Consider the following 245496-nt stretch of genomic DNA (forward strand, 5'->3'; position numbering starts at 1 on the left):
CTTTAAAAAAAAAAAAAAAAAAAAGTGGAGGATATTCCCCAGTTTTGCAGTTCTGATTGGAAAAGGCTTATTCTTATGTATGCACAAAATCTGAAATACCTGTGAGACAGGAAGCTCCAGGCCAATGTTTGTTTTTTCCTTTTGCCAGATAGTGAAATATTACTGAAGTAATGAAGTCTTATCTTTAGCACAAAAATCTCATAGTCAGTTTTGGAGAGGGGGATAAATTTCGTTCCTTCTGCGTTTTGGAGAAGGGGAAGAAGGTATTTCATTATCATTTTGGCTTTCAGAGTAGCACAGGGATTGCAGTGTTAAGGAAGAATTCAGCTCTGCAAACCTCTCTGGCTTCCTTTAGCTTAGAGCTGTCCTTTTCTTTGTGAGACCTATGAGGAAGCTTGAGCTAGAACCCAGGAGTGACAGCAGTGCTCCCCTCTATGGCCTCCTCGGAGCATTGCCTCTGCAGCTTGATTTGAATTACTGAACTATTGTCATCGCTGACACTGGCATAGATGCTGCCTTCTGCGTCCTCTCAGGAACATACAGAACTTGGAATTCCCAAAGAAACCCCTAATGAAATCTGAGATTTGAGTTGTACCTAAGCAATAATTTTAATAGTGCCACTTCTAGGTATAGGATGCTAATTGGGTAGTATTGATATCGTAATAAATGAACATGCATCATTGAAGTCTTTTGTTGCATCGTTTTGTTTAAATATGCAGTACATTGCCAGCAGCAGCATGCTGATGGAAAACTGTCACAACAGCGATCACTACAATCTGGGAGTTAAGTTTGACTGAAACATATGTCTTCAATTTTAATAGCTCAGCTTCCCAGATGCCCTAGAGGAGAATATTGCCTGAGAAGGAGCTTTTCATGTAAGAATAATTTGTGTTAAGTAGCTCAGTGATCTGTTTGTTAGGTTAGAGCTGACAGTTTGTTTATATTTCTAAAGGGGTATGATGAATGGGGGAGAAGTTGATGCTAATTAGCCTAAATTGTTCCTAAGAATGCAGAGCACTTTGCCAGTTTCATTGTTTCTGTTTCTTTGCACATTTTCAATAATTGAATGGAGCTCAGACCATTCATCATAATCTTAGGTAAGATAGGTAAGATGGAAATGAATGAATATAGCACGGGTCAGCCTGTGCAATGGAAGATGTCACTTTAGAGGTCAATTAGATAAGACATCAAACTAGGACTAATGTAGCATTCTCTAATCTATTTCTATAAATATAGCAAATGTGTTTTCATCTAAGAAATTAATTCTCTCTGTCATGATTCTAGTATTAAGTGTTTCTTGCAAAGCTGCTTTGTCATATTAGAATAATATTTTTATCTTAGAGTTCAACTGTTACCTCAAGGTATGGACCTCTGACACTACATATGACAAAATATAATACTTTTCAGTATACTGTATATTGCATACAATAAATCTAAGAAATCTGCTCTTGGAAGAACAAAAACATCAGTCAGGTATGATATGCAGAAGGTTTTGGCAAAAGAAGAGGCTGAAATGAATCAAAGGTATGGCAAATGTAACAGTGGAAAAGCTTTTAATATTACTACTTTAACTCTAGCATGCTGTACTACCTTTTGTTTTTAGGTTTAGGAAACATAAATCTGCTCAAATTCAAGACATCCTGTCCATACACAAAACAATAATTTTATAAGAATGTATATTTTGTATTGAACATTTTCCTTGATAAATTGAAGTTAGATTTGGGGGGTGGGGACTTGGAATGTTCCGTTTTCAGTCCTTATTCAAGACCATTCTTTTTTAATTTATGCACATATAATACCACAGGAAGAGATGGTATAAATTTGTGGACTGTGGAGAATGAGTGAACATTTTTGAATCAGGATCTTTAAAAGGGGTGAAATTTGAGTATGATTAAGTTAGGAAAAAGGCTCGCTTACGGCGGAAGTCAGAGACTCTGTATACATTATAGGCATGTCATGGCTTTTAAAAAGTTATGTTAGACTTCTATACAAATTGTGAAGGAATTTGTATAACCCCAAACAAAATTCTGTGTGGCTCTGAACTCTTGCAAAAGTACAAAATAAAATAAAATTAAAAGGAGTGAAATAATAATAATAGTAGTTAGTATTCCGGTCAGGAGTGAGTGTTGCTGTAGGGCAGGCTGCATGGGTGTTTTGTTGGTCACTAATTTTCTTGGAAGGAAATGATCCCATGGCTTATGCTATCCGCATTTGTGCATATTTGCCCTATAATTGGCATTTATTAAAGGGACTTTTGGTTTGATGGATGACTGTCAGGGTAGTGCCTGCTAGCTTTGATGCGGATTGCTTTTGCATGAGGTTTTTTTACATTAACTCATTAGAAACTCTGCTCTGCTTCAACATGCTCTTTATTTACCTTCTGAAAATGTGAGACTTTTCAGCCCAAGTTTCAAGGGACTTAGTGTGGTTTTATTTGTGGACCAGTGTCTTAATTTAGATAGATGAAAAAAGTGCATAGCAGAAAAATGGTAAACTTTCAACCTGTGAATCTTAAAACTTATAAGAGGTTCAGCTTAATTAGTTATCTTTGAAATGCTAAGCCACTAGCAAGGTATCATTAGTTTATAGCTTTAACTTCTGTGTTCCTAAAATTTTTTTTTAAGGGGAAAAAAAAAGGCAAGCAAAATCCAGTCCCATAAAAGCAGCAGGTCTAGTAATATTTTCACAGCAGGTCGATATTCAATGAATGTTCAGCAAATCCAGGATTGGTGTCTGAGACATATTAGTGGTTTCTTCAAGGCTGGATTGATTTGGTCTTTTCCTGTAATGTATCTGGGACATAGGACTGTTAATTAGATTAATTAGCTATAACATGATTTATAAGGCAGTTATAATAAAACTATGGTTACCAGTATATTTAATCGCATTGCCATGTTTTGATTGGACATTTAGAAAAGCATACAAAAGGAGTGGAAGTTGTGCATGTTGACACCAACACTTTGAAGGCTCTTTTAATAAAACATTTTATCTACAAATAGCTGTGTAAAAGAGAACTATAGCTTGCTGCACTACTGAGCAGAGTTTCTCGTAGCACGAAGAAATAATTGGAATGTTCAGCAGGTTAAATTCTTCCTCTGGGTTCACATTGCGAGAAGAAAATTTGATAGAGAACTTCCTACTTTTTTACTTTTCCATTGTTTACTGCCTTGACGTTTTAATAAGGCACTGCATATCTTGAGCTTGCCAGCCTTAAAAAAACAAACAAACCAAAAACTAGACCAAAAACCAAAACAGCAAACTTTTTTTTTTTTTGCAAACTCCTGAATTGTTTTCCTGTTTTCAGTTAATGCATGGATGCATATTGTAACATATTTCTTATGAGCCATAATAAATGTAGAAGAAAAATAACACTGAACCTTGTAATTCAGTATTACTTGGATCTGAAGATTTGATGTAGACTATTGACAGAATAACATGACATGAGTCCATCTTTTCTGCCATGCAATAAGTTTGTGAAGGATCTGAAACTTATTTGGGTTGATCCCAAAATGAAATGATTGATTTGTTCCCAGTCCTGTAAATTACTTGTGCATGTTTTTTAACTTGCTTGAATGGATTCTCTAGACCAACTGGAATGCTGGAGTCTAATCATTTGTTCAAGGGTTTGCAAGCTCACAGCTTTCTTGCTTGTATGTTCTAGTTGCTGTAATTAGCTGTTGCTGTCTGAAGTCTGTTTGAATGTGACTTCTCTGTTAATTACAACTGATCTTGAATCTGTCATGAGGAACTAATTTTTATTTCTAGTAGTAAGACTTCAATGAGTATATGAAGAACATATTAACCAAATATAATCCTATTCTTATGAATTTGTAAATTAAAAGGCCTATTAACCTCACTGAACTGGAAAAAAAGTTCACTGACAGTGTTTGAAATGTTCAGCTCCCTTTTATTTATTTTTTCATGGCTTGATATAGTACCCACAAGATATCAATGCCAGAGGAAACTGAAACTAAGTGACTAAATATTTTGTTTGTTTAATTTTAAAAATTAACTCCGTCTTTTACCCTTGCCTAGGGGTGGTAGGGAATGGGGAGCAGCAGATTTGTCAGAAGAATGTTTACCCATGATTTAAGCTTTTGAGTTCTATCCTGAGAGGCTCCAAGTAGAAACTTGAGTTTGAATTACTAATGTGGTTGTGATGCCAGTATAAGCGAAGCAAGGTTTGTAGAGTCATCAAACTCAAGCATGGAAAACCAATTATCAGATGCTTATTCCATGCCTGTTTTGAGATTTGATTTTTACCAATAAATAACTTGAGTAACACAAAATCCAAAGTTCTGTTATCCAGGGAGCTTTATTTTCCCCACAAGGACTATCAACTGGTTCATTATTGAATTTGATCAGCCACAAGTAGTTGGTGACAGTAGTGATTAGGCATCTCCTTCCTTACACATAATGGACAAACAAATAATGAAGAGGACACAGTTTGTTCACATTCATTTACATGGCTTAATTGACTAAGGAGGCTTGTCTAATAATAAAAGCGGAGGACTGCAAGTTGGATTTTCTGGCTTCTCTTGCTAGTTCAGCTGCTGTTCTTTGTGTCTGTTTTGGTATTTGTACAGCAAGTTAGAATGGGACATTGGATACAGATGGAAGATAAAGGAAGTCTTAGGAAGGCCATGCAGTGGGAAAACTGGTCTGTTTCTACCCTAAAGCATTTCTCAAGAAGTAAAGATCATCACAAAGATCATGGGGCTTTTCAAAAGCATGTCCCACAAGTTGACTGTTTCTTATGTTTGATCATTCCATCCTGTAATGAACTAAATGTTTTTCCAAGTTGAGAAACTGTGCTATACATCTTTCTCTCTACCTACCATCCCTTACCTTCTACTTCTGTCCACACATGTTCTGCAGGATGCTAGATTTTTTCATCTCCCTATTTCCTCACTGTTTCTTCTCAGCATTGACCAATGTAGAGAGCAATTCATATGGGCAGGCGGAGGAAAATGGAGCTGGACTTTTTGCTATGGTCAGCTGAGGTTGGGGTCCAGGAATCTTTAGTGGAAGCTACCAGTGCTGTGTCCCAGAGCAATGCATGGCACAAGGAGGCCTCATCATAAATTGAAGCATTAGCAATTTTGAGCTGTCCCTGTCAGTCTCACTGAAGCTCAGATCTTGATAATTTGTTCCTGAAATCCCAAGTTATCTCAATTCCTTCAGCCTTCTGAGTTATATTCCTACCTATGTAAGTCCATACCTGTAACTTATTTGAGGAACAAGAAAACTGATTAATAGTATCAGAGGAGTGCATTTTAAAAGGTCACTACTGTCCTTTTGTGTTGTGTCAATGTGTTGAGTCAGAGGTTAAAACTGGAGAATCAGGGTTGATTCTGGCAACACATGGTATAGAAAGGAGAAGATGCCTGAAGTCCACATTTTGATCAGTGAGCTGTTTTCTCCACTTCAAGTTTCTGAAGTCATTTGACACCCTGCAAAAAATATCAAGGGACATGATTTTACTTACATGAGGACAACAAATGCCCTGTAGCACCACAGGGTTTGAACTGAATTGGGGTCTTCAAGTACAGCGTGGTATACACTGAGGTAGTGAGGACTTCTGTCACTTACTTCTTTGTGGGGGACAGACATTGACCAGCTTACCAAGAGTGTGACTGCTCACTCAAGCTGGTTTATTTTTTCTGCCCCCACTGGCTTGAACAGGCATCTTAGACATAGCTGAAGTAAGGCAGTTGATTCCACAGCTAGTTTTCTTTAAATACCTGACACTAATTATTTGCTATGAAACTGACAGAGAAGGGCCCATATCGGCAAAATAAGTCAGTGCTATGCTGAGACCAGAATCCACGTTTTTGAAATAGGTGCTTTTATTACCAATAAACAGAACAGAGAACCTATCTAAGTGAAAATGCAGAGGAGGAGATTTATTTCTATTGCTCCTACTGAGGAACTAGGAACTTCCGGCACTTCAAATAGATGGACTTTGGCCAAAGAGGATGAATACAGAAGAGTATGGCCTTTTAGCCTCATAACTGAGGCATACTGATATGTTGTCCAGGGTCATGAGTTCCTGTTGCTATTTTAAAGGGAATTTGTGTTACAGCATGTATAAAAGAATATGCTGAAACTACTGGACCTATGAATTCCATACCACCTTGCTTTTGGAGAAGTTCCTCAAGCATTAAGATTAGTCTTGACTGTCCACTCTCTCTTTGCTCTAATAGTCTTTGCCTAAGACATTTTGAGTTGTGAATGGAGAACTGAAGTCCATAGATAAGTGGGCAATAGGGGATCTTACAGCATTACATACAGAGTGTGTAGCAGAGGAACAGACTTCATCTACCTGTGTAGCTTGTAACATACCAAAATGTAGTATCTAGCATGTGTCAGATGTCCTGCACAGAAAGTAAGAACTTATGAGAATCTAACTTTCATTCTTGTGCCCATATCTTCCTTAACTGGGGCTGGAGGCTTCCCTGACAGGCACTGAAGTTAACAGTATTTTAGTACCTGAGAGGGAGCAGCCCTCTAAAATGCTTCTTGGGGATTTAAGTGTAAATTGCTGTGTGGGTCTAGCTCTCAAATCATTGTAGCAGTGATCCCATGCCTGGGATTTTCCCTTTAAAATTTTTGGTGTTCAGGTAACATTCTACCATGGTAACCTGATAAACCATACACCAAAAATAAACCTACTCATTGGTACATACATGTGTGAAAATTCTGCTTAGAACTTTGTACAGACATTGCTAAAGCTACTACTGCATGGCAGTAGTTAAGCAAAGACTTGTAAAATAAAACTTTAAACAGTTTTTGCCAGAAGTGGGTTTAAAAACAGTACAAGTGTTTATACGTTTGGTCGAAATTAAAGGGATCCAGTGTGCAAGTCAGGCTTTGAAAACTGACTAAAAAGGAGAATTTGGAGTGCAGATTTGAGTTCGTTATAAAAATCATCCAGTATATGTGAACTCAGCCTGAGGTGGCCAGATCTAGAAGACCAGTTCCGTGTCCACTCCACTGTAAAGAAGTATGTTACAAATACACATCTCTGTATGTACTATTTTGCCAATGGCAAACCCCATGTTTCACTGGCTATTCCAGACATAGGCATGAAAAATAATGGCTTTAAGAGGAAAAACACAATTAAAACTGAGCATTTATTTTATGGAATTAGAAAGAGAAAATGAAGCATCAGTGCTATGCCACTGTTTACAGCAGAGCAGCAAACATGCTTTTGTTTTTTCAGGGACTGTGCAGGAAATATTTCTGTCTTCACAGCCTTTGCTTGTCAGGCACACAGAATCTATGTTTAAGCTAGTAGACCTGGAAGTATTTCCAACCTCTGGGATCTGGACATGTCTGAGACTGACCTCATCTTGTGTTGCAGCAAAACTCAAGCACAAACTAAGCCTTCTGCCTCACCCTGCAGCCATGTATCCCAACAGTGGTCTGAGACCCACTTTTCCATTAGTTCCTTTCTTCTTCTTGCTGTCCCCTCAGGTGCTATTGATTGATGTGAGGGAAACCTGAGTATGAGGCCAGATGGGAACCAGACCATGCAATAGCTGATCAGTCTGATCTGGGTGATCAGGAGACCAACGTACACAGTAATATAAAAAGTTCTGCAGTAAGCACCCAGTTTATTAGTCTAGGTGCAGCCAGAAAATAACTCATGAGCAGGAGTAGCTTTCTACCTCTAATCTAAGCAGGTAGATGAAGTTACTTAATGATGTTACTGTGCATTTATCAAAAAGTATGTGATCTCATACCTGAAGGCTTCGGATATGACTTTTCACAAAATTGCCAATAGCTTTAATTTTACATAGTGGAGGAGACTCAATAAATCTATATATAATAATGCATCTTCAACAAGTCATTGGCAAACTGTTCAAGTGATACAGACGCATTTGTTACATCTTAGTATCTAGGATTACAGGTTGAATACTTTTTTATAGATGGAAAAAATGTTAAAGGACAAACCCTTTGGTTATAGAAGGTTGTAGTCACTTTCATAAACCAAGTCAATGAAAAGAGCTGAATTTGTTGAAAAGAAAGTTTTCAGCAGGTTATACTCGACTGGGGGACAGCAGTATGAATGAAGAGCAGGATATCTGGTTAAAGAGTTAGTTACATATGTACATCGGGAAATGATAAAGATGTAGGAATTTTAGTCTTCTGAGGAAGAGTAATTTCTAGCAGGTTTCTAATGTGCTTATTTAAAATGTAAATTATGCTGACTAATATTCACCACTGTTAGAAGGCTGCAGAGATTTTCATATGGCTGTATTCTTAAGTGAAAAATGGAAAATTCTGTGGGGTAAAAAAATAATGTGAACACTTTCAAATTTGGGACCAGACAAAAGAAAAAAGTTACCCATTTGAAATCCGGAGAACTTTACAATGCTGTAAGTAAGTAAAAGCAGATGTTGTAAAGTTTAGAAAATCAAGACATTATTTTCCTGTTTCCACTGAATATTTCTAAACACATTATAAATAAGCTTTGAAGTAGTACAAAATACTGTGTTTGTTTTACTGATAGCATCTTTTATAAAAAAAAAACTTTATCAGTGCTTGTTTAAGTTATAGACTAAATGATATCTCTGTGGTTAAACAACTGGCTGTATCTCTTGCAAATACAATGCTAAACTACTTGCAGTGTCTGAGCCCTTCAAAAGACTATCTGATTGATCTTCTAAGTTTAATTCTAAACAGATTAAATATTGTCTGTTTACAGAATGTAAAAATTAAACTCTGATCTTTTGCAAGTTCCTCAAAAGAATATGATTTTCTTTTGTTGCTGTAAAAAGCAGTTTAAAATCAATAAATTGTTCTAAAACACTTAGATAAATCAGTAAAACAGTCATTTTGGGTGTCTGTCTCATTGTTTCTAGGCATATGCTTGACTTTCAGTGAATGTTCAGAGGCTTTAATAAGCAAAAAGTTGATCTATATTTGTGAATTTAAAGGCACCTACTAAAGATCATGTGCATTAAATCTTTTATGTGGTTCAGTGAAAAAGTGACCACTGAACAACAGACCTGTTGACTTGCAAGGTGTGTCTGTTAGATGAAGCACAGTGTTTCCAAGTAGCAATCATGTATTTGGGGATGTATGTATCAAAATGGCATGGGGATTAAAGGGAGGCTGGGATTGTAAATTAATTGAATTATATCCAATTAGTAGGCAGCTTTACTTTGAGAAAGCCCTAAAAGACAATATTGTAATTCCTCACTTAGTGACTCCTGAGGAGACTGGCTGTTGAGAATGACAAAGGAATTAAGCAGTCTTGATATTTGTCATGCTATATATATATATATATTCATCACACTATATTGATATTCCTTCACACTCAGTGAATTTTCTTTTTATAGCACTAAGGTCCTGCACTTGAGAGGGAAAGAGGGGGAAATGTTTTCTCATGTTGCAGTGCAAATTTCCTGGTGAGCAGACAGGTACACAAACTGCAGCAAGCATTATTTTTGAGTGGCTAATCATGTGAGAAATATATTAACTTCACCATTGTTACTTATCTGCTTGATCAGACTACAGTGTCAGAAATTGTAATCTTGCCAGATTTTCAGATCTGAGATTTGATTATACTGATTGAAATGAAACAGTTTTGATTGGCCTCTGTAAAATTTTCATGCATATAGATTTGTTTGTATCCCTAAATGACAGAGGAGCAAGCATCCATGTTCACTGGTGGTTTATTCCAGAAGGCTATATACATACAGGTGCAAGCAGCATATGCAACACACAAGCAAATTCCTCTCAGGTTATTTTAGATGGCTGTATTTATGTTAGTTGTTCTGGGCTGTCTCTATAGTCCTTAGGTGTAAGTAAGTCTCTTCCGGATACTTGTCATTTGACCTGTTTTAGCAGAGTCTTAAGAGTGTGAGTTAAAGGATGCAAAACTATGCTTGTTTCTCTGACTACAGAGTGAGTCTGATCAATTAGCTCAGACATTTGTGTTGGATTGGAGGAACTTCCTTACACAAACCCACACTCTGAATAATTAGTTTCCTCTACATATCACCCTAATTCTCTGAATTCCTCTAACTTTTAAGTGGGCAGTACTACATTTTTTTAACTCTGCCAGAGTCGCTTGAACATAGATTGTCATAGCAGACATTTCCAGCATAGTAGCACATGGACATTTGTAACGTTAGGCTCAGGATTTGAGACAGCTCACTTCCCAGAAAAAAATACAAGTATGTGAACCCTTTTTTGCTGACAGAACCAACCATGCTTTGATATATAATCAGCTCTTAATTACCTAGGGATAAGAATGAGGAAGGAATAACCCCAGTAAGCAAAGTCACGGGAAACAGGTAAACTAAGCCATGAGTATGTACACTGAGGGTCTAATGGAGCAATGAAAGAAAATTTTGGTGACCATGACAGTAGATGTTAAAGGTGCTTGGCCTAAAGATGAGACACAGGTCTGTACTGGTGTAGCTCTTCTGGATTAAGGCTGTATTAAGATGTAAACTAGCTCAGACCTAAATTAGTTTGGAGTCTGTGCAGCCCTGGTTCTATTAAACAGCTCACAGATGAGTGGCTATTGACTGTTTGCTATCAGTATTGCTTCATGTACAATGCTGTATATATTGCACCAGTGAGAATGCAGTGCATGGAACACCAAAAAAAGGGAAAAAATCTTATTTTCTTTCCATTCATGTAATTATCCCATCAATATTCTTATAACTCACAGTATATCTGAAATCTGCATCTCGGAACAATTGTGATGTGTCTTCAGACTGCATTTTACTTCCTTTAATTTTTGTTAATTCAATTATGTATTTTACTGAAGCCAGCCAGATATTCACCAATCTGGAAGCAGCAGGACCTTTCAATCAAAGCATCACCTGCACTCTATTACTGACCTAGTTCTATTTCCATAGTTTCTACTTCCATTCACTTCTTGACCTCTGTGATAAGACAGTTGTACTGACCTTCCAGGTAGGTCAAACCATGGCAAGTGGTTTTCATTTTACTAGAACTGTAAGCTCCTTCAGTCCCTCTTTCCCTTATGTTTGTAGACTATTTAGCACTAGGAGCCCTGAGTATAGGGGTTTTTTTAATGTAGTCTGTCGATGCTAGCATAATGAAAATAGTGTAAGTACCTAAGCTGACAGAGAACTTGAATGAAACACAGCTTGTACTGCATATGCTGGATTTTCAGCCATCAAAAAGTAATTGAATTTGGCCTTCTGAGAAACTAAATTTTGGGTTTAGAGTCATAATGATTAAAAAAGGTTGGGAGGAAAAGAGTGTTCAAAATATTTATGAAAACCACATACTACTAGGAAAATCTCCATCACTGTATTTAAATATTTTTTTTTGAAACTGGAAAAGTTGTATAAGCAATTTTGTAGTAATTTTTTAATGAATAAATTCTATTAGCTTTCTTTGTCTCTTCTTGCATGAATTAGTTCATTGCATGATTTACTCTTGTTTTCAGAAAAGAAGGTCAGAATTCACTTACATCTGGACTACATATTTTTTCTCATTTATTAATAGTCCATTTCTCACCTTTAATCACAAATAAATGTGGGTCCACAGTCATCAATGGTTTTACACATGATGTTTCATATATAGAGTTACTGCACAGTAGTTCATTTTAATAAAATGACAAAAGTATTTTGGGATTAACAGCATTGTTGTTACATTCAGGAGGTAGGTTTATTAAACTGCAGTGGTAACAGTAATCAGCAAATTCTGCAATCTGTTGTTGCAGAAGCAGAGCACAGTAGAATATTTTCCTTTTTCTAGTACGTTAACAGTAGATATCCTCAGTTTCATGTATGGATCACATCCATTGATATTTACATAGGAGCTGAAATAAGCAAAGATGTGACACCTAATTCATACTGGTCTTTGGAAATATGGAATTTCTTTTTGGCACAACTGATGTTTCTTAACACTGTGCCACGTCCTTCAATGGACCATAGTATAAAACAGTGCAATGCATTAACTTTTTCTGCAACAACACCTGCTTCTCACCATTTTCCCTGAAAGCATTTGCCTGTCATTCTGGACTGTTCTGGCATTACACTTCCATTTATCATATTGCTTTTAGTTCTTGCCTTGAAGGACATCTCTAAAAAGCTTCCCACACAGAAAACTCTGCTATGATTTTTGAGATGCAAAGGACTCTCTGCTAGAAGTATGAACTGTGTCTAGACACTGTGATGTGTTTTTCATTACCAAAAATCTGGGCCTCACTAAATGATAGGGTAAATTCATTAAGAATACACAGTGACTATCTGTGCTCTCTTTCTCTGGCTCTTAACAGTGAAAAGATGAATTATGCTCCTAATTTAGAACATTACTGCTTAATACTATTTATATTTTTTCATGTAGTGTTTTCCTTTCTTACTCAGCATGTATTTTTTGTTTTTCAAGCTTGAATATTTTATCAGTGGGTCCTGTCTTGCCATAAGCTTACAAACTGCTTTGGTGTCATAGAAAGGTGTTTTGTTTTTTTTTTTTATTGTAATGACAATGTGCTGTTCTGGCACACACTGTTCAGGCTGCTAGAGGAGTAACATTTTAGGAAGATGGAAAGTGGGAATTTTTAAGGCATAGAAGTTTTAATATACAACAGGAGAAGCAGAGAGATGGATGTGTGAGGAGTAAGATGTGTCAGAAATAAAAGCAAAATAATTTGTTTTGAAGCCTGGGGGTTACTTTTTTCTTGAAGGGGCAAAGATAATTAAATTTGGGTACACTGATGTGATCAGTGAAGGAAATAGACATAATTCAGAGTTGGACTCTGAAGAGATTTTTTTTATTTGTTTATTGAGGAGAACTCTGAAGGCATCTGCATTTGCTAGGTAGGAATATGTGAAAACAAATCAAGTCAATACCACTTTGTAATTTATTTTCCATTTTCACACTTTCCATTTTGTAAATGACACAAGCTGAGACATCATCTTGTATCTCTGTTGTATACTTTTAAGAGGTGGAATCAGTTCTGAAGTCCCATTTGGAGCACTGCAAGAATAGCTTACAGAGCAAGCATACAGTGTGAACATTGCTACTGCTTTACTTCATTGAGATATGCTTAGATATGCGTTTGTGTTTGAAGTCCTAAGAAGTCCTGCCTGGGAGAGCTAGCTAGTTACAAAATACTTTGACCTGTATCTCATTAACACATAATAGTGGTGCTTTCACACTTTTCTGTTCCATTTTTTCCTAGAGGTAGAACAAGATAATGTAACATTCCCTTTGCATGTTTATTTCTTGCTTGTCATTTGTGAGAAGAATCTTATAAAGTAATTCCATAATCTTAAACCATGAATGAGAAATTATGGAGAACCCAGGAATGCACACTAACATCGAGGTATGTCTTCTGAATTCAAAAAAGCCAAATCAACCCACAATAGAAGGATCCCTAAGATCTTGGATACAGTAATAGTTCCAACACTTCCAAGTATATATGCATCTTGTTTTCCACCTGTGTATTGGTGGTTTTGTATGCTCAGCTACACACTTTATTTTCCTCACAGTTAATTTTATCACCATTCTTGAAATTATGTTTTTCAACTTGATATATGTACAGCTGCATCCTAAAATTGAGCCAGGAACACCAATATTCTTGTCAGTAATGGTATCTACCTTAAATCCTGGCCCTGGTGGTGATAGCTGCTACCACCACTGATGGTGGAGTGAAAAAACTCTTGCCACTTAATGTTTTTGTGCACTTATTTATCCTATTTGCTTGTTTATTAAACCTATTGGACAATGTATGCAGTTTAGCAAAGCTATTATGAACATCCTGTCGTTAGCATAATCGGTTTGTAGCACTACTTAAGAAAACTTGTTTCTACTAAGGTAGAAAACTTTAAACTCCAGCTTTCCTGCCTTAAAATTATTAGTGGCAAAAAGCAGCCTCTGCAAGCAGATAAAGTCAGTCATCAAATGTGAGCCACTTGAGACAGCCGATGGTAACTGACTCCAAACCAAAGAACCCCTGTTTGAGAACACCTTTCTGGTAATTCCCAGCTGTTCACATCAGCTGGACTTGAACCACAGTCCTTTGCTGAGTTTTCCTGCTAGGGAGGGGTGGAAGGAGTTTCTCCAGGCCCACCTCTTCACCAGGACTCTGGGTATGCATGTGTGTGCTGCTTGGTGCTGGCAGTCTCTTCATGTGTGAAAGGGAAACTTCTAGTCCTAACTGCATTAGCATATTGATGCTATAGCATTTCATCACAACTTAAAAGAGCATCATATGGTTTTATCTCTATGGATGGATCAAACGGTGTTAGGGCTGTATCATTAAATTAGACTAATAAGGATTTTGAGGAAGAGACAGACCACTATTTCTTAAACAGTTCTGATAAATTTAATTTATTCACTTCAGGAAGACAGTTGTTTATACGGAGGTCCATATTTCTGTCTATCAGGCGTGTGAGGGAACTGATACTGTAATCTTTATATATATGAATTCTTCATATGTTTTGCATAAGTATTTATGATATAGAAAAGAGGATTAAAGCACTATACCTGGCATATGGCATAGAAGATAGTAATGTCATGGATGTTCTGCTGTCTTTTTTTTTCCCGTTTTTGTTACCGCAGCAAAGATGACACTGATGCACAAATAAACCCAGCGTTCTCAGGTAACTAATTTAAGGATCAAGCATCCAGTTCCCCTGATATTAGTAAGAATTTTAGCTTTTTTGTCTAGAAACATTTAACATATTAAAGTCCATTTCGTTCAAGTACACTCGTAGTAGTCTGTGAGGCCAAAAAAAGATAGCAGAGAGCACACCGATAAATTCCTGGTGGTTTGTTGAGAAGAAAGGCAATATTTTAAAATAAAGATATGAGCATGACTTTCTGCATGGATATACTGCTTTACTGTAGTATTGGGGATGACAAAGGGGAATATAATTGAGGTAATTACGAATAATCCAGCTGAATAGGATATTTTTTTCAATCAGAACTAGTAGAAAGCTTCACCTAATGGCACTGTGGTGTGAGAATTGAGCACCTGGGGGATGTGTAGGAACATATCTGAACTATTTGACCTGACAAACTGGTCATGTTATGACTCATGCTTAGTCTGAGAGCTGATATTTGCCTAGCTTCATCTGCCAGTTATTGAAGAACTTTTTTTTTTTTTTTAAAGGGGGGATATGTGTGTTTTAGTAGAACCCCTGCCTGTATCCTTTTTTTTTAGTGCAAGGATGCACACTGTAGACTTTTTGTGAACTAAGTAATTTTTTCTAGGATTTTTCTTGATTCCATTATTGGTAATACATCCCTGGGTTGCTATACAATTCCTGTCTACCCTGGCTAGAGGAATAATGTTCGTTCTCAGTTGCCAAAGCTTTTATATATGCCACATGTGCAATGGTGATACCAATGTGACAAATTGCAGAGTCATCTGATAAATTGTATTTACATCCACCTTTGACCACCTCACCTGCTTTCTGCTACTAATCTATGTCCACTGGGATTTATTTGACATTCCAAACCTTGAAGCTGCTTCAAACATCTGCTAATTTAAAAAAAAAAAAAAAAAAAATCAACCTGCCAAAGAAAAATTTCCTGCCTTTCTCCTAGCCAATGAAGTACTCTGCCTCCAAAAAATACACCTATTTTTTGGCCTATGTAAAAAAACTGGACAATAATCAGCTGTACACCCATGGCAAAGTTTAGTACTTTACAAACCTTCATATTTTGGACACTTTTGGCTTCAGTAAGATACACTGTCTGGGGCTGTCATGAGATACTCAACTTCAAATCTGGATTTTTTATTTATAAAATTCTATTGGAAGGCAGTTGATTTCAGTTCACATGGCAAAGTTAGCCTTTGTACTCTACTGATGTTTATAGGAACAGTGTCGGGCTGCTGAGAACTTGAAAAAAGTCTTCAGTTATACTGCAGATACCTTTGCTGGAAGCTCTGGCCTGTGATTACTTTGTGTTGAAATTATATTGGTGTCCATTATTAATATTGCCTAAAGGCTTTATGACTATTCAGACTTTGGAAGACCATAATTTAATTCTAGCAGGACACTGTATTGACAGTGTTTGTATTTAAGCTCTGATGGCTCCATGTACTTAATCATAGACCTATATTTAAACTTGACGTTAGTCATTTGCTTTGAAAGTACCCTCTGAAACAAGATGTTAGTTGGCTTTTGAACAACTTTCTCAACCTAAGTCATAGGCCATTTAGTCTGTTAATAGCAGATGTCTGATCTTAAGGAGAACATGAAACAAGTGGCTTCCTAAAGCAGTTAGATACTTGCAACTGCATTTAAAAATGGACTTATTAACTGCTTGGTTAATGCTACCAAGTAGAACAGCTAAATACAGGACTTATAATGTGAAAAAATGAGAGCACCAGTAAATATGTGAAAAGGTTTGGATAGCAGCCCGACATATGTGGTATGAAGAGTTGGCCAGGAAATATGCTGCAACAGGCTGTGCTTTACAGTCTACAGTATTCTTGGCTCCAGTATCTTATTCAACAATAAAAATTAATGTGCAATATAATGTTCGATAGTCACTGTTATTGTGAAATTATGATCACATGTGGAAGCATTTCATAACCATTTGCAAACATTCCTTTGCTTTTAAAAATGTACTTATGCACGGGTTTAAAATATTTCTTATTGTCTAATAGGGAATGTACTTCTGAAAAATTATTTTCTCAAAACGTTCACCCAACCAATTTAAACAGACACTTTGAAGGAATCACCATTTTTGTGACTCACTGAAAACGTGTGAAATACCTTGTTGTGCTATATCAACCTTTTGAACAGGCCCGTTGCCAGCTGAGTACATTCTTTTTTAAATTGTTGGAGGTACTGGGACACAGAGAAGTAAACAAAAATGAGCCACTTCAATTAATGGTAGAAATACTCAACACACATTTGCCAAAGAGTCACTAGAGGGAAAACACATTTTTTCCACAATAAAATGTAGTTATTGTGAAAAATGCCAGGCCAATAAAATTAGAAACGGATGTTTTCTAATTGATTTGTGAGCGTACAGTGAGAAACTTAGAAATTCCTCATTATTGCTACTAAATACATCTAAAATGATAATGGTGACTGCCAGTAAATACCTGTAGTGTTTTTGAAAGTGACACTTCAATTATGCTTTTTAAATTAGTTTCTATTTATGAAAATATAAATACTGTTGTGGCAAAACCAGGACCCATCAGTAAGAATTTTCTAAATCTGATTTTTTTAAATTTAAGAATTTGCCTCTGAAATTTCTGTTTGTGATGTAGTTGCACAAAGCCTATGTTACTTTAAACTTGTTTTAATGTAATGAATTGTGCTTAAGATGCATAGGGTCTTGCACAGGTGAATGTGGCAAACACTGAGATGAATTGATAATTTCATTTCTCTTCTCTTAAAAAGGGGAGGCTAGTATGGAGACAGGGAGTGGAGAAAAGGGAGAAGAAAACAATATGAACTAATATGCAGATGAAACAAAATGGGTACATGATTTTACTTTTTTTTCTTTGACTTCTGTTGATATAAGATCCCCTAGGATTTAAGTACCTTTTAAACCTATTTTTGTCAAGGACCAGATTTTCTTAATAGTAACATGAGGGAGTAATTGACATATGTAAGGTATCACTTCTGTGAGTGCAAAAACATTTATATATCTTTTCAGTATTTGTCAGTGTGCTTTGTATTTCTCTGAAACTGTTCTCTAATCCTTGCTCTGTTTCTTTCATTAAGTAAAAAAAATCTGGAAAGGCAGCAAGGAAAAGGTATTCTGAATTATTTTAAATTGCTAAGTATGGATGTTAGCATATATATAAAAATATGTTTGCATATGTGTGTACATATAGACATATATGCACATATATACTAACATTCCAAAGTTAAATAGTATAAATACAGCACACTATATTAGAGACACTATTATAGCAGTGGGAGAATTGAATTTTTAAGTATTTTGTTTCCCTATTTAGTGTAACTTTTGGAAATGGAACAGACACTTCTGAAGTAACTTTATATAATGTCTAGAGATCTGTTGCTAGGATGTATTTTTTCTTTCAGGTTTAACATATTTCTGCTGTTCCTGGAAATAAGGGGAAACACTTAGCTGTTTACTTAATTGTGCTTTTAACCGGCCATGTGGCAGCAGAAGCAAGGAAATTTCACATTCTGCACTCTGCTGTCAGCTTTAAAAACACATCAAGTATAGGGTATCGAATTCACACATATGGTTTTCCATGGCAGATAGGGGTTACCTGTAGTGTAATATTAAAAGAAAAATAAGGTGATCAAAACAGTTTTGGAAAGAAGCTGCTTTTAGTATTGACTTTTCTGCAAATAGCTTTCTTAATCTCTTCTTCCTTAGTCATTACATGTTGAAGTAATTTCAGGTATTTGTTAGAAGAATCCCTAAAATGTTCTGATCTATCTCATAGCTAATTTAATAGAAGTCATCTATAGATTATTGACTGTTTCATCCTTCTTGGTTCACTATTATGTATTTAAGAATGTTACTCAGTGCATCGTCATCATAAGCATTGCATGTCTGGGACATGTCACAGTGTCTTTCTATTTTGGCTCACTTGCCTCTTGTCAGTCTTCCCAACTGGGTTTGCCCTTGACCCGCTGTGAATGGGTTGGCACAGTTGTAGTGTAACCTGTGTGATGAGTGTGCATGTTCTTAGCAATCTTCTTGGGAAGATAACTAGATTTAAAAACACTACAGCTCTGTTCAGCTGCAGCTTCATGTTAAATGATAGTAAAAAATTTTAGATTGTGGAAAACTGTATCCTATATTGGTGCTAAATATAGATTCTTGGTGTATTTCTGTTTAGTTTTCTGCGTTTTTTTTTCTGTGAGAAATGGCTTTCTTAGCTGAGAGCTACTGCTCCCCCTCAACTCCTCAGCCCTGTCAACCCCCCAGCTCTCCACCCCCCAAAAAAGTGAAAAAAGAGAGAGTAAATGTGCAATAGGCTAGCAACAAATAGGAGAAAAGGAAATGAGAATGGAAGGGGAAGAAGATAAAACCTTGTTTCTTTGAATTGTTTTTTCATTTTAATTACGAATTGATCCAGCCTCATTAAAATGAATGTAAATCCATTAGAATGACATTTACTGAAATTAGATTCAGTTGTCACTTGCAAAATTGGACTTCTTTTCAAATAGCTTCAATGTCTTTTGGAATGGAAAGTTGTGAAATATTTTGTTGATAAATGTTGATTTAAACTTTTGGGGTACAGTCCATTTTATAATAGCATTGTCAACAAACCTTGAACATTTTGTTTAAATTATTACATTGTTTTTTAAAAATAATATGCTTCTTGTTGTTTGTTTACTAAGTTGATATTTTTCTCAAGCAGCAAATTCTGAAGGATCTAATTTGATTTTTCTGCTTTGATATTAATATTTAAATGCCATAATACTAGGGTTAGAAATACCATGCAAGAGTCTTTACACAAATACCATGTTTCATTACATGGAAACACAACATTCCGATTATAGATTTTGGAAAAGCTTGGTTTTACACATATAAATTCAGATCCATAATTGCAGAGTCCCCCTTTATTAAGCCCGTGAATAAATATATAGGTATTTTGATTTTGTTCCGCAGTACTGTACTGTATTTTGCCTTGAATTTCAGTAGGTGTTCAGGTAAAATAGAACATCAAAATTATTTCTTTAATATAACATGGCTTTGGATGAAGAGAATGTGGATGTTTTGACAATAAAATGTGTGGCATTTCCTGTTGGTTGAAATTTTGGTTTGCTTACTAAGTTAATATTTAATGTTATCATTGGCAAGACAAACTTCTGTAGGAAAATATCAGTGCAAATTTTACTAGTGAGATGGGAGTACAGGCCATAAAAATTCTCCGTTTCCTTTTTAAAAACTTAATCCATTTGTCCAACAGGAATGAATACAGAAGGACTAGGTTTTGAACTTCCCTCACATCTGGGTATAGCAGTGTATTTTGACTCCAAGCACAATAAAACAATCGTACTTGCTGGTGGTATATGACATAATGACCCAAATATGTTTTTAAAAAATCATTTATTGCTGTACATAAACAGCTAAGTTAGCACAAGGGATGATAAAATAACATTGGTAATTCTTCCTTTAGCTGGGAACCATTGGTGGCCCATTAGGATTCCAGATGTAGCCGTGTGTGCTTTTCCATTTGTTTTCTAATGTCTAGTGCTTGGGCCCTTGGTACCTTGGCTGTGGTTGTCAAGCGTGTTGGCTTTTCAGCTTGAGGTCTTCCTGGAGAAACACACTGGCCTGGCTAATAGCTATAAAGCAGCTTATTGTCTTGGGCCTAGTTTGTTGGGACTAGCCAGAGTGAGGGCAGTTTCCTGTCAAAGGTCAAACACCAGCTTGACCGAGTTTTCTGTGTTAAACACTTGCAACTGGACCTCAAATCTAGATGTTAAAATATAAATAACAAGATGTTTTAAAACATTATTTAAAAGACAGCAATCTGACAATACATATCTACTAAGAGTACGTTGGATTACATTCATGTACTTGTGTTATGTGGAAAACATTTTCTAATTTCTTTTGCAGGCAGTAACTTAAAGTACTAAAATGGAAGAGGAAAAAAATTACTAGAGAGAGTAACAGTGATGAACTCTCTTTGCCTGAAAGCTAGAATAAAATCTTCACTTTGTTTTTTATGAGCAGGATTCACATCTGTCTTTAGCTATTGATAGTCTTGTGATGTTGATTTAAGACAAAACACATCAAACTTACATTAAGCAAAGGCATAGTAGGAACAGCTGCTGTTAAATTAAGGTCAGTGTATTGGTACTTGTTTGTATAGATCCAGACTGTCAAAATTGTTGACTTGATTGATCCAGCTGAGTTTCCTGGGACTATTTATGTGGGTACCTCTCATCTAGAAGTAACTGTTTGTCATTTTGGCCTTATCTGATTTCAGTGAGAATATTTAAATAACCACTGTTTGGTGTCATTACAGCCTACAGTGATGTGAATGTCTCTATTGAAATAGAAATACAGTACCCATGTAAAAAGCTCATGCTGGAAAATGTTGATTTTTTATTTTATTTTTTTAATCCTTTATGTGTGTTTGAATAGAACTGAGCCCAAAACAACAGAGTCTGGACAGTCCTGAACTGTTTGTGAACAGGTACATGTGCATATCCTTGTTTTCAGATGTGTATGTTATATAATCACCTAACAGTATAATACAAACTGATCTGAATTTACTTTTTTTGAGGTCCAAGAACATCGCAGAACTCTTAAGGTAATTTTCATCATCTATACTAAATACGCTTACCTGTCATTAAGAACATTTTGATTTTCTTGACTTTAAATCCATGTGGGCATTTCTGAAATGTGAACAGTTTTAAATATAAGCTAGTCTTAAGCTTTCCATTAAAATTAAATTAAACAATATAGATTCAATAATAAAAGTAGGAGTCTATCCCCACTAGTAAATACAAAACACACAAACAGTATTCATTATTTAAGATGCAAAGCACAAAATCATTACGAGAGACCAGTTGTATCCATGTGTCTGAAGAAATGCTGGTGGCAACCTGTTTAGCTTCTACTTGTAACAATCCAGATTTATATTATTTTTAAAGCCAAATAGTGGAACCTTTCTGCCCACTGGTGACAAGCTGCTGTGAGTCACAAGGACTGGTTGTGAGCCTACTGTCTTTTGGAAAATCAGTCTGAGAGGTGTCAGACACAAATTAATTATCCTTAAACCATGAGGCTGTGGGGCAAGATGGGATAAGAACCTTCCTATCCCTTGGCAAAGCTTCCTGTGCAGCACAGACTGCAGAATTCCTGAGGTTACAGCAAGAAGGTGGTTGCTGGTGACTGGTTAGAACCATCATATGCAATGGGAAATGGCTTTTGTTTGTTTTTTCTCTTCCTACCCAATTGATTCTCGAAACAGAAAATAATCTTGCTAACCTTTACCAAAATACCTGAATGAGCACTTCAGAAACAAAATGAAAGTGATAGTGGATGGCTGGAGGGGGCATGGTTAGAGGGAAAAGAGTGTAGACATAGGGCAATGAAGTGAAAGGCCCAAGCGCATGCAACTAGCTTCATTTTGCAGCACAGCCATGTGAGTAATCAAGAGCAATGCCTTACTGAGTTCTTTTGAGCAGAACTGGCTGAGTTCCTGATTTTATACCTAATTAGTATACCTAATTTCTTCCCTGAGCTCTGTATATTTTCTTTATGCATCAGGTTGTTTACTTCTATACCCATTTACCATGTTTATATTCCAAATACTGTATCAAAAGAGGATTAGATTTCAAATGGCAAAGCTATCAGAAGTTTATGAAGTCTCTAGCAGAGAATTATAACAAAGTATAGTGAGAAGTACCTACCTTAACAATATCATAATGGTAACAAGTTTTGTGGGCATGTCTGGCTTCAGTTTTTCAGTATATCTGACTCTTATTTGTCTCTACCATTAGATTTGTGTAGTAAAGTATACAGTGTGCATTTGTAGAGTGTTATGTTTTTACTTTTCTCTGGTTGGAGCATACGAAGCATAAAACTGTAATCAATATAGAAATTTGCTTAAAGAAATTCTTCAGATTTATCTAATACTGAATGGGGTGCAGTCCACTTAACTAGCTTATTCCACAGCTGAAACAATGATAGTTCCTTTCTTTGGTCATTTCTGCTCCAGCATAATGTTTCTCTGCAACTTCAGAACAGAACGTCTTTAGCATGTGGAAGACTGAGAATTGCCTAAATCCCAGCCCTTTGGCTTTACAAATTAGAAGTCATGTAACTATCAAAATGTTATTTGAGAAGCATTTGAGACTAAGTCGGCAAACGTCTTTGTGGATTATTCCATGTTCTTGTCAGGATAGGCTACCGAAATTTGCCTGGTTCATGGCTTTTGTGTGCTCTGCTTCATGCACAGTGGCATCCAGTGACCAGTCTGCAGATACAAGTGTCTTGTTTTGAACTGCATCTCATAAGAGACAAAGACATTAAATCATTTAAGAAATACAAGGTGAAGGAAAGTGTGTGTTTTTTTTGGAATTTGCTCTTTTTTGGCCATCAATGATAAACCCAACAGGACAGCAGTACTTTGAAGATTCATATCCCCCTTGACCTTTCCTGGGTTTAGTTGGAGCCAGCTGCTGTACAGCTGGGCAGTGACTTGCAGTATGTGTAAGGACACTTGTATACTGTCACTATTGATAGCCACATACTGAGATATTAATAACAGTGTAACATTTTCAGTGAAGTAACCCGAGTTTTATACCCCCTTTTGAGTTGTCTTCTGACATGTCAAAGAGAAATTCAGAACAGGTCTTTCTAACTCTGACTGGTGAAGAGTTTTAAAGAACTCACCTCTACTCTGGATCCTATTACAAAAAGAAGTTTTGGAAACATTGTAGTGCTGGATGCTTTCAGCACATATGTTCCAGATGTGGCATGAAGCAGGGGAACTCTGTAGTGTGGATGACAAAATGGCAGAGGAATCAAATATTTGGTTTTGTTCATTGTAATAGATGGTCCTCTATTTTTATTATGGCTGTCTATAGTATAGGTACAAGAAAGAAGTTGGGTTGCAGTGCATACAAAATATTAAGCAATACAGGTCATATATTGCTAGATCTTGTAATTGCTGTTTAAGAATTTGTCGTTTGAAATTTCAAAGTACTTATTCTAAGACTAATTACATTCTGACTGCAGGGGCATTTTGGTGGTGGATGAGCTCATCTTTAAGTTTGTGTGTCAGTATGTGAAAGCATAATCTAATTAAGAGGAAAAGATCATTGATCTTGAAATGAAAAACACCATGCAGAAGATGTCAACATAATGTTGTCAGGGATTAAAATAAATCATAGAGATGCAGGAACATTTATTTTCTCTGTTCAGCAATTGAACATTTGAAAGACAGAAGAGACAGAAGCATTCTAGGGAACTAATTCATGCCTCCTGCATGGAATCCGGGAATAGTAAATAGTTTCCTCAAGGAAAAATATGTAATATATCTTTTAAAGAACTAAGAGTCAACTTTATTGCTGTTAATAGAAGTTAAAACTTCTGTGTCAGACATTTCTGAGGAGAAACGATATCCATTTAACGGGTATACAACGCAAAGCTTTTTTTATGATTTTGTTTTTGATTTTGTTTTTGGGTAGAATCATGTCCCTTGACCTTCATCACTTGATGCAGCCATGTTGGCTTTCTGGGTGCAGGCACACATTGCTGGCTCATGCTGAGCTTCTTGTCAACCAACACCCCCAAGTCCTCCTCCACAGGGTTGCTCTCAATCCACTCATCACCCAGCCTGTCTTTGTGCTTGGGATTGCCCTGACCCATGTGCAGGACCTTGCACTTGGATTTGTTGAATTTCATGAGGTTCACATGGGCCCACCTTTCCAGCCTGTCCAGGTCCCTCTGGATGGCTCATCCCTTCCCTCCAGTGTGTTGACTACACCACACAGCTTGGTGTCATCAGGGAACTTGTTGAGGGTGCACTCAGTCCCACTGTCTGTGTCCCCAACAAAGATATTAAACAGCACCAATCCCAACACCAACCCCTGAGGAACACCACTTGTTACTAGTCTCCACCCTGACAATGAGCTGTTGACCTCACTCTTTGAGTGTGACCATCCAGCCAATTTGTTATCCACTTAGTGGTCCATCTGTCAAAGACATGTCTCTCCAATTTAGACACAAGGATGTAGAGGACAGTGTCAAATGCTTTGCACAAGTCCAGGCAGATGACATCAGTTGCTCTTCCCTTATCTAACAACACTGTAACCGCACTGTAGAAAGACCGCTAGATTGGTCAGCATGATTTGCCCTTAGTGAAGCCATGTTGGCTGTCACTAGTCACCTCCTCATTTTCCATGTACCTTATCATATTTTCCAGAATGATCTGCTTCATTACCTTACCAGGCACAGAGGTGAGACTGACTGGTCTGTAGTTCCCTGTATCCTCTTTATTTCCCTTTTTAAAAATGTGTTTCCCCTTTTCCAGTCAGTAGGAACTTCACCGGACTGCCACAACTTCTCAAATATGATGGATAGTGGCTTAGCCACTTCATCTACCAGTTCCCTCAGGACCCCCAGATGCTAAGATTGAAGCAGATCTCTCAGGTTTCTTCTAAAAAAGTGACTGAGGCTGAGTGCTACCTGTACCTCCTATTTTAGTGATGTTTTATAAGAGCCCACAGACATGTTTTCACAAGGTCCCAATCTGTGTGTGCATGTCAAGTATGTTGTGGGCTGGCATGCTGGATTGGGCCCCTCATGTGGCTTTTGTGTTGCTCTGCTAAAGTTTTGAAACCTGAACAGACTAAAGCAGGAATTATTTTAGCTGTGAAAAGCAGATCTTGATGGGCACAGAAGCATTACCAGGAGCTTATGGAATATTAAGCTTAGAGAGTTGCCTTCAGGGTTAGGCAGCTCCTGAATAAAGCTATTTAGAAATGTGTGCATAAAGTTGTCTCAAGTCTTATTTTAGAAGCTTATATCCTATACTAGTTATCTTATATTTTTCTTGGAAATTAACAGTCAATATGTTAAATTAAGTCAACTTTATTAAATTTGAAGGCCAGTGAAATATTCTGTCACTTCTGTTAAGACTAAGCCTGACTCAGCCTGTTTAATGACAAGGAGTCCTATTTTCACCCTCCTCCATGTGTATCCTCTTCTTTAAAGAGAATATTTGATACACACTTCTATGAACTGAAGGGCAAGAAGAAAACAGTCTATTATCAGGTAACTGATAATTGTCTTGAGCTATGACAGTACTTGGTGTCAATCATGGTTCCAGAGTGTGTTTGTGTGTAAGACAATATATTAAGCAGTAGGTGATATGACAGTTCACATCAGATGCTGGAGCTGAAGTATGAATTACAGGTACTCAAAAATTTCTTTGGGCCTACCCTGTAGTTCCTAATAAAGAAACTTCTGAAGTTGGATGGGTTTGGACTGCATTCAGGCTGAGAAACAGCTAGGAAAATTCTTCTAAGTGGTGCCTGAAAGTGTGCAGAGGAAATCTCTGAAGCCAGTAGAGCTTGTTTTCAGGTCATCTGCTTCCCATCCTCCTGTATGGGGCAAGGCTGGAGCTCTCTATACTCTAATATTTTGCTGGTGGAGTTATCTCTGATGTTGTCTTAAGTACAAAGCATCTTGAGATCAGCAGATAAAATTATTGTGCTTTTCTATTTCTCTCAATTTAGCTGCTTCTCTTATGGGGCCCTTCATTCAAAACAGTGGGGACTTCACTTGCTTCCAATTGGTTTCTTCTGCAATGCTGCTGGGAGGTCTTTGGCTGCCTGTGCATCTTGATGCTTTTCATAGCCAAAGTGCCTTTATTGGCTTCTATTGTATGAGTATTTAAACAATGTCAATATGGAAATTGTTCCTTGGCAAAGAATATGCAGCAGGGATTTTAGATTGATGTCTGCATGTTTTGTGTTACATATTCAGGAAGACTTGCACAGAGCCCACTCTAGTTTAAAAAGAGTAAACAGTCAGTTTACTACTTTTGCTTGAGTCTGTCCAATATTTGACATTTAAAAAAAAATATTAGCACTGCGGTATCTTCAAAATGCTATTTCTGTGACATATACTCAATAACTATCACATTTTAGAATGTATATACATTTTATTTTGGCAAAGGTTTAATTTGCATATATCTCAACTGAGAAAATAGGAAACAAAAAGAGGATGGTGCGCTGGGTAAAGAAAGGATACTCTTGAAATACCTGTTACAATTAACCTATGATAATTCACTATCCAAGTGAAATTATTCCTCTAATAATATACTGAGCTGATTTCAGTGTTTACTTAGAGCTGACCTCAAGTGATCTGAATCATTTTATTTCAGACTTGCAGTTGATCTTGAAAGAAAGATTCTGAAAGAGTTAGTACTCTGATTTTTAATAATTTACCAGGATGGTATTGTTTCATAAAATATTTTTGTGTTCCACTCATGTTTTTATAATTAATTGATACTGACTCAAAAATTGCAGCCTTTATATGAGGGAGAGCCAATTTTTTTTGTTGGATTTCCAGAACAGAAATACTAGTACACTGTTCACAGAACACACATGGTGTTTCTTCACTTTTTAGACATTAAAAATGGTGCTCCAGCCAATTAAATACTTTTGTGAACTTGCACACTGATGTCCAACAGGCAGACCAATAATACTGTAGTAATTACATTAATAACCTAGATTACCAGTTCATGTTTCTTAGGCAATAAAGATACCTAATAACCTAAATAAAAGCAACTAATAAAACCACAATATAGTTTGGAATTAATGGGGGATCAAATATTAGTTGAGTTCAGTTTAAAATAATCAAATGCCCTACATGCTTTCTTTAGATGTTTTTCAGCTTTAAAAAATTAAATTCAGTAGCTTTATATCTTGTGCTGATATTGGTATGAGAAGACCTTAAAAGAAACTCCTGTGTAAGAAAGGTTTTTTGTAAGAGTCTGACATGCTAACATAGACCATAATAGTCCGGGGAGTGGGCTATTAAGCCAAGATGCTTTATCACCGACTCCAAGTTTATAAAGTTGTTTTTTAGTGTATTTGTATGAAAACATAGTTTGAGTGACTAGAGGTGACATATCATTTGTTTGGCATTAGATATTGTAGCTTACTGTAATTACATTTTGTATAATTGTACGTCAGAAGAATAAATAAATGAGCATTTAAAAGGCTTATAGGTACGTTTTTTAGAAGGTTACATTTCCGGCTTATTTTTATACAATGGAATTTTTGATGCTACAGTAAATTAAGAAGTTGGATGATTTTCATATGATATCCTATTTCACTAATACAGAATAACCTTGAGCCACAGTAGGGCAATAATTACCAAACTTAAATCAGAGACAAACTCAGCCAAACAGCTGGTTTCAGTTTGTTAGGAGATCCATTTGATTTACTCTCTTGGTCAACTTTCATTACTTTGTAAGACAAAATTTCACTGGAGACTTTAACCCTGAATTCCCGATCTTGTTTGCTGCATGCTGTAAAATTGCATGCTTGAACTGTCACGGCCACTCAACATGTCAGGGAGCTACTGTTGTGTTTTACATTGGTCCCAGTTTTCAAGACAAGTGGTTTCAAATACTAACGGGTGCAGGTACAATTCAGCCCTAGATGTATTTCTAGATGACCTTTCTCTCCTGTGGCAAAAGGAGGGGAAGATGCCTTGTGTAAAGTCACTGTCTTGCACTTTAGTGGTTTGTTGGCTAAAGTGGTAGATCACATCACTGCGAATATTTGGCACACAAATTGTTTGACATACAAATTGTCCCTGGTTTTGTTGTCAATATTTTACAAGGTCAGCTTATCTCTGCTATCTCACCCTGAAGTTTCATATACTTCCCAGATTTTGTTGCTGTAAAGTTTGAAACTTGATGCTAGTGCCTATCTAGCAGCTAAATCAGACTTAAACATATCTGCATCCAACCACTGTCTTTGGTGTTAAGGTAGCCCTGTAAAACATAACAGTGTGATGTATTGATAATACGGTGATTGTCAGAAACTCTCTTAATGCCATTTTGTGTTACTGAAAGGAGAATCCAGACACAAATATTTAGCCTTTTTTTCCTGTTTCACACAAGTTTTCATACTGTTATTCTAATATTGCTGATTCTCTGGCTCTTCTGTCTATTATACTATATGAACGCTTTAGCATATTATGAAAAATTACTGAATTTGTGCTTAAAAATGAAGCAGCTGACAAAATCAAGAAGTTTCTGATAAGTTTATTTACAGCATCTGTTCTGTTACTCTTTTCTTTCTTTTCTAGTCTAAAAAGCAGGCATGGGAAAAGGAAACTGTAAATCTATCTCACATCCTTGGAGCTAGTTTAAAACTTGTTTTTGTATAAAATTGTTGATATTTTTTTACAGCTTCACTGATAGCATTTCCTGCCCTTTCTGACTATGTTTTTCCATTTAAAAAAGGTAGTGCTATGCCTCATTACTCATGTTCCTCATGGAGCACACTCAGCAATTCTGTACTCTTCCAAAGCAGGACAGTAAGGGACAAAGTCAACACCTCTGAAAAAGGGGAAGTACAAATGTTGCACTGTGGTGGCTGCTTATCTGTGCAGTTGTGTCACAGAAGAATAATACTAATCTTTTCTGCATGGCCTTTTTGTCTTCAGAACACTTTATAATAATTAATTACATGTTATCTTGCTCTTAGAAAGTAGAATTTTAGTCTCAGTTCATACACATCACATGCAAATATTAATTTGGGAGCTCAAAGTTACCAAGGTATCTGCATCATTCTGTGAGGGTGGTGAGACACTGGAACAGGTGGCCCAGAGAAGCTGTGGCTGCCCCCTCCCTGGCAGTGTTCAAGGCCAGGCTGGACGGGGCTTTGAGCAACCTGGTCTGGTGGAAGGTGTCCCTGCCCGTGGCAGGGGGGTTGGAACTAGATGATCTTTAAGGGCCCTGGTTTGTTTCTCAACCTGGTTCTGGTTTGTTTTCTCAAAGCTGTTGCATATGTTGTACCACATACCTTGTGTAGTTAATGAAAGGCCAAAAGCAAAAGGCTTACTCTAAAAATATTATAAATGGATGTGCCAGGAGATCTATTTTGCTTTTGAGGAAGATTAATGTTGTCCAAAGCCAGGAAATCCTTCTTTCTGAAGAATTAAGTTTGTGGTGTTAGTGTGCTCATCCTTTTAGTAAGGCTTTTGTGGAAAGTCCTCATCCTATGTTAATGCTGTTGTGTGTTATTGATGCTATTGGTCATAGGTTACACATGAGTACTCAAGAGAGAAATTAATTGTGTAGTTAAAAATTTTTGGTATCCAATATCACTGTTGTGATAAATCCATGTTCAATATCAAATGACACAAACTACATATATAGACTGAAGTTGAGTAACATATCTATGAACAGATGGACAGTTCTGTCCAAGACACTTTCCTGTTACTTTATTTTTACAAAGATGAAACATCACTCAAGCAAATTTTACATGTTGATGTTTAAGCAAAAGAGAAATCAAGATAAGCTACTGAAAATTGGTACGTCTTATTTCTATTTATGCATTCATCCTAGATAGAAATGACCTTTTCACTAGAATCAAAGGAAATGGGATTTTCAGAGCTGATGGATCAATGGCCATCATGCCTCTGAAAATAGCTTTCAGTAGCCTTGAGCTGGTTAGTGAGCAACTGTCCTTCTCTGACACTGGAACGTTTTGTGCATGCATAACAGACAAGATAATATAGGGACTCCTGCTTCTTTCTTTCTACTGCTATTGTGCAGTTGTCCTATATCAGGCAATGTTCAGAGGGTTTTTTAATTTTCCAATTACATGATTAACTGCAGAAAATAGCCATGGTTTTGATCCAAGCCCCTAACTCTAATTCCTTACCTCTTTTTAAGTACATTAGGTGGAAAGACAGTGTGATCTTCCCCTAGGGGTTATTCTTAGGCTCCCTTGAAGCCTAAGATTGTTCCACAGGCCCCAGCTAACTTCTGCATGCCAAGAGGAAACCTAAACTTGTTTTTTCTTCTCTTGTGCTGTGAAGTCCCTTTCCATTCTTTCTGCCTGCAGTTCATCACTCTGCAGTTGCCTCAGCCAGGATCTGTGGGTTCTTTCTTTGCTTTCTTAGTTTCCCATATGTGATCTTTCATAGGGCAAACAACCCCCAAAACAAACAAACAAAAAAATCTTGTCCTGTTTTTACTTAGCCAAGATACCTGTGTGTAAGAGTTTCTATCTTTGCCTAGAGCCAGGAAGGAAAAAAGCCAGTACACTTTGGAATCCAGGGAGGCTAAGGAGGAAATTTTTCAAGAAAACAGACTTTGCTTTTGTTTGGGGTTTTTTTTGTTGGCTTTTTTTTCAGGAAAGGTCATAAAACATTTGAGCTGATACTAGAAGACTCAGAAATCTTTTTCAGAGAGATGTGGACAACACTCCACTAAGAGAATAAAGAGTTGTTCGAAGTTTCACTGTCATTACCTATAGTAAGAAACAGTTACACGTTGTGTACTTTTTCGCCTATAGTAAAGTCATATTCTTGCATCTTTTCATCCTTAGCAGAAAAACCTATACATCTTCAGTTCAACATAGTGCAAAATCTTGCTTGATCAGTGAGGCAGGTACAGACTTCACCAGTTAAGGTGATGGATCAAAGAAATGCTGTCTGGAGTGTAAAAAATAAAAACAAAACAAAAAAAAAATTCAAATTGGAAAAGTTGGAGAGTGAACTGCTTCGTGGGAGCATCCACAGTGGTGACTGAGCATTCTCTTGGCTCTCAGACCTAGAGCAGAAAAGAAGACAAACATTTCTGTTGTCACAGCTGAACCCAATGATAGAAAGTTGTTTGGTTAGTGGAGACGTAATTTGTCTTTGTTTCTTAGTGACAACTCCATGCCAGAGCTACTTTATGATCCTCAGGAGCTATGTAATGTTGTCTTCAAAGTGATGTATTTGCTAAGTTAAGCATGGTTAAGTTTGTCTTTGTAGCAGTGATACTTACATTTTGTGAAAATTACAGACTAAGATAATTCCATACTCAAAACTAAACTTAGGAGACATTTGAGAGTAGGTGGAGAGGAAGAATAAAAACCACCAATGTGTATCCTTATTTAAACTGCTTAATGATGCCCATGTAAAGATGGAAATTCCTGGGGACATTGTTACATAGCGAATATCCAAGAAAATTACAAATTGAGTCCATGCACTATCTGTGAAAAGGAACTGACCTATGACTCAGAGCAGATACATCTCAGTGAAGGGAATCTGTTCTTCAGAACAGTAAATGTTGAGAAATAGTCACTGAAGTTCTACTTGACTGGTATGAAATGTCAGTCATTGATGTTGCATAACTTTTGCTTTTTGGCTTTTATGAATATGTGCACATTTCTTGTGAGGCTGTAGATGTATAGACAGTGACAGCACTTTGTTATAATCCCTTCTGTGACTATGATAAGAAAAGACATGCAAAAGTACTTTGAAAATCATTTGATGTTGCACTGCAGTCTTTGAAGCAAGCATAAGGGAACTGGTGAAAGTTTCACCATGTCACACATTTGATGGTAAATGCACCACAGAATGTTAGTTTGATGTGAATTCTGCAAAATTAATTACATTTCATAGTGCATGTTTTGCCACTTTTAAGGAACAGGGCTCTGCATGCTTTACATAGTAATGCATTTTTAGTACTTTTGGTTCAATTCAGTCACCTACTGGACAGCTCTGATGTGGGATCTGGTAGTTGCTGTTGTTTGTCTACCTATATATACACTTTGGGTACTTAAAATTTTCTTGTTTATTCAAGTCCTGCTTTTTTAGTTTTCCTACTGATGCTGTTCATTCCACCTTTCCTGTCTGACAGAAATTTAATTGCATAATTTTACCATTACTGTTGCATAATATAAAGCTGGCGAAACAAATAATAATCAGCTAGGTACTCTCCTGCATGTTGTTTAGAACTAAATACATGAAAATACACTTCATCAAAGAGACTGTGAACCAATCAATCCCCCGTTCATTTGACAGGATGCCCACACTCAATTTCTTTTATGACCATGAAACCTCTTGCATGCAAAAGATCAGGGTGGGGGTGTGGAGGCCACAACAGGAGAGTAAACACAGATGGCTGATAGGGAAAGAGAAGAATTAAGCTTCATATAAATGATGTTCTAATGATGATTGCTGATCCCTTTACTTCAGTGTGCCTCATGCCTTATGAAGCAAATGATGGTATTCAGAGAAGTCTTGGGCTTAAGAGTCAATTATATCAAATCCTACGTAATACTATTTGCAATGAATAAAAGATACTCAAAAGTCGGTATGAGAAATATTTTGATTCCACTGGCTAAAAACCATGATAAAGATCTTAGGGATACCCACTAATTCCCATCTGGAAAAGGTCTGCAATGAAAAAGCAAGACCATTGAACAAAAGGGACAAGTTAACAATATCATAGATAGTTTGAATAGTACAAAGTAAAAATCTCTTTTCTAAACAGTAAATGAGAGTTTCATTAGGAAAATATATAGCTACATTCCAGAAAATTCTGGTACCTAGTACAGAATTACAGGCTGCTGGGGAAAAAAAAACCCAACCAAACAAACCCACTATTCTTTGTAATTTATGTATCAGTGGAACTTTATGTACTCAGCTACTTTCAAGTATTTTGTGGAAAGTATAAAATTAAATTACCCTTATTCAGCAGTGTATTGGGTTTGTGTGACAAGGTTCTGGTAGTGGGGGGGCTACAGGAGTGGCTTCTGTGAGAAGCTGCTGGAAGCTTCCCATATGTCCAATAGAGCCAATGCCAGCCAGCTCCAAGACACACCTGCTGCTGGCCAAGGCCAAGCTCATCAGCGACCGTGGTAGCACTTCTGTGATAACATATTTAAGAAGGGGAGAAAAAAAGCCTGTGCAGTTGCAGCCAAAGAGAGGAGTAAGAATATGTGAGAGCAACAACTCTGCAGACACCAAAGTCAGTGAAGAAGGAGGGGGAGGAGATGCTCCAGGTGCCAGAGCAGAGATTCCCCTGCAGCCCGCGGTGCAGCCCATGGTCAGGCAGGCTGTGCCCTGCAGCCCATGGAGGAGCAGATGCCCACCTGCAGCCCAAGGAGGGGCTCATGCCAGAGCAGGTGGATGCCAGAAGTCTGTGACCCTGTGGGAAGCCCACACTGGAGCAGGCTCCTGGCAGGACCTGTGGGCCCATGGTGAGCGGAGCCCATGCTGGAGCAGGTTTGCTGGCAGGACTTGTGACCCCATGGGGGACTAACACTGGAGCAGTCTGTTCCTGAAGGACTGCATCCCATGGCAGGGGCCCACGCTGGAGCAGTTAATGAAGAATTGCAGCCCTGTGGGAAGGGCTCATGTTGGAGAAATTTGTGGAGGACTGTCTCCTGTGGGAGGGACCCCACACTGGAGCAGGGGAACAGTGTGAGGTGTCCTACCCCTGAGGAGTAAGGAGCAGCAGAGGCAATGTGTAACCACAACCCCCATTCCCTGTCCTTCTGTGCCACTGTGGGGAGGAGGCTAAGAAAACTGGGAGTGAAGTTAAGCCTGGGAAGGTGGGGGGGATATGGGGAAGGTTTTTTTTAAGATTTGGTTTTATTTCTTATTACCCTTCTCTAATTTCATTGGTAATAAATGAATCTGAATTCCCCAAGTCGAGTGTTTTGCTAGTGGTGGTAACTGCTGAGTGACTCCCTGTCCTTATCTTGACCCACAAGCCTTTTGTTATATTTTCTCACCTCTGTCCAGTTGAGGAGAGGGTGTTATAAGAGCGGGTTTGGTGGGCACCTAACATCCAGCCAAGGTCAACCCACCACAAGCAGCAATGTCCAAAACCACTTAACTGTTTATGAAGGCTTTAAAAATCTCAGAATTATGTTAAAAGTGAAATTAGCAATGTGTTTGTCTCTTCTACTTTAAATAGTTCTGTCTAATCAACAATGAAAAATTCTCTTTGTTCTCCACTTCAATATGGTAAAAGTGTGTTCAGGTTGAATGATGTGATGTTGAAGGTTCTCAGGTAAACTGCTAATGAGAGTTGGAGGATACATGAGAGTGAAGCTTTTCTGATATGTGAAAATTTTGCACCCTAACCAAAACAGAAGCAGAACAATAGCTTTTTATAGATTTAGCATACTAATTTTAGACATTTTAGCAGAACTGGATAAGCTTTATGGCTGGTAGAAGACTTCCAGTTAATAGAGCATAGTCCCTATAAAGAAGCTAAAGACTTGTAGTCAGCAGTTAGCTTTGATTTTAAAACCTTGTCACAGAGCTGTCTCCAAGAATGGGAAATTTCTGGAATTTCATTTTGTATGCTTGTCACTACTAAACTTGGAATGCTTATATGTGTGGCTGTGATTTCACAATTTTAGTGAGAACTTTTGTGCAGAAAACTTTGCCTAGATGACAACATGTCATAGAATACACTGAAAATATGATAACCCATCATATTTTTTACTCAGGTGTGAATGAATGTTGGGGAAACTTGGGGACACAGTCTTTTTTCCATCTTCATGATGAATATGATACAGCTATTATTGTCCTTAAGATAAAAGTAGGTGGCTTTCTAGAAGTATGATTTCTTCCTGAAATATACATTATTCATTGTGCCACCATTTCAATGAAATCTACTAGGCAAGTATTGTTACAAGTTGCTTTTAGTAAGTCAAAGCTCTTTCCTTCTAGGACTCCTACTGCTTTAAGAATCACTTTCTTTTTCTCTGTAGTACTCAAGTAGAATTTCCATTTGTAGGCCAGCACTTTTCTCAAATTTCTTCACAAATAATCAGCAAATGTGATAGATTATGGATTTTAATTTAATAAAATGGCAATGGCAATTCCAGTTGATAAGTCTTGTACAAAGTACATTAATCATTGGTAACGAGTTGAAATGATACATTTATATACATGTGTAAAAGTCCATGAACATAGGTAGTACATGTATACTATATAGATGTCTATATAGATAGAATAGCCAATAAAGAAATAGATAACCTCAAGAAACATCTGATTTAACAAATGTATATCTTTAAATTGGAAATCTAATTATTTGCCTTAGATTTGCACTGCTTGGGAACTTAATGCAAGACTATGTTAAATAAACTTATTATTTCCGGTTTTCATTTAACCTGTGGGTTATTATATGACCAATCTGTTTTATATCCTCAATCAACAGATGATTGTATTTGGTAATAATTTATCAAGAATAAAAATCTGTTTTTGAAACTAATCACCTCATGTTAGGTCTGCCCTTTTTCAAAACCACCATCTGATATTCATTTTGTCTGCAAGACAAACAGACTGATGAAAATGCATCTACCACAGGATATAGCGAGTGGAATGAAGCAGTTCTACTCTTTGTATATATTTAGAATTTTTTGTTTTCTCAACAGATGGACCAAATTTTAGTATTAAAGAAAAAAAATTCAGTTTTACATAGTACATAAACAATTTTGAACAAGTACATTTTACACTTCTGATTAGTTTGTAGCAAAACATCCCATGGAATTTGAGGGTCAACTTGGGCCATATCAGAGAGAAAAGATTTAAAATGTTACTTTAACTGCTTTCTGTGTTTGACATGAGAAAGCTATGTCTGGAAGTCAGAGTTCTGAGCAAGACTTTGAATTTGGCCCACTGAGTTTAAATGCTGGGGTTTTCTTTTGGATGTTGTCCACATTCTCAGAAGTGGCTGCTCTTTGAAAAGAGATTGAAAGCACAGATGTGTTCATGCACTAAATGACTTCTGTACTGTGAAGGCCCTCTGCTTAGACTTCTGGCTGTTGCCTAACCTGACGTATTCTTCTTTTAGACTGTCAGCTGAGTCTTTCAATAATTTCTTGGATCTTTCCTGATCAAAGCTTCCCATAATACAAAAATATAGGCTTGATCAACCCAGCATGCAAGCCACATGCATGGAGTACATGGAATATGGAGCACGTACACTATAATACTCTATACAGTAGTTCTGTGTCATTAACCTTCTGTCCCAGGAGGTCTGAATTGAGAACACCAAGCTCATTTTAATTTGCAGTGCCAGCTAGATTTAGACTTTTTGACCATACTTGAAATTCTACTCAGATTTTTATAGTGCACAAACTTATTAAATTTTAAAGTAAATCTCAAAAGAGGCAGTAAACTGTTACAAAGTGATGAAATTATTAATTTTTAAGAACTGCACGTACTGTGGCTGGACTTCTTCCAGTGTTCATTCTTCACCAGCTGCTTTATTAAAACAAATCCAAACAGCTTCCCAAGGAAGTTATAAATTGTTATCAGAATTAGGAAGTCAGGAATTCTATGGTGTCAAGTTTGTATGATAGAGAATTTTTTATACTATCTTTTGGCAGTGAGTTACTCAATGTTGTGATTTGAGATCACTACAGTAACCAGTATTTGCTATTCCAGGTAATGTGTTCTGGAGTTGATATTTTACCTACAGATGAACTGGTCTTATTCTTATTTTTTCTGTGGCTTTTTTTATTTTTGTTTGGGTTTTTTGGGGGGGTTTTGGTGTTTGGGTTTTTGTTTTTTTTTTTTTTTACAAACTTCAACCAGGGGGCTTTCCATTCCCCTATAACTGTCCCCCTTCCTCCACCCTAATTTTGCTAGTGTGTTGGCCACCATGACAACAGGGATTTTATCTGACAAAAAGTTAAAAAGCTTTGGAAAACAAAGAGGCTAAAAAATGAAATACAGCTGTTTGCATGCAAATATAAACCAGAAGGCCTCAAATCCTTTCTACTGATTGGCTGGATTACTTGAAATGTGGCTCATTGTTTCATAATAATCAGCAGTTATTTTTCCCTATTAAAATGTACACTAGCAAAGTATTGAAACAGCTTTCCCAATCCATTTCTATAAGAAACTGGGAATATAAAACATCCCTATAACTTTTATTGCTTATATGTTAAGCGACCCACCAAAACAAAACTGCATGGGTTCAAAATCCATTTTATATATACGTACATATTAAAAATTGGTTTGTATACTATTTTTCAGTACTGAGGGATAAAAAGGTCTCTTACAAAGTAGCATAGCATTTTTGGTTACTGGTGGTGTGGTGAGTAGGCAAATGTGGAATCTGCCATAAAGTCAGTTGTAGCTCTTACACATCTTTAGATGTATTTAGATCCTATTTTACTGAGAAAGGAAATTTGGTCCAGGATTCTGGAGTCATACCCAATCTTTAAAGAAAAATGACAAGAGATCAATTTCCAGTTGGACACCAACCAAAGGTAGGCAGAGATTCATAGGTACTTCATATATCACGTCACAGCAGGCTGAAGTTTGGCATTGAAATCTTCATGCCCAGTATGGTTTTAATTTTTTTAACTGTGTAACAGTAGTTCACCTATACTTAATCCTAATGAAATAAAATACTTAAGGTAGTGTTTTCCTGTTAATTTCAGAGTATCAGGGTATCCAGAGAATTCAAGCAAGGCTACAGTATAAAAAAAGCACAATAACAAGCAAAGGGAAGGCAGACAAATTCTGATCCACTATACAGCCAGCAAGGTGTGAATCTACATCCACCTGCTCCCTTGCCAGGAAGGAAGATTTGTAGTTTGTAGTATGTATTCAACCTCACACACAGCTGAATTACACAAATTATTTAGAAAAGGCAGCTCATTTTATGTTCTGTGTTCTGTGCTGAGGTCCCTTGGGTATGCTTGTAGGCAAGAAGGCACTGATCTCCTGCAGTTCTCATTTCTTGGATGTCCTCCAGACTGGAAAGCAGTGGAAGATTGGCAGATTGCGCAGTAGTGTCTTTATCAGTATAAGTGAATTGCTTTTGCTTCTCTATTTCAACTTTGTTTTCCATAGTTTTTTAGAGAATGCACTTTGAGTTGAAGAGTTAGTTAATACTAACTTTTCCAAATTCCAGTATTATTCTCATTTTTTCTTTCTTTCTTCCCTTTTTTTAAAGCTGCACAGAAGTCTTTTATTCTGCAAGTGTGTTCCTACTCAGATGAGAATTAAAGGATTGAGGTGATAATTCTGAAAATGAAGTAATTACTTAGATTTCTTTCAAAATTTTAATACTTGACAGTGTGGAGAAGTGCAACTCTTCAGCTTGTCAGGAGCATGACGAAAGCTGATCGAGCTGTTGAACTAGATCATTGTCTGATACTCTAACTTATGAACATGAGAGTCGCTTAGTACTGAAGGACTTGAAAAATTATCTTCATTGTAATGTGGTCTATTGGTCTACCTCTTTCTGGAAGAAATAACACTTAAAATCCTAGTAACACCTCTTTAATGATACTTCTGTTGTACCTTGATGGAGTAAGTTTTTTATGGGGAACAACAGATTAAAACAAGCACTTTAAAGATGGTTAATATGCCATATAGTTTAGTATTTTTATCTTCTAAATATTCTCAAAGCATCATGAGCAAATACATATTTTATTTCCTTACGTGCCTTTCAGTATGTACATTTACATATGTTCGATATACAGGAGTAATAAATGCAGAGGTGTACACGTCTCCTGGAGAAAGTCCCGTCTGCTATGTCATCACTGGAATTTGCTAGGAGATCTTTTAACAGAGCTGAGAAAAGAGAAGTAGGGGACAAACAGACCTTCTGAAACCTGCCCTCACCACCACATTTTTGGTTACAGTGTAGTATTTTGTGTGTGGGTTCCTGTTTCTGTCCTGCTTTTTTCCTTGAGACCTGGTAAAGAAAAATGGGACACTGAGAGAAGGCAAGGAGAAAAATTAAAAAGTCTCATTACTCTCCAAATTTTTCTTCTGAACCTGAAAGAAAAAATTCTCATTGAGAAAATGTTCTACGTAAAGGTCACAGTTTTCTTGCTGTTGTATGTCAGTTGTTCAACATGCCTCTATTCCTAAAAAGTTTCTCAAATGAATGTTTACTTCAAAGTTATCAGATTAAAATAGAGTTCTCATATTTCCTACAATTTTTTATTTTGGCGGTCACATTTGTAATTAATCCTTAGTATTGTGCATTATAATGGCATTAAAATTAATCCATGTGTATGTGCATACCTACACTAACAAGCATTATTCCACATGAGTATGGAATGTATATATATTTCTATAAAAACTATACATATCTATATATGTATCTGTAAATACTAATGTGAATGTTATATTCCTTTTCCAATTAATCTATATAGATCTATAAATACTATACGTATCTCTAGATATATCATCTATAAATACTAATGTGGATGTTATATTCATCTTCCAAACCATTTTCTTAGAAAAAATTAATTTATTTTGTATTTGTCTGCGTTATCACACTAAATTTCTAATTATGTGCTATTTTGAAGTCCCTCAGATAAATCCTTAACTGTCTCTCAAGAATACTGATGCTTTTCCTTTTCAATACCCCTCTACTTATCCTTTTTTTAAGTGATGACTATAGAGTATAAAGTGATGTCTCTTAACATGTAGTTAACATGCAACTTCATACGACTGTATTTTTGTTTCTTGAAGAATAATATATGCATATTTATTTCATAAATACCCACTTCTTAGAAGCTAACAAGATTGCAGACAGACAGTATGTTTCTCACTGTTAAAGAAGTAACAGTTCAGTTTTGATGAACAAGAAAAAAATTAGGTGGAGAAATAGCCATTGTTTCTTCTTGCCTTCCAAATTTCTTACAGTGCAAGTAAAGTCTTGAAAAATTTTATATTTAAAATTATTTGCTTTAGTCATACTTCTTTGGGGATGAATGTTCCTAGAGCAGCAGACCTGTATTCATTTCTAGTTATCACAATAAGTAAAAATATATATTAAAAAAAAGAATATGCATGTGATATCTTTTTATATAAGTACACGAGATTCTTGTTAATGACGTACTAACTTCACATGCACTCTGTTTTAAAAAATAGAAAATAAAACCAAAATACCAACAATGAGTGGTTTTGGTGGTTATGTTTGCTTTAGCTCCACTGCTTTTTATCTGGCTCTCTTGATGAGAGTAATATACCCTTACACTCAGTGGCCAATTTCACATTTTGAAGTTTTTCACACATGGTTTGAGTTTCTGGCGGTCTCCTTTATTTTAGCAATGTATAAATTCAGTGTCTAGTCTAAGCTAGTTATCTAAGTTTCCTGTATTAATAAAGTGCACAGTGAGAGGCATCTTGTCCAAAACTGTCCTAAGATTGGTATCTAAAGTGGGGACAAATGTTCTCCCATAGAGCTTTTTTATATATGCTGGTTGAATGGGAAATTGTTTCCTTAGATTAAATGCCTGATGTTTTGATTAAGGTGATAGATGAGATAAATCCCACTCCATGTGATAAATAACACAGTTTAAGGCTTCCTCAGTGCAAGGAAATTAAGATACTGATTTTGCAGAGTCTTATGCCTCACTGGCCCTGGTAGGCCTACTTGTTTTTTTAAAGCTAAACACATTAATAAATCCACACAAGTTGGACCCAAAACAGTAAGTTGACCTCTGTTTACTACAGAGTAATTTGGAGCACTTTACTATGTACTCATTCAGTTCTTGAAATATATCAGAGTGTTGGGAGAAGCAAATATGAGTGTGGTGTATTCCTTAGTATTGATCCATGTGCATCTTAAAACCAATGTGTAGAATGATCCTCAATTCTAGCTTAGATTCTGAAAGCTCAGTGTTAAGCACATTTTATTACTACTTTACAGTTTAGTCCTCTGTCAGTATTTTGGCCTGTAAATCAAACACACAAATTCCTAGGACTAAGAATGGGTACAAAGGCAGATACCATTGGTTCGGCTGATACATGTTAGCTAACTGAAGTGAGATAACTGGACTGTGTGTCTGGGCCCTTTTTATTTCTCTAGGAAAGTCATTTAGCATCTCTGGTTCTGCCTTGCTTAGAGCCAAAAGAAATAGAGGTAGAGACTGAGGCAGACTAGAAATTATAATCTTGGCAGTGCACAGAAATTCATCTATTTAAGTACAAGCATACTATGTAACAGTTGCTCCCAACATAATTTGAGGCAGATGCCCTCAGTCTATCCCTCTCAAAACTCAGTTTACAGTTCCTCTCACTATTTCCAGCTGTAGGAGAGGCAAGAAACAGTCTATAGGCTTCAGTATTACACTTTTCCATTGAAATGTAGGTGAAAATCTCATTTACCTCTGGGGAAAAAAAAGTCTATTTAGTCTATTTTAGCTATGTATGAACTGCATCTTGTGAGAAACTATACATTCTGTGACTTTACTTTTAATATTAGATTTCTAATTCATAGTGTTCAGAATCCAAATCTGCCTGTCTGTAATCCTGCTGGGAGGGTGGGAAACTGATTGCATCTCCGATAAATTGGCTCAGTAGGAAATATTCCTCCCTTATCCTCCAAAAACATGCAATTATTTAGTACCAGCACATTGAGTTGAGCTGAAAATAGTGAGTTGAAAAACCTACTTAATTTTGGTGCTGTGTATGTCTTTTTGCATAATTTTACTAGGATTCAGAATTTCCAGTGTAACTTCAAGGTCACTATTTAACTAGCAACTGGGGTGGACATTCAGAATACCTTCAACTCTCATTAAAATTAATTGGAATTGAGAGTTCTCAACATCTGGCATCGCTGGGCCCATCCTTAGCACCTTTTTGAAAGGCTATTATAAATAACATTTTTTAGTAGATGTATATGAAGTTATATGAGAGTGTATACATTGAGGATATGTTGCATTTAGTGCCTGAAAAGGGAATTAATCATTAGGCTTCTTTACGTCATCAGTTACTTCATATGTATGTTTACTTTTTCAGTTATCCCTTTTTAATACACTTTGGCAATTATTGCATTAGCAGACAAATATTCATGCTGAGACTAAATCTAAAGAAAATATGACTTTGTACTGAACCCCAGTAATGATTCCCTATGCGAGAGGAGAAGGTGTTACAAGACTGAGTTGTAAGCAAGTTGGAAAGTGTGACATGTTGGCTGTGTGTCTCTTAACTAAATGAATAAGCTGGCAGTTGAGGAAAGGATGTGCTTTTAGCTGAGAAACAATTGAACAGAAAAGACGACCACTATGCCAAGCTGAATGAAGAGCCACTAGAGAAAACGTTCTGTGGCAGTTTCTTTTGAAGTGAGTTTCTAGCTCTTTGGAAGGAGTCTGTCAGGGCTAGACTGAAAGTTCTCTTTAATTATTTGACTGCCAGAAGTTGAACTACAGGACACATTTCACCTCAGGAACAGACTAAGATTCAGGAATAGACTCAGAATAAAGTAACCATGTGCTGTTTATGGCTATTTTGTATGGCACTGTTACCGCAAAATACTTTTTCTCTCCCTCTTCCTTTGAGGCATAGCTTCTAGCAAATCCTGCCATTCGGCTCACAGTGTTCTCATGCACTACAGCTGGAGCCAAGCAGTGACAGCTCTGTGTGGCTGCAACATCAGGTTAGAGGGTGACAGAAAAACAGCATCTCAGCCTTAGCCTAAACAGGAAGATATCCAGAACACCTACCTGATGCCTTCAATTTAAGAATGACAATACTTAAAATTTAAGTGTCTGTGTATCACAAGAGCATAGAGTTGTGAGGGTTAAAGCAACGGGGGCAGTCAGTGGAGAGAATGAGGTGTGTTTGCAGGGAGATTCAGTACAAAACAAACAATCTGGGGGGGTGGTTCTTGGTCCTCTTTTCAGATGAGTTGTGTGTTTTAGAGTTGAACAGGGAGTACTTCATCCAGCTGGTATCCAAACTGAGAATGTCTCCCCTGAGAGCAGGATACAGCTGTGCTCTTTGTTGTGTAATTGCTATTGACAAGCACAAAAAGTAGGAGATGTGGTTTGAATTCTCTCCAGCCCGAAGAGATTCATCCCCAGCCTTCCCATGTGCTTGATGAGTCCCCTACTGCTGTGTCCCAGGCAATAACTGTACCGGTAGAGGGTCCTCCTTCACCTTTGCTAGTCACAGTTGGGATGTTGTGTTGCCAGGAATGCAAGGAGCAAGCCTGAGTTGTTAAACTAAAGGAAGAGGGGGACCCAATTCATTTCTCTATCTAATGATTGTTTAATACAAAATTGCAAACTGGACTAGAGTGAAAAAAAAAAAAAAAAAAAAAGAAAAATGAAAAAGAAATAACAATCAGAAAAAAATTTCCAGATCCTACAGTCTCAAAACTGATACAATACTGGGCCAGTATGTCCTCTATGAAATGACAAAAGGAAAACTACACTGGGTGAATATTTATTAGTGAGAACATGGGAGCCAGTTCCATGTGAATAAGGCAGCTAGACTTTGACCATTTCCTGCTTCATTGCACTGTTTAGGCTGTGGTGCTTGCTGCAAAATGGATTAGAGCTGTTTTTAATAACAGATTCTTGCTTGTGGAAAATCAGCTACTGGCAGCAGTGTCTAACTCTACAGTAGAGTCCAAAGGCGATTGTCCCGATGGCTTCTAACTTCCTCTGGGGTCTGTAACGTGATTACATTGCTGTGGGGCTGGCTAGACTGCTCTTCCTCTGGGAGCAGTTTAACCTTTAATTTGGAGGAATTTATGCTGTTACATATCTGTGTACAAAGGTAATATATTGTGGTTTGTGCTTTGGATGTGCGTTGTCTATTTCCACATACACTTTAAATTGAATCTGTGTTATGCGAAATCAACATACTGCCTTCAAAGACCACCTACCATCAGGATCCTGACATCATGCTTTTCTTGAGAATCAGTGAGGTAAATTGTACAGATCATGCATTCCAGCCTTCACTATTCTTATAGCAAGCTGTTTGCTAATCAGACAGAACAATAATCATTGAAACACTGTTCTTTTTAATATAAAAATGTTCATGTTTTACATATGTTTTATCCATTCTTTTATTTTACATGTACAGTTGGGACTTTCGTAATGTTCTCAATCCCCACTGGCCTTATTGACTTTACAATGATTTAAAGATTTTAAGGATTTTAATTCTCTGAGTCCTTTCCCCCTCTGCTCTTAACATTTCTACCTTTAGGTTTTATTGGTCTCAGGAAAAAATAATAAGCAGTAGCTATTTTTAATAAATCTTTGTTTTATTTCCATTGCATCTATCCTCTGCAGTATGAAGCATATTTTCAGGATAAATACTTTTTTATACTTTGCTCTTCTACAGCTATTGGTATTAACCGTCAAAATGCTCTAGGCATTGATTATAGCCACCATAAGTTTTTTAAAACTTACTCCATAAAATTTTCACATCTCTTATATTTTTCAAAGCTTTAACTTTGGAAAAATAGTCAGGTTTATTTAATATATCCAAGAAAACTTTACATTTGAATTCAACTTTTAAAATTTCATTAATAATGTATTCTCATTCAAATGTGTCACTTAAATTGTTTAATAAGATGGAATGAATTTCCAGTTGTAGTGTCTGTTTCAGAGTTACGATAGATCACTTTTTTATAAGACAAGGGGAATCTAAACAGAGGAGTAAATGAAATTTTGAGATGTTTTACTTAGTGTACGTATTCATAGGATATTCGGAGATGTTTCACCTTGTTTAGTGTACTTATGGAGATTTTTGTCTCGTAGATTCAGTTGTTGTTATTATTGCTACTACAATTGCTACTAGAATAATACAGCCATGTAAGTGCTAAGGGACCTCTTGTTGTCATCTGGTCCAGCTTAAAGCAGGTCAGAGTTAGATCAGACTGCCCAGGCCATGGCCAGTTGAGTTGTCACATCTCTGGGGGTGGAGATTCCACAGCCCATCTGATCAGCCTGTTCTAGTGTTTGACAGTCTTAGATGTGAAAAAAATACTCTTAGCATTGTGGCAACTGTATTGGGCTCAAATCAAGAGTCAAGACTATTTGAGCTTAGTATTGTACTTCAGATGTGTAGAACATGTTTTAAATTGTCCAGATAGCTTAATGACAGAATAATGAACATCTACGAAAATAGTCTTCCGTAGTGGAATTCTAGGCTGCTGTCTTCTCTGCTGGAGCATCTACCTTCTTAACAGTTAAACACTTGAATTCAGTAGCATTCCTCCTGTCATTATGTTGCACAATGAGCTGTTTGCTAGAATTGATATTACTGGGTAAATGTGAGATATAAACACCACTATAAAAAAATTCTTATTGATAACATCTAATGTATGAACCAGAGCTGATTAAAGCTGAGGTGTACCTGCTTCGCAAACAGACTTAATTATTTATACAAAGGTCTATAATGATGCTGAGAGTGTTTTTTGAGCCAAAGAATTTTTTTGTGTCATATGTATTCATATAATCTAGGAAATTTTCTGGAGTCTCAGTTAGATAATGAATCTGATCCTGTTCTGTGCCATCTGGATTATTACTGGTGGCAACAAAAGTTTGCTATCATTGTCAGGTCCCAATAAAGCTGGAGATTAAGAATGTCTTCCTATTGCAATATAAAGGACTATGTGGATTGTATGTTTGGTAAAATTTACAGCAGTTTTCCTCTGAATGTTGTTATATCATAATCTCATAGTCTTTTTTTTTTCCTGAGTTTGAATTAAAATCTCCTCTGTGCAGCTTAAACTGTTTCTTTGTGCTCATTCTTAAGGATATAGAAACCATTGTGTTGGTATATTGGGAATTCTTAATCTTTCAATGCTTTTTTGAATTGGAACTGCTGCTCATAGCTGCAGTTATTAGAATAAATCTTTTTAGTCAATACCACCCTGATGTCAAATTTCACTGGGGAAAGGGCTGGTTTTTGGAGTTGTACCATTTCTGCAGGTAGAAGTTCAAAAATTTAATTCAAAATTGACTTTGGTCTTGTAGTCCAGATGGGGATGGTTCATGGTTTATTTTAGGGGAATATGTTGTGTAGAGGTAAGAGAAGAGGAAAAGTAGAAGCATTTCACTGTCATATTCAGAGGTTTGGGGCTTCTTTCTTTCTTTCTTTCTTTCTTTCTTTCTTTCTTTCTTTCTTTCTTTCTTTCTTTCTTTCTTTCTTTCTTTCTTTCTCTTTCTTTCTTTCTGTCTTTCTGTCTTTCTTTCTGTCTGTCTTTCTGTCTGTCTGTCTTTCTGTCTGTCTTTCTGTCTGTCTTTCTGTCTTTCTTTCTGTCTTTCTTTCTGTCTTTCTGTCTTTCTTTCTGTCTTTCTGTCTTTCTTTCCTGGTGGCAGCTGTTTGAAGCTGCTCAGGAGTTTGGAATGTTAGAGTAACTCCCAGGGAGCTGGATTAGTGGGCAGGTGATGCAGTCATGGGTATCACATACCTCTCCAATTTTTCACATGGATATTACCTCCATGTATATGGGGTGTGAGCATGTGCTATGTACATATATCTTCCAGAAACTCCAGGCAGCTGTATTTTGTTGATAATGTATATGAAACAACATCACAGTCAGGCGGTGGGAAAAATAGTGCATTTAATGAATTTATGAAATACTGTGTAAGTATCCATTTACATTCTACCTATGACAACATGTCTGAAATTACTGCTTTTTTTTACTGTAAAATTATCCTTTCTACTAACAATGAATATTTTCACTTTAAAAAATAGACAACAGAATATGTTTATAACATTATGACAAAAAAGTATTATAGTCTGCAAGTTAATAAAGGGCAGCCATGTGATGAACGGCATTTAGTTCTACTTTTGTCCCAGATGTCCTGGGTCTAGAAATTAAAGATAGGTTTCCTACACACTAGTGCAGGCTGTCACTGCTAAGTGTTTCCAGACTCACTGCGTGTGTGTGCTTTAAACCCATGGACATGTAGTGTGTCTCATGCACAGGGGATAATACAATTGTAATTTTAGCATTGTGCTCTGTAACATTAATTCTTACAACCTGACTACTAAGTTTTAATATGGGGGTTTTGTCTAATTTTATTTTCATGAAATGTTAGGTTTTGGTACTTTTTATTTCCTCCTTTTTAAAATGATTAAATACTCCCATAGCTTTTAAGAAGTCTTTACTGATAAAGTAACTTGAAACTTTAAAATACTGAGTTCTTGTCCTTGATAGGCACAATCTGAACATGGACTAGGCAGGAGGGAGAGGGTGAATGTGCTTGAACTGATGTTCTGTAGACCAAGATAAAAAACCCCTTGTGGGAAGGCTGACTATGACCTGCCGCAGAGATCATTGCTGTTCCCTTACACATAAGCACCGTGTCTCCGCCAGGTAGGGACTGGCATGAGGTGAGAGTGCAAGGTGGGTCTCCTGCCATCCATCATATGTTTGGGGAAACAGCAAGTGTTTAGCTGTCACGTCCAGTCCTTTTATTCTTATGCTGCTAAGTGTTATAAAAAGACTCCCCCTTCTTTTTATGGACCACATAAAGTCGGAGGGAATCTTTTAGTTGTCTTTGTCATGCAGGAGGCTTTAAGAGTCAAAGCTGTGGTATTTCTGCTACATAGGACAGAAGTTTTCTGTGTCTGTGCTTCTGCTATAATCTCTCACAGAAAAAAGGCTACTGTATGAAAACCAACAACATGAAGCTACTGTGTTTTTGTAGTCATTATACATGTTGGAAGGACCAGTCTAAGAAGGCTTAGTAGAAAAAAAGATTACTTTGGACCCAGAATGAGTTTTCTAGGCTTCAGATGGAGCTTCAAATGTTCATGATCCAAACCACGTAATTCTCAAGTGCCTGTAAAAAAAGGGCCATAGGCTTATTGCTGCAGATGTTTTTATATTTTGAGTTCTTAAACTGGGATAGGGGAAGAGGTCTAGGTTTCATTGGTGGTTGCTCAGCACCAGTCTGAAAATATATCCATTACTATATGGTTATTAGGTTATGAACCTAGGAATTGTAGTGTCCATTGTCACAAGTTAATTTCGAAAAGATAATTTGCATCAATAAAATTAATTCCAACCAGAAAGTGTTGCATGTTATACATATTGTGCAAAGATATTTTAATTCCATTCTGTTCCTGCCTTTAAGAGCAATGAAACATTTTGAAACAAAATATCAGTATCAAAGTATAATTTATAAGTTTCTTATTTTTTAAAAAAGTTTATCAATAACAAATATTTTTATTCAGAGAAATAACAGATTCATAACTATCTATATACGGAGCAAGAGCTAGGTAGCAAACCAACACTGGCATGGTGTACATATATGTAGTGTAGTTTCTGTTGTACTTTAATAAAAAATTAATCATTGATGGTTCTTTAAATGAGACATGCAATTAATTTACTGCCATAAAGAATACAGATCACCTGCAGTGTTGATACCCTCAATTTCAGGGACCTTTCTAAACAATACGTCTAGACATACAGAAGGTGTGTTTTTATAAAGATCTTGTAAAATTCGTCTTCACTAGAGTTCATTTTTTAAAAAATAAAAGTTTCATCATAAATGTTCATTTAAAAGGCCTGAAAGTTCCTCTGGATCATTTCAGCCTTACAGACTTATTCATGTGACGCCCATTCATATGAAATGGGTTTGTTTGTTACCTTCTTTTCTCTTTACCATATTAAGTAGGAGTAACTTGATTCTGAAATTACTGTCTACCTACTGCAGAATTGGTAGGAGGCATAGAAGTGGTTTTGTGACCTGAACAATTCTTTGTAGTTGAAAATAGTAGCAAGCTGACTTAGGGGCAGTACAAAAGTACTGTAAAATGTTTGATTGCTTCTTAAATGTAAACAGGGACATATAAAAACAATAATAAATATGTATGCAGCCCTCTAATATGCTCAGTTGTACAATTTTTGACTGGAAAAGCATAAGTGAGTAATTAGATAATTGCTGCCTTGATTGAGCTTAATAGGAAACATTTCAATTAGGCTAAAACTACACAGAGAGGAAGTAGGCTTTTACAAAGGGAAACATTCCTTGTCATGCAACTGTCAGCTTTTGCCCACACTGAGATGGGATTAAGTGGATCTATGCAAAGGAAACAAAAAGAAGGAAAGAAAAAGAAAAAAAAAATATTCGAGTAACTAGACTTGTACTTAAACAGTGTCTTCTGATACAATTTCTCAATTATTCCAGTTTTGATAACATAGCTCTTATAAACCTATTGGCTGCAACAGTTACGGTGTTAAATCCATGGAAAAGGTTGTTTATGCTTTAAAAAAAAAAAAAAGACAGAGAGAAGGGAAGAAAACTCTCATTCTGCATAATTTAAAAGTTTTTCAGGTTATCCTCACCCGCCAACAGCATAAAATGTGAAGTGTGAGGTATTTTTCCTTGTGGAAGGTCCCTATGCACTATCCAGGATGCAGGAATTTCTCTATGTGTCAGGAGCCGATTCCCTCTCTGTGGTGGATGGATGTATACCTAAGCTGGGACTGTGAGACAGCTGGGGCCAGTTTTCTCATGGGTACTTCTGGAGACTCCGGCCATACCCACTGCCATGTGTAGCAGTGTAGCTCATGGGCATTTTGTCCACATTAGTGCCATCCTTGCATTCATACCAACAATTAGGAAAGATGGTTCTTCCATGACTGGCTACTATGGTAAAGGTAAAACTGAACAGATGCTCTGTTGTCATTTAATATTACCTTCCCTTTGAGGCTGCATGGCTGCTGATGGTGAAATCACACACAGCAATTACATAGTTTGTAAGTCCATTAGAGCTCCAATGGGCCCAGAAGTGCAGCTAGGGACAGGGAGCAGTGAGAGGACTGAGATGCACAAGTCAAGCAGTAAGCAGGAGGGTGAGAAGCATGTTTATGGCACACGAGCACTGCTTTGCTCTTGTGGAAAAGGCTTTTCCTTGTTTTGCCTATCTGGACAAGCATCTGCTCAAAAGCTATTTACCACCTAAGAAAGAACAACTGTTTCTTCCAGCTAGAAACTGTTAGGTTACAAATTCCTGCTCTTTATTCATAAATCCATTGTCATACAGCGACTCAGTGGGCTTACATTACTATTAGCTTCAACAGTTTATATTCAGCTGTAGCAGAAGTTTTGTAAGCTAACAAGGACTGTACTGGTTTTAGTGCTCTGATCAGTGACTTTGAGAAGGACACATCTGTGTTGCAAACAAAGCTGGTCTTAGGGATGGTCAGTCAGGGCATGTGTGACTTTTGGTGTAGGAGTTGTAGACACCACTGTGAGAGGTTAATTTATCTGTTAAATATTGCATCAGCTTCCTAATGTAGCATTAGGAGATATTGAGCTATTCGGTGATTAGTCTTTTGAAAGCAATGCTTAATATTGATAGCAAATAGCTGTATTTATTAAAGATAACCACAGGAGTCTATGGGTGCGCAGGCTGTTCCCTGTTGTGGTATTTTATGATAGAGGTTGAATCATTTCAATGACAAATGAAGGAATTTCACCTGTCTGTGGGACTAGGTTTCATCTGTCAGTGTTTTTAAACTTTGGATCTGAAAATCTGAAGTGGTGATATACAATACTAGTAAAGATATTAATAAATATTCCTATAGTAGGAAGAGATGTATGTATGCCAGTTTTCAAAATAGTAAACTTCTGCACATATCTAAAGTAAAAAAAAAAGGATGATTTCTGGTAAGTTTACACCTGCAATCTTGTATATGGACGCTAGGACAAGAACAAGGGGATGCTGAGTTCCATTAGGAATGGACTGTTGATTTCAGAGGGAGGTTTGCTTTATATGCCAGAAATGAGAATGAAGGTAGTGTGAGTGTGAGCTCATCAAGGAAGATAAGATAGTGGTAGTTTCCTTGTACATGTACCAAAGCTTAACATATATCATATTGCAGAAAGTCATGTTAACAGACACTAGTTTTGTTTTTTAATAAACTTTTCTACATGCAAAAGTTTAGTAAAAATAAAGTTTCTCTTTCACACACTAAAAATTAGATAGAATTTGCATATTTTCACATGGTCCAGCAAATAATTCCCTTGAGATCCTCATGGAATTGTTACAATTGCTGCTGAAGCCTGGTGTCAAGTTTGTTTAGCCTAGAAATAGTTGGCCTGAGGTAAAGAACCATTGGAGGTTTTCACATTTGCAGTTATAATTAGTAATTTATGTTTGCATGATGTATGACAAATTGACTAATGACTGCCCTAAAGAGAAATGCCAGCCTGGCATTTCATATGCAGAAATCTTACGGCAATATCAGGTGGACTGTCTACCCTACAGGGCAGAAATAACTTTGCTGCCCCATTCTTAATTTTATATGTTAGTTAGGTACAGTTCCTCATGTAGTCTTTTTTTCCAGGAGCTGCTTTTAAATGGAGTTCTGCATTATGACAGAAGCTTGACATTCTGCCAGAAAAGTTAGAAATGAAGGCAACTTAAAATAAATACTGGTGATATTTCTTTTTCTCTCTCCCTTTCTCCTTCTCTTTTTCTCTCTCTCTTTTTTAAGGAAAGGCATATGTTCTTATCCTAACTTGTCCCAGTAGAGGGTCAATTACAACCAGTTGGCTGCAACTCTAATCCAAGAAAAATACTGAATACAGAAACTTCAGCAACAGGTACCAAGGGCCTCTAGTACAGTCAGTCATTCTCAGTACATATGAAATGTGAACATAAAGCCTATGGGTAAGATATTTTTAGGCCCTAAGTTTCTCATGATGGTCCAAAGTGAATCAATAAATTAAAGCAGACATTTTTGTGTAGTTAGGTATTTTCCTGGATAACTCTTTAAATGTCCACAATAGTATGAGATCTTTTATGTGAATCGTGAGAATAGAACAATGTCTTATTTAGAAAAATATTCCTTGCCAAATGTTCATGTATAGAGATAGATTCTGCAACTTGCTTTTATAGGGTCAAGTAAACATTAAACTATAGAGCTAAATAAAAACCCAAACATGTATGCATAATAATAAACATGCATAGGAAAAAAGAAATACACATGTGGTCTGTTTTGCTGATGTCAGTCTTATTTGCACTGCGTCTTAGGACCATCTTGCAGTAGTGGAATTCAGCTCTGGTGAAATAAATTTCTCCCAAATCAGCTAAGGTAAGTATCAGTATATTGAATGTCAGAGCTCTGCCAGCTTTGGCTGCTACATGGATATAATGGTGTTGAGAAAAAGGCCAACATTAGTATTTAGCGGTGTCTTTGGGCAATTTTATTTAAAGACCAGGCAAAGATTAGACTTGAAGATACATAATTTATTCCACAGACAAGCTGCAGAAGGAGAGGTAAATGTTACTCTTTTCTGATAGAAGCATTTAATTAAGCTGGCCTCCCTTCTGTACCTCAGTATTTACAGAATGTAGAGGGAATATGTGGCTGCTGACATTGCTACTTATGCTGCATCTTGATTAGATTGACAGAGAAAGCAGCAACACAGGTTTGAATGGCCCTGTTCCACCTTAATCTTTATTCAGGAGACCTTTTGTCTCAGTCCTTGCATGCATTTCCTTTCTATGGTTTGTCACCTGTGTGCTTTCAGTATGTAACTCGGGATCATTCTTTACCCCTGAGGTCCTAGATACATGTGACAGACCTACACCCTGATCATTCTGTTGGGATTCAAGGAGTAGAACAAAACTCTGAGAGTGAATTGAGAAGTCAAGGCTTCCCAGACACAGAAACTAATGGTTCAAACCCTCTGCAGGCTCTGCAACACATTTCAGTAGATTACATGAACTCATCTGTGTCCTGACTGATTAAAAGTGCTTAAAATAATTTTAACGGAACAGATTTCTCTGTAAAAGATACAAATGCACTTTTAGTGAAATAAAAGCTTTTATAGGAGCAGCTTATTTTGATAATTCCTCAGTAATAAGAACAGAAATGAGAGTCCAACAGTCTTCTGAATTCATTCCAAAAATATATAGTTATGATATAATAAAATACTTTTTTCCAATTATTTTGTCCAGATTTGCTTGTTACAATGTGTGTGTGTTTTCAATATCTATAACATCTACATATTTATTTCAGCTTGTAACATTACATTTGATAACATGTTTTCGGTTTTTAAAAATAATAAAAATGGTATGCTAGGAAATTATATTTTTTTATCTTGGAAAACTGAGTATCTCAATGCTGCCAGAAGGAAAATTTGGCATTATAGAAAGCAAAATTAGTTTAGTAGTCCTGATATTTTTTTCTCTTGAATTTTTATTCTGTGGAAATTCTCAAAATGTTCCTCTTGGTTTGACTTTTTGCCTCTCAGAAGTATCAAAGTTTGCAACATAATGAAAAATTCTAGTTAGACTATCCCTATGGTCAAACACGGCAACATTGCCCAGCCTTAAAACTTGCTTTCAAGTTGGGTTTGGTGACACTGTTTCCATTAGAGTCTGTGTCTCTGACTGACTAGTTTTCCATTTTTAATATGGTATATTAGACCAGTTCTTCTGGGATACACACCTGTATGATTTATGGCTAGGTTTGTCCAATTAGGATGTTTAACAGTTGCTGATTTGTCACCTGGGGGTAGCAGAACTTCTCAGATAATGGTGTTTCATTGTATTTCTTTGCTGTTCTCTGTTTCTCCTTCCTTTCATGATGCTTCTATCTGAGCCCACAGCAGGAAAAAAAAAAAAAAAAAAAAAAAAACTTCTCATACAAATGTTAGAAAAGTGCTTTTTGTTTACTGTTGGCTTTTCCTGTAAATTAGAAGTATCCCAGCGAGGCTGACAGGTAATTAGAGACGCATAAGGAGGCGTAGGATGTTAGAGGATTTCAGTCATGAGACAAATACTTAACAGTGTGTTTGACTTGTTAAGGGAAGTTATGAGGTTTTGGAATGTGCACTGTGTGCAAATACGATATTTGAAATTATCCTTTTCTTGATGCTTAAAAGAGGAGTTTGTTGCGTAACTTAAGTAGTCAGGAGGATGTTTTGAATGCAAGGGACAGATTCTTTTGTGCTGCTGTGTCACCCTACATAGGCAGGCCAAAAGGATGATTGAGGTGACATGAGCTGGAAGATCAAAGGTCATGAGCTACAGAATGGAAACTGTCCTTCAGTGTGACTTGTGATCCTCTTATTAGTATATGCACATGCTGAATATGGAGAAGCTGAGGGAAAGAGCATAAGGAATTCAGGATCTGTGCTGAAGAATTGCCTCCCAGTTACCACCGTTAATTAAGGAAGATGTCTGAAATACAGGGATCATACCTCATGGTGGAGAGCCTGAAAAAATATTTTTCAATGGCATTTTCTCACATAAACTAAAAGATGTTAGAAGAGTATGGGAAAAGTTCCTTACACAGAAATGAAGATTCTGGCTATGAAATTATTTTCTCTCTGTTAGTTCAACATCATGCTCCATCCTATCTGCTTAATGATCCATTTCCATGTGCCTTCATGAAAAACAGAGTTCTAAACCCAAGATTTCTTCTAAAAACAAGATCTTTCTTTTCCTTTCCCATTCTTCCTTTTTGTGGGGGCTCATTTGGTCAAAGAATAAAGTAGCTGGCAACTTTCGTTTTGGTATATTACTGAAATATAGGGTCTTGGGTTTAGTTTCTTCATTTTCAAACTAGATGCTGTAGCTCAGACTCATACAGTGCAGGACAATAATTCACATTATTAAAATATTAGTCTTAATGTGTATTACCCAAGAAGAAAATGAAGTGTAAAAGAATCTGTGGGTCATCCAGCACTCTTTCCTGTTGAATCATTAAATCATTGCAGATTTTGATTTGGATTGATTTGGCTTAATGTAGCTGTTTAGAAAAGCAAGATACCACTGAATGCAGTCGCTGAGGGCCACCACAGATGCTTTAGAAGGGAATTGTTATGTCTGAGAGAAACATGCATTTGTCAAATGACATAGTAACTAGGACTTAAAGAAAGGACAGCACATAACCAATGAGATTAAATAAATGAGATTAAATAAATATAGGAGAGCATTGTATGCTACATAATTCCCACTAGTAGAAAAACAGTTTTGAAGAATTTGAATTTTATTCTGTGTGCTGTTGACAAGAAAAGTCCACTAGAAGCTAGTTAGTTCCGTTCTGTGTGATACACATCTACACAAATTGAACTGTACAGTCCAGCCTATTCCTGAACAAGTGGGTCTGTATTAGAGTAATACTCCTAAATTGGTAATGGAAGTGAGGTAGGAGAGATCGGATGCTTGCATATGTGTTAGTAAGCCTGTGAGAGAAGAAAATGTGTTGAAATTCTTAATGTATTTTGGCTAGAAATGACTGCTGTTGGCACAGCACTGTTAAGACAGTACCTAATTTGAGAGGGGAAAAGCAGTCTACATGTTCACACCTTGATGTTAGCATGTAAATATTGTCAGTTTTCATGCTGTTGTCCTACAGATAGGTATCATTTACTTGTTAAAAAAAAAAATAAATGCATCAACAAGTACTGAAGCTTATAGTCAGTCATGGACACTTCATTCAATATACATGAAGTAGGATGTGGTTAAAGTTCTAATACAGCGATTCAGGAAATCTGTATTTGGATCCTAGTACTTTCAAAGCTCTACTATCTAACCTTGAGTGAAACTCCATTTTTCACAAGCAAAAGGAATAATTTTTCATTATCTCAAAATCTTCTCTAATAATCCATTCATTTATTGTTTATGAGGCATTCTGATGAAGCTGTCTCGCTGAAAAGCTGTAATTATGTGAGGATACATTTTCTTGGTTAAACAGCTTCTTCAAAAATATTAGTGCTCACAATCCTGTTTTAAGACTAGGAAAGCAATAAAGTTTTGTGCTTTTTTAGTGAAACACCGACCAATTGAAAAACTGAAAGGGTCTTATATCTTAAGCAAGTTACTGTTAGACAAAAATGCAAATAATAAAAATTATGATCATATTTGTTGTGATTAAAAAATCATGGAAAATCCAATAAACTTCATTCACAGAGCTTATTGTTTTTAATCTTTACCTTAGTAGACTTTATTAAGCAAGCAGTCAGTCTATCCTCATCTATCTGTTCTTATCAAACCCTATAGAGTAGTATGTATTGCATGCTGTCAGTCCTAGGAATTTCTGTCTTTCCCTGTCTCACCTCTGCCTCCAGCACTTTCTGTCCTGTTGTGATCATGCTGGTGTGGGGGAGCTGGGACTGGCTTATTATATAGTATGCCTAAAGCTTTCCCCATGTCTCTGGCTATCATTCTTGTGAGTCTAATACTTGCCTATGCTTACACATGGCATCATTTCTTGAATTCTGTTTCCTTGCCTCTGCCCAGTGCAACAGAAAATTTTCTTGTAAAGTACAGGAAACAGGAAAGATTGTACATGTTTCAGTGCCCTGTAGAGTCTAAGCTACTTTTTCTTTCCCACCGACTTTTTCTTTCCCACTGTCATAGTTCTACGTTAGGCAAGAGCAAGAAAAAAAAAAAAAGTTGAAGGATCGTACAGAAAGGCTAGTAGTGGATAAACAGTATGATTTGTGCACCAGTGTTGGGTTAAGGATCGAAGTTTTAGAATAACTAACTTCTGCTTATGTAGCAGCAGAATGCAGGACATATCTAACAAAACGTTAATGGTAGTTAAAAGAACTGTGTTAAAATGAAATCATAGACACACAATGATACAGAAATTAAAATACGTGTATATATTACAGTAAACAAAATGCTCATTTCTTTAAGAATTATTTTACTTGAGGCATTGTTTGCAAAGATAGTGCTTAGTGAAAAGGTATATAGAACCTATAGAACCTCTGGTATATAGAACAAAGGATAAGTGGTGTATGTGCTGACAAAAGGATGACGTTGCAATTAGTTTGAATTAGTACATTTTAGTGTTTATCCAAGCTTCTTTTTGAAACAGTTTTGCATACCAAATTAATTGAAATAAAATAGTTGTGAATGATTTGCAGAAAATTATTGATAACTTTTACCCCTCAATAAGCTGCCTTCAGTGAAAATGAGACTCAGTGTGCCTTACATGTCTGTACTGTGGAATTCTGTGCAAAAACATGCAAATCTGTACACAGGACAGTTATAGAAGCACACTCGTCTGTTTGAGTTTGGTTGTGAACAGCTACCATTCATCAAGGGAACCACATTGTTAGTCAACCCACTTTTGCAGAAGACCAAGCTTCTGATTTCCAAAATGCAAAAGACAGCAGAAATGGACAGCAATCAGTTTTTGGCAAAAGACTATCCTGGGGATACTACAGAGGGTAACACTGCAGTTCAATAGTCCAAAGAAGGTTGAAATTGCAGTGGGAGTCTAGCCTCAGATGACAAAAGTTGGCATATGGTAGATATGAGTTTAGCAGGTTCAACTCACCTCTCTCTTGGCTACTTCTATTGCATAAGCTTCAGTGTTTTGAAAATTGCGGCAAGGTCAGTGCAAGACTCCTAATGCGCAGTCAGAGTGGGACCTGGGGGTGTTGATTGACAGCCAGGTGAACAGGAGCCAGCAGTGTGCCCAGGTGGCCAAGAAGGCCAATGGCATCCTGGCTTGTGTCAGCAATAGCGTGGCCAGCAGGGACAGGGAAGGGATCTGACCCCTGTACTCAGCACTGGGGAGGCCGCACCTTTATTCCTGTGTTCAGTTTTGGGCCCCTCACTCCAAAAAGGACATTGAATGACTCGAGCATGTCCAGAGAAGGGCAACGGAGCTGGTGCAGGGTCTGGAGCACAGGTCGTACGGGGAGCGGCTGAGGGAACTGGGGGTGTTTAGTCTGGAGAAGAGGAGGCTGAGGGGAGACCTCATCGCCCTCTACAGCTCCCTGAAAGGAGGGTGCAGAGCTGGGGATGAGCCTCTTTAACCAAGTAATAAGTGACAGGACAAGGGGTAATGGGCTCAAGTTGCACCAGGGAAGGTTTAGACTGGATGTTAGGAAGTATTTCTTTACAGAAGGGGTTGTTAGGGTTGGAATGGGCTGCCCAGGGAGGTGGTGGAGTCCCCATCCCTGGAGGTGTTTAAGAGTCAGGTTGACATAGCGCTGAGGGATCTGGTGTAGTTGGGAACTGTCAGTGTTAGGTCAGTGGTTGGACTGGATGTTCTCAAGTTCTTTTCCAGCCTAGATGAGTCTGTGTTTTGGTGACTCAGGAGACTGTTCATGGATCAGACAAATGAGATGGAGATAAATGCTGAAGGCCAAGCTAGACATGTTGCAAGGATGTACAGGAGTGTTATGATGGATGACACATCCAGTATTCCCCATGAATAGGTGGGATGAACAGTTGGGGGATTCTCAGTAGTTTTTGATTATACTGAACTAATCCAGTATATCTCAAAAATTACCTAGAAGTCTAGTGTAGACATGCATACAGATTTCTTCCTCACCTACTACTTAATTATTTGCTAATTTAACTGCTTTAATTATCAAAGATTCATCATAGTTTGCAAACATCATTTCAGAGTTCTTCCTCTGGCTTTTAAGCACTGCTGCAGAACTGTACAATGCCAGTGAAGAAAATTTCCTCTGCAAACACTCAGAAAGGAAGACGAAATCATTATACAGACTAGACTTGTTCACAGCAATCTTGAGTTTGATGCTTCTGACTGCAGACTCATACTCTGAATGTGTTCAACAGGCACACTATCATTTATGTGGAAAGACTCTCCAAACAAATTCCCTACATAAAATCTACTTTGAATGTATACTTCTGTACCAGTTTTTTCAAAGTGAAACTTTCAATATGGATGTAGGGAAGATCATCCTCAATTATAGTTATGAGAATTGAAAGCTAAAATCTGTTAGCATTCCAAATTTTTTGTTGATAGAATTTTTGGGTGCTTAGAAATAAAGCTAAAGCTGAGATTTTTGGACAAGTGAATAAAATTTTTCTGCTCTGAGAAAATTATTAGTTAGTTTGTTTCAGAAGGAATTTTCTTTGCATGTGTTATTGCTCCAAACTTTGGTGTATAAATTATAGATTAGATGGAAGTTATTGTCATCATTCCTGAGATCTGGAAAGCAAATTCTGTATTTTATGAAAACGCATTCCATTTCAAAATCTCTCTTCTTTTTTTGTACATCTCCTTTGACATCTCCTTATATTTAAGGTAGGACCAAACCTGAGACTGCACTACCTTAGAAAACAGGTATGAAGGGATTAAAAGGAAAAATACAGAAAAGAATTCAGCCATTGTTCCAAGGCAAGGTTACCTTTCCTGTTACGAGGTTATTAAAAGATTATCTTTTTCTGGTGTCTACAAACAAGTGTCTTCTGATGCTACTGTTATATCAAGGTATAATAAAAGTATATCTGTGGGCAAGTTGCTTATTTTAGAAAAAGCAAAAGCTTTTTTGTGGAAACAAACAGTGCAGTCACTCTTACATCTTAATTCTCTCAGTCCATAAAAGTAACAAAATTAGTCATTACATCATTTCCTTGTAAAATTAGGAAATAATACCTATGTGAATTTGTAGATGATAGACTCTCAGACAACCATTTGGAGATTATTGGCTTTGCTACATCAATAAATATTTATTTATAAACTTTTTTTTTTGATTCTTAACTTCTTTATCAATATTCCCCAGTGGCATGTGATTCCTGCTTTCAAATCTTTATTTCTATCCTTTCTTTGATAAACTTATCGGTACCAGCAGCAACTGCAAAACATCTTCACAAGCAGGATGGAAAGAGGAAAAAATGGAAGAGCTAATAATATATTAGTTATTTCCAGGACAGTCTTTGTTTTGGAAAAGAGTCAAGAGAAGATAATATCTTACTTACCGAACTTCAGCATACTTATCTTATCATTAAATCTCTGACTCAGCTCCTAAACCAGCAACTTTTGTATGAAATGTATTTTCAAAAGGTTTGTACATCAAACCATTATTTTTTTTGCAATCAAAATTCTTAAGAATATATGCTATTCAGTTACCAGACTTGGAGAGGCAAGGAGTTATAATACCAGATGTGACTCTTTACAAAACTAGACACATTTATCATCTGCTCACAGTGCGTTGGCTTCTTATTCTGCTTCGTTGTCTCTCACTTGCTTATAGACCTGAGGAGCATGCTGCTTCACAAACATAAATTCTCATGAATTTAAGGTTCTGGGTATGGTCCAGTATTCTCTACCTCCTTTAGCAGCCTCCAAGGATAAGGAACAAAATATACAGTATGTGGCCAATTTAATTTGAACTGAATTTATGACATTGTATTTCAGTGCCCAATGTATGATGAATTTCCTGGTAAAATATTGTATAGAAACATGCAATTTGGATCTGAGATCATAAGAACAGTCAAGGACCTCACATATATTCTTTTTGTAGATACAAGTTGGGCTATTATAAAGATATAAACTAGTGCTTTAAAATAACTGCTTTTCTTTTGTTTGAATTATAAGTTAGTGAAGATAAAAATAGTGCATAAAAATAAGAATTCTTAAAAGCAATTTGAGAAGAATTTTTCATTTGTAATCGGATTTCTTCTGTATTTTCAAATAAGTTAAATCCATCTTCTGTTTGAGATAGAGGCATATTACTAGAAAGTAAAAATTCAGAATTGATAGTTTGTTTATTTCTACAGTTTGGGAGATTTTAATTTGAAAAAGCCTTTAAACAGAAAATATAGAATGTTTCCAAATAGAAAAGTGGCTAAAACTAATAGCTGTTTAAGTTATTTTAGGGGACTCCAAATGTGCATTTCTAATGTTGTTATAGAGCTGGTGAGTAGTGTTGTAAAATGTCAGGAACAAGCAACCAACAGCACTAGTGTTCATTCTGGCTGCTCATGTTTCCTTCTGAAGCATTGACAGCTGCTTCACAGTTTGAGATTCACAGCCGAGGCCTCTAAGATTAATGACTCTGGGGAAGAATTGAGCCTATATAACAGTATTTCTTATAGGGATGAGCAGACAGAATATTTTATAAATATTGCTTATATTTGTCTGAATCTGAATCAACATCTGTTCTTTTTCCAGTGATGCTTCCAGCTTCTAAAACATGTAAGTTATCGTTATGCCTCAGTCAATCTAGGAAAAGATGGTCCAATAGTATGTATATAGCAAGACTTACAGAAAGAGTGTTCTGAAATGTATACATATAAACTGATTACAAATTACATATTTAGACTGATATTAAATTGGGTAACTATTGGAAGGGGGGGGGGATGGGGGGTGCAGAATATGCTCTGAAAGTGAAGCCAGCAACAATAAATTTTACAGAACTCTTCACATCAGCAATAATATCTTGGTTGATGTTTTTCTATCCCAATTGAATATGTTACATTGTGAACAAGCAATGCTACATTTGTAAAACAAACAGAAATAACTTAGAATTCACAGAAAAATAAAATGCTCATTCCTTGCCCTACTTGAAGTTTTGAATCAAAAGTGTAAAGTTGAAGCGATAAAAAACATTAGATGTGTGCCAAATGATGTTTCGTAATATGAATGTCTCACTTTAAAAATCAGTAATATTGAAAATCGCCCCATAATATTAATTTATTGCTTTCTTTCTCTGCATTTTGAGGCAGCAGCAACAGTTTTGCTTGTACTTGGGGACTGTCACACAGAGAACAAATATTTGGAAACTAGTTACTCTCCTGGTAACACATGTCCATTTCTAGAATCCCTTGCAGAGAGATGTTTTTCATCCCTACAAGGTAAAGGTGATCACTGATAGGATAATGGCAATAATTGTCTACAGCTGTAATCCGTTGTAAACAAATTTTTGTCCTTTTGACATGTTCTGTCAATAAGAATATCTTCTGGAACAGGCATCAATCTTTTATCTCTTATACCAAACTGAAGCAAGCCTAATATATACTACAGGGACAGCTTCAAGCTTGCAAGTTGAAGTAGTATATAAATCTAGAATAGTCATGATATTGTTAATTACAGTAAAAGACAGTTATATGAATGTGTCAGAACAACCTGTTGTTGTAGCCTTAATATATTTTGTTAATAGATCATATAATGCACAGGTATATGTAAGTGATTGGTAATACAATACAATATACTGTTCAGCTGTGGTTATTCACAGAAATACTGTCCTTTTTTACTGTCTGAAAATATGGATAAAGTTACAGAAGACATTTAAGCATTATATTTGCAGTGAATTTAAAGATCTGGGTTTGCCCACGAATGACTTCTAATTTCAGAAAAAATAAATTGGCAAAATTGGATAGAATAGTTTTTTTTTATCACTGAACAGCTTTCATTTAGATGGCAGATACAGCATTTTTTAGTGTGTCAGTGTCTCAGAGGATATTACTAGTTGTTGTTGAGTTTTTTTACCTGGATTTGGACACTGATTACTGAAGATGTTGTTAAATTGGAAAAACTTGCCCTCAAACATTTCTAAGAAAATTGTTGTTTCTTGCTGCCTCTAATCAATCCATTTCTTTCTGATCTATGGGTGATAATTCAACCTTCGACTGAGATTTAGGAAGGAACTTATATTTTGAGTCATCAGAGGACCAAGCTCTGGATAGATAAATAAATAAGAAATTCTCACTTTCTCACATATGTTTATCGTGACATTTTTCTTTGTATCAGTAGAAGGAAGGAGAAATAGAGTATAGAAAGAAAAGACAAAGACCCATCAGGAAAAGAAGGGACAAATACCAAAAGGCATTGGCAGAAAGAAGAAATGTTTGTGTGATAAATCAGTATATATTTTTTTTTTTATTTATCGTATTGGCTAGATACATGTGCACACACATTGCCTTCTGTTGTAATTTGAAGGACTGGCTCACATATCAGTTTCTGGTCTTTGAGAAATTCACAGATGGTAGCCATCTGAAACATAGCTGGGCCAAATTAATTTTCAGACTTGTGTTTGTACTTTAAAATGAGTATATTTTCTTCTGCAAAGTTCAATTCCAAATTCAAGTGTCTCTAAAATCTGAACTACATGTGATGTTTTCATACTGAACTGCATAGCTGGCACTGCTAATGTAGTTGTAGTGCCACTTCTCAGTTGTTTATAAGACAATACAGCCATTAGGGCACAAACTGCAAGTTGCTGAACTGGAAAAAGTATATTTTAAAAACTGCAAAAATCTTATGCTTTTCTAACAACTCAAAAGGATTGTGAGGTTCTAAAGATAGTTCAATCCCCTAGAAATCTTGTGGGACATCATTAAAGGGAGAATTCTCAGATAATAATTCTTGCCAACAACATTTTTATTAAAGAGAAATGGTCATAGGAGACGGAGTCTTAACATACTCACATTTGCTACTCAGTCTTACTTCAGGTCAGTCATTACTCAATCACTTCAAGAGATTAAGAAAAGAACACTATGTGTAAGGATGTTTAATGCGGAGTATCCAGCAAAGGGTCACCAAGATGATGAAGGGTCTGGAGCATCTTTCACGTGAGGAAAGGCTGAGAGAACTTGGACTGTTTAGCTTGGAGAAGGCTGACGATGATCTCATCAACATGTACAAATATCTGAAGGGAGGGAGGGTGCAAAGAGGACAGAGCCCAGCTCTTTTTAGTGGTGCACAATGACAGGACTAGAGACAATGGGCACAAACTGGGATGTTCTCTCAGAACATCAGGAAACACTTTTTCACTGTGAGGGTGATCGGCAGTAGCACAGGTTGCCCAGAAAGGTTGTGAAGTCTCCCTCCTTGGAGATATAGGGCAACCAGCTCTAGGTGGCTCTGCTTCAGCAGGTGTTTGGACCAGATGACCTTCCAACCTCAACTATTCTGTGATTCTGCCACCATAAATATATTGAAAGATTATGTAGCAGCATTCCATCCCTTCTATACTTTCTTGTTGTATATGGCCTGATTTGTTTTCCCCTTGAAGTCTTGCATACTATAGTACTTTGAAGATCACCCTAAAAAGGACTCTCATGTTTAGTTTACCAAATCCAGTTCTTTTATTGGTGCTAATTCACCCAGGTTTCATCTCATAAGATTCAGCCCACTACATTCCTCCTTCCATTTGTCTGATCTAGCTCAATCAAGCTCATTCTTTGCAAATTTCTGGAGGTTTGTGCTCTTCTTCTGTAGACAATTTAATTTAGGCTAGATGTAGTTAAATACGATCACTTCTGATATGGCTTTTTTTTCAGTGTACTCTCTTTGGAATGGAAGCATTCAGGTCCCTCTGTCTTTTTAGGATTTGCTTCTTTCTTGGGATAGTGTATTACCTTCCATACTTGGTATTTTCTGCAGTGTGGTGGGGAAAGGGAAGAGGGGAAGAGTTTTGCCTAACTTGTGCTAGAAGGCCATGATAGAAAAAGTTCAATCTGTAAAAAAAAAAAAAAACCAACCAAACAAAAAAACCCTAGTATTCTTTGTGGCATTTCCTCACATCCAGTGTTAGACTTTGCTGCAGGGATACAATAGTGCATCCGTGGAATCTGAAAAGGCTGTACCATGAAACAGGGAGCAACAGGCCTCCAGTCTGAGATGATGAGAGCTGCCCAACACTGTTCAAGCTGCAGAATAGCTAGATGACTGATGATCTTGATGGTGAAATCAAGCAATTCTGGTGGCTGTCATTTCAAATTTAAAAATGAAGGAAGTCTTTGTTTTTAACAAGTACATATCCACACTCTCACTGTAATAAGGGGTCCGTCAGTGGTACCCATTAAGAAGTGGATGAGCTGGGAGTTGCAAACTCTGCAAATCTTCTGTAAACTTTTAATGAACCTTTCTGGAAGTGTCTCTGTGCTATCTGCATTTCCACCCAAACCCTAACATTTAATTACTCAAAAGTTGAAACCTACCAGTTCATTAGTCAGTTTTAGAAAGATTTATTGTGTTCTTCAATCATTCTAGATTAGTCAAGAACAAATTATTGTAGTGTACGGATTATGATTCAGAAGTCTGCTAAGAATGAAGCTTAACAAGTTGCTATTCTTTAGCAAAAAGAGTAGCAAACAGGTGGTAGATCAAAAAATGTTAATGTCCGCCCTGGTCCTCCAGAGTCTCAGGAAAGAAATAAGCCTATTCATGTATACATTGGCAACCACATTATTGGACCAAAGCAGTTTGAAGATCATGGCAGTTGTAAAAAAACTGCTGCCCTTTCCAGGCTGCTGTTTGCAAAGCAATTAGGTGGCACAATTTCAAGGGCAACTTGAAATGTTGTTATATATGCCTGTACACAGAATATCTAAGTAGTGTAGTGCTCTTTGGGTTACTTTTTTAATAAGCTTCTAAAATGTGAGATCATGAGGTCAAGAGAAACGAACAATTTACTGCGGTGTCTCCACTGAAATCAAAAATTCATTTCTCTTTGTAGTTTGTTTCCTAAGACTTTTTGCAATGGTGCTCATTCATCCACTCTTAGTTCTTTCAGAACTTTGCCATGGTGTATAATTTCTTCACCAAAATCACATGTTGTGCAAAGCTGTCAAAGTGTTGTGTCATGAACTTTTAATAAAATTCAGGCCAACTAATTCTCTAATCTCACAACTGTCTAGAATGTCTTTTGTTATGATATAATTTTTTATGTTAGTCTCAGTAATATATTTTGCAATCATCTCTAAAAGTGCTATAGGACTGGTAAATGTGCCCCCTTTAAGACTCCTAGAATACACACAAGACACTCAGTGCACCTTGTATCTTCTTTCTGTCTGTTTCCTATAGTATTTAGATGGTTTCATAACTTCTTGGTGCCTGTGATTGTACTGTACTTGTATTGTTGAAAGATTTGTCAGAATATGTAGAAGTTTCCATATTAACTGTTGAAGATTTCACAGCTTTGAAATAAAAGCAATTTTAGAAATGTGGAAAGTACATATTTCTTTGTCCATAATGATACACTACTGTGTTTTTATTGTGCTAGGTGGGATATAAGCCTGTAGAAAGGGAGAGGAAGGAGTAAGTCATTCTCGTGCCTTGCCATACAGGTTCTCTAGCACATTCTTTGTGGTGTTTGGCTTAACTACACACACAGTGTCTTGCCTGACATAGGTCCAATGGGTGAGAAATCTGGCTTCCTCCTGCTGAGTAACGAAAGGAAAAGACAACCAGTGAGTGGTTATACATATGTATACATATGGAGGTTATGCCACGCAATGGGGTGCCTGTCTCTGACCTAGTCTTAGACGTGCTTGAATTGCTCCAGCCCTTTCTCTCCTCCTCTCTTGGCTTTCCTGTGCTTCACTACTGGTGGTCTGCTGTATACCATGCAGATGTTTTCCCCATGTTATTTCATGGTTATTTTTCAAGTGGTTTCTTAGTAGAAGGGATGGAGAGTCCACATGGGAACATCTGCTCTGACAATTTTTCAAAGCAAACAGCAGATGGCATTGCTGCTTCCTTTTGATCTTGCAAGAAAAATCCCATACCAGTGGTGTTGGGTTAAGTTTCAGACTGCTTGGTAGTGGTGTACATGAACATTTGCTTCTCCCTTTTCCCTCAACAGCAGCACTACTTGCAGATGTTTTCTCTGCAACTTTCTATTTTAGTTTGTGGTTTTTTTTTTCTTTTGGGACCCTAATTCCTACTAGGTACTATGATCTTGGAGTTTTTTTCTCTGCCCCCCTCATGGGACTTTATAATTAATGCCATATCATCATTACCAATTCTCTTTATTCATATGCAAATTGTGGGGAAATAGAAGACTCATGCTATTCTGCAGCTTTGATTTTTCTGTGGTTCAGCCTCTTTATATAGTGAGTTTGGGAGCTTTATATACATCTCCTTTGCTACTTTTTTTTTTTTTTTTTTTTTTAAAGAAAGCTCTATTTCTCAAGGCAATTTCTTGGCTTCTATTTAGGGTTCTTCGTTTTTGCTTAAATTTTGACAATCAGACAATTCATGTATGTGTATGAAATTTGAAATGTTTAGGTAAATTTGTAGGCTCTTTTTTGTCATTTCATTTAGCATTAATTGAGTTTTTAACTGAATCCCTTTGCAACACACACATTAATGTTTTATCACCCTGATACATTTATATGACTTCCTTATGTACTTTCTGACCAAATCATACTGTACAGAGTAACCAGATTACTTTTGTTAACGCATAGCAGTGTGAGAAAAGAAATTTGCATTGAGGAGGTGAAAATATGACATAAAAATAAGCTCAGTTTGTAGAGGAGGAAGGCTGCGGTAACATTTGTGTGATGTGGCTAAGACAGTAATAGGAGTAGGAGCATAGGAGCACAGTAAGAGAAATAGGAGCGGTCTCTGGGGGCAGTTCAGTTGAGTTTATTGTCAGCCTGATGTGGGAGTTAGGAATGTCACTCCTCTTAACAACCCTGGAAGCTTAAGGTGGAGCCTTTGAGCACTCTGCCCCTTCGGAGTTATAGGGTTGTTAATGGAAAGTAGAGTATGAGTGATTTTTTTTCTTGTTTCTAAGTTATGCTAAGTTGCATTTGGTGGGTTTAGGTGGAGGCCAGCAGGACTCCTCTATCGAAAACTCTGGTGCATTTGCATGGGATTTGATCTAGCAATGATCTAACATTTGCTGGGTTTGCTCATGGCAGTGCATTCCTCCCTTGTTGCAGCCTTTGTTCCTGGAACAAGAAAGAGAATTTGTGTGGATTCACTCCAGACTTGCATCAGAGGATACAACCAGTTTAAGACTACCCTGGCCAAAAAAACAGGACTGAAGTAGTGCATGGAGCTAAGGACATCACACTGTCTGGAAGACTTACAACAGCATAGTTTACTATTTATATTATGGTATTTTTCAGAGCTGCTGTGATAAAATGGTGTTAACCAATAATTGTAGGCACTTAGATTATTATTTAAACCTCACCAAAACAGACTTTAATTATATCTGCCACCTACAGGCAAGGTCTGATTCTTGTACCAGTTCTGAAAATGTAATTTGCAGCTTGATGAGAAGCAAATTGTAATTCCTGACATTCCCATACTGCACTAAATTTCAGTTATACTGGGCTTTTTGGATTTGTTTTCTCCATAGAATCTCCATATGTCAGCTCATTTCACTCTGGAAACTAGACATGTTTAAAGAGGTAAGGAAAAAAAATACAATGGGATTTCAACAAAATAAGGGATTTTATTTTCATATATTTAAAATTGGAATCAAAGTTACAAAACAGAGAATCATATAAAATGCATTTTTACTTGCCAGTGTTTTGTTAGTTTCTGCTTATGATTTCTCTGAAGTGTGTCTTAATTGAGGGAGCCAAAGATTTGACTGAGTGATGTTAAGTCTTCTTAGTATTGTCATTCAAAACTAAACTTGCTTTTTTACTCAAACCACACTTGCTGAGAACTGCATGAGCTACTTAATAGCACTTCACCCCTTGAATGTGATTTCAAAATTGATTTCTAAAGTTAATCTTTCCTTTCCAAATTAGGATTGTTTCATTCTGGGAAGCCATCTAATCTGAGTTCATATATTCTCTCATCTCCCAGATGGAGACCATTCTTCTTCAACTATTTTCCTTCTCTTTCTGATTCCTTCATTAAAACGAAAATTTAAGGATCCCTAGCTCTCCTCAAAGTCTGACTGAGAACACACATTCTCCTCCTCATGGCTCTATGAAGTTTTGTTATCTTCTTCCTCCCCCTTTTATTGTAAATTAAGCTTTTACTGCTTGGTGTCAGGGACCATTGAGAGTGAATGAAGTATTCAAGGACTATTTGATCCAAGTAACAGGACTGTTACAATAATTTGCAAATTATATGCCTTTGGAAGCATTCCTTCAGCTCAGAATTCTCTTCATAAGTCCCACACAATCTGTATATTCATAATACAGACAAAAAATTAAGTACTGCAAAGTGTGCTCTTTCTTTTTCCAGATTAATTCATGCCCCCCTACCTGGTACAAATATACATGATTTGATAGTTTTAGAGTTGCATGCCATCACACAATCTTTGTGACTGGAGCTGTGTTATGCCAATGTACAAACATTCTGTTGTATAGTTTGGTGGTAGAGAATAATAAGTCTGCACTGAACTCACGGTTGATTGCACCTGAATACAAATATTCTTAAGCTAGCCATAATAAAAATTTATTAAATATTTTACTATACTAACTGTAGCAGGGTAAGTCCTATCATGAGTTCATCACCTCATTTATTAGATGAGCTTTTGTAATTTGTCCTGAGTTATATACCGCCAAAGTTAAAAAATAACAAAAGAATACGTACATAAACACAGCCAATAACAAGGCTACCTAGTTCAGGTGTGTCTTTCCTGATTTTTCCAGATACATGTATTTTTGCACCATTTTTCTCAATCTTAATACTTCCTGAAGATAGTATTGCTGTTTCTTTGGGCAACCCAAGGCAATCCCAAGACTTCATGTATTTACAGGTTGTTCCAATTGTGATTTACATGAAATCTTAAAAACCAACAAAATCAGGGTGGGTTTTTTTTCCCTTTTAAGAACTTTGTGAAATCTTATTTTCAAAGCATAACTGGTAGGCTAGTATTGTCTGGCTTTCAGACTACTTGACAAGATGTGTGGTATTCACTTGCTGTAATTTCATGAAGCATAAGTCTATCCCTTAAAAATAATTCTACCAGGTTTCTTCTTGCATAATCATTGTCTCCTACTCATTCACAATTCTTCTAAAAGAGAAAACAGATGATGACATTTTCTCATGAAGCAATTCTTGATTTGTTTATTCAGAAATATTTACATGAGAGAACGTTGACTTGCATGGTCTCACAAATAGATGAAGTAATGAATTTTGATTCCACGTCACAAATCTTTCTTTTTTGATCAGATTTGTTTCTACTCTATACTGGTAGCAATTTGATCTCATTTTTTTAATTAGTTTTCTACCCACCCAGGCAAATTTCCAAGCAAGGCGAATCTTTTGCTATCCCACCCACTTATTTGGGAACAGATGATCTTGGAATGAATATTCTTTCTGCCATTATGTGACCCCCTGCCATGTTTTATTCATATGAGGAACTAAAAGGACATTTACAACCCATTTATTATGTGCAAGTGTAAAGGACGAGTGGTGATCTTGACATAGTATTTTAGTGTGTTAATGTTCTATTTTTGGTGTTTAACACAATTAAATCTAGCAGTGTTCAGTACAGAAGACTTACCCTTGAACGTTAACAGAGTAGCTGAAGCTCCAACACTAACATAAGCATGCCAAGCATTTATATCAGGCTAGATTACTCACCACTGTTGAAGCTAAATGGAACTTTTATTCTCTAGATAGTCCATTTGAAAAATGAATAAGAAATCCAGAGGTACAGGAAAATGGGAAAAGTTACTAATATCCTGGTTTGCAAAATTTACAGAAAAGAAGTGGACCTTCTTAAAAATGCTCAATCTTTTCATTTTGTTGTGATTTATCTATTCTAGAAGGAAGTACTCTGGCGCTGTGAAAGGTATATTTTTATATAGTATTATTATGGCATGCACAGAACTCACAGCAGACAGCTATTGGGAGGGGAAGACAAAAGAGGAAGGAAAATATAACAGTATTGGGAAAAGTAAGAAGAGGAGGGCAATCCAAATGAAACAGGTAAGGAGTGGGAAGAAGAAAGGTGACACTTGGAGTCAGCAAGGACAGGAGGAGACAATGATAGGGCTTGTTTGAAGGAGAGTGGTATAATGTCTTCTGTTATACAAACTGATGAGGAGGAGTGGTTTAAGGAGAAAGTTAAGCACAAGTAATTTGCTGGCACTGAGCCCACAGATGTTGTAACAAAAAATGCAGGAGTGCATTTGATTAGCAGGGCATGAATAAGTATTGTAAGGCTTAATTAATTTATGTCTGTAGGACACTGTTAGGGTGTTACACTCTGCCATTCTCCATAATTGTATGTTAATATTTATTTTCACCACTTTGGTGCAAACAGCAGATTTAAGCTTTTAGATGTTTAATGGATAAGAAATAGCACTTGGTATCGTGACAGAGTACTAATTTCTGTCCCAGGAATCTGACATTTTGTTTATCCTACATTCTGTAATAGTGCACATGTGCATAGTGTAATGCCATCCTCTAAAATAGTCCTTGTCTCAGAGGGAGAAAAGTTTCTCTATTGGTAAATGTAATGGCATCAGGTCTCTCTGCTGGTGCTGTATGGAAAAGACAACATCCCTGAAAGCTTTACATTCTCACATTGTTGGAGCTTCTAAGTTTTGTCAGGTGCTGGTGACTTGGACCTAACACTGAGTTGTAACTCAGGAGACAAAACAGTTGGAAAACTTGGAGAAAGGCTCTAAGGGTCAGCGAAATTTACTGTGGGCAGCTGCTGCTTCAAAGCAACTCGCTACGCAGAAGCCTATTAAGAAGTAGTAGGTTACTTTCCTGCCGTTTCCCCAGCATGATGGATGACGTTCTGAAAAGTGAAAGGACTTCCTGTGCCACAGAGGTTTTCCCTATGACTTCTTACCCAGACCCAGTTGCTTTCAACACACTGACTACACTTCTTTCTAAATACTGCTATGGATCTCTTTAAATAAAGTGTTTTCCGCATATGATGCTAAAAGGAATTTGTTTTCATCTATGATGGATGCTTGAATGACATTATTTACAGATATTTATAGTCTAAATCTCCATTTACAATTCCAAAGAGCAATAATTTCTTATTTAGAAATAGGTTCAGGCTGCAGAGCTTAGAATTGGAAATTCATTTTTCCAAAGTTTTGGTGTGCTTAGATTTTGAAACTTAACTTCTTACTATAATATGAGTCAACAGTAGAGCTTAAACCAGTTTTGATGTTCATAATATTCATATGTAAAAGTCTGTGTTTGCATATGTCCTAATATCTAATTTTAACCGATTAAATCAGGATACACGATTTAGGATAGGGTAAATTCCTTGCTTTTTAATAACAATGTGCTTTAGCAAGATAAACTCTCTTCAAAAAATCTACATGAGATCAGCTAAGATAATACATTTTATGAGCCAAACTACTTGATGACCGTAATTAAGATACTTATCTTCTTTTCCATACTTAATATAGGGAAATGTAAATATTGATGTATCAGTGAAGACATTGTAATTGTGGGGGGTTGGGATCTTTAATTTTGTGTATACCACAGGAAGCAGAACATATTACTACAAAAGAAAAATGCTTTCCATGGGATTTTTATCATTAAATCCAAATATGTTTGAAGACAGTGAAAAATGCACTTTTAAATTCTGAATGTTTCAAGATAAAAACCGTGGCCAAGTCTTCAGCAGAAGCTTTTGCTGGAATTGTTTAGGAATGTGAAGAAAGGAGGTTCATGTAATCCTGCTGTGTGTGTGTCTCTCGCTGCCTTTTGCTCCCTTCTCTTCATAACTATTTCACTCTTTTGCCAGTCTTAACCAGATCTAGCAGAGGGGTGGAAGCCTCAGAACTGTTCAGCTTCAATAAATTCTGTGAAAACAGGATGAGATAGGAATGCACGCACTGGCTCAGAGCAAATGTCCAGTGAGCTCCCTCTGACAACGGCCATGAGTAAATGGCTAGGAAAATACTTCTCCCAGTATATTTTCCCAGCTTCTGGCTATCACATTATGGGCTTCCTGCACCCCATCTCTAGCAATCGGTTTAATCTCATTTACTTGCTGACTGACAACAGGCATTATTTGAGGTAGCCTTGTGAGATATAACTTCCCTCTATGAAAGCCACATTGACTTTTCCCTTTATAGAATTAGTAGCACATGGACAAACATGATATTGCTATTCATATCTAGGATTGTGCCTGGTACAGAAGTTAGACATTTTGGAGTTGTTTTACCTAGTTCTGCATATCCTCCCTGCAGTCCATGTATGATACCTTATTTGCCGCATCTCAGTATTATTCCTTCAGCTTGTCTATACATTTTTGCAGTATGTAGTTGGCAGGAAGAAAAATTGCCTTTTGTGTCCCCCTTTCCTCCTCACTTGTTAGTACAGCTCTTTGTGCAGCCACACCAGTGAGAGAAGAAACTGCTAAATCTGAAACTCCAGGATCACAAAACACCCTTTTGTGTTCAGCACTACTTTGTTGCTTTCTTCATGAGTTTTTCTGGGGTTTTTGCTTTTGGGGTTTTCTTTTATTGGTGGGCAAACACACACATCCAAACATCTCCACCCACGTTTGTTTGTATGTGCTTGTGTCTGGGGTGAAGACTGATTTCATTTCACCTGTCTAGTTACTGAAAAGAACTTAATTACTCCCTTTCCATTTATGGTGAATAAATAGTGACTGTTACAAGAATCCTCCTCAGTAGCATCTATCCCAACCCATAAAAGTAGTTTTGCAAGTAGAACTGAGGTTTAGACTAAAATATATTTTGCATTCAGTTATGCCACTTTGCGATAGTGTTGCTGTTTGCTTGAGGTTCACTGCACAGACTGGCTACATGGGAGCTCAGCTATACATTGCCCAGTGCTCTTTGGTGAAAATCAGCCAAGTTACTTAAACAATTTAGATAGTGTTGTGCCTCAGATGACCAACAGCTGGCTATCATGGGAAAGGATGGTCTTGTTCCTTTTCCTTCCTCAGATATATTATCTGCTCAGTAGCTGTGGAACTCATCTGACTGACAGTGAGGGGACCTGCAAGGTTCTGTGGTGAGCGAGTTCAGGGAGCAAAACCAAAATGATGCTATTCTGTTGACTTGTAAGGTGAATTTTTCCTGACACTTTTTTAAAGTTATTTCAGGAAATATCCAGGGAGCTACAGATAAAGGAATTTGGCATCTGTTCTATGTAGATGAGCAAGAACTGGAATCAAGTCTAGAATTAGTAAGCGTATGGGCAGAGTCAAAATGGCAAAGGGAAGACAAGTTATGGGAGTTCAGAGGGAGTCAAAAGAAATGTGTACAAAGAATGTAGTCCAGTTGGATTTTCAAGATACTTTTAATGTGATGAGGGTCCTCACCAAAGGCTGTTTAAGAAACTGATAGAGAATAGGGAAAAAATTACTGGCATTGGATAAATAACTGAACAAAAGGAAACAGAAACTAAGATTAAATGGTCCATTTTCACAGCACATGGAGATCAGAAGTGAGTCTTCACAAAAAAGGGGAGGAATAGTGAGGTGACAGTCTGTGAATGATACTGTTACAGAAGGAAATTAAAACAAGGGCCGACTATAGAGAACTGCAAATGAAGTTTACAAAGTCCATTGCATGGCTTTATGATAGAACATCATACAACATCAGTGTAGGATAGTGTAAACTGATAGATGGGGAAGGAGGCAGAATCCTTCATTTGCATATGAAGAGACAGACCTTGAGATGTCTGTTATCACTGGGTAATTAGATCTTGGGCTTATAATAGACATATTTTTAAACAGAAGTAGAAATATTTGTATTCTATTTCTTTAACAAAAGAGACAAATAGAAATAATAGTCCTGCAAAAACATTATCTTAATATCAATCAAAAGAAACAAATCCAATGTTAGTAACTATTTGGAACAGATAACAAAACAAAGAACAGAATTTATGTTTCTTTCTACAGCTGTTGTGTTGCCATATTCTGAAGACCATATGCAGTTACAGTCCCCTTCTCTATAAAGATACGTTAGAGCTTGGCCACATTATGGGAATAGTGGCAAGGCTCACCATGAAGCACTATTTGTACAGGGAACATTTAAATAAGTCAGGACTCTGTAGGTTTGTAAAGAAATCTTGAGGAATATGAAATACAGAAGGAACCACCTCTGGTGTGGGGAATCCCTCAGCTGTAAATTACTGAAGTCGATTGCAGCGGGGAAGGGTATCACCCTGCTCACTCTGTTCTTAAACCACTCAAACATCTGCTGTTGGATACTGGGCTAGATGGAGCTTTGATCTGACCCAGTGCAGCTATTCTTATGATCATATGGTTTAACAACCTGAATTAGCCCATGGTGTTGCCAGGTTATGTAAATGGAGAAGGAGGAGTGACAAATGCTGTCCTCGGTCTTATTTCATGCACTGACCCTCAGCAAATTTACTGCTTTCATTCTGGCGTGTGCAGTTGCAGACTAAGCTTGTGTATAGCTGAATCTAAAGAACAGAGTGTATCAGTGGTTTGAAGTTTTTGCAGTCATTCCTTATAATGTGCATTGAAACTCAAGAAGTCCAAATGATACTTAAATTTGTAGGAAATTCAAATAGTTTACAATATGGAAAGCTCAGTTCAGGGGCCCAAACAATGCTCCTTTTTTCTGGTGACGTGATAATACAACCATCCACATGTCATTACTACAAAATGATAGATGCATTTCACCATACAGTTGCTTTAAAGAGGCATATTCTCTGTTTTTCACCCACCAGCTTTATTTCTTTTACTGCTATCATGTGAGAGCAGAAATAGTAACTCTGCATGCTTTTTATGTTCATCTCTTGTGCTCTGGAGGCAACAGAAGCAGAATTCTAGCTAGATTTATAGATTGGCAGCACTGGTATATGTAATTGATAAAATGTAATCTTTTTAAAGAACACTGGTTGTAGTGGCCACATGTGCTGAATCATTTTTAGATCTAACACCTATCTCTCCTAATTCTGGCTTCATGCCAGCATTCATGCTTTATGGAAGCATACACGGGACGACTTCTGCATTCCCAGATGTGCTTTGTGTGCTTTCCTATCCATAGAGGCTTGCTGCCTTCCAAATTAGTAGAGAATCTGCAACACATATGCTTCCAGAAACTCTTGTCAAAATATGATGATTTAATACAACATTCCTTTCTGATTAGGAAAGCTACTTCCAACGAACTATCTGCTTAAAGATTTTTATCAGACATTCATACTACCAATTCTGCTTTTAAATGCTGCTTTTTTTGGCTATATGTTACCTCATCTAGACATCTCATACAAGGAGATTAATTTTCAGCTTGTAGAACACTGATGTAAAAGCATTCCCCCCCTTTTATATTAAGCAGAGAAAACAGCTCATAAATTAACACCTACTTTGTACTGTTACCACTGTTCTCAGTGCCTGGAAGGCTTTGAGCTGCCTTGATACAAATCAACCATATTAAATATCAGCCAGGCACATAGACATAAAGGATATCATCACAGATGATCAGTATTTTATACAGTGGGAGTACGCAAAAGCTATTACAGTTCCAACACATTAAACAGAACTCTGAATTAACTAAGAAGCATAGAAAGATAAAACAAAAGGATTAATTGAAAGAGCTTTACTTTGACATGCACATGGTAAATTTTTTTCAGTGTGATCCCAGGCTTCAGGGCCTTCAGCAGTGAAGTGTTGCTGCTCATCCTCTTTTCATTGTAAGATGCCCATCCCTCCTCTTTACCCTTTCCTTTCCAGGGAAGCCAATCTCCAACAGTGTAAGACTGCAAAACCTTGACCTTGCTCTCCCCTGACTCATAGCAATGCGAGGTGTAACATTAGTTTCACAGGAAAAGGTCTTGATTTATTTTTATTACCATGTTCTTCAAAATGTCCAGTAGTTTTCAAAAGCAGGCTCCCAGAGATCAAATTATAATAATTTGGTCTGCAGGTTATCTGGTCGAATGAGCTACTGAAGTGGAGAGTTTTCACTACAGAGGGAAAAATAATTTTTAAAAAATTAAAATAGTCCCATCCCTTGAATTAAAACCTTTTAGAGAGTTAGAAAATCTTGAGTTTGGGAACCCCTTGTTTCTGCTTCACTAGTGGAGAAGAGGGAGGAGGATGTTTCCACAGACATTTTAGTTTTATAATTTATGTCCTTCTTCAACTTTCCTGTTCATTGCTGTTCACAACTTCCCCAACTTCATCACGATTTTCATACACACACTCTTAGAAATTTTCACATTCACTCTGCTTCTGTAGTATTGTGCATAATCATCAACAAAGGTATAGGCATTTCATTCACACCAGGGACAGGACGTAGGATGATTCACCCTTGGATTAACACCAGCCCCTTCAGTGCAAGATGATGAGTTTCAATCACTTAACTTTAATTTCTCAGCCATTTTTGTAGAAATGCTAGAAGCCAGCACAGCATGTGAGTAATACAATATAGAACTCTACTGGTATAAATGATAGCTTAGCTGTAAAGTTGGTGAGCAAATGATTTGTTAGTGTAACCTAATACGTCCAGTCTAATTTGATGCTGTGAGAAGCTAGAGGCTGAAAGGAGGCACAAATGCAAAATGTAAATTTCTGTTTAATGCAGTATTTGATGGCCACAGATGGCTATGCTTGTAGATGAAGCCAAGTAAAAAGAAATAACTTTATGGACTGGAGACATTTTGCAAGGTTTTTACTGCCTAAAAAAGTAAAAGTCAGGATGCAAGCCAGAGCAAAGAAGTGAAGTGAGAAGCATGGAAGAGATACACAAATTATTTGTATCAAATATGAAATGTAGTTTAATTGAAATCTGCTGCTTTAAATAATCTTTGTGCTTATGAAGGTTGTCACCATTTGTACTGTGACTATTCTGCAATCTTCTTTTTATAGCCAATCATTTCCATTCATGCTGAAATGCAGTAGCAACTTTTTTTTTTTTTTTAAAGAGTAACTCTGTGAATCTGTAGAAGTTCAGTTTCATTGTTAATTTCCAGCATCTTGAGAACATAATTCAGAGTCACACTCCTTGAGTAGAGTTATCCAAGTTATCAGTTGGCAATTTTTGCTCTAACTGGCCTTTTTGAATGGCTTGATTTAGGGTCTCTTTAGCATTTGCCACCTTACTTTCCAGATCCGGAAGCTCCTTGGGGTTTTTGACTTCCCTGGAGTAAAATGAGAGCAGGAAAGCTGTGCTATTCCTCCTACTTATAGTTAGATCCTCAGGGGACTCAAAGACTGTGGAGCTCTGTGAATTACATCCTTGTACGCGTATGCAAGGAGTCCTTAGCCTGCCTAGCGTTCATTCATTAGTGATTACAGGGATTAATCTTTTAATGTAAATGTTCAAAGAATTCAAGAGATGACCAAATGCTTGAATCTGTAAGTGAACAAAGAAATATTGGTTCCTTTCCAAACCTTCTGAATCAAACTGCAGGGGTTCGTTTTGTGAACTGAACCCTGCAGGATTCACACAGCTGTAGAGAGAAATCTAACACCTAGTCCAAGTGAAACAATTCCAGGATCCAGCAAAGAATTCCTAAACTACACAAGCTATAAAACTTGCTTTGTGAAAGTCTTGTTTTCTGTTTTTAATATTTACGTAATGTGTCCATTTATTGTCTGCATCCTTACTACCAGTAAGTGACTATTCTTTACTTCAGGACAAATCGTAAAACCTACAGTAAAGTTTTCTTCAGGCAGACTGTTGGAATGTACAGAACCTGTAATTTTTGCTCAAGTGAAGTCTGAGTGAGGGTCTTACGCCTTTAATGTCTTTTACCAACTTTTTAATAAAACATTTACAGTCATCTCAGTAGAACTGTGACCTGCATCACCATTCATTTGTTCAGAATTCTGTTTTCTTCATAATGAGGGCATTTTAGGTTACAAAGTGAGGACTGAAGAAATTGTAGATGGTTAAAGTGTGCCAGTGTAGATTATTGAATTAGTGAAGTAAGGGAAAACATAAACAGAAAATCTATCTAGATTACAGGAAATCAGACACACTTAATTGATGCACTTGGAGGATGCGTTTTTGCACTGTGTATGTGAAGAGGAAGTTGATAAGTAATTTTTTTGTTTCAGGAAGTCAGATGAATATAACGAAATGTATAGTTTCTCAAGAATAATATAAAATCTTTAGACATTAAGTCCTGTGCCTTCCTTTATTTGTGTAGTGGACAGATTGAAGTCAAGAGGATACCTCTCTAAATCATCCATGTGTTTATAATACTGCTTGAAGTTGAACTATAAATGGAAAATAATCTCTTTTCTTTGAAACACCATTGCCTGTCTCACCCTGAAGCTTGTATCCTTCTTACTGTATGGTAACTAAGTGTTAACATGTTCTTACTGTAGTATGTTATAGCTCTCTCTCGATCATTAAGTTCATAAGCAGTAAACTGAATATATATTAAATTATTGCAAATTAGAAAAGCACTGTTTTGTGGTAGCGTTCTCTATGTAACAAGCAGTGCGTGTCTTCCTTATTTGGCTGTATTTTTTTTTTTTTAAGGTATATATCCTAGTGAAAGGGAATCCAGAAGCACTTAGGAAATTGTTCTAAAGGCTAACTAATATTGCTGTTAAGTATTTTATTTCTAGTTTTAATTTCTCTAGCTTTGGTTTCCAGCTTCTTGATCTTACTATACCTTTATCCACTAGGAAGAAGACTCTTTTATTATCAGATGCACCATCCTATATATACATGTGAAACCCAACAAAGTTCTAACATCACATTAGAAACAATGCATAGTGCAATAGGTATTTTACCTCACTTTGTCATACTATTCGTAAAAACCTTTTTATTTGCTTTGTGTTGATTTGAAACATCTTATGGGTAGAGATTGTTGCTAACAATTTTTCAACAATAAATTTCTATATTTGTCACCATGTTATACAAAATAAATGAGACATGTACTGTGCAGGTCTGCCAGACCTGGAGCAGACATGGAAAAGATATAAATGTGTCAGTGTTACAGGAGGGAAAATACATAAATGCACATGGTGACTCTCTTAAGTCTTGGGCTCAGTGTGATACTAATTCATTTTGGTGACATTTGGAAAACTTCTCCCAACATTAATAATACATTTATAGTGGGGGGTAATTCTGACAGACACAGTGTTGAAATAAAAACTTGAAAGAATGTCCATCAGATTTTACAGGTGCATAGAACATGCATTTGCAGTTGATTGATGATCTTTTTGTTAAAGGTTGACATAATGTTGAATGGAATGTTTTGTTTATATATGGTGGTCTAGTTTATTGACCAGTACCAAAATGTATGACCAATCTGGGACTTCATACAGTGTCTCTTTTTTCTCTTATTTTTTTCCTTTTAAAAAAATTCTGTATTTCTCTTCTCTTCTGATCATCAGCACATGGATGCTCTGTGATTATTTTATAAATATTATTTTCTTGAACTAATTTTTCCCTTAAAAATATTCACTTGAACTGAAAATCTTAGAGGAACATACCAAAATTTTAAGTAGTATTTAGAAAAAGGTTTCTGGAATCAACCTTCTGGACAAATGTTATAGAACTTAGTTTTGCTGCAGTTTTTTACTGAAAACAAAAATAACAGTTGGCATGTGATTTGAGTAAACTGCCTTGTATTTGCAAGACTATTTCAGCTGAATTTCACTTATAGAAAAAAATCTGAAAAAAAAAAATCTGAAGATGTCTACCTCTTAATGATTGGAAGTAGAAAAACTGGAAAGATGGTGCCACTATTTAATAAAAAAATTGATTTGTCTCTTTTATAAGAACAGATCAGTGGAAGAAGGGATATATTTTACCTCACTTCCGGTTCAGAATATTACACTTTCAACTGCAGCTCAACTGCAGCAGCTAGTTATCTAAATACTATATTGGTTTTAAAATTATGAAGATGTGTACACTCAAAGCAATTCTTGAAATCTTAACTTGGAATCTGTTCTATCTTAACATATAAGTTGCTCTTAGTTGTAATAAGTGTGAAATGAGAACCTTTTTAGTTTTTCATTCAATTTTATGAGCTAAAGTTGGAGTCTCTGAATATCTTTCAGTCAAAACTGACACTGACTCCAGAAGCCTTAGTTCAAAAGTTAAAACAAAACTAGCTGAAGGATCCCAATACCAACTTTGTCCTTAAAGGTCACACTATGATCTTGTCTTCCTTGAGACTGCACATTTGTACTTGTGCTCAGAAATTCATTCTTCTAACAAGACAATCTTTAAAGAGTGGTTTATTCAGTAAGGACAAAAATTGTATATCGGTATATTGGAGATACTAAGTAGTTTATTGGTCTGTCATAATCTTCTTCCACTTAAAGCAGGGGGGTGTGTAATCTCAGTGTACTTGTCCTGACAGAGAATTGAATGGTACAAAAAGGGAGATACTTCTTAAAATCATCTTCCCCTTCATTAGTTATGGCAGCAAAAACTAGAATCCCAAACTGTTCTGCCTGTCCTGGATCACTGAAGTATGTGGACTGAGATATAGTTAAGGAAATTATCTGGTTCTAAATCTAACAAATAATGTTAAAAAATAAATAACTAAAAGACCTGCATGTATCCAGGTTTCAGATATCAATTTATCAGTGAATCCAAAAACACAGGCTCAAGTTCTCTTCTTATTCTTCATATAGACAGAATATTTTATACATAGTTTTTCACCAGACTTTAAGAAAAACAAAGTTAGAGAAGTTAATAGCACCCAAATGGATCAGGTAGGCTTGGCTTATGTCACCTCTTCAGAGATACAAGGGAAGAACGGTCTTCATCTGAGTTTTAACCCATGGACTGGGTTTGACTTGTGAAAAGTCTTGAAAAACACCAAGGCTATCCAACTGTCTCATTTCATTATGTCTTGTCTCTATGGGAAGAGAATTTCCTTTGTTAGTCTGAGTAACAGTTGCTGTCTGATGTTCATTATATAGTCTCCTATATTTAAAATGTCTAATATTATAATTCTTAGATTTTCCACAGATGCAATATGAAAGCAACAGTTCTGTATCTGTCCCATTTAGGCCTTAGGCCACTAAGATTTATCCTGTCCAAGAGTTGTTCTCTCCAATTAGGAACTACATGAAAGAATTTACCTAAGTTATAACTGCTCTATACACCAGATTTTAATTCTGAAGGAAATTGATTAAGAATCTTTTCCATTGATGTTCTGATGATTTTCATGTTCCTTCAATAAAGGTGAAGCCCTTTTAACCAGCTAATATTCACCCTTCTGTCTTCTGAATCCACATCCATAGAGGTATGATCCTGATGCACTGTATAGCCTCTCAATAACCTTTAGTGTGTTGTCATTTTTGTTTTCTCTCTTACTGCAGTAGTGAGTGAATGTAGAAGTCACATAGTGGTATTGAGAGAGGGACAGCACACTCTCAAAGAATTGGGAGAATCACAGATGCATGAACTAAGGGTTTAAAAAGGGAGAACTAAGTAAAGGAAACAGCTTTACAAAGCAGAGTGGAGGGTGTTTTCTGTGCCCAACAAAATTTTGAAATTACAGTTTTGTGGGAGGTGGGGCAAATAAACTTCAGAGCAACTGTAAGAATATCTGAGTGCAGATATTTGTTGAAAGATTTTTTTAGAGTAAAGCTCAGATAGTTATTAGAGGTTTAACTTATTTTAAAAAACAACTTATCTCAGCACTGTGAATGCTGGTTGTATGCTTCCTTTGCATATTGGGTGTTTGTTATAGGCAGTGCTTACAACGTTTCTAGGATGTCTTAGAAAGTAATAAAAATTTTGCTTAATTCTGTATAGAATTTACCAGCATTGACTTATTAGGAACAGAATGAAAGGGCATTTTGTTGTTTTTTTTCATCTAACAGATTCAGATGTGTTGTGTGTGCAGGACCCAGAGTAATCATTGGCTAATCAACTGAAATACATCGTTTAAACTTAGATAATTCTGCACATTTAAAATGAATTTTAGGAGTGCAAAGTGTAGAAGCCCTTGAAATTATGCTCTCTTTTGTAGTATTGTGGGTTTATATATTTAACATAGTTGCATAGTGTTTTGCTCTTTTCACTTACGGATCAAAAACTGCTTATCTATGTTGGTTTAGTTTTTTCTAATTGCTAATTCTAAATATTTGATTAATGATAGTATTTTAATATTGCATTTAGTAGTTTTTTGACTGTGTACTAACACTTAAAACTACTCAAACTGGAAGCTCTTTAAAACAAAAAGGACATATGGGCTTCCAGTGCAGTGATGAAATTAGTTTTTTATCTGCAAAAACAAGTAAACTGCAAAGAACAGTGTGGCTATCAAATCGACAACTGTTAAGTGTTGACAGTGAATTTTCTTGGTTTTGTGATATTTCTTCAGTGAATAATTTTATTTTAATTAGGATTTTGTGACTTTTATAAAACTTAGTTTGGCATATAGCTCCCAAGTTCAGGAATAATTGTCTGGAGTTTTTGCTATTTATCACAAGGCAGTGCAGATCAAAGCTTCAGTAGTTGCACTGATTTGAGTATAAAAAACATCATTGCTGTCTTGATTTTCTGTTATTCCACAAATGTAAATCCAGTCTTGTATAAATTTTGAATAACATGGAACTTGAAAACAGGGAAACTGATGTTTTAGGACCGAAATTAACTCCCATGCTGTACTGAAGTCAGAATGCCAGCAGGGAAATCAGTCTTTATCTGACATGAAATTACAGATGAAAAATATTTCTGTATTGTAATGTTGTTTTAAATAATACGCCACATAAGAATGTATTTTGTATATAATAACATTAAGAAAAAGTACATTCAAGTAGATATTCAGGCCTTTCTGTGCTAGGAAGTTTAACCATACATCAGGTGTGTATGTGTCAGAGCCTGTTGGAAAACTCTATGTCATGCAATTCAGAGCAGACCTGGTAAATCTATTCATCATGAGCTGCAGACCACCACTGTGTTTGCAGTGCAAAAAGCTAGCCTTTCTTTTCTGGATAATAAATGATCACAGAACTGGAAATGAGTCAGACGTTTCAGACCAGCCAAAGACAAACTATCTTTGATTCCAGTGCTCTTGATTCACCTGTACATATTCCATGTATTACTCAGGTGCTAAGCAGAAGTGCTTTTTGTCTTCGAGGCTGAATGGCCCTTTAGTTTAAATTAGGGACGTTCACTGGTCTTCCCTGAGAAAGTAAAATAAATTTGCTAGTGGTTACTAGTTGTAAAAAGCTGTTAAAATACACAAGTTCTGCCTCATTTCCAGTGAAACGCTGTGACTTAAGAACACTCGTTTATTGTTACACAGTGTGCTGCCAGACAGTCCAGGTAGATGAAACCTGATTCTCTCTCTTATTGCTTTAAGCATTTCATTATCACTTGTGGGTTGTTTCAAAAGACAAGGAAAATATAAAACTCCTTGGAGTGAAGTAGTAGCTTGCAGCTGAGATTTTTTTTTTTGGTGGGTTGCTGGGGGTTTTTGCAATAAATTGACTGCATTTGACCTTTGACTCAGGAGGACCTTATGGTTTTCTATTACCGAAGAAGTAAGTTTTCATAATGACAGTGCTATCAGAGGTGAAATGCGTAAAAGAAGCTGTTACGTAATGAAACATGAAGAGACATACATGAAATATTAAAAGCTTGACTGGGCAAGTCAGCCTGTGTCAACGGTAATGCTAAGAACATCTATCATAGCAGAAGCTGTGCCCAGTCTGTGATACCCTGACTGCAAGCTAGGTATGTAGTCAGATTGCTGAAGTGGAGCCCTTTTTCACTGACCTGTTACAATGATATGAAGTGTTAAATGTATCTGTAGATAAGCTCTCTGTTTGCTATATCTAGACAGCAAACTGTTACTGATTGATAATCTTTCCCAAAGTATTTTTAGTGGTTTCTTATGAACAATTCTTTTAATTGTATACCGTTGAATTCTAGCACTTGTGCTTTTTTGTTCTTCTAATGATGATACTAAAACTTAGACACTAACAATGATGGAAAATTGCAGACATCACAATTGTTTCTTCATATTTAAACACAAACTTTTTCATAGTCTTCTAATTCATAGGAAGTGTTGTCCACATTGAAAGAGACCATAGAAAAGTTTCATTCATTCTTAATTGTATTTGCTTGGTATTCATGCCTGTCATCTCCTAAAGTGAGAATGCTTCCATTCCCCAGGTTTCAACTGCTTTTAGGAAAGAGTAGAAAGCTTAGAGACATCTGCCTTTTACTAGATTGCCAATTCTAATTTAAAGGTCTTAACACTAGTCTTTGGTCACATTGTGTGTTAGAAAAAAAAAATTACAAAAGGAAAGTGCATTTGAATAAGTGTCACAGTTCACTGTTAAAATTAGTATAGGTTAATTCTGGAATTAACCTAGCTGAAAAAATTTTTGCATTTACAACTTTACTGGTCTCTGTGTTAGTGTTCGGGTTTGGTTTTTTTTTTTGGGGGGGGTTGGGATTTTTAAACTGAGATAGAACTTTAAAATTTGCTGTATCATAGATCCTTCCATTTTCAACATCCTGATTTCTATTTTAAAATGTATTAAATTCTGGAACACTTTTTGGAATCTACTTGAACTTTTTGACCATACTAACACAAAGGCAAATAATTATTAATTTTATCCTCAGAGGATCCCTCTGAGACAGAGAAATGCTAGCTTAATTATACAGCCAAGGAACTATAACATCAGGTAGACTGAGTTGTATGCATAGGTTACACAGGAAGCCTATTACTGGGCTGAGGATTGAAACAAGGTCTCATGAGTTGCATCTTTTGTTTACAGCTATACATGAAACCATATGTTATTTTGTTTCTCATTTGGTGATTATGATAGTCTGGGATTATATTAAAGTATATAAAACTTTCTATAAAGCTATAGCATAATCCCTAATCTTCATTGAAAATGAAAGCCAGACTAAAGCTGCATTTTTCTGTTAGAATTTTCTTCTAAATTTTTTTAAGAAATTTTTAATTTTTTTTTTCCTTTTGTTTTGCCTTTGTGTCTGTGAACTTCCTGCTTTAGCTGAGACAGGAGGTGAAAGAAGAAACTGCAATATCCTCAACCTTACAGAACTCAGGGCTAGCAGGAAATCTCACAGGAAATTCTTGCCTCATGATATTTTCAACCATGAGCCTTTTTAGTCAGGTATGAGAGGAAATGGATGCACAAGAGGTGAGATTATGATCCCATGAAGCTTGGGGGATGGGAGTGTCCATTTTTAGCGCAAAGAAATTCGATAGGGTTTGGATGCCAGTAATGTGTCCAGCCCTGCCACAACCACTGTACCTTAATGAGAAAGTGAGGGAAGCAGGTGACGAGCAGTGCAAAAGCCCACTAACCAAATTTCTCTGCTCCCCACAGACAATTTTTGCGTAACCTTCTACAATTCTTCAGCCCCTTTATAAAGTAGTTCCATAGTTTTTGCACTGTCCTCTGCCTTAACATGGATGATTAGGGCATACATGTTTTAAGCTTGGTTAAACTGCCATCACATTTAGGAAAAAAAAAAATCCTTTCTCAGATCATGTCCTCACAGTGTGCATCTCAGAGAGATTTTAAGGTCCATGCAAAGAAATAAAGGTTACAGATAATTCTACTTTTACGTACTGTATAAACTCTAGGAAAACATAGCATAAAAGGCACAGTTTTCATTTGTTCTATTAACATTTACCCTATAGCTCAGTCTGTCTCATTTGCTTTGACACCAAACAGATCTAATTCTGCTGTAATAGAGAAATATTTTTTCTTTCTTTTGCTTATTTCCAGATATTGTACTTTTTCTAGTTTGTAAAAATTCCTACATCATTTTCTAAAGCATGTCACAAAATACAGTAAGGCTAAAGACTAAGTCTGTGCTGAACTCTTCATTCTCCAGCTTTAGGAAACAATTAGAGTAAGTTCTGGAATGTCCTGTTCTTGTTTAGTATCAAATGTCTCGTAAAGAAGATGCAGAGGATGAAAACGGATCCCCCACCCCCATAGCTGTGAAACTATTAACTGTCTTGTTTCTTTAGATGAAACAAATTATTAGATCCAAAGTAGCTCTTGAATTTAAATTATTTATTATTTATTTATCGTTGGAGACACCCCTTCATGTTATAATTTAAAGTTTGGTAAAGTCCATTGGAAGTATCGGTCAATATTGCAAATATTTTTCATATTGTTTAAAGCATGTGTTCTATAAAATCTAGGTTAAAAGATGTAGCTTTCTAGGTAGGAATTTATGAATGTTTTTCCAAACCTTTTTTTAAAATGACTTTGATTGGTCATGCCCTCTGATGTTTGCTTTCCAGCTTTGAATACTCTAGCAAACATGTTTGCTTCTAAGAATATTGACTGAAAGCACAAGCTGTAAGCACATACTGCTGACTGCTTACAGAAAGTGAATTATGAATATGTGTTGCAAGCAGTTCCACTAAACACTGAGTTTAGTATAAAAGGAACAAGACTGAGGACAAAGTCCCACACACCAAGGACAAAGTAGTACATTGTATTATTTGCCACTTGTGTTTTTAAATTGCAGATAGTCACATTGAACTTGCTGTTCACCTCTACCTATGCTCAGTACTTAAGCTCAGTAAGAATTTGTTCAGTGCAGAAAATTTACTCAGTTGTTTTAAGCTGTGTATTTTTGCAATTTGTAACTAGGAAGCTAACCATATAAGGGATGTGCAAGAAAAAAATATTTACTTTTCACTAGGAAAAATGCATAATATAGTTCATGTGACTATGACCCCTACAAATGTTTCATTTCCTCTGTAGAAAACACTGTTTTAGTAAACATGTTAAATACATATGGAAATAAAACTTTTTCTTAAAATACTTGGTGTCAAAACAGAGACCAAAACTGACTGAATTGTTATAAATATGATTGAATTGAAATCCTGAACAAAATTTTGTGGTTTTATAATAATTTCTGATTTCCACAGCATTTCAATTAGGAGGGTTTTGTTGGTTGGCTATTTATTTGTTTAAAACATTTCAAGAAAGAGTGTATTACCTAGAAAGAGAGAGAATATTGTTGGTGGTATTTTTTGATTCTTCTGATACTAGAAAGCTATAGACCTCATCTTTTAAGTATTCTCCAAAGTTTAATATAAGGTAGGGTATTCTTTCCCTCTAATATGAACCCTAGTTGAATAAATCAGTATTCAGACTGGAGCATTAAGAACAAGTAAATCTGTTTGCTTCACTGAAGGCAAACAAGGGTGAAATGGTTTGTCAGGTAATACAACACCATTCAAGCATCCTGTAGAAGTTCCTGCGCATATGTCTTGTTTCTTGTGATAATAATGATTTGTGTTAATGTGCTCTAATGCATGTTCCCACAGAATTTTATAATTGTTGCAAAGCCAGTATGGGTTACTCTGTGCTGCAGAAAAGGACTTCATAAAAATGGCTATCCAAGGGAAATCTGTACTTGCTATGTTTCTCTATAATTCCTCAGTCCATGGACAAGAATGAGGTGGTTATAAAGAGCTTCAGCCAGTGTCTCAAATGCTGAAATAGAATAGAAAATTTTGAGAGTATGACTACTGAATGAATGAAAGTAAAAGGGAATACCTTTAGTTGTTTCAGTAAGAGATATTACTGTTCCGTCATTAAAAATCCATTCTAGAGGTCAGTAAACAAATGACCATTTCTAAAATCTTTTTCCCCTCCTGCCATATTAGACTATGTGGAGGGAAGTTCCATCATATGTCTACAGTTGGTACAACTCTTCACCATGTTTCTGCTGCACAAGAAGTATTGGGGAGAGTGGCAGCATTGGCTTGGTTTGAGTTTTGACAACAGCATCCTGAAGCAAAGCTTTTCCTTTGGTTCCAGATCAGATTCTAATACAGGGAGGAGTTTTGGAAAAAATTCAGTTAAATATTTTCCTGCTCCTATGTTAAGAATTATCTCTGAAAAAAATATATTTATATTTGGAAACTGTACAAGTGAGGGATCTAATCTGTGCGTATATTTAGATTGAATTATTGAATTCAGTGGCTGAACTTTTTCGTGTAGATGCTTTCAGAAACATCACACATGTAGTCTTCCTTTGTCAGACTTCTCTTAAAGACATCCTGGAGTAAAAAAGCAAGACGGTGTGTTCAGAGCAGAAGGTGAAAGAAAGGTCGGTTGCACAGCATTTTTTGGCTTTATTCTTTGTGTTGTCTACACTACCAGCCAGTCTCTCAATCTGAGGTTTTCTCCTACATCCCCAGCTCTTAAGAATGTTGTGTTTACATTCAGATTTAGAACGTAATACCCAACATTACAATGAATCAATTAAAAGATATATTCAGAGCCAAAGGCTCTGTAGATCTGTCTTTAAAGTACTCAGAGGACCCATGACAGCAATAGGTCCAATTCTTGATGTTTACTTGTCTATTCCAAGAAATCAATATAAAACCTGAAGCATATTTTAATGTTGTTAAAACCATAAGTAGTTTAAAAGTAATCCTAGGTGTACTCTTCTACTACCTTTATCCACTAGGTGACAGTACAACTCTTTTACCTTTTTAAAAAATTATTATCCATAGGTGTTTTTTAAAAAAGTAGTTCAGTACAAATTTCTAAGAATGTGTTCTTTCCAACTGAAAAGTATGTGCTGTGCATGTTTGATTTAATGCGAAAAATTTTTATATGATAATGAAATTTTTCTCAGTATAGTTAGTTAATGCAAATAACATTATCACTGAGAAAAATTCTTTGGTTTTAACTGTGAAAGATAATGCAGAGTGGCTTAATTGTGGTCTGATAAATAGCTATGGAAAAGCAAATCCTGGAAGTAACTGGAAAAAAAAAAAGCAGTTTTCAACACCAAGGTAAGATATGCAGAACAATTATACTTTTAATTGTAGTATTGTTCTTTGAGAAAAGATCTTAAATTAATAAAGATTTCTTTTAGATTAATAATAGATTGTGCAGTGTAGTTAATCCTTGTTTATATGATTTGCTACAGTGATTTTAGACAAATTACTTTCAGTACTGTATTTTATAATGCAGTTGTCAAGTACTTCAGCACTTCGTTACTTCTTACTCTATGTAAATGTTTGAAAAGCCCAAGCACTGAAAAGAAAACAAAATATAAATTTTACAAAATTGTATTTCCATGCAAAATTGCATGCATTTTGAAAACTGATCCTGGCTAACATTCATTTCACTGCTGCTCTGTACTTGGGTAAAGTTATGTCTCAATGTGTCTGCAGATTAATTCTGTCAGCCAGTGTCCCTGTACAAGATTAAATTTACTCTAAAAATTCACTACGTATATACATATGTCTCATATACTTATATAATTAATTAAAATTATAATTTCTCAGGTATAGAAATTTTAGATATTTCTGAAAACCAAGTGAAAGTATGAAAAAGCCCGAGTGCCACATTTAGTGTTTATAATAAACTTCTTTTTTGATACATTTGATAAGAGTACATAGTCTTGATGAGATTATTTTATGTTACAGTCACTTTGCATATTGTTTACAGCTTATATAATTGCATGTTCGTACTAAATTGTCCTGATTCTTAATAAAGAAGAGGACTTTGTTTACACAGTAGAACTATTTGCTTTTATCATTCTTTTGCTGCATTCTAAGTCTTTAAGATGAATACCTAAATGTATACAGTAAGCAAATTAAATAAACAAAATGAATATTGCACATTAATTATAAAACATGCTAGTCAGTAAGTAAAATGAAATAATTTTACTGATTTGATGGGTTGCCTTGCCAAGCACCTTCAACATGAACCTTTTAGAAAGGTTGATTTTGAATATTTAGGGAAAAACAGACTTGTAATAATTTACTCATAAAATGTCATTCCTGTAAAAAAAAAATCAGTATGATTTACAGTACTGATTGCCAGCTGAAATTTTGACAAGATTTATGCTCTGGTTACTAACCTGCTTCCCCAAAACAGTGCAAGTCTGAATAGAATTTGGCCCGTTTATGTTTAATGGCTGAGTACCGTGTAAGGCTTACACATTTAAAATTTATGATAGAGCATTACAAAGGATTGCTTTGTACATTGACTTAGGATTTCTAGCAACATAAAAGGCTGGTTTATTTCAGCGCTTCTAGTAAAATGCTGTGGTTCACCTTGGAGACATCATTTTATATACATGTTGTATATAACTGTTGCTTTCTTATTACAACATGGAGTATGAATGAGTATTTCAATTTTGAAGAAAGAGTTCCTCCCTAAGTTTCATCACCTTCCTGTTTCTTTTCAGATAGTAAAGATCAAATGCATTTTACTACATAGTCAACTGTATGCCCATCATAATAATATTTCAAATTTCTTTTAGGCATACATCAAAATAATACGTCCTCTGGCTGTACTGCTTAAGAAGCACTTCTCTACCTTTCACTTTAGCTGTAAAACACTTAAATAAGAAAGCATTCATACATGATTTTAATCAGTTGTAGATAATAGACACTAATGTTAAACAGAAAGTTATTGAGTTCTCAACTGAGAGATAAAAGATTGCAAACAAAATGTACTTAGAAAAGTGTTGCATTTTTGTACCATTAATTTAGGAATGAGTGGCAACTCCATAACTTCAAGAATGTGTAACTTCCACAATAAACTTTATTTTGGGGTGTTTATGACTGAACTCAGCCATTAAAAAATAAACTAGAGAAGCTGTGAAGTCTTTTTTTTGGCAGTTTTTTAAAATATGTATTTGAAAAAATAGCTCTGCTTTCTTGGGGCGTACATAAATAGAAGTTAGTGGTTTACAGACACATTTTTCTAAACTTATAAACCAAAGAGTGTTTTGTTTTACAAGATGCAGTTTTAGAAACCTGTAGTTCTTAAAATTATCAGTGTTAACAAAATAGAATCTTAATTTTTTAAAAATACTTAGCTGACTTCTGTGAATGCTATTCCCAAAGCAAACTTTCCTGAGCCATATCATGCCATTAGTTTCTAAGCAGAACAGAAGTTAACTGGAAATATTTTTTTAAGGGAATCTGGTACAATATGGTGTACCAACACCCTTGGCCTGTTTCTTACCTTCCTCATATTACACTAATGACTTCAGTTAAGTTGCTTGTGATTTATAGCGGTGCAAGAGAAACATCGGATCGGTCATGCTTTTAGCAGCTCCTTCTACAAAATAGGATGTGAAACAATACCTTCACTACTAAAGTCTGGTCATCTTTGTTCCATGTTTCACAGGAAAAATTGATGGCTTGATTCTGAACTTGCTGAAATCTGTAAAAGTAAGACTTTTCTGTCAACTCCAGCAGGTGTCGAGTCAAGCCCTTTGTTCTGATCCTGCAAGGATTTATGTGCATACTCCAGTATATCCATTAATTTCACATAAGCAAGTCATTGCTGATTTGAGGCCCCTGAGTTTTAGCATTATTTGTATTTTTATTTCTTGTACTTATGGTTCCATTGTAAGTTGTAGTTGCATCACTCACAATCAAGATTTAAAAGCTATTTTTCATTCTTTGCAATTTTTAGTATTTATTTCTTCTTTGCAGAAATATGCATGAATTTGGAAATGTGCAAAAGAAAATTAGCATAAGAAAAGATATGGATAGATGGAGGCTGAGGGGTAAAAATTATCATCATTCATAGGGTATATGAAAAAAATATAAAAAATATATAAATATAAATTATATAAATATATATTATATATAGAGAAATTAAATAATAAAGTTAACAAAAAATGTAGTAGGTAGAAGGATAGCAGATGACTGCAGTTTTTTTCAGCTGCAACACTTAACCTCTTCTGTTTGGAGTGGCTGAGAACCTCACAACATTGAATGTGTTTCTCCTCCTGGCATCACTGGGCGGACAAGAAATATCATTGGCCCCATTTTACAGCAAAATGCTGGGGCACAGAATCTACATGCAAAGTTATCCACATTATTTCAGAGACTTCCAAGTTTGCATGAGCCTCTGCTCTATCTGTAAGCCATTGTACTGTCATCCCTTAGCTGAATTCCTTCTTGCTACTAACAGGTAATGTGATGATACTAAAATTTTTTTGCAGCACAGGCAAGAAGGAAAGATTCTTCTCCCATCTTAAGTAGCAAAAATGAACATAAAAGTGACATTTATTTTTATTAGTCTCATTTGAAGTCATTTATAAAAGTGTATTAGTTATCTGAACATCACATTCTTCAATCCTTTCTACTTCATGCCTTCAGGTCTGTGCTTCCTGAGTTTCTTCCTAATACCATCCTGTAATCTTTCTAGCTTTTACCCATGTGCTTTTACAGTTGGGCAAAGGCAATATGAGCTGTGGGTACTTTGGTGCAATGACTATATAGCCTAGTAAATAACACCTGCAACTAGGTATGTGGCTGTTGCCAAACACAATTTCTAATTATGTTTCACTTTTATTAAAATCTGATAAGACTATTAGACTAAAAAAGTGTCTAGCTTGACTTCCCAGCAGCTGATTTTTTTAAAAAAGCAAAATGGAAGAATCCTGTATATTTAAGATATCTATCCCTCTGATAAATGTAATTGAAATCGGCCAATGAGTTCAAGGTGTTCAGAATAGCGGAGGTTCGAAGGTATCTCTGGAGCCTGTCTAGTCCAACCTCCTGCTTAAAGCAGGGTCAGCTAGAATAGATTGCTCAGGGCCGCGTCCAGTTAGGTTTTGAGTATCTCCAAGGATGGTGACTCCAGAATTTCTCTGGGCAACCTGTTCAGTCTTACACTTGCAGAATACTCTTATGTGAAACAGAAGTTCCTGTATTTCAGTTTTTCCCCCTTGCCTCTTGTCCTGTCAGCTGGGCACCACTGAAAAAGGGCAACCTCCTGCCCCATGAGGTATTTGTACACATTAAGATCCCCCTGAGTCTTCTCTTTGCCAAGCTAAACAGTACCAGCTCTCTCAGCCTTTTCTGGTATATACATCAGAAGCTCCAGTCACTTAATAACTTTCAGGGCCCTTTGTTGTACTCACTTCAGTTTGTCCATCTCTCTCCTGTACTCTTCAGGTACAAGACTGTACATGTTTTCTGTAACAGTTCTTACAGTTCAGTACTGTTGACTGTATGTAAGCTTTACTTACTCACTACTTAGTAAGCACTAGTGGTAATTATTGGTTTTCTACATCAACCCCAAAATGATCAGGCAATGTGACTTAAAAGTATATTTAATTTGATATTTACCTCTTCATAAAACACTAAGATGTGCAGAAGCTAGAGGAAGAAATACTAGCAAACACTGTAAAAATACTTTGTTGGTTATGCAAAGAACAGCATCTTCTGTCACTAACAGCACTATCCATTGTTTGGGATATGTGAATTTGTGTAAAGGAATTGACTATGTTGAAGAAAAATAATGTTGGAATCTAGTCTTCTGATTGTACCTGAATTTTTAAGGAGGTTTATGCAGGCTACTGACTTCCCTTTCACACAGAAGTGACACGACCATATGTCATTTCAAACTTTCTGAATGTATACCTTCAGTGTGTTTGTGAGTGCAAAAGTAGAACACTGTAAATAATGTATATGACTATATAAAATATAGTTATAACTGACTACATATTATCTAAAACTATAAAAACATGAATGATCTGTAAAAATGTTTAAATCCTCCCCTTTTGAGTCCATTGTGCTCTTAGGCATAGCTTGTTTTTAAAGATGCCACTTTATTCCTTAGCTGTGCACCGTGCCATTCTAGAAATTGTTCTGTAACATGGGCGTTACATTCTTTTTTCTGATTTGAGTAGTTTAATTTCGAAGGAGAAATGTAATGCCTATGAACTGTGCCCATTTTTAGATTTTCATGTTGTAGAATAGGTTCCAGTAAGTTACATGCACTTACACCTTATCAGATTTGATTTTTTTACATCAATATTTGAGTTACATGTCACTTGGTTAAAGAAACATGGTGTATTCAAATAAAGTGACAAGTAGGAGAATAGCATAGAGAACAGGCATAGCAAAGTCAGGCAGACTTATGGGAAAGAGAACAATTCTAACCTCCCACAAAAATCACCTGTGAGGATTTCTCCAGTTGTGTCTAATTCCATAAATATATTAATTTTTGAATTTTACAGTGGTCACCAACTGGTGCTGCCAAACAAACTCTGAATCTATAATGTCTGTCTAGCGATCATTTATTTCAATAAACGGTGCAATTTATGGTATAGCATTTTTGACAACAACAATAAGCATAATGAACTATGCCCTAAATGGCATTTTATTAGAAATAGAAATATAAATTATTTAAAAAACAAAAGTCTTGTTTTGTAGGATACTTGTGTGTCAGAATTCTTGCTGATCATAATACACTTTGGTATGCAAATAGTGATGGCAGAATTCTCTTCAGTCAGAAACATTTTTAGTGAACCTGGAATTAGTGGCCTAAATTAAAAAGTGTAATTCTGAACTTTAATTAATGTTTAGCTAATTTAATTGAAGAAAAGAAAAAAACTAATTCTCTAATTAATTACTGATTCTCTAATTTAAAAGCAGAAATACGAACAAAATTATTTTTAAATAATATATATGTAAGTATATACATATTCAAATGTGTTTTTTTCACTTATTTTTACAGTGTATCAAATTACTTCCTCACCCAGATAGACTACAGCATTTTCCTGAAAACATTTTGTTCATTTGTTTTCTGGGTATGCACATAAACTTAAAGGTCCAAGTGTTTAGGAAAACTGAGCTCCCAAAGTTGGGTTGGATTTTTAAATCGGTTCCTGAGAGTATGCACAGATGTAGATCACCAAATGAGGGTTGCTTTCTTCTAATTTCCTTTGTCCCTAGCTTCTTGAGTAATACAAGCAATTAACACACTGCACATGGATTTACAAACTCTAGTCGGGTGATAATACTGAGTACACTAACAGTTTAGAGAGGGCAAAACAAATGTAGGGGAGTAGTCAGTGGAGAATTGATAGAAAAGTTTTCAGCAGAAAAGCATTTTACAGTATTTAGTTTACAAATTATAGTGTGATAATTATTTATTAAATCAAAGCATCAGTTTCCCTCCCTCCCTTTTCAGGGGGGTCATGAGCAGTAGCAAAGCAAAAATTATTTGATGGTAATGGGAGATGAATGCCTGTGGTTCAGTTTGGTAAAGCAGATGTAGATTAATTTATGGCATTCAGGATCTACTAGCACCTATTCTCATGGATTTGACTGATTTTTCAATCATGATTCATGGGTTGTGAATTGAGAAGATGCAGAACGCTAACATACTAGTGAAGTTCATGCAGATAAAAACTCAGTAGCAAAAAGCTGTTGGGATTTTCTCAAGGTAAAATTACAGGTGATCATGATTCCTTAACTAAATAAAACCTTTCACATAGTAATGTTGAAGTCCTTTGGCTAATTATTTGAAAGTAATTCTCATGCTCATCTTTCACAGACAGTCTAAGAATTTAGGCAAGCAATATATATTGAAGTGAATAGTTTATACAAAAATGTGTGAAAACTAAGTAAACAATGTATGTTTTGCTAGTTTTACAGGTATATGATGCTGTTCCCAGATCAGTATTTCCCCAGTTTGCATCAGTCATTTCTGATGCATTCATATGTTGGAGTAAAACTATTGTGCTTCTGTCTGCACAAAGGGCCTCTCTTACTGTGTTACTTCTCAGTTTCTTCTTGAGTTGAGAGATAGGTGAGTGCTACCCGGCATTTGTCAGTGCTGTGCTTTTTGTCCAGTGATATACACAGGGCTCAATTTAAAAAACTTGTTCTTCATGCATTTATTTTTTACATTTCTAGATAAGTTTAATGGATCTGTTCCATTAAAAATATGGCTACAGAATATCTACACATTAGGGAGATTTCATATGGCTCTTGTTGCACCTGAAAAAATAATTTCATTTTCAGCACTAAATAGAGAGAGAACAGCATCAATGTTCATAGTTTTACATTTTAACGTACCAGGTGAGAGAGCTACTCTTCAGAATGGTTGTCATGCTAGTTTCAAAAAATACAAAAACACGTGGGCTTTCTAGAGTTGAACAGTCCATGCTGGCTGAGTGCCAGTATAAGTAAAATGTGTGGAAATGTAATGGCCCGAAGCAAGCTAATAAATGACAGTGTCGCATGAGATCTTCAGGGAACAACAAGAATATGCATGTCTTAAATTTTTATTTGTGCTTTTGGAGAATATGCGATGTATTTTCTAATGCATTTGATAAGAAAAAAATAAAAGTGCCTTCAACTGAAAACAGATATGATTTAAGTTAAAAGAAAACAGTAAGGTATAAGATCTAAAATTGGAAAATACTGTCTATTCAGAAGTAACAGCATTAGTAAATCGAGGCTTTTGTGAGTTAATATTCCTACTTCTAGGCTGCGCATATACAGATACAGATCTGATTTATTGTTCACAAAAATAGCAAGATACAACAGGTGGATGTCAGTGATAAATTAAGATGTAAAGAAATGGAAAAGAATAAGCAATTATAATGCAGTGATGGTGCTATGTATGCAATTTGAGTATAGCTGTAGCCATCTGAGTTCTGCAGTCACCATGGCTTAAACTATCATTACTTAAGTTTTACCCTTTTGTTGCCATTATATAATGTGTGCATTGCCAGATTCCTTGGATATGTGCTGGTGTGACTTCATCTGATGTTGACTCAGGAGTACTGTTTTGATTAATGTTTATGTTCTCTGCACACGTCTGTTATATAGCACAGATTCAACATTGATCTACAGAGAGGCAAACCTTACCAGCTGGACTTTGATTCTGAAACATGATGATGTCCATGGCAAATCAGTATTCAAAAACTATTTAATGAGAAAATGTCCTGATGGTCTAGTTTGCAAGAAAGGAAAAAACCCCAATGTGATTGTGATAGCACTTGAGAATGTTGAACATTGGAAAACTTACTGTACTTAAGTTAGAAGAAAGGTTGCTGTTCCTAATACTTCTTTACTCCTTCAAAATTCTTCTATTTTTAAAGTGACAAGAGGCTTGTTTGTTTTTCTAAAAATGAATAATACCAAATTTAGTTGATGAATGCTATTGTTTAAGACAAACTGTAATAGTTCAGAAGGCTGTTTCACTTTCCTCGGAACAGTTTTCCATTTCACAAAACCTCCCTATTTTTTTCCCTACATTTTTAGTCAGAAATGGGTTGCTTTGCAGTACAGGTTTGTACAATTATTATAAATAGTCAGGTGCAGAGGCACCAGCCATTATTTTTGAGGAAAACAGTGAAGTTTTCTTCATTTGGTCTCATGGTAGGAAACCAAATAAAAGTTGCAATCTAACCATTTATAAATTAATGACCCTGCAACATATACACAGTGTTTATTCATGTACCTATGCATATACCATAAAAATGGTGGTAATTAGCTACACAGATGATATCCTCTCCACTCTAAGTATCAAGTTTCAATGCTCTCCTGCAACTCAGTAGTGCAGGTCAGCTTTCTTGCAGACTTTCCTATTGGAATGGTTCCAGAGTGCAGGGCTTCTGGAGGTGGTCTTCTTCTAAAGGATTTTTATGTTTTCTGCAAGAATGAATTCTCAGAATTCACTCTGAATGAACAGACTAATTTTACACTGATAGGCTCTCCAAGATGGGAACATGTAACCTACAAATTAAATATGTTGTTACTTAGAGTATATGCAGTATTAAGTTCCAAGTGTGGAATATAAGGAATATCAAAACAATTCTATATTAGGAACTGGGTGTTCCTAATGGCTGCTAATGCCAAAGTTTCTTTCTGACTAGCATTTTGGGTTTTTTCAAGTCCCTTGGGTTTTTCATGCTTTTTGTAACTTGATGTGTCCCTTTACCTGGATCTGTCATGTCAGATAATGTCCTGTAATGATAATGTAAAAGGCAAATGCTGTGTCTTCAGGAATTTTACAGGAAACTTTTGCTTATTTGATGTCATAGTGTAGAAGCAGCATATGTCCTCATTTGCTTCATGCAAACAAGCTGATTCTGATCCTCACAGGGTGGATTTTGCAGGTCTACCTGTTCCTAACTTTCACAGCTCGAGAACTTAAACTTGCCTTTATACAGGAATTCTAATTTTCCTGGGGTTTTTTTGCAGGGAGAGGATGGACATGACTTAGATATGATATAGAGCTTCCTTGTTAGCATCAACAGTAGTGTGGCCCATTATGGTGTGGCAGAGGCATTCTCTAAAGATTATTAAGTCCCTCTAAAAAGACCGTAGTTACATTGAGATTTACAGTTATCCTTCTTTACTTGACATGTAACTGACCACCTGTCATTGATTAGAGTTTAGATTAAAGAAATAAACAAGGGGATTATAGAAACCTCACTTGTTTTGTGGATTAATTTTGCACTGAAAAAAAATCTCATTTTATAAAACTAAGTGGAGGAAATGTGTCTTCTGTGAGAGAGAATCTTAAGGAATTCATAATTACTTTCAGCATATCAGAACAAGGGCATTTGCTACCTGACCAGCAGATGTTTTCTCAAAGGAAGTTGAAAATATCTATCAGTACAGTTGGTGGTGGTAAGTTCTCAACCTTCCAGTGGAAAGTTATTCCTTCTTAATTATTTATGTTTTTAAGACATTTGTCTCTTGGCAAGTTCAGTGTTACCAGCCTCTGTGCCTCTGTTGAAGGATTATTGCTCTATCTTTGTGTTAAATACAGCTACACCTTTCCCCCTTCTTTTTCTTCTTTGATGTTTGTTTTGTTTTGTTTTTTAATGCTGGCAAGCTACTGATGTAATTAAGTTTTGGAAAATAGAGTGGGTGTGGGTGCCTGAAAATGTTAAAGACAGGTTAGTTCTAGACATGGCTTTGCATGTTGACATTTCCCAGTTAACACACAGCTTCATAGTAGATTTCTCTTGAACCTTTGCCATGACATACTGCCAGCAAATGGGAGTGGTGAAAAATACTGGGAAGACCAGTGACTGCTAAAATAACACAAAATAGTAGTGCTGTCATCACCTGTTGCCACAACATAGAATTCAACAAAAATTCAATGCAGTAGAAGACCCTAGAATATTTGACAGCATTGTGTCTACAGGTCATGTTCAAGAAAATATTTAATCTTTTTTTATTCTATCCACAGATCCTTGATAATCAGTGGTTGTGTTTTAGTAGCCTTGGCACCAAGAATCTAGTACCTTACTGGTATACATTAGCAGACTTCTCTGAAATGCTAGGAAACTGCTTCCATTTTAATAAGCAGGGGATTGGGTCCTGAGTATCTTTTCATACAAAGCACTTATTTTAGGCCTTATTTTATAATTGTGGTTAATACTGGTATTGCAGTCCTACAGTAAGTGTCATTAGTATTGGTGGGACATTGGAGAAGAAAAAAAAATATCCATATAATTTTAGATCTCTTTGCAGAACTGCCCCTGCAGGAGAGCTGAGCACGCACACGACCAATGTGATCAAGCAATGCCCGTTTATTAAAACTAAGAAAGCCCTTTTATACTGTTCTCCCACACACATGAGTAACATGCAGTACAAGTCCTCAAGATTGGACAGTTAACTCAACCCGCGCTTTAAACCTTCTTATGACTGGATAAAAAGTGCCACATCAGCCTTGCCAGGCTTCCTGCCTTGTGGAACTTCCTCTTCCGTTCCAACCCCTTCCGGGGGTTGTTTGTCTTGTCGAGTTTCTCCTCCCTCATTCAGGGTCACATCCTTATCACATTCTTGCTCGGCTGAGGTTCTTATCAGTCTTATTCTCACGCAGGATTGCTCACATGTCCATTCTCTCGTAGAAAGCCCTCTTGAATCCCAACACTGCCCCGACTGCAATACTGCTTTGCTTTGATACACCAAAGTTGAAAACATTCTTCTTGAGACATCATATGGAATCTGATCCTGTCTCCATTGTAGAAAAAACATATTTACAAGCTTGAGTGGAAATTTTGGACAGCAACAAATCAAAGATGAGATATATTTCTTGTACTGCAGAATTATTCAATTTCTAGTTACCTGTGTAAAGTACTATGAAATTGATGAGCACTGCCTGCAAAATTTAAGAACAAAATTTTAATGAAAACCCAAATCTTAAAATGGCACTAGATCAACCTAATTTTAACAGTAATGTATTGTGGTGTTGTTGTGTCATGTTGTAACTACTGGTATAGGCAAAAAAAACCTCAACAAACAATGTATTTGAAAATCTCAAGAACATTTAGACACTGGATTCAAATCTAAACTTCTACAGCATTAACATTTGGGTTTTTTTTAATTAAGTGAAATACTGCAGGGAGCCACATTTATGAAATAGCTGATTCTGACTCTGTAAAAGATGAAGGTTTTCTGTTGTGAAGCTGGTTTTGATACAGTTATACTTGAAATTTTTGTCTGTTTTTCCCAGTAAAGTGGAAAAATCCCATTAAATTTAATTGTTGATATTAAAGATGAAGAGGAATGAAGAAAATATAATTTGAGTCTAAATTATAGCAATTGAAATGGGGGAAAAATCATCGCCTTAAATATGCTTTTAAGTAGTATTCTTTGTTAAACATTAAAAAGAGCCTGTTTTACGAAAATTTTTCAGTAGCCATCTGGAATGGACTTAACATTTGTACAACAGTAGTTTACTGTACTTTTGGATTGTATTATAAATATTTTTTCACTATGCAGTGAACTAAAGATAGTTCAGGTTTTCATTAAAGTTTTATAAAGCCTTATCAGTGATGGAGTTGTTTCACAGCCAATGGAAAAATCAGGGATTTTTCAATTTACATTGCAACAACGAGTGGAGAGGTTGGAAAAAACCTGTTCCAGCTATCTTGACGGGAACCACTACTTTTTCAGAAAAGTCCTTCAAACACAGATTAACAAAGACAGTGCTAGAAAGCCACTTTGAAAAACTAAAATGGACATGATTTGATATGCTAAGATACAGCAGTTGTTCAAACCTACATCTCATTATAGGCTAATTCTGAAATTTTTGCTTGTATTGCCCTTGGTCAGTTGTCTCACTCCCCAGGCAATGGCCATCTAATACTGAGCTTTCCCCTGATGGCAAATTAGCTAGTCTTTTTGCCAGGTTTCATGTATTTCTATGTGTTATATGTGGGGCAGCATCACTGATTTGAAACATAAGTCCATAGTAATAAGTAGTGTTTTACAACATATACACTTTATTTTTTGGTATGTTTTGTATAAAATACTACTCACAGATCGTGAACAAAAGATGCCAACAGGAATTACTGATCTTTGCTGTTTCTGAAAAGTTTCTGCTCATACAACCATTCAATTGAAAATGTTGAAACTTAGTGAGGAAGATGAGGGAGAGCTCACCCTAGGATAGCTGGTCACTTTGTCACTGTATGGTTCACCCCAAAGTAAGAAATTTCACAATATGTTTTTTGCATTTACATTTTTTCATGCATTGTTGAGTTCAGCTGTTCCAAAAGCAGGCTGCTCTAAGAGTCTCAAACACTAGTTGTTCCATGTCTTTTATGTATATTTTTGACAAAATTTGCATGTGTTTTTATTTAATTATTTAGTATATTTTTTACACAGAAGAATGATTTATGTTTATTGATTCAGAAGAAAAGTAAGATTTTCCTCTATATTATATAAATGTTTTGTAATGGTAATCTTTTAGGAACATTTCCATTCCTGCTGTTGGGTTTTTCTTGGGCAAGCTTTTCTTTGACCTTTTTAATACTTTACGTACAGAGTTCTAGTTTGAAATTTTTGAGCCCCAGAAGTGTCCCAGTCAAAGATGACATATTTTCAGTGTAACATGGAGTGATGCATACATAGGAAACTGTTATTATCTATATTACACATTCAGCATTACTATGCCCATTTCTATTTGTTTTCTTCACCTGAGCTGGAACTGGTAATGTCATTTCATTATTCATATATCTAGATACTTTAGTATGTGTTTATATTGATGGTACAAAATATGGAAAAAATCCATATCTCGTTGATAATTATTCAATTACTCTTAACTTTAAGACATACATGACAAAAGTAAGCATATTGAATTGTTTTTTAAATCCCCTTTATTTTGTTTATGAATGTTTCATGTTTCTCCTTTTGTTATATATGGAAGTAGATTTGACTCCTGTTTTTAATCAAATCTCTTAAATGAAAGATGAAAGGTGCATGCCACTTGAAATAAGTGATGAACAAGTCTAACTTTCAACTACACCGTTTGGGTCAAGTACTTTGTACGGTACTAGAAAAGAATTTTGAGAAGAATGAAGTTGAGGTGTAACAATAATCTCTCAAGGTTCATACTTTGGGAGAAAGTTACTTCTACATACTGCTCATAGTATAGACTTTTCTGGAAGAATAAAGGTTGGCTTCTAGCCATGCCTGCTTGCTAGCTCAGTGTACATACACTGAGGCAGGCTACTTGACTGTTTATGTACCTCAGCACAACTGTCTTTGATGGTGTGCTGACTTGTTTGGAGCTGTGATTAGTTAGAACTTCCCTAGGAAAGACTAGAAGGTTGATATTTTGGAAAAGAATATGGAGGTCAGAAATTGCTATTACATACACAGATAGAGATCGAGGGATAGTTTAGACTACAGAATCAGTTTTCAAAAACTTTCTACTTTTCATATGTATCTTTTATATAGTTTTTCTTGTTGTTAGCTAATCCTTTGTGAAAGGACCTAACCCAAAATCCAGAAAATTTGAAGAGATGCTCTCCATCTACTTCAGTGGCTGTATATAATGCCCTGTGTGATCAAGTACCAATAACTTGAGTCGTTTAGAATACACTGTAGCTGTTGTGTTAAGCAGCTTTTTTATTCCACAAGGCCTTTAGTTGGATGATACAAGCATTTAGTGCAGCCCTGACTGCTGTAATATACAAGAACTGCTTATTGATCACGCACCAATGGCAGAACTTTCTCCTTAGTCAAAATCCTACTGAAAATAGATGTGCATTCTGTGCAAAGTGGAGAGGTCCCTTAGTAATGGGATCTATGTTAAAAAAAGGTACTGGAGAGGACAGGTATGTGACTTTCTTTTTATAAAGAGTGCCACAGTTCCTGGAAGTGCAGCATACTGTGCTAGCAAAAGAGGTGTTTTCTTGCCTATCGGTTTTCTTTAGGTGATCTTTTCTTTGGATGATATTTACTCATTGCAATGCTGAGTAGTATACAAAGGACCATAAATAACAAAACCTAAGCTCAGGAACCATTCTATTTTGACTCTCCAAATACTGAGCAGTTTGTAGCATTTGGAGATAAATTCAAAATAATAATGCCTCAGGTAGTATTTCCACAGTGAGACCAAAGATTTTTTTGAAGTCCTGTATTTAATATTTTGAATTTACATTTTGTTGAAACTCTTGTAACGGTACAGTCCTTAAGGACAGGTCAGAAGGCTTATAGGCTGTTGAATGTGTGACAAAGAGGCCATAAAGAATCTGGTCAGATGTAGCTAATTAAAGGTAAATGAAGGACAGCTGCTTTTTATGTTTCCAGCACATCTTTGATCTGCTCTACCCCTCAGACCTCTGTGGACAAGGTAGTTAAATACAAACTAGGAGGCCTATTTTAAAGACATTAAAGCCCTCCAGGGCAATCGAGTGACAGTCCAAGCAGCCATAAGCTGTTTGCTTTATTCATTAGAGAACTTTAAATGTGTCAAGAAATAGAATAATGTCCATGCTCTTAGATCAGCATTAGCAATGAAGATTACAACAGCTCTGGGACATATGAATGGGCAAACTTCTTATGAAAACAAGTTTATTGAGAAGCATTTTACCATAACAGCAAAGAAAATATAGGTTACACATTTCGATTGCAGGAATATTGATTCAATATGCATTGAAATATCTAACACTGTAGTGACACAAACATCATGTAACCCAGTGCTGACCTCAGTGGCCCCTTCAATCATGTTTTAAAAAAACTTCCTTTTCATACACACATGATGGAAAGAATATGTCATATGTGAGTGACATAACAACACGTAATACTTGCTGAAAAATTTATGGAGAATTTACACAATATACAGCCTTTCACCTGTGTCTAGAGACTCAGATACTTCAGTTTGTAAATTGCAAGTGTTTATTTTATAAGTCAAAGCTTTAATGTCAGTACATCAGTAAAGGATGTAGAAAGACTAAATAAAAAAAAATCAGTTAGCTGTATAAACAACTCTTTATTGCTAGTCATTTTGGGCAAAGTGACTTTACACAGAAATATTTACAAGTCCAACTCAATATATTTTTTGAGAATTGTTTGATATCTTTTTTTATTATAATTTTTTTAATAAGAATTGAAATGGAAATTAATTGAAGCAAATTGCTGTAACATTCCAAGTGGTAAATACAGGAGATACATGCCATATTGCCTCAATAATATTTAAGAACTTAGTGAAAATATTTACTGTGTTTTTTGTGTTGTGTGATGTGTTTTGCTCTATTATCTTTTGTATCAGTACCTAAATGTTGCATTGTTTTCATAATCAAACTCTCCGTGGTATTCAGCCTCACTGGAACAGCTTTGGTATTTTAAAATCAAGTAAGGGTGTGAAAAGTCTGGAATTTTAAAATGATTGTGTCAACTGCCTTTTTGACTATGCCATAAATGCAAATTTCATAGGTTTTACCATACAGAGAACATTTCCACATGGCATTTTACCTCAGAAATGCTTTATGTGAGTAGTGCAGTTGAAATTGCTTGCCTATGAAAGTGCTGTACGCTGTTGGAATCTGGAAAAACCTTTCTTCCAAAGAGATGTAGATGTAGTAGAAGACCCTCTGTGACTAGCCACTGATTTTTCCTGGGTGATTTGACATTTCCTTCTAGTCCTACTGTAGATGTATTTAATTATACATGAATTAAAACTGTCTTGATCCTCTAAATTATCATAGACTAGTCTAATGGCAGATATGTAATATTTCTGCAGTGAAGTCATAGACATCAAGTTAATCAAGTTGGCAGATCTGTGAACAACGGACTTAATTTTTTCATTTTAAAATACACAGCAAATAAATGCAAATTAAACTGGAAGATGGCCTTTGTTTTTACTCAGCAAACAATACTCAGAGAACGTTGAATAGTTTAACTGAAGCACATTAAAATATTCAGTGAGTTGTATTCAAGGCAACAGTAAGTATAAATCTGTGGTTATTGCTGGCAGCATGAGCATAATATACTGATTTGGTTGATTGTGCCAAAAACATTGTGAAGAGCAAACAATGAATAAATTTGTACTAAATTTAGAGTAGTTTGCATACATGCTTTAAACATTAAAGCTAGGTATTTTTCACCAAGGCAATACATTGATAAATGATTACAGAAAAATAGGTACGTATTGTGAATTGAGGACCCGTGGTTTTGGCTAACATACTTACACCTTTTCCACTCACATTGAATCTACATGTATCACCTTGGCTGTGTGTTAGACTGGAAGAAAAAGCCCATACTATGGTAGAAATACTGTGAAAGGGAAGTACAATAGCTTGATAGAATCATTTATCTTCAATTTAAAGACCCAATAAAAAATAAGTCAAAAAGGGAACTAAAATATAATTATCTTAGTTTTTAACAACCTTTATTTTTTCATTTTTTTAACAAAGTTCCTGAGACATTAAGACAAACAGTAAGACCTTCACAATATGTTCCTTATTGACAAATGCTGCATTGCAAATGTTGGTTTATTACTACAATAACCTCTCAGTACTTGTATATGCATGTATTGTCACAAGGTGAAATTTGCCGTTCCAAAGGTTTATGCATGTGTGCCCAGGTATAATCACAACTTAGGTGTGAGTACCTTGTATTCACGGCATGAATATTTAAGAAGGTCCATACCATTTTCTGTCTTTATGCACTTAACTGCTACAACTCAATTTTCAAGCTCAACAAAAATAATAGACCTAATTACTTTTCTCTTATATTTGCAATAGAACTGAACAGTTTACCATCTGGTAATAATAATGCTTTCTTTAGCTGGGCAGGGAGCAGTGAAATCATGCAGATAATGGGTAAGCATTGTTAGCACCAAGGATGAGCAGTTTGAACTGTCTGATGTGAGTATTGAGCACATTTGTAGCTAGGTCTGTGGACTGGGACCTGGGAAACTGGAGGGGATTTACAGCTAAGCAACAGCTGGTCCAGGTGACATGCTGCCTGAAACACTCATTTCCAGCTCCCATATTCCACACATTTGGGATGGGATCCTCAAGCTCTTGTGTAACCTGTACTTGAAACCTTGAAGATTAAAATACTAGGTTTGTGATACAGTCAAGGAGCCATTATGAATTCAACACAGATTGAATTGCTTTTATCAAGAGGGTTCCAAGAACACTGACCGCTTTCGGCAGAAATCCTAAAGGCTAAGCATCAGAAATTTCCATCTGCTGCTGAAGTCCTGGAGTTTTTTGAAAGTCAGATAATCACTGTTCCCAGCCCCGCTGTTCCTCAGATTCCAGACAGCAATGCTACACTGGCAGGTTATTAAGGAACCTAAGAAGCTTCTATTAAGGAACACTGTTACCTAACAAGATGTTGTGCATGACCTAGCTCCTCCTGTAGACATGCAAAAGCCTTCTTCTAAAATTTGTTAGGTAACGATGGTAAACCAAGCGCTCCTCTTGGGATTAATTGTGATCAGCTAACAGATTTTCTAAACACAGGCATCCTTGTCCACACCAAGGGAAAAGTCATATTCAACATCTTGTTTAATTAAAATGTTTTCTAGTATGTTTTCTCCGTGTAGACAAGGTCTCTAAGGAAGAATGACTCATGAATGCAGCATTGCCATTATGGAGTACCTTTTGGAGTAACTTCCCATTTCTCCACATTTTCTAAGGAAAGCATTGATTTGGCTCATTACCTAAAGGTTAATTAATGTCTGTGAGGACCTCTAGGGTGCCATTAGTTAATCCCGTATCACATCGCTAAATAAAATCCTGGGCAAGAGTTGAAATAACTGCCACTTTCTTAAGTGAAAGCTAATATGTAGGTCTTTTCCAGCATAGTCCATGCATACTGCTCTATAGTTTTCCTTGGAGCCTACTTGACACATACTACAATTGAGATGGGCACAATGCATGACTGCCTCCCTAGGAAAGGAGTGGGCCTTGATTGGCACATGTATCACAGTGAACCTAGCATTTTGTGGACTTTTCTGAGAGAGATATACACTTACAGAACAGGTAAAAGGTTTATGTCTGTGAAGATGGAGTGAAACATCAGGCTAATAGAAATTAGCCTGTATAGAATTGTCTGCAGGGATACTTTTTTCCAGGCATTGATTATTCTTCAAATAATGTTGTTGCAATCAGGAAGAAGTTCCATGCTTCATCTTGTCAAAAAAGGTGTTTTAGCCAATAGACAAGCAGATTTAAGAAGAATTTTTCTTGTTTTTATTAGAATACAAAGATCAGCACAAGATTCTTTCTGTCAGACAAATATTCTCAGAAGGAAATGCATTGTACGCATAAAATATTTATGATCATTTCTTACATTGTAACTATATCTATGTAAAAGCCCAAATAAATACCAACTGTTCCAGCTATACAATATACAGTGCCCAAGGAGTTTATTGCCACATTTTCTATCACCAGTCTCCTTTCTGTTGTTTCTCCAGTAACTGTGTTGTTGCAGGGAAATGATTAACACAAGGGGAAGGAGGGTGCATAATGACTTCTACACTGTAGGGGGTTGTCTGAACTAACACATGGATCTAAATCTCTTGAATCTGTGTTGGAATCTCTGTTCAGGGTGTATTATGCAGAAAACATGTAGAAAGTGAGCTACTCAGGTTTCTTTGAAAGACAAATCAGTGTGTATCACAAGCACTTCACACTTTTCAGTTCATAGCTTTGAGGGTCAAAGAAGAGCTGAAGGCAATAATTTGTCTCCTGAGGACTGAAGTCATAATGATTCTATTTTTATCTGTGCTATTTAGTTTAGCAAGTACTTTTAGCTAGATTTCACTCTTTTTCTCCCTATTCAGTGAATAGATGAAGTATGGAAACACATGGGGAGAAGAGAAGAGCTATAATCCTGTGCTGCTGAAGTCTCAGACTTTCACTTTTTGCCAGATGGATAATGAGACCACATTTTAAACAGTCATAGTATTCTTAGGCCATGTTATCTGATTATTGATAAAAGGTTTGTGTGTGTGATGGAATAGAGGAGCAAAGAGCAAAGGAACTCAAAATACCTACCAGTCACCAAAATGTTTGCATTGAAGAGATGTATATGAAGATTGCCAGTTTGAATGAGAATCTTGTAGAGGGAAATGTAAAGTAATCCATAATGGGAAACAATTTGAAAATAGAAGGTATTAGTTGGAAAAGGGAAAATGCTCTACTGAGGAGAGTCAGTTTGGGCATCAGTTTTTTCTGTCATTTTATTCCCTCCATGGGTTCTGTTACTGAGCAGAATGTTTTGCATAATAGAATTCCGGACTCTCTTCTCAGGGGTTGATATTCCATTTGTGTACACTCAGAGGATGTCAAAGATGACAGCTGGTTATTTCTTCAACACACAAGTTTTGATTATGTCTTGTTTTATGGTTAGTATCCAGTTTTCACAAGAAATGTTTCCCACCCAGAATACAATGAATGTTAGACTGATCTAGTAATTGTTCCTTTCTATATTACCTTTGGGCTCTTGCTCAGCTAGTTGGATCTAAATTGTTTTAAAAATAATTAGGCCATCATAAATCACTCTGGGTTAGTTCACATGTGACATCACCAAGGAGACCCAATGGGACAATTAGAATATGTTTTTGGGCAATCTGTCTGTAGCTATGTTAACTACTTTATCATGAAAATTAAGTTTGTAAACAGTAGTCTTTACAATGTGGCAAGTTAAAATATATTGCACCCTGATAGAGCTGTTCAGCAAATTAGATTTTCATAGTGCTAATTGAATTTGTCACAAAGCTGATGAACATTAGCTAAAGAAAGAGCAATATATTTTATTTTATTGAGCACATCTCAGAGTGCTTGTAATTTAGTAGGGCCACCACACTTTCTGGGCAGGCTATCAAGTAGGATGTTGTAATGATTTGCATGACTACTCTAGTAGATGGAAAAATGTAGCTTGTGTTTGTAGCTGTTCCATTAGTGTCTTGCACAGTGTGCACTCCTTTGGTGCTCTTCAGAGAGCTGTGTCATAATCTCAGCATCTTTTGACGAGTCCTGTCTGGTGAAATCAAGTAACTATACACCATTTAAAACCTAGTGCATTATTAAATGATGAGACAAAGGAAAGACTGAGAAAGGCAGATAACCAATAGAATCCTGAAGTTATCAAAACAGAGCTCTTGCCAAGGGTCTTGGAATTCATCTGATTCAGTTGCTGGAAAAATGCCTGAATTAAGAATTATCCTATGAGGACCAAAAAAGTAGAGCCAAATTCTGGCACTGTACACTTTTCTCCCAAAATGGGTATTAATGCTGCAAAAACAAAATAGGGTGAACAACCCCTGGCGCCATGCTTGGCCCCCTACTGTAGGCTCTATCTGCCAAAACAAAATGAAATAGAAGATCAAAAATTAAGGGGCGGGGGGGGGGAGAGAAGCTGGAAAAGGAGGGTACTTGGAAAGGAAAAAACTCATAGGCTATGCCCCCTGCCAGCACTGAAACACTCGACTGCAGCTCCACTTGCAAAGCACCTGTTGGCAGCTGCTGGAGTAGTTTATAGGTTTTGGGATAGAATTAGGACAGAAAACTTATAGTCTATGTTCCCTTATGTAACATGCAATTTGGCCTTAGTTTAGTAAAATAAAAGACATTCCTGGGCAATAATTACAGCAATAAATAAATAGCAATGACAGCTTTTGCTTTCTAGAAAAAATAAATATATTAAATTGCATGATTTTTAATGACTCTCGTTACTACTAATTTTAGTGTTCTTTGGTGATATCTTTGGTGTTTTCTTCCTTTTATCCAGAACTGAAGAACAAAACAATGTTGCACGGAGTGGAAAGAAACTATGACAAAAAAATTCTCATAAATATTAACTTGATACTGTCATTCAAACACAGGGGCAAGAAGTTAGGTGTAAGGGGTTATATGTCCAGTTTTATGTTTTGCAAGCTTTATACATTACAGTGGAATAATAGAAAGTAAGAAAATTGTGTATGTTAAACTAGAACTCTCAACAAGTATTTTATGTCAAGAATTCAGTTTAAACTTTTTAATTTCTTCACAAACTTCCATGTAAACTCCTGTTCAAATTTATTTTGTTGAGAATTTTAGCATTTATGCCCTCCTTCTGTTACTAACTCCAAAAATTACTACTGTTTGTGTACAAAACTTTTGCACTCTTCTGTTGTTATATAAATAGATTGTTCTTCCTTAGGAGAAATATATAACAATTATCAATAATATATGTATTCAATATGTGAAGTATATCAAACAGAAAATAAATGGTAATTTTTAAACACAGGCATTTATTACAGGGTGAGCTAAAAGCTCTATTGCTTTTATTGGCTAACTCTTCTTTGGCTATAGTGAGAATCTTTCCTCTGGTAATGCTTTGGTTCAGCATAGAAGACTTACTTATATAAGTACCTATATTATTCAGAAAGTTTGGATAAACTTGAAATAGAAAGTAGATAATGTTTTGGAATGTATATATATATATTATATAAACTTTAAAAATCCCACACTTTTCCTGTTCTACTTGAAACACTAAATTTATTAGTTCTAAAATAATTGAAATTTGAAACTTTAAGCCTTCCTTAAATTTATATTCAGTAATGAAAAAAAGAACTCAAGTTTCTGACACTACAGTGTATGCTACCCAGGCAGAGCCTGGCTCCTGCATGACACCCACCAAGAGTCTTTCTCCATCACGTCTGCCAAAGAATAAGGCCAAAGTGCAAATTCCTTTAGTTCAGTAGTTTGTGTGTGGAATATTTCAAAATGAAATTTTCACTTTGTGTTAATTTCTTTGCCTTGCTTAGAAAGAGAAAGTAGTTGCATAATCTAGCATGTAATAGATTGTTTTAGGTATTAGAGACTGTTAGCTTTAGTGACAGCTGAGCTCAGCCATATTCTGTGCCATTAAAATAAGAGGACAGGATCTGGACCTTAAGACAGCAATATCTGAACAAGGAGAACATCTAGTGGAACATAAGCATGTGCTTACTTTCAGTAGGACTGTATGGTATGCATAAAGGAAGGGATTTGCAGATATTTTAACTCGAATAAGAATGCTTTCCTGAGTCAAGATTTTTAGAAGTTTAGCCATGAATCACCAAAAGACACATTCTATAATACAGAAGTTTTGTAATTACTTTTGCTATAATAATAAATAGATTAAATACATTCATTCTTAGATGCATTCATTAAATACATGCATTCAAACATTATTGTAAGTATAGTTTTCACAAACTGTTTTTGTGTTAAATTTATTACTCTGGATAAAAAGAGACCATGGATGCTTAAGAAGCTTAATAAACCAGGGCACAGAAAGTTCAAAAACATGATAATCTAGTGTCTTGTACATATGGGTATGTATTTTCTTGGCATTTCAAAATCCTTTAAGATTTATGTAGTTGTTTTTATTATCTCTGCACATTGATAGGTCTCTAAAATACACTTTTACTGTAATCCTGATAAATACATCTTTTTATTGTTTTTGCTGTTTGGAATGAGGGTGATACTTGGAATGGACAGAGGAATAGGCAAGCCCAGAAAATTTAAGCCAATATAGAGAAACTCTGAAAGTTCTCCCTGGGCGACACCTGCTGCAGAGCATGGACAAAATGTGGATGGTAAACTTCTGGACTTTTCATGTGGTGTCAGATGGTAAAAAGTAACAGAACCATCTTTGAAGCTGATGGTGGCAGGTGCATTCAGTATTTTCCAGATCTCTTCTTTCTTGGCATTTCCCCCTTGCTATTCACACCTTCCATTCTTGGACATGGAAAGCCCCCAGCATGTGAATTTAAGGGCTCATGATGAGCAGTGGAGAGGAAGGGGAAAAGCCAGGACTACACATCGGCATTATCATAAAGCAAGACAGGATGAAGAACCAGTAAGGCTTCAGCACAGATAGCCAGCTCAGGAATCAGCTGTCATCTTAACATCAAGTTCATCTGAGCCTCCAGTGCTGTCCTGTATAATAATAGTGTCCTTAGGGATTAGTCTTACATGACGAAGAAGCCAATGCCAGCCTGAACTCCCTTCCTTCACTAATTTCAGAAAGACTTAACGTATTTTATATGACACCAGTCAAATGTTCCTCCTGTTCTTGTCAGAAAACTGAGCAAAAACTATGATTAAATTGATCACATAGCCTAAGTCCTCACTTTTCCCACTATAATGAACAAGTAGAACTGTTTACTGTCTAAAATCCTTGATGGTTCAAATATACCGGAGAAGTGTATGTTTAATATACAAGGTATATAAAGACTATCTCAACAATGATACATTTCGATTTTTACGTTACTTTTCAAATTTCAAAAACTATTGGAGTTTGAAAATGAAAATTAACTACTATTTATACAAATGTTCATTAGGACTTTTTTTATTATTATTTTATAGGTCTTGTAGAAATTTGCCTGATGCATCCCCTTGATGTAGTGAAAACAAGGTAAGATTCTGCTTGAACAGGTCTTGTTGACACTGGAAGATATCCAGATTAGGAGCTGTCAAAAAATAAAATGCTAGAACTCCAAGTAAGATAACTTGCACCTTTAATGGCATTTATATTTACTTACCTGTATCTACAGCATTTGACAGGTGGAATTTGAATCTCATAACACATTTCTGATTAGAGGTCATCTAAAGGTGTTAAATCTGGTTTATGACATGTATTTTTAATGTAGCAAAATCCTATAACATGAAGAGAACTATAGTTAAATTTACTTACTATATGTATCATCTGTAGTAATGCTTTTACATGTAATTGCCAAATACCATATTGCCTCCAAAATAATTTTCACAGAATTTTGAGAGCTGATAAAAATAATAAAATAAGGTGTTCCATATTCTCTCTATAAGCCAAGTAACTTCATTATTTTATCTTTTAAAATCTTTTTATCTCTCCCTATTTTCTTTTCTGAGTATTAGTGTTTATGTGAGTATAAATGATTAAGTGACCTGAAAAATTTGGTCAAATTAAGTTTTTTTTAATGTTGATTATGGAGATGGAAAAAGAATAATTGTGTTTCTAGTTTCTTGAATATGTTTTTTGCTTTTTTATGCTTTTTAGTTTTCATATCAGTTCATGAGGGAGTGTTACCATATATGAAAAGCAAACCAAAATTCAGAAGTATACAATGAGGATAAAACCTTTCATGCCACGTGTGTTACATACAATGCAAATAATTACCATATAGTGCTCCTGGAGCTCTATCTAGGTCTCAGTCATGTAGGCAGAAAAGCTTCACTAGGAGATGAATCAGCCCTAAACAAATTATGAGGACAGCTGTGGTCTCTGGAATATGCTTAAAGCAGTCAGTTTTGACTTGTGATTCTAGTTCCAGGTAGCCAACACGTGAGCTCATTAGGGATGTATTTTGACTTCTGTTTAAATCACATTCTGGGGTTTACTTAAGACTTCGAGATGCACTTTCCTGCAGCTTGCATTTTGCGGGAGGAGGCCATCAATGGTCATTGCCCAACACCGGAGGACAGTAATGCAGGCTCCATCTGCACTAACAGCTACTGAGGTGCTGTAGATTCTCCTCGGGAGTTTGCTCAGGCAATTTTTTTGTGTGCCTTTATAATATTGAATATATTTATTCCTACGGAGACAATACACTTGGTGGTTTCAAGGGTCCTCTCTGCCTCTCCAAGTACCACTGAGACCTTGCTATTAAAACAATATTTAGATTAAAAGATTGAAATTAAAGACTCAGAAACAACAGAGTACAAGCAAAACAAATACAAGACCAAATTCAGAAGAAAAAAATCTGTCTTGCTTTGCTGTCCTGTGGTCCTTGTGGGATGAGCTTTAAAGATTTCATTTTGGCAGGTTGTGCTGTATGGCTCTCAAGCTTTTGGTTTTACCTCTTCCTGTTTTCCTCAGTACTAAACCAGGAGTCAGGTTCTTCTGTAGTATGAATGCAGCATCAGTGATTTACTTCTCCTATCTTTGGTTCCTTTGAGGTTGTCATGCTACACATTGTCATGCCTCCAATCTTGGTTGAAAGAACAAAATACATATCCTTAGAATCATTCATGATTTAAGACATGCCACATATCATAAATCAGAAAAAGCATTAATTGCACATCTGTTCTGATAAACTGGCAATCAACAGACGTACTTTCAGCTTTCTGATAGAAACCACACATACGTTTGAGACTCAGACTACAAGGACAGATTCCCCCATTTCTATTCCAGATTTTACTGGGTTTGTCATACTTTTAGTAGTGAAAATGCTAATCAGATCTGAGATCCAGAAATGGAAAACATTAAAGAGTATACAGGAATGTTTGTGAAACTGTATCAATATTTTTTAAAAAACGTAATAAAGATTAGGAAATCTGTGAGATCTGAGTCCATAAACAGTGGAATTAAACAAGTAGGAAAAAAATGGAAGAACAGTAGGTGTGCAGAAGAAATCAGATTATGGATTGTGGTGAAACCAAGGGGCTGAATCGAGTAAAAAAGCCATGAAGCAAATTTCTTCATTTGAAGAAACTTCAAGTGAAGTTGAGTTACCTCCACTCTTCCACTGAGTTAGCTGCAACTGTTTGCAGAATTGGGCAGCACCTAAGGGGTACTTTTCCTGTGTTTTGTTGATGCAGAGATATTCAGAGATACTACACAGATTTTGCATTAATTTTTCTGCTGGTTTTAGCAGATGTTAGTACTTGAAAATACTTAACATTTTGAAAGCCAATGACAAAACCAAGAATAGAACATCCTTTGATATCCAACATTCAATTCTATGTTCCTAACATCATGCTACTTCTTTTCATTTTGTAATGGTCCAAATTTACTCTAGCAGATTAATTCTTTGATGACCTTGCAGAAATTAAAACAAAACATTGTTTTTCATTCTGAAGTTTGGATTTAGAATGTTTTCTAATACATTTTCATTTACTTTATACCTTTGTTGTAGTGCCTCGAAGACTGTGGTGCACTTACTCTTTTCCAACACGGTACTAATAATCTGTTATTTCCTAATCATTTCTAGCTATTACAGTTTTGGTGGCTTGTTTAGGGGTTTTTTCCTTATGGTTAGGTGAAAGGATTTATAAAAGCACCATTTGTTGCTTAATTTTTATGGTGTTTTGAGTTTCCTGCCTTTTTTCTATAAACTATTTGTTTGGTGGAAGGAGTCCCATGGCCTTTTCAAATTAGTGGAATCTTATTGATCTAAGTTAGCATTCTGAATGAGTTTAAAGAAAATGCCAAAGGCTCACATCTAGTGGACTGGTGGCTTAGCATCTTTGCTTCATCGATTATTTTGTGTGTGTATGTTTTTAATAAAAAATTGGAGAAAAGAAAGTTACTGTCAGAGATTATTTTGAAATCCTGGAAAATGGTTTGGCCTTTTTTGTGAATACATTTTGCAATATCTTTTCTGTGTTTAGTAGTTTTCTATTATTCTACAGTAACAATGCTAGACTTGTTTATCTACTCACATCAAGGGAGGGACTATATACATATAAAAATACATGTTTGTAAACTATAGACAAGCTAGATGCTTAATGGAGTGGTTTTTACTAAATGTACATTTGAAGTAATTTTATTTTGTTATTTATTAGAACACCAAAGATCATTACTTTAAGAAATTCATGTGAGCAAGATAAGTAGGTGGAGATAACTATGATCTATTGTTTTAGATCTATGAATCCCACTTATTCATTGAAATAAAACTCTTTTCTCAATTACAAGATATATTGGTATAGTTTCTGATGAGACACTACTGAAAAAAAAAAAAATTGGGCTAAACTTTTAATGTCTCAGTATAACAGAGACTCTGTTAGCTGTTTTATTTATCAGTTACCCTTATGATGAATTTAACCATCTGTAGATTAAAGTACTGAATCTCTGTTCCTGTCCTCCTAAATACAAGTTTTACAGAATTTGGTAAGGGTTTATATGAGTGCCTATGTATGAGGAGAGAGAGCAGTAGCAACTAAGAGGTTTTTTGGTACAGATACAGTCAAGACATAGAAGGTCTACTTTTTAATTAAGAAACCTAGATGATTTTTCTTTGCTGGAAAGAGAGGAGAAAAGTGTCTTAGTCTGGACACATTGTTTTTGCTTATTTTGGACCATTTTTTGGATGTTAAGTCTAACACAGGCTGTAATGTTGTTTTCATCCATCAGACTTACCAAGCGCTGAAAAAAGGGTATGCTAAATCATGATACCTGGGACAAGGCATTGTCATATATATTACTTTAAAATTTAAAAAAGCAAAGGGCTTTTCCAGGTAGAGTTTATTCTTTGTGTCCTAGTGGCATATGTTTCGGCTTAAGCAAATATACAAAATTTGGAACCTAATAATGTTTTATTTTTGGAAAATTAATACTTATGCAACAGCTCACGAGTGTAGTTGGTGAGTGAAAGGGAGAGAATTACAGGGAGTCGTCTGAAGTCAAGGGAAAGCTAATGTTTTTTAAGAGATCAGTTCAGCAAGCCTGATTGATAACTGGACAATATTACTGTGGTCTGTGTGATGGCTCCAGGTTATGTTCTGATGTATTGTTATAGCCTTGAACAGTTTGAATTTTCAGGAAAAAATATATTATCTTTTAAAATTTCCCTACTACTTGCTGGCATAAAACTGACATTTTCAGGAGCTTGTTAACTTCCAATCTACATGCACTAACATAGAATTTTTCTTGCTATTACATTTTAACACCTCAAAATATGCATGCAACCAAGAGCGATACTGCAAAATTAGGACTGACTAGAAATGAAATTTTGGCTATTATTTCCTCAGGTTTATAAGTTGATTACCTTTACATGTGCTTTCCCTTTTGCACTGATTATCCCCAATATTTATACAGCTGAATTTTAGTGACTCCACTGTTCTTGAAAACAAATTTCAAAGTTACCTGGGCAAGTATTCGTACAAACTGTGAAATATATATTGAAGTAGAAATAGTCATGGTGGCTGTGACTTGGTGTTGTATAGTTAGAAAATGGAAACCATACTTGTAACTTTTCTTAACAGTTGTCTACATGACAGAATTTAATAGAAAACACATATGAAGAAATGTATGATTACATGCTTTCAAATAATAGAGGAAAAAATAACAAGACATCACCAAAAACTTTCAAATACATAACACATCTGAAAATATTTCTGTCTGCATGTGAACAGGAAAAATGTTATGTGGATTAGATGAATCATTTACTTATCTCTTTAATTTTGGCAGTAATTTGACATCACTATATGTTTTGAGACAAATATTTGAAAGAAAGATGGTTTCTTTCATATCACACTAATACAAAATTATGCTCCAGATCTGTACTGACTTCAGTGTAGACAGATTAGTTCATATCACTTGAGGATTAAAGGTTTTTTGCTTCCAGACAACGTATTCTAAGAGCAGTAAATGTTATCATAAGGCAACTATCATCTAAAGGACTCAGAGACAGTCTAATTTATTATTTTATCAGGAGAATCTTCAGGGTAACTTATGTCCTAACAACTGAAACATATATTTAATAATACTTCTCTGGCTAATTCAAATAATGACAGTTACTTATGACTTTAAATTGTTTTGCTCTCTATTTAAACAAACTTGTTTATTTTCAGACATAATTGTGTCTTCATAAGCCAGCCTCACATTGGGATCATAGCATCATAGAATTAAGTTTAGGTTGGAAGGGAACTTAAAAATCACCTAGTTCCAACTCCCCTGCCATGGGCAGGGACACCTACTAAACCAGCTCAATGATGGGTGTGCAGTATGGACAGCAATGCCTGAGAGACCCAGAAGGCATTGTTTCAAAAGCATTTACTTCAATTTATCAGGAGATTGTTAATAAGTACAGCTTGTTTTCCTGATCAACCTCTTTGACCTCCCTGGTTTTTTTCTTAAAGCTCTGTCTCACTTTTCACAGAATCTGGGAAAGATGCAATCCATGTTGCTTCTACTTTAACACCTTTTTACATAGTTCAGTGTTAGATCAGAATCTTCATGTGAGCTGACTTTCCATCTTATGTGTGATCCAGAATATCAGCATTAAAAAAATGAGGCCAATAATTCACCTTAGAAACTCTGGAGAAAGTTTTCATCTAGTCATGATGGAGATTTTATGGTTTGCCACTCTTTCTGCAAAAATCTAGACCAACATCATGGATCTAAACCCCCAAATTTAGAAAATAATTTGGGATCTAAATCCACATTTGGAGTCTGCATTACAGACCCATTTCTAGTTAGCAACTCTTCTGCTGATTTGTGTGCGTGTTTATCCATTTTGTTTCTTTGTTCCAGTTCTGTCATTTTGGTCTTATTAAAAAAGTTCAGCTTACTACATGTGTTTCCGATCTCATTCCATCTGTTGTTTTGCAAGAGCTACTTCCTTTATATCATTAATTCCTCTTTGATTTCTGGTCTTTTTTGTTTGAATGAGCAGTAGTGGAGCCCGTTTCTGAAAAACATTGGTTTAAGGAAGAGTTCATTGTCCTTATACAATGTTACTATTTCCAAATGACCATAGCTCACTTGGTTTGCATCAGGCGATGTTAAGTTCATGTTACTTGATGCAAACTGCTCTAGTTAGATTCACAAAAGTTTTAAGCAGAAAATAGTCTTCCTGTCCTGGGAAAATTATCAGGATGCCAAACAATTCTATATTGGAATGAACAGTTGAACTCTCAGAAGTCTGTTAGAAAAATAATGAGTTTTGGCCAATGAAATTCTTCATTTAATTAATTTTTAATTTTGGAAGTTTTCAATGCCTTTTATTTTTTTTCTTTCCAACTAATTTTAAGTAATTCTGAGCTAGGAAAACAAGTTTTGGGTTGAAAATGTAGAGGCCAACATCCACTGTCACCTAAAAGAAATGAATAAAAAAGTATCGAAACTGATCATTTCCTGAGACATGGATTTTTTCATTTTGAGTTGAAAAACAAAAAACAAACAAACAAAAAGTAAAAATAATCCCTGAACAACACAATTTAATGTCCTTATTTCAACTGAATGTCAAGGCTTTTCTTTGGGATTAGTTTTACTTGATTTATAGTGGCCTTTGGCACAATTGTTCATGGGGTTTGTGTGCATATTGTAGCTTGTACTCTGGTTTTGGCATTTGAATTTCAGCATTCAAATACTTTGAATATTTCCTTACAGATCCAAGTTTTGTATAATAAGAATGTATCTGAAGTTTACAATAATTTGGATGTGGATGTGATCCAGGGGTCTGTAATTTACCCTTTGTTTTCCTTCTATGTACAATCTGTTAGGAATTAATAAGGGCACACAGGCTAATAATTCCTGCTAGATATACTATTCCGATTTAAATCCTTCCCTGAATTAAAGAACAGTATTGGTGTGCACTGTTAAACAGATGCTCTGATTTGCAGTGCTGGTCAAAGTGATTTCTGTTACTATGTGCTTTTTTTGTATTCATAGGCATGCCATATGTATATGTTATAAAGAGTGTCAGGATCCTTTGGGATAAAAGGAACTGTATAAATGCAGCTTCATCCTCTCCTCATGGGATACTGTGTTATTTGTGATCAAACAGCAGAACTGTTTAATAATATCCGTATTTCGAATCAGTGTAGATTTTTGAAAAAAAAACTATAACATATATTGTTTCTTGATTTTAGAATAATCCTATCCCTCCTTTGACAGAAGCTGAATTTGTGCATCAGCAAATCAGACTGGCAGAGATCTCTCTTCTCAAGCTTTTCCTTAATTTCAATTAAGCATTCTGTCAATTACTCTGTTTTTTTTAATGAACAGTAGGTACTTTTTTAAACAACTGAAATACCATAAGATAATAACTTCCATTTGACATTATGGCGTGATGATACCATGCTTTGGGTTACATCTTGTCTGTGCCATTTCACTGGCCATACCAAAACTAACCATAGTTTCTTGAGCTGTAACAATCGGAAATTTCTAACACCCACCAAATTAGCCATGTCCACCTTCAGCATGCTCAAGGTAGAACAATAATCTCTGATTCCCTTTTAAAGAATCCTTTCCTTGTTTCTGAGGTTTTTAGGTGAATAAAATTAAATAAATGAAAACTCCAGATGCTTAATTAGCTATCTACATACTATAGGGGTACAGCTGTCCAGTCCCCCTAGAAGTCCCCCTTCCTAGAAGGAAGAGAAATGGCTTCTATGTGCAGGAAGGAAGTATTGAGACCATCATAGAAGAACTGAGAAGACACGCATTCAGAGATGAGCAGATGAGCTTTTCAGTAGAGGAAGCAAGTGAACAGTCTCACACAGAGAGCAAAAGAGAAGGAATGCCTCAGCAAGAACCAGGACTGATGAGAGGAAATGTGTGATAGTTTTCTTGCATATTTTCTTCTCAGTCCAGTAGATGCAGAAGGTGTGGTTTAGGTTTCTGGAAGGAGGCTGGATCAAAGCTGACTTGGATTGGCCTTAGTCCTCTTCAAAATGTAGTATATAATTTTGTTTGAGATTTTTGTTCTGGCATGTCTTTCCAGCACAGCTCTGTCTAGTAGAACCCTTAAAGATGATTCTTTGTGCAGCAGCTCTGAGGAATACATAGAAATCATGCTAAAAGACATACTGAATATTATCCATCCTACTCGTGACAATCCTTTGACTATGGACATTTGCAAAATTTAAACATGTATTTGTTCTCTTGAAAATTTTATGCTTGTTATTTTGCTTTCCCTCCAATTTGGACAATGAGCTAAAATAGTTCACTTCAGGTCCCTTTAATTTACATTTTGCTTTCATTCTAATGCCATAGCACAATATTCTTTCTGCGTTTGGATTTCCAGTACTTACAAAGTTCGTGTAAACATTTACTGTCAACGACAGGGCAGAACCTGTAATATGACAAGAGCCTGAGGGTTTCCCTTCTATAATTTGCATCTATATATTTCCACATATTAAAAATAAATGTACACAGGCATATTTGCTTGTACTGGTATAGCATCTTCCTTAGTAGAGGAAATGCAGTTTTTCTCTAGTACTGAAAAAACCTGCAATTGATTAGCTGTGTCCTCATAATGCAGTTGCAAGAGGGTGGTGTGGACTGCATTTTGTGATTTCATGGGCTGCACATTGTCCACTTGCAGTTTAAATCCCAGGAAGCTCTGAATATTTTTCCTTCCATTTGTTTTTATCTTTAGGAAAATATTTCCTTTCGTAATATGAGGCTACAAATAACCCTCTTCTAGACAGAATAGGCAAACATGACAAAAGAGCTCCAAAACTGTAATTATGGAGAACTGTGCTATGGGTTACAGATATGACAGAATAATTCTTTTTTCACTGCACTGTCTGATGAGAAAAGGAAGAAAAGGGAGAGAACCAAGGACTAAATACCCTCTAAAATATACTCATTGTACTGTTGGCTGCTTTTCTAGTTAGAACCTATCAAAGAAATAGACAGTGTAGAAACACTTGGATACTCTTTGTAGCATCTCAGGAGTTCTGCGGATAATCAGGACATTGACATGAATCAGAAACAATGACCACATCTTCATGACAGAAATGAAATTCAGTTTGAAACATTTTGTATATGTGGGTCAGCTGACAGATCTGGAAAAATACAGCCATATTTGTACAGCAAAAACCCTCTAGTATTATAGTGTGTGTTATGGTTTGTATTAAACACAATAGATGTGTTTAATTATTTTATTTGTTCAGATTCCCACAGCCTCGGGATATGCCATTGTATTGCTGTAAAAAGAAGGAAAAAAAAAAAAAAAAAGTAGTTACTATAACTTATGGTAATGTACCTTTTTTGAGTTATGTAAATTGACTCGGTACCCCTTAGACTTTGATAGTGAGAAAGAAATAACATTAAGAGTCATAAGGCTCAATGTAATGTGTGCTATCCTGTACATCATTTATGAATCTGATTTATTTATTTTGGACATGGGACATCTATTCGCCTGTTCATCTGCTAGTTCATGGCAATGAGGAATGGTACCAAAACTGCTAACATTTTATCCAGGGCTGTACTGGAGGCAGTTTAGACCACTTCAGTAGAACCAGCACTTAAAATCACAGCCAGTTCCCAAATGGGGTGTCACAGCCTGCATCCATCATGTCCTGCCTCCTGCCACTGCTGTACCAGCACTCAGAAATCCCCATCCCAGTATAGAGTTCAGAAGCCTCTTCCCTCTCCTCTCTCCCTGCCTCTGTTAGCTGCTTGGCCCCAAAACACAGCTTTTGTCAAGCCTATTTTAAAGTATGACAGGTGACAAGCTCCCTCTAATTCCCTTGAGAGGCTCTTGCATTGCCTACCACTCCTCACAGTCAGGAAGTATTTTCTAATGTTCCAATATTTCCATTATGCAGTTTCATCCCTAACAACTACCTATGGCCCTTTCCATTTATTTATTCCCTTTAGACACAATAGATGCATGGCATGCCCCCATTTTCTTTTTCCCAAGCCTAAATAAGTGTGAGATATTCAAAGAAGCCCTTTAAATAATCCTTTCTCAGTATCAATCCTGTATTTAAAATATAATGAGTCAAGTGAAACCATGAGGGATGGAGTGGAATGAGAGCAAGAGCAGAAAGCAGAAAGTGTAGGGCCTAGGAGGTGAGAAAGTACATGGGATTCTATTTACAAGAAAAATACATGCTGAAAATAAGTATTTAAGATGGGAATTGGGGAGTGGAAATGAACAGATGTTAGCACAGTTACAAAAGTAGTCTGGAGACAAAGAAATTAGATAGTTTTGAAAATGTATGCATTTTAAAGTAATATTTTAAATAAAGATTAAGCAGCTGGGAAAGGTTAATAGGCTACAAGTTGGAGACGTCTATGGTGTACATAAGATTTTTAAAAAAACAATCTAACAAAGCAGCTGGGTCAGTTATTAACAGATGTTAATGATTTGTCAGTGGTATAAAACATTATGATCCCATTCAGGGGTAGACCATGGACATGCCTGATTTCTCCATGGACAAAAATTTTGCATTAGACCACTGTCATGCCTAATTTCTAACTATGGATGGAATATGTCTAGAATAAAGCAAGGAACCACTTTGTTTTAAAAAAAATGGAAAAAATCCCCTGTGTTTACTTATATTAGTATTTGATCATGTGGTAAATAAAATGAGTGGAAGGCAGTTTAAGTATGGGAAAATCACTGTTTAATATCTTCATTTACAATAAACAGAAATTTTCTACCTCCTTACATTTCTTTTTTTCTTACTTGTATTTGAGCTAGCTTTTAGAATCTATGGATACAAGAGAATAAAGCTGTATATGTTGGAAGCACAGTGTAACTGTAGCAATGCCAATAATTCTCTCAGAGAAGCTGGCCATTAATACTGTATTTAACTATGTCCCTAAAATAACTGCATTAGGCCAGTAAGCGCCAAGTAAATCTATAAATAAATAAAAAGAGATAACATCTTTATGAACTATGCTTTTTGTATGTTTTTATGAGCAGATGCATCAGTGTGTATTTTAGGTCTAGAGGGGGTTTTGAGAAACAAGAGTCTTCATGTTGAGTAGGATGCAAGTAAAATATCATCTCCAAAATAATCTTGGCACAATAGAGCTGGGTTTTGAATTTATTTCTCAAGAGACAAAAAAAAAAAAATCAACTAAGGAAATATTTGCAAGTTTTTAGCTGCTGCAATGTTGTAGTAAGCTGATGACTCCCTAGTGAGCAGGCAGTGGGTTAGATTGTGCTTTTACAACCCAAGTTGAGCCGGGGCAGAGCTCAGTGGCACCAGTTGAAGAGCTGCACATGGAAGGGATTGTGCCTCAAGAGGTGCTGTGACCTTCCTGGTTTTCCCTTATCCCAGTAGTGGGTTGTTGATCCATAGCAGTACGAAATTCTCATAACTACAGAAGTACTGCTATTCTGTATACCTTTCAACCCCTTTCCCTAAATCTGGAGCAGTATCCCCTGTGTACTAGCTGCCATATACTTGTCTGCAGTGGAGTGGTTAAAAGTGCTGCAAATGCCCATATGTACATGATGTAGTTCAGCATCTGTAACAGAGAGGAGATATATTTTTCAGTGCTACATGTGATACTATCCATCTAGCATCATCCCAGATGCAGCAACTTAGATCAAGATGGTCTCTCCCAGGAGGTACATACTTCTTTCTCTAGCACATTAGTGAGCTGAATCAAAACAAGAATCAGACAAGTATCATAGACAGTACAAGGGAGGAAGGAGGACAAGACAAATGGGAATTGGGTTGGGAAAAGTGCCTGTAGACAGCAGCAGGTCTTTAGATTATTCTGCTGTCTCATGATACTTTTCCCTGAGTGAGTCAGCTACAAGGAAGGATCAAATTAAATAGTTTTGAGATTGCTAAACTGGAACACAAATTAGGAAAGGAAAAGCAAAAAGGAAAAACTTTTCTGACTTTTTTTGTATCTTAGAAAGAAGTGAATGAAGGCATATTTCATTTGAAAATGTGGTTCCACAACACTTTAAACTCAGTTCTTTTGTTCCCTTGACACAGTCATACAGTGGAACTTCGGGGAGTTGACGCAGAGGAAAACTGATCAATTAATCATTTTCAGGTTGCAATTCTTTTTAGCCAGCTTGGTTTCTGGAATTGGTTCCTCACACAGTTGAGTAACAGGCAATACCAGGACAAAGAAGGGGGCAACCCAGGCAGGTATGCTAAAGCAATGCATGAAAAACATGTGTGTATACACTGTCATCTGGTGGAAGGGTGATCTGACACTAAAAGAGTTAGCCCTGCTTCTGGTTCCTTGTCAGCCAACTCCCTTCTCTAGTTTATGTAGTATGGTCCTATCATTTTCCTTATGTCACATCTAGAAATTGCAAAACTGCAGGGAAAATTTATTCAGTTTGATGATATATCATAAAATTAAGACATTAAGTTTTCTAGGTGCTGCATACTGTTAGATTCTCTGTTATAATGCAAAACTGCATCTCATCTTTGTATGCATATTTATTTACTATGTTTCCAAGATAAATATTGAACTTTTATTTGTATGATTGCCATTTTTTCTATCTTGTCTGAGAGAACATACTTCATAATGTTATATCTTCTCTTAGAATATGAAATCCAGTTAGTATGGACAAAAAGTTTGTCTGAAGTTATAAGTTGAGTCCCACCACAGGGGGAATAAATATAATGCAAGAATGTTAGGTAGGTAAAAGACTTTCCTAATTTAGCCATGGAAAGGTGAATTTTTTAATGAATAGCAATGCATCCTTTTCCTTTTCATAACTCTTCTTATGCTTTTTCCTGACAAATTGCTTTATCTGAACAGTTTGATATATCTAAGAAGTGAAACAGCTTGCAATGCCATTGTTCTACAGATAATGCATTGTAACAGTATATGGCATATACTTCATAGCAAACCTCATGAAGTTCAACAAGGCCAAGTGCAAGGTCCTGCACATGGGTCAGGGCAATCCCAAGCACAAATACAGGCTGGGCAAGGAATGGATTGAGAGCAGCCCTGTGGAAAAAGACTTGGGGTTATTAGTGGAAAACTGACTATGAGCCAGCAATGTGCGCTCACAGCCAAGAAAACCAACAGTGCCCTGGGCTGCATCAAGAGAAGTGTGGGAAGCAGGTCAAGGGAGGTGATTCTCCCCCTCTACTCCATTCTCATGAGACCCTATCTGCATGCAGTGTCCAGCTCTGGGGTCCCCAGAGTAAGAAGGACATTTACCTGCTCAAGCAGGTCCATAGGAGGCAATGAAGATGACCAGGATACTGGAGCACCTCCCCTATGGGGACAGGCTGGGAGAGTTGGGGTTGTTCAGCCTGGAGAAGAGAAGGCTTCAAGGAGACCTTATAGAAGCCTTCAAGTACTTAAATGGGTCCTCCAGGAAAGATGGGAATGGACTCTTTATCAGGTTGTGTAGGGATAGGACAAAGGGTAATGGTTTTAAACTGAAAGAGGGTAGATTTGGATTAGATAGAATGAAGAAATTCTTCACTGTGAGGGTGGTGAGACACTGGCACAGGTTGCCCAGAGCAGCTGTGGCTGCCCCCTCCCTGGCAGTGCTCAAGGCCAGGTTGGACGGGGCTTTGAGCAACCTGGTCTGGTGGAAGGTGTCCCTGTCCATGGCAGGGGGGTTGGACTAGATGATCTTTAAGGTCCCTTCCAACCCAAACCATTCTGTGATTCTGTGATATGTCTCAGTAAATTTAGGAATATGCTGAAATTTAGTTTTCAATTTCACAAGACAGGAAATTCTGATTTTTGCACTTTGTTGTTGCTAAAAGGACAAGATGCTTATGTCCTTCATATCAGCAACACTCCTCGTTATACAAGTTGTAGTTTCCCATGGGCCTATACAACATAGCACCCTAGGAGAAGACCAATTGTTACAGTTTCTGATGAATTTGTGAATTGAATTGGCTTATTAAAAGGGTTCAGTGAACATCAGAGCTATCACAGAGAAAGGAGAGGACCACACAGTGAAAAAGTAGGAATAGGGGAGAAGGAATTGAGGGTAAAACCTCCTTGTTTTGTTTTAGGTGAACTCTTACATCAGTTTAACTGATCATGGAACAGCTTAAGTCAGAGGCATCAAAGCGTTTAAATCATGGGTGAATTAATTCCTGTTCTTTGGAGTACTCATTTATTAGCTCTGCAATACTTAATTCATGTGTCTAAACACTTTGCCAAATTTGAATGAATAAAGGATTCCTGAAGTTGTTTGTTAATAAAATTGCACAATATAGCAAAAGTTGCTTGCTGTTATTACCATGACAAATGATTGCATATTACAAAAAGCTGTTGACTTTTCTGTGAAACATGTAATTAGGGTTGAAATTTTGTATTACAGCTTCAGCAGTTATAATAATTCATGGCTACTAAAAGGAGCCTCACACTCCCTCATGCCAGCCCTGTGTTCAGCAGATTCAGCTCTCTAACTTGGCCAAAAATTAATTCAACAAGAAGAAAATCTTTTTTTTTTTTTTTTAAAAAAAGAACAAACTGTCCAGCAAAGAGTAAGTGTAGTTGGAGGGAGAGGAATGTGGATGTAAGTAAGCTGAGACCTCTCTCTCCAGGCAGGGGTGTGAGTTTTTCAATCAGTTCTGCTGAGCAGTGAGAGAAAAATGGAACATGTTCTGCCCTAGCTAGGAAATAAACTTGGATATACAAATAAGTATATGGCCATATATAAAACTTGTTCCCAAGGACGTTTTTAACAAGAAGCTTGAGGTCCAGAATCATGGAACCTGACAGTACAATACTTGTCCTCTTGCCATACTTGCCTTAGGATCCTCTGTTGACCATTGGCAATGACTAGATAGTAGGATGGATGGCCTTCTGATCTTTTGTCATCTTATACAGAATACTGGAACAAAAATAACTGAGTCTAAATTCTCCTGGATAGATTTAAATCTAGGAATTAAGTTTTAGGTATCTCAGCAAGGGTATCTCAGCAAGGTTGTGATGCACCCTTCTAATAGGTGCTGTGGAGTCAGAAAACCTCCTATCTTTACTGTAGAGCTCAGTCACTTTCTTGGGTCAAGTAACTTATAAAGGTATATATGACATAGTTGCCTGTGATAACAGGGGCTGAATTCACTGACTCGGCAAGCCCCTTTCAGTCCACTATTCAATTGCATGACAAATCATCAGAAAAGTAATAAAAGAATGATGAGTGTATCACGCTCACGTGCATTCTGAAGCACATGAAAAACATCTCATCCATTAGGAACAACACAATCACAGAGAAAATCACTTCTGTGGAACAAAGTTAATAGTACTAGATATCTTCAGCTGGCTCTGCTGCAGAAGCTACTATATATGAAACCTTTCTCTGATTAGCCAAACAATACTTGAGATCAATTAAATGCACTAATGATGTCATTTCTACTTCCTCACTTTGCAGCCTTTGTAGAAATGTATACAGCAGAAGTATTTAGAGCTGCTGAAGAGGAAGTGTAAAGTCCTATTCTTGTCTTTTTATGCTACTCTAACAGCTCAAGGGACCTTGAGGGAGATTTTAGCACTGGAAAATTTTCTTAATGGAACAGAAATCCTTAGGTGGTAGGTGGTATAGAGGTGGATTAATGACTCTGCTTCACCTGTTCCTCACAAACTCTTATATGGGAATAGGTAATCCTGGAAAGAAGTCAGTGGTCAGAATGTCTTTTATACTCCAGTTTTTTGTGGCTGCCAGGACAGACCCTTGTGACTAATAGGAATTCAGCATCACTTAGAACAACTCCCAGAGTTGTGTTATGTGTGCTGGGGCTACAACAGCTCCACTATTCTTGGCTAGCCTGGGTGCAGTGGAACTACACGAAACAGCTTTGAAAAGCTTGGCGCACAGTCCTTCCTCCCACTTAATCACATTGCTTAAGGATAATGTAAACTTCAATCTTGGGTGACAAATCATAAAACTGATACAACACAAGGCCAATTCACAGGTGCTCTTGGAAGACATAATTTGTGCAGTTGCACCAGAGTTCAAATGATGGGAATAAATACCCAGAAGCCTTTGGAAAGAGTTTATTTTGCTATCTGCAGACAAGTTAGCTTCTAAACGGACAGCTTTCTTGAGGCTGTTTGAAAGATTCCATATTTGACAAATTGACCAGGATTTTTATCCAGAGCATAATAAAACTCAGAATAAACAGCAATTTGGTGACCTAAAGTTTTGATAAGTCATATTTCAGAAAGCAGACAAATATGTTAGAAGAAAATGTCTTTTGGAGATACATCAGTCATTAGAATTTGCAGTAAACTTTTCAGATTTCAGAATGATGAAGCTACTTCTTTGGAAGCTAGTGTGAAACTGCAGAATTTATACAGATGCTGAATGCTCCTTGTACTTCACATATTCGAATTCATATATTCTGACTGTGCGAGCAGTCTTTGCAACAGTCCTAAAAACAGCATAAAGGTTTTAATCCCTATTGAACAGAAAAAAAGAGAGGAAGAAAACTGAAAGAACTTCCCTTAGTAGTAGAGCAAGGACTGAAATTCTCTCAGCCTCACACCTTTGTCAGCAAAGGTCTCCTGAAGCATAGTAGGATTATCAAGGGTGTGCTGAAGAAGCCCCTAGCTGTTCCCTCCATCCTTCTGCCAGAGGTTGCTGCCCCAGTCACAGAAGTGTAGCAGAAGTAAAAATGTGGTGACTCTTCATGTACTACAGTTTACCAGACCATCAAATTTACTTGACATTACTTCCATTAAAGCTAGTCTGTGAGCAAAAGTACCTGAGGGACAGTTAATTTGATTCCTTCTGCTACAAAGTGGTAAGCTGGGGCAATGCGTCAGACAAGCATGTGAAAGTAGTATACCCTTGATTACAATATTAAATCCATTCCACAAAGTCCTGTGGCTCAGAATAATCAGTTACACACATCCAATATTGGTTGATAATTTAGCATGACATGAGATTTTTCAGGGTGATGAATGTCTGTGACTTTAAATAGATGGGAAAATGTGAAACACTTTCAAATGACAGTCTAATTTTATCTTTCACTGCCTTCAGACTCCACTGAGCATTGAAATAGGGCCAGAGTATTTTAGATGTTCTGCTCTGACCATCTACATGGGCTTGAGCTCACGACATGGAATATTTAAGCCAGGTTTCATTAGAAATTCAGTTTTGATAAACTTTTGTATTTCTTGGAATTTTCCTCTAAATTGACAAATGTTTCTCAAAGTGAAATTTTCCAACATAGCAATCCAATTTATCAAGCTAGAATTTTCAATTTTGCTGTAAATATACCATCACTGTATTAGCGATCTCTATAAAATGGATCTATAGAAACTGTTTGAAGGTGTATTGTCTTGCTGTTTCTCAGGTATGGTCCATAGTGTGGCTTAGTTCCCGCTCAGAAACTTCTGACATGAGTTAGGCATATGTCTGTGCTGAAGGGGTCAGATTCAAAGAATGTTTCATTGATGTGCAAGCTGTATAGTGTCTGGGCACATAATCAAAGGCAAAGTTTTGAATAAATAATTTCAGTGTGGTTATATTTCTTTTATCTGGGATACTCACAATATGGGTCTATACATCTAAAATTGCTGGATTATCTATAGAGGAAATATATTATGTGCTTAATAAGTACATAAAATTGGAGGTGGGTGGGGAAGGTAATCTAGATACTGAGCTTTTTTCTGCCCTTGTCTTTTTTAATTCTGTGGTTTGTAGTATTATAGTCTATATTTTCAATACTTTTCCGTTCCACACCAGTGTATTTTAGTACTTTTTTTTGTATGCTGAGCAACTCAAGTACAAGTACATAGGAGCAGAGAATTTAATTGCACTTTCTGTTGTTATAAATACTTCTGTAATGCAAAAGAATTGCACTGGCATTTTAATATGCTGTCACTTTAAGATACTACATGAAGTGTGAACAGAGCACAGGCACTTTTAACAGGTGTCTCTAATTGTTATTTTCTTTCTTAGAAATAGCCATAATGTAAAATTTGGTGAAACATCTAGACCCAAGGTGTTTGGATCCTGCAACATGCTAACCAGGTTTTCCTTTGGCTGCTGGTAAAAACAAATTGGAGTGTGTAATTGATTTTTTGTAAGTAAAGCTTTTATGTTTGCTTTGAGTTCAAACTCCATCTTTTTCTTGTTATTTTTTTGTCCCTTAGGAGGGATTGCTACATGGGCTTTTAGAAAAAAAAGAGTTCAGTGTATTCGTTTATTTTAGCAAATAGGATGTTTCTATTACTTTCAGATTTTGCCAGTCTGTAACTGGAGAAATAATCGTGAAAAGGGTGAAAGCCAGATCAATTACATTTTTTAAAAGTGTATTTTCATTAAATTTTCCAAGTGCCTGTTATGTTCAAAGGGAGTTAAAGATTGTCTTGTTCACAGAACGTTTGAAAAGCCCCTTAAAAGAAACAGATCCATCCAGAAAAATGTTTGGATTGTTGGATGAAGTGTTCTTTAAAAAATGTCAAAAGAAGAGCATTGACATGCATACAGTTTTTTTCAGATTTTCAGTGGGATTAGTACTAGTTTCAGAAGTTGATACAAAAATATCTTTAAATGAAAGACCAGAATACAAACCTGGTAACAAAAGTTGATAGTGAATTTTGAAAAGAAAAAAAAAAAAGTTTTGTTACATAGCAAATTAATTATGAACATGCATCTTCTATAAAGTTTACTTAGTTAACAGGATTTTATTATAAACAGTTATTCTTTTCCAATTTGGCAGAAAAATAAACTATGTAAGCTCTTCAAAGTTATATGCTTAAGACTTCATGAACATTCCAAGATCAAATGTTTGACTAATTTTGCAAATACATTTAGATTGATTGCAGAAAATTATGGAAGTCTATTTATTAGTTAAGCTGTAGTTAAAGTAAAGGAATTCTGATCAATTTGCTAAGAATTGCCTCCAGCTGTGCTGGTTTCCGTCATGTAGTTAAACAGAAGCTCACCATAGTTTGATCTATTTGTCCTCATTTTCATGGTCACTGAAGTAAAATATGATGGGCTCAGCAGCAGTCATGTGTTCCTTGAGTATTTAAATGCTAATCCAGAGAGTCAATGAAAAACTTCAAAGCAACTGGGGAATTATATGTTCTTTAGTATATATATTTTTTTATATTAATATCAATTAGTGTGTGTATCAGTGATACATTTTAATATCTGTGAAGAAGCCCTGTAGTAAATACTTAATTTCAAGATAGATTGACAGAATAATATCTGATCTGGAATACACAATAGCATCATCGTCATAGCACATAGCTAAGTGAGAGAACCCATTCCAAATTCCCCCTTTCCTGAACTGGAAGTCAGACTTGGACTTGACCTTCCCAAAACCTACACAGGTGCCCTGACCTCTGAGTGTCTATGGCATAATTCTTTATTCAAGCCTCAGCGACTGCTCTAGGCAAGATGAAAAATATTAATTCCGTTTAAGACATTCCTGCAGCATGTTCACCTGTGCACATGGTTCATCTATAGACTGTGTGTAACAAAGTGAGAACTTCTATGTGTCTTTGGCAGATCCTATTGCAAGTATTGTAGCCACTAATACCCCACCTCTCATTTCTCCAACAGCTACAGTGCCCCTTAATCAGAATAACAGGATGAAGTGTCACATTTTTGCTCTTCACAGGAATTAAAAAAAAAAAAAAGTTTGTGTCAAATGGATCCATTCTTAAAATGATTACCATATGCACATCTATGCTACAGGTGCAGAATCATGCACACTCAAGACACAGAATTTTTTATGTCTTAGCATTGTCAGTGATGTATTCCTGAACCTCCCCTCTGTGTGGCACATGTATAATGTGCCCTAATGCCAGAAGCTGGCTGTTGCCCTCAAGAGTGTCATTCCAAACTAGTAGTATTCTTGAGGTTTTCCGATGGATATCATTTTAGTTGAACTGTAAGAAAAAAAAAAAATCTGAATCTGTCTTACTCTTTCAAAAGATTTCATTGGTCCTTGGCATACCGAATCTGGCCTGATGACTACAGACTTTGACTATAATATATGTTTGTTTCAGCATCACCTCTACTCCCTTCAAACAGGAAGAGTCATGTTCTTCACACTGTTTCATATCCATGTTCATTTCTTGACAAGTGTCAAAAGAAGAATCTCTTTCCATACTTATTCTGTTCAAGTCTTCACTGTCCCGTCTGAGGACCAAGAACTTTTGTATGAATCTATAAAATACACAGCTACTACACTGGAGATCCTTTCACCTCTTGTGATAGATTCTCAAACCTAAATTTGACATGCTTTCATAGTGCTCAGGTCAGCAGCTCCATGTGGGTTTTAACTTGGGATGCCTCATGATCGTCAGTGATAATCAGTGTTTATCCTAATGACATCATTTTTCCTTTTCTTAGATTATAGTGAAAATCATGATTAAGAGCAGCAAGGAGTCCATCTGCCTTAGCAGACTACATGTTAGACTTGCATTTAGTGTTCAACAGTGATGCTAATAGAGACTCTTCCCTGGTGGTTTGGGGTCATTTCTGGAACCATAAGAACAAACAAGTATCTATCATTAGTGAAAGTTTTCTGAATGTTGATCTTCTTATCAGTTTATCTTATAAGTTTAAACTTTCAAGGATTAAAGACCACTTAAAGAGCTAAGATCAGCTGTGCTAAAAATGCATGTGCATGGCAGCTTGGGGTAAATGCCCTTTCTGAAATTAATTTTTATTTTTGTGATTAAGATAAAAATACCTATTTTCTGAAACACTCTTCCTTATACATCTAGTTAACTAAAACCGGAAGACTGAGCATCTTAAAACCAAATCAAATTAAGGGCAATACTCCCACAGTGTTCTTGACCTAATTCTAGGAGCTTTTATTTTGAAATTACTATTTTATCAAAATCATCTAGTAGTTAATGTAGCCAGAAATATTTCCAAAGAAGAAATCATTCCACCCAGATTAGAGGGTAGAGCTATGCAGTGTACATGAAACATCATAGAGTGCATGCTGCATTTGTCATTGTTGCAGAAGCTTATGTGCACTAAATCCTCTCCTGACTAGTTTAGAAAAGAATCTGTCTTCAGGGACCTACTGACTTCTGCTATTTCTTTGATTTGAATGCAAACGCAGTCTTCCTAAGGTCCGTGGCAGCAGAATTTATCTTTTAAAACAGTAGTTAGAAGTTTGAACATAGTTGTGCTTACTTTAATTCAAGCTTGGGGGAGCAAGATTTGAAAAGATGCTTCTAACAGCCAATCTAATACATTCTTCTGCTCAAAGATACTAGCACTGATTCTGTACTTCACAGATAAAATAGTAATTAAAGTTGAAAACAGAGATAAGACATAATCCAGATAAAACCTAATGTCCAGTAATGCAAACTCATCCTTAGGAACTCTTTTTAGTTCCTATCAAATCTGAGAACTTTCTGCAATCAAAATTACCTTAAGATATTATTAATATATACCTCTGTAAAACCTAGCAATTTAAATCCTGACTCCTGTATCACAGTCTTTTTGGTTTACCATCATCTGGTTTGATCTGCCAGCAAATAAAGTCTTTCCATTCATGTAAAATCTAGTACCATGTTTGTCTTTCTCCCCTGCAAGTGGCCTTCATTTTTCAGATGATGAATCTTACTGTCTTAATCTAAAATTAAACAAAGATCTACTGGAGTAAAAAATATTTTTTTAATTGTGTTTTACATCTAGAACTAAATTTTCTGACCTTCAAACCAAAACTTTTGCAAAATTACAGTCTCTTTGGATCAGCTACTAAGTAAGTAATTATTGCACAATAAGTAGTAGGTTGCACTTGCTCATGCAGTTACTTGGAAATACTTTTTTTTCTTGCATTTAAACATGTGTTCAGGCATTGTGTTTGTAAGCCACAGTATGGTGCTACAACGCCTGAGGATTTAAATCTGGACTTTAAATATAATGTTATTGGTGCATATTGTATTCTGTTGCACTTTAAAGTTTTTTTAAAGGAATGGCAGGGAAGGGATAAGTGGAACAGCACTGCAGAAACAAGCAAGAGATAGGTGAACCCATTTCAGTCTTTCACTGTATTGGTAAAGGAGTTGTACCACATATTACTATGAAATGTTTCTGATGTGGGCTTCAACAGGTTTTGTAGGTCATGAGTAAGATCCTTCTTTCTCCTCCTCTCCCTGTCCCCTCCTCACTCACACTTCCTCTCCTTCCACTAGGCTCCTGAACTTAGCAAAGGCTAGAATTTAGCCCAGGGTGGTTTCAGTCTATGGTGGAGGCCACAGCACAGTGTGGTGCTAAATGTGCAGAGTCCCTATTCCTGAGCACAGATATTGTTCCACAGCACAATCCCCTCTTTCCTACCATCCCAGGACTCCTGCCTCTTCCTTTGCTGCTTGGGTTCTCCCTTTAGTTTTGTACAATCTCATTGCAGATTCCTTCTGAAGGACCTGTAGACTTTCCTGAGCCAATACAAGGCAGGACTGATCTACTGAGAGGCACCAGGAGTGTGGAGCGGTGAGACTGCACATGTGAAGCCAGCTCAGCTCTGAACAGGGGAACAGTGAGGAAAGAGGGGTTGGGATGGTCAGAAGCAAAACACAAAGGGGCCAAGCCATCTGCAGAGTGGGCCCACAAGATTGAGAAAAAGATACTTTCTCCTGGTGGCATCTGAGTGCTTCTAACATTAGTTTTTAATCAAATGAGCATTCTTGTTTTCAGTTTTTAGTGAACTAAATTTCAGTAATTTTATGTTTCATGGGTGCTCTTCTGGGATTAAGCAAAATACACATTGGCATCTAATTCCATTACATTTTTCAGAAAGCATTTTGTTATTTTATCTCTTCCACAATTTTTTAGATTGTGGACAAGTCCCATGATTATATAACAAACCTATGTTTTTATTGTAACTGCCTGTTCATGTACATATTTGTGGGTGCTGAAGCCACTGAGATGCTGAGTCTGCTGTCTTTGAACTTCCTCCCATGCCTTGCCCCTATCCTAGACCTTCTGCCCTTTTCCTTGTCATCCTGCAGAGTCTGGATTACATCACATGTCCAAAGAGCACAACCTACTCCAGGCACTGCAGTCTTATGGAGAAAGAGAGCAGACCAAAGTGGACTACCTATCCAAATTTCACCACTGCTGTTCCTGTGGTAACCTCCACAAAATACTGGGACACCTGCAGCAATGCTTTGCCCTGAGGATATGATTTAGGGAGTCTGGGGACACTTGGTAATAGTTTACTGGCAAGTTTAAGTGACTTACTATGAAAAGTTCGTTGTATTTTCATGTGAAATATCTGTGTTATCGATCAAAATTCAAACAACTGCCTAAGAAAACAGACCATTGACAAATGTGTGCCCCTTCTTTAAGGGCACTTGCTAGAGCCTTGGCAGTGTATCAAAGGTAGACAGCTCCATCTATAGTCAAGGGAAAGAGAGGAACAGTTATGCAGGATTCCATTGGTCCTTGATACCCATCTTCAGGTATCAAGGGATGAACTGGACTTTGGAGATCCATGTCTCCACTGATTCTGCAGGGAGCCTAGATGACTGACTTAAACTGGACACTTGAATCAAAGATGACTGAAGGTAGGTAAACAAGATGTATAATACTTAAATACTTAAAATGTATGCAAGGGTTCTGCTTTAGCGCATATCTGATTCCAACAGACTGTATATAATTACAAGAGTTTAGGCCAGATTCTGACTCAGTCTAAAGGCAGAGACCTCCAGTGCCACTGAGGTGTCTGTCTGTGCTAGACTTGCTAGGCATGACTTAGTTCCCACATTCACAGCGGGAGAGATGCCCTCTGTCTGAATGTTTGTGGTGCATATCTGTATGCGTGTTGCTGTGTCATGCAACCAGAATTGTATGCTGTGTCAAGTAGCATTAATTGAGGACTACAGCTCTCTTATATGCTTGATAAAATTGTATCTGCACCTATACTATAAACTAGTTAGTTGATACTTTCTGAAAACTTACCTTTAACCAGTGGTTAGAAGTTGTGCCAATACCAAAGCAGTAAACAGCTTCACTGGCTGTTTAGTTGTGGTGATCACCATGAAAAACCTCATTTGATTTGTGCTCTGTGTGTGACAGAGTTGCTTTGTTGTTCTTATGTCATCAGTGGGAAGGAGCTGATTAACTACCTTTCTAGCAGATGCTATGACAAGGCTTTGTTGATCTGGATGGTTCAGGAGCATACTCATCCCTCCCTTGAGCGGGTAACTAAGATAATGGATTTCTGGAAAGACCCTTTTTCTGTTGTGTTTGCCACCATCTGCCCTTTGTAAACTGAAGAGAACCCAGTAATTTGATTTCTTCCCTGTCAGTTAGATCGAGCATCCAAAGTTTTTTTATCCAAGGGATGCATAACACATGATTTACAGAACTGCTGACTTCTGTAGTTGCAATTAAAACAATACTGCCTTCATAGTTTGAACATTGAGTGCAAACAGGCTGATAGTTTAATCAATCCATTTTAAAACGTATGAACTAAACCAGCAGTTTACTGTTCTTGTCAAACTCTAAACAACTGTAAATCTTGTTTTCAAAAATCAACCAGAAAAAATGTAACACATTAAAAATGAATTAGACATGGCACACCACCCATAAGCTGTATAATAAACAGATCACAGTCCTATAGTAATAGTTGTGATTTCTGGCACGTCACTGGAGAAGAACTCATGGGTTTTCAGAATGACCTGTGTCATAAATCATTGCATTCCCATTTCCACTGAGCACATGTATCTAATTTTTCAAGAGTGGCTTCTGAAATCCTGATGAATGGCTTCAGAATTGATTGCTGGAGTATATGAAAAGTAGTGTCACAAGCGCCTAATTGAGGAAAGGAAACAGGGATTACAAATACAGTCCAGTGAAACCGGAACACCAAAACTGTAATATATACTAAGTAACAAATGAATAGCCACCCAGGAGATAAGCCTAAAACATGACAAATATGAAATCTATGACACTTTTCTTTAAGACAGATAAATTAAATTAATATAAATTTTCAGCAGAGTTAAAACAATGTAAATGCACAAGCCAAGCATAAATCATACATGTGGTTTTTTGACTATGCAGGCATCAATACCTTGGTGTCCAGTATTCTCGGTGTGTTATTAGGCATTTTTATATTATGGAGTGCTTCATGTTAGAAAAAACGCAGACATCCCAAACCAGGAAATGTATTCAAACTTATTAATGAAACTCCAGAGATGCACTGAGGTATTTTTATGCGTATCTTCTCCACTTCATTTATCTACATGATGTTTTGTGAGCACATTTGAGCCCCTCTATTCACACTCAAAATTGAACAAAAAGCTGCACACTCACTAAGCCCAAATGAATACACCCTGTCTCTCCACACGTCTCTGTAAACACTACAGACATACTATCCGACACAGTCTGATCTTTCAAATGACAGGTAGAAGTATAGTTGGTGAATCCAATTTTTATTTCCTTTGTGTAAAAGGCTGCAAATTACTCTACATGCTGAAAGATAATGTAGATGATTTTTATGTTTTACCCACTTTTAAAGATTTATCTGTGTCAGCAGCTGGAGCACATGGGCTGAAGTTGAATGTGTTACATGATCGTAGCATGTAGATTCTGATTTGGTGTTGAAAGAAACTCCTTGGCAGATAAGTAATGAAATGAAACAGCAAACATGCCATCACCTAATAAAAACATCAGTTCATAAGAACCATTAACTACCTTTTCCCATGACATCCTTTTTTAATTGATATATTTTAATTTGTCATAAGAAAACAAATTCATGTTATTCTAATTCTATGTGCTGAGCAGTGGATATAGAATAAGGAATTTTTTTAAGGAAACTATTACCCTTTGTCCAGTCTCTATTTGTAAGCTTCAAAATGACCAGAATTCATTAAACTTTATTACTGAGGTTCATGAAACTTTCTTTGGATTAGAAAAGCATAACCTTCTGTCCCGATTTAGAAGGGTGTTGCAGCTTTTCATTAACCTGGAAACCTCCTATTTACATGGTTCACAGCCTGGTCTCAGCTCACTTGGAGGTAACAAAGGGTGTCGGGACAAGAGTGCAGCAGGGGGCTCATCCTTTAGGCTTGCCATCTGAATTTGATCAGGTCAACTGTTTCAACTCCTGCCTCATTAGGCAAAATAAAATGGAGATTATGGTGTGTGGAAGGATCACATTACAGACAGCAAGCTCTGCCTCCTGACACTCTCTGTTGATTTTGCGTTTTGACAAGAACTTGTTCTCTGTATTTTCCATTCTGTATTACAGCAGGCTTTAAATTATTTTGAAGACAAGATCATTTGTATCCCTTGGCATTTCAGACCTTAGCTAAAGAGGAGTGAAGTAATAAGTGAAGACACATTAGTCTCAGAGGCAGTTTACCTACTGGAGAGATGTCACTGTGTAGCATGGGCTTAATGCTGATAGACACATTAATTCAGCTTGTCAAGCAATGCCTAGCTCTTCTCATTTCAAAGTTTAGATTAGCTGTAAATTTGAAAAAATCTGACACAATAAAGTTCACTAGGTAAATTATTATTACCACCTGGCACAGAGAATTAAATAATTCATTTTCATTACTTTTAATTAGCATGTTAAGTCTATTCATTTTTTCTTTAGTTACTGCTTTTAATATTTATATTAAATTGTAAAAATTGTTTAGAGTTAGATGTGCTTGTTGCATTATAGTACCTGTTACAGTGGAGATCATTATCATCAAGTACTCATCTCATCATGAGAATCTTTGCCACATGATTGTCCACTAAAAACCATTTTCCCACTGACCTCATCTGTATGTGCCATATGTTAAATAGAAAGTTCTCAGTCTATAAAAGTCAAAAATGGATCAGGATATCAGTTTGGCCAGCTGACAACTACTTGGCAGATCTCTTATGAGGAAGATAGTTCTAATACATCATATCCAATTATTATTTTCTTTAGGAAAACCAGGGATAATAAAAGCAGGTGATGTTCATCAATTAGATATCTCTTCTTTCTTTTATTCCATTTGTTGGCAGGATTTTCTCTGAATTTTTACTCTGTAAACTAAGAGTAACCATTCATAGTCAGTGAATAGGAAGTAGAAATATCAAAATCAGAAATAAATATAAATTATTTTTGTATTTACTCCTTTATAAATTGAGAGTTATCCAGAAGTATAGACACTAGAATGCTGTCAAAACAAGAAGCTCCCCTCAGGGAAGGGGGAAAAGAGGCAATGAATAATATGTGACAGATGTGAACATAAATTGTTTAATGCAAAGTAGAATGTGCACTGTTCTATGGTTAGAAGTGTAGCATAAAATTGTTTTAAGATGACTTAAGATTTTTTATTCAAGTAATGACCAACTGAGAAATATACACTATTGTGACATCCTAAGTGAACTTAATATGTCTGAATATAAAGCCATTAGCTTTGAGGAAAGTTGCACAATCCATAATAATGTCTCTCTTCAGTACCGTGGGCCACATGACCACATTTAACTTCTTCTGCATATTATACACCAACTTCAACATCCTTATTCCAGATGCAGCCGGATTCATTTGCAGCCTGTCACGTATCCTGTGGACTTAAGAAGGAAGGGGTCTCAATAAACTTCTTGTTGCACGTTTTTATTTCTATATACCTGCCTTAGGAATTGTATCTTGTGGGAATGTTTAAAGATTAAAGTTTTCTCAAAGCAGTTTCACAGGACAAACCTGCCAACAAACCACAGAGAGGCAGAGAACATGATTTTCATTAAAAAATTAAACGCGCTGAAAATGTTGAAAAAAATTTTGTTTAAAGAATGTCTCATGAAGCATGTGGACAAATCATTGCAGATCCCTGTGGCCCAGGTAATTTTGAGGTAATTTACATCTGTTTCCGGCATCCTCTTTCTCCTTACTATTCTTTTCACTTTCTAGCTCCAAAAATCTGTCTTTTTCCACCAAATCTCTTCCCTCTGTGTCTCTTCTTTGTCCTTTTTAACAACCTGTCCCAGGTTCCTCCTCTCCAGTTCATTTCCACTTCACTTGACAGCAGTTCTTTACTTGCTCTGTCTCCTTTTGACCCCTTTAGATGAAGGCATCACTTTCAGCTGTAAGCTTAAAACTTGCTGAGATGGAGACACATTCCATGTGATGATATGTCTCTTAGATACTATGCTGAATGTAGTATCTATGAGATCCTATGGTATAACACAACAAGCTGCATCAGGAAAGTGAAAGTACTGGTTTAAAGCAAAACTGAGAATTTTTGTGTGAATTGTATGCATGCACCCAAGAGCAACTTTGAATTTGTCATGGAAAAAAAAGCCATCTGAGTTAATAGCAGAAATTCAGGTGGGGGATGTTTGGTTTTCCTCTACTGCATAGCCTCACAAATATTTGCATCAGCAAAACTGAGTCTGGCAACAAGCAGTGATCTTCTTGAGTTGGCTTTTCCATCAGAGGAACCATTCACCGCATTACATCCCAGGTGGAAAACTAAGACATTTGACTGTCTTCCCAGTACTAAGGCCACCTGGGTCTAGTAGTATAGTCTGCAGCACCTCCAGTCCCAAAAGAGTATGGAGTACTCTGGCCCTAGGACTCATTATAATGTCCCAAATATTCCTTCAGTATAAGGGAATGCTCAGTTGTCATTTTAATAGGTTGTGTCCTTCATTAAAAATAATGTTGGCCAAATGTCTGGTCCCACTGTTGGATGCAGAGCTGGCTCAGCTGTACGGGTAGGTTAAAAGAGCGGTTGCCTAGCCTTAGATGATGCCAAGGAGACAGAATGGCAAATTCGCAACTGTGAGATGTTTATTACTCTACATTATCTGTCTCCTAATACAATTGTATTATTTCTTGTCTAGTTAGAAAGAGGGAAGTGCAGCAAATGCTACTCTTGTTTACTGTAGGCAGTAAAGAAAAATGATGCTGATGTATTACAAGAGCACAATGGCAAAATTCCTCTTTCTCTGTTTTGATCATATGAGAACAATACCAGCTATGCAGTAGGTCCAAGTCATCTGGCATAGCTCAGCATGACTCATGGTGGCTGGAAGAGCAGCAGTCTGTAACTACAGTGAGGGAGAGCAGAGCTCACTGTCTTGCAGAAATAGGACCGCAGACACAAAACTGCTTACTTTTACAAGATCATAAGATCACTTTTGGGGTCCAGGGACAACCTGCCAGGTTCTCTAGAATGTTTAAGGGAGCGTTAGCAAGGGGTTGTGCCCAGACTATTTGACAAGAAGAGTAAAAAATAAAATTGTCCTTGCCTTTTACTATCCAGCACAAAGAATTAATCTCTGAGTATTTTAACATGGATGATTAGTGCATGGTGATTAGAAGTGATGTGGTGCCACACCCTGGAGATGGTTTGTCGCAGACTTTCGCTTCAAAAGATGTGGGAAAGCAATAGGGTACAAAAAACTGCTTTCAGTGGTTGTGCTCAATTGCTCTGAAAGATGCAGAAGGGTGAGCTATGTTGCTAGAACTATACCATTTTTAGGAGTCTCCCTCCCTATAGGAGACATTAGCAGTAATACTACCATCTTTAGAATTCAGGGAATGCTGTGCTAAGCTGATTTGAGTCAGCAAAAGAAGGTTCAGAGCTTGGACTCCTTTCTTGCCTTTCTGTTTATATGGTAGTGTGTAAATGAAGGATCCAGTTAATGATATCAGATTTCTACTTTAATGTTGTAATACTATGCAATTTCACTACCAGTGCATGCCAGCACAGCTCGGCATGGATTCTCTAAAAACTGAGCTGGTTTTTGAAGGTAAAAGTGTGAAGCTTTTCAAGAAAAGGAAGGAGGAAAGCATCAAATATTCTATATTTGCCTCATAAATACTCTAACAGGCCTTAGGCATAAAATCATTGTTAGAGCTTTTAGTCTAATATACATATGATAAATTATGTGTTTGAGCTCTTTAGTAAATCCAGTGTGTACGGTGAAGCCAAGTGATTAACATATTTCCTTGGGTTGATTTAGACTATTTGTGGTAGATTAATTCTCTCTAAAGTGTCCTCTGTTTCTGTGTTACATTTAATTCCTTTGTGCACATATCTCTCTAGGCCATTTTAGACTGTATCAGCTGATATTCTTAAGACAGATTTTACATACAAATGTTTCTCTGGGTCTTGGAGAGATCTGACATAAAATGTCTTATGTTCTCACTTCAGGAGGTCTGAATCTTTCAACCAAATTTAATAGCTATTTATGCCTTGAGAAGATCTTATCTAATGTACTGTTGGTTCAGGGTCATTCATGGCCTCGCATTATGTTGAAACATGGACAGAGTGTAATTTGTTAATGTCATGAAGGATCAAGTTGGTTAGAAAGGGAAGTGTACACAATTTATAATAACACAAGTGTTTCCTTGCTAATCCCTTGGCAGGTTCATTATCTGTAGAGCCCCAGGCAATAGTTGGCCTATCGTGAGAGTGAAATTTAACCCACAGCATGAAATTAATCCTCAAAGACTTTTGTCTACTCCTTCTAGAAATAATAAATTCAAAGTGATTTTCTAATTCTGCTTTCTAACTTTATGCAGAGGTGTTAAATTGGTATCTAAACTCTATGGCGTATGTCAATCTATTGATTTATGTTTAGTTAACTAACATGCAAGTGTATAACAAGGATAATAAGGAATTTGAAGATCTGAATTAGTGGTGTGTTCATTGTTCCTTTCTGAAAACCTTTTTCCTTTGATAATACTGAAAGTTCTATTGCTTGTAATTACAGGGAAGACAAAGAATGTGTATGTGTATGTATGCATGTATAAAATCATTCAAATGATCACATCTGGATTTCCTAGAGCTTCTGGGGTTTTATATGAAAGAACTTGGTAGGGTTTTTCACACTCTGACTTCTTTTGTAAAACTTCTTAGAAGTCCAATGAGGTCTTGTTGCTGGTAAGACTTGGTAGAGTTTTGGAAAGTGCTCCTTGAATCAGCTGGGTAAATATTGGGTAAATCAGCTGAGGTTTTTTCAGAATGAGATTTCTTTTTATTACATATGCAAAGTTCTCTCTAATAAGGAGAGAACAGGTGGAAGTGATTTATTCCTGACTGATTCAGACTCTGCATTTTTTAGAATGTGATTCCTCACTCACAGCACAGTAGATGAGCAGTTCTAGATACTATTATATCTGTCTAGTTACTATCTAGATACAGGGTAAAAATTTTTTCCACTTTCAGTCAGTATTTACCCAGTGTATATATCCATTGGCTAGACACTCTGTATTTTTTGGTGCTTATCTTCGACATAATTTTTCCACTTCTGAAGGCAGCAAGTAATATGTAATAGATGTTTGCAACTGGCTGTATCATCTATGTTGAAGAGCTTCTTCAAGATACTAGTTGAAACTCCACAGCCCTTGGGATAGAAACCAAATGACAAGAAATTAAGCAAGTCGAGTGCTTCTTAGTACACAGTCCTGACCATGGACAGGAAGTTTGCAGGCTACTTAGAGTTCATTAGATGAGCAGATCTGTACATACATTACTCCTCTGATTATCCCTCTTATTCTTCAGACATAATTTATAACAGTGGTGCAGACATTGAACCATTCTCATTTCACATATTCCTTAAAAGAAAATTAGTTTCTGAAGTCATACCATATTTCTTCTCTGTATTTTAGGAAAGTTATTTTTGTGCACACATATACTCTAGTGGTGAGAAGGAAAACAGCGATTGCTGAAGTATGTTAAACAGAACAGTGACCAGAGGAGTGTCTTTGATCTTATAAAGATTTTAAGACATGTCAAAGATGCCACTTGATATTAGAGATGAGATGTGATTTAAGTCTAGGAAGCCTCTGAAAACTACATACCTCTTTGTAATATTTATTGCTCAAGATACAAAGTCCTACAGAAGTACCTCATATATAGTTAAAACATAGGTTTCTAGTGTATTTTTGCCCAGAGAGGTTTGTGGATGCCCCCTGCCTGAAAGTGTTCAAGGCCAGGTTGGACGGGGCTTTGAGCAACCTGGTCTAGTGAAAGGTGTCCCTGCCCATGGCAGGGGGGTTGGAACTAGATGATCTTTAAGGTCCCTTCCAACCCAAACCATTCTGTGATTCTATTATTTTTAAGCTGCTTTTATTGTTAATGGAATTTAAGAAATATAATTTGATCCAGTACTGTACAGTAAATGAATAGCATATAGTAATTCAGATATTTTTTCTGTCTACATTATCACCACCCCTTCAATGCAGTAGTAGAGAAAGAAGGGAAATTTGCAGAATTGCAGTTCTTGGTTATAGGTGTTAGACATGACAAGGAAGGAGCAGAGGCAATGATACATTGCTTGTATTTTGACCAATGACTGCCTCAAGGTTTTCCATCTGCTCAATATATAGTGTTTTTTCAGGACCATACTCTTCTCTCTCCCACCTATTTTCATAATTTTGCTCACTCCCTGTACATTCATCAGTCATTCCCCTGTGATCGACTTTCCCTGTTTGCCTTTTTCCCAGACCACAGGCTCATAGTGAAAACTCCTTGCAACAAAAGCAGCAGTGTTTGTCAATTGTGAGACTGCGGTTTCTGCTGCCAGTTCCAATGACAAGTTGGCATCTTGTGACCTCTAATAAATGACTTCTAATAAATTGGCAGGTGATAAGTCTCTTAGCTGGTAGACAGGATGGCTGTTTGCATTTCCAAGAGAGTCTTGAAACAGAAAAAGGCTAAAAACTCTCCCCTGCATGTAATGAAACTTCACTTTTCTTTCTGCAGACCTTTATGGTCAGCCGTATTCTTGGGAGGGGTTCAGGCCACAAGTTGGACAAGTTACAGATTTTTAAAAAGGATAATGCCAGTGTACTCTGCAACATTTAGGTACACTAAGTCCTTCTCATACCTTAGTCTGGTCACCTCTCAGGCATAGCAGGGAATGTTGCATCCTGGGGATCCTTGGATTCCTATTTACATGCACAGACTATATTGCACAAAGATTAGACCCACAGTGGAGCAACTAAACTTACTGCCAGTCTTATGTCACACAGCAAACCAGTAGTGCACACTATGGCTAGCTCTTTGGAAGAAGATTAAGTTATGCTATTCTTCTTTCAAATTGCTATCCATATAGCTGCTTCTACCATTAGCTAGCATATGTGCTAAGGAAAAGAGGGAGGGAGGTGGCACACCTACATGTCATACACTTAGGGTTTTATTTATTGTGCTCTTACTGCTTGGCATTAAACAAATAGCAATTTAGGGACCAACAAAGCCATAATCCTACTCATTATATATAATAATATATATAGTAATTACTATTAATTCTGTATAAGCATGCAGAAGCACTTTTTCTAAGAGTCATTTTTCAGCAAGCCCGTTTTTTTCTGTCAGTAGGCATTCAATAACTCAATAATTCTGTTAGTTTTATCTCTGAGTCCATGTAACGCTACTAAGACTTGACTAAGTGGGTGTATGGTAGGGTACTGTATGTGGTAAAGAAACAAAGCAGTAGTCCCTGAGAAATACTGGATGGCAACTTCAGAACTGCCCTTTTTTGTGCCTGTTTTCCAGTCCTTGGGGTCAATAACTGAGTTGGATCGTCCATGTTAGTGTAGTCTGCCTGCCTGCCTGGAGAATAATGTGGGCAAAACGCTTTTAAAAGACTGCTGTGACTGTACAAAATGAAAGGAGTTTTTCTAGCTTCCAACTGGTGGTTAGTGAAATGGTTTGTTTTCTGAGATAGACATCACGGTAACAGAACCTGAAGATACTTCCTTGATTTGAAGATTTACATGGATTCAAAAGGAATCGTTTACCATTTCTTTTTGGAAAAAAAAAAACAACCAGTCTTTAAAAGGCACGAAGCTGCAAACAAGCAGTAAAATCTGCTGAGAAATATAACCTCCAGACTACTGTACTGCCTACTACCCACAAACGCTTTGCAGAAATCCTCTCTCTTTTTCAAGAGTTGTCTTGCTTTGTACCTTTAAAATTATCAGCACTTGGAAAAGTCTTGTTAAATCTGAAAGAAGTTCTGTTTTTCTTTAGACTTAACAATGTTTCAGATACTGATTAAAAAGGGAACTCTCCCTTTATTCCTGAAGTCGGTAAGAAATATTATGGAAAATTGCGTTAACTCTTGCAAATCCCTCTACAACTATAAAAGTACAAATGAGATCGTCCCTGCTGTTTCAGTCAGGCCTATGAACCTCAGAGCAATAGGATATTTATAAGAAAATTCCAGACATAGCAGTGGTGCCGTGATCCATATGACCCAAAGTTTCCAGTCTTTGTCTATCCTCCTGTCTTTAAGGAAAAACAGAGGGGCATAAAATGAAAACTTGGAAGATCACAAATCATTGTTATGACTCATTATAATGAATGATTTGTGCATTACTTTATGGAGTAGTTAGGTTGAGTTTGGGGAAAAAAAGAAACCTTCCTTTTTAATTTTCACCACTTTATGCCAATTTTCAAGCAACTGTCTTTCCTAAAATAACAACACTCTTTTTCCACACTATCCTGGGTAACTAGTGAATTTTTTTCAGCTGGGAGAATGTGTTGTGATATAAAGGTGCAGCCTTGCACAGCTGTTGTCAAGAGCCTGTTAGTGTTTCCATTACAGCATTAAGTCTTATATTCTGGTGTTTAAAACTGGGCTGTAAAATACTTGAATTTGAATGTTGGCAGTTTTCAAAATGTATTTACAAATAAGAAAAATATTGTCACTGGGTGGGGCTTTTTAGTTCTGTGAAAAAATAGTATCCTGACAGCTTTGTAGCAACTGTGATTCACAGTTTTGGATACTCAGGTCTTCTGACCACAGCATACAACCTGGATTCTAGAGTCTCCTGAGTTTTGTTTAACATTATTTTTTGTTGTTAACTAGTAATAATATAAGAGTTATTAGAAAAATAAAAATAAATCTACAGAAGTCTGAAAATAGCTGCTGTTTTTTTCCACTACATTGAATTTGTGAGAACTCATTTTTGGAATATCTTCATATGGTGAATTAATAGGGTATATTTCCAGGTGTTAAAAGTTTCTCTTCACTTCCTAGGATAAATTTTAATGTTACACAAATTTTCTGAAAGTATGGTTATGTATGTGCAGACTCTGAAAGACACTGGCAAGCTACCATTTCAATACACAGCAAACTTTCCTTAGTTATGGGATGGGGGTGTGTACGTGTGTGTGTGTGTTTTTTGCTTCTTTCAGAGGGCAGTGCACTGTTTCAGATAAATTGCATTACAGAAATCAAGGGTGTTCCAGTATTTTACTAGTTTTATTTTAAGTCACCACAGCAGAGAAAGTCATAGCACTTCAGAGGAAATTTCATCTTTAACTTGCCTTGTTATGCCCTACTGTATGTTAAGAATTGCCGAGGTCGCTCAGCACTGGCTGATAATGAATTCCATATAAGCTGTAATATTGGGGCACAGCTGGGTGGGTAAGAGTTGAGTTTCAGTCTTTAACTCAGAATTTCCTCATTTTACTAGTTTCATTTCAAAAGGTAATGCTGCTTTAACAGTGTACATTTTCTGTCACTTAGCCATACAATTTAATAGAAAAAAAGTCATTTTTACATGGAAGCAACATATGCATAGTAGGTAATGTCCATGTTATGTATATTAGCTATTAGTCATTTTAAATGGTTTGTCTGTTGATAGGAAAGGTCATATGAGTTAAGGTTTTCAAATACAGGGTATTTAGCTGTAGTTTTCAGTAGAATAAATCTGGTTGTATCCCTTCCATTATTTTAAAAATATCACCCGCAGCATATTAATGCAATTGTTTCCCTTTTAAATATTTTCCAGAACAAGCATAGGAGGTTGGGTGAACACTCAAAACTAACACTTCTTTCAGCAACTCACAATTTCATTTTGGCTATTTTCCACTGAAAATGAATTTTTATTTCTGTATGTGACCATTTCTTTCCTTTGGGAGAAAAGATATTTTGGGTTATCTTTCCTACTTTGACCACAGGGAGCAAGTGTAATATATATTTTGTTGTGGTTTGCAAATTTTTGGTGCTAAATCATTTTAATACAAAAAAAAAAAAAAGTCAGAATATGCTAAATTATGATGGGATTGATCTCATCTAAGAATTAAAAGGCTAATGAATACTGAAAAGTCTTGAACAACCCTCCAAAATATCCTCCCCCAAAATCTTCTTGCCAAAAAGCTGCATTGATTTTCCTGCCTTCTCAGAAGGAAAGTGCTGTGTGATTACCATAGGGGACACTGAAATCAAAGCTTTGTTGAGAAAACTGTGTAGAAATACTTGGCCCCTTCTATAGGAATTGTTGAAGAAAATAATGACTTTTTCGTGTGGGGTATAGATCTTAATTACATTTTCCTAAACTGGAAGAGTTTTAGAACAATGCTTACTGTTTATATTTCAGGTTTTGTCCAGTAATAACCGATAGTAATTACTCATTTGAAGCCTTCCTGTGACTTATCAGATACATGTTTTATTTTACAAGCTGCATTAAGATTTGCCTTTGCATCGTTTTGAAGTAATAGAGAATACCATTACTTTTTAAAGGCAGCAAAATTATTACTCTAATCTGGTATAATTTAATTGATAAATAAAATTTCATACTTACATTTAAATTTTTCAAAGGCTCTTATTTGCAGAGACTCAGTAATGGATTCATATATCACAGTAATATTACAAGACACAAGAATGGCTCTACAGGATTAGACAAAAGGTCCATCTAGTCCAGCAGAGAGAGGTCAAGAGAGGATACACATTTTTGTAATAGAAGTTAAACTGAGGTAATAAACTGGACAGTTTTTAAGCAGACATATATTACACAATGAAATCAACCAAACCACATTCTCATTTTTATCTCAATCAAGACTGGATACTGGGGTCTTCATACAATTAATCTAATACCTGATTTCTTGTGAAATCTCTTCTAGTCATTAGTTTATATTCCTCATCACTTTGTCTGTTGTTTCTTTATAAGCTGTTTTGAAGGAAAACATACAAGACTTTATCCAAAACTAATGAAAAACAGACTTCTTCTGTTGATGTATTAGGCCACGAGTAGCTACCCGTATTTAAAATCAGAAAAATAACTTGATCATCTCTGACAATACAGAATTATTTCTTGTGGTGCCATTTTCAATGATTTGTCCAGTTTAGATAAGGTGCAAAAAAGTCCATAGATTTTGGGGAGTTGTTTTTACTTAGGAAATAGAGATTACAAGAGGTTTCAGAAATAAACTATCACTGTAAAAAACAAAATGCTGCTTTTACCATTACTGGTTTCTGCAGATTCTTTCACCAGTGTAACTAAGTGCTTTATACATAAGAAGATGTAAACAAAACCCACAAGCAGTGTTTAAATTTTCCTATTATTTTTACAGCTGGCCCTTCCTAGCCAATCTTACCTGCATAAGATTATTAAGATTACACATATTGCATGATCTTTCACGCAGAATATTGTGTGATCTTTCAAATATAGCTGTCCCTTTACGATCATCACTGTCATCTTAAGTTATGCTCAGAGGTTTTATCCAGGCTGCCAAAGCAAAGTTTCAAAGACAGAACTGTGCTTTCATGGTAGCCATGACACTGGCAGAGACCCCAGCAGAGCCGTTCCTGCCCTGGCAGCACTTTGAGATATGCTTTTCACACAAAAGAACATTAGAGCAGTTTCTAAAGGATAATAACAATGTGTGCTGTTTGCAGGTCCGTAACTGAGAGGAAAGGGTGGTACTTAGCAAGGAGCCCGTAGAAGCCCGCAGCTGCCAGTTGTATCTGGGACCCCAGCAATACAAGAGCATAACAGGACTCAGAGGCTGTGGGTTGAAGACAGGAAACACTGTGCACGTGCCATAAGTGAGGAGGACACCAGCTCGGAGACTCATTCCATAGTTTCACCTTGCTGTGAAACACGCCAGTGTTCTCAGTATTTTCATCCTTAAAATAAAAGGGAACTCGCACGACATCATAGCTACAAGTATGCATGATGTTTCTCTAACCAGTTTTTAGTGTGGAACAAAAAAATTGTAATTTTCAACAAATTTTTTGTTGTTGTTTTGAAGTCCTTCTCCACACACACATTCATTGATGGAATTAGATTATTCAAAATATTTTTGGTTTGAATTTAGTTTCTGCTGTATTTCTTTCTTGGGAAGGCATTAAAATATTTGCATGTAACTATCATGACTACTTTTTTTTTTTTATTCATTAGGAAAATTACCAGAGTAGATTTGCATGAAACAGTTACATGGTTTAATTTGACCTGCTTCTGGTCAAGTTTATTTTTGCTAAATATTGTCGTCTAAAACTACACATAAAGGAAAATTTCTCTCTGATATTATAGCTACTGTGTGTTTGTGCAGGAGAAAAAAAGTAGAATAGTTCTTCATTAGTAGCTGACAAAATACAGCTTTCATTTCTAGAACACTTTATTACACTCTTGGTATATTAGTACTGCTTCCTTTTTCCCACTGATATTTTTCATGGAATGATATGCTGCTTAGCTTGAATATAAAAGCAAGAAATAGAGGAAAGTCATCTATAAAAGGAATAGGAAGTACAGGAAAAATGTTCTTTTTCTGATTAGTGTCCTTTTGTGTGGTTTAAGAATAAGACTCACACTTGGAGAACTGACCAAGAGTACCAGTGAAACACCTAAGCCGTTTTGTCATGTTTAGGACTTTGCTGTTTGTCTGTTCAATGCTGCAGTTCATTCAGGGAAATTGTTTTTAAAAAATCAGAGTAAGCCATGCATGGGAATTTCTCATCATCAAGGCTGAAAGAGTTTAGACCAATTATTTTATAAAGGTTTAAATAAATTGCCTTTAGCTAACCTAAAGGGGGGTGGCAACTGATGATGATCTTATTGGATTTACATTTTGATCAGAACAGCCAATCTGTTCCATCTAAATTTTGCTCTAAATTGCTAAATCTGTTGTTGATCTAGCTCTGACTTTTTACTGTGAATGTACTCCTTATTCAGATGGAGGTGTTTGCTTCTTTCTCATCCATTGTTAATGTTTCCTCCTATTGCCCTACTTATATTTCATGGCAGTTTCTGAACTCTTTTTGTCAAAGTATAAATTGCTGGATAACCAATCAGATAGTGAGAGGACAGAAGAGCAGATCAGGACTGCAATAAGGCAGAGGTCAGGTGTGGAATGCACAAATTTATGAGTTGCAGTGTTTTGATAGATACTTTGGTAAATCTGAGAGTTCATCAGTTTGTGTTTGTAGCTTTTTATTTGACCATCATACCTGTACCTGATGTTCTAACTCACATGAAAGTAATCTCTGCAGAGAACTGGAGTTTTTAGGTTATCTTCACGATTATTTCCATTATTGCTGTTCCTTTCTTTCTTAAAAAAACCCCCATGTTCCTCCAAAAGTCAAAGACTTGAATAAACTAACAAGCATCATGAATTCCAACAAAGTGGAATTCATTTAGATAATTTTTTTAATCTTTTTTGTAATACTTCTCTACCCAAGATTCTGGTTTATATACTTGTGAATCAAATATGGACTTTATGAAAAATTCTGTGATTAGATGGAGGCAAATCTATATCTGCTATAGATAATGATTAGAATAAGTTCTGTTCTGTGCCTGTTCTCTATGCTACTACTTTACTGTATTCTTATATGGGTTTTGAGGTTAAATACTTATCATAGCAATACTAAAATACTTAAAATATGATCCCTGCAATCGTAAAATTTATATCTTTGGCCTAAAATAATTGAGGTTTTTTTGTTTTGAAATGTAATATTCAGTTCTTCAACAGCTCATATGATTTATTGTTAAAATAAGTGACAGGATTATACTTTCAATTTAGTTATTATCCTGTAAGTAACATAAGCAACCCAAAGAACTTGAGCCAAAAAGTGAAATAAATTATATTATCAAGGTCCATTTTGCAGTGCAAAGTTTTGCATGATATCTAAGCATCAGTAGATAGCACTAACTAGTAGTAACACCTGAATAAATGTTTAAGTTAGCAAATCAAAATCTTTTTAAATTATAATGCAGTTATTTTTTATTATAAGCATATGAACTGATAACAATGTATATTTATATAAAGTTTCAGACTATGCATTTTTTATGAACTTATGCTGGTAGGGGTAACTACAGCTAGGAGTGTCTGAAATCATGGGAATTACTGAAAGTGCAAAAATCTATAAATGTTGTTTTCAGTTTTCCAAAGGCTGTACATCTATTTAAAGGTTGTTTTAAATTTAACATTGCACAGATAATTTAATTTGATTCGTTGTTATGTTGCACAGCTCTTCTTTTCTTTATAGCATCTAAACACCTCAATACCTGAGGTTATTTGCTTTGGTACTGCATAAGTCACAATTGTGGAGGGAGATGTTAGGAGCTTTATTCAAAATAGAGTAGAACAAATTATAAAATTAAGACATGTGAAGAGAAGGAAAATACAGCTACGACTGTCACTTGTTGGCAAGCACTGCCACATGGTATAAAGCCTGGTTCTCTGAGTCAGTGTTTTTCTTTCCCTCTGAAATTTGTGGTTGAGGAGCTAGTCAGCAGCATTGCATAAAACCAGCAAGAAATTCTGGAATTTACGCATGAGGGTATAGTCTTTGCAAAGCCAGTGGCAAGAATTTGGTGAGTCTAGTCTGCTCCACATCACACTGCGGTTGTCCTGCATAGCTGGGATTTAACTGCTCACTATCTACTTGAATCTAGATAGGAAAATACTGGTTTCTTCCTTTTAGGTTTTAAGTTTACTAGAACGATTTCAGCATGAATTGGAGAACATTCTTCAGCCCAGATCAGTTTAAATAAATGGGGGAGGATTGCTAAGTAATATTGTGGTGAAGAGACTTTGAACACTAAATGCCTGGATACTGTAGTGGCACACATCAAGAAACTTTGATGAAATGTTCAGCAAGATGAATAAAAAATTTAACAACTTGTGCTGGTTTAGGCCCTGCCGGGACCAGACACCACGTTGCCGTTGCCCCTCCCCCACCCTCAGACACAAATAGGGCACAAACCCCAGGTTAAAATAAGAAGAAATTCAATAAAACAGTGTAATAAGCAATCTGAACAACAACAATAAACAGCAATAACAGTAAACAAGACAAAAGATGTACAGAGAAATACCGCAATGGTTACAGACAGCCCCATGCTTCCCGCGACCAAAGCCACAAAGGAAAAAGTTCCCACGCTGCACCGGACCTGACATCAGCATGGTATGAATAACCCAGCTGGAGATCCCTTCCCCCTCTCTGCTGGGGAAACTTAACCCTATCCTAGCTGAACCAGGACACAACTGATAGAGAGAAAGAGAAAAAATATTTCTTTTTTGTTTGCTTTGCTTTTTCTTTCCAGAAAGCACATACATCTGCTTGTTCACCTATAGATATTATGTTAGAAAAGACTACTTAGACTTTTGTAATAGGAAGGGGTCAGGAAAGCATCCTGTGGACTGAGGATTTTATAAAACTCAGAATAAAATACTGGCTATTATAAAACCAACAGGAACTGTAAGTTAGGCATGGAAACAGATACATGTGTTTATGTAGAGTCATCGCTCCACAGTGTGATGTACCACTTGTTCAATTGTAAGTCATTCAGAGAACTGATGAAAGGACTGAAGCATCTTCTACATTGTGGGATTTCAGACTAGGACCGTCGAGAGTTATTGATCAAGATCTGTTATAACCATTAAAAATGCTTTCTCTTGTCCTATCAAAATAAGAATAATTTAGGTTTATTAATTTCACAAGTAGTGAGTACATTGCTGATTAGTATGGATAAGTTAAAAAATTTTCATGGTTTTAGATCATACAGAGTTTTCAGTGAAAATGCTGCCTTTTGAAAATCTCGAATGGTTTTACATGATTTCCACTTTTTGAGATCCCAGCTATGTGTATTCTGGGATGAACAAGGAAGGACACCAATGTTCTCTTCTTAAGCATCCCAGACGCTTTTATATCAAACAAAGCTACTGCAAAGGCACTGTTCAGTCAAAGAGGGCACATAAGTCCAAGGCCTGTGGGCTGCTGCTACTAGCCAGAAAGAGAGATTGTGAGGTCCCCCATGGTGTGGGAGGTGCAGGTGGGAACTGCAAGGAAGAGCCAAGAGGGCAGCAGTAGGTGCCGGGAGTGATCCTGGGTCAGAAGAGGTAACCCGGGGGCCAAAGTGCCCCCACAGCTCTGTGAGCATTCCCAGAGTGAGAGTGCTCAGTACCACAGCATGTTGGCCAGAAAGCCAAGAAGCATGAAAATGAGAGAGGAGGAAAGTTAGCCTGATGATCATTTTTAGAGCAATAAAGCTCTTGGTAAACATGTAACGTACTGGGGTGTCCAGTGGCTTCTAATGCTTCTGTATGCTAATAGTGATAGCAGGTTGTTCATCCCCATCCTGGAAAAGCCTCTCTGACCATATGTCTGTTCAGACTTCAGAATAATAAATTAGATCAGAATTGAATGCCCCATTTATATTTATAGAAAAAAAATCTTTTTTTTGTTCTAGCAAAGCTAATGACATACAAGGCAAGTATCCAGCTTTCAAAAATGCATGAAGTTCAGTGGTTTTATAATGCTTTTAGAAAGGAATGGATTCAAAGCAGAGAAAGCCATTATGTATCCCCGAGTTGTGTTCATTCCTCTAAACAATCATCAAAGACAGGCCAGGTTGTTTTTTGAAGTGAATGCTTTCACTCTTCTTTATTATTAAGATTACTAATACAGGCTGCTGCTGCTGCCTCCAGAAGCAAGCAAACATTTTTTCAGCTCTTCCCTGAGCTTCTTATAACAAGTGCTGGTGATCAATTAGCTAGTTCATTAAAAAGTTACACATTATTTTATTGAGGCAAGCAATTCTGAATCAAAGAACCCAATTCGCAGATCTAGGTTGAAGCACATAATTGGCATGTATTTTAGGATCACTGTTAAAGCTATAAAAAAGATTTACTAGAGAAGGAATGGGTCCAAAAACCCTAAAGGAAGGAATATGTTATTTGTGTGACTCAGTGTTACAAATGGACTCATTTAATACTAAGGTCTTATCTACATTACAACAAAAAACTGAAATAAGTGTAAACCTCTTTTGATTTAACTTCTTTAGCAAGAAGTTATCCTTCATCTGATACTCATAAATTACATGTTATTACTGCATTTTTTTCTGCTATGATTTTCATTATTGCTCTCAAAGATGTATTTTTATTATATCATTCAAATTTCGTTGAGAAGTTGACACCGAGTTAACTGTAAAACAAAATTTTAGAAGTATGTTCACCATGTTGTTGAGATTGACAGTGAGTCTGGGATTAAAGCTCCAGTTGTGCATGCACGGCTTAGTGGGGAACCATACACACATGCTAGCAGGACATGCTTGAGCATTTGCAGGTTGAAAAAGAGGGAAGGCACATTGTTCAAACGATATTTTAGAAACAGTGATATTTTGTTCTGAGTTTACAAGCAAGCCAAATCTTGAAACTTGAGGAAAAGAGTTTGGGTTAAGGAAGCTTAATTTTTTAAGTACTTGGAAAAAGCTATTTACTGATGAGTTCTTGCAAGTCTTCTTTAAGCAAAAGAAAACTATTTTTGGATTTGAACTGAGAAGTATAAATAATCAAGTCTTAAATATATTAAAATGTGCATAGAATCTACTTCCTGTTATAAATTTGATTGCTTGATTGCCACAGCTTCTGTAGCTGATATTACTGTTGGACTTTGTGTGATGGCATTGAGGCTTTTTTTTTTTTTTTTCAACTATTAGCCTTCCCAAGGGTTCTTTTCAGACAAAATGTTATGCATCAGCTCTTATTTGAATGTAAGCCTATTGAATAGCATTCTCCTCTCTGCCAACTTGGCAGCAAGTTCTTGTGCTAATAAAAGAGGTTACCCCAGATAGAGATCCCAGATGTGCCTGAACTACTTTTATTAGGACTATGGAGGGGCTCAGTGTTTCCTTCTAACTGTTTTCAAAAAAGGTGTGGGCTTGCCTTCATAATTGCCCAGAATTGTATTACATCACTGGAATTTTTTTTCCTTAAAGTGAATAAAATGTTAGATGTGTTAGCACAGAATAAGCTTAGGAAATTATTGATGTTCAAAACAATGGATGTCTTTTGCCACAATACAAACCTTGATTTGACCCTACTGAATTCTGTTGAGAGAGAGGAGAACATTGCTATTCAACATTGAGTTAAAAATACCTTTATTGCTAGATATTAATGAGATGCAGTATCATGATTAGAATAAGTAACAATAGATGTTTCTCAGAGCAGCAACATATCTGTGGCATAGGACATGCTTGACTATAATGTCAGTTATTTCTTGAAACCATAGAACACTATTTGTTGTGTAGAATTGAACTTAGTGATAAAGTGAACTTAGTGGCTGCCTGATATGGGGCTAATGTAGACTGGAATTGCTAACATCAAAATTCTTTTTTTTTTTTTTGTGAATGCTATTTAGTAATTAACAGTTTTATTGCTAAAAATGTATTCAAAATTTCTCCATACTATTTAGTTGAATGTGCTGGCTGCAGTTTTAAAACTTCACGAAATGGGGTAATCTAACTGAGATACTTAGTAAAATAATATAATTTGTTAAATTTACTGTTGCTATCCATAAATCATAAATAATACGACGTTTACAATCTTAAATAATAATCTTGATTTTCCTTTCAAGGCCACAAACTTCCTGTTGAAATCTTTATTGTTGTCAAAATGTGAATAGAGAAAACAAGGTTTTAATTAAAATAATTCATTGCTTGCTTTTATTGTTCATCTTATTAAATTATGAAAAATGAATGGTGCTCTAATTTCTGGTCATGTCTCTGGTTGATTTTTATTGTCATTGTGCCAGATACAAAAAGAAAGAAACTGCACAGTTGATTAATTTCATAGTGAAACACATGATAGTATTCCATTTCAGATTTTCAAAACCAGGGTTTGACTCAAAAAGTCCCATTAGTTTCAATGGGCTTTGGATCTGGCACAGGGTTAACAGCTTATTTTTCAAACAACTAGAAAGAGGTGTAAATGTCAAAGGTGATAGCTATACTGTGAGTTCCATAAACTACAAAAAAAGTTACTACTAAAGCTCTATTTTTCCTTAGTTTAACAGCTTCTATGAAAACAGTGTTAATAAGTATATCAGGAACAGTATATAATAATGAATCAGGTACGTTAAAAAACCTTTAAAACTCCTTTTATATAATAATTGGAAAGTTAAAAGTGACTTAAAATCCCTGACTTCTCATGCTGTGATGTAAATTGTATTTTTTTTAGGTTCCAAATTCAAAGAGGGAAAACTGATCCGACTGGTTACAAGAGCCTGGGGGACTGTTTTAGGACTATTTTCCAACGAGAAGGGTAAGAGTATATGTTTTTAAAATTGTCAATTTTATGTGACCTTTTTTAATCACCCATTTTCCAGACATTAGATCCTCTTTATATTCCACCCTTTTTTGCAATTCCCAGAATTTGGCAAACATTGTACTGTTACATAACGAGCACAATTTAAAATGTCTTAGCATTAGTTACAATACCAAATTTTGCTGCTAGGATGTGTTTAAAGAGCAGAACACACAGCTGTGTAGAGACACGGGGACAAGCACTGCTTCGGGTCTGGGAGCAGGATGGCCACATCAGTGTAGTGCAGGATCTAGGCGCTTGTATCTTGTCCTGGTTTTCTGAGCTAGCTCAGCCTGAGCCATTACCAGTTCAGTGAAGTGCTTGTTTCCAAGCTCTGACGACCTGGCATTCCCAGTTAAATGTGGTAGACAATGTTTCCAGGATCTATTATACATGAGCAAAATTCCACAGCTTTTCAGTTTGACAGAATATGGAAGAGGATTTATGGTCCTTAGTCACCTGAATCTACTGTCTTCAGAAGGTACCGCTGCTCCAAGCCTGAGCTCCTCTAAGGGACTTGGGCTCTGATCCAGAAAGACATTTAAATACATGCTTAATTTTATGAGCAGTCCAGTTAAAGCCAGTGAATGTAATGGGACTGATCATATGCTTAAAGTTAAGCCTGTTATCCACAGGAGCTCTTCAGGAGCTAGCCTTTAATCAAGGTAACTCTAATTAGTAAATACCAGTTTTGAGTAGCTGGCAGGCTTTCCATAAGAACTTTGTAAATGCAATAGCAACCCATTTTTCATCCATATATTCATGAAAATGGAACTGTTCTTATATCTAGTGGCATAGATACCACATATGGAGGCAGCATAGGTGCGGTGATGCAGACTTCTTGTGTCCACAAGCTGTACTGGAAAAAGAGAGAGGTGAGACGAGCAGTGAAAATTAAGAACGAGACCAGTTTTTGTTCTTGCAGTGAGTTTTAGCTAAGCTACACTACATCAGTGTGTAGCTACAGACCTGGATGGTTTGAGTTGCTAAAGTAGGGAGATGTAGAGAAATTTCATTAAGGTGTTGAGAGAGGAAGTTGTCACATTTGCCCTTATCAGTGGTAAATTCATATTCAATGAAAGACTAATGTTGTGCAATATCACTACAAGGCATTAAAAAGCTTAAAAGCTAAAAAGATTTCACAGAAATTATGGTTTCTGGGGGTTTCTAAGATGAGCATATGTTTTTACTGCTTCTTAAAAGAAAACTATGTTTTTGCAATAGGGAAGTATTAATATTTACAATCATGTCAACCTTTTTAAATAAAGAACTAGTTTCAGTATTTAAATCAGTGAGCATTAAAATGCTATTTATCTCATCCAAACTCACTGTTATTTTTATTTTGTTGAAGTAGTCACAAAATCTAAAATTTAGAATGGGTAGGCATATCTGGAGAATGAGTCTAAATCAAGAGACAGATTCCAAGTTAATTGATTTTAGGGTCATATTTTATTACCTATATGATTATATTGTGTAACTGGATATTTGTATAACCCATATGTATAAAGTAACAGCAGAACACTGCAAACTTCAATGTACCATACAAAATACAGTTCCCTTACTATTTGGGGGAGGGGGAGAAGGAAACAAATACTATATGTTTCAATTGTTTTATATATTGTGATTTTCAAATGCTTCTCAGAGATGTAGCTGTTACTTATTCTATGGATTTGACTCCATCATTGTTCACATACTGTGCTGCCTAACATGCATAAACTGTTTGACTGTGAAGAAATGATGAAGGGTCTAAGCATAGTAGCCATCTGTGAATGAACTTCCTGAAGGAGAGATGAAGATTGTTGGGTTGGATTGGGTTATTTTCTTCACAAGAATGTTTGTGCACTAATGTTGGAACCAAACCAGAATATTTTTTTATATTTTTATCAAGACATGACTCTGTAAGCAGGAAGATTGTTACATTAAATTATTATATATTTAAATCACAATTTAGCAGTAGATTGCACTAAATTTCTGTCAGCCTAGAGCTAATACAAATTTTTACTTTCCTGTTGCAGAAGTATATTTAAATCAATACTCATCTAAACAAAAAGCAAATTCTATGAATACCTATTTTTCTTCTGGTAGTTAGGTAGAGGCAGAAGGTCACATTTAAACAGTCATCAGTAGCAAAAAAGGAGATGAATCTCAAATACAATATAATCTTAAATTTTGGCTAAAAATTTAAAAAGTAATCAACTAATCCTGAAAAACCTGTTTGATTCCATGAGTCTTGCATTGCCATCTGCACAGGTTGTCCAGTTTCTGGAGCATGATGATTATGACACTTGTGAGGGAAGTGAGAGAGTTGACTGTATTTTAGTTAGTGGAAACCTTGAATCGTGACAACCAACCCCTTCCTTTGGTCACCACAAAAATATGCAAAGAGAGCACCAAGAAGGGGCTTCACATTTAGATACCGAGCAAACAAAACTGATTTATTAATTGTTCAGCTTCAGATGTGTAAATCTGGGAGAAGGGTGTAAGAAATTAATTCATGCCTCATGTTTATTTCAGATTGGCAATATGACATCAGTGTGTGGCATTTTTAGAGTGATTTTCTGAAATATCTAATTCAGTGTACGTTGACTATAAAGAGTCTAGACATCTTTCTCCAGCACCCAGAATTCACTACTGACATATGGGATTTTAGGTTGACAGCAAAACAAACTAATTTAACAAATGAATGCAGTGAGAAAATAAATGTTACTAATGCTCCTGAAAAAGTTTACATTTGGGAATAGTGCTTGTGCTCATTTGTACTTATATTTTCAATAGTGGCAACTACGGTGAGCTAGACTGTCAGAGCCCAGTTCAGACAAGACACTCTGGTGCCTTAATTTTTTTGCCCTTGTTATGTTGGGGTTAAGTATGCAGAATCAGCCTAGGAAGTACTTATTTTTATGAATCCATATGCAAATGTTTCATTTCCTTCTATGCCTCTTACTGATAATTAACCAGTATTATGTTACTACAGTATCACAGGAGCAATCTGATGATTTCATGGAAAGCTTCATCACAAATAAAGGCCAGGATTTCTTTAACCATCCCTCTGATTTTCTCCTCATTATAATAAAAAGGACAGAGGAACTATTTCCAGTCTAACCACTAATAGAACACTGTCCTTTTCAAAGAATCTGAAGATTCCTTTATCTTCTCAAAATACTAAAAATTTCTTAACCAAAAAAACCACAGTGAAAAAAGTCCTGCAAAATCTCCCATCCCTAAACTTTGAATGGCTCTTTAGATGGAAATAAATTTTCTCCACAGGGAATTAAATTCTTCAAAGAAGGATCCATCCCTTGAACTCTTTTCTTGTCTTACAAGAAAATGGGAACCACAAAACATAAAACTTAATTGAGACTCACTAAAGGAAGGCTCAGTCGAGCAGAGCATTAAAGGTCACATAGCTTTCTATTAAAGAGAGGCAGAAGTATTAACTTCAGGGCTTTTGCAAGCTTGTGTTGAGCACGTCCAGTTGCTGCTGACTGACTGCACAGGGGCCGTAGCAGCGTGAATCCTCTTAGGTGGTGAGCAACCTCTGCTCAGCTGGATTCACCAGGAGCCATGCATCCCAGCTTCTCTGGTTTCACTTACGACATGATGCATGAATTGACATATCTTTGACAGCAGAGGTAAACCCACCAGGAGCATATCTGTTTATTGAGGAGTGACAGCTTTATAGCCAACATAAAAATAATCTGATGTTTATTGGGGAAAATGTTTGAATACAGGATTAACTGAAACCATTAATAGAGAAAACTTTTCGTTCTTTTTAGATCCTGCAAATAAGAGGTTGGATTATGTTAAATGGCTGATTTTTGTATCATCATCATCATCTTTACTGCATTTGTATTCACTCATTTTTTCTTTGTTAATGACTTAGGTTTGAATATGAAATGTAAGAATAAACCAACTGTCTAGCTGAATGTATATGTTGCATTTATATTAAAGACACATGGTGTTGTGTCTCATATTAAGAATGGAAAATTATGCCCATCTGCACTGTCTTAATTTGGAGTTACAGCATTAAAATGATGGATGCTGTTATTTCAAGTCTGTAAACAACTTTGTTCTTATAAACTTGGATTTTCATGGGCTCATAATTTTAACAGTAAATGTTCTGGGTTAGAATTGGCTTGGTAAGCACGCGGTCAAGATACCTGTTACCTCTCATTCATTGGTTACCTTGCCTGAAATAGTAAAGGTAGTAGTGTCCTGGTTTCCAGTTTTATAACTCAACATTTGAATAACTTACAGTTTAAAGTTCTGTTAACCTTAGAACTTGATGGTCCTGGGAAAGTGCAAAACACAATTGTCATCGATCATTTGAGATTTCATCACTTTTTCTGAGTTATTTGACAATTTATGTTGAATTTGGTTTGGGAAGGAGCAATTACCTCCATGTTTACACAGCCCAATAGCTCTGTAACTATTCCTGTCTTTTCTCAGCACCACCTTACCACACTTTCTTGTACCTATAATTGTCTGTATGATCACACACCTTTTTTTAATAAGCAACACCCTGAGTCATACGTTTAGTGGGATTAGGTTATAAAGCTGCACAAAACTTGTCAGCTATGGGTGGAGTAGGTGGGAGAACAGCCAAGACCAAGCAGGAGCTGGATGAGTGTGGAGTTGTCAGCAAACATGCAGAAGCTAGAGGGTTCCTTGCTTACACGGTATCAGCGATCATTCATCAATTAAGAAGTTTGTTAGCACTCTCCTTTGTCCTGCCTCTATCCATTGGCTATCTGTCATGGTAACAAGTGCTTCAGAACTACAGCAGTGCTCTTGAGGCCTGGCTCTCCCAGCTGGCTGCAGATGATACTTCGCTTCTTCGAACTGCCAACAGGTCAGGGAAGGAGACTTGCAGGATTGCCAGCCCTGCAGGCAAGCACCGGCCTCTGGCACTCACCAGCAATCATAACCACCCGTTCCTGGGGCCCAGCTGGATGTGTGCTCTTCCAGCTGGGCTGAGGAGACCTAACAAAGACTGCCAAATAAGTGTTATACAAGATACAAACACTTGGCTACCCTGCACCTGAATCCTTCAATGAAATTGCCAACCAGGGAAGTATGACAGAGACAGTCATGCCAAAAATCCCTTTTCCCAATAAGCAGTTATGAAGCGGAGATTCATTTCCACTTACTGGAGGCATACATTCTTGTGGTATCAAAAGAACAGACTTTAGGCTCTATTTTAAGTGCTCTGAGGAGAGCAGAAGTGATAGATTAAGAAGTTATTTCCCCCCACAGCTACCTGCCCCACTCTGGTTTCTTGTTAGCACTTCATACCAGCAGGAGCAGAAGTGAACTCGGACCCATGCTTGCTTGCTACCTTTGAGAATCTTGTTTCTTAGTAGAGATCCATCTGCGCTGCCAGTTTCAGAGGCTGTGATCTTGCAAACTGAAGTACAGGCACCTTTTCTCTTCTGCACCCATTACAGGAAGAGTAACTTCCACCTGAACACTGAGAAAGGTCTGCTACCACTTGTACTTCAGAAATATATATATATAGATCCATCTCTTTTATAGCCCTGTCAGCCTGACTCACAGTTACGAACTTGTAATACTTGTACAAGCCTTGCTAAAATGAGGCTGGAGGTGCAAAAAAGGGCACTACAGTACCAGTATGTCTCTCTGTCTCTATCCCGATGCATCCACATAGTCTATAGTATATTACTAATTTGGTTTCTCTTTATCCCACACATTGTAGCATTATTCTGTGGGTCACATTATGCTACACTGACATCTTCCTGCCATACTATTGTGTCTATTGCAGACTTCATAAAAAAACTGTGATTTAGAATATCAGAAATAATTATTACAGTCCTGTGTGAAATAATATAATCTGAAAAGTAAAATGTCAATTCAGCTTTATAACACCTTGGTGAATTGAGAACTGCAACTGAACTTGTGAAAGACAGTGTATTGGCTTAAACTGTAAACCTGTGTGAAATCTGTTGGCTTTTGTGGATAAAAATTAAAGTTGTAGAGCTGAATTTTTAAACCCTTTTGCTTACTTTGCATATCTTTAGAGAAGAAACGCTCAATGTTAGAAAAGCTACTATTTGCGTATTTTCAGGGAGCATGAGCTTGCAAAATTTAGGTATGGATGTGGCAAGGTCTCATAGTACATAATTAAAATTATCAACTGTTTAATCTGTCCGTTTGCTTTTGGAAGTGAGCAATTCCGTTTGTTTTGTCATTTTTTTCTGAGACTTGGCTCTTGCAGTCAAACCATGACACTCCTCAGCAAGTTCCCTCATGCCTATGCAGTTTGGAAGACAAGATTCACATGGCCCTGTGGGGAATGGGGTTCACAGAGCTGCAGTGAAAGTAAAAAAAGTGCCTTAGCATAGACTTTATGTGCCCCATGAGAAAAGAATTTCAGAACTTCTTCCTGGTAATTAGCAAGAGTGCCTTCTTCATAATCCATGACATATATATGCAGGGTAATAGATCTGCTTTCCCTGTGACTGTTCTTGTGCCATTTACTCTCACTTTACCCCATGTCTTACTCTACATAGACCTACGTGCAATATTGGCCTTACTGTTTTCAGTTCCATTTGGTTATCTGTAGTTTGTTTGGACTTGTGACTTAAAACTGACAGGTTTGTTCTTACTTTGAATGGGTGCTAAGCCATAAATGATGGTACAACCTTGAGTAAAATCATCATTAAGACTAATTTCAACATCAGAGAAGAGGAAGGCAGAAAAATCTGACTTACAGAATTTCCCTGATAATTTACTTTAAGATTGTGATTTATATTATGCTCACAAGGTTTTAGATAAAATAGGCCACAAAAGAGACACCTTTTGTGTGTCATTATGAAGGTCATATGCATTCTGCTTTCTTTTGTAAATAAACATTCACATTTGGTTATTCAATTTTGTCTCATTTCCCAGTAAAGACAGAAAAATTCTCAGGAAATTGTGATGCCTCCTTATGTTTTAAAATGGATGTACATATGTGTATGCCTACCTATTTATAAAGTGTTCATGCATTCTCTTAGTCTAAAAGTAGATAAAAATTAACCAGTTCCTAATCCAGTGAAGTTTTGCCCACAATCCCAAGTGACTATATGCTTTTGCAAAACTAGTCAGTCATGAAACAAAGATGATATTTGTTCTTTTAACCTATAGATCTCAAAACACTTCACAGAAGGTAGTACCACTATCTCAACTGTACAAATGGGGATACTGAGGTGTAAAGTGCCAGGGAGTTCAGTAGATCTGGACAGGAGCATACACACAGGTGGTTCTCACGGAGCAGCCTGACACCATGACATTTCTTTGCTCCACAGTAGCATGTTAGTAGCAAAACTCTGAGCAACGTGTGTGTTGGATGTAAAATTACATTCTTTCATACAGGCTCCTAATTCAGAACGGGTCTGAAAACTTATTCTGCAATACATTTTGTGAACTAGTTTGTCTGAGGACATACATGGAGGTACTGGCAGTTTTAAGCATGAAGCTGGATATCCTGACTTGATCAAGGCTAGTGACCCATTCAGTGGACTGTGCTGTCTCCAGATAGTCAGCAGTATTTACAGTGATGTTAATGTCATGAGGTTTTCATCATCCCCTTCAGGCAGCAATGTTCCTGACTGGAAGTTACCTAACCTCATCTTCATATGTTAACACTTGAAAACATAAGAAATGGCTCTGGAATGTGAAAAACTTCTATTCTCTGTTTTATGTGTGTAGCTCTCTGAAATATAGTGAGGTTGTACTGGTGTAACTAAGGGTAGCATTGGGCTAACTACATTTTTATTACTGATGGACACGCATTTTACTTGCAAAATTTGATCTGGTGTATATGGCAACACAGTAAACAAGGACACTCTTAGAGAATCTCTCCTGAGAATCGTATGCTTTAAAGATGAAGCATGTTCTTATTTATTTCCCATAGGAACAGAACACTATAAAATAATGTAAATCTTATATGCACCTTAGAAGTAAGCAGGCCAGACCTTAAATGGCATTAGTCATTATTGTTTGCTAGGGCCACAGGAGGTACACCTGTTTACATTGGGTAAGTGTCTGTTCTGTACTTTTTAAAGGTCCAAATTGTATTTTGTTCTTAAGTTTCAAATATATTCATAATCAGTGTTGTAATCTTGAAATTATGACTTCTTGAATGCCTCTATTTTCTACTAATATAATGTAAATAGACCTCATTATAGTATTTATAGCAGTAGCTCCTACGGGCCTCAGTCTGGATTCAGATGACTGCATTTTAAGATGTCTATACTTACAGTAGTAAGAATATACCTATAAGAATTGTTTACAATCCATTTTCATCTATCAACTCTATCAGTGAAAGATCATCAGAGCTTACATTTTTAGCCCTTATGATTTTAACATTCAAGCATATTTAGCATTATACCACATCAGGTTCCTGTTAGTTTCAAACATTTTGTTTAAATAGATCAATGTAATAATTATGCTTCTAAGAAAACTCCTTTTAGTCTAATGTATGGAAAATATACTGTGCTGTATCATTGGATTCTCTGAGTGTGTTTATGTTCTCTGAATGCAAGGAGCATATTTCCCAAATTTGGTAGCCCAGGATAATGGCCACAAATTTCTCCCACTTCAGTAACTGGTTCAGTGTGAGGGGCTGCAGTATTCCACAGCAGTGACAGCAACATTCCCTGGTGTTCCGAGCAGAGGTTTGCACCTGGGGCCCTGCTGGGGACATTTCTGCCCGGCACCACTCGCCCCGCTTCAGGCAGTGATGTGGGGGCTGCAGCTGAGCCCCGAAACCTCCTGGAGGTGGTTCCCCTCTGCAGAGGGGTGCTCCACAGGCAGCCAGGCTGCTGCACCGAGAGCCATCTAGAGTTAGAAATCTGTTAAGAGCTTGCACAGGGTGTGCCATGTATGTTGCCCTTGTCTGGGGCTTCCTTGGCTCCCTCGGGGCTGTATGAAAATTTTCAGCTAGTGAGAAGTTTTCAGGTCAGGAACCAAGACCTGTCTGAGACTGGTCACAGCCAGGGCTGCATATTCTCTGAGCAAGGATTTCATGAATTAGCGTTCAAGTGGCTAAATAAGCTTAAGTTATCCTTTTGGACCATGCTGCTTTTTGGGGACCTTTCCTTACACAATTCACTCGTTCTGAAATGGGATATATCTTGTACCATCAGTCTCCAGAACTGAAACCTGAATTTTAAAGGTGAGAAACTGATTCTAGCCCTGATGGAGGGGTGGAGATCTCTCAAATCTGAGCCAGTGCAAGGCTGTCATGCCTAGCTGCAGGCAGATAAAAGGATCTGAAATCTTATCTGAAACCTCTTCCGTATCAAAGGTAATAGCTCTGAAACCTGATTATGACATTATCAATTGTCAACTGTCAGAATTAACTACGTATCTGTTATGTAAATCTATCCATTAACATTTAACATAAACACAATAGTGGATGCATCATGAGATGCAAAATTAATTGTGGTTATGTGTTGTGTTTCTTTAAAAGGCAAATTGTTATTTATTTCTCTGTAATTCGGGCTTCTTAGTAGCCATTAATTGTTAACCTAGTCTTTAAAAGAAAAATTCCACTGTATCCAGGGAAAAAACAGGGACCAGAGAACAGATAAATCACTTTTATGTTCTTAGAACAGCTGACTTTACACTTTTATTACATTGTTTGAAAAAGCATCTTTTCATCTGGAAGGAATCAGTTTAAACTGTGATTGTCAACACAACGAAACCAGCTTTCTGTTTAAAATGGCTGCTTGTGAAGCTTAGAACTACAGTATTGCCAAGATTTTCTTTACAGGCATTAGTTACTAGAACCAAGAGATTTTAGATAGGATGTTCACAGGAAATACCTGGCAGACAGCGTAAAATGCAAAGTAAAGCATTTTTATTTAAGCTGTAGGAAGCATGCATGTGAAAATGAGCAACAGTGGTTTAGGCCAAAAGCTTTCTTTTTAAAATAGAAGTTTATAAGTTGTAGTTTGAAGAGGGCAAGAGAAGAAATACTCATTTTTTTTCATGACTTTTGGCATATTTCTTAGACTATATTTCATATTTATAGATACACAATTATATCTCTCTAATCTTCATGTCTTCACCTCATCTAATTTAGTTTTCTTCACTGGTTACATCTGAAAACACAGCTTTGTCTCTTTTATGCCAATCCTTTTAATTACTATAGTCCTCGGTTGTTTATTTATATATAAATCTGTTCAATTTGAACCCCTAAAATTTTTAAATGTCAAAAAAAAAAAAAAATGCAGGTGAAGATCTGATGCAAAATAAAATATTGCATTCAGTGATAAAACATTTTCACTCCAGAAATAATTGAACTTTATATTATATGGATTTGCTCATTATTTTAACTGTAAATTAAGAAGTTATAGTAAGAGCACATCTACCTATTAGAATAGGCAGAATTTTTTCAATATGCATCACACTTTTGTTTTCAGGGTAGGTTAATTATTTGTTACTTACAATATTTTTACTAACAACTTTGTATTATGCCATACTCTGAAAGTATAGATAGCCTCATTTTTTCCCCTAATAAATTACTTTTGTTTCTTTTTTAATGTTGGAAGATGAATAACATTATATGAGAAACTTCTTAAATACATCTTTGTTAGAAACACAGTCTTTCCCTCACAGGCTTCCTTTTGTTGAGTCACACTCAACAGCTACCGTTGCAGCAGTAACTGCTAGGTATGCTGATCATTTCTCTCTAACACTATTACCAACCTCTCTTTTTGCAATATTCTTTACCCAAGTTGAAGTCTTCCTGTATATCATGCTTCACATTCTGAAAGAAATTTTGCTTGACCCAAAATAAAAAAAGGCAATGTAAATAGCTATGAATATTTGACAGTTATATAGACTTTCCAAGGAATGTATCTTAAATAAAACCAGGTAAAATGAGGAATTAGCATCAAGTATGGAAGTATTTTACGAGTGTATTTTTACATAATGCTAACTCATACTTGAGGGCACGTTGCATTCCATATGACTCTGAGAATCAAACTGTGAAAAATAAATAGTTTATTTTGACTGTTATGCTATTTGCCTCTTCATAGAAAATAAAATTCTATAAAAGTATGAGGTTGGTATATTTAGTTTTAACATTCTTTGCTTATGCAACTTTACTTACAGCCCACTGTGGTTTTTTATCCTATAGATAACAATACTAACTTTAATGCAATAAAAATCATTTTATTTAATTATAGAAATGCCTACACCAAGTGTAGTGCATGTATAACACTCTGCACCTCCTTACAGGAATGCATGCATATAAGCACAGATAAACTGTACCGTTGCATTCTGTCTATCCAGTGTAGAAAGCTGCTTTCACAATAAGCCGGCAGGCACTTCATAGTAAATTTCTAAAGCTTTCATGTAGCATGCGGGGCAGTAACTCTAACTGAAGCATTGGCTCCAGCTATGAGTACAAGATCAATTCCCATGCTTTTTTTTGCCGCTTGCCTTCAGTGTTTGTATGTTTTTGCATATTTTGGCTTTGCCTGAACTTGTGTATACAGTTTTGTAGCCGACTATCATGCACTGGGTGTCTCAAGTACAGAATGATTTTTGGGGGTTTATTTTAATCTGATATATGGAATTTTCTGTAATAAGTAAACACCTCTGCATCATAGTAATCTGGTAGCCAAACCCAATACATCTATTCGTTGTTCTTTGTGGCAATTGAACTCTAGGGCAGGGACAAATACTTCTACACTCCTCATGCCTCCCAATCTAGGCAGAGTCTCAGATTACTTACTGTTAAAACATTTCTTAGTGAAACTCATTTTTTTCATTATTTGAATCCCATGTAAAATGATTTTATATCCTGACAACAAAAATCAAGTTTTGATCAATGCACCTTCTTTCATTTGCAAAACCCCATTTTATAACAAATAAAATATTCCACTTATGTCTTAAAGTAAAAATATAGTTTTTTGTATTAAATACTTTATAATATCTAACAATGCCTCAGGTATTTTAAGAGCTCATTTTTTACACCACTTTTATTTGGAAATATCATCTATCTCCAGTATGGATTACCATTTAGTATATAGGTAACATTTATTCTTTTGATTGCCACTGTGATGTAGAATAATCCATTTTGTGGATAAAAGTAAAGTACTAAGTAGCTCTTGAGCCTTTGTTTTAATACATTCTCACATAATATGCCTCTATCTTTGAAAACACAAAATGGCATACTTGCATAATCAGATTTTCATGTTTATTGAGTCACAACATATTAAAGAATTTAATCTCAATTTTTTCATCATTTCTTAACTAATGGGTAATTGAATTAAAATATCAAAATTAATGTAGGTATTCTTTAAGAAGTATGTAAAAGGCAAACCAAAACTTTCAGTTACATTTTTAAAAATTCTGTGCAAATGAAATACATTGTCACAATTTTGAGAAAAATAAAATGTCTTCATCAGTATTTCAACAGTTTATGTTAATAATTGCAATTAATTAATAATTTTTCAAAGCTGTAGCTTTGCAAGAAAAATAGCAGTATGTTTTTGTACAAATAGCAATTTTCATAGGCTTTCTCCAAAATTTTATAATAGTACTTTTATTAGTTTTAAATTTAAAGTTACATTAGTTAATTTAAATTTAAAGTTACATAGGGAAAAGGGGGAAAAGGCAATTTAATGTATTCCTGAGAACAATTATAGTGATGTAAAATGTGAAAAATTGACTAGTGAGCAGTTTAGTATAGGGAGAGTTAGCTGTCATTGCAAAATGCTAGGAATCAGTGGCAATAAATTTTTCCTCAGCATCCTGTTTGGGACAATGCAGTTTTAGAAGTAGGTCTTTCTAAGTCACTGTGAGGGAATGCTTGGAATTTTGTCTTTCTACCAAAAGGATTGGTTTTCCCTTGATTGTCATCAGTTTGCTAGGTTGTCCTGCTATTTAAGCTATTAAAGACTGGTGTGCTGCTTGGTCTCAGGTGATCCATAAAAAGGAATGAAGCCTTGGGAAGGTAAACCATCACCAGACTGGCTCGGTGTATCAGCCTTCCATGACGGAAGCTCTTTGTTGAGAATTGTTGGCAATTGCAGCAGTTTCCAACCGAAGATAAGAGCTGGCGTTCTCGGATAATGCCCTCGATCACACACCTGATGACAGACTCCTGCATGCAAGTTTTTTCAGGTGCTATGTTTGCTCAGTAATCCTTCAGTGCCAATCTTTTCTAAATGGTGAGCAGGTCCCATCAGTAATGGACATCAGCCATTAAGCTTGTAATATTTGTCATATATCAGGTTACGGCTTTGTTACTGCAGTGTGATGAATGGATGCTGTTATGCTTAGAGAAAATAAAGAAGTGCTATAAATTTAGCAGCCAGTACTAAATGAGTTGCTACTTTATGGGCCTGATTCACATCCTTTCCGTAATGGAAAGTATTCTGTTGGCTAAAGCCTTTATATCAGGTCTTCAGTTTTCTTTCTTTTAAGGAAAGGGCTGTCATTAAAATACCAATCCCCGTTTCTCACTATATGCAAGTTTACACCTAAATAGTAATTTTAATATAGCTCTTTATGTCTTATTATTTATGTTCTGTGCAAATATTTTGGTTAATCGTGGAGGCATACAAAGAATTAATCACAGAACTGGACAGGTCACTCATGAAATTATCACAAATGGGATTGGTGTTCAAAAATTCAGGTATTATTTCTTATAGCCGGATTTTTTTCATGACCCCAGTAATTCCTATACCAGATTTTGAAGTCTGTGCTCTAATCTTATGCTTTCTTTATTTGTTGACCATTATTCTGGAAGCTACTCTGAATGAAGACAAAGTTAAAATGTTATTGAGGACATTAGAATCTCTCTATGGCCAAAGCCTGAGTTGTGTTTCATGCTGTTTGCAGACTTTTTGGGAAGTTCAGATACTGCCCAAAGAATTTATAATTTATTAGAATCCTAAATTTCCTTTTTATATTCCAGGATATAAGGAAACCTATTATATATGAAAAAAATAAAACTCTGTTTTAAGGTATAGCCATGCAAGTGTTAGCCTTTGTTTGTTACTAGCCTTGTATGCACAGCAGTTTAAGCTGACTAGGGGCTGCTAAAATGTCCATTCTAGCCACATCCATAAAAATTCGGTACAACTGTTTATTTACTAGCTAGTAAATATGCTATAGAAACTCTAATTTCAAATTACATAGTAGATATCCTGCTTCTGGGAGATAGACTGTCATTTTACCATAGTACAGATGGTAATATGTGCTGCTTAAATGTATATGCTTCTTTTTAAGTGATAATTAATCCCCTCAAGTTCAACCTATAATTGCTATACAACCCTCATTTTCATACTCAAGCTAGTGGTAGTATTATATAAAGATTTATTCCCTCCCACTGTTTTAAAATATTAGTGTTCTCCTTTGTGCTACCAGTGAGATGACCTAAATCAGATATAAAATTGAAAATAAATACACATGTTGCAAAAAATTAAGAAAGGAAAGGTCAGTCGGGAGAAATACACAGAAACTTGTATAATTTGGTGTGTTATTGCTGAGAGACCTTCTACATGAAATGCATTCTTAGCAGATATTTGACATAGAAAGAGTCTGGGGAACGATGGTAGTTAGAGAAGCAAAAAGAGTATCAAAGAGTTCCATAACAGAAGATGACACAAAGACAGAAGTAGAAGAATAAAAAATTTTCTAGAAGTAGGTGTGAAAGGGTACAACATACAACAGTGCAAAAACTGGAATGTATTCTTTCTGGTTTATGTAAGCAGTAGTATTTGGTTCTCAGCAGAGGAAAAGAGCAAATTTACATGGAAACTACTCAAGGTGTGCAGATCCTGGTTCTTATTGCTTAGATTATACTAGTGCTTTAAAACTTTATTTAAAAAAATTTTAAAAAAAGAAATCCAGGATCTTAGAACAGTATAAGCTGCTGCTGCTTGTCTACTCCTTAGGACCTTCCTTGATTCCTTCTGTGCCAGGTAAGTAATTTCATTCAAAACGAAGCTCATGTTGCCTTCCAGAGCATAGCACATAAATTTGCTTCTGTCCTGCTGTGTGATCGTTATAGTCTAGAGTGCCGTAGGCTCTATATAAACAGTACTCTTTCCACATTCATTAGTGACCTGCAAAATTACCGATTATTTACCAAGTTCTTCTACACTACCTTTCTAAGTGTTTTCTGGCATATTACCTAAATCTGTGTTTAAGACAACATATTAAATTACACACTTTTTAATTTTACAATTGCCCTAGGTTTTAAGATATCTAGCATGGAAAGCAGAATTTATATATAACTTTTGCATATAAGTAATAGGCATGTTTTGTGCCAACAGGTGTCTAACAGGCATTTCTACAAGTCTACATGGGAATTGTATAAAATTTGAATCCAGATAAATTTGTGTTAGACAGTGCTTGAAAATATATGGGCTAGTCATCATCTGTTATACTATTTTTCTTAATAATTTCCTTTTTTTTTTTTTTTTTTAATTGCAATTCTTTTCATTTGTGAAGAGTCTTGTTCTTAATCTTAGATAGAGTTTTCATTGTCATAGAAAATGTTGCAGATAGCAATGGTGAAATGTGGGGAGGCCTGATAGCTTTCCAGCTAGCCTTGTGTGTCTACATTTCCTACTTTAACTGATGCATGACCAAAGCTTCTGCTTCTGTGATTCATCTGAGACCACTTTATAAACACCTGTGAATAGAAATTCTCTCACAGGAAGAAGTTAATTTTAAAGCACTTATATAAGTATATGTGTAACTATAACAGAAATATCTAAATGACACTACTTGCCCATCACTGAAAAACAGCTGAACTAAGAATTCTGTTAGCCCTCAGGGATTGCTACTGACTTCATATGTGTACTTGGCAGTCATTTCATCAGAAAAGAAACTAACTTAAGCACCTATTTGTGTTTAGCAGAATTTTGAGATAATCCCTAAATGTGTGGGACAAAATCTGCTTTGTCCTTAGAGCCAACTACAAAGCTTGCTTAGCAACCTACTAAAGATCATCCTACACAGAGGACACTTAAACAATGAAGCTGGCCAGACTGTTGCAGGCAGAAATATATGGTCAGAGCACCGCTGTGCATGCCCTCATCTCTCTAGAAAGTACTACCAGGATAGACAGTGGGACAAAGGGCAACATGTGGCAGTCTAGAGTGTGCACAAGGCCCCAGGATTTGGAAGGTGCAAGAAGAACAGCTACTTTAAAGCTACAGTATTAAGTGCTTATGAATAAAACTACTTACAAAATCAGTCCTGCACAGATACATTTTACTTAAACCAGAAAATCTGTACCAATAGTTAGTGTCATGAAAACTGATACATCATTCTATGAACAAACTATAAAATACTATTTTTCCAAAGTGTTTATTCTTCTTTTAATTTAGAAAATCAGAATTAACCGCAGTTAAACTACTCTTTCTGGACAATACCAGAAAGTTTGGTTTTGATACTGATGACACAGATAAATAAAGCCACGTTCAGAAAGAGATATCACTTAACTCTAAAACTTACTGTAAGACAGCTCACGCAGTTGCCGGCTGGAGACACATGGTAGGCTCAATCTGCTTCTAGGCATTTCAAGACCATGCCTAAAACACACCCGTGTGATTGGGCTCCTCATAAAATACAATTGTGTCTGCTACCTTGTTTTTGAGAAATAACGGGCTCTGGAAGATATTTTCCTTTATACAGTGGATTTAAGGGCTTGCCCAGGAACTGAAGATTCCTACTCCTTCTACACTTACAGGAATCCAGACTGTTAGTTCCCCTGGAGCATGGTCTAACCATCATTTTATAGCCTCTTTTGGTAGCCATAGAGCAGGAAGAGTAGAGATGGGAATACTCATTTTACATTTCCTTTGCAACTGTGTACTTCAAAATGTATCAGTCTGGGGAGCATGGCATGTGACTCAGTGACAGTGCATCTGGATGGAGTCATGGCTTCTAATTATTTTCCCTAAACTCTTTATGACAAGTTTATTAAAAAAAAAAAAAAATCCCTTGCAGATGTGGAAAAGGACAATTGAACCTGACTTTCTGGTTACGAGAGGTAACTAATTCTTCCTGCCATTTCCCCTGCAAAATAATAGGCGTTTATCTTCCTGACTGTCTGTTTTTTAGGGGTCACTGTAAACCATGAATCATAAATGAAGGAAAGTGCTCCCCACTAGGCACTTACACAGCAATAAGAGGTAAGGTATTAAATCTGCTGTAGATCCAGTCAAGTGACTGCTTTGCAGGGTGAATGGGAGTCTTGCAGTACCCCATGCTTGGATGCTTATTCTTTGCAGAACTATCTCTGCTCATGAAACCCAGTTCTCTGCTTGTGTGAAATAGCTGTCTGTTATCTTGAGCCTGTGAAGTTTCATCAACCTGTTTCTCACCCAGCATAGCAACACATCAGGTATTGGGTCACACCACCTTCAGCAGTTACAGCACCCTGAACTAGACATTCTCTCCTCTCTCTAACATCACCTCCCCTGGGAGGTTGGTCGCTTATCAAAACTCAAGCATTTAATAAGCATGTCTACCCAAAGCTGTATAGAGCAGGTGTTGTGATCAGAAAGCAAGCAGGACGTCATGCCACAGGCCTTCTGCTTTGAGAGGCTACAGCATGTTATGATGTATTTTCCCATTAAAAGTTTCAGCTTTGGACTCGGGTTCCCTGTAGCTGAATAATGAAGCACATGAAGTCTGTAGCACTGCACAGTGCATCAAGTCTGTAAGTGCTGAAAGGGGTGTCCCAGAGAAGTGGGATTTGAGAGGGGCAAGTCCTCAAAACAGAACATGGTGGGACTGCAGGAACTGGCAGTGGGGACTGCAGCACGGGGGGGAGCGTTTACAGCCCCTGAAGAGGAATTTCTTGGTGTTGCTGGGAAAGAAAACATGCTGTAAAAGCAGATCTGCGCTGCAGGGATAGCACTGACTGCAGAAGTAGTGAGGTGCCTCTTGCCAAGATTTTATAGACATTGTTGAGGCAGGGCAGCAATATCTGCTTATTTTGCTAGCACATGAATGCAGCCTGGCATGGTTTTAGAAGGATACTTATGGGGCTTTAGTTCTCCCATTAGCAGCCCTTGGGGCCATGCTGGTGCTTTTGCAGCACGTTCCACTACTGCACAACTTGACCTGATTTCATCAGGTCTGCATCTGCTGCTGCACCGTTGCTGAGATACATAATACATGTCTACAAAACTATTAACCTAATGTTTTATTGTTCTGAAGTAGAGAAAAGTCAGTACCTCAGACTTCACTGAAGTTAGGCTCAGAAGCATCTGTTTTGGAGTCTTGTAGGCACTGAGTATTAAATTGGAATAAAAGAAAGTTATTCTAGTTAATTTCTGTTTCCTGTTTTTTTCATGTTTGACCTGACTTATGGAGAACAATTAAATTTAAAACAGACATTTTTGATGGATCTGATCTAGTTGTAACTACTTTTTGGAACAGTTTGAACTTTCTTTTACCGTAACTTGCTTATATTTATATTTGTGTTTCATTATTGGAAAAAGGACTTCAGACATGCCTGATAAGAGCGTGGTCATTAGTGTCTTGAGTACTCACTGGAAACACGTTCAATTAATGAGAAAAAAAAGAGTATAAGAAATGTTGAACATTTCTTTAATTGATTATTTATGCATTTTTCACTGGAAGCTAACCACAGTCTTTTTTCAAAAATATTTTGTTCTGAGTTTTATTTATTTAGCTGTAGAATTTCCCTAGGCATCTAGATTTTGAACCAGATATTTAACTCAGACCATGTATTGCCAGAGATTACTACATCAGTTACTGAGGGGTAACTGAAATCTTAAATCAAGACTATTAAAAAAAAAGAGAGGCCCAGAGAGAGCCTGCTTACTCCTGTTGATTCCTCTAGAAAGGGGAGTTTTACACAAAAGGCATATACTCAGAGCTGCTAACAAATGAGGGCTGAGTATTCATCAGCTTCCTGGCTCACAGTAGAAATATTTGATCTAGAAGCCAATGCAATATTTACAAAAATTGTATTCCATTACTAACTACACTAAAACACTATTTTTATGCATATTTTAATATAGATCTTTCTTTTAAAAATGCAGTTAATATTGTTGTTCATGATCTTGTACTGTAATGTCATTACATTCCCACAGTGACATTCCTCCCACTGGGGGAATGTATATTTTACTGTAAAGAGATCAACTATTATTGCTTACGGAATTATGAACTGCACATTCTTCTGATTAGTCATTCTTAAAACAGGGTGCTCTGAACAGACACCAAAAAGATATCCAATAGATACAGCTTCTCATTTACAGTCCAAACATTCCTTCAGAAATCCCAGAAAAGAAGGATTCTTTTAAATATTCCCAGTAGTCTAGGAGTAAATCACTGTAAATCTCACAGACTTCAACAACTGGAATAGAAAGAGTCCTGAGGTCACACCTGAAACAGAGTTTTAGGGAATAACATATTGCATTACTAAATGAGTCACTAGGCCAGCTGTGTTTATATATATTGTGCAATTAAAAGTTGGTGATCTTTCTTCTGATAACAGTGGGGTATGCTGTACTCTGAATTCACGAGTCACATGGAGAAAAATCCACTGTTTGGCCATTATTCAAAAATGACAATGACAAGTACATGAGCAAGTGGTGATTTGTCTTGCTTAGTCTCTGGAAGACTCTTCTTTTTTTTTTTTTTTTTTTTTTTTTTTTTTTTTTTTTGAGTTCTGTTATTTACAAAGTAATAGAAATGTTGGGCAATAATCAAGCATAGAGAACTGACGGTATTAATATAGCATCGACAGACTGGAAACCAGATGGTCTGTCAGATAATGAAGTATTATCTGGCAAGAGATTGTTCCTGAAAGCCAACATCCTCACCTATTTAGCACTCTGGAATGTCGACATATCAGTTACCACATTCATGAGGTGGTATGTGTTGTACTTTAGAAACCATCCATAGAAGAGGCTTTTTAATTCAAAATTACTGCCTGATGAGAGGGTAAAAGTGCCATTATTATAGCACAGCTGGATGAGTATAATATACAGTGAGATGTAAACCATACATCAAAAATCAAGTTAAAGAGGAAAACATAATAGGCTACATCCTGATTTCTGTCTAACCGAAGCCATGGTTTCATGGATGCTTTAAACCAGCTCTGCCACTAGAAGAAGCAATGGTGTATGGTGTATGTTCCTGCTTTTGTACCACGCTCTCCTTTGGGCCAGCACATATACTTCTGCACCTGGTCAGGAGTCATGGATGTTGGGAAAATGGTTGAGTTAAATTATCCTGGCCATTAAAAAATAAATGTGTTGGTAATCCAGAAGGGTTCCCAATGTCTGGCTCATCATGTAGGCACACAGACCTTTTGCCAGTGGAAAGGAAGGGATAGCATGGAGGCAGGACAGAGCGACTGGGAAAGGAAGGTGAGGGAGGTGGTAGTATTTCCTCTTTGTCAGAAGTCTAGTTTATGCCAAATGTGTGTGAAACCAGAATTCAAGAATAGCCAGAGTTTTTGCAGACAAATGTGGTAAATCCCAGTTGCCGCAGCTGCCACCTGGGAAGACAGAGAACATAAAAGGCAAGGGCAGCTGGAAGGCTTGGTGGGGCAGTGCCCAGGGTTTGGAGATAGTCCCTGCATACCGAAATGTCTCACTGTGGCTCAGATTTTGCATTCCACTTTATGCTATAATGAAGAAAACCAACATGAAGTATATGGAGGGGTTTATTAAAAAGAATTGGTAAGGCTATTATCAGTAGACTGTAGTTTACAACTTTGACTTTAATTCAACAAGCCGTTTTCACTGACTTCGTGATTACTCTATTGAAAACCAGCTGGCCACATATTATCTCTTTAACTCCATAGTTAATATTTTCATAAGGCGTTTTCTGTAATCATGACTAGGAAGTCCTTTGTTCACATGAAGGAGGAAAAGTGGTACATGTTGCTATTGGATTGAAAGAAAATAGTTACGATATAATCTGTCAAGATACGTAATAAATAACTGATAACTGCTGTTTAAGAGCAGAAACATTTTTCCATCATTGTTGTCATTGTTCATTCACAACACCTAGAAAATAATTTACCTAGATAACATAAATCAAAGAGCTTCCCTTCCATGCTTTCACTCCTATAGCATTCAATACTGATCATATAAATAATTTCTTGAAAAAATCTGTCCCACTTAGCAAACGGATATAAAGAATGGAGTTTCAAATGGACTAAAGTGGATTTGTGGTATTACTGGGCCCGGTTATCTTGGCAGGGTGAATTTTCTGTCTGCCAGGCAGATGACAGAATTCAGAATTTCCCTGATGTGAAACTAATACTCTCACACACTTTAAATATGTATGCTGAAATATTATCAGTTAAAGTCTTTTTTCTCAAGCTTCATTTGGGAATGCTTCAAAGTCATTGTTATCTCTAGAATCAAACGTATAATTCAGCACAATGCTTAATATTTTTTGAAACAAATAAGGAACATTAATTAAGAGTGGGAAGATTTTCAGTTAAATAAGAAAAAAAGAAAAAAAAAAAAAAAGAAGCCACATACAGAAAGTAGAAATTAAAATAAATGTTTAAAATTAGTATCATGTTTTATTCCTGGTGAACATTTAATGAAGTTGGTAAATGTTTCAGTAGACACAAAAACTGGTGGGGCAGTAAATGAGGGCAGCTTATTGTTTTAGAATCACAACCACTTTCATGATTACTGCGCAACTAAAGGCATTTTCACGTGACCAAATACAAAGTAATTCAAGGCGAAATCAAAATTCAGATTATACTTGCTATATCAACAATGCAGATAACATTGTTTTAGGAAGTAGTAACACCAAAATAATTAGTTGTTAAAGATAATTACCATAAAACTGTCTTGGAAGGAAAATAAGCTTTGTGTCATAAAATTCAAGGGACTTAGTTTTTCTCATTTTGAAAGAGAATATTGAAAAATTGCTTGATTGCTATGTATAGGTATATTTTTTACCTATGGAAAAAGTTTTCTGGCACCTGTGATTTCATGGGTTTTCAGCCTTGCTCACCACAACCAGTACCTGGAATCTGATGTTAAGCAAATGCAGCTTTCAAACAGCTTTATCTGAATGCAGAAAAAACACTGGAATAATCATCTGGAGGGCCATTACTTAAGTCTTTCCAAATATTATTTAATGTAGTTTCTAGATGATAACCTGTTTCAATAAAGTGATGTATCCTAAAGGGTCCCTTCTGAGTTTGTAGTCTAGTCTCATAACTCATTCCCTGTCTTGTATTAAGCATTGAGAACAGGAAATCTTGCACTGCCCTAAACCTACCATAACACTTAGAGGTTTGCATTATAGTAATGACTGTACTTACATCATGCTTCAGAGCTTTAGCAAGTCACTGTCAGGGATCAAGAGGGATTATTTTTTCTTAATGCACAATTGACTAGATGCATGATAGAGAGGGGGTTTTTCCTTCCTTTTAAGCATGATTGGATACAGATGAAGATGTGATAGCATGGATTAGTCCTTTGAGGTGAAAAGGAAATCCATCGGAGGGGGATGGTTTATTTTTGGAGGCTCAGAGTCTTGCCTATTTACAGTTTGGGGGTAAGGAAGGAATTTCTGCCTCAGTCTGGTAAGGAATATCATAAATTTCCTGTTCTAAGCATCATCTCTGGCTCTTCCTGGCCATTCTCTATATTCAGCCTAGCCTGCTGCTCAAATTCCCTTCCTTCAAGACATCAATGTTGTCTTTAATCTGTATGCAAACATACACAGCAAAATGAAATGTCTTTTTATCCCTATTGAGTATCCCTTCAGTCAGTCTGAACAGGATGTAAAACCATAAATGCTCTGGTTACACATCCATCATGGGGTTAACATTTTAGCTTCTTTTGCTCTCAACCTGTCATCTCTACACACATTTCTTTCTTTCAGAAGATTTCCATTGCAGAAATACTTTTAGTGTTCCCAGCATTTCCTTTTTTAAATTCCTTTCTCCACTCTTCAGTGATCTGGTGCACAGTGCAGTTTTACTGATAATTGTATTAGCACGAATGAATGTGGAAGACTGTGGTATGAAGATGCTATGAGCACCTGCGGAAGTCTTTGTTAGGAAGGTGTAGGCTTTTTTTAAATGAGGTACATCACTGAAGAGTGCTTGTCCTATAACAAGCAGTTACTAAATACAGCTATTTGTGCACTTACTAAATGTGTTTTAAATCTCTCTGACCTGTTTTCTGTCACAGACCCTCCCTCCTATGGTAGGCATCCTTATGCTTTCCTCTCCGAACTACACTACCCATATATACGGGTTGTCCTGCTTATTAATGTTCATCCTTGCTATACCTCCAAATGATCTTCTTGGCATACTGCATTTTATTCTGTAAAATTACTTTCAAAACCTTTTTCAAAGTAATTTTACAGGCTGAAAAAACACTGTAGGTGAACTCATAACCCCAGCACAAGCCTCCTACGGTATCTTTACAATAATTCTTAAGAAATTAGCATTTAATTCAGATCAAGATTTAGGCTGAGATATAGATGAGGTTTTACTCTATTCAAGGGTTCACTTTGCCAGTCCAAGCACATACAACAAGAACTGCTTGTGACTCAGCAAATAACAGAACAAATATAGTTTGCTCCTCTGGTGGCTTAGTCAGTGATGTGTTACACTACTCGAAAGAAACTTGGTGCTAGCATTTTCTTTTTTCTTTTTTTTTTCTTTTTTTTTTTTTTTTTTTTTTTTTTTTTTTTTTTTTGTTTTGTTTTGCAAAGCAAAGCAAAGTTTGGATCAAGTCCAGGCAATTGTAATATACTGATTTAATCCTAACCAGTTGGCACAAATCTGGGGAGTGAGAGATTGTTTCTTCCACACCATTCATTCTCACAGGCCTTTCTGTGTAACAAGCAATAGTTTTATTCTACCATTTTAGAACAAATAAATGAAACTTAGATTATACTGTAATGTCATTAAAAGAATTTTAACACAAAAGTTGATGATGCTCAAATGGTGTATGTGTGGTAGCGCTCCACTTTTTTAATCTTTATGTTTACCTTAGAAGATAAGAATTAATGATTATTGTGCATGGTGCTTTGGTGGAAGACTCTATTGCTGAATTTCTCTTCTTATTCTCTTCAATTCTTGTAGCCTAAGCTTTGTTTGCAGTTGTCAAAATTTTCAGTGACAGTAGGCCAGTTTCACATTGCATCAGTCCACCCACTTCCAAGAAAATGTTTCCAAAGGCTGTGTGTACTTCTGAAAACATGAAGACTGAGGCACCAGTGTTTTCTTTAATAACTGATGAAAATAAAATGTTAGTGATTAGAATCTGTGTGGTTTTACTCGATTTGGGCATATCCCACAGAAGAGTAAAAAAAAATAATTGCCAAAAGATCATCTATTACCAGTGGATAATTTCCTGGACACAGAAATGCAAAAGATCCAGCAACTCACAATTCTCTATGTGTGGAACTGTGCTACAGATGTTTCCACTGCTGCAGAATTCACTAAAAACTGCCAGGGAATTTGGCCCAGATGTGCTATAGAATTACAATGACCCTGGTAATAGTGAAACTTTAAGCAGCAAACACCAGATGTCCAGTAAAATGGTTAAAAATGAGATCCAAACCATTTTTTTTACCACATCATCACAAACAAGTATGGAGTGAATAAGCTGAAAATCTCAAGTAATACTTCATTATTCATCATATCTAAGATGATTCTGTGTGCTTGACTTGTTGTGATGTAGTGCTATTCAAGTATAACATCTCATAGGAAGGCCATGTTCCCAGAGGCTTAAATAATTTTTAAAAAATGAATTAATTAGACAGATATATACATTAAACTTAATAGAAGGTTGAATTTTTCTCCTTACCTCCTTTCTTTATTCATTTTGCTTGAAAAGTGATTCTGGCTGTGTCCTGTGCTGCTGCCTTATGATAGCTTGCCCACAGACAGGATAAATGAACTGCCGTTCGTGCCAGCTAATGTAGTTCTGCTTTAGCTCAAATGGTAGCAGGCTCGAGCTGCGGTACTAGGGCTCTGTGCACTGCTGCATTCTGCATCTGTATGCGTGGTAAATGTACTTCTCATACAAAGTACAAGTGTTCATTACATTATGAGGCACTGCTTTATACTTTGTGGTTTCCGAGGGGTCCATGTGTAGGGCAGACCCCAGAGACGATGGAAAGCTTTACATTTCTCTTTCCACTCTCTATTAATTATTTATGATTTTTATATCCTCGAGTGTAAGTTTTATACATTCATTATCAGAATGTACACTTAGCCATTTTTTAAGTGTCTCTAAACCAAAAAATCATTTCTGTTACAAATCCTGAATCAAGATGTACAATGTTATTCATGGAAGCCTCCTTGGTTTTGTTAGCGGTATAGTTCTGTATAGGGCAATAGACATATATCAGTATTCATAAGTTAGGTTCACTAGTTTTGCTTAAAGCTTCAATGTAGCAGTGGTCAGCTCTTGTTTTGTCTCTGGAAAACTAACCGTACCCAGATTTTTTACTTGGAACTGTGATTATAGGCTTCATAGATAAAAACTGAAGGAAAAATACGAAGAAAGAATCACAGGTATAAAAATGTCTTGAATGCTTAGAGAAAAAAAACAAAGGAACATGTAGTGTTTGAAAGAAAGGGGGGTAGTTGTGTTTGTTTTTAAACTCTCTTAAAACTCCTTTGCAAAAGATGTGGTATAAATTCTATTAAAATAAAGAGGACTACTTTGACTTCAGCAGGAGTTGAATCAGTGAAGAAAATTCCATAGCTCTGTCACTTTTACACAATAAAGTGTAAACATTCATTTACTAAAAAGTATGTTCTTCCCTGAAAGAAAAGGTCATCATAAACCAAACAGCGCATCATGGCAGAAAGAAAGTTAAGGGAAACTACTGCTTTCAGAAATACTACCGCTCAAAAATGTATGATTTCTCACATTTTTTAGTTATGCAGCTCTTTAGATAATTTTCAGCTGGCCTCAGGTGATATCCTTGTCTCCTTCTCCAAAAGGAGAACACAATGCTGTTGACAATGCTGCTGAGTTTCCATTTTTTTACTGTATTGCCAGTTTTTCAGTACAAAATCATAACTTGTATAATTCTTTCTTGAACTGCAGACACACATTTTATTAAAAGCTCACTGACACTCGTGGGCTTTTCCGCATTTTCAATTTACAAGAAAACAGAACCCATAGAAGAATCTACTATGTTGTGTATCAATGCTGATAGTGTTGGATGCCTTTTCTCAGAGCATGCCTGCAGATGCCCAGCATTCTGAACAACTTTGCCACCTGTTCCTTCAAAACCAGCTACAATTACAGCAGAAACCATTGCACTTGGAGCTCTCTCCCCACCCCTGCCTTGCAAATCTGCTTGTAGCATAGACTTTCTGGACATCCACAGCAGTTTCCTAGGCACAAGTTTGCAAGGATACTGCAGTTTTGACTGCTTGTTACCCCAGTTATAAAACAATATTAAATGTGTTCTTGTGTCCTTGCTGGTTGTACTGTACATAGAGAAGGTTTTCATATCTCTAAATCAACTCTGTAGAATACCAGGTAATTGTTTAGTCATGCCTAGTGAAATGTTGTTTTTACTGACTTTATAATGCTCTCTGATGATGGTGAACAAGGAATTAGTGTGGTTGCGATTTGCAGTTACACATACAGAGTGTGAGATTATGGCAAATCATACTGCTGCAGCGGTGCAATGATAATCTCTGTCTGATCTGACTGAGTTCTAAATCCAGGTCAGAGCTGGTTACCAAGGAAGCCTCGTGTCATGTTTATGAGCTACCAAGAAAAAAGGTTTCTCTTTTGCAAATTCAGAGAAAATTAGAGATCTAGAAAAAAAGCAAATTTGACCCGAATGGACTTTATTTTTGACATATTGATAGTTATAAAGGTATTGTTATTTTAAGTCATAAAATGCAGAAAGGTTTGACACAAAAAAATCGTGCTGTCTGCTGTAAATAGCTTGTGTGGCATTTACTTGAATTGTTACATGAAACACTTAGTTCATCTGTAAAGTACGATATTCAGCATGCTTCTAAAAGTAACTTGGGAGAGAAGGTTCATTTGTTTTGTTTATTCAATGCCAAAGTGGCAAAATTTCTTTTCTGCAGAAGAGTTCAAGTTGAGAATAGAGCTGAATCAGAAGAGTATTTTGAGAAAAAGAAAACATTTCAAAAGAGATGTTCAGGTTAAACCTGCTGAGGCAAGTTTGCTGCTCAAAAAACACATTGCAAGTTTTTAGATAAATAATCCAGTAGAAACCAACACATCACTGAGACACAAAATCTTTTCTTTTTTTTTTTTTTAAATCTGTCAGATTTCTTTACAGATGTCTATGCAGATGAGACTGTCAGCAAGTGGGGCATTGCTACAGAAAGCAAGAGTAGATCACTGAATAATAAGTAGCAATAATAATAATTAGGGCAGCAGCTTCTACATGATGCTTCCCCTCACACATTTGTCTTGCCTGTTGATCTGGTCCCAAAAGGTTACTGCCTATCTCTGCATCACAATCTTGTAGCAGGTTTTTCATCAGTAACTATATTAAAGTATATCAGTAGTGCAGATAAACTCTTTCAGTCTGTTTCTAATCATTTAAGTCAACCTTGTTTGGAATCCTTTAGTAAATCTTTCATGTCTTCTTCATTTCTCATTCATTTAAACCTATCTTGACTGTCCTTTTTCTCTTTGAGAAATTCAGAGTGAAGATTAATGACTTCTCCAGACAAAGAAATTACATTATATCATAGTGCTTTATCTTATAAATTGTGTGAGAAGGATGAGAATAATGTCATCATAGTATGGGAGTTCATAGTATTGAAGGTGGAATCTGTTGGAAGCATTGTTGTATATGATCTGAAAAGGGAGCTTTCACATTTAAAATACACTGTGATTTAAAAAAAAAAACCAAAAAAACTTTATGTTACATGTCAACTCTAGTTCTTAGATTGGAGTAACACTGAGGAAAATGTGTTAGCCCATATGGTATTTTTAGGGCATTTGTTTGTGGTGCATGAAGAATGGGAGGTATCCTTTTGGGCATCACTCCAGCATCCTTGACAGTCAGTGTATAATGCAGAATTTTATCTGCCAGAGTTTTCTTAAGCAGTGTAACCTGGACTGGGGTGAGCTGGCAGAAACAGAGGGCTGGAGTTTATTTTCACACCAACACCCTCTCCGTATCACACTGGCACTGCATGATGACACTCTGGTAGTGGAGGAAAGATCTGTCTCTGTACCTAGGGACAGTAACTGTAACTGTAAGAAATTTCTGCTTTTTGAGGAATAGTTTTCTCATTCCCAAGTACATAAAACTCTTTATAATAAATTTCTTAATGAAAATGTCTGTTAATGCTTTCCCTTTTAGAATCACAGAATGGTTTGGCTTGGAAGAGACCATAAAGACCATCTAGTTCCAACCCCCTGCCATGGGCAGGGACACCTTCACCTAGCCCAGGTTGCTCAAAGCCCCGTCCAACCTGGCTTGAACACTGCCAGGGAGGGGGCAGCCACAGCTTCTGTGGGAAACCTGTGCCAGGGCCTCACCACCCTCAGAGTAAGGATGAATCTGAATCTACCCGCTTCCAATATAAAGCCGTTACCCTTTGTCCTATCACTACCTGCACTTGTAAAAAGTTCCTCTCCTGCTTTCCTGGAGGACCCCTTTAGGTACTTGGAAGGCCACCATAAGGTCTCCTCAGAGCCTTCTCTTCTCCAGGCTGAACAACCCCAACTCTTTCAGTCTGTTTTCATAGGAGAGGTGCTCCAGCCCCCTGATCATCTTCATTGCCTCCTCTGGACCTGCTCGAGCAGGTCCCTTACTCTGGGCACCCCAGAGCTGGATGCAGTACTGCAGGTGGGGTCTAAGGAGGGCAGAGTAGAGGGGGAAAATCCCCTCCCTTGACCTGCTGGCCACACTTCTCTTGATGCAGCCCAGGATAGGGTTGGCTTTCTGGGCTGCAGGCACACATTGCTGGCTCATGGTCAGTTTTCCAACAACTACTGCCTGCAAGTCCTTTTCTGCAGGGCTGCTCTCAGTCCACTTATCACCTAGCCTGTATTTGTGCTTGGGATTGCCCCGACCCATGTGCAGGACCTTGCACTTGGCCTTGTTGAACTTCATGAGGTTCACACAGGCCCACCTCTCAATGTAATGATTAACTCTTAGTGAACAAATACTCGAGACAGAATCCAATTTCAGCTACACACAGAGGTATTTTTTCTGACTTTCAGCAGGTAGTTGCCATTCGTGCAAGTTTCCTCACACATCTGTGTAATAATAGCTTTCGCTCCCATGGTACATCTAGGTACCACAACTGTCTGCCAGATGGAAATTCAAGTGCCAGTATGTGTATGTATTCATGGTACCGTTCACTACCTAAATAGTGCTACAAATTCTGCACACTTTGTTCACATAAGACTGTTGGTCTCTGCTGGTGTGACTATCAACAGTATCGCTGTTACAAAATGCTGAACCTTTTCTGATTTCCTGCTAGAGGTACTGTAAAGGGAGTAAGAAAAATACCCCAAAGATCAATATGATAAAAGATGGAATCAAATTAATTATTATGTGCATGTTTGTATATTTTTAATGATGCCCTGATCTTTTTAATGCTAAGAAGTGCTGTCTTGAGATTTTTTTGAGAAACAGGAAAAATATTTGTTAAAAACGCTATAAAACCACTACTGATCTAGTTCTCCTTTAGACCTCAGAAGATCAATGTGTTTATGAATCCAAATCATTGCAGACAAAATTTTGCACCTGCAGTTATGGTTGCCTGCAGTTCAGTTCGGTTTAAGTATCTACATCACTGATTGCATCTGTAAATTAAAAACATCTAAGTAATCTAAATTACAAGCACAAATAATTGCAGGTGCAGAACTCATGCAAACACAAAATGATCTCTGAAAGTTGGTCTTCTAAATCTCATTGTGAGTTATTCACTGTATCATGAACCTAGAGCCCTCTTGGGAGAGTCACTAATCTATATAATGACACTGAAACCTCTTGAATCTCATATTTAGCTAGCAGATGGGAAAGAATACATGTAGTCATATAACTCCCTAGGGATTAGGCATGGGGATATTGAAGACTATAACTTATTCCAATGAAGGCTAACATTAACTTGCAATCAAAAATTTCCTTCCTGAGCCACATTTTTTCTGATGGAATTAAAACAACTTAATGTTGTATTTTTATGAAGTCACAACCAATCTGAGTAGGACACACTCCCAGGGCAAGAACAGAAATTTTGCTCGTGTCATGATTTTTCATGTAATAAATCACAGCATCAGTTTAACACAGAGAAATTCTGTCAGTCTTTTCCAGAAAACACATCTAGTTATCCTCTCTATGATTTTTCTTTTTAGTGTCACAGATTTCTAAGCACACAGCTACAAAAATCTATTTTTTTCCCTAATATCAAAACTAAAAATGAATCATTTTCTTGCATTCTTTAGCTTCAATAGACGTAGGTGTGGAGCTACTTTAAAACAGTGACTGCTTCCTGTCATACCAGTTACAGCAGTACTGTTAGAAAAATGGGAGAATAAAACCCTTAAATTCTCTTCTAGTGTTTGAACAACTAAAACTCCTACTGAACAAATGAAGCATTCTGCCAGTTCTGACAATCCAAAATGCAATGAAGAATTTTTCTGTTTCAGAAGCTCTAGGCAAAGCTGTTTTGGCATGTCTGTAGCTTGTTCCTATTGCAAACAAAGGGGCAGCTAGAGGGAAAGTCTTTGGGGGAAGAAATGCTGTCAGTTGTAAGAAATGAGACATGTAGACCCATTCTACAGCCCAGCTAGTGATTACATGCAGGCAATTTTGTAAGAACCTAGACCAGCTGCCAGTGATAATAATGCTGCCATTTGCACTGATTTTAACAGGAACTACATCAAACAGACCAGCTTAAACCTTCTCAGAAGCATAGGCAAAATATATTTCGTTCTTTGGTGATGGGGGCCAGACTACAAGTGTTAAGAAGGAACAGGCAAAGGTGGCAGGGAGCCCTGCCGAGTGAGCATTGCTGCTCCTGCTGCTGGGTTGGCAGTGGTGGGAGCCAGCAGTGTGTGCTCCTCCTGGCAGGGTCCTGCCTCTCCGCCCGCCAGCAGCCACTATCCTCCCAGGTAGCCCGATTCCTCCCTCGGCAGCAGCAGCTAGCCCAGCTTCACAGGCCCCTGGCACTTGTAGACTAAAGTGGTGGAGGTGTGAGCATATCGACATTTTTTTTAAAATCCAGTTTAATTTAATACACATGAATCTATTACTCAAGCAGTACATGGTAACGATGTACCACAGCTAATTAATTTGTAATCATCTTGGGAAAAAAAAAAGCCAGAACAAGATGTTATTTTTTTACACACAGAGAACTGCTGAAGCTATGTTGTGCATTACAATGCAAGGCTCCAATTTCACCTTCCTAGAATTTTTTTTAGGTGCTTGAGTATATAAAATACAGAAAGCATGTGAGAAATATGTAGTATAAGAGTGATCTAGACCCTCATTGACTAGAGAGAAATTCTGACGAAAGATTCCTTTTTTTCACTCTCATTTTTTGCTGCCATAGACACAATAAAGGAAGGAGAAGGTTTCATCTTTCCCTTTATTGAGGGATTTATATTTAAGTATGTCCTGTAACTCATATAAATTCAGAGTGCAGCATAGAAAGCCAAAAATTAGCAAGGATTTTGACCAAGAGATTGAGAGGTGATTAAAACTCATGGAAGAAAGACTCACTTCTCAGTAAGAATAACAAAGTCACATGGTTGATGGTTCATAATAACTTCATAATCTGACCCACATGCAGTAAATATGGTGAAGACTGTCATTTTGAATAAGTGAGGTAGATTGATGCTGATTATTAATCCATTTCTTGGCCAGTCTCATTGTTTCTAAGCCAGCTCCTCCACTGTTTAGTATTTTTCTGAAGTATCTTAATACCTTTCACTGTCAGTCCCTTCCTTTTTAACCAGTCCCTTTTCATACCCTGTTTTCTTAACTTGTTTGGGGGATTTCTTTCATGAATTGGTCTGCTTCTAGTATTCTTATAGCTGGACACTTGGTCTTCTTTTAGCATCAGTGGTACTACAGACACATGGTAACACATAATTCTGTATTACATTTACTTGCTGAGAAAAAAAAATGTTTTTTCTTAATTCCAATGTGTTGCAATGAAAGCTAAATGAAAAAAAATTAAATCTACTATGAAAATCAGTACCTAGTATTTAGTGCTTGTGTCTAAAATGGCAGATATCTGTATAGTAGACACAGAATAGATAAAGAAATATATCTGCATAATAGAAATTCAGAAGCCAACTTGGCTAAGTGTGTCATTGATAGCTTTATATGAAGTTCCTGTAGGGACATGTGTTTAACATTTGCAGTAGGATAATATACATAACATACGTCACAAGAAATAAGCTCTTTGGAGAGCAATAGAGTGTCCAAGTCTGGTTTTCTGTGAATGTGTCCAACTTTTAATATCTTTTCAAGTATGCCCGACTCTGTGCCTATTGCTCCTGAATAACACCCTGCCTTCCCTATGACATACCTCTTCAGCTGGGCAAACGGTTGTAGGCGCTGGGATTGAGGGTGAACTACATGTGTGAACTCGCTAGTGGCTTACTGCTCTCAAAATAAATGAATAAAATGTAAGTCCCTTTTTCTCAGTGGTAGGTAGTAATTTGTGCCTGCCTTCACTAATCACTTGCTAGTTTTTCTGAAACTTCTGGGAATTTAAAATCTTTTAAATCTCCAGCTAGGTCAACGTAAAGATTACTTCACACTAATAGCTATATTAAAGCAATATTGCCCTGTTTTCAATTGGTTTACTTTCTGTTAGTAATAAATTCACAATATGCTACATACCATGAGCTAAAAAGATACCTTTTTCCTGGTATAAATTAAACTCTAAGCAAATTTTATTACATTTAGACATATTTTCTTCCTATTTTTAAAGAACACCCACCCTTTTACCAAGCATGTCTTCAAAATTCCTTCCCTTTTTTGAAATAAAGCATTTTGTAAAATCAGAAAGTTGTGCATTTGTTTAATGTAGCTGACGTCATGAAACCCAGGTCTTTTATTTATACTTGGACTAGTGCAGAGGTAATGAAGGCAGAATTGGACCTAAGAGGTTTTTTGTTTCAATTATAAAACAATGCGGGTAAGAGAGTTGGATTTGACAGCAATAGAAGAAAGGGAATATTGTGTTCATGCCTTCAATCAGCTTTATTAGATCCTTAAAGGGAAAATTATGTGAAATAGGAAGAAAACAACAAACTAAGCAAGATCCCAATTTCAGTATAATTTGGAGAAAATAACTGATTTAGGTTGGTCATCTTGCCAGGGTGAATGACTCAAGGCTTCCAGACAAGAAATGGAAACCAGAAGGATAGCGAAAGCCTGAAAGAACAAATTGAGAAGATATGATTGACTGTAATGCTTCAAAATCAACTGCTGCAAAGATGAGCTTGGTCTGTTGCCCAGAACACAATTGAATGGTGATGTTCATTTAGACCCTTAACTCTGAAACAAAATAAGATGTAGCTGTGTTTCTGTTAGAGATTTACTTGTTCTTTCCAGTGTCTCTAGCTAGGGATATGATGTCACATCCTCTCTGTTCTATCACATGCTGCAGCGATTGCTGCTTGCTGTTCCATAATTTTTCTGAACACCAGTTTTCTGAAGGAAGGCCTGAATCCAGGTGATGATATCTTTCAAATGTGAAATGTCATCACCATTCATTAGGTGACTTTGAAAAACTTTAGACACAGTGTGCAAGTAGGCTAACTCAGTGTTACTGAGCATGCTAAGTGACAGAAACTTGAATGGCTTTGTCAGAAAATACATACTTAGCATGCTAATTTTTGAAAATTAAGTAAAAAACCTCATTCTGCAAAGATTTCAAATAATTGTATCTGTAATAGGCAGAATTTGTAAAGCAATAATTGGAAAAGTTGGGGGCAGCTTGTTCTCCACCTCAGGTACAAAAGGAAGAAACTATGCTTTATGTAAAAAACTAGTCAGTTGACAATAGGCAGTGATGAGATGGGATTGTCTTCTACTTCCTCCTTGCCTTTATTCCTTTCATCTCACTGGCTGTGCTTACTAACCTTTTTTCTGTTTCTATTTCAAATGAAGAAAAAAAAAAACAAAACTAAACCACAGTTCATAATTAAATACTGAGCTAGTTCTTACCATGTTTACTGAATTACATATTGCATATATGGATGTATATCCTCAAAGTTTTCATGTGTTTTTAGATTTCTAAACTTAATGTGTTCGACAGGAATAGACTTTAACTCCTTCCTGTCTTTTATGATGAGATTTGGCTCCACAGAGAGGAGTAAAGCAGTGAAACCCAGTTACAGATCCCGTAAAATTTTAGGGATTCACAGAGCCATGGATATAGTTGCTGAGCTCTGTGGATTCTCCTAGTGCACAGTAGATATTCCTCCAGTAGAAAATCTTCAGTGTTGACCTTACACCTGCAATAAGCAGATCAGCTTGGCATGACACACACAGTGATGTCTTTGCACAGATATCTTTGCCGCAGAGTGACTGACCTGGCAAAGAGGGCTTTAAACCAGGAACCACAAGGGAAGGGAGAAAGGTATCACAGTTCCAAGGGACTAATGAACAAGGAACACAAAATGAACAAAACAGGGCTTAAGTAGCATCACCTCAAGCACTTGCATGTAAGCAAGGAAGTCTCTCCAAGTGCCTGCACACTAAGGCATGCAGCATGGGAAGTCAACACGTGGAATTAGACATCTGTGTGCAGGTGCAGGGCTGGGATCTTGCTGGGATTCCAGAGATGCGATGGGTGGCTCGTGTGACTGGAGTGCTGCAGTGGAGGGATACAGACTTTAGGATGGACAAGCCAGGAACAGGAGGAGGAGGAGTTGCCCTTTATGGGAGAAAGCAGCTGCTCTGCCTGAGGGTGAATGATGAGAGTTTATGGGTAAAGATTAAAGAGCAGACCAATACTGGTGACTTCATAGTGGGTGTCTACTATGGGCTACCTGACCAGGAAGAACAAGTGGAGGAGGCCCTCTACAGACAGCTAGAAGCAGCCTTGCATTTGCAGACCCTGATCCTCATGGGGACTTCAACCACCTTGATACCTCCTAGAGGGTCAACATAGCAGGGCATAAGCAATGCAAGAGGTTACTGGAGAGCATTAATGATACCGCTTGACACAGTGAAAGAGGAGCCAATGAGGAAAGGTACTCTCTTGGACCTCATACTCACAAATAAGGAAGGCCTCATTGGGGATGTGAAGGTCAAATGGAGCCTTGATTGTTGTGACTGTGAGATGGTGGAGCTCAGGATCCTGAGGAGAGGGAGCAGGACAAAAAGCAAGATCACAGCTCTAAATTTCAGGGGAACAGACTGTAGCTTCTTCAGGGATCTGCTTGGAAAAGTCCCATGGTATGAGGCTCTGGAGGGAAGAAGAGTCCAGGAAACCTGCATAGTATTCAAGGATCACCTCCATTCAAGAGAATTCCATCCCAACACACAGGAGGTCAAGAAAAAATGCCGAGGCCTGTGTGGTTGAGCAAGGAGCTCCTGGCAATACTCAGACATGAAAAGAGAGTATACAGAAGGTAGAATCAGGGACAGGAATGTGAGAGGAGTATAGAGGCTGTCTGAGCATGCAGAGACATGGTTAGGAAAGCCAAAGCCCACCTGAAGGTGAACTTGGTGAGGAATGTCAAGGGCAACAGTAAGGGCTTCTGTAAGTAAGTATCTAAGTGGTAAAAGAAAGACTCAGGAAAATGTGAGACTGCTGCTGAATGGGGCAAAGGCCCTGGTGACACAGGACATGGAAAAATCTTAAATACTGAATGCCACCTTCACCTCAGTTTTTAGTAGCAAGACCAGCCTTCAGAAATCCAAAGCTCTGGAGAGAGGGGGAAGGTCTGGCATAAGACTTACCCCTCATGGAAGAGAATCAGGTTAGAGAATACTTAAGCACTCTTAACATACATAAGTCCATAAGCCCCGATGGAATACACCCACAAGCGCTGGGGGCACTAGCTGATACCATTGCAAGGTCGCTCTCAATTGTCTTTAAATGAGCATGGCAACTGGGAGAGGTTCCTGGGGACCGGAGGAAAGCAAATGTCACTCCTATCTTCAAAAAGGGCAAGGAGGAGGATCCAGGGAAGCTGATGAAGCAACTAATTCTGGAAACCATTTCCAGGCACATGAAGGGCAAGGCAACAACTGGGAGCAATCATCATGGATTCATAAAGAGGAAGTCATGCTTGACCAACGCAATAACTGTCTATGATTAAATGACTGGCTTGGTACATGAGAGGACAGCAGTGGACATTGCCTACCCAGACTTCAGTAGGGCTTTCAACAGTGTCCTGTAAGATCCTCATAGAGAAGTTATTGAAGAATGGACTGGATGAACAGACAGTGAGGTGGATTGGAAACTGGCTGAATGGCCAGGTCCAGGGAGCAGTGATTAGTCGTATGAAGTCCAGCTGGAGACCAGTAACTAGAGATGCACCCCAATGGTCAATACTGGATCTAACATCTTCATTAATGGTCCAAATGATGAAGCAAAGTGTACCCTCAGCAAGTTGCTGGTAATACAAAACTGGGAGGAGTGGCTGATAGACCAGAGTGTTGTACTGCCATTCACACTGGAGAAATGGTCTGACAGGAACCTCATGAAGTTCAACAAGGGGAAGTGTGAAGTGCTACACCTGTGGAGGAACAATCCCATGCACCAGTATTATACTGGGGCCAACCATCTGGAAAGCAGATTTGCAAAAAGGGACCTTGGGATCCTTATGGACACCAAGTTGAACATGAGCCAGCAATATGCCCTGCAGCCAGAAGGGCTACTGGTATCCTGGGCTGTATCAGGAGGAGTGTTGCCAGGAGGTTGAGGAAGGGAATCCTTCCACTCTACTCAGCACCGGTGAGGCCACAACTAGAGTGTTGGGTCCAGTTCTGGGCTCCCCAGTACATGAGAGACATGAACATACTGCCAAGAGTCCAGCAAAGGTCCACTAAGATGATTAAGGGACTGGAGCATCTTTCATATGAAGAAAGGCTGAAAGAGCTGAGACTGTTCTGCCTGGAGGAGACAAGGCTTGGGGGGAATCTCATCAGTGTGCACAAATACCTAAAGGAAGGGTGCAAAGAGGATGGAGTCCAGATCTATTCAGTGTTGCCCAGTGACAGGACCAGAGACAGTGGGCACAAACTGAAACATAGGGGGGTCCATCTGAACATCAAGAAACACTTTTTTACTGTGAGGGTGACTGAGCCCTGGCACAGGTTGTCCAGAGATGTGGAGTCTCCCTTCTTGGAGATATTCAAAAGCTGGACATGATCCTGGGCAACTGGCTGTAGGAAGCCCTGCTTCAGCAAGTGTTTGGACCAGATGATCTCAAGGTCCCTTCCATCCTCAGCCCTTCAGTGATTCAGAAGCAATGGATAACTGGTTTTCTTATTTTCAGTTCCCATTTCTCTAGAATTTTCAAGCAATCCACTGCCTGGTCTGCTTATCATCTGAATTGCTGGTATTTCAACACTGAGCTGTGATAGAATGGTGGATTACTCTTTAGAAGTGATTACCTGCCTTGCAAGATTGCTGAGATGGCAGATCTGTTGCTCAAATTCCTGGTATATCCTTCCCCTCCACATTCTCTCTGAAAAGTTTTTCCTGAGATCCTCAGAGACCATGAGAATGTTACAAGGCTCATATATTCAATAAGTGCATACATTCGAGTATACAAGCAGGCAACCTGGAAAAAGCAACCTGTACTGTTGTGTAAGTCTAGTTAACACTACTGTGTGGTTTTAGAACTGAATTATTGCTTTACACTGCATATTTCTCTGCTTATCTATCTTTTACTAATGAGAAAATCTGGATTAAGCTTGGGTCTCACTTTCTGGTAATCAGAGCTACAATGGTGAGTAAAGCAGTGGAGCAATTTTCATTTCCCAATTCCAATCGTGCCAGAGTACTAGAAATTCCAAACAGAATGCCTGTTTTAGATATGCCTACAGTGTTTTAGACTGAGCTGAAAGGAAGAAAGTGTTTATAGGGATCTGTGTTCCTGTGGCTGATCTTACTTGGATCTCAGTTTCAGTTTGAACTCACATTAAACTGTGTGAATCACTTGCTTAAAGTTATTCAACACTTCAATAGCTCACTGAATCAGCAGGAATATACTCTGAATAGGTATGAACAGTTAAACACCAAGACTGGATCCAGTGTATCTATAGTTATATCTATAGATATCTACAGTTATATCCATATCTATGTGGATAGATACAGATATATGTATGTATGTATGTATGTATACATATTTATGTTTGGAAAATGAGACTTCAGGGAAATTGAAACATCTGATGACTCAACTGAATTTCTGAAATCTACCCAAGGACCTTCAGTGTTTTGTCATGAAACCTTCATTGTATAAAATGCTCAAAGTTTCCTTTTATCATGGACTGGAATTCATAACTTGCTTACTTCAGAGGAAGGATAAGTGATATTACCACTCTGGAGCATCTTACAAAGCCTAAATTATTTCATTTATATTGAAGCATCTTAAGACGAGAACTCCAGAGAAACATTAGAAGAAGAGTGGAAAAAAATGGTTTAGAATTTGTGGTATTTTACATTCACATGGGAATGTGAATTTAATTGTTTTCCTTTGACGTTCATAGGATAACTACAGGAGAATCTGTTGATGTGATGACTCTTCCACACCCTGCAAAGATATTCCAAGTAATAGGCTGGTTTAGAAACATAGTCACCACCTTTCAACATCACCACCTTTCAACATTTTTAAAAGACACAAATGCTTTGCTTTAAGTTATTTCTTTTGTAGACAGAATCCTCTTACAATTCTGAAAGAAGTGTATAAACTCTGAAGATGGATAAGTTGTAAAATATACCCTTGTTGGCTGGCAAGGTAGCTTTTTGCTGATTGCATTAGATGCCTTTCTGAACTCTCCCTGTGCACTATCAAGGTTAATGTGGAGACCTAGAAGACAAGAACTATGTCTGGTTTTACCTCACCTGGGGATTTTGAGAACTACATGTCATTTAAAGTGTTCCCAAGACTCAGTGTTATGTATCTACATTGGCCTTGTAAGCAGAGCTCAGGCTGCCTGAAAATGCCATGTGTGTTTGTAGCAGGCTGTATATATATATATGAAATGCAGGCTGTATACATATATATATATATGAAATTTAGATGATGCAAAGCAAAGCACTGCAACAAGTGGATCTTTGGCTTCAGACCAGTTCCAGAAGTCAGCAGCTATTGTAAACTTGGGTGTTTATGGAGCCAGGCAAGAGGGGCAAGGACCTGAATGAGTATAGTGGCAAGATATTGCCCAAACATTCTGTTATGGCTCTGTGAATAGCTAACTTGTGTTAAAACTAAGTTGTAAAAAAAACCCTTCATCTATTTTGAGACATATTTAAAACTAAACTTTAAAAGATGCCTTATCCTAGCATCTGAAGAAGAGCATCCATGTTTTTTGGATGCAACTTGCTGAAGTCACAGTTTGTTCAAAATCTGTATTTTGTGACTTCAATATTTAATATTGTCACTGCTATATCAAAAAATTAAAACAAGGAAATAATACTTCCTCTTCATTGTCAAAACAGTTCCTCTTCCTTTAAATACAATTTCTTGTCTACTCGGAAAAAATGGATTGAATTATTACTTACTCATTGCTGATGTTTTGATATTATCTCACCAGCACATAGTAGAATTGGTAACACATTAGTTACTTAACAAGTAAGCAAAGAGTATCATTATTTATCTGTATGCTTGGAAATGCTGAAAGGTTAGTTGCTTTACTCAAAAGTGAAAATATAATTGGTAGCATGGTAGTGATATATTGTTTATCCATACAGAAATAATTTCTTTTTTTCTTCAATAGATTGTTTGGCTTCTACAAAGGAATATTTCCTCCCATCTTGGCTGAGACACCCAAAAGGGCAGTGAAGGTAAAAACCCTGTACTTTCTTCTTTAAAAATACGAGTAAGGACAGTGACAGCAAAATATTTTATTTCTCCCCTGCTGATTGACATTGGAATCTTAAACTTATTTGGCATATTAATCGTCTGATTTTTACTAGGAAGAAACTGTCCTCTTGACAGAACAGTAAAAACTGTGCTTGATTAAGAAGTGTAGGATAAGCTTCTTAAATTCTAGGGTATTTTTGACTATATATAGTTACTGAAAAACAAATTACAATTAGTTTACATAATCAAAATTAATAAAATACTTTTTTCATAATCAAAATTAATAAAATACTTTAAGTGATATTTTAGCTTCACAATTAGCTCTGGTTTAGACATTTTGTTTTACTGAAAATGCCTAGCAACTTGCAAACCAACTAAGAATAGCATCATAAGTCAACAGAAGAAGCCATTAAAGAAGCCACTCCTAATAAGCACTTACTCTGTAACTTGAAGGAGATATATCCTCTTTGAAGTGGAGGTATATCCACTTCAAACCTATATCTGTAGGTTTGAAGTGCTGCCCAGAGTTTTCTTGTAAAGAGTGCTCTACTCCATACTCACATTTTTACAGATTGAACATAGTAATGGGTACAACTCTTCCTCATGCAAAGAACATTTTACTCCAGCTGTCTTAGAGTTGAAATAGCTGCTAGCCTATTAAAGTGGTTTTGTCAAATCAACATGTCAAATGTTGATCAGATTTTCTTTTATTATCTTTTATGTTAATTTGTAGAGCATTATTTTAGTAACATTCCTAAGCAAAATACATCAATACATCAATTTTTTGCAGTTGTCATAATCTTTTTAATTAAAACCTAGTAATTAAGCACCTCATCTTAAAGTTCTAAATCTACCAAAGCATCCATACTGTTATGAGCAAATATTTATTTATCTTTTACTTTAGAACTTCAAAGTTTCCCATAGTTGCAACAAATGTGTCAAAAAGCAGTTATTATACAGAATGTCTTGATTTTCCTTTCTTTCTTTTTTTGTTTCTTTCTAAAAAGGTTGCATATGATTATGGTTCTTAGTCTGCAATTAATCATTCACATTCCAATTCCTTTACAGAGGAATAATATTTGTATAAAGTGACAGGATGTGACCTTGTAACAGAATCCTAAAGGAGTTCTGGTAATGTCATCTTCTTGTTTGCATTGGCATTTTAGATGTAAACGACATATGTCACCTATCTCAAAATTACTTAATGCAACTAAGTTCTGTTTCATAGCAAAATGTCAGTGAAGAATAGGTGGATGATACTTGGAAGATTCTTAACAACTCCTTTTCTTTGGACTGTGATTTTTTTTCTGTCTCTCCATTTCATCTTTTTTGAAACAGGTCAAAGTCAACCTGATCATGCATTTTAGACTCCAGCATATATTTTGTTAAAATACAAACCTAGGTTTGGTTTTTCTCCTACCAATCTGAGTCATTCAAAAATCTTGAGACACTTTCTTTTGCTCAATTTGATTAAATTGGCTTAAAACCCACAATATTCAATATAATTATAGGATCATAGGAAGGTTTAAGTTGGAAGAGATCTCTGGAGGTCATCTAGTGAGCTTCCTGCTCAAGGCAGAGCTGACTTCATGGTTAGATCATGTCATTCAGATGCCTTGTCTAGTAGTCAAGCTCTGAAAATCTTCAAGGATGGAGACTGCAGCCTCTCTGTGCTCCTGCTCCAACACTTAATTGCCTTCACTGTGAAGAATTTTCCCTTTTATATCCAAACCAAATTCTTCTGTTGCAACTTTTGCTTATTGCCTCTGGTCCTTCTGTTGTGGACCTCTGAGGAAGTCAGACTTTGTCTTCTATATAACTTTTAGGTGGTGGAAGACAGGAATTAGGTCCCCTTAGCCTTCTTATATCCATGCTAAACAGACTCCATTCTCACAGCCTCTTGTACATCATAAGCTCACAGCTCCTCAAAATGTCTTACTGGTGCTCCCCCCTTAGTGGGATGCTTTTTACCTAATTCTTCGGCATTTATGTGAGGGCTCAGTAGTGTTTCTGCAACCATGAGAATCAGGTTTAAATGCTAAACATGTTTTTTAGTTAAATCCTTTAATTCTTTAATTGGTTACACTATTCCTTTAAATTTTTTGCTGTTCCTAGGACACTAGGAGACTTCAGCCAAATTCTGCATTAGAAGAATTCAGTCACAGAATAGGGCATGACAGTTATGTCCTTGTAAGAAGCTGGATACTGAAGCAATTTAATGTGAGATACACAATTTCTAACATGCAAAGTGGAGCTTGCACCCATGCTTGACCTGAAGAGAATCCAGCTTGTCTCAAATTTCCACTAACCTTATTTGGATATGACCCCAACAGAAAAGTCACTGCTTCATTTGGCTCCCTCTCCACCTTTTATTCTTCTAATAGTTTTCCTCATTTTAACAGGCCCCAAGATGTCCCTTGTCCACTACCAAACTGACTAGTGAGATTTAAGAGGAACACTATGTCCATGACTATGGTTCTGAGACTTGAGAAAGCACAAAAGGTAGAGAGGCAATTTCTAGGTTCCAGCTTCGTTTGTGTTTGCAATTAGTTTTTTTTAAAACTTCTAGTTATATTGTCTTGTATATCTCATAAAAATGTATAGAGAATGGACAAGGGAGATCTTGTACTAAGAAGAAGTTTTCTTGTGCTACTGGTATATTGTCTTTATCTGGTGTTAATATTTGCAAATAAAAATAAAGCTGCTCAAATGAAGTTATTTAGCCCCAGTTATTCAGCTAAACGTTGAAGGTACAGCTCCCCTTTTAGTCAACTACATTCTCATGTCTGTCTTGCTATTTCTTTTTTTTCTCTCTCTTTATTTCCCTTCTAAAAAGAAAGCTGGTATTTCTGGAACACGAAAAGTCAAAGTTTATAACTTTATGTTAGATTGAACTTGGAGGAAAGAAGTGATGATGCCAGTACAATGGTTAACAGATGAACTTTTGGGGCAAATTTATATTGTTCATGTGTTCCCAGACATCTTGTTTCAAGCATATATCTTTACCTTAGAGTTATTGAGACATCTGGTAAGTACTTCGGCTATTTTCTGTGTAAGTTGAATTAAAGTGTATCTTTGCCAGATGGACAATATTGGTTATTATATACACAAAAGCATGTTTTAAATACATTTATTCAGAGATATATTTTTTGCACAAAGCTATTAACTTAGTACAACTGTAGAGAAAAAGACAAATTAAAAAAAAAAAAATTTGGGTGGATACGCATGATATAAATCCATATGATATAGCTCAATACTTTTTTCTGAAATTGTATATATACTACCTACACTGGTACACCCAACAAAGTTTATATAAAGTTTTATTGCTATTGATTTGTTTTCTTTAAGAAATTATATAAAGCATAGTTACTATTAAGTAGATATTTTATTTATGACTCTAGGAAGCTTTTGATTTTTAAGGTAACATTTTTAAGACCAAAAAATTGCTAGGTAATGTATTTCTGACTTTATTACAACCGTTTTACAGATCTGTAACACTATGGAAAACATTAAGGAATACCAGAAATTCCATTAAAGGTTAGGAGGGTAACAATGAGTAGAAAGATGCTGGAGAGAGAATAAAGCAAACTTTATCACAGTAAGAAATTAATTTCATTCAGTGAAGTAACTCACCCACCCACAATTGACACTTTCTCAGAGACCTATAAAATGGCTCCAGTTATCCAAAAAGGTAGACCTACAGTCTAAGTAACACTTCTACCTTTTCTGATTATTGGCAAGGCCAGTACAATTTTAAACATATTTGCAGGATGTTTGCATGATTAGTGTTCAATCTGTACACTATTTGGAGGGCAGTTAAAATCTGGGGCCCAAATCTAGGACCTTTTCTACAAAATTAGATAATAATTCCTACTGAGGGTAAAAAAAGTATCTATCCACTGGCCAGAGTATCAGTCCTTCAGTTTTAAGAATTTAACATACTAATTTTGCATTATGTATAAATATTCCCTCCTACTTTCAATGTGGTGTCATTATTAACACATTAACACCCAGTCCTCTGATGATTTTGCTGGGATTCTAGTGACTTTTCATTTGAAGCAGGTCTTGACTGAAAAATGTTATTGACTTTGCCATAGAACAGGGTTCTGAACAAGTTAAAATGACAATGTGGTGCTTATTACTTGTGTTCCTGTACACGTGGTTTATGGAAAAACTGTTTTGTTCTGATAGGTCTGTGGTAACTGAGCCCTGAGGTAACTGAGCTTGTCTTCTTTGGCTGAGACCCAGCACAGATCACCCAGTCTTTCTGTTTTGTCTGAAAAACTTACTCCTTTGCGTTTGTTACGATTCCCACATCTCTGTTGACCTCGCTTGCCATTGCCTTTCTCTCATGGTGAAACAGTTTGACTGTCACATGCATGGGCAGGTGCTATGTGGAGGGATGACAGCCTCATGTGTGGGAGTGAAATGCACAGACTTTCAGAGGATCCCACCTTCATTTCCGTCAGCTTGCTCTAAATTAAGCATTATCAGTCAGCTTTAGAAAGTAGCCGGGAAAGTCAGAGGTTCTAGTTATTTACTTTTGCTATACAGGGATGTGACAGCTCTTGCTGTAGTGGATTCTCACCTGCGCTGATGCAGTCTTGGTGAATCTGTGACAGGGTTTTGTTGTTTAGTCCCATAATACTGGACGTGCTGTCTAAAAGGCACTTTCCTTTTGCAGGCGAAGTTGTGAATACTTCTTGGACAAATTACAGGGCTCACAAATAGTGAACCATAGCTGCAGACCTTGCGTTGTTCCATGTGTGAAAATTATGTGGAATAACACTCCAATATCTTTGGTTTTAGCTGGAAATCAGATACCTACTCTTTATAACCGGTAAAATTTTCTGCTGTCCTTATTCCTTATGCTAGAAGATCATTTTCACTGCCTTCAGAATTGTCTTACATGGCATCAACCTGAAGTGCTTTTTCAGTGGCTTCAGCAACATATTCACAGAATATAAATGCAAAACAATATGGGACTTGGGGAGATTTACTGTACATGGAAGCACTGGACCAGAAAGGATCCCTTCAGTCAGCAAGTCTAGTCCTCTGCTGTTCTATAATCTCCTTCATAAATTTATCAAACTCCCCCTTACAAGTGATTAATATTTTTTCCCTGCTATTCTTATTGGAAAACTATTGCAGGACCCCACTCCTCTGCTTGTAAGAATGCTTCATCAGATCTCAAACCACACTCTATTTATGACTAGTTTTTACTTCTATACCAAATGACTTTATGTTACATTTCTTTCCTTTCCTTTTCATTCTCTTGCAGCCTCTCTTCTGCTAGACTGAATGAGGCAAGCATTTATTCTTCTTCAGTCTTCATTCTAATCATAAATTTTAAGTTCTTTTTATGGTCCTGCTAGCTCTGTTTTGAATATGCTGTAGTCTGAATTCATCTTTTTTGAACAGAGGTGGCCAGGATTGTGTGCTGTATTTCAGAGGGCATCTTACCAATTATTTGTAAAATGTTGCAAATACTCTTTAGAGTATATCTCGACTGATTATCATATTAGACTTTGTGTCCACAAATGAGGAAATAGACAGTGAAAGTCTGTCTGTCTTATGTCAATAGGAGACTTCTTTACTGACTTCAGTGAAATCAAGGTTATTCTCAACACTTCTTGTAAGAACAAATCCATTAATTTATTCTGCTTTGATTTTTGGAAGATTTTACAAAAGGCATACTGAAAATGAATGGATTTGGGTGGCCAGAAATGTTCTATTGATAGCGAACCACTTACAAATGGTTGCCTTTCTTCATATTTGTGCAGGTGAAACTGAGCTTCTCATTTCTTTCTTGCAAAAACCCAAGAGTACATCATTCAAAATTCATCCTCTAATGACTTGCAGATACTCAGAACTTCTGAACACCACTGACTGAAAGCAGACAATTGGATTAAAGATTTATTTGTAAAAAGCAAAAAATATAAGAAATGTGTCTGTTAACAGTAAAAGATTACAAAGGTCTACAGACTTTTCAGCTTCAAAATCTGCAGTTACATCTCTCCGATGAGAAGTAGACTAGTATGTGAGAAACATGAAAGTGATTGCAGTATATTATATTAAAGATGTGAGGGTGGGTTTGGGAGAAATTATAGTATCTGCTTCTACATTTATACCAGTATATGAAAGTTCAGTGCTAAAGGAAAGTTCATAAATTAAAAACAACAACTATGTGTTGTAAGTGAACTCTTACATAAAATATTAATTGGACTTATGCTGCTATTATGCATAATACACTAATAACATCAGTTCTGAAGCCTAATTGTCTAGTATTGTACATCTAACACTGCTACAGAGAGTGTGAAACAGAAGTGGTTTATGTTTATTTTGCAGAACTGCACACAGCTACTCAGGATATGAGGTAGTGAAGCTCCATTGTAGTTTGGTTTTACTAATTTGCATAAGCAACTCATAATTTTTTTCTACACAATTTCAGTCTAACTTTTATTTACAGTTTTTCACCTTTGAGCAATATAAGAAGCTGCTAGGATATGCAACATTACCACCAGGACTGGTATGTATGGATACAAAACTTCATGTTCTAATTTAATACGCATATACTGAATAGTCCCATCCATTTCCTCCCATAAAAGCAGCCCAAAATTAAACAGGCCAGTTCAACCAAAAGTTTTCCCAAACAGAATTGTCCCTTGAAAACACTGATAACAGAATTTATCAAAATGATAGTCACATTAACTTTTTAATCAGATGACCTCAGAATAATTGCCTACAATATCATAGCATTTGTTATCATGGATAGTGACAGTCAACATGGAAGAGTCTACATGTGATAGTGACAAGTTTGATACCTCAACCTCAAAGTGCTGTTCTGCCAGGCACAGTGCAACTATAACAAAAATACAGACTTCAGTCTTATTCTAAAGACTTTAAAATAGAAACATAAACTATTGATAAGAAACTGCTACCTCCCTTGAAGTCAATGGCAAAACTCTCTTATACATCAGTGGAGTTAGGATTTCATCTCAAGAACAAAACTATTTTATAAACAAAATACAGGACATGCATATAGTGCTTTCTGTGGTGTAAGAATGTAAGTAATAGTAAATACCTGTTTTTCACAGTAATGGCATCACAACTGAAGGAAACAATTGATTTTTTTTATAGTTATGCAATAAAGGTTTTGGTCTCTTTCAGGTCTCTTTCAAACAGTATTAATTCCATTTACATCTGCCTTCCATTGCAGTGAGTGAATGGTCATGGAATCATATTACCTAGTTTAAAGCAAGTTTCCTCTTCCTCTTAATTATTCCACTGACCCTATAGTTGTTTGCAGTATCTCCACTTTTATCTTATATCTTTCAGCAGACTGTTCTCATCCTTAGATGTAAATAGAGAGGCTGATATTTGTTCTCTAGCAAGTGGAAAGGACAGGGTTTAAGGTTCCATGGTACAACAGCACTTTTTTAGGAGGAAAATATGCTGGAAACTTATAAACATTCAATAGCTGACCAAAAGCTGCTTTGATTCATATAGCAGATGCAGCAACCATCAGACAACCCTGACCTTTTTGGTGCAGTAGTGTTAACATAGAGACATTTTTGCCCCTAAGATAGCTGTGATAGCAAGGGAAAAAGAAGACTGGGAGTGATTCTGGTCTGAGCTAGGCAGAGTGCTTCTAGGTGCCTCAACAGACCTCACATCCAGACAACATTTATTGTTAAAAGAACATACATATATTTGCACCATCTTCCTTCTGGCTTCAGTCTCATGGTTGATGATGAAAGGGATAGGTTATGTTCCCACCTCATACTGGAAAAATAGATCTGTGGGTAACACAATCCTTTCCAAAGGCACTAAGGCTGGAGCTCGCCACTACCCTTCTAACTTACCATTCTTCTTTCTTGAGCTCTCAAGAGTCCCTGCTCAAATCCCTCTGTATTGAATAAGTTTTTTCTCACTATTGTTTTTACTTACCATTGGTTTCCTTGGATTTCAGCAAATGTTCTCAGTGTATTGTATTTTGGTCCTGGGACTCTTTTCAGCCCCTAGAAAGTTTGGAGATATTAATTGGAGGCAATAAGTGTGTAAATTCATCACTAAAATGAACCCCTCTGAATTTTCTCAATCGACCTAAATACTTGAATATTATTTTTCTGTTACAAAGAAATTAAGATATTTTTAAATGCTGTGTCATGATGGAAAGCAAAGCAGTGAATATCTCCATATCCTTGGCTGTAATGTACCATCAGCTTCTAGTAAATGGAGTTAGTTCATCCTTGCAGTGAATACTGACATTTCCATGTGTGCCACTCATTCCCATATAAAACTTTCCAGGATTGATATTTACTTAGGAGAACCTTTCTTCTACTGGTGCAATTAGCTGAAGTACTGCACTAATTTAATTTCTTACATTTCTTTTATTTTTAAGTTAATATGTTAGTGTTATATGCTTAGTTAGTTCTCAGTGAAGAGTTTTTATTTTTCCAGTGCTGCATAACTGCATTTATATTTGTGTTTTTATTCAGACTCCACCCAAAGATAACATGAGGGCATTGTTTTTCCATGTTTTCGTATAAATTGGTACCACAATTTTTCTTCCAGCTGAAAAGAGAATTCATTGACAGTGCTATGAAATTTTATTTTGTATTTTTTCAAATGCAGTTCATGGCTATTGTCATTGTCTTCATGAACTGTCAGCATCTAAACAAGGGCTAAAGTTGTTTAGTAATAGAATACTGCTGCACTACGGTCATCTCACAGTTTGCATTGTATCATTCAGTTTCATCTGATGTATAGGAAATTTTATTCCTTCATTTTTAACTAAAATTTTAACTTTTCTAGGCATTTGCAGTTGCTGGCTTGGGATCTGGGTTGACAGAGGCAGTTGTGGTTAACCCTTTTGAAGTAGTAAAAGTTACCTTACAGGCAAATCGGAATGCCTTCACAGAGGTATGAGAATTGCTCCATTATTCTTTTTCTGCTTTATTAGGCACAATGCACTTCAAAGTTTATATTTAGAGTAGAATGTCTATAATATATTGGGTTGATGCAAATGCTTTTCCCACAAGCTTAACAGAAATGGAAAAAGAGAGGAGACTCAATAGACAATGCCTTCAGGTATCCAGAGATGCATACAGTATTGTCAGTAGTGTCAGCATCTCCATTGTAAATATTCTGTGCCTGAAGGTCACCTTCATCCCTCCAGAGTAGCCAGCAGCCCAGCACTGTGAGAAATTGTAATCCAGAAGTACGAACATGAGCCCCTTGTACACAATGCATTTACCCCATCAGGCTCCAGACTTCAAGTAGAGCACCAAACACTGACATAAAACACCCCAGTCCCATGCCCTAGTCAGAGTCCAGCTGGGGTATTTTATGTTAAACGTGTAGCTGGTAGATTACAGAGTCTTGGATTAAATTATTTGTAAATCTTCACATTTATAACCACAAACCAGGAAACAGTTATGTAATAAAGCACACCAATAATTTCAATTCCTGTTTCACTTCATAGTTTTATTATTCAAATATTGTTTCATTCAAATAAGTCAGTGTGCAAAACTGACTTTGTCCACGGTTCTGGGTACTTCTGAAAGGGAAAGAAGATTAAACTGGAAAACAGTGATTCATCAAAATCAAGTGTTCCCAGGAATGCACCAGCTTCAATTAATTTTATGTAGAAAATGATCCAGTCTAAAGGATCTGAAAGAAGGCAGTAACACAGTTCTTTCTTTTCTCAGTGAATAAGACTAACAATTGTCAAATCAGCTCTTTCAAAATCTTTTGAGAAATCAGCTGTACCATGGTAGAAGTGACAAATCACATAAGCATGGCATGAAGAGTTGGCTGAAACCCTGGTGAGGCACTATTTTTGCATATTCTACAACTAAGTTTTGACAAAGTTAACACTTGCATGCCTTGTAGCACTCATCTGCACAAACTGAACGCTCTTGGGGAATGCATAGTACAGACATTTATCACCTGGCCATTTACATAAGCTATTTGGGCCAAACTCCACAGGTATTCTGGCAAAATATTGCCACCGATTTCCAAATCTCATAGACTAGATGGTACCTACTCTGTGACTCATCCAGAGAAATGTTCTCTTCCAGAATAAATTTTAAAACATTTGGTAAATTTCTGTTCAATCCTCAGTGCATGCAAAAGAGATGTTTGGTTGCTCCAAGTCTCTAGACTAGACATTTTTTAAGCATGAGCAGAAGAGCCACTGAAACATAGAGCTAATAAAGTGCGGGAGTAAAAAGGTTTGAACCCTGGAAGGAGAGAGACTGAAAGTGGGAGAAAGCTGTGTGTGAAAGGATCTCTCTCTCAGGAAGGTGATATGAAAAAATTATGAACTACTACTGCTGTAGCAGTAATAAACTAAGCAGATATTATGGATATCTCTACCTGGCAGCTGTGAAGATACGATTAACCTATCTTAGTAAAACCTCTGGTTTTGAGTGTAAATACACCAGTATTATATTTTGAACAAACTAGTTCCTGTAAGTTGCAAGAGACCAATACATCCTTTGGCTTCATGCATGTTAATTTTTTTCTCTATTGAAAACTTTATAATAAAGTCTGTGGTGTTTTAGTGTGTAAATTTTATGCAATTACTTACTTTAGTTACAGCATCCCTTCCTTGGTGACTTTTCAGAATACTCCAGTAAGCACAGTATATCTGTTCAAAAGCATTCTGAGTTGGTTTGTTTCAGGTAAATATTCTTTGAATTTAATTTAAATGCAAATCTTCACAAAATCCAAATAATACTATACTGTACAAATAAAATTGTAGAAGAATGCTATTGCAATTCCACTAGAAACCTAGTTTACACCTAAAATATAAATAAAATTGCTGTAATGACAAAATCCAAGACAATGAAGTTCTTAAATCACAATGATAGTTAAATCACACACCCATTAACTTTTAATATAACTTTTTTTAAAAAGTGTTAGAATTCCACATTTTGCTGTAAATCAGGAAAACTCCAGGGTCTTCTTTACCATGATCTCAAGTTCTCATTAAGAATATGTTAAAGAACAATTCCACGCTAAAGCATGTGAACTCAAGCCTATTGGAAGGAGCATGTACATGTTATATTATACCACATAGGGCAGTGGTACACTCATTTCATTACCATGCACTGTTTTTTCTAAAAGGTTTAAGTAAAGTATGTACCTATCCTATTGTGAAGCTTTCATACTGTATGATGAAACCTAATGCAGTTCACATATTTCTTTGACTATTGTATTGAAATAATAAATATCTCTTGTTTAAAAGGAACAAGGAAGAGCATGAACACACACCCACACCCAGACTCCTGCACACCCCCAAAGCAAATATTCGTACACTTTGGTGACAGCTGAATTATTCTGTGGTACCAGATCATCTTTCGAGGGTTGATAGGTTTAAAGAGGAAGGCCACTATAAATCACATATCAGCACTTTTGTAATGCGAATTGCTACAGGTAAAAATAATGGTGACTTTTTGTTGAGGTAAACTGTTAGAAGGCCCAACATGTTGTTTGGTTTGGGTTTTTTTCTTCTCCCTGTAGCCATGTAAACTGGTGTGGTAATAAAAATCTTCTCACCTGACTTAAGAGTTCTGATTAATTAAACAAATACGAGTTTCTGCTTTATGATGAGAAGAATCTGACTCCAGATTCCATCGACTAGGTCTCTATTAAGCGTAAATCAGCAGTTGTGTGAAGTGAATTAACTCCAGATGTTTATACAATAAATTCCTCTATCTGAATTAGTCATCCTAAGGTCCTTCCCTCATCAGTGATGAAACACAGACCTTCTATGGCTTGATCAGCTGACATTTTAGATGCCTACATTGGATAAAGTGAAGTGCTGTCTAAGAGAACCCTCTTTATTGCTAATGGACTGAAAAAGGGAGCCTGTCTTAGTAGCTTAGATGTAGATATGACACTGCAGGTATCTACATTTGGACAGATGAATCCCATCTCAGGTGTACAGCAAGTGACAGGCTTACCCTTTGAGTCATTAGTAAATCTATATTCTGGAGGAGACCAAGGAATACCTTACTGTTGAAAGTTACTTTATTCAACTTACATCACGTTATTCAGGATCACTGATTATTTTTCAAAGATCTAATCCTCCTTTTTTGTGCATGAGGAAGGATGTTATTGCTAGTATCTTGATCATATTCCATGTTGGGTGTCTACATTTTAGAATAGATTCTGATTTGAATCCCTGGGGGTAGTTAGAAAAGTAAACTATAGTAAAATGTATGCAGAACATTAACAGGATAATATTAGTTACCAAATATGAAAAAACAGCATGAAACTTAGTGTTAAAGACTAAACTTGTCAGTCACCTAAATAAGCAGTCATAAGCTGTGTCAGATGTAATAGGCATCATTTGGCTGATGCTGTTGATCTACCACAGTGATATTTTGAAATGGAAAACTATTAAACAAATAAGTGGATAGAAATTAGCAGTGTTCACAGCGTTGTAGTCAAAATTATTCTGTATTTTCATGTTTGAACCTCCTAGTGGAAGTCATGTTTTGCCTTTCTAATTAAATATTTGGTTACCCAGAGCTAGCTTTATGCTTTGGAGAAAGCCAGACGCAAGTCAACAACTTTTTGAAAGGAACTTTTCTATAAATCTGCTAAAAATAAATCTTAAATGTTCAAAATGAGAACACCTGATTCTGAGTATCACAGTATATGAGAAAAGAGATCAAATATGGATGTAGTCAAGCAGATCCTGTCTGAGGAAGGGATCATTATATAAGTGAATTCTGAGGAAGTTTCTTGATTTTTGCCTTTTGTTAAATGGAAGTTGCCTGACTCAAATGATTTCTATGCCTTTTGGGCATTATTTTCAAAACAGGATTTCTAAAGTCCATTTCCTAAATCTGTACCTTGTAATTTTAAATGGGTGTTCTGATTTTCAAAATTTAACTACACTTTTTAAGTCACATAATTCATTAGGAGGGCAAAACAGGATTTCCAGTTGGACGCTTAAAAAAAAAAAATAAACACAAGACCTCACCCTCTTTTCAAGATTTTCAACACTAGAAGAAAGTTTAACATGTGATCTGGTTTTAAAAATTGCTTTATATGCAATAACTCCTTCAAAATCCAGTGTCTTAAACTGGCTTAAATTTGAGTTCTTAATAGCATGAAGAGCCTCAGAAGATCCGGAAGGGTTCCCAGACAATATGTATGCCTATTGTCACCCTTTCAACCCTATTCCTAACACTGAATCTGGAAACTCCAAAACTGATCTTCAACACAAATATTTGTAGCCTGCCTTCCTACTCTAATTTGTGGCTCCCAAGGACTTGCTTCTATAGCCATAATGGCTCAGAAATTTCCTGTTCCAATTCTGTCCTTTTTATCACTCCCGCACCATGCATATTCCATGAACCTTAGTCTTTTACAGTACTCGAGTCATGCTTTCGTCTTTTTCCTGCAATCAGAAAAATGAGGAATTTTTTTTAATGAAAGTTGTGATTTTTGCATGACCACAGGAAACAAAAATAACAAATATGGTGAGACTTAAGATAAAATGACAAAAATTGGCAACACTGTGTTTGTCAACAGGATTGAAATGATGCTATGGTTATTATTTTCTTTTTGTAAACATGATCTTTTCCTTCTTTTGCTTAACTTATGTAGCAACCATCTAGCTTTGTTCAAGCTCGGCAGATCATTAAAACCGATGGTCTGGGCTTCCAAGGGCTCAACAAAGGTCTTACTGCAACACTAGGCCGTCACGGAGTTTTCAACATGGTTTACTTTGGATTCTACTTCAATGTGAAAAACATTCTTCCAGTCAATAAGGTAAGTCCTTCATACAGTGCAATAGACAAACAGATAAATTTGGCAATTGAATTAATGCTGTATTTTTCTGTGCAAAGCTGTGGTATTTAGTTAAACGGTGACTAACCTAGCTCTCTGTTTTGCAGAAATCTATAGCATTTTAATGGAAGCAGAGCAAGAACTTGTACTTCTCACTTTTTATGCAAAGCTGAGTATAAATAAAGTTGTCATGTTTGAATTCTCATTTTTCTGAATTTCCCTTTATACCATGGTAGCAATGTTATAAAGGCAGAAACCAGGATCCAGGTAAGTTATGCTTATGTTAGGTTTGAATGCACTTTTTTGTAGTAAACTGGCTTAGAAGAGAAAAATCAATTTCTAGAACTTCTTTCAGTATTGACAGAGACTAAACTTGAGAAGATGGGAGAAGTGCAGTATGTAGGGTATTCTGGCTATGTACCAGGCCTATTTACTCAAGGGAGAGTTCAACTTTGTGTTGAAGGACAACAGGGCAGATTTATCCATATGGGAGGGAGCCAGCACAAAACAGGACTTACAGGGTCATGCACAGGGGCTTTATGTGGTTTGTAAATGAAAAAAAAAAAAAAAAAGAATCTTTATAGCTGTAATTTCACTTGAAGCAATTTTATTTGATAGTCTTATATTCCTTTATATAACAAAGGAAACATTTCCCTTTACAACAAAGGGAAACTTTACTAATGAAAACGTGGCAATACTGGCAACTTTCTAAATGACTGTATGAGTAACAGCTAATGGTTTATTAATGACTCCAGTACTTTACTTACGGAACTGTGTTTTCACTAATGTGATTTTTAGATGATGACAGTTAAACAGTCACAGGTGTAATATGTAGCGATATTCGTATAAGAAGCTGCAATTTACATCAAAAGAGATCAGTTTCTGTTCCCAGATGAAGTAACACCTCTTTTTTTTCTGCACTTCTGAGTAGCCTGGTATTTTTGTTGGCAACATTGTGTAAATGGAGAAAAACTCCACTTCTTATTTGCAGATCATTACAGTAAATTGAATTGTTCAAGAGCACCTAACCCACAAGTTTCTACAAGTTTCTTTTAGTGTATTTAAGCATACTTCACAGTGTACTTTAATCACACATTCTAAAAACTCAAGGCACAAGCATAGCTTGATACTAAGAAGTAAACACATTTACGTTGATCCAAAGTTGAAAAAAATTATAATCACTACACAGAACGTTCAGAAGCTTATGCAGTTAAGGACGAAGAGACTTGTGTGTAACTTCAGTGGAAATCCTGAAGTGTTCTTGCATAGCAATTGAAGAATAGTGTTAGTATTTGACGTAAGCATGTTTTCCTAGCCTTTCAGATTTAAAAAATGAGACACAATTATTACACGATTAGAAAGATTCAGAGCTTTATGATCTAAGAGAAATTAGAACTTTATAGACATTTTGTATGATACAGAGAATTGTTAACATCTACGACGTAGTTTTAAATACATCTAGAAAATAACAGAGAAATTACTTCAATGGTTCCAGCCAGTGGCCCAGCTGTCCTGTACATGCTATCAAAATCAAAAGACAATTTAATCAATGTAGGATCAAATTGCATTAACTGCAATGTGGAGAGGTTTGTTTTGTGCTTGATCATTGCAAAGTGGCTTGCACAGTGGCTTGCACAGTGGCTACATCTGTGCTAGTAAATTGAGCGGCATCCCTGAAACTCAGTCATCTGTGCTGTTAAATGTTCCCTGGCACAGCTTTGGCCCAGACCAGCCAACACTGTTCTGGGTACAGCTCAGGAGCTAGCAGAGACAAGGAACCATTCCTTGTAGGCAGGTTTCATGCAGCCAGTCTGTTTTAAATGGTAATAGCATTTAATAGTGCTAATAAAGTTAATAGGACTCTCCAGGCCAGCTGGCATCAGTGCCATAGACAGTTCTGTACATACAGATATAGCCAATAATTCTAATCAAACTCCCATTAAAATCAACGCAAATCTTACCCTGAGTTTAACAGAACTTATATCAGGCCTCATCTGGCTTGTGCTAGCCAATGTTATGGCTCAGGTGTTTACATGCATTGACCTTTACTGACTGGAAAATGGAAGTAATCAGCAGTACTTTGGGATCTGTAACTTAAACCTCTTCTGTCAATAGACAGGCACTAGAGGCTAAGAGTTATCAAATGTGTGCGAGGAATTTGGTAGAAGCTGTTTTGCAGTTAGTCTGAAAAATATTATACAGTTGTAACTTTTCAAGATTTCTCACAGACTTGATTTAATTACAAAACCTAATTTGTTCACTTTGTATATTTTGCCAGAAAGGAAAATCTTAAAGTCAGTCTTGCAATATTGACAAACATATAAAATTTGTGAAATAAGAATACTACACTTCTGAAATAATTTTGGCTCTTGACTATATATCTGCTGTTCACCATCTGTAACGTAAGTGGAAAAATGTATGGAAATGCCCGTACGAGCCTTTTAGCTGTCAACAGTGTTAAACTGTGCATTAAATTTGCATCCCAATTAGGGATGTTTGCAGCTTATTTTGCCAAAAACAATAAACCTTTTATGTTGAGTGGTCAAATGATATAAATGACATGTGTGGGTTGTAAATGTTTGTAATGAATAATTTTTCGTATGTTCAGTCTGTTCTGCTAAACAGACCGTTTACAGCCAACCTCATGCTCTGTTTACTGAAAATGGAATAAGCCAGACTTGTTTCAGTTGCCACTAATGTATCAACCATGGAGCATTAACAGCTATGCATCTGCACTAGCAATCAAATTAGTCTGCAAATTTATATCGTCTCAGTTTTATGGCACCTGCTTTTATAGCATGTTTCATAGGCATCCAGCAGCTCTCGCTTTTCATTTTTTTAAAAAACCTAACGAATCAGTTAGGTTTGATAGTAAATGTTAGTTTCATTAAAACCTTTGCTCACTACCACCTCCAAGTGGCTGTCATATTTCTTAACAATATGAAATTTCCTCACTGTCTGGTAAAAGCCCCCTTTGAAATGTGGCCAGCTGCAAAACTCATTTCGAGCCAGGCACTGCCTGCCCCCGTTGCCACAGATGTGCCTTCTGTTAAAAGGGCTGCAGCATCAGGTAGTGGAAGCTGAGCGGTGTCATGTTTTGTCAGAGAAAGGGCTCTAAATTTCTATAGGAAAAAAAAGAGATGAGAAACAAAAATGGGCTGTTCACCTTGGTGAATAAATAAGATAGCAGACAACAGTTTTATTTTAGTTGTTTTCAGATCTATGCCGACATAAAATATGTAGGGACAGCGAAAAGGGCATGTGGTGCAACAGAGTTGAAAAAATAGGAAAGTGATTATCCAGTACAATGTTATATAAGCCACCTATTGATCAGTACTCTCCCCTCAGGTGTCCTGTGGCTGTTGAAATGACAGCCTGTGTTGTTTAAAGACTTCAGCTCAGGCCATCATCCCCAAAAGATGTTGTATCAAAGGGGGAGAGTCTGTTGCTACCTACCTGCCCCTGTACTGTGGTATCCCTTTATTTAAAAGAAGCATGAAGGAGAGGAACCTTTGGTCAAAATAAAACGTGAAGAAACACACGTTTCTTCTGTTTTCCTGTGGAAATGGAGATAATGCTGAAACTGATAACCAGGTTCAACCGTAGGTGACAGAGACACGGGCTTAAAATGATTAAGTTCTTGCAAGATATACAAGTAATCATTTAAAAGGAGAGAACCTACAGCTGCATCTTATGAGTGCCCCAACTCAGTGTAATTTTCACTGGGAACTTAGGCCTTATTAAACACTGAATTCCACAGGAAAAAGCCCATGAAGGCCTTAGTCTGGGCTTGCACCTTTCCAGAGATCAGTGTCAATCTGTTACAAGGGCTGATAAGACATCAAACTTACTCAGTTCTGGTATTCATGGGGATACTTTTTTTTCTTCATAAATTACTGTATAACTAAGAGTGAAGATGGATAGTGCAGCCAAAGGTACTAGATGCAGGGGTAAGCAATAAGACATCCATTTCTGGGTACCCTTTTCTGCATAGCTAATGTCTAAATGATGCCAGTAAAAGTTGACCTGCTTGCAACCCCGACACTTTATGAACAGTCTCATCTGCATAGACTGACTTTGTGTGGGGGAGCTGCTTGGAGTTACAGCAGAAGCCTCACGTGAATTTGGAAGATCAATTCTGTTTTTACCACTGTGATTAATGGTTTTCCAGGTGTCCATTACCCAGGAGCTGCAAGAACATGCACTGAATAGTGAATGACAGGAACACTAGGTACCCTCTCTTGCATAAACCTGGCAGTCATTGATATAGGCAGCTATGGGTCTAAGAGAGAAGACAGACAATGAATTTGTGAGGACCTAAAGAAATTGGGCAGGAGTTTCTTTTGTCGCTTTGATGTTCTGCTTTCAACAGTCTAACAACAATCTACAAAAATTATGATCAATAAGAGGAAAAGGTACAGTTGTATTTGATGCTTCTCTTAGTGATTGTACTGACTGAATCTCCAGAATTCTATCTATTTTGTATCCGGTGCCCACCAAATTCTGTTGTCTCTTGATTTTTATTTATATTGAAAGTTCTTTGGTGCAGATGTTTGCTTTAGGACTAAGTGAAGTCCTAACTTTGCCCTGTGGGTCCAAAAGGTTATATATAATAATAGATAATAATGCTACCTATAAATCTGGAGTAAGAATAATCATTTTATCAGGAGATTGTATTGTGAGAAAAACAAATCAATGACTTTGAAAATGTGTACCTGTACAGCAGACAGTCATGTAACTCTGGAGACCTGCCAGGACATCTATCCTACTGACTGTCCTTCATCTTGTTATACTGTCAGACATCTGACAGGTGGGTTTTAAAAACTTAAATGTCTGCTGCAATGAGATTGCGCTCAAGGAGGCATCTGAGGTGATACCAGTGTGAAAAAGCACATTTAATTCAAAGTACAGCTGTGACTATGCATTTTGGAGTGCCTTTCCTGGTCATCAACATGTTTACTGTAGTTATAATTTTAGCATTTCCTATGCCTTTCGATAAAGATCAAACCATCATTGTACTGATCAGACAGCAAGCTATAGTGTACAATAAGTTTACTATATAAATGCATGAGATGGACAGAAGTTCAGGGTCAATGAAACTATGAAGCTGTTCATTAAGCTGTGGTCAAATCTTGATTAAGTCACCACAAAAATTGTGAATAATATTTAGAAGAATCAAAGCATGATGTTATCACAACAGTGATGAGACTCACTTTCATCTTTTCATTTTCTGGAGCCTTGCAGTGAGTCTACATAATTTCCTCCTCCTCACTGCTGATTTCTGTTGGGAGTTTAAATGCCTCCAAATCATGTGATCACATCTGTACCAGCCTCTCCTTCTCTAAGAGTAGAATGTGACAGCCTTTCTTCCCAGCTTTCCTCTAGGACTTTGCAGGAAGACCCAGCCCCTGTCTCCTCCGGGTTCTGGCTCAGTGACTGTGTTTAACGCAACTCGTTTGAGTTTTTCATCTGTTCCTTGTTGCTTTCCTGAGAACTATCTCCCACCTTGCCTCTCTCTGAATATACCTTTTCTCCTCTGTCTTGGAAGCTCACATTCCTCAGACCCATGTCTTCCTTTCTTACACTGCCTGTTGCCAAAGAAAGCTCCTTTTAGTGGTTAGAACCAATTATCAGGCTGGCTAAAGCAGTTCCTTGCAGCCTGTTTTGCTGCCAAACACTTGATTATAATCGATGTAGCCTAGGTCAGGGCATGTGGCACCTCTTAGCTTAACATAGGAGTTCCTGTGCTATTACGTTTTACCTTGGTCAAAAGGGCCAAGAAGCAACTTTACTCCTTATTCCTTGTCTATCTGCCTCTTCAGTCCTGTAATTCCTAGGTATACCAGGCAGAACCAGAGCTGGACAAACCAAAGCCTTGTCTTTTGAAGTCTCCCTTGTCACACACAGGGAGGTGGAATGTGGAGCATACAGTGCAAAGCCTCTCAGCTTCATTCCTGGTTCTCTGCTGACCTGTTAGGTGACCTTGAGCAAATGTATTGAAATTTAATGGTCATTTCAAATCACTTCTGGCACTTTTGTACCAAGTGTAACTCATCTATAAAACTAATACTATGGGTAACATTTTCAAAAGAGTTTAAGAAACTTAATGCAAATATTCCACTCTAGGTATTAGTTTTGGGCTAACTTCAGTAGACTGTTTTGCAATTACCAATGTGAAATATTATTCTACTATTATTATTTATTCTTGAAGCAAATTGTCAGGAATTGGCATTCTCCTTATCCAGTAAGCATTAGTCCTTTATAGTGAACTTATCTATGAGGTGCTCAGAAGTACCAAAATTTATTTATAAAAGTATTGTTTCTCATAAGATAACGTACCTCCACCAAGTGGGGAAAAAAAAAAATTCTCAAGATATCCAAATATTGAAGCAACCAAACTTCTAAAAATAGCTTCAAGTTAATATTTATTGATCTTTTGATTTTATTGTGGGTTTTTTTTTGCTTAAAAATGGGATTAAATTATCTTTGCAACACATTCTGCCGCTTTTATTCAGACTGAACAGGGCATCAGAAGGAAAAAATAAGTAGTATTCCTGAGAGCCTCTGTGTTCCTAAACACTATTATGCATGTCAGTGGACTATCCACATTATCTATTTCTGCTCTACTTCAAGCAACCTACCTTAGGGTCTTTGAGCTGTTCCTTCGAAGGTACTTACTTCTCTCCACTGCATATACGATGTGGTGTCCTACCTTTGAACCCTTGGATTGCATCTAAGATGGGTGTCTAAATCGGTACAAATATATCTACTGTGGTGAGTCATTATCTATCCTAAAATGATTTTTCAGTTATTCTGAAAAAAATAAATTGAGTTCCAAGCATACATACCTTTACCAGAAGGTAATTTCATTGTTGGATTAATAACTGTGCTGCTTGCTGAATTAAGTGACCTTCCTTCAGTACAGATGAAGATAGTCTGGAGGATTTTGATTGAGATCAAAGGTTTAAACAGAGGTTTTGACAAATGCCCAGCAAATAAAGAAGTGAATGAGGTGGTAAGGAAGGGAAAGCCCTGGACATTGGAAATGAAACTGATAAATTAAAACTGTCTCCAGTGGGTGACACTCTTGTACATGAGTGTGTATGTGCTAGATTTAGGGCTAGAATTTTGTGTTGCTGGAAATCATGGAATATAAAAGAAGGAATTAAGCAGCATATGATTCAGGGGGAATTTATGGAGTCTCCACTTATTTTTAAATGTTATGATAGGAGTAATGGAGTATAAAAAGCAGAGACATCTCCAAATTTTTTCACCCAAAGAAAGCAGGGAAATCCAGCAGGACATGCATAGATACAGCATTTATTAGTAATGCCTACTTCTCTTTTTATTTTTAATGGCTTCTGGTGCTCACAGGGCAGGGACTGATGTTCAGAAAATGTGATTGTGAAGAGCATGGTAAAAAGGTGAGATGATCACGGGTGACATTATATCCAACCACAGCAAAGTTATTCCATTGTGAATAAGCAAACTGGTATTTCACTTCCTTGTGGTATAGTGTGCTGTGGTGTGACACCATCTAAATCAAGTTTCTGTTCTATATGTTCTGCTCATACTACATAAAAATCACTTCTGCTTAAAAAAAAAGAATGACTATGATTTATCTCCAGTTCTGCTACTTATGAAAGCAAGAGGAGCTTGTCAGAATCTTTTTTTCTAATGTACAATATAAGAATGATATGATGTTTGGTCGATGAACTGCATGCTGCAGAAGTTGGTGACAATAAAGTGATGATAACTACCCATGCTAGCCAGTTGCAGCATTAGCACTAGACAGACACCTTATCATTATGTTTCCTTTCACAGGATCCTAGACTGTTAGGAATATTTTGGCATTGTCCATGAGGTAGGAAAAGAACAGATTTCAGTGTGAAAAGAAAGACACTGGTTCCTGATAGCATCAACTTATCCTACCTGATAGATAGGATATTCCTTTGTTTTATTATATTCCTTTATATTCCTTTGTCCATGTAAGGAGTATGTTTGGAGTATTCCATGTAAGGAATATGTCCCATGTTTGGAAATCTCTTTTTTCAACTAGAAGCATTAGCACAGTAAAATGCCACTAAGCTATGCTTTTAGAAAAATAACTTTTTAATTATTTTTAACAGATAAGTTTATTTTGAATGCTATTTGAATGAAATGACCCGGATATTACAGTGATGAATGCCATAGAAAAATCTTTCCCATGATAAATATTATAATTAAATCAAATTATATAAAAAAGCACATTTGGTTAGAATCTAGTTTTTTCAAGGGGCAAAAATGCTGCCTTTCAACTTTGTTTGTGTCACAGATAATGGAATATAAATAAAGCAGTTTGCTTTAATACCCCTTTAGTTGTGTTAGTGCCGTGTCAGGTCTTAACAGATGCTCACTTGATCGGACAGCCACTGTATCCTATACTCTGTGGCACTCTCAATCATAAAGCAGACAACACTGGCACTGGGAACTCAACAGAATATGAACATGTTCAATCATTCCAATATAAATGATTTCTCAGGAGCTGCAAGGCTTGAAATTCAGTGTTTAACAAGTAAATATTTTGCCTGACGTATTCCCACTGTCCTTGGCACTGTGGAAGAAAGTGTCCTTGTGTCAAATTGTATGACAAATGACAGAGCAGTGGTAGCCTCCTTGCTGCAGCCTAGTTTGAGGAGGTTAGTACAATCTGGAATAGTACTTAGCTGTCAGGTGTGGGTATAGGGACATGCCTGCTGCCTGGAGGTAGGTAGGCACTAAGCTGGAATGGGGCTGCCATACTGCTGCCCCTCAAACTTCAAAAGGGGTCCTTTTTTCTTCTCTAGATACCAGAAATATTTGCTTTATTTTATTAGCATTTAAACCACTGTCAGTATGTACAGAATAAACAGAAAGTTGTTGCTAAGCTTTTTGCTCACATAGTCTTGCAATTCTTTATGTACCACAAGCCATTCTAATTTTTAAAAGGTATTACCAGTATGTTTCATGTTTTGTGAAATCAAGGTGTTGAGTTTTTCTGCAAGTACTAAAAAGCCCTGTTGATTTTGACATTTCTCTCTAAACACCTGTATGGACTTTTTCCAATGCATATTATGGAAGTTTTAATTTATGTTTCTTTTTTGTTAATCTAGAAAGAAAAACTTATTCATTGTTTCCTTTTTTAGTCACAAATGTACAGGTTTTGGAAACAAAGAACTCTTACATTTTAACGTTGTGCTGATGTTATAACATGGCAAGATAATTTGTTATTTTACTGATGATTTTCTATAATTAAAGTACCTTCATGAAAAAAAATTGAAGTGCATATATAGAGTCTGATATAGCAAAAAAGTGGCGTTGCTGTTGACAGCCAACAGCAAGAAAAATAAGTGCGTAGGAAATGCCCTGAAACACACTTCCCTGTGACTTCCACTACTTGAAGAAATAGGATTAAACTTGCTTCAAGAGACTTTGGCTCTCAGATAAACTCTGGGTTCTTTGATGTCATAGAAAATGCTATGGAAGGAGGTCTTTCTAAAAGATTAAATAAAACCCAGTTGAACTGTGAACTGTGAGTGAGCAAAGAAGTTTTTAGATGCACTTCTAACCTGCTTCTAACTTTTACCATGAATATATAGTAGGGTTCAGAAACAATCTGTTGTAAATTCTTCAGCCAATTAGCTCAGTGAGTTACCACCATTTATAATGCGCAGAACGTGGAGGCTCTTTTGCAGTTGTGCCGAGTTGGATTGTTAATAACAGGAAGCTAGCACTTCTCAGTACAGTGGATCAGCTACATGTGAAAATAAATGTAAAAAACCTGGAGGGGAATGGCAGCAGACTGAGATTAGCCTTTATTTAATTTAGCATTTGGGGGTCCAACACACAAATGAGCATTTTAGTAGGCTTCATGGTGGAAGTTGCTGTCATTTGTAAAATATTCTGGCCAATTAGCTAATAGTGTGCTTGGATTTCTCCTGTTTTGATACAGTAATACTAAGTACATTGTGAAGCCCAATTATACAAATCATCCCCATATGCCATACCAGTCTTTCTTTATGAACTGTGTTTATAAATCCTGTGTGAGGAAATGTGTACTTCAGCAATTTAGACCATGTGTAAAAACATAGCCAATAGGATTGTCAAGAAAACAAGTTCCAGCATAGGAAATCCTAATGTGTTCCGCTAAAATAACACGGGTGTGTTGTGTTGTGTGTTTTCTGATTAAATACATATTACTTTCTAGTACTTAACCTGCATAGGTCCTTCCGTTTCCCTTTTTATTCTTTCTTTCTTTCTTCCTTTCTTTTTTTGTAGGATCCAAATTTGGAGTTTTTGAGGAAATTTGGAATTGGGCTAGTCTCAGGAACAATAGCCTCAATTATTAACATTCCTTTTGATGTTGCAAAAAGTAGGATTCAAGGACCACAGCCAGTTCCTGGAGAGATCAAGTACAGAACCTGTTTTAAAACTATGGCAACAGTCTATAAAGAGGAAGGGTAAAACATTCTTATTTTAATAAATGTCCAGACCTCTTTTTTAGTTCATATGGGTCCATAAAACCACACTGTTATATTTTAGATTTGACGAGGACCATTAAGCCACCCTGAACTCACATATCAAAAGAGCACAACATAACATTTTGAAAATGTATTTTAGAATTACAAGGAGATATCCTCCTACTCCACGTGAGCTTTTACAAAAGACTTACAAGATGATTGTTGAGTTGTAAAAATTTATGTTCCACAAATAGATGCTTCATGTATCTCGTGCAATTTTTTCAACTCTTCATTTTGTAGAAGGAAAATAGCAACAGAAAACACAGTATTTCCCAATTTAATCTAATTGTCATTTTACAGACCTCTGTACCTTTAAAATGACTGCTGAAATAATTAAATTCGGGACAGATCCTTGTGGCAATAACGTTTTCCATCTTTTTAAAATATTTCTCAAGTGGGGACTGAGTTGTAGCTTTGATATTCAATTATAGCAGTCATTTTGTCCATGTATGCAGCTGTTGTTAACAGACTTGTCTTGAAAGTAAAACCATCTCACTGATTAAAGTCATATTTCTGATTGGCTAGGCTCACAACGTTGCTTTTGTGACTGAACATTGATTAACTTTTTCTCTTCATCTGATCTGCCTCTGTAAAATGTTAAAACCCAGATACAGCCTGCTATTGAACATGTGTAATTTCAAATAATTGCTTCTAAATGCTCTGCCAGCATTTTAACAAACACATGCTAAAATTCCATTCTTCTTTTAGACCAAGAATATTGTTTGAAATGTTTTGTTTGTTTTTCTTCTGCTACAGATTTCTGGCTCTGTACAAAGGCTTGGTTCCCAAGATCATGAGGCTTGGACCAGGTAATTTTGCCTCTGTCATTTCTATATCGCTTTTGTTCTTGCTTTCTCTTCCCATTTTTCAGTGTCATGACAAAATGTAGTAAGTATCAGTCAAATAAATGAAACCGTGTACCAAAAATCATCAAAATCTCTTTAATCTTGGAATGATTTCTTTTGATAATTGCATTATCTAATAGTATCATAGATAAGCTTGACTAAATATGTGTCTAAAAAAAAATCATATACACATCAAGGACTGCAGATCCAAGTAACTGCTGGTTTGTGTAATTGCTTTATTTGTGAACAAACCAAAGTGCATGCATGCAAATGCCAGAACTGTAAAATCTTTGGAAGGGTTTCTTAAAACTTCCTATTCCATCTAATGTGATTTTTTTTTTTCACTGGGACTATTCTGCACCCATGTAATGTCACCTTAAAATGCAGGGTAAAGTCTTTCCAGTATAAATACTCTCGACCAGTTGAAGCATAGCCCAAGCATATCAAACTCCAGTTACTTTCTTCTGTGCTCTGCGGGGGCTGTAAAGAACAGACACTAAAAGACCAATAGCATGAGCTTGGAAGAGGCTTTCATGGCCCTAGAAGACTTAAAGGACAAGGATGGCTTAAAACTGAGTTTGTTGATTGACACCTTCTCACTAGTTGTTACTCCAAATGTGGGAGCACAGTGGTTGAGAGCTAGATCTTCTACTTTTAGGCTGTTTTTCGCTGAATGGTTTTGATTAATCATGAAAGCAAAGTGCTGCGCCCTTAGAGTTTGCCAGCCCACAGAGGCAGTCTGTCAAAAAGAGCAGAAGCCTCAATTTGAACAGTATCCCATTCCTGTGAAATTTTATTTCCAATTGTGCAAGGTGGTTTAATAGGCAAGAACACACATGGTTAAAAGCAAGTAGGTACAGAGTCTGTTCTGCAGTATAAAGGAGGCATTAGGTTTGTTTGTAAATGTTTGCATATCCAATCTGTCTGGCTAAGTGCTAGACCATGCCTGGTTTTTGTGCAGGGTAAAGGAAGAAGGTGGGGAGGGGAAACAAGGCAGCTAAACATAAGTCTGAAGCTAAAAGCCTTTTCCCTCGTACTCCAAAGATACTAAATTACATGCAGGACAAAGAGAAGTCAGGGTTTCATTTCCCCAGTACCCATTAGCACAGCAGATTTTGAATTAAAATTTTCCATTTTTCAAATTATTATGTGTTCTGGCCCAGATCCAGCAAGTCAGTTAAGTGTGCACTTTGTTTTAAATACTTTTGTAGTCCCATTGACTAATATATAGATTTGGCTTTCCAATGAAACAATAATGCAATCTTTATTGTGACTAGAAAAGTAATTCCTTCTTTCAGCACATGAATGCTTTCAGGAAAAGAGATACACAAACAGATCACACAGTATGAGAACTGGAACCAGCCTTGATTTGAGTTCAAATCACATCTTAGACATTGTGCCTATGATTTGTTTGTTGGTCAAAGCCTTTTGCAAACTTTTGCTCTGTTTAGCTGTCTGTGAGTTGCTGTTCATAGAGGATTTCAAGTCTGATGATGGTTCATTAGGATAAATGAAAACTCTTGTGGTAGTTGTGTGTGCCTGGTTGTCTGATCCTATCCCATCTACCTAGAAAAGTCAGCCCAGTTCAGCAGCAGATCTCGTTGTTAGAGGTGCCACTCTAACCCACTAACAGAGCCAACAGGCAAAGGCCAGAAAATATTTGTGCCCCAGTGCTGGCATCCCCAGGTAGCACACTGTAACACACTTTTACTCCTGCAACCAGGAATCTGATTCTCTTTCCCCTTCTTCTCCTAGAAGCTTCCTTATATGCTTAGGTGTATATATATATATATATATAAATATATATATACCTTCTGAAATGTTCCCTTCTTTAGCTCATACTGTAATTACAGACAGCTTACAGAAGGGCTTTAGTCTAGCTTCATCAACAGTAAAGATACTTTATGGCATCCAAACTGGGATTTTATATGGTTCTTCAGTTCTAGCACAATGTCATTTCATCATATCAAAACTTTGCCTGTAGATTCATAGATTATACTCATTTCAGTACCATGATCTTCTGCTTTAGACATGGTAAACAAGCAGCTGAAAACCTTTTTTGAAGCTTGAATTTTTGTCATTCCACTACTCAAATTGCTCTTTCACAGACAAATCTAAACACACAAATGTACACATATTCAGATTAAAAGCTTCATTTGTAAAAGAACAAAGAAAAATATTAATCTTGAAAAAACATTACCCAAAAAATCACACTGAGGGTGATTTTTATTTAATAGACAAGCTTTTCACATCAACTTGGTCTAATATTAAGTAAAAATGGTATGGTTTAAGAATCAGAGAATTTTTCATGAATTAGGGAATTAGTAGAATTATCCATTTTGCAAATCAGGCTTTGCCATATCCTGGTCTAGATTAGACACTACAAATGCTCTACAAAATCTTGAAAATACTGAATTTTGTATGTAGTAAAATAATATCTTTTCTTCCAGGTGGTGCAGTGATGCTTTTGGTTTACGAATACGTTTATGCATTGCTTCAGGACACAGTTGATCACAAGTAGCACTTCTGAAAAAAATGTGCTCTTTAAAATTATATACATACTAAAATACACTTTAATAAAGTAAAAGTGATTCTCATCCTTTACGGTGTTGAATGCCTTCAGATTGAACTGATGTTAATACAGTTCAAAACATGTTTGGTTTTCAGGTCCTGATCCAAGAAGACATTTAAGCATATGCTTTTCTGTAAGTGCATAAGTAAATAGCACAGTTAATATTTGTTATTGTTTTAGTGGATGAAGAGAAAATATAAAGGAGACATAGGAACAAATTAGTTTTTCAAGAACAAACTGAAAATTATGGACACTGAATTACACAATGTAGTCAACACACCTTTTAAAAATTTCAGTTGAAGTGGCAAGATAACAACATTCAGGAGATTTCAAAGAAAAAAAATTAATCCTCTGGGGCCAGATACTAAGCTAGTGCAAACTGACAACTTCATTGTTTCCAGGTTAAGAACATGAACCCATACTCTGCAAACTCTTGTGTCAGTCTTGGGTCCAGTTTCAGTTCAGTCCAGGACAATTTCAACATTGATAGAAGAGCATCTTAAGTTGTTGGGAGTTAGGATAGAAACAGGACAGCACAACTAGCCACAACCTTGAAGTCACACATACATACTGTTAAATATCCTACTTGTTCTTAGCCATATATATTGTATAAATCTCACTCAAGTCACAGAAGATACTGCATATAATTAGTCTGAATTAAGTTACATAAAAGTGCAAAACAACCATGGGAATCATAAAAGAAATGAGTAAAGAAATTAACATGATGTCCCCTGATAAAAATGCTCAATGCACCTTAACTGCCCCTTTAGCCTTTCATTACCACTGTGGAATGGAGAAACAATGTTCTAGACTTAAATCACATATGCAGTCATAATTAGCTACCCACACCTCAAAGAAATGCACATTTCTGTACGTAAAAAGTGTTGCTCTAGTGGTAAAATTGTTGCTTTTCCCAGTCACTGTAAATATAAATAATATTTTGGCGGTGTACTCCTGTCTTTACTAGCCATTCTAACAAGCTCTGTGAATTATGACAATTCATGCAGTGCTAATTGAAGACATGGTTTCAGTTCATGAAGTTGTGCCACTCTACAATTTATTTTCAAGAACTCTTTAAATAAATTTATACATTATTCTGTTACAGAAACGTTCCCATTATCTAAACTTGGTTTGTTGTCAAATGAATGCATATCTTGCAATTGCGAAAAGTTTCTCTATCACCCCGTACTACATTCACACAACTTTAAATGTTTTTCCTCTTAAGGAGGTACAAACTTTTTTCCTAGCAATCCTAAAGAAATAACTTTCCAGATTGTTGCTTGAAAATGACAGTTCACATTTTTCATCTCATGAGTGTTTTTAATGCATTAGAAAAGCAACAAAAAAATTAAAAGTAGAAGTGCATTCTCAGCGCTTTCAAGGATGCTTGTACTGACATGCTTAATAAACCTCTCTTGTCTAAATTTGACAACAGCGACTTCTCATACCTATGCAACTTCATAGCTAAAATCAATAAAAATAACTCTGTTATGGTTCATAATTTTAAGGCAAATGTTCCTCATTGTTGCATTTCATTATCAGTACTTAGCCAAAGAGAAGACACTACTAAGATAATTTTGAAAATTAAAAGCAAAATTCTTTATAATTAGTCTTTTATTAATTTAGAGCATTCAAAATATAAAAATAAAAGGCTTTAAACATACTGTATATACATATATAGCCTTTGGTTTTACATCCTTTCCAACATGATTTTTTTTCAGTTAATAGCTCAGCCTGATCTTTGATAAAAAGAGAACCACTAAAAAGCAGAAAACATGCATTGTTTTAGAAAGCAAACCCATGAATGTGCCATCCCAATCCCCCATCACTCATGGGGTCTGATTCAGTTTGACACTGGAGGTCTTCTGTACTGGGACCATGCAAACACTGTGGGGCTGTCACAGAAGGGAGTACTTGGCTTCACTGATTTCTTTGAAGACATATGACACTCTGGGAACAGAGTGTAGACTTTTCAGATTAAAAACTTAAATTCTGCACTCACGTATACGATTTCCCAAATTAATCCATTCACCTCAGTGGGTTCACTCCAGATTTATACCCCTGTACCTGACAGCAGCAGTTGACCCTTATTTGGTTGTTGGGTTTTTTTTTATTATTTTAAATCCCTTTTTCTCCTTTGTTTATTGTGAAGTGGCTTAAAGTTATGTGGCTAATAATCTGATGTGGTTTTCAGTTTACCCATGAGTATAGGCAGGGAAAAAAGTCCTTGGGCAAAGGAGTATTCTGCATTGTAAGTTTACACTTTAAAAAATAATAATTGCTATGTAAATTCACACAAAAAAAATCTATCACAGGCAGTTCACCAAGAGCCAAGGTCAGGTACCTTTGCTCCCTCTGAACAACACTTTCTGTGCACAGTCCCACTGACTTTCCACTTGGGGGTAAGACATATACAGCAGGTAGATGCACAAAGAGCTGTACCTAAACAAACACAAAACAAAAATGGTTCACGGTGGTGTATTCCCACATGAGGAATAATTAACATCATGTCTTGTCCTTGCTTTATAAATTATCCTGATTTAGCTGAAAACAAGATAATGCAAATGACTGATACAAGCTAAGGATCTGTCTCTCTGAGTATCTCCCCGAACACACTAATGCCTCATGGGACTATCGGAAAAGATGACTTTTATTCCAGAAATGACCTTGTTGCTCCAGAAAATTTTGAAAACTTTTAACATAGGCACACTTTGTTACAGGCTTGTGAATTCTTGGAGCTCAAAAAGCTGTGCTATGAAAGGCTTCTCTTCATTTTGTTGTTTTTTTTTTTTTTCCTTTGAAATACCTTGTTTGTGCTGTATGGGTAACAATAAATAGACAATAATTCTATAATCCCGTAAAAACAACTAGGTTGAAAGCTGAAATCCTGTTGCCAGATTAATCATTTATTGACTCGTGACCTTTTTCTTATCTTTCTTTTTAACCTCCATTTTATTTTTAGTGAAGAGCTTGTTGAGAATTAAACCAATTTTTCTTTCATGGTGTTACAGTTCGACTTATTTCAGCTACAACTGCAAAAAGGCAGAATAACGTCCATCATGTCACTAACAGTGTGGCAGAGCAGAATTGCACTTGTGTGCATGTTACCTTTAGTGGTTTCAAAGAAACATTCTTTAGAAAGTGTTCTACTGACTAACAAGGGTTTCAGCGTCTCGTTAAAGCTGAGCAGCTGTCGAATGCCTTTGAGGCTGAAGGATACGGGACCACATCCGAGATCAGATCTTTCTTTCCTTAGGGCCATAATACAATACCTGTGTTTTTTATAGAAATACAGTTCCATTAACTATTTTTTAATGCAAAAAGCAAAGGTGGCAGCAGCCAGTTGAGTCCATCTATATTTCAGTGGATATACTGTACGTAACATATGTACTGGTTACTTAGACTATTACAAAAATTTACCCACAGCTGTCTTGGTGATGAAAGCTGGAAATCCACAAAGAGAGGACTGTATTGAGGGGACTGTATTTTACCATCCCACTGAATGAATGTTTAATATGGTATGCAGATAGAGCAATATTTGAAGAATGAAGTTTTCTTCTCTGCTTTAGCTATCTCTAGTGTAATTTAAGTTATTGCACAACATTTATAAAAATACACAATATATTAATAATCTATGAAGGCTATGAAATGTCACACCAGGCTTAATTTTTTTTCCACGTTCATGTTCTGAACATACCTACAGCATGTGGAAAGCATTCTGGAATAATAGTCAGAACTTTATTATTGCCCAAGGAAAACAGGTAAATTTTCAAAGATCAGAATGTTAGCTCTCTTGGGATTAAAGTTTAAAGCAAAATAACTGGCACAGAGTACTTGCCACTGGATACAGAAATGTAGAAAAGGAATTTGTTAATATTAAATAATATCTGTGTAGCACCACCACCACTATACCTATAAGGGGAAAAAAAATATTTAGAATAACAATGTAAACTTTACCAAGAGCCATATTTTACATTCATTAAAGCAGAAATTAAAGACAACTTCCTCTTAAAAAAAATACAACATAATCTAGGAGCCAAAAATGCTGGACACAAGTGATCTGACAATGACGGTACAATTCTGTTTCTCAGAGGGTTTGTTGACTGACATGGCTTTGTAAGCATCTCCACACCAGTTGCACACTAATGACATTTTCCTCTACAGTTTTCAGTTTCAGGTATTTTCACCCATTTCTGTTTGTACACTTAATGCGAATGTGATGTTTCATGGATCTGGGAGGCTGGGTATAGCTGGAGAGAGTTACTTGGCTGGATTTCTGTCTTTGAATCTTCTGCTAAAGAGATAATTGTATTTCATGAGATGCTGCAGCCTCCACTGTAGGCACAAAAACACGATGAAAAAAAAACCTTACCTAAACCTCATCACCTGAGGCTATCACCCCACCACACAAAGACACAGAAAATAGCTAGAAAGTCGCATTTTTTACTTCAAAAGAAAAAAAAAAATAGAAATAAATGTACTGGAAGGTGAAAACAAATGCTGTCAAAAGCCTATATTTACAAATGGATAAAAACGCAAAGGTGTTATTACTGCCTGATGATGGCGACATGCCAAAAGAATCTGAGAGTTGCCTATTGCCTTGGTTCTATATTTTATTACCAAAACCCAACAAAACAACCAAAAGTGATCTCTTAATAGTGGAGGATTGTATAACCTCATTGATGAACGGGTTGTTCTCTAGGCAATTGGCAAATGCCTCCCATTTAGCCGCCTTTGCTGATTCAAGGCATAGCAGAATTTTCTGTGGTGATTTTTCTTTATTGATTTTTACACAAATCTTAATAACAATTGCACATTTAGAAAGTCTGTGATGATTAAGAATAAATACATGTGGTTTGACCAGGAAAGAGTGGGACAAGGCTCCCCAAGCCCTTTTTTAGGGACGCGAGGTCTTTACTTAAAGAGTGCAACACCACACTTCTCTCAGTTTCTGATGTCTTCAGCTCTTTCAATCCCAAAAGCCTTACGTTAGACAAGTCACGAGGAGAAATGCCAGTTATCACTGGCACGAAGAGAGAAGTCCATGAGCCAGGCTCAGGGGACAACCAGCCAGCAGGCTCATGGTGGTCCTGGACCAACTCCTGCATCAGAGGGCAGAGGCTGTGACCGAGTGGCTGCCCTCCCTGGCCGTCTGCATGCCCTTGAATGCCAGTGAGGCAGGGATGTCGCAGCTGTGAGGGGACAGTGGGGTGCCTCCAGCATGCTGCCAGCCATGGCTCGCCATGTAGCTAGATGGGGCAGCGCTGTACGTCATGTAAGGTGACACTTGTGCTGGTGTGGCATAGGGAGGCATGGCTGGTGCTGACACGAAACTGCTGACAGCTGGGAGGCCATTGGTTGCCTGAAAGGAAAGGGAAAAACATTTCTAAGAGTAAGATACAGTAGATCTGCCATAAAAGAAGCTGTGCTCAGATGCTGCTGGGGCTGTGTACAAGAACCAGAGCCAGTTGGGACACCCAGAAAGCCACCCAGAACCACGCCTCTGAATTTCAGGGGCACAATGGCCCCCTTGTGCTTTGCTTTTAAGACTACCTACCCCACATCAGCCCTGCACACCTCTCCCAGCAGCCTGTCCCAGACAGGGAGCAGCAGCAGACATTTAGGGAACACATACTGTGAGCAGGGCAGGAACCACCAAGCCCCTCCATATGCCCGCCCACCTTCCCGCAAGCTGTTGTTCAAGACCTTTATATAAATCCTCCTTATGCACATGGTTGTGTCTAATCATTACGTTTCAGAGCTACTGCTGGAGGTATTTGTGATAAGTTGGTCCCAGCAATCTCGCTAAGCACCTTCATCTTCTTGGCAATGAGTCCCATGAGTTAGAGCAGGTGGGCTGTGATATTTATCCACTTTTCCCAGATTTCGCACAGGGTGTTGGCCACTGTGGCTGAGCTCAGGCAAGTAGTGCTGTGACACTTTAAGCTGGGTATGCAGTGAGCACAGCCATACCAGTGGCAGGAGAGATGGACCCTTTCTGGTGCCTCACCTACCCCAGCTAAGAGGAGGGTGGGCTCAGCCCTGAGCTGCAGCAGGCAGGCGTGGGCATGGAGCCTGCAGCAACACTCCCTGGAGCAGAGAGGTAACAAGCAGCTGAGGGAGGTGGAAACGTCTTAAACTCTTTGGTAACTGTTTGCTCAGAGCATGAGTCAGAACTATAGTAGTGTTATTATTATTGATGATGTCTTTTAAAATCTGTTTTCTAGATACTTGGGATATAACCTTGCAAATGTTCTTTGCTCACAGCTTCTCCTGGTTTCAATAGGGCTTCTGTGCATAAAACAATCACAGGGCTGGGTCCTTTCCTGCAAGCTATTTTCCTAGGTCCTTCCGTAGGCTGAAGAGAAGGGTTTCTATTTAAATAGAGAAGGGAGGGTCCTTCAGTCTGCCATGGTAGTATTTCACAATGAATGACTCCTTATTTAAATAAAAAGGGTTCAGTGGTTTATTTCACACCCTGTAAATGCTTCTTTGGCAGAACACGTACAAACCAAGATCATTTATCTCGCTTAAGTTTCAATTTGTGTAGTGTTTATGTTTTAGGATTTGGAGTGGTATTTTTCCCCGGAAACATTTCCTATCTGAATATGAAAGAACAGGTATCAATTCAGCAAATCATCTAGCATCTATCATTTTTAATCACCTGGTAGAACCAGGCCTAACCTGGATAGTGCAGAATCAAGAAATGAAACAGACTTTTGTTCCTGCTAAAATATTTCACTTGTTCAATTCCCCTCTGGATTGCACCTGCCTAAATTTACAGTATTTACCCATATAAACAGCACTGGCCTGGTTTCAGATTCATGAGTTTCCTACCAATGTAGTTCACAGTTCCGCTGGCTGGACTATCCTCTTATTGCCACTTGGGAAACCAAGCAGTAATCCTGCTGGAGTCAATATAAACGTGTACAGCAATCTAAAACAGCAGGAGATAGTGACGGGATCCCAGCCACAAGCCTCCGATAGGTATATTAATTAGTACAAAACATACAGCTGCAGCAGCAACGTAATTGTCATTCCAAATCCATAAACACTTTGTTGAAGCTGAACTTGCCTAATTCTTTTGAAAATCCCAATATGTGACCTGACCTTCAACTCCAATTACACGTCCCCTACTGTGTCTCAGAATTACACTTTAGCCTGAGCTCTAAATATCAATGTTTGCAACAATACTAATTAATACAAACCTTCAAATATTTGCACAGTAAATTAGTGCACTTCTTAAATCACATGGAAAATTATTTCACTGAATTTACTGGAAAGTAAAAAGGGTAATAGGTCCTAAAAAGCTGCTGTTTTCTAAGCTCCCTGCCTCTTCCAATGTGTAAAGTGCTTTTCAGAAGAATGTGAAACAAGAAGGAGCACTTCTGTTTTTTTCTAACAGCAACAAAAAGCTTTGCACAGAGGCAGTAGAGCCATTACAGCCATGTTGTAACACTGACTGGGACATCAAGAGCCACAACCCAAAGGTATCCCTTACAGAAACCCCAAAGGGGTGCTGGAAGGAGAAAAGACCTGGGGCAAGTTCCTGAAGAATCTCATAGCCATTGAGACAGCACAAACCTCCTGCCTCTGAAGCTCAGAAGAGGTTGTTTGGACTCTGCAAAGCCACCCTGCTCCTCCAGGCTTGCCCACTCCCAAGCAGGCTAGTACCAAGCAGTGAGCGCAAGACTGTGCATGGAAGCCCCATTTTAAGTAGGATTCCTCACTATGATTGGTCATGTCCCATGAACCCTTGGCTGTGCTTTTGAAAGGATTCTTCCTAGACCCTGGAGGACACACGTGTCTCTCCAGCCTTCTGTGTTGTCACTGCTCCCCTCTACCCATGCAGCTCTGGGAAAAGCCAGAGCCCTCCTTTGCCACGGAGAAGAGAAAATGCTTCCCATATGCTGTACAGGCTGCCATGCTGTAGGATGCTCTTCAACTGCTGGCGCTTCCTCTTAGAGCTCTTTAGAAAAGTCAGATGCCCTAACAGCCTTCACCTAAGGAAGAATAAGACTATAAATGCATCCTTCAAAGTTGTGCATAATGCTGCATTATGCCAAGGTGAAATACTGTTTAATGCAATCACTTTGACAGGCACCTCTTCCCACTCCATCATTAAAAGCCAAGAGTATATGGGTAGAGAATGGCAACTTTTGGTCCTCAAGAAATTATTTCCTGCTGTGTCCAGGCGAAAAATTCCCTGGAGGTGATGACTGTGTCTGTACCTGTAAATAAACCAGACCAGGGCCAACTCTTTGTCCATGAGGATAGGCAGCACCATCCAATACCCAGCCCCATGGTTCACCTCTATTCTGCCAGAAACAGGGTGTCCTCATCCACGCAACCTGTCGGACAGGGACCCTGGGCTATGGCCTGCCTGACCCCATGCTGGAGCAGTGTCTGGCCCTGTACTAGTGGGCACAGGCCAGATGTGTGCCAGGCATTGTGTCAACAAGCCACCTCTTGCTGGTCCACCAATGCTCAAGGCCATGTCCTGTCCTCCTGCAGCTCCTACAGACAAGGCTGCTGAGGGTTTCTCAGCAGAAACTGATCACTTTGCATGATCTGGGGCAAATCTGAGCTCCTGAACAGCTCACATTAATACAGACATTGCTGATAAATATTTAATCCAATCATACATGTGTTCCCCTACTTTATTTATCATTGTGTGGCCTTCCTTACATTGTGTCTTAGGGCACAAACTAAAATGAAAGTCTCTGAATTGTAATTATTGGAGAAGCCCCAGTTTTTTACTGAATTACACTGGAGGTGCTACTTGGGTTCTTAATGATAAAACAGATTGACTTAAGATTCACTAGTTTTTGTAAAACTCTAAAAGAATACCTATCCTGATTTATAACAGACAGAACAAGCTTTTTACTGACACACACACACACCCACACCCCTTTACTTAAATTACAACTGCAATGACTGTTTTTTACAGTGGCTGTTTTGAATGTGAGAAAAATCTTGCCCTAACTACCGAGGGCAGGACGTGGAGGCGGTTGTGTAGGGACCACTAGTTGTGACCTGTCAGAGGCCACCAATGCTGGAAAGCTGTTGTCACTGCCTTGCTGAATTAATGAAGCATTCTTATTTTTGTTCCAGTGCTACAAAGTTTTACTGCTCAAAACCATGATGATGTAGATGCCAATAGGTGCCTTCAGCCAAGCAGGCAGCAGTGGGATGGGTAAGGACTGGCTCAGCAGCGAGCATGGTTCTGCTTCAGGGGAGGTTTGAGCCATACCCGCAAAGCAGACAGAGGCCTCCTCTGGCCTGAATTTAAAGCTGAGAGGATAGAGAAAACCCCACCTTATGTGATTTAAAACTATGCTACTCAAAAAAAAACCCCAACCTGATTTGCATCTCTGACTTTCATCAGTGAAGGACTTGACCCAATAATTTTAACCACAAGAGTTTTTACTTCTAAACAGCTTTAGATAAAAGCTGTAGGTTATCAGAAGGGTTGAATCGTGTCTGTCAATCTGGCACTTTTTACAAACATGACATTCACTTAAAATAAATGGAGGGGATTAAGTTCCATGACCCTGTATATACTGGATGAATAATTCATCCTGCAGTATTTCAATCAGAGGAAATGAACACCAAAATCTAAACATTCATAATTAGGAGTGCGAGAACCCCATGGTGTTTATGGATTTTTAAAACCCTTAGAACTTGTTTTAAGTGCAGAGTTTCTTGAACCTGGTTTTTAACTTTTATAAATATTTTTTTTCTTAATTTAAACCATTGCTTTTCAAGGGAAATCTAATTTTTTAAAGCAAACAAACAAACATGTAGTTCTAACTGAACAAGAACCTCTGCTGTGCAAGTGATCACGGTTCCTGTTTGAAAGAAGTTACTGTCCGGCTTCTACAAAGACCAGAGAGAAACACTTGCTCTGAATTGCTGCTTCTAGCAATGTTTTGAGACAACTGATGGAATAAGTATTTCCAAATTTTAGAGCTTCATTCAAAAACGTGATCTCCCGAGAATTCACAAATTCAGTGAAACATGTTCTCGCAGAGACCTGCAGATCAGCAGTGGTTAAGTCAGGATCACAAGTTGGGTCTGGTGCCTTTGTGCCAAGTTACTGCCGATACACACCAGTCCCAGTGAAAGGAATACCCAGGCCAGAATTCAAATCCAAGATGGACATAAAGTCTTGCTCTAGGTCACATAAAATGATGCTGCTGAAACAAATGGACTGCATGTATTTTCACCAGTGAAGGAGTTGGTTCCGTAGTTTTAATGGAGGGAATCTTTAGATTTAGACACTTTAGGTGCGATACTAACTAGAGACAACTTTTGTTGTCATTTCCAGTCTGTTTGGGATTTGAGACACAGAGGGTGTGGGTGGATGAAAAGCACATCTAGAAGCAAGCTTATGTGGAATTGTCTTTGGAACAAGTAATTTCCATTAGCTGTTTGGACTCCTAAAAGTCAGAAGAATTCCTTTCCAAAACAAAGGTAACCACCACACACACCTTTATTTCTGTTATGAAGGTTATCCTGGTATAATGTGTCATACAGCTTCAGCCTCCTCTCTCCTGCATAGTAAGGAGAGACAGGGCACAAGACTTCTGAACAAACTTCCCAATCAATCCATGTCAGACAAACTACCTGACCTTTTTCTTTTTTTTTTTTTTTTTTCCTTGGTCATGTTAATATCAGAGAAACAGACAAGCTAGATTCCACTTTCAGACATCATGGTATAAATCCAAATTCTATATTGTAATTAACTTATATTGGTTTGTTTCATCCCCTTCTCTACTTTTCTGTCTCTTACTTTTGCTTGCTAGATATGTTTTCTCTCGGGATCAAAATTAGACCATCTCCTGTGATCCCTTCCCATGTGGCTTCTAAATGTTTCAGAAAATGACCCAGAGTCATAGCATTCAAAATCACAGACCTGTATTTATGTTATTTATCATTAATAGCAATAATACAAATTATCTCATTTCAGGTTTACATGAATACAAATGAGAGCAGATTTGATGCCACAGGTGGATGCCACCTCAGTTTTAAAGTTTAAGTGTCAATATAAATTATTCTTATTTTAAAGTTGTTATTATTTGCAATTATTTGATTCACTTGCCCACTGTAATGTAATACTTACAATATTTTATTAAATAGATAATTTATTGCATTGACTAAGGGTGCATGTTTTGTAGAAGTATTCCGAATGTCTAGGGAAAAAAAGTGTTTCAGGAGAAACGACATAGGCTTCAAGCTCAAGTTACCTAATTCACCAGCCTTAATGGGCTTGGACAGTGACTCAGCCCAAACTCCCCTGCTGGAATCAGCAGAAGTTCAGCTGTGTCAAGACTTGGGGAACACTCCTCTGGTTAATAAGGTTGCTGCTGTTTCATTTGTATTTCTCAATTCTAACACTGACTTGGATGAAAGGAATCCTTCCTGTCCTTGGATCAGCAAGCTCAGCACGTTGCCTTGATCAGCACGGCGCCTTTCCCCGAGAGCAAACGAAAAAAATCTGCAGAGGTACATCACAGCCGTGTTACAGACAGCAACAGCTCCCCAGCAGAGTGAAGCACTGGCAGCAGCTTTAGCCTCAAGGACAGTACCGTGGCTTCGCAAACACCCTCCTGCTGCTCGTTTTTCAAAACGAAAAACTTAAAAGTTTCTGGAAACACTGAATCTTTTCTGAATGCCCTGAAAACACAGTCTCAAAGTAGCTACTGCAGAAGTAATTTTTTCCACAGCAAGTGAAAAGCATAGCAGGGAGCAGAGCTGAATATCTAGTCCTTCAATCAGAAGAGCAAATTACCTTAAAAACCCAGAGGATATCTCATGTTCTTAGTGACATGCACATAATCAGTCAAAAGGGTTATGGCAACAAGACTAGGAGCAATCAAACACAAACTGCAAACATAAAGGAAGCAAACACGCTAAATCTCCCTTTTTAATTGGAGGTTAAATAATTTATAAATCAAACCAACATATGGAATCCCAGGGGAAGAGTAAACAAATTTTCCAAGTAAAACATCAGCAGCAGGTCTGTAATGGAAATCTCATTTAGGAAAATGGCATTACCTAAAGATGTAAGTAATACAACTATGTCTCTTTTAAGGTTTTAAAATTAATAACCTTAAATAATATTTTGGTTGAAATTGTAGTTAACTAAATTAAAGCTAAATTCTGAAGCTGCTATTGAGTGCTACAGCATCAATGGGAAAAATTACATGACCCTACAAACACCCATTCAGATCAGTGCTCCACTAAAATTAGATCAGTGTCCTGCTAAAATTAATGTGCCTACACAGGTAAATCAGAATTACCTAAAGAAGAAGGATTACAAAAGTCAGCACCAAGTAAATCTCTCCAGTTTATGATGACACCTTTTATTAAAAATATTTTAAAGAAAAATGTAATAAAATTGCTAAGCTGCATGTGAATCACCTAGTCAGAGCTGACTCTGCAAATCAGTTTGCTGTCTTTTTATAATGCTGGAAAAAATTCTTGCAAAAATCTTTTCATACTAGACTATATATCCATATTCTTAGATGAATTAACTTATGTTATTGAATATATTCCCCCTCTGATTTTCTATTAATTTCACTTCAAGCAGAAAAGAATAAAACAGACTCTGAAAAATGAAAACATTGTAATTAAATGATATTGACATCCAAAAAATGTTGAACAGCAGGGGAAACATTTTGTAGATAGGATATTACTTTGAAATATATGCATTTATTTTCAAGAAAGACTGAACAGAGGTAATACATTGGAATTGAGGAGCTTTTAAAATCATACATGGGCAAGGAGTTTACTATCAGTCTGTGGCTCGCCTGAGCTTGAGTGATTCCCAGAGACTGAGCTTTGAAAAATTGAAAGAGACCTTTGGAAAATGGGAAATTACAGTATTTTACTTTCACTGTAAATGGTATGAAGCAATGCTGGTATTCTAGTTGAAGTCACAATTAAAAGAAGAGTTATTTGCATGCTTGAGTGCTTTAAGACTCTGAACGTAGTTACCCAATCCTATACAGTGTCTCTTACAAAGATGCCATTTTCTTTATAGTCTTCTGTTACTAAATTCAATGCATTACAATGTACTGCATGAGAAAATCACACTACTTCCTTCTAAAATAATGTTCATTGCCTTAATAATGAGCAGATCCCATTCCCCATGGTTAATGTGCTTTTTTATTAACTTAAAGTTGTTTCCTTTCTTATAGGCATCCCCAGCTGCACTGAATAACACAGAAATCAGATAATATCAATTGAGTGTTTTAACTATAGTTGCGACATGCATCAAGATCACTCTTAATTATATTTTCTTATCAAATTTTAAATCTCAGCCTCTTCAGGGAAATAAAAACCCAGTTTTGGAAATAGTAATAGTAACTTGAATTTACACACCGTCACCAATCCCTTCCTAAAGGAGCCAGGGGCATTTTATGTCTTTTCCAAAACAAACTACAGCAGAAACAAAAGGAAAAAAAAAAAAAACTCGTTCTCAGAGACTGAGGAATCCACTACAAAAACAACAGAGGAAAAGAGAGGTAGAAGAAAAAGTCACGATGGAGACAAGGCAAACAGAGGTTGTTGTAAAACCTAACCATGCTCGGAGGGAAAAGCCAGGGCAGCAATGGTTTCCAACGTTTCTTCTGAAGAGGAATGGAGTTAGATGATTTTCACAGTGAAGTGCAATCTACCACATAGAGCACATCAAGAACACTCTAATATGTCTACCTAAAATGTCTGCCAAACATAGATTATTGTGCGAGGTCTGTACATTACTGAATGGTTGTTTTCCATTCATACTCCAGTTTAGGAAGGATGATATACACGGAAGGCACTGCCTTTCCAGCAAAGGTGCTGGATCTTGGGATATATTCTATTCTTTAACAAACCTCACCATAAGACTACCTCAAAGTGGAGTGAAAACAAATCCTATTTGCTGTGAGCACAAAGCTTGATTTTGACGATGACACAACTTGAGCCTCCCTTAGACAGATACACTGTGCTTATGAGGACAAAAGAAAAGCTCAGAAAAAAATTGTGCCATATAAGCAAACTCCCTTGAGTAGGAACTAACAACAGATTCTCATAGTTGTGTAACAGATTTGCACAATAATTCCCCCTTGGTATTTTGGCAAAATCTGAAGTCAGGCAGGGCACACACGGACATTAAACAAGTTAATACACTGAACGGAATAAACGTTTGTTCTTTCTATGCTGGTGGTTAAAACTATAATGTACTAGCAAAAGGTTCTATGAAAAATGCCATCTTAATATATCTAGCAATATATTGTAATTTCAATATGCTGTTATTTAAATCAAACTGGGGTTAAAAGAAGGAGATTTATGGACACAGAGACATCAAAGGGATGCTTGATGGCTAGAAGCTAGGCAAATATAGGGTCAAACTGGGCAAGTCCCCACTTTGTCCTCTTTAGGGAGAGCCAAAATTGTTGTCCCCTGTGTCTAATAAAACCTCTGATGCTGCAGAGGCAATTACTGGGAAGCTGGTAAATTAACAAGAGTGAAATCTCAGCCCATCTATTATCAAATGCCCACGGTAATTATGACTAGGTATGTAGGCAATTTCTGAGAGCTGATAAATTGCCACAGCAGAAAGATTCAGGCACACCATACAATCTTTATCTATTTCCCACTCTACTGCAAGCACCAGAAGACTGAACAGATCAAGTCCTATCTAATCCCCCTGCCCCTGGCACTCTTCTCCTTAGCTGTGATAGGTATCTCCCACCACTCTCTCTCTTCAGTCCCTGGTCCGGTTTGCCACAGCGGAGCTCCTGGTGGGTTGAGGCCCTTTGAGCAGAGGGTGCTCAGAGTGCAGTTTGAGTGTCGTCATACCATTCACTCACCTCTCTGACTTTCTGTATTAGTTTCATCCGGGTGGAGTGCCCTGAAGCCATGTGGGTTGGTGGGCAGGGCACTGTGTTTTGGCCGTGGAAGCAGGTGGCCAGTAAGAGGCAGGTCTCACAAATGGGATTCGAATGGGGTGCCATCCAGATCACCTGGGAAGGAATCGGGTGCATGTAGTGGGATCAGCTCATGCCCCTCACCCACAACATGCAATGACATGGATGCCTAGACCTCGAGCAAGCCATCTTAGTGACAGTATTTTAGTAACAGGCACTGGTCTGAAGATCCTCATGAGAGTGACACAGAACCGGTCTCCAAGCCAAGGTCTGAACCTCTGCACCAGAGAGGAACTCTGCTAACAATTCTGCTAGGTACTACGGCAAGAAAGCAGGTAAGTACCTCTCCTCAACACCTTCCCACCCCCAGGTATGAGTAGGGAGCAGGAGGTCCGGATTTCTATTGCTGATGGATTGTGCACAGACTCATAGCAGAAATCCAACTGCCTGAATCCTGAGTTAGAATACAAGATGCCAAATAAGTAATCTGCTAATTAATTTTTTCAATAAATAATCTGTGTAGGATGGTCATGTAATTGGCCATAGCATTTAAGGTTGCATTTTCATCTTATTCCCCCAAAAGTTACCGTATGTTGTGGGTTCTAAGCACTGCCGATAAAAACAATTACAGATGCTTTGGCCACCGCATATACAGTTCATTGTTCATCTACAATCAAAGATCAGGAAGTAAATATTTACATTGCCCACATTTTCTGTGCAAATAATTGTCCAGAATTGCACCCACAATTATTTGCAATCACTTGCCCTAAAATGGAGCCTTCCCTTTATGTGTTTACAGCACATGGAGCTCATGACCCCTAATCAGAACGCAACCAAAGGACAGGGAGTGCTGTCCCCAGCAAAGCCAAAAACTCAAGCCGCTAACAGCTGATGAAGTTCAGCAGAGACAGAGGTGAAGCAGTTGCTACTTTGGGGTCTGCCCAATATGTCAGAGGAAAATTTGACTCAAAGCATATTCACAAGCCCCTCTGAATTAGGAGGAGTGTTTTCAGCAACTCTGCTAGGTCTGTGATCAGGCCTCTGAATAACGTTCCTTTTTTTCAGGAATGAGCTTGCAATAACCACTTGCTCTTAGACCCCCCAGTTACAAGCTTTTTCCCGTTAATGAGTATCAGCTCCCTTTGGCAATGTGCACATCTGCTTCCTGTAATGCACACAGCAAATAATTCTGAAAAAAAGTATTTCTATAGATATTTGCGTCTCAACAAATTGCACAAAGATACGTCATCTTATGCATCTTCATGCATGTGTAAATACAGACCACAATTTTTTTTAGTTTGCACATTCATGATGTTAGTCCAGAAAGTCACAAGCATCAGATGTCTGAAAAATGCATTTTAAATATGATACATATTTATTAAATGTTTTCATTTCAAATGCAGGGTACAAATGGGTTTGGTTTTCTGTGATTTCACCTTTGTTTTTCTTAATGCATCTGGCAGTATAAGTTGCCTAATGCATAAAATACTCAGAATATTCATCCTCTGTATTAATAATATAATTATCTGTAGAAGCCATCCCCCCAACACCACACTGAATGTGCCTCTCCATAAAAATACGACAATATAACTGAGTTCTATATGAAATGTGTATGATCCAAAACTGTCGAGCTCTTAGAAAAATCTATTTTCCTTTTCAGTTTCTCTGATTCACAGATGATCTGTCTGCAAAGCTGCATGACAAATTTGTGAATATGATGCACGGGGAAAATATAATGCAATTCCTTACAATAAATTACAACTTGGGACATCAGGTAATTAAAAATTAATAGAAACTTGACAAGGCATCTATTTGATTTTTCTGGGGAACGTTTGGTACAGAATCACAATCTGCCAGAAAGAGCTTTCAACTCCCCAAACCCAAATACCAAACAACATTGCAAACAAAGGCCCCAGAGACACCAGGAACTTCATAATACTTAAAGTGAAAAACGTCCTACATCCAGCAGTTCAGTTTCGTGTTGTGAGTGCTTATTGCTGAGGCAAAAATGTGAAGTCTTCTTTTGTGGAGCCCTTTCCTAGGCCCAATTCCCACTGATGTATGGGGCAAGAGGCGAAATGCAGCCATTCAGATCCATCAAAGAGGTCAGCCTTGGCTGTCAGCTGACAAGTCTGGGAGGTCAGTAAGAGTTTTGCCTGAAAAAAATCTACAGGATCCCTTGTGTTAAAACAAATGTGTATAATTTAAAATGAGGGATCATATAAACATAATTTTAAAGTACAGAAGACCTTGTTCTTTGAGCTCAATTTTTCTAGTCTTACTCATGCAGAGGGTGTTTCCAGAGAATTTCTTCAGAAGTAAAATATTATCCCTTGACTAAGGCTGGGGAACAAGTCCTTCACTCGCCTAGTAGCTATGGAACTATTTGCAAACTGTGTACAGGTGAAACTTGAATGTTACTTGTGTTTAAAATTAATAGCTGATATTTGTTATAAACAGCAGAATTCCTTATCACTCACAAAAAAATCCTTTGATAATGTGCTTCAGACCACATTCCCTCTGCTCCTGTTGTGTAATTGGAAAGCCTAGGTAAAACACACACGCTTGATTCCCTGCTGCTCCACTCCTCTTGTAGGCGCCTCTGACTTTGGCAATACAGACATAAAACTGGAATATTACAGAATAGTCACTTCTCTTCTTTGAGGGAAACCTGCTGTCTGCCTTCTTAAGACCCAGCTTTTGTAATGAGCTTTGCCCAGAGGAGATGAGGAAAATAGCATTTACCATTTACCCTGAAGTCCAAAGACAGAGCCTATTTCACTGTAGTCCTTCTGGCATATAAATTACAGCTGTGGCTTCCCCATTTTTCCACCATTCCAGATACCCCTCTGATAGATTTGCACAAACAAACCAATGTTCTCTCCTGTCTCCTGCTCCCCTATTTACACCCAAAGCAGTACACATTGCAAGCTACTATCAAAAGATCCAAGGATATCAGAGACTTTTGATGAGACTTTACTGTCACAATCTGTCACCTCATACTCATTGCGCTTCAGCAAACAGACAGCTAGTAAATCAGCGCTACATGCAGCAAGGATTTGGTTTATAAATTTCACTTTGCACCTGGTTGGAACAAATATTTTGGCAAAATGAACGTTGCAAAAACTGCAGAAAATCACATTTCCACATCCTTATCTGACATTATTTTTTTCTGAATACATTCTTAATTAGCAAGGTAGTAAACTTGTGACAGATGAAGCAATTAATGCACATGTGAATGAATTCTCTGGCAAGCAAGTCTGAATACTATGTGAATAGACTGCTCTTTACATTAGAACTTTCCAGAGCCAGATTCTATTTACCCATATTATTACAGTGAAGAAGCAGGGGGGAATCTTCTCTGTGTCTTCTTTTTAGTGAGCAGGGTTCTGAAAATGACCTTTTGGATAAATACTTTTTTTCTGCCCTTTTAAACTCTCTGGACAATGTATTTTGATAAATTAATTCCATTTTATTAATAGCAATTTCCTCCATTTTTAAAAAGCGAATATGTTTAAATTACATTTATCAGGTGATCTTTCAGATTGAACAAAACTTTAAAGTGAGACTGGTATTGACAGTAGGACAGTGATAAATTATGAAGATGAAAGCATAAATATTGAAAGAGTGAAAAAACGTTAAAAAGTAGTTCCCAACACCAGCATTGAAAATATGCCGATTTACATAACATTGTTCCTCAACATGTCTGTTGAGATTCCGACAGAGGCAATGGTTTCTAGCCTATGAGCCGGATCCTGTGACTATTTCAGCGGAATCGTGTGCAGAAGGCCCAGCCTGGAGCCTAAGACAACCCAGCCGCAGCACAGCTGTTCTTAACAGTATAATGACAAGCTATTTCCATCATTTTTTGTAAGACTGCTAACACTTTGTTTCGTTTTTAAAGAAAATTGTGGAAGAACAAATATTGACTCTAATTCTATCTTTAACCATACAGTCATGGCTGTACTACAGTGCACATCATTTGTGATATGAAATGAACAGAATAATAATGGGATAACAGAAAAATGTAATACAAATCAAATAGGACAGCACTGAGGGCGGCATGTTGTTTGTAAGGCAATATATATATTTTGGGGCCTACAATATTTCCCACTCTGCTTCATTCACCTCTTTGCTAGCATTCCCGCAGTTTGCACTCCACATCTTGAGTTTGAAAGGGTCTGATTCAGCTACTCTCAGCACCAAACACGAGCTACTAAAGTCTCCTGGACATGGAATCCAAAACCACGCACAGAACTTGAAAAATATGTCCAAAACCTCTGTCTTTGAATGGGAACAATCTAAGCAGAGATCACGGTTTTTCCTCGACTTCGTTATAAGCGTAACAAATGAATGGCCGGGAAGTCAAGGTATTGAGACGCTTCTGATACCGTTTTGAAACGTTTCCATCACATGGAAGAAAGTTTTCAAAACCTGTGCTTTCCCAACGAGTAACAGTTGAGACTTTTATAGCTTTTCGCCTGGCATGGGATTTGATTAGCAAGCACAAAGATTTAGGCAGAGATTTATTAAGTAACAGTTATATTGTGTTGTAATTAAAACGTAGGAAATTCGCCGTCTACTTAAGCGTTTAAAAATGCTTAATGTAGGAAGCAATTACACCTCATTTTCAAATTATTCCCCTGCCTGCAGAGCATGCTGCGGGCAGGGTGAAACGCGGCTTGGAGGGCGGCGGCAGGACG

The 245496-nt window shown here is 36.8% G+C and overlaps 1 protein-coding gene across 1 annotated transcript; it reads left to right on the forward strand.

Moving 5' to 3' along the window:
- The first annotated feature begins 89206 nt into the window (after positions 1 to 89206).
- Positions 89207 to 229796, forward strand: SLC25A21 (solute carrier family 25 member 21). The gene is made up of 10 exons (XM_026849780.1): positions 89207 to 89257; positions 112843 to 112891; positions 157988 to 158071; positions 198020 to 198086; positions 204575 to 204634; positions 206923 to 207030; positions 211738 to 211902; positions 222217 to 222398; positions 223215 to 223267; positions 225754 to 229796. Exons 2-10 carry the CDS (start codon positions 112863 to 112865, stop codon positions 225822 to 225824), a joined length of 819 nt encoding a protein of 272 aa, XP_026705581.1. The 5' UTR covers positions 89207 to 89257; positions 112843 to 112862; the 3' UTR covers positions 225825 to 229796.
- The last annotated feature ends 15700 nt before the right edge of the window (positions 229797 to 245496 follow it).

This window comes from Athene cunicularia (genome assembly GCF_003259725.1).
Source record: "Athene cunicularia isolate RWA chromosome 5 unlocalized genomic scaffold, athCun1 chr5_part1, whole genome shotgun sequence".
In the NCBI taxonomy this organism is placed as follows: Eukaryota; Metazoa; Chordata; class Aves; order Strigiformes; family Strigidae; genus Athene; species Athene cunicularia.

Excerpts from the sequence above, each read along its gene's own strand:
- SLC25A21 (XM_026849780.1), top strand. The coding sequence starts at position 112,863 with ATGCATCCCCTTGATGTAGTGAAAACAAG. Across the intron at positions 204,635-206,922 it reads CAACATTACCACCAGGACTG|GCATTTGCAGTTGCTGGCTT; the intron begins GTATGTATGGAT and ends TAACTTTTCTAG. Across the intron at positions 211,903-222,216 it reads ACATTCTTCCAGTCAATAAG|GATCCAAATTTGGAGTTTTT; the intron begins GTAAGTCCTTCA and ends CTTTTTTTGTAG.